Source organism: Macrobrachium rosenbergii, chromosome 19 (assembly GCF_040412425.1).
Source record: "Macrobrachium rosenbergii isolate ZJJX-2024 chromosome 19, ASM4041242v1, whole genome shotgun sequence".
Lineage (NCBI taxonomy): Eukaryota > Metazoa > Arthropoda > Malacostraca > Decapoda > Palaemonidae > Macrobrachium > Macrobrachium rosenbergii.
Genome location: NC_089759.1, coordinates 17429143 through 17717500, shown reverse-complemented (window position 1 = coordinate 17717500; position 288358 = coordinate 17429143). Strand labels below are relative to the sequence as shown.

The 288358-nt window shown below is 38.8% G+C and overlaps 8 protein-coding genes, 1 long non-coding RNA gene and 2 pseudogenes across 14 annotated transcripts in view; 5 read left to right on the top strand and 6 right to left on the bottom strand.

Moving 5' to 3' along the window:
- LOC136848662 (sodium-coupled monocarboxylate transporter 1-like) overlaps positions 1 to 8163 on the bottom strand; it is a 16135-nt gene extending 7972 nt beyond the window's left edge. Inside the window, exons 1-4 of the mRNA XM_067121097.1 lie at positions 6237 to 8163; positions 5453 to 5586; positions 4275 to 4463; positions 2497 to 2651 (exon numbers count right to left, since the gene is read on the bottom strand). Of these exons, the coding sequence (XP_066977198.1) occupies positions 2497 to 2651; positions 4275 to 4463; positions 5453 to 5586; positions 6237 to 6456 (698 nt within the window). The 5' untranslated portion in view covers positions 6457 to 8163. The remainder of the gene's footprint in view (positions 1 to 2496; positions 2652 to 4274; positions 4464 to 5452; positions 5587 to 6236) is intronic.
- A 2269-nt stretch (positions 8164 to 10432) lies between these two features.
- On the bottom strand, positions 10433 to 26720 carry LOC136848661 (enolase-phosphatase E1-like). The gene is made up of 4 exons (XM_067121096.1): positions 25003 to 26720; positions 18108 to 18320; positions 17074 to 17208; positions 10433 to 14582 (listed from the first exon to the last, which is right to left on the bottom strand). The coding sequence occupies exons 1-4, from the start codon at positions 25981 to 25983 to the stop codon at positions 11943 to 11945; spliced, it is 3969 nt and encodes a 1322-aa protein (XP_066977197.1). The 5' UTR covers positions 25984 to 26720; the 3' UTR covers positions 10433 to 11942.
- A 13938-nt stretch (positions 26721 to 40658) lies between these two features.
- Positions 40659 to 132186, top strand: LOC136848660 (hemolymph clottable protein-like). 3 transcript variants are annotated; one of them, XM_067121095.1, is made up of 37 exons: positions 40659 to 40725; positions 58951 to 59108; positions 60301 to 60438; positions 61385 to 61480; positions 62287 to 62372; positions 63080 to 63187; positions 63642 to 63795; positions 65245 to 65418; positions 66698 to 66811; positions 66966 to 67046; positions 67695 to 67891; positions 69222 to 69390; positions 70911 to 71105; positions 73892 to 74077; positions 74996 to 75201; positions 77673 to 77778; positions 92294 to 92407; positions 92904 to 93032; positions 94713 to 94815; positions 95435 to 95568; positions 96763 to 96869; positions 100961 to 101132; positions 101707 to 101823; positions 107273 to 107364; positions 108671 to 108777; positions 109961 to 110064; positions 110212 to 110278; positions 111118 to 111293; positions 115678 to 115827; positions 116607 to 116753; positions 117555 to 117682; positions 118816 to 118987; positions 119484 to 119663; positions 120100 to 120222; positions 128147 to 128396; positions 130622 to 130746; positions 131687 to 132186. In XM_067121095.1, the coding sequence occupies exons 2-37, from the start codon at positions 59061 to 59063 to the stop codon at positions 131789 to 131791; spliced, it is 4860 nt and encodes a 1619-aa protein (XP_066977196.1). In that variant the 5' UTR covers positions 40659 to 40725; positions 58951 to 59060; the 3' UTR covers positions 131792 to 132186. The 3 variants fall into 3 exon arrangements, 2 of the variants coding, with proteins under 2 accessions (XP_066977196.1, XP_066977195.1); XM_067121094.1 differs by lacking the exon at positions 40659 to 40725 and adding an exon at positions 49266 to 49476; XR_010856088.1 differs by lacking the exons at positions 40659 to 40725; positions 120100 to 120222; positions 128147 to 128396; positions 130622 to 130746; positions 131687 to 132186 and adding an exon at positions 49266 to 49476 and having other exon boundaries at positions 118902 to 118987; positions 119484 to 119619.
- Positions 132187 to 132639: 453 nt separating this feature from the next.
- LOC136848508 (uncharacterized) lies at positions 132640 to 146215 on the bottom strand (annotated as a pseudogene).
- A 9610-nt stretch (positions 146216 to 155825) lies between these two features.
- Positions 155826 to 169605, top strand: LOC136848433 (rhodopsin-like). The gene is made up of 10 exons (XM_067120721.1): positions 155826 to 156034; positions 157314 to 157489; positions 157932 to 158122; positions 159459 to 159558; positions 160424 to 160547; positions 161255 to 161429; positions 161792 to 161891; positions 162283 to 162419; positions 165408 to 165550; positions 166916 to 169605. Exons 1-10 carry the CDS (start codon positions 155994 to 155996, stop codon positions 167022 to 167024), a joined length of 1296 nt encoding a protein of 431 aa, XP_066976822.1. The 5' UTR covers positions 155826 to 155993; the 3' UTR covers positions 167025 to 169605.
- A 721-nt stretch (positions 169606 to 170326) lies between these two features.
- On the top strand, positions 170327 to 200270 carry LOC136848659 (uncharacterized). 2 transcript variants are annotated; one of them, XR_010856086.1, is made up of 3 exons: positions 170327 to 170465; positions 173898 to 174019; positions 198733 to 200270. It is a non-coding gene; the product is annotated as an uncharacterized lncRNA (long non-coding RNA). The 2 variants fall into 2 exon arrangements; XR_010856087.1 differs by having other exon boundaries at positions 170377 to 170511.
- Positions 196980 to 271561, bottom strand: Mcad (Medium-chain acyl-CoA dehydrogenase). Of its 3 annotated transcripts, XR_010856085.1 has the most exons (11): positions 271296 to 271446; positions 269548 to 269656; positions 258198 to 258319; positions 236879 to 237025; positions 232607 to 232687; positions 232249 to 232403; positions 224219 to 224388; positions 212992 to 213149; positions 205183 to 205353; positions 198365 to 198510; positions 196980 to 198050 (listed from the first exon to the last, which is right to left on the bottom strand). XR_010856085.1 is itself a non-coding variant. In XM_067121093.1 (10 exons), the coding sequence occupies exons 1-10, from the start codon at positions 271323 to 271325 to the stop codon at positions 197898 to 197900; spliced, it is 1296 nt and encodes a 431-aa protein (XP_066977194.1). In that variant the 5' UTR covers positions 271326 to 271561; the 3' UTR covers positions 196980 to 197897. The 3 variants fall into 3 exon arrangements, 2 of the variants coding, with proteins under 2 accessions (XP_066977194.1, XP_066977192.1); XM_067121093.1 differs by lacking the exon at positions 198365 to 198510 and having other exon boundaries at positions 271296 to 271561; XM_067121091.1 differs by lacking the exons at positions 198365 to 198510; positions 271296 to 271446 and adding an exon at positions 269849 to 269929.
- Positions 207927 to 208043, top strand: LOC136848873 (5S ribosomal RNA; annotated as a pseudogene).
- Positions 271562 to 273918: 2357 nt separating the features above from the next.
- LOC136848507 (uncharacterized) lies at positions 273919 to 274758 on the bottom strand. Its single transcript, XM_067120777.1, has one exon. It carries the CDS (start codon positions 274756 to 274758, stop codon positions 273919 to 273921), a length of 840 nt encoding a protein of 279 aa, XP_066976878.1.
- Positions 274759 to 276401: 1643 nt separating this feature from the next.
- Positions 276402 to 276911, bottom strand: LOC136848412 (uncharacterized). Its single transcript, XM_067120710.1, has one exon. The coding sequence runs from the start codon at positions 276909 to 276911 to the stop codon at positions 276402 to 276404; it is 510 nt and encodes a 169-aa protein (XP_066976811.1).
- Positions 276912 to 287974: 11063 nt separating this feature from the next.
- LOC136848411 (venom protease-like) overlaps positions 287975 to 288358 on the top strand; it is a 43066-nt gene continuing 42682 nt past the window's right edge. The window contains exon 1 of the mRNA XM_067120709.1: positions 287975 to 288020. Within this exon, the coding sequence (XP_066976810.1) occupies positions 287975 to 288020 (46 nt within the window). The remainder of the gene's footprint in view (positions 288021 to 288358) is intronic.

Below are 288358 nucleotides of genomic sequence, written 5' to 3'. Positions count from 1 at the left end.
GAAAATAGAATGATTGACTGACTTAGGATTAATCAGTGCGAGCTGCAGAGATGTAAGAAAGTGATGAGAGTTCGTGGATATTAATTATGGTTTCGTATTTTAAGAGAATTGATTCACAAAGGCCTGAAAGCTCTGGAACTCTAAATGAGAACGATTTTTAAAAATTTATTCCAAAAAAATTAAAGAAAAAAATTAGGCTTGTTGGGAAGGGCTATTACATCAAAGCTGGCTATAAAGAAAATAATTTTGAGATACTAAATTAAAAAAAAACTTTCACTGAACAGTGCTAAATTTCAGTAATGATTTAAATTCGAAACATCTTCGTGTTCAATGGTTTTTTTAGCAAACAGCCCCATGCTTCATAAGTTTCTCCCTTTGAGATGTTCAGGAGAAAATCGATATATATTTATACATATATTATATTCTTATTCACAGACCTATAAACATCATTATAGTCAGATATTTGTGCTATCTGAAGCAGGTTATCAGGGATATCCTTAAAACTGTTTTTGCTCTTTTCATCCAAATGATGACCAGTCATATTTTTTTTTTACTGATTACTGACGATCACTTGACAATAATAATGATAATAATAAGAAAAAACAGGTAAAAAAATGCGCCGAAGGTTTTTCGGCGCAATCGAGCTTTCTGTACAGCCACCACAGCTTATAATCAAGGCCACCGAAAATAATTGTATCTTTCGGTGGTCTCTGTATAATACTGTCTGAGCCGCGGCCCATGAAACACTAACCACGACCCGGTAGTGACCTAGCCTATATCGTTGCCAGAAGCACGATGATGGCTAAATTTAACCTTAAGTGAAATAAAAACTACTAAGGCTAGAGGGCTGCAATTTGGTATGTTTGATGACTGGAGGGTGGATGATCAACATACCAATTTGCAGCCCTCTAGCCTCAGTAGTTTTTAAGATCTGAGGGCGAACAGAAAAAAATGCGGACAGAAAAAAGTGCGGACGGACAGACAAAGCCGGCACAATAGTTTTCCTTTACAGAACACTAAAAACAGTTACAAAACAGACAGGTATCGCAGAATCGCATAATCATCTTCGCTGTTTACCTGATTCACAGGCGTCCCTGATATAATCGGCGACCAATTTTTTCTTTTAATCTAAGTCTTTGCCTTATCTTCGTGATATCGGGGTTAGAATCTCCACAGTACACTTAGATAAGTTGATAATTAAAAAAAAGTTTTTTTTATAGAATGTTCTGTATAATCACAAGGGCCTTCAGTGGAATCGGTTTCCAGCTTATGTCTATTTTGCGTAAACATGCTCCCTATGAGGGGATAAACATACCTGCATGCAAATAAACATAAACATGCAAACGGACACATTCATGAAAACATTCATGCACAGAAAAAACATGAGCACACATGCAAATTCACATACACGCAAAATACACATTTACGTGCTAACCCACATAAAGAAATTCAAACATGAGAACCCATACAACCATATGCAAGCACTTATTTGCATGCAAAAAACAAATACATGCAGTGAACATTCTCGCACAAGCAGGTCCACATCCTTAAACATTATATTTCCGCAAAGAAAATGTGCACAGTTACAAGTTTCAGAGGTCAGAAAAAAAATCGCAAATAAATATCATTCATTCCGTCCAGAATAAACTAAAATAAAACGATAATTAAAAAAAATATAGACTGAATCTGAATAAATCATTTCGTTACTTGATAGAAAGTGGGACACGCTTCCTTGTCCTTAAATTCAATGTCCTTCCTTAGGACTAAGATAGATCTCGGCGCTTGAATTTCACTTCTTTGAATTCCTTGGGATTAGATACCCTCCCTTTGTGCAAGAATGTACCTCTTGAATGTGAGAATATAACTCAAATGGACTGACAAAACTCTCATTTAATCCTTATGGCTTAAAATGTAATTTTCAAGGACCTCAATATGAATTCTTTTGACATGTGTGCAAGACCTAGGTATAAACATCAATAAATTTGACTTTAGCACAGTTTTAGGAACTTGACATCACTCTCGGGATTCAAACGCTATTTCCTTGAATTTGCCTCTTCTGCAGAATCTCTAGTTTGTACATTGTGTAAATCACCTTAATATTACGAATATAGTACATTATATCATGAATATAGTACAGTGCATAATGTAGCTTCCAAACTGACAAACAATTTCCCTTGTACTTTAATCATTTACTTACATTTCCATCTACTTATTTATTAATTTGTTAATTTATTTTTTTCATTTTTAATAACTGATATCTCTTCTAGCTGTAATTTCTATTACCCTCTGTTACTTCTTTCACATGAACACCGTATTCTTAGGAAGTTTGAATTTTAAGTCAATGACCCTGTGGGCTTGTTTCATATGAATAGGGTTCATCTTCTGAATAATAATAATAATAATAATAATAATAATAATAATACCGGCGTCCACGACCTTTGCTGTCACGATGCCAGATAACAATCAATCAATCAATCGATCACTCCTTGAACTTACTTCCACCACTCTACTCTCCCGTGTTCCTCAGCAGTCGCCCAAATCGCCCCAAGACCGCCCGCGTCCACCCAGGAGTGGATCATAATAAACAGGACTCCAGCGAACAGCACAATCGTCTGTAGTATGTCTGTGTACACCACGGACCTGACACCACCCTGTAAATGGAAAAAATAAAATATCTATAATATTAAAATCCCAGTGGATCATTCTTGTTTGTCCGCCCGAGTGGGGGCGGGGTAGGTAGGGGATCGGGAGAGTATGGGAGACATGACACATCCACCCTCCTCCTGCAAACCTGTTTGTCCACCCTGGGTGGGGGTGGGGTAGGTAGGGGATTGGAGAGGGTAGGGAAGACACGACGGGCAGCGCCAGGTTCCAGCGCAGCGCAGCGCGCAATATCAAGCTCGTGTGTAAATACAATTCATTGGCTGTTATAGAAATAAACGAGACGAAAGATAAAATGTACAACTCTCAATTAGAAAATCAGCAACTAATTCTAAATGTATACTGATAAGGGAAATAGTTTTTATGTGATGAATTTCAGCCTGGAGTTATTCCTCACTCAGATATACTGTATTTAAGTTCTGGAGAAATTTGAAAGAAGATTCGTTTTTAGATAATAGATTTATGTCCAATTATATCAACCTTTGAAAAACTTATATCCCATTACAGAAAATCACTGCTGCAAATTTACGTGATATACGAAGGAATGATCGACTGATGTCGTGTGTTTTATCTCCAGTTAAAAATATAAAGAAATTACAGATTCACTGAATGCACACAATGAGACTATCTAACGCCAGTCAGTCGAGGGTTACACACACACACACACACACACACACAGTCAGAGAAATGTCCAGCAAACTGTCACGGCTTACGGACCCCATTACGACCCAGTGCATCTAGCACTAGACCCATAACTTCGTTGCAAGTTCCGATGAAGATTTTTCATAAGGGGCGTTGTTCCTGAGCTCGAGCATCCTCTTTCATCTGGGTAATGGGACAGACATGAGCGTGCAGGATCTCATGGTAGAATTTCCTGGCACCCAAAACTTTCTTGAATTTACAGATTAACAGGTCAAGGGCGCAAGAGGTCAAGCGCAGAGAATGTGGGGGGCTAGGTGACGGGGTCTGATGAAATGCCAAGGAATCAGAGGGACTGAAAGAGTGAAATACAGCTGCCTAGGGAAGATGGGGCACAGTCGTTTCTATATTCTAATTACCTTGAGACCTTACGTACAGTTATATACTGTGTGTGTGTATATTTATATATATATATATATATATATATATATATATATATATATATATGTGTGTGTGTGTGTGTGTGTGTGTGTGTGTGTGTATGTATATATATTATAAAGAATAAAAATGATCAGCCTAAGTTTCCTCGATAACTTTGTGTCATTTTTAAGGAAAATATGAGGCTGCCAAACACCTGCCAAGCCACGGCATCCAGTATAGACATAATGCATGTCAGGATTTCCTTGGTTACTCGGTAGGCTAATTGTTTCCTTCCCTCCACCACTGAGCTGCGTGTTTCTGTCTCTACCTCTGTTTTCCCCCGAAGGAAAAGCTTCTTCGGTGCCCTCTTGCGCCCACTCTCTTTCACCTTCTTCAGACCAGGGCTGCAACTGGATGCTTGGTTGCCCAGCAAACAGCCACTGCACTCATCAATCTTTTCCCCTTTTCTCTATTGGACCTATGCTACTTAAACCCATTAGACTGACACTCCCGACGGCCTCTACACTTAAAACCAAAAAGAAGAAGCGACTCACCAGCGATGAATAGATGGTGCAGATGACGCCGAGGATAAGGCAAGAGGCCCAAGTGGGGAACCCAGTGACCGTCTCCATGGCCAAGGAAGGACAATAGGCGCATAGTCCCATGAAGAAAAAGGTTCCGATCAGCGTTGTGAACACTGTGAAGGACCGCAGCGCCGCCGACTTGAACCGCTTCTCAATGTACTGTGAAGTAGATCAAATTGTCAAGACTCGTCTATATATCCCCTGAAGGACATTGAAGGTTAAAAATCTCTTCTGAATAGTTATGGGGAATGGAGAACTAAGTTCTTCACGTAGTAAACACTGTATGGTCCAAAACCCCTCTATACAATGTGTACGCATCAAGATCTAATTGTCACTAACAATGTTTCAACCTTTGATGAAAACATTCGGTCTTTTCAAAAGTAACATAGGAAATATGTTATCGCAAACGGCAAGAAATGATAATAAATATTTTGGATTTTAATGAAAGTAAAAGAAATGTAGAGAATGATTCTCAATGACATCAGATTCTGATTCAGAATCTTGACAGATGGGTATCTGTCACCCCGTTGTTTATCGAACTATTTTTTTGTGGCCCAGTGCCAAATGAATCAATGGCTCCCATCAATTAATGGGAATTCACGGGAATTACTCCACTGACTCTCTGACTTTAATGATTCTCACCTGTTCAGATCTGGATTCTATTCTGGGTGTCATTTAAAATCATGCTTCATCTTCTTGCTGTGTAAAGAACAATGCTTTTTTTTTTTTTTAGTAATCGGTACCAGAATCTAATTCAGAATGATTTCAAATAGGATCATTCCTTTTTTATGTATGGTTAGAGAGAGAGAGAGAGAGAGAGAGAGAGAGAGAGAGAGAGAGAGAGAGAGGGAGAGAGAGAGAGGGAATGGAGGTAAGATGCATAAAGTATAACTTACTACAGTATTATATATATAAATATATATGTGTGTGAGTATGTGTGTGCGTGTGAGACAGATAAAAGTACTTGAAAAAACATGAACAACAAAATCTTGTAAAGAAAAAAAAATACAAGCAAATAAAAACTACCTCTAAAATAAAGCAATTCAAACAAACATATGAATAGTAAAATAGTAATCGTTACAACGCCTCTCCATTATTACCCGGGGACTGTCTTTGTTCTATCCCTGTGAATCCTCGCCACAACTCACCGTATAGACGCTGGTTATCTTCAGAGGATACAGGACTTTGAGGATGACAAAGTGAACGTAGACCATTCCTAGCGTCATTCCTATGAGGTTCAGCCAATATTGCGTCCCGTAGGCGTAGGTTTCGCTCGGGTTGCCTGTTCGACGAAATTACTATGACAGTCATTACTGAAGGATGGTTAATGATAATTAGTTCATTGTGATGCGTAGGTTTTGTCTTGGTGGGCTGCTGTGCGTCAGGGAAATGATGATTTTAATAATGACAGTTAGGATGATATCACCATTTCTTTTTCATATATATATATATATATATATATATATATATATATATATATATATATATATATATATATATATATATATATATATATATATATATATATATATTTTATATATATAAACATATATATATATATATTTGTATATAAATTATAAATATAAATATACATATATATACATAGATGTATGCATGTATACACATGTGTACATATATGCATAATATGTATAAATATATATAAATATGGGTGTGGGTGAATGTGTGCATTTAATTAGTTATGCCTTCGGCAAACAAATCACACCTCACAGGCAAATCCTTTCACTTTTATAAACAGACAAATCTATTTCAGACAGATAAATAACCATTCATACTGATGATTCTGAGTAACCTTTAACAAAAAAACTGCATATGCATACTAATTTGAGCATTTAAACGAGAAAAAGGGCGAAGCGGAAGGTAGGAAAAAAAAAAAGAACACAACATCATCAACAGTGTCATGACTATACTCGCCTAATACGGTGTTGGAGGAAACTGCTCCGATCATGGTAGACAGAGCTACAGCTATGGGATTCAGGTTCCTCCCTCCCATGAGGAACTCGCTGGCGGTGCCCTTCGCGTCTCCCTGCTTTTGGTTCCTCTTGCTGACGAAGGCCGCCCAAATTCCGGTTCCTAGAGATGCACAGAGGGACAGGACGAAAACCGCCCAGTCCCAGCCACTGAAGCCGTTCATCTTTTGGATTTATTTACTCGGTTATTTGTTCGCTTGTTTGTTTGTTTACTAAGGGATTGACACTGTTGCACTTCCGTTCGCTATGTCGTGTATCCTCTGTTTTTCTTAGAATAATTCTCGTAACAAGATTGTAGTTTTCATAATCTACAGAATCATTCCTTCACGATTTCCTTATTGACTAGGTCTAAGGATTGCCGATATGAAGCTCGGTCTAACACTCCTCTCTTTTCTATAGGCTTTTGAATGTGGTAGAACTAGGCTCCTAATAAAACCAGGGTGATCAGTAGGCAATGGAAATATAGCCCACGAGAAATATTTTGATGGCGTCTCGCTTTTGGACGATTCTCATTTAATAGAACACCAGTTATGAGAGCCTGGGTTCATTTGAAAGACGTAACCCCAAAGAAGAAGAAGAACGAGGACTGGCGACAGTCGAAGACAGCTTCTTCTTCCTTCTAGGGTAACTGAGATTGTGACTGGGAGTCAAATCTTCAAAAGTCTTTATCAACTTAATGTGGTAATTATAACTTATGTCACGTCACTTCTGATTCGTTATCTCCTAAAACAAATTACATATGAGCTGCTGTACTTTCGACTTAGGAGGAAGTGTTATTTAATATAGGGAAATACGTTGATCGCCAAAGATTACTATTGAATTATACGGCTAATACACAATAAAATTCAAAGGCCTACGAAAAATTTGCTTTAGTCCTTGGTGTCGTAAAGGCTCCTTTATCAATAAAAAAAGCCACTTAGTCATTTTTCACCCAACAATCAGTTTCCAAACAGGGTCAAGAAGTCCGTGCTTATATAAACATCAAAAGAATTACGATATCTAAGCGTACGTCCTCGCTACAGTAAAACATACCATAAATACGCTTTGGCAACTTGTCGCAAGCAGGTAGAAAACATGCCAACGACCTCAAGTGAAGAACAAAACTTAGGCATTGATGTTCGTATGAAGCACTAGTTAGAACCACCAATAAGGCACTGACTTATTCAACTTGTTTGGGATGCGTGTGCGAAAAGATCCCGAAGTTTTTTGACATAATTTAAGGTAGTGTGGACACATCCAGAGAAGAACAGATCTAAAGCAGCTAGCAATTACTCTCGAGAGAGCTTCAGTGCTACCGGAAAAAAAGGTATTAACAAAGAATACATAACAATTAACGTGCTTAGTACTGCTGAGTGCGAAGGAAGCGTGAAACTTGGAAACATTGAATTCCCTTCTTGTAAGCATAAACAAGCCTCACATACGAATGCATATTTGCGGCTTCGCAAATGCATTCAATATAACTTGCATCTTTCCAAGTAGGCCTAAGTGTGATTATAGTACGGAAACCTAAACGACGAAACTCATTACCCTACATTGCACGGGCTTGTTAATAAGTTAATTACATAGGTTTAGAAAATAACTGAGGAATCTAATACCAAATTACGTACCTCATAGCCTGTTATGTAATAAGGAAAGACATTAGGCATAAGGGCGAATTGGTGATAAGCCTTATCATTAATCACAAACCCAATTCTGTCGTCACTCGACCTCCGAGGTCGTTTCTGATGTTTATTTCACTGTAGACAACACTTCCTTCTGATTTCTTTACAAAAGGACTCATGAGGGATATCTGATGAACATTGTCAGTTTATTCGGCAATACTATTACCCCCATGGCGGGGTGTGCCGTCAGTGCACCTCACGCAGTGAACTGTACGTATTACTTAAGGTTCTTTGCTGCGGCATCCCTTCGGCCCCTAGCTGCAACCCCTTTCATTCCTTTTACTGTACTTCCGTTCATATTCTCTCTTTTCCATCTCACTTTCCACCCTTGTCCTAAAAATTGTTTCGGAGTGCAACTGCGAGGTTTTCCTCCTGTTATACCTTTTGAAACTTTTTACTCTCAGTTTCCCTTCCAGCGCTGAATGCCTTCATAGGTCCCAGCGCTTGACCTTTGGCCTGGGAAATACTGTATTCTAGTTCTGACTCGATACTACAGATTTGACATGTCATATTCTTTAATATTCGGATCTTTCATTTTTCATTTTGTATATTTGTCTACATAAGGTAGGCCTATGTATTGTGCGCTTTTAGTTTTCTGTAAAAACTACTGTGCCGGCTGTGTCTGTCCGTCCGCACTTTATTCTGTCCGCGCTTTCCTCAGATCTTAAAAACTACCGAGGCTGGAGGGCTGCAAATTTGTACGTTGATCATCCACCCTCCAATCATCAAAATATACCAAATTGCAGCCCTCTGGCCAAAGTAGTTTTTGTTTTATTTAAGCTTAAAGTTAGCCATAATCGTGCTTCTGGCAACGATATAGGCTAGGCCACCACTGGGCCGTGGTTAAAGTTCCATGGTCCGCGGCTCACACAGCATTATACCGTGACCACCGAAAGATAGATCTATTTTCGGTGGCCTTGATTATACGATGTACTGAAACTTCGGCGCATTTTTTACTTGTTCTATACGTTTTTGGTCTCCTGTATGCCTTTGTATTATTCTGCGAAATTCTCTCAATAAGGGTTTAATGCTAAATATCTTTTCTTCCCTGAATTTTCCAACTTCCTACCCAAGGACGCCCCCCTAAAAATGCCGACATTGGTGTAGATTCAATCAACTTCACGTATTGAGTCGGCGAAGTTCTTATCAGCGGATGGATGTCTCGTTATGTGTTGATAGATTAAGTTTTGTTTGTATATACTGTATATGTATATATATATACATATATATATGTGTGTGTGTATATATTATATATATATATATATATATATATATATATATATATATATATATCATTCATATATATGTATAATACATATACATATAATTTATATACACATATGTGTATGTATATAGGCTATACATACATATATATACATGTATATGTATGTATAGCCTATATACATACACATATGTGCATATATATGATATGTATATTCATTATACATATATATGAATTATATATATATAATATATATATGTATATATATATATACATGACTTTTTATCACATCACCGTGATTCATATACAATCAGTAAGTGGGTTAATGCGTCCACTGTAGTCCTGAGTTCTTGTCCTTCGCTGGTTCGAGCCCACGGGACGACGAACTTATTATCAACTAAAAAATTCCCCTTCGGTAACATATATGAAAATATATTATTTCCGAGGTAGAGCGAATTGGATATTAAAGGACGTTTGTAGCTTACTGATTATATATACGAGTATATATACATATACAGTATATAGAAACAAAACTTAATCTATCAACACATAACGAGACATCCATCCGCTGATAAGAACTTCGCCGACTCAAGACGTGAAGTTGCTTGAATCTACATCAATGTCGGCATTTTTAGGGGGAGTCCTTGGGTAGGAAGTTGGTAAATTCAGGGAAGAAAAGATATATAGCATTAAACCTTTGTTGAGAGAATTTCGCAGAATAATACAAAGGTATACAGGAGACCAAAAACGTATAGAACAAGTAAAAAATGCGCCGAAGTTTCAGTACATCCTATAATCAAGGCGTGTTTGCGTGCGAGCGTGTTGGTTTACGGGCACATTTAAAACTTCTGGTCATTAAGAAAGCCCCGGATATATGTTCCTAGTTTGTCAGAATGAATTTAGACGTCAATATGTTCTCAAAACGATCCACTAGAGATCCTGAAGTTTTGTCACTGCCTCACACCCCGGCTCGATCTCAAGTGAGACAGAACAGAACCAGTGGCACTGGTGAGTGAGCCAGAGAGTAAACATCATTGTAAAACTTAAAAAAAAAAAATTTGAAAGTTAACTTCAATAAAGAGCAAGGAGCTGGGAAGAGCTACTCACTATTTTTTTTAAGTTCATGAATTCCTCGCAGAAAAAGTAAGACAATAAAAAAACATGAAACTTTTCCTGAGAGTTCTTTCATGTAGGCAATGTATTTTCCTGCCTGTGCTGAAGGATATCATGCAAATGAAATGAAAAGACACAGCCCCATTCATTTTCTTTCTTTATTGACTTTTGACACGTCCACATGCAGTAATCCATGTAGTAAGTGTAACGTATTAATGTTGGAAATGTATAACGAATCACTGAATATGTATATATGTGTGCATATATAAATACATACATACATACATACATATATATTTATATATATGTATATATATGAAACTCATGAATTACACTTCCATGAGATTTTTTTATCACCTAAGAGATTCACATCAGACAATAAACCTACCTAATTTATTGCCATGAGCTACTGACGTCACAATTTCAACAAACTTAAAGCAAATTTATATGGTGACTGCAAAGGCACTCAACAGACATTCCAAAATGATATGGCAGACATAGCGTAGTCTGGAAGCATCTCTTACAGTACAGTATTTACAAAATCAACAGAAGAAGTAGTCACACATCTCTCTTGTAGGAACTTGAACCTTTCGCGTTCTTTGCTTAGAATGTCTTGAGTTTAGCACCAAAGCTTCACATTATTTCTCTGACAGCCCTTTGCTTGCTTCTTGCTATCCATGACCTCACTAGCCTCTACAGAGCAGTAACTAGGCTTCCATTTTAACACAATTACCGCACCCAACAACTAAATTCGTTTAGCGTCACCTGTGCCTGCTACAGCAATTCTGGAAAACTGACTCAGCAAGAAAACTTCCAACCTCTTTTCTGAGACAGAATTGGCAAGAAGTCTTCTGATATCTTTTGAGAGACGAAAATTTGCAAGGAATATTCTGACAACTTTTCTAAACGGCTTAGAATTCAAAAAAAAAAAAAATGTAATCACCTTTGCAGAAAAAAAGCAATGTTTACATAAATGCTTCTGACTTTGCCTCAGTTCACAATAAAACTTCTGATATCATTTCTGAATATTTCACTATATATAAAACAGTCTTTTGATATCGTTTCTGAAGAACTGATATTTCAGATATCTGCTTTTACAAAGAAGTCTTTTGTCGTCTTTTACGAACAACTGAGAATACCTGATAGCACATCCAAAGAGCTGAAAAATTACGAAAACTTCTGAGATTCACCAGAAATCACCTGACATCTTTTGTGAACCTAAGGGAATTCAAAACAAACCTGGATATCAGATTAAGCATCTCTGACACAGATTGAAAGCTGTAAGGATGCACTTACTTGTCTCTGACTGATATGCGTGTGAAAATAATATTAGGTGGAAATAGGTCAAAATTAATTACAGAGACAGAAACACATATCGTGAAGCAATAGAATTCCGGTGTTAAATGAATGCTCGATGTCGGGTAGGGATGGTTGCACCAGAGCTTCTGCCTGTTATTCTTGATTTCTTGTTTTTGATTCAGTGGAAGTCTTTCATTTTTACTGAAAATACTTAAGTTTAAGCACTGAAGGCCACCTGTGGGTTTTACTTCAGATTTCTGTGACTATTAATCATTAGAGATCTCTGATTGTCAATTTGAAATCTGGGATCCAAAACCACAGCACTCCAACTTCTGTCGAGGAATCCCAGTCAGTATTAGTCTTTATCGGTTTCCTCACTCGAGACTCTTTTTAGCTTCTCTACGGCAGCACTGTGACCTAAGCGACTGATTCCTGACCTAGAGGAGGAATTGTCTGGCTGATTCTCTTCCAAAAAGGCCTTAAGACCGTTAATTCCCGAAGTACGCAAGCCAGCGTCAGAGAACTGGGAACCTCTAGAAGGAGACGGATGCCTGAGGTTAACGCCCCCTCCTATGACTGGAAAATAATCGTTTTGTTCATCCTCTTCCCTAACAGGTGTATCTTCAGCCCTGTCTCCTAATGAGCATTTTACTTGGTCAGACGTTCCTGGTCCATCTTCTTCCTTGACAGTGAATTCAGGGATGGTCAAGCTGACTCTTGGGCCACTATGCATGGATTCCGTTAAGCGAGTTATATAGCCCAGAGTTGAAGATATATCTTGATCAACAGACTCCTGATTAGTTCTTGAAGTATCAGTTTGTGCATCACTAGAAATATCAGAGTCGTCATATTTATCTCGGTTTTTTGAGCTTCCGGAACTGCTACGATTACTAGTGCTGCTTAGGAAATTAAATTTGGGTAGAGGTTCGTCACTTTCCGTGCTTGTGATAGAAACTACTGATGCCATTCTATCATACGACCCTTCTGCTTTTTCATTAAAATTTTGAGAACACTCAACTGGAGCAGAAAATCCACTCGAGTCAAAGCAGCCTGATTTTCGTTTCTTTTCTTTGTTGCCTTTGGCAGACAGTATTGCATCTATTTGGTCCAGTGATATTACTCCATCGACTTTGATCTCTTCCATGTTTTCTGCCATTTCTGCTTCCTCATACCCCTGTACTGTTACAGGCCGATTGTTTTGTGGGACATCATGACCAGGAGACATTGATCGCATACCCTTTTTCTCAGGCACCAGTGGTGGTGGGTCTAGTTCAGGAGAAGTGATTGATGAGCGGCTGTAAGTACTACTGCGGGCTTCATCTCTGACAGAGTGATGCTGAGGCCGAAGTTCTACTTTTTTTGCACTCTCTGTGTCTGAATCTTCTAGATGTAAGGATATTTGAGGGATGTTTAGTGCTGGAACCCCTTGTGCTTTATAATCAACCAATTTCTTGGTCTTTTCAGAGGAAGCATTATCATTCGGTACTGGCTGTGGTTCTTTGTCAGATTCAACACTTTCTTTCTCAGATGAAGTACTTACAGCAGAAGGATTTTCTAAGCCTTCATCTTCATTTTTGCTTTTTTTTACTTTGTTTTTTATACCTGGAAGAAACTTTGAAAATGAACTCTTCTTTCTTCGTCTGATGTCTTTCTTTTCATCCTTTTGTTTCTCGTCATCACTACTACCAGATTGCTTGATCTGGAATAACTTGAACTTGCTTATCTTTTTATCAGAATTTTCAGAATCACTCTTACAAGAAGAGTTTGAACTCTCATTTGTACCAGTTCGCCTTCGAAAAGGACTCTGTGGAGTTATTCTTCCTGAGGGACTTGTAAGGATTTCACTGGGTAATTGTTTCCCACCTGTTTCTGATGGTATATGAGCAGCCGATACATTCCTTAAAAACTCCTCATCTACCTTTTCCTCGTTAGTTTCTTGCTCATCCTTTGTTAAACAAGAGGGCGGAATGGGCTTGCTGCTGCCTACAGCGATCTTTGATGGAGATTGCCTTGTTGTTTTGCTAGGGCTGACAACCTGTTCTTCTTCACTGCTTTCGGAAATGTCATTCCCGGCATCGGCATTAGAACTTTCGGTTCCTGGAGGATTTCCTTCATTAAATCTATCACTTAAACGCTGAGATAACTCAGCTGTTTTGTTTTCCTTCATAGTCCTCAAAAATTCTTCATCAAACTCCTCATATTCAGCTTCATCAGGATTTTCTTTTACTGTAACTGATACTTGAGGAATTTCTCCAAGTTCCTTATCTTCTCCATTCCCTGGTAAGTCTTCACTTCCTCTTCGAGGAGCTTCCAAGTTTTCTGATGACTCCCTTAGTTTGTCATCAGTTTGCAAATATTCAGCAGGAACTTCATCCTCAATACTCAGCGCAGCTTCACTGTACCGAATCTCTCTGCATACGGCAGTACGAACAGTCAAATCATTGCTGCTTTCTTTCTCTTTTTCTTCATTAGACTTAACAAGGACAGCATGTACACCTTTTGACAGTGGAATGCAGGGTGAAGGAGATCTTTTGCGCTCTGTTGTTGTGGTTGTTTTACTGCTCAGGGGCTTTCGGTCTGTTTCAACATCAGTGTGGGACAAAAGAGGACTCTTATTCAAGGGAATGATAGCTTGCTTGTTTGGCCTCTTATTAGGCACAGGCTTCTCTGTTCCAGGCTCTTTTTCTTCTTTATCACTATCTGATGCCACAGCCCCTTCTGCTACTAATTTCTTGAGCTTTACACCAAAAAGTTCATTATCTGCAGCTGCTTTTTCAGATTCTGTTGGTTTCTCGGCTGTCTTAGGCTTTTCATTCACTTTCTTAAGTTTCACTGCCCCAAGGTCTACTGGTAAGCCAATTCCAACCCGTCCAATTTTCTTTGGCTGAATTAACCCAAGTTTTTCTTCCTCGTCCTTCTTATCCTCTGGCTCACTGTCACTGGAAGAGACTTCAGCGTTTGGCGGCACATTGCCAACAGGCATAGTTGCATACTTCTGAAAAGAGGAAAATAAATTAATAACAGGCTCGTATTGGTTTCAATTTTCACCTCAGTTTGGAGATTCAACAGTTATCAAGAAATATTTTGTTTCGTGTACATGATACCCCTAACAGAAGGTGATTTCAGGGCAGCAACAAAGAACAGCTGCAGCCAGATTCTTACTTTAACAAATGAATCATGAGAGAATGCCCTGTGTACAAGTATCCACAACATCAACCACTTCACAAACACACACACAAGGCAGATCTTCAGTGCATAATAGAACCCATTTGCACACACAGCACCATTCACCTCTACCTTGCAAAAAGATGTATCTCAGAATAAAAGATGCAAATTAAGAGACAATGCCTAAAGTGAATGCTGTCCTGAGTTTAAGGAGTAAGTATTTTAAAGATCTGGTGAATGTGGAAGACAGAAGAGAGACAGGGCTGAGTGGAGAAAGAGTACAATGAATTAGTGTAAGTTTGAGAATACATATAGAGATGATCGTTACGGAAGTAAGGAAGGCGATGAATAAACTGAAGAAGTGAAACACACCAACAGTTGAAGGGAATACATGTGAGATGGTGCAATGACAGTATGACTGAGTGGCTGACCAGGGTTTACAAATTATGTCTAGGTGGGGGAAATGTTCTGGATGGATTAGTGAGAGGAATAATTGCTCCACGGTGTATAAATGAAGGTGATAGAGGATGCTGTAAGAATTATAGGGACATAAAAATACTCAGTATACCAAGGAAGGTGTATAAGAGAATTTTTATTGAGAAAGTAAGACACATGTCAAAAGGACTGACAGGGTAAGGACAGTATTGGCTTAAGTGAAGAAAAGGATTTATGGATCAGGTGTTTACCATGGGAAGTGTCAAAGCAAAGGGGAAAGCTTGTGACAGAGGGTGTTGAGGTTGAATGGTGTAGAATATAAGTTACTGAGAATGATCTGATGGTGCAAAGCGTGTTTTAGAATAGGGGAGTGATTGGTTTGGTGCAAAACTGGGTCTGAGACAAGGATGTTTTATGTTTTCATAGTTGTTTTAGATCTTTATAAAGTAGTATTATGAAAGGAGAAAAAACAGTGGATGCAAGTACAAAGTTGTGAATTAGGAAAGTAAGCTGTGAATGAATTGTGAAATGATTGGTTTTTTGCAAGTGATTCAGTGGAGAAATGGAGCAGTAACTAGTAAAAGAGTCTGAAAGTATTTGCAATCGGAGAAAGCTGAGAGTAAATAGGAGCAAGAGTAAAGTTAGGAGGGTAAATTTAAACTAGGAAGATGGGGAAAAAAATGTTATTGTGGATAGTGGAAGACTGGAAGCAGTTTATTCATACTCGTCAGGTATTTGGGAGTAAATGTAATGGGCGATGGTAAGGTGAGAAAAGAATAGTTAGAATAAGAGAGGCAGTGAGGTATTTGCATAAGATTCGACAGAGACTTGGGGTCCCCATGGAAGCCAAGGTGGTAATGTATGAGGCATTTAGGTAATAATGGCACAAGTAAAAATGGCACAGGCAAAAATGGCACTGTAAAAATGGCACAGGTAAAAATAACAGGTAAAAATAGCACAAGTGAAAAAATAGGAAAAAATGGCACAAGGAGAAAAATATACTGATTCATCTACAATGTTTCGCCATGTTTAGTACTAGCCCCTTTGGGATCAAATGTCCCTAAGTGCATCTGATCCCCGAGGGGCTAGTGCTAAACACAGAGAAACAATGATTCATCTACATTGCTCTGCCGTGTTTAGTACTAGCCCCTCGGTGATCAAATGTGTTTTGCCGCGTTTAGTACTAGCCCATCGGGGATCAGATGCACTTAGGGACATTCGATCACCGAGGGTCTAGTACTAAACACGGCGAAACATTGTAGATTATTCAATATATTTTTTCCCTTGAGCCATTTTTTCCTATTTCTTCAATTGTGCCATTTTTACCTGTGTTATTTTCAGCTGTGTCATCTTTATCGTGCCATTTTTGCATGTGGCATTTTTACCTGTGCCATCATTACTATTCGCCAGTGTAGGTGCTACTGAGTCAACTCTCTCTTACTGAAATGAAGTCTGGAAGCTGAATGCAAATGAAAGCAAAAAGTCTGAAGCTGCTGAAATAAACTGTTTGTGTAGTGTAAGTGACACAAGAGGAATTGAAAGGTACGTAAAAAAACGTGGTAAAAATGTGAAAGGATGAATTATAGCATTTTGAGATGGCTTATTCATGTGGAATGACTTGAGGACAGTGAGTTAGTGAAAAGAGGTTGTGATTTGGAAATTTTAGCAGGGAGGAGAAGGAAAACATAAAAAAGGGCTGTATCCATGGCAGAAGATCATGGGGTTGTGCATTTAGAGGGGATTCAACAGACTGTTAATGAGCCTTCTGTGTAGTTGCATGAAGCAGCTAATGCTGTGGAGGTTTTCTGTACAGGGGGTTCATTCTCAATTCAGCAATTTCAGAAAGAATGTACCAGTGATGTTATGCTGTTTATTATTCATTTTACCTTGTTTTTCGCCTCTTCGACAGGAGAATCGGAAGTACTCAGTACATTGTCACTTCCTGACAGGCGTGTGTCGTGCCTCTTGGTCCCCAGAAGAATTGCCATCCATTTTTCACGTTCTTCGTTTGTGTCTGTTGCCTGGAAAAGGAAAGCAGATGTAAGGATCCTTATTTGAATATTATTCTTTCCTAACAAGCTAGATGTAAGTAGGCAGTCCCTTGCGTCGCACTGTAACCCAAAGCATCATAATTATAATGGGAATACATAGCATTTACAGCCCCGTTAACGGTGCTACAGCACCATAGGTGCCAAAAGTCCAGGTAAAAGTGCTGTAAATCCACTTACAGCGCCATAAAATCGGGGTTAACGGTGCTGTGAGGCAAGAGCCGTAAGTCCGGAATAACGTAACCAGAACCTGACGTAACGTGGGGACTGACTATTTAAAACAGGAATGAGTGTCTATAAGCCCTGTACGCAGAGGGATTAGATGTTACCAAGTTACAAGATCTGTCTCGTGTCCAAGAAAAGTCATGTAGGAAAAGATGATTAAACGTGCTAAGCTCAGGGAAAAGCTACAAAACTCAAAAAAAAAATAATGCAGTGTTCTCTCTTGAGAAGCTCTAGATTAGATAGTTGGTGCTGTCAGCTTGCTGAGGATGATTGACAGCTTTATATTTTGTAGCAAAGATGATGATAAAGAAATAATATGAAGAGCAAACTTATGACTAGTCCAAATATAAAGATAAAATTGAACTGAATTATGTTTATCAATATTCAGTAATCCAAGACAGCCTCGACAAGAAGAATGCAGAACAATTAGAATGACCATAAATTCATTCACAGTATTAATGAGAAAAAGTCTCAAAATCATTCTAGAGTTACCGAGAGGCTCAAGTTATAGTCCTGAAGAGTAGGGCTCAAGTTCTAGGCACCTTGAATGAAACTATTTAAAATAAAGTGATGATAGGACAGCATTGTCCCTCACATAATTACATCCCAAATGAACCTTCACTGAACAACCTTCCCAGCAAACTTACCAATTGAATAGTCTTCTGATTTTTCCTGTACAGGCCAAATTGGAAGGGCGCCTTCATCCTCCCGGGTTTCTTGATCTTCACGTCTTCCAGGGCCGCCAAGTCGAGAGATCCTTTCGCTCCAGCGAGGTTCTTGTATTCATTGTCGGACCGATAGTACATCAGGCGTTTACCATCCAGCACGAAGTAGTACTTCTTCCACAGTGAAAACGGTGACTGGAGGGGGGGATTAGAAATCATTCCTGAATTAGCTGAAAGTTTTATCCTAGTTTCCCACGAGAGTATTTAGCTAGAATTTGTCGCTAAAAATAATTCCTGGATTAACTGGAAGTTTTATCTCAGTTCCCAAAAGGATATTTAGCTAGAATTTGTTGCTAAAAATGGTTCCTGGATTAGCTGAAAGTTTTATCCCAGTTCCCTACAAGGATATTTAGCTAGAATTTGTTGCTAAAAAGAATTCCTGGATTAACTGAAAGTTTTATCCCAGTTCCCAAAAGGATATCTAACTAGAATTTGCTGCTAAAAATAGTTCCTGGATTAGCTGAAAGATTTATCCAAGTTCCCCACAAGGATGTTTAGCTAGAATTTGTTGCTAAAAAGAATTCCTGGATTAACTGAAAGTTTTATCCCAGTTCCCCACAAGGATATTTAGCTAGAATTTGTTGCTAAAAATAATTCCTGGATTAGCTGAAAGTTTTATCCAAGTTTCCCATAAGAGTATTTAGCTAGAATTTGTTGCCAAGTTTGCCTGGTTCCATTTAACAAAGGCTTACAGATTGCCCCTGGGGTGTTTCATGACCTTGTTAAACAATCATGGCTTTCTGGCTTAGTGTTGGTTAGGTCAGTTAACACCAAAACATAAATTCATTCATTAGTTACGAAAAGTCACAAGTTTTCGTGGACAATTTCCGATAATGATTAGAATGATATCCTAAAAACGTAATCTTACCCTCAGCTACACTCATATTCAGTACACTCATGTCAAGGTTTGACTTAGACTAACACCAGTTCTCTCCAGGATTTTGATAAGATATTTTGCATAACAGAAATTATTGTACATACAGCGATAATTTTTCCATTTGCGAACAATACTTTGACAAAACTGGATTTTTCCAATAACACTGAGTTCGTACATGCTAAGCTAGTTAGCAGCATAGGAAATAAACAATAAAGATATTTTAATACAATTAGATTTAGAACTGTTTTCTTACTATCACAAATCTTTCTGATAATTTTGTAAGAGTTTCTTGGCAGTCTGGACTTCATGTGTTTTGGAAATGTTTAGCAGTAATAATATTCTAAGTAAGGGTAGGTTCTTCTAGCAAGATTCAATTATATTTGAATTACTGAAAATCACGCCAGAAGTGCAGCGCGTCGTAAGAAATCACAGTTTTCGGTTATGTAAGATAATGCTAGTTTGATGATGGGTCTGAGACTGAAACTCGGACTATTGTGTAATTCCTGACTTTGCTTGTTTTTGAAAGGACAAACCCCATAATACTCCATGAACAATTACCAAGTTAAACAGGTAACAAGTAAAAAAAAATACAGTGTATAATGCTGTAGGAGCCGCGGCCCATGAAGCTTTCAGCCACGGCACGGTGGTGGCCTATCCTATAGTGTTGCCAGAGGCACGGTTATGGCTAACTTTAACCTTAAATAAAATAAAAACTACTGAGGCTAGAAGGTTGCAGTTTGGGATGTTTGATGATAGGAGGGTGGATGATCAACGTATACCAATTTGCAGCCCTCTAGCCTTAGTGGTTTTTAAGATCTGAGGGAGGACAGAAAAAAGCGCGGGTGGACAGACAACGCCGGCACAATAATTTTCTTTTACAGAAAACTAAAAAGGAGAGTCATGACCAGCCTGGTGTTCTGTGAATATCCTAACGACAGTGATTCCCAACATTTATACTCTCAAGGAAATTCTGAAACAACTTCTTACATCCAGGAACTTTTCTACTGTACACTTTATATATATATATATATATATATATATATATATATATATATATATATATATATATATATATATATATATGTATATATATGCTTGTGTGTGTGTATACATATGTATATATATACACATATATATGTATATATATATATATATATATATATATATATATATATATATATATATATATATATATATATATATATATATATATATATATATATATATATATATATAATGCTACGGTGCACACTGCATGAGGTGCGCTAGCGGCACTACCCACTTACAGAGATTTGACAAGTAGATCTATAAAAAAGCAAGTTCTTCTTCTTGGACAAATTTCTGACAAGTTTTCTTTACTTACTGTAAAGATGAAACTTGCTCATTTAAGACGGCGTATCAGAGTCAAATAAGGACAAACAGTTACTCAACAGAAACCTGTTGATTAAATGTGTTATGCTCTTTGGGCGTAGTTGTTGACAGCGGCTCCGCTAAGCTAAAACAGTCAAAACTTACATCGTCAAAGCAAAGAGAGAATGAAAAAAATTCTTCAGACTTAGAGACTTACCCTTAATATAAATAAATCAATATATATATATATATATATATATATATATATATATATATATATATATATATTTTATTTATATCTGTCTATCTATGTATATATATATATATATATATATATATGTGTGTGTGTGTGTGTGTGTGTGTGTGTGTGTGTGTGTGTGTGTGTGTATATATATTAAGTAAAACACGCTTTTTCCAGCTAGACTTTTTCATGATATGGAACGTTTGACATTTTTATAGTAATGCTGTCCTCCACCCACTTGGTTATGTGTTACCTGACTCAAACAGGTCTCTACCTTCTTAGTTGTTGAATATGCAGGCGCTTTTGCACACACACAGGAGGTCAGGGAAGTAAATTACATCGTCGTCAGTACTTATTCTTTACACTAAATTCATTAGACCAAAAAAAAAAAAAAATAGTAGGTCCAAGCATGTCGGAGAAGTCACACGGAACCATTACATTTTCATCAGTAATCTCTACACTAAATTCATAAAGCAAAAAGAATTAATAGACAAAAATAAACAAATAAATAGGAGGACAGAAAATCAAAGGAAACGCACTGACAGAAGTTCAGCAGCTGTGGAAGGCTTTTCCGGGCCGACGTATTTCCCTCCGGTGGCGGAGGAAAAGATTCCATCCGAATCAGAAGCGTTTAATAGGCTTTCGTCTCTCTGCCGGTATAGTCACTTCCCTCGCTTTCTAACATGACGTAAAATAAGCAGAACGACAGATACCCGAGATAGTCGCCGTGTAAGATAGTTGCTAAAATTAGTTACTACTTTTAGTTTTCTGTAATAGAAAACTATTGTGTCGGCTTTGTCTGTCCGTCCGCACTTTTCCTGTCCGCCCCCAGATCTTAAAAACTGCTGAGGCTAGAGGGCTACAAATTGGTATGTTGATCATCCGCTCTTCAATCATCAAACATACCAAATTGCAGCCCTCTAGCCTCAGTAGTTTTTATTTTATTTAAGGTTAAAGTTAGCCATAATCGTGCTTCTTGCAACGATATAGGATAGGCCACCACCGGGGCGTGGTTAAAGTTTCATGGGCCGCGGCACATACAGAATTATACCGTGACCACCTAAAGATAGATCTGTTTTCGGTGGCCTTGATTATGCGGTGTAGCGGCTATACAGAAGACTCGATGCATTTTTTTACTTGTTTCAGTTGGTTTCAGATTAAAACTCAATCAAAATGACAAACTGGCAGCCATTTCTTTCTCTCGAGAGCAAATCTATTGAATCTGGCCTCTTATTCCATTTTCCCTCATTCCTAAAACTGTCTTTTCTGTCACAGCTTTTATCGTCAAATCCTTGTCTTGTCTACATCGACCGTCATTTGGGGGTGGGGTGTGGGGAGAGGCGGTCATACAGCCTCTGCATTTCCTATAGGCCTATTGGAGTGATTTCAGCTCTTCGTTGGGCGAGTCGGTAGAGCTGTGGACAAGCACTCGGTAGGCCCGAGTTCGAGTCTCCGGCAGGCTGATGAAGAGTTAGAGGAATTTATTTCTAGTGATAGAAATTCATTTCTCGCTATAATGTGGTTCGGATTCCACAATAAGCTGTAGGTCCCGTTGCTAAGTAACCAATTGTTCTTAGCCGCGTAAAATATGCCTAATCCTTCGGGCCAGCCCCAGGAGAGCTGTTAATCAGTTCAGTGGTCTGGTAAAACTAAGGTATACTTAACTTTGGAGTGATTTCCTCGTGTCTGTATAATGAAAATCCACAATTGCATCAAAGCATAAATTCCTTCATTAGTATGAAAAGTCACATCGAAGGCCTTGATTGTTTTGTGGCCGTCAGGACAACTTTTAGCTTTTATTCTTACGAGTGCATAACAGACAATGAGAAACGCCACGATTATATGAATAAGTTGTATTATTTATAAAAGGTAAAGACTTTCAAACACCTGAACGGTGTTTGAACGCCTCAGTGTTCCCGTTGATCAATGAGGAGTAAAACCATTCACGCATCTGAAAGTCTTTGTTTATCTTTCATAAATAATACAGCTTATTTTTATAATCGTGGTGTTTCTTGCGTCTGTTATGCACTCGTAGGAAGAAAAGCCACCGAAAATAGACCTATCTCTCGGTGGTCTCGGTATAAGTCTGTATGTGCTGCGGCCCATGAGACTTCAATCGCGGCCCGGTGGTGGCCTGTCCTATATAGTTGCCAGAAATACGATTATGGCTAACTTTAACCTTAAATAAAATAAAAACTACTGAGGATAGAGGGCTGCAACTTGGAATGTTTGATGATTGGAGGGTGGATGATCAGCGTACCAGTTTGCAGCTCTCTAGCCTCGGCAGTTTTTAAGATATGAGGGCGGAGAGAAAAAATGCGGACAGAAAAATGTGCGGACGGACAAACAAAGCCGGCACGATAGTTTTCTTTTCAGAAAACTAATAGGAAGTTACCATTGCATTGTTTTCTCTGAACCTAACCTTAATGTAAAAAATGCATACGCATACACACACGCATACACACACACACACACACACACATATATATATATATATATATATATATAAGAAAAAGAAGAAGAAAGATATATATATATATATATATATATATATATATATATATATATATATATATATATATATATATATATATATATATATACGAGCATTGAAAAAATCTGAAACCTTTTTTCAGTTATTATAGGAAATCAGCGACTTCCTCATTTATGCTTTGCATTTCTTAGCGCGCCGAGGGTGCGTGAATTCCGTCCAGTTGTGTGGAATAGTTGATGATTATTTCCATCGAACGACGTCCCTAGTAGTCAGCATGGCTCGGACTATTGTGACTCTATGTTAACTTTAGCTTCATATCAATATTTCCGCCTTAATCGCAAAAGAAACCATTACTGTGTGGTTTTTGTTTAGTCTACTCTGCCTTGTTACGCTTTGGGGAAGGTGTTTCTGGGCACCTGAGAACTTCACTTCACAGGGACCACCTCTCTCTCTCTCTTTCTCTCTCTCTCTCTCTCTCTCTCTCTCTCTCTCTCTCTCTCTCTCTCTCTCTCTCTGTCACGTCTAGTTACCAGGGCTAGATGGAAATTAAGGAAGGTAATATGGCAGATTAGCAAAAGAAATAAGTGGGGCAAACCCACTTGCAATGCTCAGCTCAAGGGAGAGCTTCTCCTCATATCAGGCGACCTCGTAACTCCGACAGGAAATCTCTTCCCACATTTCCTCTATGGTATTTAAGCAGTCATGGTCCGGTGACTGTTTTTCCTTCGACGGACAGGCTTTGGAACCCCTTACCTACTTCCGTTTCCCCTGGCTAGTTTCTTCCCCTGTCTATTTCTGGAGTTTTTGGCCCAGGGCTGGTTGCGGATATTAAATTGCCTGTCCACGTGACTTCACCATTAAAAAAATGACTATAAATGTGGTTAGGACACTTGCCTCACCAGCAAGAGGTTCCAGGCACGATTCCCTTGACAGTTCCATTAACTTTTCTTGTGAATAGTATGGGAAAAGTCATGGGGCTAGCACCCTCATACCAAAGGCTTGCTGACGCAAGAAGGACCAATACCTTCTGAAGCCAAAAGGACAGTACGTGTATATATATATATATATATATATATATATATATATATATATATATATATATATATATATATATACACAGTATATATATATACATATACATATATATATATATATATATATATATATATATATATATATATATATATATATCTTGAGAATAATAAACACATGAGGAAGTGTTTCACAGAAATAAATTTCTGACTCACACTGGGGAACGAACCTCGGCCTCCCGAGTGACAGGGCAAGGGAGACCGAAGTTCGTTTCGATGTAAGTCTGAAAAAATTTTCAGGCTCACATCGGAAACGAACCTCGGCCTCCTTGCCCTGTCACTCGGGAGGCCGAGGTTCGTTCCCAGTGTGAGTCAGAAATTTATTTCTGTGAAACACTTCCTCATGTGGTTATTATTTTCAAGATGTATATATGTATATATATATATATATATATATATATATATATATATATATATATATATATATATATATATATATGTATGTATATATACATAAATATATATATCTATATATATATGTGTGTGAGTGTGTGTGTTGGAGGAAGTGGCTACTATTTAGAAGTCTGTGTTTTTATCATACCCGTGTGTAAACGTTTCTCATCTGTTCGTATACAAATATATTCAATAAGATTAGTTTCAATTAAATTCACGGTCAGTGTTTCCAATCCTTTCAGGTAACTTGTAAAGTGATTTATATTTCATATAATTTTAGAATAACAGAACATTTTTTTTTCTTTTTTTTGAGATTTCCTCAGTCACTTGACATTACAGTTCCTTAATGACTCAGAGACATTCACACTCACCGATCCTTTCTTCATCAGCGTTCCCTGGTGTTTCTGCCCCTTGCTTTGCTTGACGGAGGGGCACTCCTTCGACTCCTTTTCTCGAGGGGCGTCGGCGGAGGGCGTGCCGGAGTTTGGCGACTTCGGTGAGGTTTCCGGTTGAGAAGTAGGTTTGGCATCGTTCTGCTGTCTCCCGCCATCTTTCGGTTTTCCTGTTTTGGTGTTCTCGATGAACATTCCCGTCCCTTTTTCGTCGTGCGTGTCTTCCTTCTTCTCCTTGGGATTCTCCTCTTTGCTGATTTTCTCTTTCTTCCCCGGAGGTGCCTTCTTTGTCTCTGTTTCGGGGCTCGTTTTCTTCTTCTTTCCTTTTCCATCTTCATCTTCTTTTTTGGAGAGAGTAGGACTAGAGGTTTCTTTATCTCGTTCTTTTTCAGGGGTTACTTTCTCTTGGATTTTTTCTCCTTTGGGTCCACTTTCTTGGTCTTTCTTCATCTCGGGTGGCTTTTCTTTTCCCTTCTCGCCTTTCACAGCTGCAGGACTCTTTGAACCTTTATCCGTATCCTTCTGTTCTTTATTATCTTTGCCTTTATCTTTATTTAGGTTGTTTTTCACGTTCTCTTCCGTTCCCTCCTTTGCCTCCTTTTTAGCTTTACTGTCCACGGGTTCTTCAAACACTTCGTCGTCGCCTTCTGCATTATCCATTTCGTATTTACCAGATGTGTCCTTTCTCTTTCTGTTGTCAGTCTCCTTGCGTCCCTTCCCTTCTTCACTTTCTTTGAGTCTCTCCAGTTCTTCTTCTTCCCGCTTTTTCTTGAACTCGAGGTTTTTGACCAGTTCATTTTCCTGCCTCCTGAGAAGCACTTGGAGGTTACTCTTGAAGAATTGCTTTCCCTTGCCCTCTGATTCGGGGGAGTCTCCTGTAGGAGAAGCCAGCGAAGGAGTGGGGGATGTTGGTGACGTCGGAGGACTGACAGTTGAGCTTGATGTGTCAGTTGCCGCCATTTTGGATGTTTATTTTCCCGGGCTGAGAGCTCGAATCTCTCTGTAATCCGAGTATTAGGTCTAAAGTGTTCAAAAGTCTGTTGCTTTTCCAAAGTCCGTTGCCTTAACTGTCAAATGAACAGCCATTCAGATGCTTCCTTGTCCAAAAATTAACTTTCTATCCAGCTACTATTATTGACAATAAGCTACATGCAACACTGAAATGTCAAAATAGTTATTACGAATTATTCATCAGTATTGCAAAAGAACATCTCAAAGACGTACAGAAAAAAAAAAAATTCCGTTCACGAAATTTTGCTCTTGGTTAGAAGGCAAACGCAAAATCACCCAGCACGAAACAATTTTAAAAAATCCAGATGATTTATCAAACTTTTAACTCAATTCACGTTACAACGACTTGATCAAGGCTTTGGATGACTCAGGTACGGTCGCTGATGAATAACGATGACGCAGTTTTCTTCTTATGCACGTATTAACACCATTACACTATTATCGTTGCTGAACTATTTTCACTGACTGTGACAGCTGACAATAAAAAGTCAACACTGAGATCAGGTTTCCTCCTGGCACGCTAGTGCCATCTGGTGGCAGTCAGACGAAATACCATTTCACACGGATCAGATATACACGACCATTATTGTTTACACATCTCTCAACAAATAACGCACATTATTTCTCCTTCTGTCCCGCTCACGTCTAATGTGACGAATGCCAGTTCCTAAGTCACAACGAGTTACAGATTTCGAAGCGAAGAAGTGGATTAATCGACAAACTGCCAACTCGTTATCAGTAATGTTATGCTCTTATTTCCGCTGGTTTTTTAACAGTTCGTATGTTCGCTTCAGTAAAAACGATGGATATGTTCAACGGCTGACATCACCGTTCGCTATAAACTTGACTGTGAAAATAAGAAAAATCTTCAGTGCGTATTTTTTGTACGGATAACAGCACAGACCATCTATCTGTCTGTCTATCTATCTGTCTATATACACATATATATGTGTATGTATGTGGTGTGTGTGTGTGTGTATGTATATATGTTTTTCTGTACTGAACTATATTCCTCTTGTATGAGTAAATCGATATATATATATATATATATATATATATATATATATATATATATATATATATATATATATATATATATATATATATAAAATAGCAATTAAAATAATTATGATTGTTACTAAAAGATAAAGACTACTGATGCATACTTAACGTATAAATGCAGGAATTCGGATATATATATACTGTATATATATATATATATATATATATATATATATATATATATATATATTCAGGAAGATTCAAACAAAACGAAAGGCCACAGGTTATATATATATATATATATATATATATATATATATATATATATATATATATATATATATATATATATATATATATATATATATATATATATATACATATATTCTGAGAAGATTTAAACATAGCGAAAGGCCACAGGTTCTACCCCCGAACGAGCCGGAATGATTTATGCACGTTCTTTTAAAACCCATCGTGTTTTGTATGACTTAACAGCGCACCACGTACCTGAGAGTTATTTGTAGCAGGGTATGAGTAAATCAGTATGCATATTCATTTAGCCATAGACAGAACATATGAATATTTATATACGTATATATACATGTATATAATTAATATATATATATATATATATATATATATATATATATATATATATATATATATATATATATATATATATATATCCAAGAAACAGGAGATCAGCGCCTGCCCTATGAGCGTACAGAGGCCCAGGAGGACTTTAACTTTTTAAATAATATATATATATATATATATATATATATATATATATATATATATATATATATATATATATATATATATATATATATATATATATATATCCGAATTCCTGCATTTATACGTTAAGTAAGCATCAATATAGTCTTTTCCTTTGGTAACAAATATTATTATTTAACTACTATTATTTACATGATTACTATTATTATCAACTCAACAAAACTAGGAACTAAATCACAGCAACTATAAGGAAACAGCAAGACACTCAGTGAGCGCCCTTCGGTACTCCGAGTGTGACCAATGTAAAATATGCCTTTCCGGTAGAAACGGAAGTCCGGTTTACGACAAAATAATTACTGTCTAATTTTTTTACCCAAGACTCACAGATTACCGTTAGGTATTGCGTCATTGTTCACTCCTTCATTACACTGTTTGGCTATTTTTATTGATTTTCATTTCCCTACCGTTATGCTTGTCTAATTTTTAACAAAAAAGAAAAAAAATAATAACACATAGCAATGAAATTTATGCAGTTTTTAGATACGCCTTGAAATGCGTGTTTGTACCTAAAAATGTTGTAAACATTCAATTACTGTACTTTATTTTCATATAAGTTTACTCGGCTATTTTAACAGGAAAAAACACAAAGAACGGAAATTCACGCAGCCGTTAAATTCTGTTTGAGAGTAACAAATTAAGATAAAGAATACCGGGATTAAATTATATTTGCCAATCGCACGACACCAACATAAACGCACTTAGGTCGCCTAGACCCCTTTCTGCGTGCTTTCTCAAGAGGTTACTTGGATCAGGAATGGAATGGAATACAAAATTTAGGCCAAAGGCCAGGCGCTGGGACCTATGATTTCACTTAGCGATGAAAAGGAACCTGAGAGTAAAAAGGTTTTAAAGGTTTAACAGGGGGAGAGCCTCGCAGTTTCACTATGAACAATTGTTAGGAGAGGAAGACAGATGGAAGACAGAAAATGAACAGGGGTACAGTTGAAGGAATAAAAGGGGTCGCAGCTACGGGCCGAAGGGACGCCGCAAAGAACCTTAAGTAATGCCTACCGCGCACTGCGTGAGGTGCACTGACGGCACTGTCCCTCTACGGGGTACCCAGATCAGGAGATTGCGCGAGCGACCGTGAATTACCTTTTCACGGGAAATTGCTTACAAAGCTTTGCGATACGGTGACTGGCCATGCAGGTGCTGTCGACAAGAAACTTGCTTGTTGCGTGGCCTTGAGTTCTGTGACAATTTGGTAAGCAGGCTGGTACTGCTGTTGTTATTTTTAAGCCTTATTTTCTTACGTTTCGTGTTTTTTTTTTTTATCTTTATTGACTAATCACTTCTTTTCTTAATTTTTATCCTGTCTAGTTCACTAACTTTATTTTTTATGTTCACATAGTTGAAGGATGTTTATCTCTCCCAAAATATTTTCATATCTTTTTTTTTTTTTGTCTTTTTGCATTCCTTTGTATTCATTCTGCCTCGGCGGCTTCCTCATTGATTAAATTCCTCTTTCATTTCTCTATTCTTATGAGCATTTATATGAACGTTACTCTGAAAAAAAAAGGCAATATGATATTTTATCCATTTAATGGAATGTCTGCACGATATTTTCTTAATGCGAGAAAGTGGACAACGTTTCTACTTTGGAACTGAATTTTTTTTACCATTTAATGGCGCTGTCATAAGATTGCCTCTATTTAAGGATATGACGAACCGAAATTTCATTCAGCTCAGGAAGCGACAGATCATCACCTAAGGGTACTGTATGAAACTTTCCTCTTTCAAGAGGACTTCAAAACAATTTTTCTTCAAATATGCGATAGCAAGACTTAGCTGAGCCGACATACTTATTGTTTTGATTCAATCGCTACTTGTAGTGAGTGACGCATATTGCATTACGTACACTAGGAGCTTCTTCTACCGATGATTTTAGATTAAGAAACTGATAAGATAAACTATTGCTCCTTGCATAACCTGATTTCGGAAGGCGATTTTTCAATCCATGGAAGTGATAAGAAAATCCCACACAGGCGTCACTCGGAAATAGCAGTTACTATTCCTCGATGAAAAGAACAAAATAAAATGAAACGTGAGAGAGTGATGAAGTGAGAAAGGGAAACTTGATAAGTAGAGTAACGAGACTTTGGCACCACTTGGCACTTAGGAGAATATAGAACCATGATATTCATGGCAGGAAGGACACTGGTTGACTGATTTGCATCTCCTTGGTGTCACATCATTACTGACACTGAGCTGGCTAGTGGACTGAGTTGGTTAATGAACTGATAAGCCCATAATCCCTCGGCATGACGATGCAGACTTCTGAAAGAGTGAGGGTGGATATCGCCCTCAGCTCTTAAAGAGATAAAAACGTATTCTATGAAAGTAATGAAGCAATTTCCCACGGAAGTCATAATAAATTTTTTTCTGCAAATAATGAGAACGTTTCCACTGAAAGTTCCAATAAAAATGAAGTGTATGGTTGTCATTGGCCCCAGAGAAGAGCATCGTCTACGACTTGCGAGCAATTCTCCCACAAGGGGGTCACTAGTTCCCTGGTACTTCCAGAGCACCTTTGTCTATTGTTTGCCACTTACTACCACTGCAGTACTAGTCCTTAATTAACAGAGTGACTTAATTTATGTGGCTGCTATTGGCCTCAAAGCAAAGAGGCTCATCCGACATTTGGGGGGCATATCCTTCTACAAGGGGTTCACAATCCCCCAGGAGGTGTTCTTCTGGTGCCGCTTGCTATGATCAATTTTGATTGACTGACCTTATTATTATTATTATTATTATTATTATTATTATTATTATTATTAGTAGTAGTAGTAGTAGTAGTAGTAGTAGTAGTAGTAGTAGTAGTAGTAGTAGTAGTTACTACTTATTTTTTATTTTTACTTATTTTTATTTATTTAATTTTTTATTACTTTTTATTTAAATATATTTTTATTTATAGTAGTAATATTCATTGATTTGTCTATTCATAGATGTTCCGCTGGAGCATTTGAATTAATGGAGAAACAAATCCACGTTATGCGTGGGTACATATATTTCAAAATCAATCTGCACGGAGCGCTTTCGGGAATCTGTTCGATTCCCCCTGATTTTTTAAGTATAGCCTATGCACCCGTGCATAACTGTGGATTTGTTCTCCCTTTCAAGACTCATGCTGTACTGTGAGTATTTCTTAATCTGAATTAACGTTGGTGAAGGAAGCTGTATCAGATTTTCAGCATATATTATTCTTAACCATTAACAAAATCATGGGTCTTTAAGCTAAGGTGAGTAAAGGGAATGTAAGGACATGCATACATTCATACATACGTACATGCATACAAGGAATTTGCGTGTGTCTTGATCTGTATATAGATAGGTTTACATAAACTTAGATCATAAATTGAAAATTTAAGCTTAAAATGGTGTCCAAGCAGTATACGTTTTCATTAACTGAAAAATTCCGTGCACGAGACGATTAATTTTCGATGACGTGTCGCATTTAATGTGAAGAACACTAGACTTAAGGAGCGATAATGTCAAGGGGAGGATTCCAGGATGCTCGAAAGGATGAAGGTCATGGTGAAACAACGTTTTCCGTACATGACTGAAGGGATACGACTCCGTATGAAACCGCCAGAAGGGACCTGACGTAGCTGTTATTCTCGACTTCTCGTCAGTGGTGGATGCGTCATGGTTCGTTTGTGACGGATGTCCTGCTGATCTGACGAAATCGTGGGACCGCTGTAGATAATGCAGAAGAAAAAAAAAAACAAAAGAACGGTCCATGAAGTGGCGTAGAGGCTTGCAGCTTCCATTGATGATATGTTGGTAGTTAAGTGTACCTAAGTTTAACCAGACCACGGAGCTGATTAACAGCTCTCCTGGTGCTGGCCCGAAGGATTAGATTTATTTTACGTGGCTAAGAACCAACTGGTTACCTAGCAACGGGACCTACAGCTTATTGTGGAGTCCGAACCACATTATAACGAAAAATGAACTTCTATGACCAGAAATAGATTCCTTTTATTCTTCATTGGCCGGTCGGAGATTCGAACTCGCGGCCAGCAGAGTGCTAGCTGAGAACGGAACCCACTCGTCCAACGAAGAACTTATGTTGGTAGTTATTAAATGCAATTTTGTATTACTAAGTAAAATAGTAAAAAACTGGAACTATGAATTCGCGTGGATGTGTTCAAGACGTTTATTGTCAAGCAAATAGAACCGTAGGCGTAGAGAGACGTATGACAAACAATTGTAGTTGATGTATAGCCCTGGTGGCAGTCCTAACATGACCTAATATATCCTAGGGGGCATTTCAACTTCACCCAACCTCACCTAACCTAACCTAACCTAACCTATGCTAGGGTAGTTTACGATCATCACCATTACCCAATAATACTTTATCCCCAACTGTGAGTACAACTCTAAGTACTTAAGAAACAAAGTCTTTTACGATACAAGTATAAACAAGTAAAAAATGCGCCGAAGTTTCTTCGGCGCAATCGATTTTTCTGTACAACCGCTACAGCATAGAATCAAGGCCACTGAAAATAGATGTGTCTTTCGGTGGTCTCGGTACAGTGCTGTATGAACCGAGGCCCATGAAGCTTTAACCACGGCCCGGTGGTGGCCTATCCTATATCGTTGCCAGAAGCACGATTATGGCTAACTTTAACCTTAAATGAAATAAAAACTACTGAGGCTAGAGGGCTGCAATTTGGTATATCTGACGATTGGAGGGTGGATGATCAACTTACTAATTTGCAACCCTCTAGCCTCAGTATGTTTTTAAGATCTGAGGGCGGACAGAAAAAAGTGCTGGCAGAATAAAGTACGGACGGACAGACAAAGCCGGCACAATAGTTTTCTTTTACAGAAAGCTAAAAACGAGAGCCGGTCTCGCCGAGATCCGTCTTCATCCAACAACAAAAGAGTAAATAATGGGCAACAGATGGCTCCCTTATGGCATTATTACCAGGAAACGATCAGGCAACCACAATAAGGACATTTGAATTACTTGGACTTCACGTACAGTCACATAGATCAATTTCCCGTCATTGAAATAGCCAGTACTTGAATCATAGGCCCCATCTTTTCCTCTTTTTCTTTTCCTTCTTCGTTAAATGATAACCATCTTCTCACTCATCGGGCTGACTGGTTCTCGTTTAGTCACTTTAGTACCAAGTCCCTGAATACTCTGACTGTAATGATAACAATTAATTATTTGTAGTGTGAATGTCCAAAGTATAATGAGCAGCGAATATCAAGTTTTGGGAATAAATCCATTAGTGAAATTTTGTCAGAAATTCAACATTTGCAATTAATCCAATAAAAACTTTTTGGAAAATTGTAATCTAACTGACAAAATGTAAAGAGACGACATAAGTAAAACAAACCCTTCGGGCCAGACCTGTGAGAGAGCTGATAATCAGCTCAGTGGTCTGGTAAAACTGTTTTATTAATGGGTATCCGTGAAATGTACCTGCGAATATAGTAATTAATCAATCAACCTTGGAAGAGGAGTGCATGATTGTTAAATAGGGAATCTTTAAACGCAATGAAAAATGACTTGAGTGATTTCTCTCTGTCACTTTAGTACCTGATGATGATAGAAGTATCAAAAGCCTCTCAGGAGTTACCATTAATAACAGCTTTAAAAATAAATAGTATGAAACTAGACTACTTTGTACTCTTCCACTCCAAAAACGCCAACAAGGCAAAACCTTTAAAGAAGTTATAACTATAACGGTAACTACACAAAATTATTACATACACAGTCATTAATTTGTTGTCGTGTTGTAGCATATTTCATCTTTATAGATCTATCAGCTAATATCTTTATCCTTTGCTCATATACTGAGAAGATCCATACGCAGTATTTAACTGACCAGCCAGGTCTTCCACTGATCCAGTATATATATATATATATATATATATATATATATATATATATATATATATATATATATATATATATATATATATATATATATATATATATATATATATATATATATATATATATATATATATATATGTATATATATATATATATATATATATATATATATATATATATATATATATATATATATTAGTTATGTGAAGGATCTGGCTGATCAGTTAAATGTTGCAATGTATCTTCTCAACATATAACATATATATATATATATATATATATATATATATATATATATATATATATATATATATATATGATGAGCTTTATCTACGATAAGGCAGTAACTTAAGAATAGGGTAATGATCGTTATCTTGAAACGGCTAACATACAATACATACACACACACACACACACACACACACACACACATATATATATATATATATATATATATATATATATATATATATATATATATATATATATATAGTAAAAGAGAGAGAGAGAGAGAGAGAGAGAGAGAGAGAGAGAGAGAGAGAGAGAGAGAGAGAGAGAGAGGAAGTCCCACCTCATGACAACACGTCCTCGAATCCACACGTCACCGTAGTGAAGCATGAGATATTATCTAAATGGTTAAATAGACAGTACGTTAAACTGAATGAATTAATGAGTAGTAAAAGGCCTAAACTCCACAAATATCTACTTCAAGTTAGGAAAATGACGTATTATTGAAGATGGCATTTGCAAACAGCTAGCTCCTTAACGGCGAAAAACGATTTAGATAAAGAGCTTCATGATGAAGGCAACAGTTGTCGTGACTTCCTCTCTCTCTGCTACACAAAATAAAAATTCAAGATACATTCTGCTACAAGTCTCTGGAAACATGCAGTTAACAACTGAATTCAAGGATACAATCTGCTGCCAGTGGCTCTGCAAAGATGCAGTTTACAATTGAATTCCAAATACATTCTGCTACCAGTGTCTCTGCAAGCATGCGGTTCAGAATTAAAATTCCTGATACGTTCTTCTACCAGTGTCTCTGCAAACGAGCAGATCAGAATTAAAATTCCTGATACATTCTGCTACCACTGTCTCTGCAAACATGCAGTTTAGAATTCAATTCCAGATACATTCTGCTACCAGTGGCTCTGCAAGCATGGAGTTTAAAATTCAATTCCAGATACATTCTGCTGCCAGTGGCTCTGCAAACACGCAGTTCATAATTAAAATTCCTAATACATACTGCTACCAGTGTCTCTGCAAGCACGCAGTTCAGAATTAAAATTCCTGATACATTCTGCTACGAGTGGCTCTGCAAGCACGCGGTTCAGAATTAAAATTCCTGATACATTCTGCTACCAGTGGCTCTGCAATATGCAGTTCAGAATTAAAATTCCTGATAAATTCTGGTACTAGTGCCTCTGCAACAAGCAGTTCAGAATTAAAGTTTCTGATACATTCTGCTACCAATGGCTCTACAAACATGCAGTTTAGAATTCAAATCCAGATAAATTCTGCTACTAGCGGCTCTGCAAACATGGAGTTTAAAATTCAAGTCCAGATACATTCTGCTACCCGTGGCTCTGCAAACATGCAGCTCAGATTAAAATTCCTGATACATTCTGCTGCCAGTGTCTCTGCAACAATCAGTTCAGAATTAAAATTCCTGATACAGTCTGCTACCAGTGTCTCTGCAACAATCAGTTCAGAATTAAAATTCCTGATACAGTCTGCTACCAGTGTCTCTGCAACAATCAGTTCAGAATTAAAATTCCTGATACAGTCTGCTGCCAGTGTCTCTGCAGCAATCAGTTCAGAATTAAAATTCTGATACAGTCTGCTACCAGTGTCTCTGCAACAATCAGTTCAGAATTAAAATTCCTGATACAGTCTGCTACCAGTGTCTCTGCAACAATCAGTTCAGAATTAAAATTCCTGATACAGTCTGCTACCAGTGTCTCTGCAACAATCAGTTCAGAATTAAAATTCCTGATGCATTCTGCTACCAGTGTCTCTGCAAACATTCAGTTTAGAATTCAATTCAAGGATACAGTCTGTTACCAGTGCCTCTGCAAACACTCATTTCAGAATGAAAATGACAGACATGAACAGCGCATCAGAAGAACATGACGATATTAAGTCAGAGCGTCACGGTATCCTGCCACAAAACAGCCTTATTTTCGTGTGACGCTGCAAATGCTTCCTCCGCCATGCCTTAAGCTCACTCAGCAAACTGCAGGATGGGATTAATTGCTATATCCGTTCAACTTCGTATTTAGATTTCACGGTATCAACATGAAAGGATGAGACTAGAAAGAAAATGTGCTGGTAGAGGCGTTGGTTGGAAGGAAATGGACACGTCAACCGGCTCCAAATATGACTGCTCAGCATTTTTGGTGTTTTTTAGTTATTCACATGAATGAAACATACATACAAGCTCCAAACCATGACTTTACTCGGCATTCATTATTTACAAACATGCAAACTCAAGTAAAGACTTGAAGATCAAGTTTAGCAAATTTGTTTTCTCTAATCCGACACATCCTGAGCTGACGAATCCCGTCGGAGTTTGTTTTCTAACTTTCCAAATAATGTCATAAAAATGCGGACACTCATTAAAAGTCTCTCTAAAACGGGTCCTGACAAACGAGTTTTCAGTGGAGTGATTTATACCGCCATAATTTTAAATTCGGATGCTTTAATAAAATCTCATTTTTCCAAGTCAGTCTTATCAGCCATAAACCTCGCCATTTTATTCGATAACAATGCTAAATGTTTGATAGCTGATTTTTCCTAAATGCACTCAGACACATGCTAATATGTAAATATATATATATATATATATATATATATATATATATATATATATATATATATATATATATATATATATATATATATATATATATATATATATGTATATATATATACATACATACACACATACATAATTATATGTATTATAACAAGGAACCAGTACTTCCACAATCAAAATTTAAGACGGAATTGTTTCCAGCATTTTATTTTCTCGGCGTTCATTTTGAAATTGCCTTCCAGTTCCCTAGCTTATATTTAATAATGTATAGAAAGTAAAAGAAACACACGTCTCTCTCTCTCTCTCTCTCTCTCTCTCTCTCTCTCTCTCTCTCTGTGCGTCGTCCGCTATCCAAAACAGTCGACGGGCCAGCCCTTCTTGCTTGCGGTCTTTGATATCTGTTTGACTTGACTGGAAACACCCTGCTTGGCTGCGCTCCTCGTTCAAACCCTTTAAATTTCTCCCGTAAAACCTCTCTAGTACCTCCCAGTACCCTGGCACGAGGGTCACCTTTGAGGAGCATCGATAGAAGTCAGTTGCCCCCTATATTTTGACAACTCCGTTGACTATGGAACTAGAGACAACCCTGATGACTGCCCTTGGCTATCTCCCGGTGTAAGCATGATAGCCATCCTGAATACTGAAAGCCCGACTTGTAGGCTGACCAAGAGTGACCCCAGGTCAAACAAACCAATGGTGCATCGACTAGCCCAAAGCACCAGCCCTAGCAGGGGTTAATCATCTTGAATACTGAAAGCCCGACTTGTGGGCTGACCAAGAGTGACCCTAGGTCAAAGAAACCAATGGTGCATCGACTAGCCCAAAGCACCAGCCCTAGCAGGGGTTACTCATCCTGCAGGACGACAGCTGCCAGTGAATTCTCTACACACTGTAAGGCTTTTCCTGCTGTCTGGCTGCCCGGTAACCTACCTTTACCGTCCCTATTTATCTTCTTACAATGTATGTTTGTGTGTGTATGTGTGCGTTTGTGTGTGTGTGTGTGTGTATGAAACAGCCTCGACTGAATGTCTCTAGATCACTACAATGAGTTTAATACCAGTTGCCCTAGCCCGGAGTTTAACCAGTCGGCAGTGGCGTTGAGGATCCGTTACGAGGGCCTATCAGATCTTAGAATTGAGAGTTATTTCTATATCCTCTGGAATAAGTGCCAGCCAACACAGCCGCCACGGAGCCTCAAAATAAAGTTCAGGTGCTTCTGGTACAATATGAATGCGGGAGAAAGGCTGCCATTACAGGCCACAAAGAACACTAAAGGTGTCAATACTTGCATCTCAAAAAAAGTAACAAAAAGAATGTATGCTCTCACTGAAAGGGAACAATTTTGCTAAATCATTGTATAAGCCTTGGGCTTGAAAAGTACTGCACGCTGATTTGCATTTATATTCTGTATATTTAATAGTGCCAATACATGGTACTTAATAGTTGATGGTAACTTAAATATTTGCAAAGTCTTGCATTGCAAAAGGCTAGCCTGACACATCGACCATGACCCTCTGAAATCTTACCCACTTTATGTACGAATTATTCACTTAAGAGCATCCTCTAGGATATAAACCAACTAACTGAATCTCATCTGGCTGCACAGTACGAAATAACGCCATTGGCGGTAAACTCAACAGTAATATAATTAATAACTAGTTTAGCAGAAAAATTTCAAGAGTGATTGCACTCTTGCTAAGTTATTTAAAATAAAGTAAAACGAATTAGGAATAACAACTTGGGAAATGAAAACTACTGATATTCTCTGATCAAAATTATTTGGTAAAAATTATGATTTTGTCTGCCTCAGTTTTATAATGAATCATTCCTTACATTGTGATTGGATGTGCGAGTCTGCATGTGATGGGGGTAATTCAGCTAATGTTCAGGGAATATTTCATGTGGGCTTTTTGCTGAATGGGAGGTTGCTACATGAATCACTTCTTACTGCGTACATGCTGAATGCCAATATAGGCATTTTTACTGGATCAGGTTGACCAAGCAGTCGTCCAAACAAAGATATACCTTGTTCTTGTGTCTATACAGTGTCAAGTGTGACTGATGAGTAATAATGATCCGTATTACAGGAGGATCAGTCTCGCGCTTCAGACAGAGGATGAAATTGTGTTCTATGGCCATTCTATTCAGAAATCGCTTAAGTCCTTGACTCCACACGTGAAACTATAATCAGGTAAAATGTTGACATTTTTCCTTTGCAATTCATGTCGTAAATTTCGACTTTGTCATGTTGATGATTTATTTTTTTAATTGCTAATTAATTCATTGAATAACAAAGATGAAGTTAGAGAGATTCATTTTTTGGCTTAAAAGTTCATATGGCATTTGGTATCTTGTTGGGTAAAGACACTTATGAGTACCAAGTGTTATAGTGAAGATTGTTGCTTGGTTAAGAAATGTAAGTTGAAGATATTATGGTCATTTAGAGTGTTAAGAGATACATACCAGGAAGTATGTGCTGAAGAAGTAAAGGTCAGCAAAATATTGAATCCTTAAAGCTGGTTAAGACTAAGATGGAGTCACAACGGCTACAAGATAAGAAATTATAGGAGTTAGTATGAATCACGTGATAAAGGTTTAATGAAGGTATCTTACATCTTGCTTTGAGGAAAGACACTTCTGAAAAAATAATCTGCAAAAACGTCAAACTGGTTATTCATCGAGTATAGTTTAACTCCTGGAACTTGACATGATTTTGGGAAATTGGAACTTTAAGACTTCAGATGCCAGGGAAGTGTAGACCAAAAGCGATATGCGAGTCTGAGCAATGCAGTATTGAAAATTCCTTCCCTGCTAGACGTACCTTTCAGCTTCTCCTCACTCAGGTTTCAACTGACTGGACCAAACCACCAAATACCAGGGCCTAAACCTGCAATTTTTGTCACAAAATGTGTATGTGTGCATATATATATATATATATATATATATATATATATATATATATATATATATATATATATATATATATATATATATATGCGCGTGTGTGTGCATGCATGGGTGGGTGGTTGCAGGTGTGTGTGTGTGCGTGTGTGTAGGGTTATAGTTAATGATTGATAAACTTTAAAAAAAAGTCAGGTTCGGCTTCCGCTAAGTAATAATTTGTAATTGCTATTAGATCAAACTACATTCGTGCAAACACAGGCTCTTGCTCGTACGAGCTGCTTATAATAATTACATTTCGCCTGCAAATGCGAAAAAAAAAATGGTCTTTGCTATGAAATACAAGTGAGTAGGGCTCCAAACCACTTACAGTCTTTCAGTTGAAGGGATTATATAAGAACAGTGTCAGGTTAAGTCGTAAAGATACCAGGAAGGAAAATGAGGTTTATAAATAAAAGAGCAAGTTTCAAGTGTTATGATTTATTTAGTCTTTACAGAGTCAGCTTAGCATATTATGGTCACCCTGTTATCATACGGGGAAGAGAGCCCGAAAACTAACTCTACTAACTAAAAGCACTTTACTTCTGTACAGCACCGTGGTTTGAGTTCTGCTTCCCTCTCCCCCTTTAGAGGGGTAGGGAGGGAGGGAGGACGATTCCACTATTGGGACCGGTTCCTATGACTTTCGCCTTATGCCGTACCTTTCCTATACCTTAATAACTTTCAAACACATTCCAAATACACGAATGCACTAAATTGTAGACTAAACGACAAACGGGACTTTTCCATTCTTTTTTCCTTCCCCTTATACTTTCCTTTCCCCGCCCCTTTTACTTCCTTCCCAACCTTATCTTCCTTCCGAGGGACCCTAACTCTACCATATCCCCCCCCCCCACCTTACTGTTACAGTTTATCATACTCTTCTTCTTCCCAGCTTGCTCCCATTTTTATATGGGGTCGCCGTTACAGTTTATCATACGCATGCAACCATATACAGTATGTGTAAATTACAGACTGCTTACATTCTTTCCCATGCATAGCCTACGCATAAAAATATCATGTAACTTGATTTTTAGCAGTACGAAAGGTAATAATAATGAGGTTGTTTGCAAATCCAATCAGGTACAATGGGTGGGCATTTACATGCATAAACCTGAAACACCCAAACGGAAAAGTTCTTCAGCGAGCCGCTAGAGGCGCTTGGGTATGTTATCGTTCTGAGGCGGCTTTCAGATTAGTTTTGTTTACATTGTAGTGGAATGACGCTGCTTAACCGGTGGTGCTCTTTTTGCAGAAACTCCCTTCTTTTCACATTGTACGTGCATCCATATTAATTTTGTTTTCTTGGTCAGTTGTCGATATAGTATTAATATTCTGAAAAATATGTTAAAGCAGTTCATGAAATGACAACTTAGGCTAGCTAGATTGCTATGTAGTTGCCATGCAGTTGCAGTTAGCAAAAACCGGTTTTAGGAGACATTTTTAAATATTTTGAGTGAGAGTGAGAAACTTGGTTTTCAATTGTAGTTTAAAGGAAAACCATGAGTTTTTTTACATGTTAAGGGACAGTGTTTTACGAAAATCTTTGGCCAGAATAGGCTTAGTACCAGAGTACTACGCCAACGGTTTTTTTTTTATTGTTAATGGTACTAGGATCGGAAACTGCTTTGGTGTCTTTTATAGCTTGTGAATGGAAGGTAGGGCCAAATATGTTTTTCATATAGTAAAAATAGGTATGAACTAGAATATCTGCATAAGGCTATTCGTATATCCATTAGGATTTTGATTCTGCAGGCCGTTTATAAAAAGTTTTGCACGTGTTACACAGAGCATATCCAAGTCTCTCTCTCTCTCTCTCTCTCTCTCTCTCTCTCTCTCTCTCTCTCTCTCATTATTATATATATATATATATATATATATATATATATATATGTGTGTGTGTGTGTGTGCTTGCGTGTAAATATATATTTATACACAGAAGAGAGATTAATTATTGGTAGTGACATGAATAGACGTGTAGGAAGGACATGGATATGCCCTGCATAACACGTGCAAAACCTTTTATAAACGGCCTGCAGATCCAAAATTCTAATGGCTACGAATAACCTTATGCAGACTTTTGAGTTCATACCTATTTTTGCTATATATATATATATATATATATATATATATATATATATATATATATATGATTTTTATATACAGTATATATGTATATGTATAATATATATATATATATATATATATATATATATATATATATATATATATATATATATATAATATACTTGGTTACATCTTCTCTACTGTCTTGCAATGCCACTTCATAGAGTCTTGCATACATCACATCAAGTTGAAATCCAGTTAGTATTGCAGACCATAGTATATCCCACGTGGCCACATAGACTGTAGCTCGTGCTGGTCGCTGTCAAGCCTGTTTACAGATAACTAAATGCCCCTTTTAAGGAAGATAAAAAAATCAGGTTAGCCTTCCGGACGAACGGAATGAAATAAAGAATGTTCTCTTGTAAGAAGTGTGGAAGGAAATCTCTCGTAGGCATTTTGTTTTTGTGGCTTAATAATTTCCGTTTATTGCTGTATTTGAGTTGCCCTAATTGTACAGTATTTTAGGGTATTACAGAATAGCGTCAAAGCCCAAGGCCAAAAATGTTAAATTTGCCAGTGTTATTACAGTGCAGTAAGTTTTGTCTGACTAACTTCTTGTTTATAAGCCAAGATCAACAAGAGTGATTTCAGTGAAAAATTGGTATTAACAAATATGAAATTGATGGAAAGTGCTTTCACTACCATTGGCCTTATAATGTTTGGATAAATGCTGTTACGGCGGTTTTACTGATAAATTCAGAGAGATTCAACACTAAATAAATACTTTGTGGCAAACGTGGTTTCGAAGAAGGACGCAGGCGTGAGAAAAAATTTACGTAGACTAAGTAAAAGTGAATTCTGACATCTCGATAATTTACACTTGGTAATTAGTATCTCCAGTCTTTATCGGCAAAAGCCGTCTGAAATTGTAGATAATGTATATTTAAATAGTTCCGTAACAATTAAAAAACGATGTGCAACTGTATCATAATAGTTAACAATATTTACGAAAATATGACCATTTTAGTATAGAGTACCAGAATACACGTTTTCTTAAGCAGAATCAGAGAAAACGCTAATATTTTATGGTAGACTATAGTGAAGTGTATTATGGTATTGCTCTTTGATCAATAGAAGTGTAATGAATTTCATATTGATTAGCATATAACTATTTGATTTTTAGTGGTTTGTGCGTACATTGAGAGGTTTGAGTGCAAGTTAATGATAAATTCTGTTTGCTAGTCAGTATTCTTCACATTAGGCTAAGCCAGTATATACATGAGAGTAGACCCATCTAGTTAAACAAATCAAACGTAATTTATTCTTCGCGCTTTATTTTCCACTTCATTGATCGTGCTTAGAAAAGTGTGACAGTGTTTCTCTCTCTCTCTCTCTCTCTCTCTCTCTCTCTCTCTCTCTCTCTCTCTCTCTCTCTCTCTCTCTCTCTCTCTCCAGCATTAATTGAACTTATAATTGGAAGAGATGAAACTTTATTTTTTCAAAGAATCATATGTGCAGTCGGAATACTTGTAACAATTTATTACTCCTCAGGCCATAATCCTTGGAATATGTGTGTGTATGTATGTGTATATATATATATATCAGCCATTGTACTTAATTCATATGATTATATAGTAAAAAGGGGTCCGGAGTAACGCCGACATTGGGGCTTCACTATCACCTCTTGCATCCGTTGAGAGAAGAAGCGTTCCCGAGGTCCGAGACGTGTTGTTTGCATATACCGGTAGCTGCCTTGTGAGTAATTGCTCCCTCTGCTGGATTGGAGGATGTGATCCAGCTCTTTTTGAATGTTTAAAGTAAGTTTCTTGGTGGCATTGCTCACATCCTCGGCTTCTAGAAGTCGCCAGTAGTTACTTTCTCTGTGAGTGACCCTGGCACCCTTACTCAGCTCCTGCAAAGATCACTGCCTGTCGTGGGCACCAGTGAAATGATGGTGGATGGCCCCATGTTTTCAGTAGGTCGGCTTCCTCCTCTGAAGTGTCTTAGGGGTGTGCTCGGAGTAGTCCTTGCAGTGAAGTTTACTAATTTTTTGGGTATATGAATTTATACATGACGTTCATGCATGTTTCCTTCTGTCCTCCAGTGCTATCTCTCGAGGTATATGAAGAGATTTTGCCACTGGGAGTTGCGTCTAAGGGGCTTTCCCTTTTGATTCAGAAATTAGGAAATGATTTCGACACTAATTTCCGTAGCGTAGTTTTTTTTATTTTTTTATTATAGGCATCTGTTCTTTAGTTAGACAGATAATTTAGTAAACATAATACGCCATATGTATTTACGTCTTCAGTTGACATTTACATAATTTTCCCAGAGCGAGGTATCGATGGTTGATTCCTAAATGGTAAATTTATGAACACTGAAATATACAGATCTTCTTCAACGAGTATTTCAGAGAGAAAAATGTTGGTAGCGTTTTATTGCTCATTAAATTGTCATAGGCCAAAATCAACAACAGTGGCTTCAAAAGAAAAACTAAACCAAGGAAAAGCCTGCTGCAGAATATATGCAGGCACATGCTGGTTTATATAACCTGTAGGAAAAGCTGATAAGATTCAGGGTTAAAGAGATAAAGAGCAGGGGAGTCAAGAAATCGGGGCCGAACAGTAAAACGGGGATAAAACAGCATAACATTTCCGTTTTCTACTGAGTTTTCGGTTCTCTGGTAAAACTAAGCAAGAACTGAAGACGTTTCTGCAATAAAACTGAAATTTTGGGGTGGGGGGGTGGGGGCGGGGGACGAAAACTGTTAGACTTCCTGTAGTTTTATTAATGAATTAAACAGTGAACGAGTAACGCTAGGAATAAGATTGTGTTTTCAGTGAAGGTGTTATTATTGGCAAGTATGTGTTGTAAGACTCGGGGAGTTGTGAAAGAAAATGCCCGTAGATTAAGGTACAGTAAAATCTAACGCTTTCTCAATGATAGGTTTTCTATAAATTACTGTTTCTAGTCCATCTTTCGGGCTGATTACAGAAATCATTATTGAAGCTGTAATGCAAAGAAAATTCAAGAACGAATGTCACTATTAAATGGCTTATATATATATATATATATATATATATATATATATATATATATATATATATATATATATATACAATATATATATAATATATATATATATATATATATATATATATATATATATATATATATATACTATATGCTATATATGTATATATATGTGTGTGTGTGTGTGAAGAATCTACTGGTCACTTTTTACCAAATACATGTGTAATTGTAATAGTCACAATGCCCTCTTAACCCCTCAAATTCTTCTGCTTTTCTGGATACGCTTGTCACTACAAAGCCTTAAGATCCAAGTGCCAGAAATTTGAAGCAGTTATGATGTCTGCTATATATATACTGTATATATACACATATATATATTATATATATATATATTTATACATATATTATATATACATATATATAAATATATATATATATACATACATACATATATATATATATATATATATATATATATATATATATATATATATATATATATATATATATATATATATATATATATATATATATATATATATATAAGCCATTTAAAAGTGACATTTGCTCTTGAATTTTCTTTTGCATCACAGGTTCAACAATGACACTGTAATCAGCTCGATAGATTGACTAGAAACAGTAATTTATAGAAAAAATATCATTGAGAAAGTTTAGATTTTACTATACTGTAATTTAATCTACAGCATTTCTTTCATATTTATATATATATATATATATAGAAATCATCAACACACAATCACGTGTGGAACAGAAATAAATTTCTGACTCACGTGGGATCGAACTCAGGTCTCTCAGGTGGAGAGCAAGGGCGTTATCCACTGGGCCATACAAGTCTAAAGAAGTTGGAACCTGAGAGCAACTGCCCAAGGAATTACCTGGGCAAGCTAACTGCTTGCATACCAGCGAGTTTTCCCAACTTCCCGACTCAGCAATGACCCAATAGACAACATTTCATTCGAATTATCCCTTGTGAGTGAATAAGATAGAAATCATCAACACACAATCACGTGGGAACAGAAATAAATTTCTGACTCACGTCGGGGATCGAACCCAGGTCTCCTCAGGTGGAAAGCAAGGGCGTTATCCACTGGGCCATACAAGTCTAAAAGAAGTTGGAACCTGAGAGCAACTGCACCTAAAGGAATTACCTGGGCAAGCTAACTGCTTGCATACCAGCGAAGTTTTCCCAACTTCCCGACTCAGCAATGACCCAATAGACAACATTTCATTGAATTATCCCCTTTGAGTGAATAAGATAGAAATCATCAACACACAATCACGTGTGGAACAGAAATAAATTTCTGACTCACGCCGAGGATCGGGCCCAGGTCTCTCAGGTGGAAAGCAAGGGCGTTATCACTGGAGCCATACAAGTCTAAAGAAGTTGGGAACCTGAGAGCAGCTGCACCTAAGGAATTACCTGGGCAAGCTAACTGTTGCATACCAGCGAGTTTTCAACTTTCCGACTCAGCAATGACCAATAGACAACATTTCATTCGAATTATCCCTTGTGAGTGAATAAGATAGAAATCATCAACACACAATCACGTGTGGAACAGAAATAAATTTCTGACTCACGTGATCGAACCCAGGTCTCTCAGGTGGGAAAGCAAGGGCGTTATCCACTGGGCCATACAAGTCTAAAAGAAGTTGGAACCTGAGAGCAACTGCTTTCCACCTGAGAGACCTGGGTTCGATCCCGACGTGAGTCAGAAATTTATTTCTGTTCCACACGTGATTGTGTGTTGATGATTTCTATCTTATTCACTCAGAAGGGATAATTCGAATGAAATGTTGTCTATTGGGTCATTAAGAGTCGGGAAGTTGGGGAAAAATGCTGGTATGCAAGCAGTTAGCTTGCCCAGGTAATTCCTTTTTGGGTGCAGTTGCTCTCAGGTTCCAACTTCTTTAGACTTGTATGGCTCCAGTGGATAACGCCCTTGCTTTCCACCTGAGAGACCTGGGTTCGATCCCGACGTGAGTCAGAAATTTATTTCTGTTCCACACGTGATTGTGTGTTGATGATTTCTATCTTATTCACTTGCAAGGATAATTCGAATGAAATGTTGTCTATTGGGTCATTGCTGAGTCGGGAAGTTGGGGAAAACTCGCTGGTATGCAGGGCAGTTAGCTTGCCCAGGTAATTCCTTTTTTGCAGTTGCTCTCAGGTTCCAACTTCTTTTAGACTTGTATGGCCCAGTGGATAACGCCCTTGCTTTCCACCTGAGAGACCTGTTCGATCCTGACGTGAGTCAGAAATTTATTTCTGTTCCACACGTGATTGTGTGTTGATGATTTCTATCTTATTCACTCAGAAGGATAATTGAATGAAATGTTGTCTATTGGGTCATTGCTGAGTCGGGAAGTTGGGGAAAACTGCTGGTATGCAAGCAGTTAGCTTGCCCAGGTAATTCCTTTGGTGCAGTTGCTCAGGTTCCAACTTTTAGACTTGTATGGCCCAGTGGATAACGCCCCTTGCTTTCCACCTGAGAGACCTGGGTCTGATCCTGACGTGAGTCAGAAATTTATATATATATATATATATATATATATATATATATATATATATATATATACACATATATACACATACAGTACATACATATATAACGTGTATTCACATCATTATATATGCACACACACATAAGTATTTGTATAATATGACAAGGGCAAAGGTCATCTGGAATAAGTGATAAAGTACACCAAGTTAGTACCAGAGTAGTTCAAGAAAAGTTTATATTTGCTTTCCCGGGTTACTGTCTCAAGGGATAATATAGAAAACGCGAAAGTTTTATGGCAGACTATAGTAACTTGTATTACCGTATGAAATGTCAGACGGAAAGATGTGAGATCCATCTTTCAATATCAGATGGAAAGATGTGCGATTAATGTTTCAAAATTTGATTAGTACTCAGAAATTTGTTTTTTTAAAATGAGACATGTCTGCCTTAAGAGGACTAGATTAAAGCTAAGGAAAAATTCGTAATAAGGCTCATCGGTAGGGACTTGACATGAAAGTAAACCAGTTCTGCGAAGACAGCCCAAATTTAATTTGATATTTCGCGCATTGCAGGTTCCATGTTTTAATTTTTTTTTATTGTGTTCTTGTATAGATAAAGATTGCTGTCTCAAGAACACCAATTGAACTTGAAATTAGAAGTGGCAAACCTTTATTTGTTAAAAGAGTCTTCTGCGTCATTGAGAAAGCTAACGTTATATATATATATATATATATATATATATATATATATATATATATATATATATATATATATATATATATATATATATATGTATGAATGTATGTATATATATATATATATATGTATTATATATACACACTTATTTTTTACAGCTTCATCCCTGCTTGGGGTCACTGATTTTAATGAGCTTCGTTCAATTTTTCGTATCTTGAACGGCCATTTTATAATATGATTAGTTTTGGCATATGTTTAACAGGCAGGTGGTCTTCCTAACCGCAACTCTTCTAAAATCTCTGGGCTTGGGACTGAAACTGAAAGTTGGGCCGGTTCGTCCCCACTAACTAGTATGTGTGTGTGTATATAGATATATATATATATGTATATGTATGTATATATATATATATATATATATATATATATATATATATATATATATATATATATATATATATATATACATATACATATATATATACACTGTATATTGTGTATCTATCAGTATACTCATATGTGTTATAGACTTATCATTGATTAAGCCAAGAATATCACATAATATCGAATCCCCTGTAACTTGGGAATAACTCGCACCCAAGGGGAATTATAATTGACAAGTGGCAGCCAAATGGTCAAGTCGACCTTCAGTGTATTTAAACCAAAGGCACAGGTTCGTACCCAGACAGGAAAGGATGTACATTTTAATTATAATTCTCTTTATTGTTATAGCTATTCCCAAGGTATAGTGAATTCGATATAAAGCGAAATATGTGGCTATAAAAGACCCGTTGGTTCATTTTTTTATTGAGGTGAAAAAGTAGCACTTCCGTACTTCCATATTTATATCATGTCATCTTGACACTGTAGGAGGGTGAGGGAGAGGGGAGGGGGAGGGAAAAGTAAAGGAGGGGAGGGGAAATGGATGGAAGAGGAAAGGGGTGAGGAGGAGGAAGGGAGGAGGAGAGGAAGGGGGGGATGGAAGCCCCAGAAGCCTCTGGAATTCCCAGAAACCTTCGAAATTTCCAGAAGCCTCCGGAATTCCCAGTGTGCATTCAGATGCACAAACAAGACAATTGTAGTTATATATATATATATATATATATATATATATATATATATATATATATATATATATGTGTGTGTGTGTGTGTGTGTGTGTGTGTGTGTGTGTGTGTATGTCTGTATATGTATATGTATATACTGTATATATATACATAATATATATGTGTGTATATACATATAAATATCTTCGTGTAAACAGGTATATTATTAGCGTTGCTTTCTTATGCATTTCGCTGAGGCATCATTTAATGCCTTGCCTAGATTAATTTTCATATATTTTTATTTCTGATCATACACTTTTCACTCATTGAGCGTAGTTCCGTTTCAATATTTTGACAGGAAAGGCGGCAGTTCCTACGTCATGGCATCCTTAAACACAGCGTTCCCTAGTGCAAACATTGACCTTGAATCACTGTCGCTGGGTTCCAATCTTCATTTCCTTTCTCGACTCCAGCCGGGACGAGTATAGCTTCTCGGACTCCTGTCTCTGCTGCGACTTCAGGAAGAGACTCGTTATCTTGCAGGAAATCGGAAATCAGTTCGTTTCGCACCAGCTGAGACGATGACATGCTTTGGTCGCTTCCTGTGGGGAATTGATCTGGCCTCGAAAATGTCGAATTCGTTGATTTCTCTAACTCTACTTGTTGGTAAGTGTGTATACAATTTTTGTGTAGGGGGAGGGACGCTAATTTTTTAACGTCGTATATGACTTTGGCAGGTCATATGTTTGTCTTTTTGTTCTGTAAGTAGTTCCTTCGTCGTGTTTGCTTTGTAAGTGAATTCACTCAATCAATTGGGAAGGCAGTGAAAAGATTCCGTATTTGGTTTTGCGTGGTGAGCGAAATTGCAAGATTTTTTTCGGTAGCTTATTTATTTCTTGTTTTATGACGTGAGTTGATAGACTTTCAGGATCCTTAATCCCCCGTTATTCTCTTGTTTTCGTATCGTGATTAAGTGTACGAAATCTTTTTGTAGGGTAATTGGTGGAGGTTTTGTTTTGTGAGTTTAGCAGTAATTTTGCTTTTCGATTTTGCTTGGTGAGTGAGTTTAGGATTTGTTGGGATAAATCATTATCATAATTCGTCGATTTTGTTTGTTAATGGGTTATGAAATTGTAATACTGGCTTTTCGTGTCTTTTCGTGTAGTGGATCTAACGAAATTTTTGGATGAACTTATAGTTAATTTGTTGTGCTTTATCAATGAATTTGCAAAATATCGAAAACAAGCTTTGAAGATGACTAATTGTTTATGTACTATAAGAGGCATAAGGAGAATTGAAAGGATGAGAGATGTGGATACATATCATTTGTGACAAGATTAACTTAGGTGAGAGAACAGATGATTGTCCTGAGATGGTTGGGTCATGTGGAAAGAACAGAGGTTGGCGGGATGTTGAAAAGTGTTTACAGTTCAGAATTAGTGGAGAAAGGACGAGAAGGTCTAAGAAGGGCTGGACAAATAGCATGAAAGAAAAATTCCAAAGGAATGGCATCAAGCTCTAGGAATGAGAGAGTGCAGACAAGATAGAGGTGAAGGGTAATTGTAGTGAGCGAGGTTTTTGCGGTACTGATGGACTGCTTATGTTGTGGAAGCTCTCTTTTCAGGTGGGTAATTCATGAGTCAAAGATAAAGTGTGAATGTAGTGGGGATCGATGTCTTGCTTTTTTTCGGGAACCATTCTCTTTCAATGGAAAATGCTTAATGTTGGGCATACTATATGTATACTATGTATACATTTATCTGTGTCTATGTCTATATACATATGTGTGTGTGTGTGTATGTGTGGGCTTATGGCTGCCATTCAGTCTATGTTACCTATTCAGATACTTACCAGGGCCGAGCATAGCTCAACTTATTCCATTCTTTAAGATGAGAATATGTATATATGCATATATAAAATTATATATATATATATATATATATATATATATATATATACTGTATATATATATTCAGTGTTCTAAGAGGAATGTGCATATATATATATATATATATATATATATATATATATATATATATATATACTGTATATATTCAGTGTTCTAAGAGGAATCTGTATGTGTATATATATATTTATATATATATATATATATATATATATATATATATATATATATATATATATATATATATATATATATATATATATATATATATATATATATCAGTGTCCCAAGAGGAACATATATATATCTCTCATCTTAAAACATTGAATAAGTTAACCACTGTTGGGTCTTGGTCAGTGCTTGGACAGGTAGCCAAAAAAGAATGCCTAGGCATAAGCTTCCGTGATAATATGTCGTGCATATGCATAGGACTAGCCATCCCATTCCCAAAATCGCTGTCTAGAAACTTTCAGCATACCATGGGAACCTGGTGTGAGAAGCAGTAGTTTTTTATTCATGTGATGGAATGAATGAGTAAACTATTGCTTCTGTGATATCAGATTTGTTCGTCTGCAACCATATGTAAGAATACCTTGTTAACATTTTTGTAGCTGTATTCAACTCTTATTAGTTTTTCCTTGTAGCCAGTTCTACAGTTTTTCATCTGTTGCCAACCGCAGGGATAGTTTATTTGTAGACAGATAAACCCTGTGTTTGTACTCTCAGATCATTGAGTGCGCCTGACCTTGTTGCTGGACGAACAGACATTTAATTATGCCGGTAATCATATCTTTGGTGTTTTATAATGATGACTACAGTCTTGTATTTGCTGGTATTTTGCATCTCTCTCTCTCTCTCTCTCTCTCTGACGCCAGTTTTAGCAGCCATAATCAATCATATCTCTCTCTCTCTCTCTCTCTCTCTCTCTCTCTCTCTCTCTCTCTCTCTCTCTCTCTCTCTCTCGTGACGCCAGTTTTAGCAGCCATAATCAATCATTTCTCTCTCTCTCTCTCTCTCTCTCTCTTCTCTCTCTCTCTGTTATGACGCAAGTTTTAGCAACCATAATCAATCATTTGTCTCTCTCTCTCTCTATACTCTCTCTCTCTCTCTATCTATCTATATATATAAAAATTGAAAGAAACTCAAATTATTTAAGATGCAAAGGTTAATTAAGGTAGCTAAAAGAGAAGCAAAATGAAGGGATTACTGTTCTGCCTTCGTGCGTTGAAACACATACTGCTTTACAGGTAAGGATGGGTCCCCGTACGGGGGTAGTGCCATCAGTGCACCTCATACAGTGCAATGTAGGCATTACGTAAGGGTCTTTGCAGTGTCCCTTCGTCCCCTAGCTGCAACTGCTTTCATTCCTTTTATTGTACCTCCGTTCATATTCTCTTTCTTCCATCTTACTGTCCACCCTCTCCTAACAATTGATTCATAGTACAACTTCGAGGTTTTCCTCCTGTTACACCTTTCAAACTTCACTGTCAATTTCCGTTTCAGCGCTGAATGGCCTTAGTTGCCCCAGTGCTTAGCATGTATGCCTAAAATCTATAAATCGGTCGATACAGGTATGGAATGATACAATCTGTAAGTAGACACTTAAGGAGCAAGGTTTCAGGACAATTGCGGAACGAGATTCATAGGATATCGCATTACGTAAAGGCTGCTCAATCTACTTGGGTGACTGCGGATGAAATGGGCCTAATAAGAACTACGTGAATTGTATTATTTCATGAAGTAGACAAATTCAGTGCTTCCAGACGGTTTGCTTACTCGTTAGCTCTACTGACTGACTCTTGAAACCACTTCCTCTACGTATTCCGTGACTCTAGAGTTTTCACTCTCCTATGATGTTAAGTTCTACGTATTCCGTGACTCTAGAGTTTTCACTTTCCTATGATAAGTAGCACTTCTTTTCGTTCTCGCATCTTGTTTCCGTCGATACGTTATTTGAGAAACTGCTTAAATTTTTTTTAGACCTGAAGTGAATGTTGTAATCAGACATGTAAGCGAAGCCCATAGGCTATTTGAACCTAGAACAAATTGTAAGTCGGGCGAGAGAGCATTTGTGCACTGTGCACCAAGATTGTCCAACAAAATACCGCCAGAAGTGAAGATCGTACAGAGTAGAGCAGATTTAAAAAAGAACTAAAAACTCTCCTATTCCGCAAGAGCTGTAAGGTGTCAAAGAAACGAGCAGGTAAAAGTTACTGCTACTTTATTACAGATCCAGGCAGCTTATATTGCGGCCGACTGACGCCGGGCCGTGAGAGACAATGGAATTGACTGTGACCTGAGGTCGAAACAATAAACAATAATATGCAGTGAACGAGTACAAATTACAATACAAAACATACAGAGCTACAATACAGATACAGTCTTGATGCCTGTGAATGAAGAAACATGTGATACACAATGTGTGACATTCGTATAAATACCATAAAGTAAAAATGATTAAAATGCGTGACCTGGCACGTTTTAGGCGTGACTAATTGAGCTTGAAGAAAACGGGAAGTCATCAAAGAAAACAAGCTCAGCGGAGACTTAATTAATGGCGCCACCGAAACACTATCCTGGCGCCGATTTGGTGACTTTACAAATACTCCCAAGACGAGGGACGCGTCTGATTAATCCCTGTATCTGCTGGGACGCTGAAGGGTGCCGCGGCCTTTGAAGATAACTGAGGGGCCTCCCGCCTGTGAGGCTGCTGTTTGGGGGCGTTTCCTTCCTGGGGCGGCGCGCGGGGGTGAGGGCGTGCTGGAGTGCGTTTGGGCGGAAGGGTGCTCGCGTCGCTGCCGGGACTCTCCGACAGGAAGGCAGGCTTTAGCCGGTCTATGGAAACCCAGTCGTTCTTGCCTGGGAGTGCCAGCTGGAACGCTTGCTGTTCCGCTCCAGCACGCGAAGGGTCCCCTGTAGGGCTTAGTTAGTGGTGGACGGACGGCGTCGACTCTGACGAAGACGGGGTGGCGGATGACAGCTGTGGCGGCATGAAGGTGGTTGCTTTGTCGATGTATGAGCGCCTGCAGGTGAACTTGCCGCCACGTCGCGAGCCTCTGCAGAGATGGGGAATGGCGATCATCCGTCACGAGCTCCCCGCACCACGAGGTTCCCCCAGGGTTTGTTCAGCTGCGGATGGGGTGCCGTCAGCTCTGGGGCGGTCCTCAACCTGAGGAGGACCCACGGCAGCTGATGTTTCCAGTCCTCGGCGGTGCAGCGGGCCATGAGGGATGACTTTAAGGACCTGTGGAACCGTTCAACCAGGCCGTTGGCCGCTGGGTTGTACGCTGTGGTGGTGTGGTGCGTGGTTCCCAGCAGTTGAGCCAGGGCAGACCACAACTCGGAGAGGAAAGCGGGGCCCTGTCGGTTGTGATGTGGTCCGGGCGCCGGCCGCTAACCCAACTGGAGAGCAGGGCCTCAGCGCACGCGCTGGCGGTGGCTTCTTGCATGGGTGTGGCTTCGGGCCACCTCGTCGAACGGTCTACCACCGTGAGGAGGTATCTGGATCCGCCTGATGGGGAAGGCCCGACGACGTCGATGTGGATGTGGCGGCCGGCGCCTGGCTGGGGAACTCGCCTACCCCGACTGCGTGTGATGACCCACTTTACTGGTCTGGCACTGCAGGCACTGTTTTGCCCAGGCTGTGGCGTCCTTTTGCACCCGTGCCAGACGAACTTTTTGAAAGCAGTTTGGCCGTGGTCCCTGCCGGAGGGGTGTGAGAGGCCGTGAATGATGTCGAATACCTGGCGGCGGCGTGAGGCTGGAACCAAAGGGGCGGGGCTGGCCTGTGCTGATGTCACAGAGCAGGCTGGGGCCTCCGGGGCGAGGGTCACGCCCGCCACTTGAGGGATGTGATGGCGGTGCGGTATGCTGGGGTTTCTGGGTCAGCGGCCTGTTCTCTGGCAAGGTCCTGGTAATCTACACCAAGCTGCACTGCGTTCAACCGACTCTGAGAGGGGCGTCTGGCTACGGGATTTTTCTTGCCGGGGAGGTACCTGACGGAACAGGTAAATTCGGCTATGGCTGAGAGGTGGCGCTGCTGTCTGAAGACCATCGTCCCCCTGCTTTCGTGAAGGCGTGAACCAGTGGCTGGTGGTCTGTGAAGATTGTGAAGGGCGTCCCTCCAGGAGGAACTTGAAGTGCCGAACATGCGCGGTACATCGCGCAGAGTTCCTGTCGAAGGTGCTGTAGCGGGACTCTGGCGGGACTGAACTTCTTGCTGAAGAAGGCGGCGGGGCTGGGGCGCCGTTGATGATTTGCTCCAGAACAGCACCGCAGGCAACGCACTGGCGTCTGTCGTCAGCTGGAGGGGAGCCTTGGGATCCTGGTGTGCCAAGGCGGTTGCCTTGGTGAGGGCGGCCTTCGTCAGGGAAAAGGCCTGCTGCTGGCTGGGTCCCAAGACAGGGACTTCGTTGACCTTTTAGGACTTCCGTCAGGGGGCCGTGGTGTGCGCGATCCCGGGATGAACCGCCTGTAGAAGTTTACCATCCCAAGGAACTCCTGGACGGCCTTGATGGAGGTGGTGTCGAACTTGGTCGGCTGCCACTTTCGATGTAAGAGGGCGGACGCCTGTCGGAGACACCTCGTGACCCAGGAATTCTGCTTTCTGACGCCGAAGGTACACTTGTCAAAACGGACGACGAGGCCGTTTTCTTGGAGGCGCTGGAGGACTGCTTTGATGTGCCTCTGGTGTTCGCTGTGAGACCTGGAAAATATGAGAATGTCGTCGATGAGCAGACGCAAATTTTAGGTCCCCAGGATGCTGTCCATGAGCCGCTGGAAGGTGGCCCCGGCGTTCCTCAGCCCGAAGGTGGAGAAGGCGAACACATAGGACCCGGCGGGGCGTGATGATGGCTGTCTTTGGTATGTCCTCTGGCGCAACAGGTACCTGGAAATAAGATTTAAGAAGGTCCAATTTAGTGAATATTTTGGCCCCGTGAAAGGAGGCCGTGAGGTCTTGCATATTGGGTAGAGGGTAGTGGTCGGGCTCCGTTGCAATGTTGAGCCGCCTGTAGTCGCCGCAGGGTCTCCAGGAGCCGTCCGGTTTCTGCACCATGTGGAGGGGGAGGCCCATGGACTGGAGGCTTTCCTGCAGATGCCCATCTGTTCCATCTCCGCGAATGCTTTTTCGCCTCCTGAAGGCGCTGAGGGGGAAGCCTCATGGAACTTCTCATGTGTCGGGGCCCTTTAGTCACTATATGGTGGTATATGCCGTGCTTGGCTGGGGCCCTGGGACTTGGCTCGGGCTTAAATACCTCAGGGAACTCCGACAGAAGGTGTGCATACTGGTGGGGCGACGGCGCTGATGGTGGGTCTGGGTCCCGCCGTTAACGGGAGAGACCGGCAGGAGTCGGTATCGAGGGAGGCGCTTGCCCCCACGCCGACTAGCAGGCCGAAGTGCGCCCAGAAAATCGGCCCCAGGAGTGGGGTTCCTACGTCCGCGACGATGAAGTCCCAGGAGTAACTCTGGCCAAGGATGGAGATCGACAGGAGCCTGGTGCCGTAGGAGAGGATGGGGTTCCATTGGCGGCCGCCAGAAAGCGGCCGGGTCTGGTGTCTGGTTGCGGTCCTCTCTGGATGCTGGGAAGACCGACTTAAAGGCTCCTGTGTCGACCAGCATCATCCTGCCGGAGACGGTGTCGCGGACGTAAAAACCTACTTTTTTGAGGCCCTGGGTTCTTTCGGCTGCCATGGCGGCCTGTCCTGCTGGCCGCCGCCACCCCCGTTTTTTGAATGGTTGAACGAGCAGGGCGGCAGGCAGTTTCGGGCGTCCTTTCCGAACCACTTGTGGTAGCGACAGAAGCCCGGGGACCTCCGGCTGCTGTGGTTCGGTGGACGTCTGTTGGCGATGGCGTTGACGGGCTGCTCTACGTCCTCTTCAGGCTGGACGGAGCTGACTGGCTGTGTGGCCGGTTTTAGCCGCTGTGAAGCCTTGACGGAGTCTGTGAGGTGTTGTGCCGCCTCTATGAGGTCCTCGACAGGCATGGTGTAGGGGTGAGCGATCTGGTTGCGTACTTCCGGGAGGAGTTGGCGAAGGTAGATTTCCGTATGAAGCTTATCTCCTGCCGCTTGTTTGTGCCACCCAAGACTGGTATTGACAGGAGATCTACGACCATGCCCCAAGCGTCTCTTGGATTGAGGTCGTGGCGTGGATTATTGGCAAGGTCGATAGCACGGGCGGCCCGCTCGGCAATGGGCAGGAGCAAGCTTCGAGGAGGAACTTTTTGTGGTGCTGTATGTGAGGGTGTGTGTTTCGGGTACTGAGATGAGTTTTCTGTACACGTCCTCCGGAAGGGCGTTGAGCACTGTGTCGGCCTGTAGGATTTCGTCCGTGAGGTCCGCGATTCTGAAGTGGCTCTCCACCCTGCGCAGCCACATCGATGGGTTCCCCGCGTAAACGGGCGGCAGCTTTACGGTGAGGGCGCCCGCGATTGTGTTGCCCGCCGTCGTGTGTTCGGGCGCTGGTGGGAGTTGCGGGGAGGGCCTCGATGCGGGGCGGGCGCGGCTGTGATGGGAGGTAGGTAAACCTCGGAGTCCGCGGGTCCGCGTTTAACTGCATGAAGGAGGGGATATCCGGCGTCCATGCTCGCTCCTTTGACCCCTTACTGGAGTGGGGTACTGCGTCAGTACGCACTTTCGTGCGGCGTGGTGGTTCCGCTAAAGACGCTGGTGGGGTACGCCGACGAGTCAGCACGCTCAAACGCTGGTTACAGCGCGTGTTTAGGCCGCTAAGAGCGTTTTGGAGAAATCCTGGAGCCAAGACTGAGTCGCCGTGGTGAGTCCGCTAATGGCTCCGGGATACTCCGGGGTCACCACTGTAAGGTGTCAAAGAAACGAGCAGGTAAAAGTTACTGCTACTTTATTACAGATCCAGGCAGTTTATATTGCGGCCGACTGACGCCGGGCCGTGAGAGACAATGGAATTGACTGTGACCTGAGGTCGAAACAATAAACAATAATATGCAGTGAACGAAGTACAAATTACAATACAAAACATACAGAGCTACAATACAGATACAGTCTTGATGCCTGTGAATGAAGAAACATGTGATACACAATGTGTGACATTCGTATAAATACCATAAAGTAAAAATGATTAAAATGCATGACCTGGCACGTTTTAGGCGTGACTAATTGAGCTTGAAGAAAACGGGAAGTCATCAAAGAAAACAAGCTCAGCGGAGACTTAATTAATGGCGCCGCCGAAACACTATCCTGGCGCCGATTTGGTGACTTTACAGAGCTACGATGCTGAAGAGAAAACACTAAAAAACAATTATAAAATATAAGAAGCACCTTATTTTGAATACGTGCAAGGGCCTGCCAGAGAGGGAATCATCCCTGTGGAGGGGTGTACATAAAACCAAACAAACCAAACAGAGTGAAGTAATTGGTCTCCGTTTATTTAATTCGATTCAAAATTATCCGATTACTACCCTTTGGGAACCGACCCCTCTTCACATTTCCAAACTTTTTCGAAATTATTCTGTTTTTGCCCCTGATGAACAGACTCCTGTCCTCAGAAGTCATTTCTGAAACCGACCTTGTACTCAAAATAGGTGAATGTAGATTTAGTAAAAAGTTCCAAAAATGTAGTTCCAGTTGAAGAGATATGAAATTCTCCCGAGGAAAATTCGTTGCAGCGTATGAGTTTTCCCTTGGAAATAAACGGAAAAACGGCTAAAAACGGGAATATTCCCTGTAACGAACTGCGTAAGTGAGAATGTGTCTCAGTTGATGAAGGAGGATTTAAAGGCCTGTCATTTAATGCATGAAAAAGAGGAATCTTTTTTATACGTTAACGGTTAACCTCTCTCTCTCTCTCTCTCTCTCTCTCTCTCTCTCTCTCTCTCTCTCTCTCTCTCTCTCTCTCTCTCTCTCTCTCTCTCTCTCTCTCTCTCTAGGGCGTAAGTGATTAGTTATAGAACTGAGCATCACCAAGGTGTCAAGTGAAGGGAACACCTTATTTGTTTCAACATTCGTAAATGGCTTCAGAATGTAATAAACACAGACATATATATATATATATATATATGTATATGTATGTATATATATATATATATATATATATATATATATATATATATATATATATATATATATATACATATACATATATTACATCACTGTATCGTTGCTCTGCGTGCTATAATGTAAATCAAAAGTAGACACTCAACATTATCAGCAAGTAATGTTCTTGACTAGTAACAGTATCAGGTTATTTTCATCCACAGGTCTTTCCCTGGCACTGCAACCAGGTCTCGAATACCGATACCGCTACAGTGGAAGACTGGCAACGGGAATTATCGAAAAGAGACATCAGCTCGCTGCCGTTGGGATAGAAATGGATGTGACTGTTCAGATGGCTATGGACCTCAAACTCTCAGTGAAGGTATTTTTTATATTTTTTTCGTAGGTGTTTCACAAGGGGGCAGCTGCGTTGGTTTTAGCCCTCCCCTCTCTCTCTCTCTCTCTCTCTCTCTCTCTCTCAAACTCACATTCTATAATTGTATATATTTAGTGTGTTTGTATATATATATATATATATATATATATATATATATATATATATATATATATATATATATATATATATATATATAATCGGAGGATGTTAAGCAAGTGTCATCTGGACCCCTGTGTGCACCAGAAGATTTGAAAGATTATACATGTATGTATATTTACATTATATATATATATATATATATATATATATATATATATATATATATATATATATATATATATATATATATATATATATATATATATATATATATATATATATATATATATATATACAGTACATACATACATACATACATACATATATACATATATATATACATGTGGTTTAATATTATTAATGTCTTTTAACTTCTCGAATTCTTCGCGCGAAGAATTCGAGAAATTAAGAGGACATTGTGGCTATTACAATTACATATGTGTCTGGTAAAAGTGACCAGTAGATTCTACATATATATATACATATGTACATATGTATATATACATACATGCCATATATATATAGTCCCAACTGGAGGATTTAATCCTTGAAAGGGGTGGTTTTTGGTATTATCTTTCCGATGTTCAGTAAGTATTAGTTGATATGGAATTTCCAGACCTGTGCTGTGGCCCACAAATTTCCTAGGGGCTCGTGAACAGTCTGCAACTTACATTTTTTAGACCCCTCAACCTGTCACGTGTATGTAAAAAAAAATGTGCTCCCTTCTTTGATGCACTTTGGCAAGTCTGCCATGATGAAAGCGGTTCTAAAGAATGATTATTTTTAAGTTGTGATCCTTATGACCATCAATAATTTATTCATCCAAATAATAAAATGTTTTCTCTTTGATTGAGGAATGTTTAAAGAGGGATTGAGATTATTTGCAACTTTGCAAGGGCTCTAATATGTTAACCAGGAATTAAAGACAACTCTTTTCAACACGATGGGAGTTATCAGCTCTTTTCAACACGATGAGAGTTATCCCTCCATAAAATTAACCATCATTTAAAGAGCATTCGTAGATTTTACGGATAAAATAAAAAATCCACCCTTTCAACTGTCTTATGTGTTTTTTCAGTTCGATAACATCATAGTGGGAAACTTTCATGGCGATCACAGCTGTGACCTTCGAAGACCAATGCCCATTGCATACGAGAGCCTGGGAGAAGGAAAAGATTTGTTGCAGTATCCATTTTTAGTTTTGCTAAATGGCAAGGTGAGGTTCCTTCACAGAAGACTTGTTTTGAGCACAATTGGAGTTATGTGAAGTAGCAAGGTAAGGTTTCATAATGAAAGATGTGATCATTGCCTCATTTTTAGTGTCTCTGAATGGCAAGGTTAGGTTCTCTAGTAAACTTGTTCAAGGTACCATTTGGAGTGCATGTCTAATACACCGTAATATTCCCTTAAAAAAAAAATCGTTCTCGGTGCCATTTGAGGTGTCTGTCCAAGCAAGGTAAGGTTTTTCAAGAAAATTTGTTGCTACAGGCTTCATTTCTAATATTCAGATCAATCAATATAATATTTCTCAAGAAAATTCTTCTCCAGGTGCCATTCAAGGTGTTGTTCAGCATAAGGATCTTTAAGAAAAGATGTTTTGTAGGCACCATTATGAGTTTGTATCAGCACAAGTTTGGTTTTTAGGAATATTATTCTTGGCACTAAATATTTCCCCTAGATGAAGATCAGAGTGTCAGTTAGCATTAATGTAAGGTTACTCCTGGTGTTATTTTGAGCACATATTCAACTAGTGTTGAATATGTGTTCAGAATAACAAAATAGCGTTTTTCAATTCTTGAGTGAGTTTCTTATTGGAAAAGTAAGCGTTCGTGCATATTTCTTCATTGCATTAGATCCAGTTGTACGAGAAGGTGAATTGTAATACTGTAATAAGTGTAGCCTAAACTTTTTTGACAAGTAAAATTACTTAAATTTCTAATTGCAGTTAGGAAGGTAATGGGAGATATTTTTAAAGTGAATTAGAGCAAATTATTAATATTCTTCATTTTGTGAACATGTAAATGCCTGTCGAGGCATCCTCATGTGAAAAATATGAGTGGCTCATTATTGAGAAATTCATTAAAACTTATGTAAATTCTTCGTTGAAGAATGCTTGTTTTTACATCAGTGTTTATTGTGTTAATTCTTTTCTTTAATTCAAGAATGAGAGCTACATGGATGTTCCAGTGGATGAACCTGCCTGGGTGACGAATATACGTAAAGCTGTCGTAGGCATGTTCCCCTTCAGAGCTCTCTGGGTAAGTGCTTAGCTTCTACAATTCCGTATAGGGAAGTAATGCTGGCAGTGTACCTCCGTTCATATTTTCTTTCTCCCGTCTTACTTTTCACACTTTTCTAACAGTTGTTTCTTAGTTCAACTGCAAGGTTTTCCTCCTGTTGCACCTTTAAAATTTGTTTATTCTCCAATTTCCCTTTCAGCACTGAATGACCTCGTAAGTCCCAGCACTTTGCCTTTGGCCCAGATTTTATGTTCCATCCCATTTATGTTCCATGGCTTATAACTAAAAGGGAAAACTGTGTTTGTCTTCCTTAGCACAGATATAAAGTTATCAAACAAAAATTTTGTTTTTCATCAGGGCCTAAAAGTACAACCAGTTGTATTAGGAATAGTTGAAAGCCTTTTACATAATTTTGTTTAAGTAGCTTAAAAGGAACCCTCATTATGGCAGTAACTTTGTACTCAATGTTTTAAAGGTAGAATACTGTATTGTGGATTTTTTGTAGTTGAAAGCTTCATCAGTCAAATTTGGAACTGGAGTACAGTAATTGTTCCAGTAGACATGATAGTGCAATACATTCAAGCAGGCAAAACCAAGCATACACATATACATACATACTTGTAAGAGATGTGTGTATAACAGTGTACAGTACTGTACATGTATAGTAACACCTGTATCTATGTATATGTTTTTATATGCACAGAATGTTCTATGTACTGTATGTGTTTTTACAATATCTAGATTATAGCATGTATATACCCGTGGACAAAATTTTACAACGCAGTAAACAAACCCATCCTCATGAAATTTGCTTTCTGTTGCAGGAGGAGATGAAAAAAAATAAGCGCGGGTTTCCAGAAGCAAATTTTGGAAAAGAGGAGGACCTCACAGGAGGACATTGTATGAGTTGGTAAGTCATTTCATTGTGATGATAATATTGATAGTAATAATAACTTAGTATCTATCCAGTTGTCAATGACTGGTTAGTAAATTTCATCACTGAAGACTTTCATAAGGGAGAATGATATTAATTTTTTGATTCATGCATGCAAATGACATGTAGATATTAAATGAAATGGCTTTACAGTATGTCAAATGAGTGAAAGGTATTAAATGAAAGGGCTTTACAGTATGTCAATTGAGTAAAAATATGTACAGTATAATGTACACATGGATACTGTACTTTAAATCATTATTTCTTGTGATACACGAGACCTTTTAAGCAAATGTTAATTGAATGAGTATTTATAATTCCTAAAATTTTAAAGGCATTCATTTTACGTGGAGAATTTCTCATTAAAATACTTATGTATTTCCAGTACAGAAAATATTACATGTTACTGTGTGATGTTTTGGAAAGTGGATTAAAAATCCCAAATTCAGTGCATGTTTGTTGATGAAATAATGTGATAGAGTTTTTACAGTTTTACATTATGTGAAATAAATTCAATCAGAATATTCCATTTTTTGTTGTCAGATTAATCTGGTCTTATTGTTAACGCAGACTTTTGCTCTGTAAACAGCTTATATTTGTTTCTACTATGACATATGTAGGTTTCGAAATGAGTTTAAATTTCCTGAATGACTTCCCTTTTAATAGATTATGCTATGTAAAAGGTACACAGTTGTGCAGATTCCAGAACTGGATATTGCATTCATCAGAGATGAGAAAGAATTGAAACTGGAGGAGGATATCCAGAGGGAAAGCTTAACTTCATCTGCCAGGTAATTTCCTTACAGTATTTAAATTGCCAGATATAAATTGACATGAAATGATGCAGGGTTAGGGATGAAACTCAGTTTTACCTGGCGTGTCTTTAAGGGAAAGATCAGGTTTTAACTGTAATGTGTAACTTTGGGGATAGCATTTGATTTTGAACTGTAATGTTAAACTTAATGTATTAGGGTCAGAAAATATCTGCTAAACATTAATGTAATTTTGCACGTATAGCAAGTTCAGTAGGTCTTGAGTTATTTGGTTAGTCAGAAGTGAAAATCCGTGTACTCTTTACACATGGTAAGTGCAGCTTTATTTCTTCAAAACAGATGTGTGAGGCTGTTGGAACAGTACTACCATTTCAAAGCTAGGAGCTTGGATGCTGTGTTATATCATGATTGAACATATTTATATATCTTTTATGTTTGAATGAGCTTTATTATGATGCCCCAAACTTTCCAGTTACAAGACATCAGAGGACCAAAAAGAAGCAGCAACGTCTCATCAGCAGGAGAGAGTGATGAAAGAAACGGATGTACCACCTCTCCAGGACAACTTGTGGATTGTCACAAGAACCATTGACCATGATATGTGTAACAAACCAGTGGGAGTGACTGTAAGTATCCAAGTACCCATTCAGGACCAAGCTTTAATCCCAAGATAATTTGCAGTGCTGTGGTACAATGTGAGATATCCATGATCTGTTGATAATAACTGACTAAGAGAGACTTACTCTGTATCAGGAGAGGAATAACCTAAGTGGCTAGTTACATTACTGAATGAAATTTCAAGAGGTTCAAGTTTCTGACATCTCTGAGTTTAATAAATTGGAATAATGTAAGATGATATTGTAGATGGAAAAAGGGCCATAAGAAATATGAGGTGCCTTCTAACTCTTATATATTGTGCTTCTCTATTCTGTGAAGTTTCTACCTTCCAAAACTCCTTAGTTATACAAATTTTTCACCAATCTGTCACTGTATCTTACTTTCTCTTCACAGGATTAAACGTACCAAAATCACTCTGATCCATGATTTAATTTATGCTAACTTAGTGCCTCTTCGTACCTCTGCATTTCTTGTTCTTTCAAACTTTCTTGCATTTCTTGTTCTTTCAAACTTTCTTATTCTGTATATACTACACAAAAATTTATGGCATCAGCTTCTACTTTTCTCTAAAGTTAATACACCACCAACACTACCATCTCGAAGGAGAATTGGCAAAAAAGTCCCATCATACACTCCAGCATTTTTCCCATCCTTTTTGCCTACTTCCATTTTTCCCCCATCCATACCAAAATCCTTCTCTTCATCTTTGGTTTTACTCGTGTTAACTTTCAATTTTGTCAGCTTACAAACACTTGAACTTATTAACCAGTCCCTCAGATTCTCTTAACCATTACTAACTAACACTTTTGTCATCACACCCTTTGTCATCACTGAACATTATATTGTCACACTCTATTAACAACTCCCTTCCTATCTTCCTAAATTCTGTCATTACAGTATCCATAAGAATTAACCATTCACTCTCTTGGGTACATATACTTGTATTTTCTCTCAAATTATATTCTAAACAATGCATCATGTCATAAGTTTGTACTTTTAAGAAGTCCATGAACTCCCAAAAATATTTTCCTTATACAGTATCATTAAATTTCTCTCACAAGTATTTCACAGCAAACACTGTACAGTATTCACATAACATCTTCCATTTCTAGCAAAACCATACTATGGCATAAACCTTCCTAGGTTTATTGAGTAATATTGTGGCTATGCATTTTTCAACCTTTTAATCATATTTCTTACGTCCTCAGCAGTCACTTCCATAACTGATTTGCTGTAACACTTCCATTTTTAATAACTGATTTTATTGAGAAAGCAGAAAATGAATGTTTCTTATGTTAGCTAGTATGTGTCATTCCTTGGCTTCTGTTTGTGAGCTTTCCTAGTGTCATGTAGTTTGGGGCTAATTAATTAGATTTACAGTACTTAGATTTACCCTTCTTTTGATGCATTTTAATTTTTTTCCAGCTTATTTACTATTACCGTACTTTACTCCTCAGCTGAATGGAAATAAGGAGAGTGAGGCTCTAATCAGCAGGACATCGGTGTCTCGCTACATTATAAGAGGAGATTCACAAGGAATTAGGATGGAGATAGCAGTAGCTGAAGGTGCCGTATCAGTCTTCAGCGGCAGCAGTGTTTCTCAGTTTCATATCGACACTCTGACGAATCAGGTCTGATGCTCATTTTTAGTATGGATGCATATCATGATTAAATAAAAGCATTGAACTCATTTTTGCTTGCATGTGTATTGTATAGATGAAAGATCTAATGCAAACAACTTTTCTCGTCTACTATACTGTTTGGATTAGAGAAAGTTTGGTTCATCCTGTTTTACATGCATTTTGTGGTTGAAAAAGGAAAGGGTATAAATGTCATTTTGAGGAAAGGACTTGACAGGAAACTACTTTACTGTACATTATTTTGAACAGTCACAGATTTCATGATTGGATTATTGTTATAAATTACCTCTGTGATAACTTTTTGTCTTTTATTATTACTCATAAAATGCAAACGTTTATGACTGTGATCATTAAAGAGAAAACAGATTAGTAGCTGAGTAGAATAGAAATCTATATGATCAGGTTCTGAAAATTAATAAAGACGAGTGAATGTATACATTGTGGAAGTCCTAATTGGAATAGTTGAAATACAAACATTAACAAACAGCATTGGATCCTTGTTATCTTGCTTAATAAATAATTATTATTTTGTTTTTTATCAGAGTTTAGTATTGGAACAGTGAGTTGCCAAATCAGTTTTTGTTAATAGACGTGATGGCATTAAATGGAAACCCTTTTTACCTAATGCAACTTAAATTTTTATAATTGCCACATCTGAAGAAACATAGAAATGCATACCTATTATAACACATTTTGTTATGTTGGTTTTTATTTATGTGTTTTTTTGCATACAATCCTGTGCTGTCTTTTGATAAAACTCATACTAGAGTCATCACTCAAAAATTGGTATTATTTGTAATTTAAGGTAGCTAAGACTTTGAGAATTTATTTAAGGTTACCAACCCAAAATTCTTTTATCCTTAAGGAAATGGATTATTCGTATAACATCTTATACAATCAACAGCATCACAAAGATCTTTTTAACTTTATGGTGCCTGTAATAGTAGGTACTACCACTCTGACCTTGGTTAACCTACTGTAGTTGTATCAGTTTTTTATGAAAGTTTTGCTATCTGTTGAAGGAATTCTCATTTTAGTAAATGAATTTGTTTCTTGTAATCACAAGTTGTATGCTGTAAACATTATTTGTATTCACAGACCTGTAAGTCAGATGTTTTCTTCATATTCTTCCTTTAGTTTACAGCCTTATTGCATGTTCTTTAAGAAGGTGTGATCACTATGTATCATAATATTAGTAATTCTGTAGTAATATGTATAATAATGGCAATAAGATCATTATGTAACTTGTTGGTTCTTTCTGTTACTGCAGACAATGCAGCTAAGATCAGTGAGTGTCATCCAGAACAAGATCTCTGCTGACCATGCAACAAGGCGGGTACGTTCATTGCACTATGAAGGGGATTCGATGCACCGCCAAGATGATGTAAGTGCCAAATTTTAAGCTATGATCTTAAATGTTTATGCTTTACATGTGTCATTTGAATGGCTGAAGGACATGTTAATCGTTAATCATATACTTAATACGTACATTTGAATTCTTGTGATTGTGAGTTAATTTTCTTCTGTATGCATGGCAGAAAGTTCCAAACCGTTACTTTCATTTTGAAGAGAAGCTGTTAGGAGCTCGAGCAAGAGGAGACGATATTGAGGAGTTAAAGGTTTGTGAGATTTAGCTTTTGCCTTTTCTTTTGAATCTTACTTTTCAGTCATAATTTTGTTGGTCTAACAGTTCAGTTAATTCACTCAGTACTGTACTATCAAATTGAATATAGGAATTTATTTGTATACTTCATGTATATATAAGTAGTTGTATGCAGTTTTATCTGTAAACTCATAAACAGAATACATTTTTATAATTGTTCACACATTTTCAGTGTGTTAATTACTGTTATTGCACTAAATGTGCAATCACTGTCTTTGACTTTGTTTTGGATTGGAACCATCAGTTGGGATATCAATGTCCCATTGAATATCCTTTTAATCGTCAACATTTTAAAATAGTGTTGTGCTCTACTCTTCCTTCTTGTGCACTTTCGGATTGAATATCCATCTGATCCAAATCTTCAGCTGTGTCCTTTCTCCAAGATAATTTGTTCCTTACCATTGGTCTTCTTTTTGCTACTTCCATTACGACTTCTCTGTATGACTGTTCTTCTCTTCTGTCCATCACATGTTCAAATGATCTCAGTCTGACATCTCAATCTGTTTTCCATCTTTCATTTACAAAATGACCTTCCCAAGCTGTCATTAGTAAAACTCAAGTGCCAGGAATTTTTTTCAGCATTGTCTAACAACTTTCTTTACAGGAAAAACTTATCTCTGCTTTGGATGAATTGTCTTCACCCATGAACAACTTGGTAACTGCAATGGACATTGCAGTCCAGGTTATTTCTTACCTATCTTATGAGGAGATAGACCTTGTGTACAAATTGCTCCAAGAGAGAGTTTTATCTATGGGTAAAGGGGAAGCTTCCCAAGATTCTCTGTCATCTCAGCAAAGTGTGTAAGTTATAGTTCTTATTTTTTATTCTGAATGTCTGTTTTATTCACCATAATTCTGTGTAATTCCCTTTTCCATGTTTGTACAGGGCACTGGGATAGATAGATAAGAATGTAGTACAAAGGCTAAAAGAAGAAGAGCACTGTTTGGTCAGATATTCATCACGTTTCTTTTTTATTGTCCTGTATTTGTATAATTTTTGTATTTATTTCTATCATTTCATAAAATGGTTTGTATTCTAAATGAGGTAGAAAATTTATGCATTGTATACAGGCCTTACAAATCATCAGTTTAGGCCTAATGTTCATATAAAGATTGCAAGCATTCTCTGGATTTCTATTTGTACACTTGTCTGATCAGTGTGCTACTTCTTTCCATTAATCTCAGTTTCTTAGTTTTCTTCTTGTCATCTTCAAATGTCTTTTCTGTTGTCCAATCTGTTTTCTTCTTAATACCCATTCTCAGCCACTTTTTGCTCTTCCCCTCAAATCATCCATCTTCAAATCATTCTTTGTACATCTTTTATAATTTTGCTCCAGTGCTTTCCATAATGATCTCTTATTCAGTATTTTGATCAGCTGCTGTTGCTTCATCCTATTAACATTATTGCTATCTGAAAAGACACCCTATCTTATAAAATTGCCATTAATGCTGATGGCTGCATCATTGGAATTCAGTTTTCTATTATGCGTTCCCTTTCTGTGAGAAAAATGGCCTTGAAGTAGTAGGTATATTGAAAAAAATAAACCATGCTTAAAGATCACACAGGGTACCATATTATCTATAAATATCCTCAAACCTTTGTGCACATGATATCATCTGGCAATGAAACTTCTGATATGAATCATGTCTACCAACAAGATACCCTGAGGGACCAGGATATAGCAACTTATAAAAAATTATCACTGTCAGTTACCTGGCTCACTAAGGTCAGCCATCCAGCCAGTTTGCGAAGAGCAGCTGACGTATGATAAATGCAACTATCAGCACCCACTGACTATCCTCCAGCCTTTCACCTCTGCATAAATATGGCCATTAACCTCATCATAATCTAGTTCCTTGTGACTCCTGTTGTGACCATGTCCTATCAGAATCTGGCAAAATTGTAATTGTTGTTTTAGCATATTTCTTGTTGGTGAGATTTGCTGTAATGTTTTTTCACACAAAATGAAAACCTTACCTAATGTATCTAAACTTTTCCATAGATAATGTGAATATTGGCAAACTGTTTGACTGTTGTCCTACAAAGAAGTGAATCATGATAAGTATTGAGAAAAATTAACAAATAAATTGTACTTACACAACCACACAATTATTATTTTTTGTTTGACAGCAAACACTTCAAAATGGCACTGATGTTAGGAGGAACAGAACCAGCAATAATGTTTTTGTTAGATATACTAGAAGATGATGTCACCAGGAGAAGCGATGACTTTGTGTTTTTCTTCTTCAAGCAAATTGGTACAACTTTGAAAGCACCGAATCTCATCCCAAGGATATTGGTAAGAATCATGGTTGCAGAAGGAAGCTACCGGGATAGTTTTTAGTTGTTAAAAGTAAAATATCACGATACAGCTATTTTAATTTGAGATATTTTCATCTGTTTGAGTTTCTTGTCTCTCTTGTTGTTGAAATAATAACATTGTAAATTACAACTTTACCTGTAATTTTAGTGTTTTTCTATCTTGTCCTAAGGACAAGTCTGGAATATATTTCCTTTGTCCTATTCGATTTTTCATATTTTCAATCTTCTTTTTTTATTATTTGTTCATCAAAATATAATGAGGCACAAAAACTACTGAGAGATTTTCCTTACTTCATAGCTTGACATCTAAAAGGCTCAAGTGTCTGTCTTTTGGATGCATGATATTGTATTATTTCCATGTGTAATTTTTTGAAGGATCATTGTAAGGGTCTGTAACTATGCTTGCCCATAGTTTATGGAATAAGAGAGTGTAATTGAGTGACCAGTTAGTATATGGGTTTGGCTTTTCAGAGACAGTCACTACATACTGCAAACTTTTGAAGTAGTCTGAATGTGTTTCCAGACTACTTACTTATCTTGCTGTCTAAAAAAATTAGATATACGGTGCAATAAAGTTTGGTATTTTGTTACTCCCCTTATGGGCTTCTGCCTGCCTTTTTGCTGCATTTCCCACATGCCCAGGCAGTTTAATAACTCTGAGGTGTTATATCTTTTCAAATATTTCGTATTGATAATCTCACGACAAGCATTTAATATGACTTTTTTCCTTCAGTGCAGACTTGATTGTCAGTGTCTGTGATTCCCATAAAGTTTTAATTGCCATTCAAATGGCATGCCTTGTGATAAGTTTGGTTCTGTAGCAGATGAAACATATCTCATTGTTAGACTGCAGTGGATATTTGTATAATGACCTTGTTCACTTTTTACTATTATCACCTCACTGCAAAAAGGCTTCTGCCTTTTTGCTGCATTTTCCACATGCCCAGGCCATTTACTGACTCTTAGGCATTATATCTTTTCAAAAATTTTGTGTTGATATACTGCAGTGGATATTTGTATAATACATTGACCTTGCTCAGTTTACCATTAACATCTCACTACATTAAAGTACTAATGTTAGCTCAAGTAATTATATCTCCTTTTCATGTATTCTCCTCATTCCTTCCTGTCTTGTAAGTAATTATGCATATATGCATGCAAGTTTTGTAAGTATTTACAGCAACAACCCAAGCCCAGACGGAGGGTTGAAGTCAGGAAGGGTATTTGTCTGTAAAACATCTGCCAAAACAAATGTTGAACTCAGCCATTCATTTAGTATTAGAAACACCTGGAAAAGCCTCATCAAAAACAATCACTCTAGGTAGGATTGAGCTGAGAATAAGAAGACAAGTGATAACAAGAACTACATTACCACCTTCCTACCCACACCACTGTACTGTAGCTGGTAATTTTGTACCCGTATCATTACATCTACTATCAGCACCACTTAAATTGTGTAAAACTCCAAGATCTAATTGAAATCCACCACCTTCACAGAAATTAGCCACCTTAATGTCTTGGGAATCAGGCGAGGATCTTGCAAAGACGTTGGCGCTCACATCAGCTGCATCTCTCTTTGGTGTAGAGAGGAGAATGACCAAATTCAAAAACTCGGCCATGCGAGATGAGACCTGGAGGACTATGGAAAGAATGGATACCTTCTTCATTCCTTACCTGAAGGATGGAATTCAGGTTGGTGGTAGCTTGCCATTTTATGCAGAAATTATATTCCAGCCTGGTACACAGTATGTTAATTTAACTGACACTGTTTTACAGGAAAAATTGACCCATCTTAAAGTGGTACAATTGAAAAAAATGGAATTGATAAATGCTTTACCTAGCAGAAAGTTAAAAATCATAAAACAAAGTCAGGAAAAATTACTTCACATATACCAGGACTAAAGATTAAGGATACAAAGGTGGAATGAATATATGAGGAGTGTATAAAATTGCAAGGTGGGGTCAGAAATTGTGTTTTGGGTATAGGAGGGCAGGTAGAGAGTAAGTAGATGGAGTAGTTAAGCAGAAATTGAGAGAGAGAGAGAGAGAGATGAGGACGTAATTAGAAGGATGATTATAAGCAAGACATTTAGGAAGTGGAGAGAGAGAGAGAGAGGGGTCAGTAACCAAATGGATCTCAGGGTAAGAGATTGAATAGAGAGATGCCAAATCCAGTCCTGGATTGATGGATGGAGTAATTTGAAGGTTTTTGATTGTGGAGGATAGAAGAGAGGTAGAGCTGAAAAACTTGAGAGTGAAATAGATAAGCATAAGGTTGAGAAATTCTGTAGCAGTGATTGTGAGGCCATATGAAGGGCAATTAAGATACTGAAGAACAAAAGATACAATAAATTAATGGAATATGTGTAAGGTACTGCAGTAAAGTGGTGAAAGTGTTTGTGGCTGACTAGGTTGCATTAATTTTATCAGGATGAGGGCAAGATTACAAAGGAAAAGGTAAGAGAAAGAATTTTTTCTTTGTATACAGAGGAATAATGTTGCTTAGTATATTACAGAAGTTGTATGGCAGAAATTTGGCTGAATAATTGTGGCAGATGCAGGACTGATAAAGGAAAAACATTGTGGGTTTAGCCATGAAAGTGTTTGTGAATCAAGTTCAGTAATTGTTATGAAACACTTGTGAGAAGTTTGAAAGCAAAGGAAAAAAAAGCTGTATGTGGCATACATGGACCAAAATTAAGCTTATTATAAAATTCAAAGAAGGGTACAGTGGAATGTGATAAGGGTGCATGGTCTAGAAGGCAAAATTGCAGGGAGGGGCTATGATTTGAGGAAAGCATGTGTTCCAATATGTACTAGACGAGTAATTTTTGTGTAACTTTGTTCTAGAAACAATGATATGCTATTTCTTCTTGGCTCTACAATATTGACATTGATAGAGTGATGCAAGAAGTCAGAGATAGTGCATTAGACGTATAGTAATTACAAAGTTTTGGGCTAGGTATCATCAAAGATGTGATGGCTGATGTTGGCAGAAAATACAGTGCTGATTAGGAATAGAAAACGGAAACTGCAGAAGTAGTGAAATAGTTTGAAATTGTTTGCAAGAGGGGAAAGTTGGAAGTAATTGAAAGTAACATTAAGCTGAGCAGGGTAAATAAAACCAGGATGGAGCAATGAATGTCAGTATGGGAGGTAGAGGATGGACCTGACTATTTGATATCTTTCTAGATTGAATGATACATAAGTCAGAGAAAAAACTCATATATAATTGCAGAGTTGTGAAGCAAGAAGTTAGGTTTTAATTGGAATGACTAATGCTTGCAGATGATAAAGTACTGATAGGAATAATTAAGAAAACTGCAGAAACTAATAAAAGAGCCTGAAAGTGTTTTGAAGAGGAGAGAGATAAGAGTAAATGTGAGCTAAAGGGAATTGATTAGAGTGGCTGAACATTAGGAAGATGGAGTAATTAATGTTCATTGGATGGTGGAAGAATGAAAGTACAGTGAACCCCCGTATTCGTGGGGGATGCGTACCGCAACCCCCCCCCCTGCGAATACTTAAAACCCTTAGAACGGCCCATTTTGATAGTTTAAACACAAGAAAAACCCTCTAAAAATGCTTATACCTGAGTATTTTAATAGTTTTATCACAAAAAGTGCATTTATTCATGAAAATTATATGAAAACACAGTAATTAGCGAATATTTCTCAGTGAAAAATACAGCGAATGGGTGAGTTTTCCGCGAGTAATGGGTAGATATGTTCCACATAGAAACCCACGAATGTGTGAGTCCGCGAATTATGAGAACGCAAATACTGGGGGTTTACTGTAGTTGATTTGTTTTATTTATTTAACAAATATATTTATATATTATATAAATATACATATATACACCTATAAATATATGTATATATATACATATAAATAGATATATATATATATATATTTATATATTTATGTATATATATATATATTTATATATGTATATATGTACTGTATATATATGCATATATAAATATATTTGTTCAATAATAAATAAAACAAATCAACTACTTTCGTTCTTCCACCATCCAATTAACATTAATTACTCCATCTTCCTAATGTTCAGTCACTCTAATCAATTCCCTTAGCTCACATTTACTCTTATCTCTCTCCTCTTCAAAACACTTTCAGGCTCTTTTATTAGTTTCTGCAGTTTTTTTTATTATTTCGATCAATACTTTATCATCTGCAAGCATTAGTCATTCCAATTAAAACCTTTCTTCTTGCTTCACAACTCTGCAATTATATATGAAGTCTTTTCTCTGACTTATGTAACACTCCATCTAGAAAGATATCAAATAGTCAGATCCATCCTCCACCTCCCATACTGATTTTCATTGCTCCATCCTCTGCTTAATGTTACTTAATGTATATATGCATATAATTTAATTTTTTTTATTTATGTGATTTATTTATTACTAAACAGAATGCTCACTATTTTAACCCCACATTTCTGATTACCTTTTCAGAATGCTTCCCTTACTCCATGGCAGCGTGTGATATATATACAATCACTTCTCAACACAGGCACACCATACACCTTAGAGATTCTGCATCCAATAATCCTTGGCACTGAGGACGAACCGGCCTTCTACAGAACTACAGCAATGGCAGCCCTTTCATCACATCTGCTACCTGAAACAGCCCAGGAAATGGTAATGTATAGTCCCTAGGAGTGTTAATTAAGGTTCCTTAGGAATATTAACTTACAGTCTTGGTTATGGTAAATAATCTATTTTGGTTCCATAAATTGGCAATTTAGTATCCCATGGAAATGGTAGCCTCATCTTTTTGGGTCGGAAATTTAACATTCTTCCAATTCATAGGAATAGTAATTTAGTTGTCTTAGATGTAATTTAAGGTCCCGGGGCATGATAAGGTGAATTTCTTAAGCTTGATAATTTCGTCATTAGGGATGGTAATATATTGCGCCTGTCAGTTGTAAATTGCGTAAGCCCAATGATTTAATCCCTGGGAATCTATGATAGCTAATAAATGAAATCCGTTTTATGGTCCATGTTCATTTTGTAAATTTTGCTCTGGAATTTTATTTCTGAAGAAATGCAGTAATGCATGATATTATTCTTAGCACCAGGAGTTAATTACATACTGTACTCATATATATTCAAATCATGTTTTACTCTACTTTACATATTAACACCTTAGACTGAGAGTAGTTGACGAAATAATGTTGTATGAAATTTTCAATCCAAAATTATAACAAAATAGAGTCTGATAGACTTTCAGCTTCAAAATGTTGAACAAGATATTTTTTAATAGAACTTCTGGTCATTTATTATACATTTTTTTAAGAGAAATGCAGGTGCCACATAATGAAAAGGTAATAGAACATCAGGTTGTTGGTAAAAGGATAAATTTTCACAAGAACATCAGTCCAAAATAAAATTCAGTTTGTAAAATCATCTTTCTCAAACTTACAAAAGTAAATTTTTGATAAGTTGTGTGACCCCAGGCATCAAAAAAGAGACCAGAGTTCAGTAAACAACACATAACAGAACAGATGGTCAGTCATAGTCTTGTAAACATACCCATACCCATCTGGTCTCCTGTAGGTGTTCAACTTACTGACTCCACTCATGGAGAACACAGGAGAAACACCTGATGTGCGAGGGATGGCTTTCCTCGTCATGGGATCATGGCACCCGGGTCCTAGCTGGTGGAAAAGAATGGCACTCTCCACATGGCATGAACCGTCACTTCGTTTCGCCAATCTTGTTTCTTCAACAATAGAGAGCATCGCCCAAAGTGATGGAAAAATGTATAGTCTTTTTTTCTTGTTTCCCTTTAGCATTTCCCAATATATTCTTGTTTCCCTGTGGCCATTGCTTAGATATTTACTTTCCCTCTGTGTCCTCTGCTGAGTATTATATTTCTTCTTCCAGGATTATGCTTAGAAATATGCTTGTTCATTCTGACCATTCACTGGACATTTTCTTTTTGTCTCTAAACCCTTGCATGGAACTTTCGTTTCTCCCTTTAGGTTTTTAATTGAAGTTAACTCACTCCTCCTGGGCCTTAGCAAGGTATTTTGGCTCCCTTTAGTTTTATTAGATATTTTTGCTGCCACTGGGCCATTATTAGATATTTTTGCTCCCTCTGGGCCTACCGTAAAGTCTCTTGAGATATAGAATTATCTCTGTGGACTGTGTCTTATGTAAACGTGCAAAATATCTTGCAAAATTATCATCACTGTTTTAAGAACTATATCAGGCACCCATTCAGTAGACCTAACAGGAAAATGAAACAACCTCATGATTAATCCTGACTCACAGATATTTACAAAGTACTAGCTGAATCTGTATTAGTCTCTCAGAAATGAATGAAAAGGATCAGATATATCACTAACAATCAAGCAAGTTATGGAATAAATTAAATTGTGTATTTGTGATTGTAAGTTCATTTTTAATGACGAATTCTGTAAATGAACATTTGGTATGGGAATGGGTGACCCTTTATCGCAAGTTTGATTTCAATATGTAGACAATATATTAGCTGTTTTACTTAAAGAAGTAGATGTAAATAAGATCCTGCAAAAAATGGAATAAACAAGTTCGTGTCTATTAAATTCATGCTAGAAAAAGAAGGTGGTTGCCTTCCCCTTTTAAGACATTATCAGACATGAACATTTTTATCATACATTTAGTATATGTAGCAAAGCAACAAATTATTTCACTTATGGTCGCTATTTTTTAGGACATCATATTAATATAAAAATCTCTGTATTCTCTTCAATGTTCCTGCGACCATTCCATGTTGTCAAAATATTAGTAAAATAAGTAGGGACATCTGTAATGCAGCTCATATTTTGGATAGATGCTGCAGTAAAGTTGTGCAGATATTTTGTGATAAAAGTGAGATGGAAAAATTGTTTGGCCTGTTTCATTGTGTTTTAGTCAGTCAGATCACTGCTGAAAATACTGAATATAAATGTAATCTTTTCACATTACATTGTAAAAAACATGCTTGTAAGAAATTGTCCTCTCCAGAGTAGCAACATTGGCCTGTGCATGATTTTACATTGGGCCAGACAAGTTATTAATGAAATGTCAGAGGGAATCAGCATAAATTCATAAATGGCCAAAAGAATAATGGTCCTCTTGTGCGCTTCAGTAAAATATCACACAAAATTGCTTTGTCCCATGGGAGTATTATGACAAGATGTAAAATTATTGTGTCCAGAAATCTCCTTGTATCTGCATTAATACAACTAACAGAGGAAGTTAATAATAATTAAAACCCAGAAGTACATTCTTGATCACTTTTTGCACAAGTTGTTTGAAGGAAGTTTAAAAGAGAAGCTGAAGAACTACAATAATCCTGATTAATTATATTTGCCTCACCTTGTTTTCTCCAAGTAACAGAGTTAATTCTAGACATCTGTTCCTCATCTGGAAGAGCTAATTGTAAGGTATTGATCTTTGTATGCATTAAAATGGATATACAACCCTTTCTTAGTGGTTTGTAAATCTGACTCTTCCTTGTAATCTTTTCGTTCATTTGCCTTAGATATATATATATATATATATATATATATATATATATATATATATATATATATATATATATATATACATATACAGCGTGTCACCGACTTACAGCAAAAGCGACTTACGGCAAAAGCGACTTATGGTGCCTTTTCAGCGCTGTTAATGGCATTTTACAGCGCCATAACTTGACGTTTCATCATGTTTACGGCACTGTTGACGGTGCTAACAGCAAGAATAGGCATCAAGTTAACAGCACTAACTTAATGCAGCATCAAGTTATGGCAGCAGACATCAAGTTACAGCGCTGTTAAAGCACCGATAATGGCGAAAAACCAACTTACGGTGTGGTGCTGGAACGAATCCCCTGCCGTAAGTCGATATATGTATACTGTATACAGTATACTGTATAATATATATATATATATACATATATACATATATACTGTATATAAAATCCTCCTTGTGAAGAGTGCATGGCTCATATTTCCTAGGTCCGTGGAGTGCTCCTAGCCTACCATACACCAGCCCACTCAGCTGTAAATGATTACCAGCTTCTGCTGGTTCAGGAAATGGGTGTGGGACTAGCAAACTTACTTGTGTCCTTTGGGTGCCACTCTTTATTTTGTTCACTGATCATTCTACATAAGTCATTGACTTATCAATACATGTCATTTTACTCTATGAATTCATCTTTCATACCATCTACTTCTTCATTTGTCCATAATCAGTTTCTTTTTTCCAGGAAAGAAATGATGTCACGTGTAGCTTACTTGGCCAGACCTGCTAAAGGTCTTTCCCTCAGTCTGTCTACAAGCTTTTATCTAGAAAACTACCTATGGTCAGATTGGGTAAGTTACCCATTATTGCTCTTGTCTAATATTACAAAATTTCTTACACCTTGAATTATGTATACAATAGCTTTCACATAATTCATTTTTATGAAAGAGGCTGTGGCATATTTGTGCATGTTGTTTACATTTCATCCTGGATCTTCTATTGCTTTCCTTTGTATGATAATGTCTGACTAAGGATGAATGCTACAGTACCATTGGTTCCCGATTTACTGGCATTGGAAATAAAAATCTGTTGGCAGGTTCATTATTACAAGTAACAAATTGAGTAATGTATCATCACCTACATGATAAACTTGGTCATAGTTTTCTAAAGTTCTTAGTCGGTGGTATTTAAATTTCTGTTGTGTCTGTTAATTAGAATACAGTTTGCTGTAAAGTAGAACATAAAAGCTGGATATTTTAACCAGGATTGATTCCTTCTTGTGATATTAATTCTGACATTCAATCTTTACAAATATGCAATTAATACCCATGTACATATAAATATTATATATATATATATATATATATATATATATATATATATATATATATATATATATATATATATATATATATATATTAATGTGATCTACTTTAATGGGTATTACTCTGCCAACAGTGACGCCACAGGTGTTGAGCATTTGTCATGATGTTTTGTATTTTGAATACAGGCGTATAAGACAACCCCCAATTTATTAAATTAGGTATGGCACATAAGTAAAATCAATAATTATTGGAATTATCGTACCAGAAATGTGTAAAATCAGTATCTTCAAGATTTTAAAATGTTTGGCAAAGCTCACCATTATGAAAAAATACTTTTGTATTCAAAATATAAACATCATGACAAATGCTCAACACCTGTGACGTCACTGTTGACAGAGTAATACCCAGTGGAAGCAGATCTGCATATTCCTTTAAAATTGGAAAGAACCTTGGTATTAACGATAACTGGGGAACTATCATGTTTGATTATAAAATACTACCAAGGAAATATTGGCCTTTAGCAAACAACAAGGCTCGTAAGTCAAGCATGAATGGGAACCAAAGTCAATCTGTGGAAACTATGAACACAGCTATGTTTCGTAAACAAGGAAGTTGACTACACTGATTTTCCATATCAGTAGCTTCAAATTATCTATCAATCTTAAAAGAGTATTGTATAATAAGCATCAGTAGCAAAATTGTCTAGTAATATTGCCTTATAATAATGGTACTCGGGATATAGCTGGTAACAAAGTGAGAGCTCGCTCATCATAACATCTAATTATGGTAATTACCTATGGTAGTTACTGTAATTACAGTTGTTTTGTCTACACTATCGATAATTGTGTTGCTAGTGATTCACTTGAATTACCTACGGTTTTTAACCATTATTGCGGTTTTTTGTTTACGGTGACAGTAGTTAACTATGACACAACTATCGACACTTCAGGGTGAGCGGCGTTAACCTATCATCAAAGATCTTGGCAGGATTTAAGGTTGTTTTTTTATACTCGGTGTTTAAGTCGACCCCCAAAAAATTTGCAGGGAGATTTTTTAAGGTTAAAAGGTTACCTTATACACCAGCATGTACAGTGTATATATATATATATATATATATATATATATATATATATATATATATATATATATATATATATATATATATATATATATATATATATATATACACACAGTAATACTGATCTTACACGATTCGAGTTGCGCGAATTCACACACACACGAACTTTTCACTGGAACCTAACTAATGGGCATATGTGATTTTTTCACAGACACGAAATTCTCGAGAAACCCTGCAGAAGTGGGTGTTTAGTTTTTTAAGTAATTTACAAGTTTTCATGCTTTTATGTGTAAAATCTGTATGAAAAATGCAATTCATTCTTTTATGCGTAAAATCTGTATGAAAATGCATTTCATGCTTTTATGTGTAAAATCTGTATGAAAAATGCATTTCATGTTTTAATGTGCAAAATCTCTATGAAAAATTCATTTCATGCTTTCATGTGTAAAATCTCTATGAAAAATGCATTTCATGCTTTCATGTGTAAAATCTGTATCGAAAATGTATTATTTTTATTTTTGTACATGCATAAATATGATGCAAAGGTAATTTCAGCACATTCAGTTAGTGTACTTTTACAAGATGTGATACCCATTTGCAAAGTTACTGCACTTTTCAAAGATGATACCCTGCAGAAAATGCTTGTTTAATGTTTGAAGTACATTTATAAGTTTTCATGCTTTTAACTGTAAAATCGATATGGAAAATTTATATTTATATCTCTGTACATAAATATCATACAAGTATTATGTCCATTCGCAAAGTCTTTGTCACCAGGACTTTACATGACCTTGAGATGGGTTGTTCAGTCGTGCTCATTTGATAAAATGAATTCGTTAATGTAATATCAGAGATGTAACTAAGAGTTGTATAAGTGTCATTCTTTGAAAATTACTCTGTTCACCTCGGAGAAAAGTGCTGGTGCAATCTGTATGTGCATGTAATTACAGCACGTTCAGTTGGTGTACTTTTACAAGATGTGATACCCTTAGTTACTGCATTTTTCAAAGATGATACCCATGTAGAAAGTGTGTTTAATTTTTAAGTTTTCGTGTTTTTAGGTGTAAAATCAGAATGGAAAATTTGTATTTATATATTTGCGCATAAATACAATACAAAAGCAGTACAGTTACTTTATTACAGTATCTCTCTCTCTCTCTCTCTCTCATTCGTAGTTAGCGCTCAAACATACTTTTACAACTTATTATTTCTCTGTATGTCATTACCTGTACAGTATATAATTTTAAATTGATTGAATTTTACCTGTACTGTACTACCTTCTACAAACATTATGTACATGTTTTCGATATTTTATGGAATTGTACTTTTGTTGACTGACACATGACGTTTTACCTAGTGACACAAAGAAAACGGCTTTTACTCTAAGTGACAAAGAAAACGGCATCCCATGAATTAGGGGTAACATTAGTATACGTACGCACCTACTGTAAATGCACTATTATGAAACTGTGCAGTACTCAGTTTTTATGTCAACCATTTACTGTATTCCTTTTTTATGGGTAATAAGCTAAATTTTAAATAAAATTACACTAACTTTAGTTCATTTAAAAGTTAGCTTAATACTTTGGTAGCATGATTAAGGTCATATTTAGTACTTAAACTCTGGAAATAAACATTTATTAGCATTTTTAAAGACCATGCCAAACTTACGCGAAATTCACCTTGCACGAGGGGCTCCGAACCTAACCTCATGAGTAATTTCGAGGTATGACTGTATATGTATATATATATATATATATATATATATATATATATATATATATATATATATATATATATATATATATATATATATATATATATATATATATATGTATATGCATATATATATATATATGTATATGCATATATATATATGTATATGTATATATATATATATATATATATATATATATATATATATATATATATATATATTTTGTATGTATGTATGTATATATACAGTGGAACCCCGGTCTCCGACCGTACCGAAACTCGACAAAATCGGATTCCGACACGAAATGCCAAGTAAACTTTGTGCCGGTTCCCGAACAACAAACCGGAATCCGACCCGACGCGATCCGACCAGGTTTGATCAAACATATGATGTTTGTAAACAAAAGTAGTTTCGTAACGCCGCCGCTAGTTGGCGTTGTTGGTGGCGTTCTTCCCACGCACATTTAAAAGCACTTACAGAAGACTCTGAATGGAATTTACCATAAATTAATACAATCCTGAACGTACACAATGTTTATGTAATTACAGTAGTACCGTGATACGCCACCAGGACGGCGCTTATGGTTTGTTTACATTCGCTTTAAACCACAAGCTGCAGATGCCGACGTAACTTAAGACGTTTTTCTTAATTTTTATAACAGACTCTACAGTACATTCGGCTTATTTTTAATATTGTTTTATTAATTTAATGTAATGACCAGGCTTGTTTTTCATTGTATTTATCATTATCAACAATTTTGTGCGTGCACTGTTACAGTACATTCTGGAGTGCATATGGGCTGCCTAGCCTAGCCTGCAGCTTCGGTCTACCACTGGTAGGCAAATTTTTGATACAGTATGCATTTAAAACTGTAAGAAGACTTCTAATAAGGTAAGTTATTTAACTCTGAACTTATTTAATTGTAATGTGTGTAGTGTTTTGTAAAAAGACAAGGTTGGAGTAGTGACTGGTGGTCAGGAACGGATTAATCCATTTTCAGTTATTTCTTATGGTCGAAATTGATTCGGAATTCGACAAAATCGAATCTCGACATTCCTTCTAGAACGGATTAGCGTCGGAAACCGAGGTACCACTGTATATATGTATATATGTGTGTGTGTTTACAGGCAGTCCCTGGTTAATGGCGGGGGTTCTGTTCCTAGCCTAGCGCCACTAACTGAAAATTGGCGATAATAGCACTAACAACTCGCTTAACAGTGCTGTTAACCCGATATGGGTGCTGCTAACCGGAGATCGGCGCCTTTAAGCCGGGATCAGCACCGCTAACCGGAAACCGGCACTGCTAACCGGGAATCAGCGCTAAAAATTCAGTTAACAGCGTTGCTAGACAAGCGCCATAAAACTGGATTGCCATCAACCAATGCCACCAGTAAGCGGAGACTGCCTATATAAGTATATATGTATATACTGTATATATATATATATATATATATATATATATATATATATATATATATATATATATATATATATATATATATATATATATATATGTATATATATATATATATATATATATATATATATATATATATATATATATATATATATATATATATATAAGGGATTTTGACAAAGGAAAATCTATTTCTGGAGAGGGGACCGTGTCACCCAGTGAAAAGTCCATTCAGCACTTATTTCTAGGTAATTCCGTTGCTAGATACCAGAGAAAGCTAAATGAAATGCTGGAGTTACTACCCCCAGAGCGAGCTCCATTAGATGGAGTCGTGTATGGAAAAAGGGTGAACTAAAAAAACACGGAACCTTATCCTATAGAGATCCCAAAGTCAAAAGTCCCACAGAGAGGTGCCAGAATAAACCCATGCACCACTCATGGACAGTACACAAATCACCGCTAGCCGCATTCCATGAAAGCAACACCCCACCAGAATGATGTTTACTATGGGGGGGACACGACACATGACAGAGGTGGGTCACTGGTGACAGGGTCCCCTCCAGAAATAGATCTTTCCTTTGTCAAAATCCCTTTTCTGGATCGGGTCCCGTGTCAGCCGGTGAAAAATTAACAGAGAAATAAATATCATTCTTAAACTGCAAGAGATAATAAAATGTAAGGGGGAACAGAAGACCAAAGGTCCAAAAAAATTTAATTGCTAGCAATAATAACAAATAATGTACAAATGTAACTCATGGGAGCTTAAAATTAACATGACAATATAAAAAATATACTTAAACAAAATAACTATACAAAATTGAAAACATTATAAAACAAAATAACTATACAAAATTGAAAACATTATAACATAAATGTGTCAATTAGACAAATATACAGATAACACGGTCAGGTGAGAAAGTCAAGGCACGCCTGACTGAAATGACGGTAAGGGGATAACTGAGGCAGTGGAGGAAGAATTGACTAGGAATCAGAAAGGGTACCAGAGGGAGGGACAACGTTCCCTGCCGCGACTGCTGAGAATTTAAGAGCTTCTAAGGATTTCAAATAGTGACGTTTGAAAACCAAGGGTGACTTCCAACCAGTGTATTTGGTAAGATCCGTGAAATTCATGTAATGGAAGTAGTTAATGGAGGTGGCCACAGCTCCAATATCATGAACTCTTGGGACTGAGTCAGGATTATCCTGCTTGATAAAGTAAAGGATTTGTTGTCTAATAGCAGACATAGAGATATTACCCCCCCTTCCCTGATAAAGAGAGGCCCAGATGAGATGTGAGAGGACCTGTCTAAATAAGCCCTCAATGTATGAACTGGACACAGGGACAGGTCTTGAGGAAGGGGGAGAATTTTCCAAGGCGACCACCTATTCTATGGATCTTCATTTTTGGCTAGGAATTTAGGGTGAGGAATCAGCAAAACCTCCCCTGATGGAAGGAAGTCGACATGGTTGGGTTCCTAGAGAGTGCAGACAGCTCTGAAATTCTAGCACCCGAAGCTAGGCTAACTAAGAACAACATTTTCCTCAATAAGGAAAGGTAGGGACAAGACTGATTATCGATATCTGAGGCTAACTTCAACACGTCATTCAAAAACCAGGAAACCGTATGTGGACGGATTACTGGTCTCAGCCGTGCACAGGCCTTAGGGATGGAAGAAAAGTAAGGATCTGTGAGGTCAATTTTGAAACCGTACAAAAATACTTTTCGTAAAGCCGACTTGACTGTAGTAACAGTACTAGAGGCTAAACCCTTCTCAAACAGTGATCTAAAAAAGGAGATTGCCAAATTTATGGTCATTACTGTAGCCTCAGATTCTTTCAAAAAGAGTGCTAGCTTCTTAACTGCTGAGTTGTACTGCTGAAGAGTGGAGACCCGCTTATCTGATTCCAAGAACATGGTATTGACAGGATCAACGTTAGCATCCCTTTGAGCCGCAAATTTCATAAAGTCCACAAAGCCAGGGCATTTTGAATTTTTGAGGAAGCTGACACAGTCTGAGTTTGTACTACTTGTGTTAGTTTCGGACTGGGGATTTGGATGTGGCAAAGTTTCAGTTCCAGCAGAAGTGGAAACCAGCTGCTCTTTGGCCAGTAGGGAGCCACTAGAGCTACTTGACCCTTGAATGTCCTGAGTTTGTGAAGGACCTTTAACAACAAGTTTACTGGAGGGAACAGATAAACCTTCTTCCACCTGTTCCAATCCAATGACATTGCGTCCGTGAAAAGAGCTTGAGGGTCCAGGTTGGGAGCTACGTAATGAGGAAGCTTGTTGTTGAGCTTGGTTGCGAACAAATCTACCTCCAGGCCCGGAACTTGGTTGCAGATCCAATTGAACGAGGCCCTGTCTAGGGACCACTCCGACTCGAGGGGAGTTGTCCTTGATAGAGAATCCGCCACGACGTTCCGGACCCCTGCAAGATGAGTGGCAGACAGGTGCCACTTGTTCTTGCACGCCAAGGAGAAAAGTGCAATCATTACCTGGTTGATCCGGCTGGATTTTGAACCTCCCCTGTTTATGCAGTGGACTATCGTGGCACTGTCCAGAACCAGCCTTATATGAATCTTCTTGGGGGAAGAAGCTTTTTAAAGTAAGGAAGACCGCCATGGCCTCCAGAACGTTTATATGAAACTGGCGGAACATGGGGGACCAAGTCCCCTGCACTTCTTGGTGTTGAGAATATCCTCCCCACCCGCTTAGGGAGGCGTCTGTGTTGATAACCAACACCGGAGGAGGAAATTGCATGGGGACTGACTTGGACAGGCTCTTGACAGTCGACCAAGGCCGGAGTCTCTTTTTCAAGATGGGAGGAATCAGAGACACCTTGTCTCTGAGGCTGATATTTGCTCGACTCCGCCACACTCTGTTGATATCTTTCAGTTTTACCTTCAGCAACAGATCTGTCACTGAAGCGAACTGAAGGGAGCCCAAAACTCTTTCTTGGGCCCGTCGAGAGGCTCGTTTGGACTTGAGAAACTGTTTGGTTGCTCTGGCTATCTCTTTCCTCTTGGGAGGAGGAAGAGAGAGCTTGAGAATTCAGATCCCACTGGATTCCTTTGCCATTGAAAACAACTGCTCGGAACCAGGCGGGACTTCTCCTGTTTACACGAAAGCCCAAAGATTCTAGAAAGTTGACCACCACGGATGTAACCCTCCGGCATTCCTCGACGCTGGATGCCCAGATGATCCAGTCGTCTAGATACGCGGCCAGCGTAATCCCTTGAGACCGGAGTTGTTGTACGACCGTGTCTGTCAACTTGGTGAAAATCCTTGGGGCTATGTTGAGGCTGAAAGGCATCACCTTGAAGGAATATGCCTGCCTTCTGAGCCTGAACCCCAGAAAGGGGGAGAACCTTCTTGCAACCGGGACGTGATAATAGGCGTCGGAAAGATCTAAAGAGGTGGTTACAGCTCCACGGGGCAGTAGGGTCCGAACTTGGGAGACTGTAAGCATCCGAAACTTGTCGCAACGAATGTAGGAATTCAGACGGGACAAGTCCAGAATTACTCTCCGCTTGTCGGAACCCTTCTTGGGAACACTGAAGAGCCTGCCTTGGCACTTCAGTGTCCTCACTTTCCTTATAGCCTGTTTCTGCAAAAGATCTTCCACAAAGTCCTGGAGATCTTTGGTCGGAGCCTGATAAAACTTGACTGGTGGAGGGGGACCATCGATCCAACTCCAACCTAGGCCCTTGGAAACTATACTCTGAGCCCAGGGACAGAAGGTCCACCGGGCCCGAAAGTGGTACAGCCTCCCGCCCACAGGATGTATGTCATCGGTCCTGTGTTTGCTTCCTCCCTCTGGAGCCTCTACCTCCTCTGTTCCTGGGAGAGAAGCGGGGGGCTCCTCTTCCCCTAACATATCCATGGGGCCTGTTGCCTCTGGTTGACTGCCTAGAGCGAAATTTCCCCTGGCTTTCATATGTAGCATTGAAAGCCGGGGAGGAGACGTAGGAGGGGGCAGCAAGAGACTGATGTGACGGGTTCACCAGGACATACTGAGGCGGAGGCTGGGAGGAAGAGGTTGAAGGCTGATCTTGTAAGGGAACCTGGACGAAGGACTGAGCCGGGAGGCGTTTGAAATGTTTAAATTTCTTGCTGGACTTTGGGGAAGGCCCGGCAAGATCAGACTGCTTCCGTTTATAGGGCAGACCCCAACGAGAACGGAGACTCTGATTGACCCTAGCCGCCTCAGATAAGACTGCGTCAACTTCTTCTTGTGGGAAAAGATTAGCTCCCCAGATAGAACTCTTCAGAAGCTTATTTGGTTCATGCTGAACTGTGGCTGCCGAAAAGATATGCTTCCGGCAGGCCAGTCGGGCAGTCATAAAGTCAAACAGGTCTTGTTGAAAACTCGCCAAGAGAGATTTCGTCAAGACCTGGAACAAAGAATCTTCCCTATAGACCAAAGAAGTTGCTTCTGCTAAAGTCAAAGAGTTCAAAGACCTGGCGAGCCTATCCTTAGTATCAACCTCTGCTTTCAGGAGCGACTCTGGGATCTTAGGGAGCTGCTCACTGAACAGATCAGAAGCGCAGTCTGGGTCAAGCCGAGTCACCGTAAACGTATTAGGGGCTCCCTTCCAGAACTCGGTGCCCCCGGGAAAGACGAGAGATGTCGGGTCCGTCTCCCGGAGATGAGGGAGGGGTTTACCTTCCAAGCAAGCCTGACTAGTCAGAGAGGCCACTTTCGAAGTACAAGGAGGAAGGAGAACATCACTTAGAGTGAACATAGTGAACACTCCCTTGGCTGGTGTAAGCTTAGTGTTCTCCGCTTGCCACTCCGTAAGTGTCCTCATCAAAGACGACTGGGCTTGGTCCCTAGGATAGATAACGGTCTCCTTAGGGACTTTATCAGACCTGTTCCAAACCTCCCCTTTTAGCCTGGCAAAACCTGTGTAGGGGGATGTCAGGTCCGAAGGATAGAATTCCAACTCTTCCACTCTCCTTGTGCCCAAACCCTCTATGGTGAGAGTACCTTCGTACTCGGGAGCATAAAGGGCCAGACGCCAAGGATTTCCCAGATCGAAGGGAGGGAGAGTGGAAGGGTCAGGAACAGAATGAGACCTAGAACGAGATCCGCCGTCGGCCAGTCCTTGGATGAATTCCTGTTGTGACTCCACCTTCTCCGAAAGAGACTGAAAAGAATTGGCAAGACCAGAAAGCTTGCTGTCTACCCTCGCGTCGATTCTCTCAAAGCTCGCGTCGATTCTCTCAAGGAAATGCTCGAAGAAAGAGTCCGTATCCAAAGCAGGAGGAGGGGGAACCACTTGACGCGACTGAGACTCTGCTTGTGACCCGGAGGGGGAGGCTGTACTCGTCGACGGAACGGGGATCGCCGCCCGTGACGCCGCCAGAGGGACCTCAGATTGACCTGCTGGAGTAGGTAAGGTTTTCTTCCTGACAGACTTCACCTTCGGGACAATAGATCCAGACATGCCCGTAAGGTATGAGGATTTAGAGAAACCTTTAAAAGAGGAAACGGTGGAAGAAGGAGAGCTAAACAGTGAAGAACCTGCCTCACTTACCCCCTTACCTGCTTGATGCTCCGGGACAATGTTCGGAGATTCAAGGCCAAGGTCAAGATCCGCCGTGTCTTCAGAAACGCCACCGCTCAGGGCCGAACCGCCTGGAGAGGGCTGGGTCAACTCCCGAATCCCGGCAATCAACGGAGCAGCAACATCGTCGGTGACTGAAGCTGTGATCCAAGCGCCGGGAAAAAGGACATTGCAAATGTCCTTCGAGAGTATATAGGGATTGCCAGCTCCTACGTTGCGTCCGAAGCCGCTAACCCAGACTTTAAGGGCCTGGAGCGAAGCATCACGAGACTTGCGGTCAGCCTGCCGGAAGAAAAACATTATTGCGGTTTACCGAAGGTGGGGGAAATCGGAAATTCGTATAAAATACAGTTTGGCTAAAAAGGAAAGATGCATGACAACCTACCGAATCATCGATAGTTTGCTCGTAAAGAGCGTAGCAAACATCACATCCGTCAGGGTGCCAAACAATGAGATCCCCTACGTGGACCGCACACCCGGAGTGGGACCGACAAACTTCATGGCCGCTGGCCTGGTGGAGGGCTGCGGAGCACCCCTGTTCTTGGCAGTGCACCACCTGTAAAAGTATGAGATTATGAGTACACCGTGTAAGGTGCCGGAGTAGTGTGCCGGAGCAACACATTAGTATATAAAATAAAACCGTGAAACCTGCCGGAATGATCCGGAAGGTAACCGGATTAAAATAAAATCTCATACAAAATAAACATAATAAACATAATTTCTGGATCGGGGTCCCGTGTCACCCGGTGAAATAGTCCATTCAGCACTTATTTCTAGGTAATTCCGTAATCCTTTAAATATACCGGAACTAGCCGGAGTAACATGCCTTAAAAGTAAGTGACGGATACAAAATAAAATGGGAAGGTTAAAACTGTCCGGAGTAAGCGCATTCCCGGCAACTAAGAATGAAATTCTGAAACTAGCGATAACGGAAGACCGTTAAACACTAGAACCGCCGGAGCGGGAAGCAAGGAATGCGCCTCGAATAACAGAAAAGCAGACAGTGGTTAGCTAAAGGAAGGGAACGTCAAAGGTCCGGAAACGAAGACAGTCAGGTGGAAAACACTAACTGGCCACGAGAATAGGACTAAACCGGAGTGTCGTCAAATTAAACGACACGCCGGAGATGACGTACGGAGGGGAGGGATGGATAGACCAGGAGGAAGAACCGTAAAGAAGCGACCAGAGAGTGGGAATGCACAATCCGGGCGCTCCGGGTCCTCATGTCCACTCGCTGACTGAGACAGCTACCCAGCAAGCACGAGAGAAGCAGGAGAGGGAGAGGAACAACCTCCATGGTCAAAAAGGGGGGCGGGGGGAGAGGAGGCAAAGAAGGCCAAAGATGGTGGACGGGAGAGGGGGAAGCTCCCCCGGCCACCAGCAGTCCCAGGAGGGGGTATAGGCTGGTAAAGTCAGAGACCGTACCAAGGGCAGGCCAAACAATGCAGAGGAAGGGGACACAGGCTATAGGCTAAAAGGAAAGGAATGCTCCCAAACCTTGATAAGTTAACAGGACTGAAAACGAATCAAGGGGAGAGAGAGCACTCGGGAGGGGGAAGGGGTAAGGGTGTGTCGACATAACCAATAACTGGAAACTAACCTTAAGAAATGACAAAACTAGGGTAGGCTACGTGATGTCCCTCGCTATCCCAGCTTAACCAAGAGGCTTATTAGCCTAAGCGAAAAGCCGAAACAGGGAGAGGGAAGCTACACGAGATCCCTCGCTATTTCAGCTTAAACAAGAGGCTTATTAGCCTACGCGGTGCCGAAACAGGGGAAGGGAAAACAAAAGATGAAAAGACCCTAGGTAAAACTTAAGGAGAGCGCCGCATTGGAAAAACGTACACAAAACACAATGATGGACATGTGAACGAAACGAATGATCAACCCCCTTTTTTCATGGAAAAAAGGGGGGCAATAGCCTAATGCCCCAGAAAAGGTAATACTAAAGCTAACAACCAACCCATGATAAATGGATAAAAAACTAACAAAACGAATATAAGAGGAGGACCATACCCAACCCGATGTGGACGTGAAGGGAAATGGCCGCCCTCTAACAAAAGAAATATCCATAATAATCAACAAATATCAAATGCATCCGAACACAAGGGCAAAGATTAAACAAATAATCTTAACCGTAACAATGAAAATAAAATTCCCAGAAGCTAAGAGAAGTGAAGGGCAAAAATAAGGCATGTTAAGGAAATGATAAGAGGCGAATAGGCCCGAGGGGGTAGCCCGAAGCCTAAACGCCAGCCTTCACTCTCGAAGCAAAGGGATACAAAGGTCAATCAATCAAAATCACTAATTAGACTTCACGAATAGGAAAAATATCCTAAACATGAAGAGGAACAGTGAGAAAGATCGAAAAACAAGGCGACCCAAGTTCACGAACCACGCATGGAGGTCACATGAGGCCGCGAGAGGAGATCGAGACGGGCGTTATAAATCCCCTTAATTACTAGACTAAAGGGAAATAAGGAGCCTCAATCGCCTCAAAGAAAAAACGTAACACTGGTACTCAACTTTGATGAAGAAAGACCTTGCGAGGATGCCATAATGATGCAAATAAGCACAAGATAAAAAGCACAACGAAAACACATGTGACCACAGGTGCTTGCTGAAATGGAATGCGGCTAGCGGTGATTTGTGTACTGTCCGCGAGTGGTGCATGGGTTTGTAACGGCACCTCTCTGTGGGACTTTTGACTTTGGGATCTCTATAGGATAAGGTTCCGTGTTTTTTTAGTTCACCCTTTTCCATACACGACTCCATCTAATGGAGCTCGCTCTGGGGGTAGTAACTCCAGCATTTCATTTAGCTTTCTCTGGTATCTAGCAACGGAATTACCTAGAAATAAGTGCTGAATGGACTTTTTCACCGGCTGACACGGGACCCGATCCAGAAATATATATACAGTATACAAGTATATATATATATATATATATATATATATATATATATATATATATTAACTTTATCACATACACAATTGTTCTGTGCATTAGTAGAATTACTAAAAGGACCTCATTCAAACTGGATGGTATTTAATGGAGTTTTTATTCAAAAAGTTACAAGCTTTCTTGGACAAACAGTCCACATTATCAAGTATCCGTACAATGAGCAAACGCATAGTCCGGCTGTATTTATATCTGTGTGCTGGGTACTTTTGATCCTATAATCGCCTAGCTCTTCCTGTGTGACCTCCACCCTCTCTTGACCTTGGTCTTTCTCTGATCCCTGGTTCCAGATGTCCGTTTTCCGTGCGTTCTCTTGCGTTTTTTCTTCGTTTCCTTGCTACTGTGGAGTATATGATTTTTCTAGATATGCTGTCTTCAAAGCCGTTTCCGGACAACAACTCTATTGCACCCATCAACAGGAAGCTAAATAATTTCAAATTGACAGGCAGCTACAAAAACACCATTAGGAATAAAATAGTTAGAAACAAAAAGTCGGTAGAGGGGGAAGAGATTAGAGGGGGTTTATATGGCAGCGTGTCTAGACTGTGAAGAAGGGTACTATGGCGAAACTGGCAAATCATGTAAAGAGCGAAGCAAACAACATCTGCAGAACATAAGGCATTATAATCAGACGTCGGCAGTTGCCAAACACTGTTGGGAAAATGATCACAGAATAGACTGGGAAAATATGAGTTTTCTGTACAGGAACACCAACAAAACATCTAGACTGGTTGTAGAGAACGCCTTCATAACTTGCGCCAACAACACGATGGCAGGGAACACCGAAACGGCTTTGAAGACAGCATATCTAGAAAAATCATATACTCCACAGTAGCAAGGAAACGAAGAAAAAACGCAAGAGAACGCACGGAAAACGGACATCTGGAACCAGGGATCAGAGAAAGACCAAGGTCAAGAGAGGGTGGAGGTCACACAGGAAGAGCTAGGCAATTATAGGATTAAAAGTACCCAGCACACAGATATAAATACAGCCGGACTATGCGTTTGCTCATTGTACGGATACTTGATAATGTGGACTGTTTGTCCAAGAAAGCTTGTAACTTTTTGAATAAAAACTCCATTAAATACCATCCAGTTTGAATGAGGTCCTTTTAGTAAATATAGTAAATATATATATATATATATATATATATATATATATATATATATATATATATATATATATATATATATATATACTGTATATACACACACACACACACACAGTACTGTATGTATATATATATTTTTTGTTATAGGTGTTTATTTTCTTAAGTTTTACTGTATTTTCTTGACAGGCCAAAAGAGACATAAGCATAGTTTGGTTTGCCAGTACAGAAGGGATCATACCAACGCATATTTTTATAAATTACGAACTACAAAGGCTACAAGGATTCCCTTCTGTAACGAAGGTAAATACTAACTGTTAGTTATTCATAGAGTTACTGTGGGGTACATCAAATATAAGGGATATTTGATTTTTGATTAAGGGAGTAATCACTTATGTTTATGTACAGTATAATATCCAGGGAGATTTTATACTTTGTTTTTTTTTATTATACAATATAGCTTGTCCCCTTATAGATTTAGTGGCTCTAGAAGGTGCTACCTTTCTGGTTCTCTGCAAGTCTTTTGAAATGGGATTGTTAGCCCCATGCTTTTCCCTCCACACAGTTGGGATTTAAAGGAAAACATCCAAATGTTCTGACTCATTCAGAATCCAACCCAGAACCATTTGCCCCTTTTCATTAGGAATACTGGATTTAAACATGATTATTCCTTATTAACTATTAATTGAAAAAATTCATACATGCATAGTGGCAGTTTTCTCAAATCTAAATCTTTCATCAGCATGGATAAGGTTTGTTGACTGCCAAAACCTGAAACTGCAAATGACCATCTTTGCAGATTGCTATGTCACATCAAAACATGGACTTCTTCCTCGAGATGCTGAAACAGTATAGAGATCAGTTCAAGTATGGGGATAAACGGCCCGAAGGGAGAAGTGATCTGTTTGAGTTGACATACGATATCATTGTAAGTATGATGATCACAAATTTTTTGCTTTCGCATGGTTTATGATATTTTCATCTTTTCTTTCTTTGTATTTTTTTTGTGGAATATTTTCTTATCATTTCTGATTATTACTGCTGATTACTAATATTTTTATCTGCTAAATCTGAATTGTTTCATTCTTCTTATGTTGTTCCTCTTCTGATATCTTATCTGCTCTGTGTCCTGAGAGGAGTGCATAGCATAGGGCTGCTAACCTGTTAAAGGACAAAATTTCCCTCATGTGACACAGAGGCTCCTCATCTCAAGCCAAGGGCAATTCCTTATCATTAAAATCCTTGCCACTGTCTTACCTGTATTGTTTTACAAAAATAGGAAACAAGATGATAATTTTTCTTGAGGTCTGGATGCAAGTTTGTATTGCAGGATATTGATAAGAATAAATGAGGAAGATGCATCTTGCAGCTACTACTAATCACATATTCAAAGGATGGTTCTTACAGGCCCAGAGTAGATGAAGAGTGATTGGGGTGTCTGGTGTAGCAGAAATGTAGGCTAAGCGGTGTTGGAAGTAGGCATAAGCTAAACTGTTTACGTCCTAGGACCTCACAATTTTTAGGGGGCCCACACATAATTTTAGATAACTTTTTAGGTGTCAGAACACAGCTTTATGGCATTCCATAGGTAAGTTTATGGTGTGTAGGTTTGCAGTTGTTTATTTATGTAACTATTTTGCGTAATGCTTTCAGAAAGAGCCTCCAAGCCTTATGTAGATTACGCTTCTCAGAGTATAAAACCAGAGCAAACACAAAGAATGTAAATGTATTAGGTTCAGGAATATGTGAATGAAACTTCGAGTTGCAGAAGGAGAACTGTAGTGTCATGGTCCAGGGATTGAGAATCTGAATGCATAAATGAGAAGGCATTTTTATTATGGTTCGAGATACATGGAGTTAAGGGAAATCAAGATAATCTTATGAAGAAGTATTTTGAGGGAGTAGAAGTACAGTGCATTATTTAAAAAGAAGAGGAAGAGAATGCTTTAAATTATGTGTCGTGAAGAGAGCATGAGTTAATTTATGTCGTGAGAAGATGGTAGTTACTCAGTCTGTGTTTAGAAGTTATTTTATTACAAAGGGAACAGTGTATAGTTACAGAATAATTTACAAAATGTAAATGAGGTACTTTAGTGGAATTAAATAGGAATTTTGGAAGGTTCTGTGGGTTGGGGGCTTGGAGCAGCTGGAAGAGTTTGTATACATCATCACATAAGTAATAAAGGAGATATATAGTAGGATAGTGAAATGAGAAGTTTGAGGGGAATCTTGGATTGAAATGCCTTATGAGGTCTCATTTCATCACATTTTTGTATTCAACAAGAAGATGGTTGATCCTTATAAACAGAGAAGAAATCAGTTTAAATATTCAGAGAAGAAATCACTACTCAGCGGAAGAGCATGGAAGCTGTGAATCCAAAGCTGAACTTTTCAGAAAACTCAGAAGTACCAAGAAACTCTTTAATGCCAAGGGAACTCATGGCAAGGATATTAATACTGTACATCTAGTAGCAAAGGGAAATATGGCTTAGGAAGACACCAGGTATAGATTTTATTGACCTCGGGGGTCGTGTGCAATCAGAGATTGGTTACAGCAAGGTTTGAGAGTCACTGAAATAAACATGTGAGTGAATTCTATCTTTTGCAGATGGAACTAGGGATGAACATTAAGGGATTTCCAAGCAATGCTGAGTGGCTCTTGAAAAACAACGATAATTTCCTTCATGCGAAGACTGTAGATTTCTTTAGAGGTAGGCATTGAAATGTCCTTTTCTTTGTAATCTTGCTTAGCTGTACCACAATGGATTATTATTATTATTATTATTATTATTATTATTATTATTATTATTATTATTATTATTATTATTATTCCTTACTATATTGTTAATGCCCCCCCCCATTTTTTTACTTGCTCTTCAACAGAGTTTGACTGAATAATTCCAGCAGTTTCGTAAAAATGTCCTCAAAATACGAATAAATAGGGATGTAACATTTAATACAAATCAAGAAATTATATTAAAAGGGTATAATTACTAAGGTCATAATCACAAATGGATGATTAAAACTAGTATTGTTATCTTTAAAGTCACAGTTTAAGCTCACAATGTCATTTCTTATCATTTTTAAAGAAATAAATCAGTAAATGACCAAATTCCCTTGCATGCTTAGAATATTAAAATCAATAATGTTTGCCTTTCAGATGTTAATGATAATGTTCAACAATTTATAGTTAGGTAACTGGATTTGAGTGTTATTAATCAGTTGATTCATATTGAGATGTACTAAGCAAGTCATGTCTTTTCAAAATATACTTTGAGGTATAAATTAAGTAATACCCTTTGATTAAAACATGCAATCACCCCTTTTCAGGAGGCATGATTTTTGGCTTTATTAGTGAGTTCCAGAGATACCTACCCCAAGTATTTGATAACCTTTATTACGAAAAATCAATTGATACTACCTACGCCTACCCAACTGACTTGGGAATCCCATTCATCGTACAGGTAAGACATCCTGACAAGTGTAGACCCTTTTCCTTATGCAGGCAAAAGAATAAAATACCTATTCCCCGTAGGGGGTTAGTGCCATCAGTGCATGTCACGCAGTGCACAGTAGGCATTTCTTAAGGTTCTTTGCAGCGTCCCTTCAGCCCCTAGCTGCAACCCCTTTCATTCCTTTTACTGGACTTCCATTCATTTTCCCTTTCTTCTATCTTACCTTCCATGGTGCAACTGCTGGGTTTTCCTTCTGTTACACCTTTCAAACCCTTTTACTCAATTTCCATTTCATCACTGAATGAATTCATAGGTCTCAGTGCTTGGCCTTTGGACTAAATTCTATATTCTATTCTGTTCTATTATGTTCTAAAATGCCTAATGAAGGTGAGACAGCATCCAAGAAGTCTGTTTGTGATACAGGTAGGACAATATCTTACAGCCCAGTACAATATGTTCATTATACAGGTAAAATGGTATGCAACCAGTTTGGATTCCCTTCATTATGCAGGCACTGTACAGCATTGCTAAAATTAAAAATGAAAGAAAAGACGAATATTGAAAAGATAACTGTTATGACTCATGATAGTGTTAATGAATTGTAATATTTTATTTCTAAAATAAGTAATGCAAATGGAACTGATTTACATACAAGTGATGGAAATGAATTTTGTGATTATATTCCACAAAAGCATTATTGTGTTATTCTGTGTGGCATTTATGCCCATGCTTGAAATGTCATACAGTATAAATGACTAAGGTTGATGTAGCAATCGCAGTTAAGCATAAAGTGACCTTTATTGTCATTGTTTACTGTTTCTCATAGCTAAGGTCAAAACAGATCCGCTGATCAATATATGAATGGTCTTGGTCATAATCAGCACTATGGAAAGTAATGGATGTTTGATTTCAGATTAAGCATACATTAGTTGGAGCTAGTTTAGTATATCCATAAATGGGAAAAAGCATTTCCTCATTCTACTTGGTGTATTTTTTTTAATACATTGATATCAGTGAGAGCATTTTGCTGGGTGTAATTTCTTTAGTACATTGATATCAGTGAGAGCATTTTAAATTTTACCTTTGTTTTTCAAAGAATAATTGTTTTGAACTTCTCAGTATATGACCCAGAATAGCGTAACTGGGAATAGCCTAGAATCACTTAGGATGACTGAGAGTGACCTAAATGCTTTTTCATGACAGTTCTCATCGCAGAAAGCCTTCAGAGTCGCAACTAGTAGCGAGCCATGGTCAGATTCCGACTCATTTAGTGAAATGGGGAGTAAAAGAAGTTACCGTTTTACTGTTCAGTAAGTTTCTTTTCATGTTCTTTTCATTGTTTTGTACTTGCTTACCTTATTCCACCCCATGCGCTTCCTTCGATAGTATAAAAAATGCCACGAGTTCAGATGAATAGCATGTAGGCCTGCCCAATTCTTTCAGTCTTTCTCCTTCTGTGCTTAATTGTAATATTTTACAACTCCAGTATACCTTTTATCCTTATCTCTCTTATATGGTCAGCGTCTAGCTCTGTTTTGTTACTTAAATACATAAACAAAAGGATGTATCTTTCCACCTGTAATGCTAGCTTTTAATATCTTTCATGATAACCGAATTTTAATATTTTTTTTTCACATCATGTATTCATGCAAAAAATTAATAATTAAAATGAAAAAATATTCCTACAACATTTTTTTTATTTCGTTCAGAAGCTCGAAAAAATATTTGTTTAAATATTTAATATTTCGGTGATAAAATTTTTAAATATAAAAATAAAAAAAAAACTGTATTAAATATAGAAAGATTATGAAGTTGTAGTTCGAGTGTATGCGTATATTTACACCTGCATCCTGCCTCTCTAGCTCTTTCAGTATTATAAAAATTTTATCAAAAATAAAAAATGGGTTGGGGGGGAAGAAGTTGATGCACAAAACCAATTTGGGGAAGAACACTGAAACAGGGAGGGAAGTTCCCATAGAGTTTCTCTGCACGTTGCAGCATTATTTTCCCACATTAAATAACAGAGATGATGATGATAATCTCTGTGACGTCATTTTTGTAAACAAACGAGATGAGAGCTTTTTCCTTGGAAAGTTTCTCTCTCTCTCTCTCTCTCTCTCTCTCTCTCTCTCTCTCTCTCTCTCTCTCATAATGTTAATGTGCTAATAGTAATATTATTAATGTCTATAATGTTAATGCATTGATGGTGGGCCCAGTAACCTACAGTATTTAGGTTCAGGGATGCAAAAAAATTTCCGTTTCTGCACTTTGTGTCATTGTGAGAGAGAGAGAGAGAGAGAGAGAGAGAGAGAGAGAGAGAGAGAGATTCTTTGGGGAAGAAGCACTTCAGGAAGTAAGATAAAAGGAAGTTTGAAAATCTCAGTTGAGAATAATAATAATAATAATAATAATGATAGTAATATTAATAATAATTATTGTTATTATTATTATTAATATTATTATTATTATTAAAATGGCTGCCAGATCAAATCATGGAAACCATTTCATCCGGAAATGGATTCACGCGTCAACGCTAGTCGGAAATTCGTGGAAAGAAAAATCCAGAATACATTTTGGTGTCTCGTCGTTGGCAGCAGCAATTAGCATATGGGAAGGACTGCCAGTGTGGTTACAAAAAGAGTACAAAAAGCTTACAGGCTTAAGGAATACAGCGGGCGGTTAAAATGGCTGTATTTATGTATGCAACTCTGGGCAGCATAATTTACACGGATCTCTGGACAGGAATTCAGGGCGCCCAACAAATGGACGCCCACTTGGCTGGGTGCGGAATTTGGAATGGAAATGTATGTCTATATATTTTTGTCTTATCTATCTATCTGTCAATCTGTATGTACACACACACACACACACATATATATATATATATATATTATATATATACATTATATATATATATATATACACATATATAATATTATATATATATATATATATATATATATTATATATATATATATATATATATATATATATATATATATATATATATATATATATATATATATATATATATATATATATATATATATATATATATATATATATATATATACAGGCAGTCCCCGGTTTACGACGTTCCGAGGTTACGACGCTTTTCAAATATATTCATCAGAAATTATTTCCCGGCTTACGACGCATGTTCCGGGGTTACGACGCGTCGTATGCCGATCCGACGGAAGAAATTTGGCCCCAAAACGGCAGAATAATCATAATTTGAAGGTTTTTTTGATGTAAAACTCAATAATAATGCAGTTTACGTCGTTTTCAATGCACCCAGAGCATTAAAAGTAAGGTTTTCTTATGATTTTTGACGATTTTCGACGATTTTCCGGTTTACGACGATTTTCGGTTATGACGCCGAAGAACGGAACCCCCGTCAAAACCGGGACCGCCTGTATATATATATATATATATATATATATATATATATATATATATGTGTGTGTGTGTGTGTGTGTGTGTGTGTGTGTGTGTGTTTATGCTGCCATAATAATAATAATAATAATAATAATAATAACAAATCTTTGGAAGCTTGAATTTCAAGTTGATGGCCCCTTTGGGGGGCTTGTTCCTTGTTCCCATGAGGTAAACGAAACCTGGCATGTAACGAACTTGGAGTTTCTTTTTCATTATTATTGTTATTATTATTATTATTATTATTATTATTATTATTATTATTATTATTTAATTCCTCCTCCTCTTCTCCTTCTTCTCCTTCTCCTTCTCCTTCTCCCACTCCTCCTCCCTCATCTTCTGAGTTCCTTCTCTTTCTCCCCCTTCCCTTCTGAGTTCCCTTCTCTCTTGGAACTCGATCGCCTTCCTTCTTGAGCTTTTTAGAATATCTAGAAGCTTTGTAGAGCTTTGTACAGCATCTTGCTGTTTTTTTAGAGCTGAAAAGAGCCTTTGAGCTTTGTAGAGCTTTTTAAAGCTTAAAGGAGCATCTTTGAGCTTCGTAGAGCTTTTTGAAGCTTAAAGGAGCATCTTTGAGTTTTGAAGAGCTTTTTTAAAGCTTAAATGAGCATTTTGATTTTCTTAGAGCTTTTTAAAGCTTAAATGAGCGTTTTCGAGCTTCGTAGAGCTTTTTGAAGCTTCAAGGAGCTTCTCTGAGCTTTACAGATCTCCGCAGAGCTTCTTGGAATATGCAGAACCTTCGTAGAGCTTTGTAAAGCTTCTTACAATACATGAAAGCTTCTTAGAGCTTTCCAGAGTCTTATCAGTCTTGTTCCCCGTTCCCCCATCTTTATTATCGGCACTGATAACCGGGGATCGGCGCTATTATCGCCAATTTTCGGTCATCAGCGATTTTCGGTCATCGTCACGCCATCGGGAACGGAACCCCCACCCAATAACCTGGGAATGCCTGTACCTGCCCTCACATAGGGTGGCTCGTGAGTGTGGTAGTTTTAAAGGTTTAGAGGCCTGTTGTGGACCTCTGGATTCTTCCAGACCAATGGAAACATTGTATTATTTTTTGGGGAAAAAGAAATGGACTTATCCATCCTTTTGGAGATCAAGTTGTTGCTGATACATCAAGGCTGTGTGTATGCATGTGTTTGTTTTTATATGTTTGATTTTATATACTTACTTGCCATGAATCTATGAAGATCTTTTTACATAGAGGTTCCAGCTTTAATTAAGACTGTTATTGCTAACCAGTTTTCTACTGAAACTACCTTCTCTTAGGAGAAATGGCCTTTTGTTGAAAAAATAGAAAAAGTAATCTTTTATAAAAGCATGTATAAACTGTTGATGGAAACCATCAGCATTATTTTCCATTTCAAACATTTTATTAAACTTCTTTAGTATTTCATTTTAAATTGTTTCAACTCAGAAACTTAGAGAGAACTGATTGATTGTTAATGATAACCTAATTTCATTTTTTGTGTTGTGAAGTAACTTTTTTTGTTGAACTTTGTACATGACAAACAAAAATGTCATGTTTGATGTTTCTTAGTTCATTATTGATAACAGAATTGAAATGTTGGATGAATGCAACAACTGTTTTAAAAAGTGAACAGAACATTTCATGTAGTTTCCTGTTTACAGCCATCTGATTTATGCTCACAGTAGCAAAGGCTGAAAATCTCCATCATTTTCAGGCAGAAATAGCAGAAATACAGGGTATTTGCCATGACTTTATTTACTGCTGTGATACCAATGCTGACAAAATGGAAACCTTTTTACAACTTTAATTCCAGTTCTAAACAACAAAATAAAATAAAACCGTGTTTTCAAATATAACTTTACATTAATTATTTTATTCTTTGTAAAGTATACATTCTTCCTTGGCTCTGATGCCCTGCTGCCCAAATTGGAAATGACTAGTCGATACAAAGGAAATCTATTTTACATAACACATTAAATCTTAACTTCTTTTCAGAGTCAGCCATGAGACAGCCATCAACACCAAAACATTAGTCCCATGGTTAAAGTCATCCGTGGAGTCAGGAATTCGCAACAAAGCTAATGTTAATTTACCTGTAACAGCACACTTTGAGGGCTTACTCCAAACTTACCAAGGATTTTTAAAGTTCACACTCCCACATTACAATGTAAATCAGCTCCCTTCAAAATTAGGACACATTCATGTGTAGTATTTAAAGAAATTCAACTACCTCATAAGGAGAGTGTTTTTTAAACTTCTAAACATTATGTAGGATTTATTTCATAAATATGAATGCTTCATTATTTCCAATAAAATATATTAGTTAAGTATTAAAAACATTGTTAGTTCAGATAACTCAGCTAAGGTAGACAACATTTTAAATGTAGTATGCATTGTATAAGATATGTAATTAATTTTCTCTTATTACCAATAACTAATGAGGGCAGAATGTCCAGCAGTAAGGAAATATTTACATTAACCTTGTTTTTGTTTAACAAGTTACTTCATTGTTAGAGACCTAGTTTGATGGGCATTGCATAACTTTGTTTTGACTCATAAAAATAATGATTAATTCACCTAGAGAAACTATTTATTATATACTGTACAGTATATATATATATATATATATATATATATATATATATATATATATATATATATATATATATATATATATATATATATATATATATATATATATATAATGTATGTACATAATATGCAATCTTTTACTTTTACAGGTTAATTTGTTAAAAGCATCCAATCACCCCTATAGTGGTCTGTACAAGGGTCTGTTGCCACTAAAATCTCATGTAGATGAGAAACACATCAATAAAACTGACAGTGAAGGAATCCAGGTATGTTTTGAACTGTGCTGAAAGAGAGAGAGAGAGAGAGAGAGTAGATGTGACTGAGAAGTTTAGTCATAACATTACTCAGTACAGTATATCAGGGAAGGTGGTGGCAGAAGCAGGAGCAGTATGGTTTTACACAAGAAATAAGGGGTCTAGAACAAATTTTACAGTGAACCCTCGTTTATCGCGGTAGATAGGTTCCAGAACTGGCCGCGATAGCTGAAAATCCGCGAAGTAGGGACACCATATTTACAGTATTTACTTAACATGTATTCAGACTTTTAAAACCCTCCCTTTACATAGTACTGTTAACAAACCACCCTTTACAGTAATGTACAGATATCTACAATACGTACATACAGTACACAGGCACAAATGATAAGCAATAAAACAGTAAGTGAACATAAAAAAATAGAAAGATTGTTATGGTGCGTACTGTACAATTGTACAGTATTTTACTCACCACGATAGAGTTGGAAGTTACAATAAAGCCCTCCTCGTATGTACTGTTAACAAACCACCCTTTAATGTACAGAACACTTAATGCATGTACAGTACCTAATCTAAAACAGGCACTAATATTAAAATGTTAGAATATTAAAGTATATAAAGAAATAAAGATTGTTACTGTACCCACCATGAAAGAAGTTGAAGAAAAACTTGAATGATGATGGCGATGAATTTGCTGCACAGTAGAAATGATGATGATGAAGCTGATGATGTCTTCTACTGTGCAGCCAATGATTGTATTTTACGTCTCTTCAGACTGAGGTGTCTTTTCCTGGGACACCTCTTCAACTTCTTCCTGGGACACTTCTACAATTTCTTCCAAAGGCATAGTAGCAGGAGGAACTGGCTCTTTTTTTGCGAGGCTGGAAGAACATTGTGATTGGAAGTTGCTGCCGCTGCTTCTTTTTCGATCGAAGAGCATCCTGTAGGAGTCATGTCTTCATCGATTTTGTTGCAGAACTGCAGAGAACGAACCATATCCCCGTCCCATTCTTGTGACAATTCTTTCAGCTCCTTCGCTAGGTTGCAGAGCTTGGCAAGCCGTTCTAATGTTAAGCCTGTTTCTTCGACAACTTCTTGGGTCTCTTCCTGTGGTTCATTTTCTTCCTCACTGGCTGATTTTGTCAGGTCTTCGAGGTCTGCGTCAGTTAGCGGCTGGGAATGGCAGTCCAACAACTCGTCAACGTCTTCCGTCGTCATGTCGCCAAACCCGTCACCTCCAATTATCGCAGCCAACTGCACAGATTTCCGTACTGCAGAGTGTTGAATCTTGGCAGGCGTAAATCCCTCGTCGTCGTAAACAATCTCGGACCACAACTTCCTCCAGCTCGCGTTAACGGTAGCAGGTTTCATTTCTTACTGTGCCTTCTGGATGTTCTGAAGGCACGTGGCAATTGTGTACTGCCGCCAGTACGCCTTCAAATTGAATGTTTCAACCTCATCTTCTTGGGCGGGATCCACACACGCAACGAGGTCCGCCAAGGTATTCTTCGTGTAGAGGGCCTTGAATGCCCTGATAACCCCCTGGTCCATCGGTTGAATTAAGGACGTTGTGTTGGGTGGCAGGAACTCAACCTGAATGCCCTCATGCGAAAGATCAGTCGCGTGTCCACCAGCGTTATCCAACAGGAGAAGGATCTTAAATGGCAAGCCCTTCTCTAAGAGATATTTACTGACTTGTGGGATAAAACACTGGTGGAACCAGTTGAGGTCAGCATCTTCGTAATCCATGCTTTTGGATTATGCATCCAATACACGGGAAGGAGATTCTTATTTTTATTTTTCAAAGCACGAGGGTTTTTCGACTTATAAATAAGCCCTGGCTTTAGCAAAAATCCCGCAGCATTGCCACACATCACGAGGGTAACACGATCTTTGAATGCTTTAAAGCCAGAGGCTTTGGCTTCTTCTTTGAACAGGAAAGTTCGTGATGGCATTCTCTTCCAAAACAAACCTGTCTCGTCCATATTAAAGACTTGTTCGGGCTTGTATCCACCTTCAGCGATAATGTTCTTGAACGTCTCATTCGCTTAAGTTTCAGCAGCGACCGTGTCAGCGGAAGCAGCCTCGCCATGCAGGGAAACGCTTTTCAGGCCGAAGCGTTTCTGAAACTTGGCGAACCATCCTTTGCTGGCGGTAAAACGTCGTGTCTGAGGCTGGGAATCAGTGGATGTCCCTGCTTGAGGTTCATCTACATCATCTTCGTCGTCTTCCTCTTCTTCTTCAGCGTGGTTGCCATCATCTTGAGGTTCCTTTGCCGCGAAATTCTCATACAACCTCAAAGCCTTGGTTCGGATGGTGTTCGTATCCAAGGCTATTTTCTTCTTCCGGCAGTCGGCAATCCAGATTGACAAAGGACCTTCCATACGGACGATCGTTTTATCACGAGCTGTAACAACTCGCTTTGCTGACTTGCTAAAGGTGATGGCAGCCGTCTTCCTAATCTTCGCCTCATCCTTCTTAATGTAGCGAACGGTGGATTCGTTCACTCCAAAATGGCGGCCACGGCCGCAGAACTTCTCCCCTTCCATCAACATATCGAGAAGTGTCACCTTCTCAGCAATCGTCATCATTATCCGTTGGCGTTTAGGCTCAGTACCAGCCTTAGCAGAAGCAGAACGCTTGGGAGCCATTGTAGGGTTAAACAAAGTTAAAAAAGTTCAACTTCAAACACACACTGTCACGCACAGCACTGGTAATGTAAACAGCATCTATCTACTGAGAGAGCGGGAAACGAAGTGGCCGTGAGAAGATGCTGTGGGTCAGAGACAAGGGAAGCTGCTGCGGGTCGGAGAAATGGTCAAAACACCAATCACAGGCGAGATTACAAAACTTGGGAGCTGATTCGTCATCTATCACCAATGGAACCAATCACAGACCATCTTACATGCTAGTTTCAAATTCAAATATACTTTACGCTATTTTATGCTTTTTTTGTTGTAGTAGTATAGGTTTATTCGAGATGTGATTTTTGCAACAAACAATATTATTGGATGCAGTACAAAAGATTCATGGAAAAGATGCACATTCATTACATTTGTATTTTATAACTAGTATATATGTAGCCATCAGCAGCCTTACACCATTCAAATATGACAATGTCAGACTGCATCTGATTAGCGTTTCATGTTCAGTTTAATTTTACTAGTACTATAATGAATTATCGTATGATCACATTCTCTTTTGTTTAATTTCATTTTTGTACTGAATTATATGTCATAATGCAATGAACCAACAGTACTAGCAGATATTAATAATTATTAATGGAATTAATGAAATATTTGGGTCTTCATATATCGCGACTATTTTTGAAATTTCAGGAAAATCCGCTATATATTTTCTCATATAATATACATACGTAATGGAAAAAATCCGCGAAGTCGTGAATCCGCAATAGTCGAACCGCGAAGTAGCGAGGGTTCACTGTATTACAAAACAGTTACGCAAAAATTTTAAAATCAAATAATCAAACCTGTGTGTGTGTGTGGCAAATAGGAATGTAGAAAACGCTGTTGAGAATGATGAAAAGTTCTTATAACAACAGTAAAACGAATGTTAGATTAGGTAGATGGGAAAGTCTCCAATGCTTTAATATCTTTTTGGCCCTAGTGATGCAAGAAGTCTAAGAACTAACGCACATAGATGCAAAGTTGAGGGATAAGACAAGGGCTTGTCAGTTGGAGTGTAAGATTAGCTACTTCTTGCAGATGAAACAGTGGTGATAGGACAGTGAATTAAAAGTGTTCTTACAATGAGAAAGTTAAATAGGAAACAAATTACAATGATATGGATGGGAGAATGAAATGGTTGCTTTAAACAGATATTTGGGAGTAGTAAACATAATCAGTGATGGCTGGATGACAGAGGAGGTAAATCACAAAATATGGGAACAAAGAGAGCTTATGTTTGCAAAATATTTGAAAAAGAAGAGAAGTATATACAGAAGCCAGACTTGGAGTGTGTGAAGGGATTTTTAAGCCATTTGCCCTTTCTGGAAAAAGAGTGATGTATAATGCAAATAAAAGAATGAAGGCTGAAGATGTAATGATGACTTGTTTGCTTAGTGAAGGCATAAGAAATAATCACTGAAAGGGTTAGGTATACAGTGAACCCCCCGTATTCGCGGGGTATGTGTCCCACACCCCCCCGCGAATAGGTCAAATCCACTAATGCTTAAAACCCCTCAAAAACACTTAGAACTGCCCAGAAAAACCCTGTAAAAATGCTTATACCTGAGTATTTTAATAGTTTTATCACAAAAAGTGCATTTATTCATGAAAATTATATGAAAATACAGTAATTAGTGAATATTTCTCATTGAAAAATACCGCGAATGGGCGAATTTTCCGCAAAAAATGGCTAGATATGTTCCACAGAGAAACCCGCGAATGCGTGAGCCCGCGAACCATGAGAACGCGAATACGGGGGGGTTTACTGTATGGAGATATACAGAATTAACTAAAAGGTTAACAGTAGTGCAATGATTGTTCAGGATGTCTTCAGGTTTTTTTTTTTTTTTTTTGAAAAATACAGGATAATAGGTTGGTGATAAATGTACCATTTTGGAAGTGTTGGCAAGAAGGGACATGAAAGACTCAGAAAGGTGCAGTGAATGTTAATATGCATGGTGAAGTATGAAAGCTGTTGTTTTGTACATGTATTGCAGAGTAAATGTTATGGATGATGGTAAGAGGTGAGTCATAAAATAGGTGAAGCAAGGGAGGGAGTAAATGTCTGCTAAAGCTTTGGAAGAGGGTATGTATGTGAACAAAAGTTATGGGTAAATGTATGAATGTTTTATTGAGCCAACTCCCTTGCATGGTACTGAAGTTAGGATGTTGAGAGCAAATGAAAGAAAAAAAATTGAAGCTGTTAAGAGGAATTGTATCTATAGTGTAAGCTCTGTATGAGAGACTGAGAAATGAAATTATGGCAAATAGAATTACCATGTAGTGGTAAAAAGTTTACTGTAGGAGAAAAGAAGTCTTGAAGTGCTTTGAAATGGTTTGGTCATGTGGGGAGAATGGATGGCAATAACCTGATGAAAAGTTTATGATTCAGAAGTGTTATGAGGAATACCTAAACTGTTTTGGGTGGATGGTATAGGAGAGGAATGGAAAAGGATGGGTCCTAATGCTCTTAACATTGAGAAATCACAATTGTGTGCAAGATAAAGGTAAATACTAAATTGCAGTGTATGTAGGGAATTTGACACCCTGCTTGATGACCCCTCATTATAAGTGTAAGAAGCAGTTAATGTTTGGGAATTTCTTTGCGAAAAGAGTTCACTAACTATTCAATAGTTAAAGTAAGAAGTGACAGTAACTATTGTCTTTTTTTCCTCTGAAACCACCTATTTGATGGAAGGGGCCTCATGCTTAAAGTACCCATATGTACCATTCTTTATCAGTCTTATTATAATGTACTATGTTATGTGAAACAGACGTATAACAGAGTGCTGCCATGGACTGGGATCTGGATCGAATCTTGTTTTGATGGAGAGGTTGGATCACCTGATGTGTCTGCTATCTTGAGGTAAACATATCATAAAAAAATGATGCTTGAACTGATTTATTTCTGCATGATAATTATTGAAAACCTCTTAAAAGTATTTTGCATACGCATTTATTTCTAAAAGAAAAGTACTGTATAGGCAACTTTCGCTTTGCCTGATAATTTTATGAAATATATAATTACTTTTGAAATGATTTTGACATACAAGGGCATGATTTCATTGAGAGTGGAAATGTATAAATGTGTTTAAATTTTAATGACAACCTTTTCACACGTTTCACTAAACTTTAAATAAAGCTGGTTCAGTCTATGCCTCCTTTCCCAGTGGCAATGCATGGTTCAATGTAGTTTGATTGCAAGTTAATTTTGAAAGTATATCTATATCTTGAGATGAATGTTCAAATTGTCTAATGATTAATATATTTCTTACATAATCAAAGCTCTATGTATATTTGAATATGAAATGTAAGTTGGGAACATCATCATTTTTGATAGTACAGGGAAGTTGATAATGTTTGTGAACTAATGCTTTTGGAAGTGAATTGTCAGTTTTATTAGTGAACATTATATCTGAAGGATTTAGAAATTCATATTTCATTGTAATCCAATTGGGTGAAATTGAAAAGGAATTACAAATTTGTAAATTGTTATTCATTTTGAACACCAGTGAATTCAGTAAAAATAATCATTTTAATGATTTATCTTTCATTTCCAATTCTAATGATATAACTTTGGGTGTGAATGATGATTCTAAAGATATGAAATTCTTTTAAAGATTTGGCCTAGTCACAATGACCAATTAATATTCAAAAGTTTCCAGTGATTTTGGAGAACATTAGTTTTTAAATAGAAAAAAATGACATATAAATATTAAACACATGGATTAGGAAACTGAGTCTGCATATGATTTGATTGATGATTTTTTTAAAAATGAAGCTGGTTAGAGAATATGTTTATGAAAATTTGTGAAGTAAATAACTAATTGGGGAAAAATCATTGACTGTGGATGTGGATATAAGTAATGTCAACTATTCATGATACATTCTAAATTAAAGTTGCATTTTTAACAATGCCCAGGCTGAAGAAGGAAAACATGAATGCTGTTTATTTAATATCATCAGTCCATAGCTGTAACTCATGTCCTGTCTCTCAAATATGTACAACAGCAATAGTAAAGTGCCCCTCTTTCTTACTGATAACCTTTAAAACAATTAAATTTGCTTGAAATTTGTGCATTTAAGTGTTTTGGAAATTATTGTATATGCAGTATATAAGTATATACTATATATGATTATTCATTATACAGTACCTTATTCGCTCCTTTCAGCGGCAACCTCAGCTTCTTGACTCCATCCCTTTCAAACTGGAATTATAGACTTACTTTTGAAGCAGAGGCAGCAGATACCAAAGACGTAACATTCAGCTTCACGTATGGTGAGTTTGCCTTCTTTTATCCACTTCAGATAGAAGCTGTCTTGCACACAGGCCTCCTCCTTTCCAGAAGGCTCGTCTCTTAATACAGGGCAGAGACTTCATCTACAGTACTGTATTTCCTCCCATCTGTGTCATGCACCAGAATCCATTCCTTGCTAGTGTCCCTAATTCCCATAGTATTTGTCTTTCTAATCTGCTCTTTGGTCTGTTCGGCTGGACTACCAGTCCCATCAGCCTCTGCTTTTAGTGGGCTTCGAATGAATAACTCAGGTTCAGTGTTACCCAATATGCAGGCTGTTGAAGCTATATGGTATAAGGCTTGTCTAAGCAGTTTTAAGTAGCTGTCATTTAGTATTATAAGAGAGGCAGCAAGTGGCAAAATATTCAACCTGTTTATGTTTTAGTCTTCAGCTGTGTATGTACTGTCAGATATTTTAGCACAAAAGTTAATAGCAGAAGTTGTCACTGGAATTTTCCTGTACATCATGTTGTCACAATTCTTAATACAGAAGCCAGTAAAACAGTAAATAATATTACTAAATTTATTTGATTTGCCTGAAGCTGGGGATTTTTGCTGAATGTTATTATAAAAATATACATTAAAGTCATTCAAGAACTCTCATACAGCACAGGAAAACAAATTTACTGACTATGGGTGTATTTATTGAGTAGCAAAGGAAACAACAGAATATTGAGATTTAAACACTAAATAATTAAATTATTGCTAGGATATTTCACTCATTAGACATATGTAAATTTGTTCTTCACTGATCTCTATGCTGTCTGCTGTGGGTACTGGGGAATACCCCTATTCTGTGGGGTAAACTATTCCATTGATCCCAGCTGAACTGTTGGCATCAGCTCACTAGATTTGGTGGATTGGGGGATAGTTTTCTTTTATAATACTTATCATACATTTTTAACTGATGTTGTCCAGGGTATTCAGATTTAGGATGTCTCCAGAGCTAATGTTCTTGTGTTAGGCTGTGTCTTCAGTATTTTCAGTAAAATTAATTTTAATATGCTCCATCATAGTACAGTATACTCCCTCGCAAGACCCTTTGAGTTTATGCTTTAGACCTTGCAATCCTGACTTGCATTAATGTACGTGTATATGTACACACATATGATAGTAAGAGTGTAAGCATATATTTATTTATGTATATTCAATATTATCTTTCAGCTTCAGCAGCGAAGAAACTGCAAGGAAGTGCTGTTGATATGGACACAATTGGCCATGAGTCTGAAGAACGTTCGGAATATTCATCCGCTTCTCATGATTTACCTGTATTTTACTGCATTTTTGTGTACACATTTTGCTTTGAATATTTAAGCATGCTTTTCAGTAAGTTTGCAATGCATTTAACTTTTTATGAATATTTTCATCAATCTAGTGGATATCACAATTTTATTTAGTACAATATTGCCTTCAAGGGAGATGTGATGAAAGAAGCTCAGGATATCTTGCAGCACATCAAGCAATTGCAAGCAGAAGAATCAGGTAATCAGCCATATTATATGAACTGTCATACATGTGAAACTAATGTGCTCATAATACACACCTTAGATATATGTATATAAATATATATATATATATATATATATATATATATATATATATATATATATATATATATATATATATATATATATATATATATATATATATATATATATATATATATATATATATATATATACACGCACCTCCCTGTGGGACTTTTGACTTTGGGATCTCTATAGGATAAGGTTCCGTGTTTTTTGTAGTTCACCCTTTTCCATACACGACTCCATCTGATGGAGCTCGCTCTGGGGTAGTAACTCCAGCATTTCATTTAGCTTTCTCTGGTATCTAGCAACGGAATTACCTAGAAATAAGTGCTGAATGGACTTTTTCACCGGGTGACACGGTCCCTCTCCAGAAATAGATATATATATATATATATATATATATATATATATATATATATATATATATATATATATATATATATATATATATGTATGTATACAGGTACTGTATATAATATATATATATAATATATATATACTGTATACAGTACTGTATATATATTTGTGTTGTGTGCTATGTGTGTTTATATATATGTTGGAACAACTTTCCCTAATTGCAGCGCAAATTATCTTCATTTTAAGATTTAACATTTTATTTCTCTCATTAGATGAATTTACAGCTCTTCTTTTTGAAAACTAAGCAAAATAGCTTTCTCTCTCTCTCTCTCTCTCTCTCTCTCTCTCCTTTTAGTTACATCCAACTCAAAATTCGAGTCATAGTTATCGTCCTCCCCACCCCCCAACTCATTCTGATTACCTCTTTTCTAGGCGTGGGTGACGTCAAGACAATTGGCCTAAGCATGGGGATATCAGGATCAGTTTATTTTAAGTACAAGGTGTATGCAATGATCATTGAAAATGGCTCCCCAGAGATGCGAGACACCAGACTAAAACTGCTATCTTATCTCGATATTCCCATGGGACTTGCCAGTCAAACATATATGGTTAGTACAGATGTTTTTAAATTTCCAGTGAAAGACTATGAACAATTTCCATTCGAGTTACAAAGTCTTAAAGCCATTTATTTGCAAGATATTTTGGGCATTTTTGGCCAGTAAAATCTATTTAATTTTGGGACCAATTGTTCTAACAGTGGGTGAATTTTGGAGTCCACTCCATAACAATTTAAATGCTTTGATATTTTTGGTTACATGCTGTAAGAAAAGCTCATAAGTTAGGTGTACAGTATAGACCAAATTATCGTTGGAATTTATCAGAAAAAGTTTTTAGCAGCAAACAGAAAGCAGAAGCAGTAGCATTGCCACAATTTCAAACATAGGTGGTGGCACTACTAATTCCTTGAGATAGACTTCAAAACACAAGACTTTCATAAGGTATGCATCGCTTAGGTATATTAGTGCAGTATTAGAATTTGTTAGATCAATTGCAGGAAGATTTAATTTCATATTCGCTTAATTTAGATCATTATTTCACCATTTAGGTATCGTTACATCATGGATACAAGACAGAGAATTTAGAGATGACTAATATGAAAATGAACCCTGTAGCAAAAATTTTTTTTTTTTTTTTCATTATTTCTTTACCTATTAGATATGCACAGATCAGCTACACCTGTCTCAAAGTTTAGCAGGTCAGTAACAGGAAGATCAAAAACGCTGTATCAGAATTCTGGACATCATTTTATCCTTGTTAGATATGGATACATCAAGGAAAGCAGCATCAGAACTGGATAAATTAGCAACAGTAGGACCATCACCATACTCACAGGATTGAGGGCAGAATTTTTCACCTAACTGACATTCATACATCAAGGATATCTGTCTCTGAGGTTAAAAGAATAGTAGCAGGAAAGCCAACTTTGAAGTCACGGAATTTGATTGTACTGTTTTATTTCCTGTTATGTACAGTATGTATACTGTACATAGATCAAGGATACTAGCCTCAGAGTTAGGAAGATCAGCAACTGGAACACTAGCCCCATAGTTGCTGAATTTTGTCCAATATTTCTCACTAGTTACTTATGCATAGTTCAGGTATATCAGTCTTGAACTTTAGAATGTAAGTTGACAATCAGTCCCACTGTCTCTGTAGTATGATTATTATTTCCCAAGTACAGGTACTACATAATCTTAGATCAGAAGTACCATTCTTAGATTTTCAAAAGTGTACAAAAGGCATTCCAACTTTGCAGACACAGTGTTCATGGCATTATTTTTTACATAATACACATGCATAAATCAGGGATACTAGTCTCTGAGTTTATAGGATTAGTAACAGAGACCAAACACAGTCCCAGGGCTCCAGTAACTATTTTCCTCTTTGCACATGCTTAGAACAGATATGCCAGTTTCAGATGAGGGATATCATGTCAGAGAGAGGAAGCTCAACCCTAATTTTATAGAATACCAAACCATTATTTCTCACATACAAATGCTGTTGTCAAGGATACCATTTGGGAACAGGAATTTTGGTCATTATTGTAATTTCCTCTCACATTTTACATGCACAGAACCCCAGAGTCACTGAATTCAGAACATTCACTGAATTCAGGACATTATTATTTAAAGTACATGTTAGACATACTAAGCAGGGCCGGATTAAGGTGGGGGGCCCCAGGGGCCTAGGCCCCGGGCCACCCACCAAGAATGGGCCTCCCACCAATAAAAACAATACATTTTAATTTAATAAGGTTAGTATTGTAATCAGGCACTTATATCAAGAAAAGTGTCGAGAAAGTAATCCTGGCTATACATATAACTCCATAAGAAAGAATGAGCTATTATAATTATATGTGTTAGTTACATCGTTATTTTTATATAAAAATAATTTTAACTGTAAATGTGTAAAAAAATATGGTAAGAACAACTTATGCTTATTTTATTTTGTGTTTATGCATATTAACCCTTAAACGCCTATTGGACGTATCATACGTCGACTAAAATTGTCTGTTGGGTGCCGAGTGGACGCACTGCACGCCGACTACAAAAATTTCAACCTTCGGTCAACTTTGACTCGACCGAAATGGTCGAAAAACGCAATTGTAAGCTAAAACTCTTACATTCTAGTAATATTCAACCATGTACCTTCATTTTGCAACAGATTGGAAGTCTCTAGCACAATATTTCGATTTATGGTGAATTTTTGAAAAAAACTTTTTCTTACGCATGGGCGGTAACTCAGCCGAAAATTTCATAAATTCTTTCGTCATTTTGTCATAATTTTTGCACTGTTCTATATTAGCCGTTACATAAAGTTTTATATGTGAAAATGTGCACAATTTCATGTACAATACAGCAAAATAGAACCCATGGTTGTAGCTTTTATCAGTTTGGAAATATTTTCATATAAATCACGATAACTGCCAAAATTTCAACCTTCGGTCAACTTTGACTCGACCGAAATGGTCAAAAAACGCAATTTTAAGCTAAAACTCTTACGATCTAGTAATATTCAATCATTTACCTTAATTTTTCAACCAATTGGAAGTCTCTAGCACAATATTTCGATTTATGGTGAATTTTTGAAAAAACTTTTTCCTTACGTCCGCGCCAGAAATTCTTTCGTCACGTTGTCATAATGTTTGCACTGTTTTATATTAGTCGTTACATAAAGTTTTATATATGGAAATGTGTGCAATTTCATGTAGAATACAACAGAAAATAACTCATGGTTGTAGCTTTTATCAGTTTTGAAATATTTTCATATAAATCACGATAACTGCCAAAATTTCAAGCTTCGGTCAACTTTAACTCGACCGTAATGGTAAAAAAACGCAATTATAAGCTAAAACTCTTATAAATTCTAGTAATATTCAATCATGTACCTTTATTTTGCAACAAACTGGAAGTCTCTAGCACAATATTTCGATTTATGGTGAATTTCTGAAAAAAAAAATTTTTTCCTTACGCCTCTGCTGCTGTAACTCGCCGAACATCTCAGAAATTCTTTCGTCATGTTGTCGTAATGTTTGCATCGTTTTACATTAGTCGTTACATAAACTTTTATATATGAAAATGTGCGCAATTTCATGTAGAATACAACCGAAAATAGCTCATGGTTGTAGCTTTTATCAGTTTTGAAATATTCTCACATAAATCACGATAACTGCCAAAATTTCAACCTTCAGTCAACTTTAACTCGACCGAAATGGTAAAAAAACGCAATTGTAAGGTAAAACTCTTACATTCTAGTAATATTCAATCGTTTAACTTCATTTTGCAATAAATTGGAAGTCTCTAGCACAATATTTCGATTTATGGTGAATTTTTTAAAAAAACATTTTCCTTACGTCTGCGCGGTAACTCGGCCGAACATCTCAGAAATTCTTTCGTCTCGTTGTCGTAATATTTGCACCGCTTTAAATTAGTCGTTACATACAGTTTTATATATGAAAATGTGCGCAATTTCATGTACAATACAACAAAAAATAACTCAGGGCTGTAGCTTTTATCAGTTTTGAAATATTTCCATATAAATCACGATAAATAGAAAAAATTTGACTTTCGGTCAACTTTAACTCGACCGAAGTGGTCGAAAACTGCAATTGTAAGCTAAAACATTTACAGTCTAGTAATATTCAATCAATTAGCTTCATTTTTCAACAAACGGGAAGTCTCTAGCACAATATTTCGATTTATGGTGAATTTTTGAAAAAAACATTTTTTTACGTCCGAGCGTTACGAATTCATGCATCATTTTGTGATAATATTTTCTGTGTTGCTTTGATCGTTTTAAAATTTGTTATATACCAAAATCATCGCAATTTAGTGTACAATACAACTAAAAAAAATTAACTCATTAGCTTTAACCGTTTTGCTTACAGCGCGATTTGTATACAATTATATACAAGTTTTTTTTTTCGCTGTCATATATTCCAATATTTATATATGATAATGATATTTTTTTATTTCTGATGGTTGCATACTAAACTTCAGGCAATGACAAAAAGAATGAGCCAAAAATGAACTCTTAATCTTAAAAACTAAGTGTGCTGTGATTTTTTGAAAAAAACTTTTTTTCCGCTTCGGCGCTAACTCACCGAACGCCGCCGGCATACGGGAGACGTTTTTGTAAATAGGGCTTAGGCGTTAAAGGGTTAATAACATCAGAAGAATAGTCCTATTGTAGTATTTCCTAAATAAAACTGTCCTACTAATATATTAGTATTACTTTATTTTGTCTACTAGATTAATTAGACTATAGTTTGTAGTGTATGCAATAGGAGTTGGAAAGGGGGCCTCCCACCAGAGTGGGCTCCAGGCCTCCCATCAGCTTAATCCGGCCCTGATACTAAGATCAAAGATACCAGTCTGAGTTTGGAAAACAGTAACAGAAATGCTAACATTAAAATCACTTAATTGCTTACAGACTTGCTTTGATGTTGGCTTTCAAAGGCCAGATATCCTTCCATTGACCTCGATAGAAGAAATTCTGAACGAGGACTTCAATTCACAACTTTTGGGAAAGGTTTGGGAAGGTAGATCATGTGAAGAGGAAAACTTAATTTTGGATATAAAGGTAAGAGAAGTATAAGTTTACTTTAGTAATGCTGCACAATATATATATATATATATATATATATATATATATATATATATATATATATATATATATATATATATATATATATATATATATATATATATATATATAGTATCCCTGGTTTACGACGGGGGTTCCGTTCTTTGCGCCGCGTCAGAACCCGAAAATCGTCGTAAGCCGGAAAATCGTCGAAAATTGTCAAAATCATAAGAAAACCTTACTTTTAATGCTCTGGGTGCATTGAAAACGACGTAAACTGCATTATTATTGCGTTTTACGTAAAAAAACCTTCAAATTATGATTATTCTGCCGTTTTGGGGCCATATTTCTTCCGTCGGATCAGCGCACGACGCGTCAGAACCCCGAACATGCGTCATTAGCCGGGAAATAATTTCTGATGAATATATTTGAAAAGCGCCAGAACCTCGAACGCCAGAAGTCGGAACCGTCAGAAACCGGAACCGTCAGAAACTGGGACTGCCTGTATATATATATATATATATATATATATATATATATATATATATATATATATATATATATATATATATATATATAAACATTGTATATGAATGTATATGCTTGTATGTATGACTGAATGTGTATGCAGTATATGTAAAAACATATTTGTGTATATAGCATAGTATAAATATTTATATTCATTTTTCATTTCTTATCCACCTTGTTTTCATGTGTTGCATTTGTTTAATAATTTTTATAGCTGATTGTACAGTCTTCATATTTATTTAACACAGGGAAATATGAGAATATCAAGAGATCAGATGAACTTCGTGAGAGACAAATTGGAGAAAGGATGCGCATACAACCCAGAATTCCCTCTAAAGGATATAATAACCTCACAGTTGTATGACACATTCACACTAGAAGGCACCTGGCCAAAGGTAAGGAATTGTCAAGAATTATTTTAAAATGTGCATGGACAAAAGGAAAAATCACAACAAAAATAAATAGGAGTGTTAAATAAAAACCTCACTATGATGATATAACTGAAGAAAATTGTGTATTAACAGTATTTTGTAAGCTATAGACATATATATATACATATATATATATAAACCATCAATGAAGGGCAGAGTATACACAGATATACAAGCTGACTTTATTCCAACGTTTCGTAATTATCAAATTAATTACGTCATCAGGGCTGTTAAAATGAAAAATAAAATTCTTTGTAAAATCGTAAAAACTAAAACTGAAAGTTAAGAATTGAAAAGCTGAAAATTATTCATCCAAAAAGTTCAGTAATGTACACAAACATTAGAATTAAAGAACAAAATTTTTTTTTAAATCATTACATTAAAATGAAAGGTAACAGAATATATGGTAAACTAAAATTGAGAATAACCGTGAAAGGGTTACTAAACAAAAGATTAAGGACGACCTATATATATATATATATATATATATATATATATATATATATATATATATATATATATATATATATATATATATATATATATATATATATATATATATATATGTATATATACTGTATTTATATATATATATAAATAATCTATATTATATATATAATATATTGTACATATATGTATATATATATATATATATATATATATATATATATATATATATATATATATATATATATATATATATATATATGTATATATATATATCACACATACATAAATAAAGTAATTGCAATTCTGTCTTTTCAGAATTTTCCAGAATCATGGAAAGCATTTATACATCTCCTCTATGACTGGACAACAGCAAGAATCCCACCACAACATCGCTACTACCCTGAAGATCGTATATCAGAGACTGTTCAAATCAGGGCAAAAAAGTGCGTTATCATTTATAATGAATATACTTGTCTGAAACATAAAAGCTGAAACATGACTTAAAATGGATTTGATATACAGTACTCATCTTTTAGTATTGTTGGGAGAATTCTTCATAAATTCTTGTTTCAATGTATTATTATTATGCTTAAATGTATTACAGTAAACCCCCCGTATTCGTGGTCTCACTATTCGCGGACTCACCTATTCGTCGATTTCTCTGTGGAACGTATATACACATTATTCGCGGAAAATTCGCCTATTTGCTGTATTTTTCACTGAGAAATATTCACTAATTACTGTATTTTCATATCATTTTCATGACTAAATGCACTTTTTGTGATAAAACTATTAAAGTACTCAGGAATAAGCATTTTTAGAGTTTTTTTTTTAAACTATAAAAATAGGCAGTTTTAAGTGTTTTTAGAGGGGTTTTAAGTATTGCGGATTTTAGCTATTTGCGGGGTTGTTGTGGTACGCATCCCCTGCGAATACGGGGGGTTTATTATGTTTAAATTTTCTTAAGGGAATGGGGAATATCTTTGAAATTATTACTATATGGTAGTACAAGCAGGGATTTTGTGATGTAAATTTCTCTGTTGTTTTAGTACAGAATCAGGATATTTCAATTTCTTGTCTATATTCCTAATGATATGTTTCGTCATAAGTATATTCAAGATGCATACACATAATGTTCGTATGAACATTAATGTGAAAACTAATTTCTTAACTTTATTGCTTTGGCCAGAATAAAAATGCTCAAAGGTAGAAATATGGCTACATGCTATTTAAGCTCATTACTACTGTACTTCTGTGCACAGTATTAGGTAGTCCAAGTAGGTTAGACACATTCTGCCCACACGATGTCTAGTTTTATTCATACTTGCAATTTTGTGAAATTATATATATACAGTACTGTATACCCATTTACATTGAAAAATGCAAATAACTTCGTAGCAAGGGTAAGGGAAAAGAAATTATAAAATGTTATACTTCTACTAATTAGAATAGCAAATGGAGAAATGCTTTGAGTGTTAGGTGTTTGAGAGAGAGTTGGGGGAAGGGAGGAAAACACACTCTATGAGGTTGATAAATGAAATATTCAGTAACCAAAATTTCTTTTTTCTGTCATCAGAAACATTGATTCAGACATCTGGACAATTTATGCATACCTGCCACGGGAGTTGGCAATCTATAGTGTATCAGTTCCACCTTTCTTAGGATTCCCAGCATCACCCCGTGAGATGCTGACTCATCATGTCCTCAATGGTAGGAATCCAGGAGCATGTGCTGTCTCTACTGGCAAGGCAAGGATACGATTTCATTTTGTATGTTTGTATGTGTGTTTGTTTGCTTATGTGAATAGTGTGCATATGTTTAAAAGCATCCTATTTCTTAAGAAATAGCAGCTTTGGTTCCCTGGTATGAGAAAGCTATCGTGAAATTATGAGCGATTTTTTCTGTTATTGAGACAGGTAAAGGCAGGGACTCCTTGTCCAGAGATATACCTAATAATTTTTCAGTTACATGGGTCAACCCTTTTAAAAGGTAATCAGTTTGAATAAAAGAATCTTTTTATGAAGAGAGATACTTTAGTATGTATAATGTATAACAGTAGGTGACCATGCACATATGTATAATGCATAACAGTAGGTGACTATGCACGTATCTGTTTTTTGTTTGTATGTTATGAATCCATAAAAATAAGAAAAAAAGTTTCAAGCACTAAGTTAATATCTTTTAAATTACTGAAAGGATATATCACATTATTGGCCTATTATTATTTTCATGTGTTGTGTAAAGGTCCATACGTTTGACGGAGAGAAGTTCCCTTTTGAGCCGAACAGCTGCTGGAAAGTGGCAGCTGTGGATTTTTCCACCAACTCCATCCAAATCCATGTTCGCCACAATGACCGATGGGAAGCCAAGGTGTTGTGGGTTGACAGAGGACTAAAGTTTGACCTGTCTAGCTCCTCAATCCAAGTGAGTTTCTTGTGGATTTCCAGTCACCTCTCAACAGTTTCGTTTACACAAATTATTTTTCAAGAACTTGTTTCACATATGCATTGATTGACAATTTTACTGCTTCTCTTAGTTGCTGGACTAGTGGAGTCCTGTTGAAATTTTTATCTTACTGCAATTATCTGCCCTAGTAGTGATTCTGTGATTAAAACTTTCTAGTTGAGCAATTATTATTATTATTATTATTATTATTATTATTATTATTATTATTATTATTATTAAAGTGACTCTTGTAGACCCAGTAGGTTTTGCAGGGGAACAATATTTCATTCATGATGTAGGTCAGTCATGTGACCCCATGTTATTTTCACCATGTCCTTTTGTCTTGGCATTTTTTAAGTGAGTACTTAGCTCTCTTATTGGTTTCCTTCTAACCCTGGTACTCATTTTACTCCAGGTTAATGATGAAGCTCCGAGTGAAATGAGTGAAACATACCAATTTGTCTCTTTAGGCAATGCTGTTTTGCTCATACTGAACATAGGGATCGCTGTCAAGGTTTCCAATAAAGTGGAGATAGAGGTGAGTTTGGGATAAAATGTAATTTTGGGATTATTTTTCTTACTCCAACAGTGCATACATTCAAATGCAAAAAGTAAAAAATCTATAAACCTCCTATAAACACAGTGGTAATTGTGATGCCATAAAATTTATATTAGACAGTTAATCCTGTACAAGTATATACAGAAAAGAATACCCATACTTGAAAGTAAAAAATGCTTCTGGAGTGAAGTACCGTGCAGGCAAAATACCAGATAGATTAAATCAACAATGATGTGTATACAATTCCCAAATTCTCACATCTATTAACATCATTTAATTTCATGTCCAACCAAGAATGTTGGAAAAACCTATTTTTGGTAGCTGCTGTGAGTCCTCAAAGGAGTTACTCTCATGGGTCCATAGAGGGGCCCCATACGGTGGATCAACTGATTTCAAAGAATGCTCTTTTAGTTGGTCTCAGCCAGTATACAGTGCACGTTAACACTGATAGAGTACAGTATAGGACCCAAGGGAAGAGGGCTCTTTCTCTTGCCTACAGTGACTAACTAGGTTCAGTTCCTACTCTCAACCTGCAGATGTGGCAACAGCCCATTATACATTGTTCACTATTGTGTATCGTGTCAACCATGCAGTCTGCGCGAGACTAAATACTCATTACTCTCTTTCAGGTCTATGCAGGATAACTATTCACCAAATCCCATGCCTTTTCGTCAGGGAAAGTGGGTGGGTTTAAGGACTCAGCAGCTACCAAAAATAGGTTTTTCCTATGTCAAAACCTGTTTTTTGATATCGTAGCCACTGTTCATCCTCAAAGGAGCTTACCAAAGTTGACAGGTGACGAAATGGCTTAAGCTCTTCAATTTCAATCCCAACAACCCAGGTAAACATGAAACAAAACACAAACTTACAATTATTTAGATGTACTGTAGTTCTAAAGTAACTTACCTAATATGCTGGGTTTGGTTGCGGTACTGTTGCACATTTTCCAGCGATATCTTTAGTATACAAGAAGACCCCTGGTTTTCCGCTGTAGTGCCTATGGGGTCAGGACTAACCATACCACCTACTGATACACAGTGTGGTTGAATTTGTTGAAGCTCATGGCAATAACGTTTTAAGTGTACTGTTTCTGATGACAGCCTGGTACACTCTGAGACTTCTTCGAAAGAAACATTTCTGAAGAAAGCCAACGATGCGACTTAGGAAAGGGGTGGCGGTCTGCCTTTTTAATAAGGGACACTAAAATTATTCTCACCCCATGTAGAGAGAGTGGTTTGTTTGTGCTAGGGTGTAAGAAAATCGGACCCTCTGGGATGTTTACCATGACCTCTAGGTAAACCTCAAGTGCTTGAACCAGGCATAATGTTTTATCTGGTAAATTGAACTTCCTTATCAGAATAGGAGACTTCCTCTTTAAAGGGTTCTTATTCTTCGCCCAGAATGATGGGCCAGGGGCCAATAGTAAATGATGGTTAGCTGTTTGAGTGATGTAATGTCCTCATCTAAGAAAGCCCAGTTCATTAATATGAGCTACTGATGCCATAGCAGTCAAGAAGATCGCCTTTTGCAGCATTTAGTTGTGGTTGTATTGGGCCCAATGAATTGAGGGGTTGACAGAAGCCTAAACACCTTATTCAGGGACCAGGTAATTGGAAGCTTTGCAGGAGCAGGTCTTTGTGATGCAAAAGATCAGAGAATGGAAGTAACAATTTCTATATTAGAATCAATGCCAGATCCATAAAGCAAGGGTTCCATTATTGCTGCTTTGTATGCCATGATTATTGTAACAGCAAGAACTTGTCTTCAAAAAGATATACAGTACTGTATAAGAAAATGTAGAAGTGTTTCAATAGAGATCTCAGCTGGGCTCTCTGCATGGGTATAATCTAACCATGGTTATAATCTAGCCATACATTCCATACGGGCTGGTACTGTTGAATAGAAGATGTCCGTAATTTTTGCACTAGTTACCTAGCAATGTTGGGTGAGTAATTTTCAAGGTAGACAAGATTTTAAAAAATCCATACATGAAAGTCTCGGCTCAGAAAGGAGAATGCATAGATGGCTTTCCCTCCTACTGTCTGGGATAGAACAGCGTACGGTAATGGAATTGAGTTCCTTGCCAGTTGTTGAAGTAATAGGAATCAATGCCTGTTTGGCCAATTTGGGCCTATTAAGTAAGTGGTTCCTTTGAAGGTTAGAAGCTTGTTCAAAGCCTTCAAAATCTGGGACAATGGAGGAAAAAGGTATATCGTCCTCCATTTGTTCCAGTCTTGTAGGAATGCATCTCTTGCTATTGCTTGATTGTCCAAGTTTAGAGAGACATACACACTAAGTTGGTGGTTCTTGCATGTGGCAAACAGGTCCATTTCCAGATGTGGAAGCATATTGGCAATTAATTGAAAAGAGTGATTGTCTAACATCTGCCATGTTGAGGCTGTTGTTTCCCTTGATAGAGAGTCTGCTATTACATTGAGAGACCCTGTGAGACGAATTACAGGCAAGTGCCACTTCTTCATTTGTTTCATCCGAAGGATGGATAGCATCACTGTATTGAGAGGAGGTTAATGTGAACCTGACTGTTGATGCAGGACATTGCAGTCCTGTTGTCTAGGACCAACAAAATGTGTGTCCCTTTTGGAGGTTTCGGTTTTCTGAGAGACAGAAAGACAGCCATCAGCTCCAGAAAGTTGATATGACACTTCCTCAGAGGAGGTGACCACCTCCCTGCTACCTGACGATCCTCCCAATGACCTCCCCAACTTGTCAAGGAGGCATCTGTGTGTATTATTACTCATACAGACGGGGGAGTCAGGGTGACCTGTTTTGCCAGAGACCCCTTCCAAGTCCATGGCTGTAGTATCTCCCTAACTTTTTGATTCCTTTGATGAAGCTGATTGCAAATCTGTTTTCTTGCATGCGGTAGCTAAAATTTTTTTACATTTTTTAGTTGCAATATTTGTGGGAAGAGACAAATGTATGTGAAGAGTATCCTAACAAAGTTCCAGACACTGAAAACGTCTGCTGGGGTGTAAGGCGGGATTTATTCCAATTTATTAGAAAACCTTTTGACTGGAGTCTGTTGACTACCACCCTTAGATTTCGTAAGCACTTTTCTGGTGGACCCCCAGATTAGCCAATCGTCTAGGTAGGCTACCAGTTGAATTCCTTCTTTCCTGAGTTCTTGGGTAACTACTGTACTGCTGCTAATTTTATAAGAACTCTTGGGCAGTGTTTAGCCCAAAGGGCATGACTTTATGACTTTAAAGCTGTACATTTCCTTCCCCATCCAGAACCCTAGGAAGGGGCGGAAGGGAATGGCGATAGGGACGTGCCAGTATGCATCTTTCAGGTTTACAGAAACGTTCCAGGTCCCTTGTGGAATGACTGAATGTACTTGGGCAACAATAGTCATCCGAAACTTGTGGCAAACAATGTGTTTGCTCAATTTTGGTAGGTCGAGGATCACCCTCCATTTGGAGGAATCCTTCTTGGGGACACTGAAGAGACGTGCTTGGTGGTGAATATACGCTTGTTTCTGTATGGCCCCCTTAAAAGGGCCTTCTGCACGTAATCTTCCAAAAAGGGGTCTGGTTTTTGGAAAACCTCTTTAAAGGGGGTTGGAAGATGAGACAGTCACCACCCTAGCCTGTTGAAGATATTACCGTGTCCCCAAGGGGAGGTCTTCCATTGCATGTGATGCTGTAGAAGCCGACCCCTGACCATACAATTCCTATTGGGCTCCACCTCTTCCTTTGCCTTTGATAGGTATTCCAGGAGTTGCTTTTCCTTTTCCCCGGTAAGAGCATCTTTGGATGCTTCGAAAGGGTCGCTTTTGCTGCTGTTTCCCCGTCTGTTTTTGAGAGAACCCTTGAGGGGGTGACTGGAGACTTATGTGACTCTGAGTCATAACGTTCCCGTTTTCCAAGGAGTGTGTATACAGTACAGTTCTGTTGTCAGGCTTGTTCCTTGAGTTGAGGCTTTGTGTGACACTAGAAAATCATAGAGTGCTCCCCATAGCATCCGCATAAGTGATTTGGCCACAACAGCAAAAATTGTTTTGGAAGATTCTGAAAGCCTTTTCATGGCAGCTTCCAGCAAGGTACTAGAGGTTATAATACTAAGGGGGTGGAGCCTGGCATGAAATTCATCCAAGGCTGTTCCCTCTGAGATTTTTCTCATAGGGGTCCCAAATTGTTGAGTAGCCACGTCCAGAAGGAGCTTTCTCCTTTCAAAAGAAAGGACAAGCATTGCCCATTCCTTAGTGGAATTGTCAGACACGGGGATGATAGAGGCAAATGGCTTTAGCTCTGCCATTGGCTCTTGTTTCCCAGTTACCACAAAATTCTGAAAATCTGCCTTCACATGATTAATTATTTTAAAGTTGAGGGGACAGAAGCCTGGGGCTACCCGGTGAGCAATTTGGGTCTTATCCAAAATAGCTGTAGAGCTCCATTTTCCTTTAACCTGGTAAAGAGTTTCTTCTATATCTTTCAATGCTACATTCGTAGGTAGGATAACCATCTCTTTCAGCAGTTTCTCAGTGCCTATTAGGAAATGCTACTCTGTCTCAAAATTCTACGTGTTCCTTTCATTAATTGGGTGTTTACCATCAGGAGAAAAGATACACATTGAGGCATCGCGCCAAGGATTATCAGTATCATCAGGGGCGGTTATTGGAATCCCTATTATCTTTTGATTTGAAGTTTTGTAGTCTGAACTGGCCATATTATTGCTACCAGTCAGAGTTCTAACACCAAACTCTGCTTGGGCAGACTGTGCAGCCACTATATTCTTTTGGTTAAAGGCTGAGATATTCTTAAACCTTGCATCTAGTTTGGTGTCCAGGACTGACCTGATTTCCTGTTTGGAATCATGGATAATGTCCCTGACATAATGACATTCAGTAGCAAGGACATCTTTGATACTGCTCATAATTTCCTTACAGAAGTCAGCAAATGCAGCAAATGGTATTTCCCTGTTAGGGGAGCTTGCGCAATCTGATTGCACCCCGGCAGCTGTACTGCAACAGACCAGCAACCAAAGAACAGAAGTCCTGGGTGAATTACTATGCCCTTCAGAAGATATAGGCACTTCAGCTGGGGTTAGGTGGATCCTACTATGATCCCCTTCAGTATCTGATAGCTGCATGGGACATAGATTTCTTTTTGAGGCATCTCTCCCATATACAGCTGAAAGCTGTGTCCCTGGTCTTTCCGGGTTCAGCAGGGCAGTTTCAGTGGTAACATCCACTTCATGTTTGATAAAAGGGACATCTCCCCCAAGTAAAGACTCCTCTTCTCCAACAGCGGAGTTGACTCGGGAGGTACTAGGAACCGATGCTTTCGGGTTTTGGCCCAAACATAGGTTCTGCTCGGAAAAGGATGGAAATATACTCTGCTGGAGTTTTGCTGGAAATGATTTACAGTAATCTCCTTCCTTACCCCTACTGAAACGTAGGACCCAATGAGAGTTTAAAGCGAGCTATTTCAATCTTAAAACTTGTTGCCAGGAGCATGTTACAAATCTCACACATGTCTGGCAACCAACCATATTCCCCTTTATTTCTACAAGGGCTATGTTCATGGCAGGTGGTATGGGCTGTACCCACTGGTGAAAAACAAACCTATCAATTCACTGTGGCACACTTAATACTGTATGTGGGTCTTGCATAATAGTGGCCCTGTAGTGATATAAAAGTTTTATTAGAAACTACTTGGTACTAACCATCTACAATCACTGTATAGATAGTACACTCAGTATTACAGACTAACTTGGTCACAAGTGTGTAGCTGTAATATAATGTTATGATTTATTCTCATAAAATGTTAGATGTGCTAGATATGTGTATTAACTTAAACACAGGTAACAAATTAGGTTAATTTTGGCACAAGTATGTAGCCATATTGTTGTACATATACTGTTAGCCCTGATACTCAGGTCCCAAAACTGTTGAGTAGCTGGGTTTTTTCTTCTAGGGTAGTGGTTATGTACCAAATTATATAATCACTACTGTATATAATTTTTTACTTGAAAAGTAAATCTTGAATGTTATGCCATTCAGGCTAACTGTATACAGTACTGTAAATCTAATGTGTTTACCAGGCCTGGGCTACTGCAAGTCACAGGTACAGCTATAGGCTACATAAGAAAGTACTTCAGTGAAAAGATTTTGCCAAAGGAAACTTTTTAATAAGCTAGGTACATGAATGTAGTATAATTTCAATGCCCATTATATGCAATGTAAAAGTTTAATAATCAAGTAGGCAAACAGGCATCATATGTTTCCCTAACGACGCCTCTATCAGCAGAGCAGTACCTGCTAAAAGTAGGTCAGTGCAGAAAATATTGTATAATCTGATACAGTACAAGTTCCCTGGTATTAATAATAATTGGGGAACATTATCACAAAATACTATTTAGTTCAGTAATAAAGTACTAAAACTAACCAATTGGCTTATTCAGTACCAAGGTTTGGAAGTTGAGCGCTATCAAAAGCCGCTTATGGCTCTATGTGATGCCGTATCGGCGGTCGTAAATGAACACTTAGGCTATTATTATTCAAATTGAAGTGGCCTAGCATATCTACTAAGTAGCCCATGATAACTATTAACAGAAAAGATTGTATACCAATGATCTTCAAGAACAACAGTTTAAAAATTATTACTTCAATATAATTAAACAATGTTTGTCGGCTAACTTAAGAATGCACCGTAGCACTCAAACCTAATTCTCATCTTGTGGAAGAAATGATGTTGTTATCGGCGCCGGCTTTCATGAATTAAGCTACCAGCTAGGAAATTTTTTAAAACTAAACTGTCACTGGGACTTAAACTATGCACTTAACTTTCTTCTGAGTTTGGTATTTCCACGATTGCCAAAACTAGGAGCTTGTAGTCTGTAACAAATGTAACGATACGTCTACTAGTCGCAAGACCATGAGAGTAATGAGTATTTGGTCTCGCAACTGTTGCCATATTTCCACACCAATGACTTCCACGCTCGCCTAAATTTTAAAGTCATTCAACCATCGGTAAAATCTAACGTATATAAAACGATATATGCTTTCCTTCACAGTCTAAAGATCATATCGCACAAACTTACCTTATTAAGTTGATCACAATCACTTTTTACATTTATTAAAACAATTTTAAATAGATTTAAGGTACCTTAATTAGATGGAAACCCAAAGCTGCTGTCACTCTGTTGTCTGCATTCGACGTGTCAAACAAGACATTGCTCAATCAACTTCTGCTGCTTCATGATTCGGTGCAAACAACCATTCTTTGATGGCTCTTTATTCAGTCATTATTATATAAATATGCAATGTCTGAGAATATAGGTCAGTGAGTCATATAATGTAAGAAACTAATATATCTGACCACAATACAGTAAACCCCTAAAAAGTGTGTGGACATTTTTTCCACACTCAGTGTGGCAGACCATAAAATGAAGATGCCGCTTCTGCACCTGATCATCTTGTGCATCAAAACTTCCACACCGCAGGCCACATTTCTACGTTTTGGCAATACTGGGTCTCTCACAGACTGCGTGGTTGACATGATAGTGAACGACATACAGTGCATTGTTGCCACATCTGCAGGTTGAGAGTGGGAATTGAACCTAGGTAGTTGCTATAGACAAGAGAAAGAGCCCTCTTGCCTTGAGTCCTATACTGTATCAGTGTCAAAGTGTGCTATATACTAGCCGAGACCAACTAAAAGAGAATTCTTTGAAATTGGTTGGTCTATCTTATCGAGCCCTCTATGGCCCATGAGAGTAACTCCTTTGAGGACAAACAGCAACTATACTATCAAAAAGAATATATTTGAGTGTGTAACTGCTTTAAGAGATAGTCATTACCTACAGATGGTGATGAATGTATATATAGACACTCAAAAGTATGTTGTTATATACAACTTGTCTTGATGTACCACAACAGATGCCTTTCTCATACCGGTCCTATATCATTGGTCTCTGTGGAAAATATGACGGCGAGAGGCAACTAGAATTTCTGGGACCAAAAGGTTGTGATTACAGTGACCATACTCTCTTTGCTGCTGCCTGGGAGCTGGATGGTGATGTGTGCGATGCTGTGACCCATGGTGAGAATAAGAAGAAAGTGGGGGAGTACCAGAGCACATGTCAAAACTCTTCCTATGTCCCTACAGGAGTGTTATATAATTATGATGGTAAGTGGGAGCAACTTGTGTTGTTTGTCAGTTTGTTTTGATTGATAAGGTATAGTGACATGAGGTGATAGCAGTAGGCCATATGAGTTTATGTGCTTATTTAAGAACAGTATATGCACACACTTATACACAGTATGTATATAGGCTATGTATGTATGTATGTACATAGTGTGCAAAAAATTTAATGTGTGGATGTGCATGCACAGATGTATGCTTGTTTTTCCATAAGTATAGGCACCTACATAGTCTGCATTTAGTCTCTTCTTACCTAGCTGTCCAATTTCTTTAACGTCTGTATTCCCATTAATCTACTTCATAATACTAACATTACAGGTGGGGCAACAATATGTACATACAAATATTCTACAAGTATACAGGAAAACATTTATGTAAATGCAGTTATTAAATATTTTGATAGGATGAATGTATGGTAGCAGGGGCAGAACAGAGGTCAGCAAACCCAATAAATTGTTAAAGGAAAAGGACTTGTGAGTCATTGTAAACATCCTTTTGCGTATACGTGTATGTGCATGTTCACTTTTGTGCGTATGTAAAATAAAGAGAAACAGAACTCATTGACAGTAATAATATTGATGATGGAATTTAGATATGAAGCTCAACCAAGAAATAAACTGACAAAAGAAAGCTTATTGTCATGTAAGACCCTCAAAGAAGGGAGTATTTCTCCTTACTTTGGCATGAAGTATGGCACTCGATGGACAGGTAACTTGGGGTTAGAGTCACTTAATGTGTGGAAATGGAAAGAGACTTTGAGTAGAATGGGTGTTGACTGAAGGCATGAAAATAATGGCTAAAACTTAGGGAGCCTGTGACCATCCAGTTGCTAAAAGTCAGCTAAATATATTTGGATATTGCATAATAATGTCAATGTTTCCTAGAAAAGGGTAAAAATTAACATGACCATGCCACAGTTTATCAATAGATTTTACTCAATGGGGATTCTTGTTACTGAAATTGCTTTAGGCTATTGCCATATAGTCGCAGTGATCTGTGAAGTACTCATTAATACCAAAATGCAATATAGAATATACAGTATGTTTAAAATCTTTTATCAGCAACACCATAAAAAAGGGATTTTGACAAAGGAAAAATCTATTTGTGGAGAGGGGACCGTGTCACCCGGTGAAAAAGTCCATTCAGCACTTATTTCTAGGTAATCCGTTGCTAGATACCAGAGAAAGCTAAATGAAATGCTGGAGTTACTACTCCCAGAGCGAGCTCCATTAGATGGAGTCGTGTATGGAAAAGGGTGAACTAAAAAACACGGAACCTTATCCTATAGAGATCCCCAAGTCAAAAATCCCACAGAGAGGTGCCGTTACAAACCCATGCACCACTCGCGGACAGTATACAAATCACCGCTAGCCGCATTCCATGAAAGCAACACCCCACCAGAATGATGTTTACTATGGGGGGGAGACAACATATGATAGAGGTGGGTCACTGGGTGACACGGTCCCCTCTCCAGAAATAGATTTTTCCTTTGTCAAAATCCCTTTTCTGGATCGGGTCCCATGTCAGCCGGTGAAAAATTAACAGAGAAATAAATATCATTCTTAAACTGTATGAAATAACAAAATGTAAGGGGAACAGAAGACCAAAGGTCCACCAGAAATTTTAATTGCTAGTAATAATAACAAGTAATGTACAAATGTAACTGATGGGAGCTTAAAGTTAACATGACAATATAAAAAAATATACTTAAACAAAATAACTATACAAATTGAAAACATTATAACATAAATGTGTCATTTAGACAAATATACAGATAACACGGTCAGGTAATAAAGTCAAGGCACGCCTGACTGAAAAGACTGTAAGGGGATAACTGAGGCAGTGGAGGAAGAATTGACTAGGAATCCGAAAGGTTACTAGAGGGAGGGACAACGTTCCCTGCCGCGACTGCTGAGAATTTAAGAGCTTCTAAGGATTTCAAATAGTGACGTTTGAAAACCAAGGGTGACTTCCAACCAGTGTATTTGGTAAGATCCGCAAAATTCATGTAATGGAAGTAGTTAATAGAGGTGGCCACAGCTCTAATATCGTGAACTCTAGGGACTGAGTCAGGATTAGCCTGCTTGATGAAGTAAAGGATTTGCTGTCTAATAGCAGACATAGAGATCACTTGCTTAAAACTTACATAGAATAATGATTTCATTTCATTATTTTATTTTAAGAGAAAATTTTTCTTAATTTCCATAAAGATCAAATTGAGTGCACTTCATGGGAATACCAAGTGAGAAAGGAAGGACCTTGCAGTTGCACAGCATTGGAATTGACTCCAAAATGCAATTCAGGTTGCACAAGCAACACAAAGTCACAGAAGCAGGTAAAGTATTTCTCATGTTTCTTAAGCCGTAAAATTTCTGTTTTTTTTAGTAGGTTATCAGAACATTTTCTGTTTTAATTTTCATCTTTCCTGTGGTAATGTATTTTATCATGACCATTTATAAATAACTCTAACAAGGAAGTGAAACAAATATCACAGTACATGTATTAATTTATTTATTCCTGTACATCTGTTTCAGTTCGTAATTTTGAAGATTAAAATTTTTCTTTCATTGTTAACCATAAATGCAGTCAACCACATTACAGAAACTGGGGACTACATTTTATTAATTTTAATTTATTTTGGGGGTCAGAATTTGCAGTTGCAATTTCATAATTTTAATTTTTTTTTTAAATTTGCAATTATTCTTCCTACATATCTAGTTCTACTCTAAAGTATTGTTTATATCTGCACAAGGTATTGTTTTGTCCAGCTTTCCTTCAAGGCTAAGTGTTATTAAATATCATCAGCTTTAATGAGGAGAGAAAAGAATAATAGGGACTCTCTTTTGGTACAATATCTTCAATTTAGTCTTGAGATTATTCAGTTTGATAAAGATTGTTCATTGCTTCTTAACCTGATATGCATTTTATTTATTTATAAACTGTGTACAGTGATCTCAGATAGTTAAGATTTGGAATAGAAGTAGCAATAGTAGGTAGTTAGTAGTAGCAGTAGTACCTGTAGTAGTAATAGTGCAAAAACATAGAGGAGTCCTGTGGGGCCTTGCAATCAACATGGCATTGGAACATATCAACAGATTATATTCATATACTACTGTATATAATCTCCCAAACAGCCATGCAAAAAAGAAGTGAAAACTAACTTTGCACCTGAGTTCTCTCTCTCTCTCTCTCTCTCTCTCTCTCTCTCTCTCTCTCTCTCTCTCTCTCTCTCTCTCTGGTATGTAAAGACATAAGACCACATAATTCTTCAACAGATCAAGTTCAACTGTATCGTAGCGATGGAGCACAGTGATAAAGACATCGATTGCTTCCCCCAGACGTATTTTGCCAGTTACCCAACTGGTTGTAGGGTCGAGTGAGACAACATAGCAAGAAGAGGCCATGTCATTCAAGATTGATGAAACTGATTACTTTCATTTATGACCCCAAATGCCTCATTTGTCAGTGGTCTGAGTGTTATGGCATAATAATAGTAGTACATCTTGTTCCTCATTTGATTGTCTGTTGGAGGAAAGAAATAGATTGACTGAATTATAATAGTTATATTGTTTACTTTCAAGTGATGTGACCTTTCTGGTTCAGAATAATGCCATGCTTCTAAAGTAATGGATTTGTGTTATTGGCAAAATGTACCTAAAACTTTAGTTTTACATATTCTAAATTTTTGGCAGTTATTAAGGGAAAATTATGTTAGAAATAAGCTATTCATTCCATATTGTCTAGAATTGCAAGACGAAATATATAAAAAAAATATGTGGTTTCTGTTTTAATTACTGATCATTTGGTATCTAATAACTGACAAATAATTCACTGATCCTTACTCAACTATTTACAAATGCAAACATCTTCCAAGAAATTTGGAACCATACTTGAAAATGGAATTCCAAAACCAGTTTTGAGACAGAAATGCATTCCTTACAGTGCAATCCTTGGGAGCTGGAAGTCTTCTTTTTCAAAAGTCAAAACTTGATCACTATAAGTCTCAAAAGCCAGTTGATGCTTGAATATGAGATGGAACTGCAAAGTCCTAAGGATTCACTCTTCATTTTACATTTTTGTGGCACTTAACGTGAACTTAAGGAACAGCACACTAATGCCATTCAAAAGTGGGAAATTAAGGATAATCCGTAATTATCTTGACAAATTCTAATTTCCAAGACTTTGGTAAAAGGTTTCGACTAATGGAGAACTAAGAAAGCAGATAGAATCAGAAATGATAAATCCTCACAGTTGTCTGGAGAACTTTTCTTACAACAGGATACTGGAAAAGAGAAATTCATAATTCCAAACAGTAAGAGAATTGAAAGACCTTGGAAGGTCCGTGTCTGAGAACACTTGTAACACATTATGGTACCATTTACCCTTGGCTAGTAATGACAATGCGAACAATGTTCTCTTTTTTGCAAGTTAGGTAACTTGTGCAAATTAGAGGAAATCATTATACCTTATTAAGACAAGTGATTCTGGGATTCTCCGTGTTTTCAATATCTGAACCCAACATATGACATTGTATCTGAAACTGGGGCTACTTCCTCAAGGCGAGGTTCCTTAATTCTTTGGTTATAGTAGATCCCAGTTCCTTGTGTAGTCAGACTTTTATATATAAGTACAATACAACTGGAACTAAAGGGACACTGAAAAATACCTATAGTACAAGCTATAGTATGCCAAGCAAGGCACAGTGCAAGCAGTACTGTGCCATAGGGGGTGGTACCCTGTCCAGAGCCTTGCATATTTTAAAATAGCCTACCCTATTGACCACATTCCCATGGTTATCTCCAAGTATTAATATGTAATAGTAAAATTATTATAAAAACAGATTTGCATTCAGAAGGAATGAAAAAAATTTAGCCTATAAAACAGAATGAGATTGAAAGCTAAGTCCCCTGTCTGATATTGTTCTTTGTAGCTACATACTATGTTTTCCATCATCTGTTTTTACCCTATTTTAAGTATACTTTAGTCATACAGGTACATAAGATATTAACAGAAAACCCTAGTTTCATTATGCTTAATCTTAATAAATAAAATTTGGATAGAAAATATGTTACCAAATTAATAGGTTGGCCCTGCAAATTCATTTTTCCAGTGAAGAAAATGTACTAAAACACAAAATATGTACAATGAACAAAATTTACCCCATGCACCTTACAGATTAAACATCTAATGTTTGTAAATAAGAAAAAAGGAGAAATGGCGTCCAGATCTTCACGCAGTTTTGATGGTTGAAGCTCGAATCTTTGAGGTTATAAAATACACCTACATATGGAGCGTAAAAGGACAGCTTGTTTTGCTAGAGAATGCTTTCTGTGTTTTGTATACAGGGAACTTGAGGGCCCTTCTAGATCTTCAGGTTGCAAATTACATCTCTGATAAAAGGCAGGCAAGATATTTCTTATTTAGTTAATACAGTTATATATGTATTTTTTGGCCAAACATAAATTCAGTCAGGTCCTTCTGGTATTGAAAAGCTATCTAAATAAACAATAACATTTAGAAAATAATCTTTTATTTGTAGATGTTTAGTTAACTATTTTTTCAATTCATCTGCAAAGAGTTTGTTGAAAGATAACAAATTTCCAATTTTTTTTAACATGGTAAGAAGCATATGGTTTATTTCACTATACAGTATTTAAATTTGATTGTAATATCTTTGAAATCGTGTTATAGTGACAAAAAACGTAAATTTCTAAAAAGAAAAAAAACTTTAGGTGTCATTTATGACCTTAGCAGAAGGCTATAAATTTGATTAATTCTTCACAAGCAATGGTTGAGAGAAAGAATTTCTTAGATCAGACACCATACCTGCTGTCAGAATGCTCAATTTTTCTAATACATAATGTTCGTTGAACACCCCGCCCCTCCCTTGTCTTTGCAGCTTTCTGTTTTTACCTAGTTAATTATTAGCCATTTGTTGGTTATTTCTTCATTGTCAGGCTGCTGTTTTCTCTTTATATCCATCGTAGAATTTATTAGGTTTTCTCCTCCATAGGGTCTAAATCTTTTAAATTAACCGTTCTTTTTTTTATCGAGCTCATTCTACCATATTTATTGTCTTATTTTGTCTTTATTGAAGTGCACTCATTACATAGATAATAGTAACATCATAAATAATTCTTAGGCTAGGATAAGCTTAGTTATAGTGAACATTAATTTCTCTAGCCTAGACAAAGGCCACACCCCTTGTAATGCATATTATTCAAAGGTCTCTGAACATATTCCTGCTAGCAACGTTTGCAAAAAATTTGGGAATATGTGGTAATTAATCGGATCTTTGTGGGCATGGCCTTTGTCTCCGCTAAGAATAAAAGTGCTTTACTTTCCTAATTTCAGAGAAGTTCATTTCTTTTCCTCTCAGACACTACTTCGGTACTCCAGCGACTAGTATTTCACACACAAGTGCCACACAGGACAGCACAATTCCTCCAGCGAATGTTACGAAGATGCCCTGTGATACAGCAGAAGGTAAGAAAAAGGATTAAAATTCATTCAGAAACTTCCTTAAAATTTTTGTTTGAGTTATTCTACTAAAAAAGTAGTAGAACTGATTACAAATTATAATGTGAACATTCTTCGTTTAGGATGTATTAAAAATTATAACATAAATTATGTGCATTCAAGAAAGGCCATTAAACAGCTGCAGAATGCATTAGATACTGCAACAGCCAGCAGGAAACAAATCGGTACTTCGCGCTTTCATTTGTACTTAATCCTGAATCTGTGTACAGTCAGGTGATCCCTACGGTGGTAGTGGATTTATTAGATACATATTACACTGTATATTTTATTTGAAATAAATGGATCCGTATGGCGGCACAGCATTTATTAGATTTATATTACACTGTAGATTTTATTTGGAAGAAATGTATCCCTATGGTGATAGAGTATTTATTAGATATATATTACACTAGATTTTATTTGGAAGAAATGGATCCCTATGGTGGCACAGCATTTATTAGATTTATATTACACTGTAGACTCTTTGGAAGAAATGGATGCCTATGGTGGTAGAGTATTTATTAGATATATATTACACTAGGTTTTATTTGGAAGAAATGGATCCCTATGGTGGCACAGCATTTATTAGATTTATATTGCACTGTAGATTTTATTTTGAAGAAATGGATCCCTATGGTAGTAGAGTATTTATTAGATATATATTACACTAGATTTTATTTGGAAGAAATGGATCCCTATGGTGGCAGAGCATTTATTAGATTTATATTACATTGTAGACTTTATTTGGAAGAAATGGATCCCTAAGGTGGTAGAGCATTTATTAGATACATATTGCACTGCAGATTTTATTTGGAAGAAAGGAAAAACTTACCCAGAGACCTTTGAGACCGTAGGCTTCGTCGACCGTGACTCTGGTCGTTGCTCTCAGGCAAGCTGTTGCATTGGGCAGTTCGTATCCTAACCATTTGAAGTAAAGGTCATGAGCTGTCATCCTTCCAATCCTATGGGGGAATCATGGCAGAAATTCAAGATATAAAAAATACTTATGCGTTTTGATAGTTAATAACTAGCCCTAGCATTCTCAGATAGTATTATGTTAAATACAGGTACTGGCGTTTATTTATCCCATTGAAGGCATTACTTAAGGTTCTTTGCAACGTCTCTTTGGCTCCCTAGCTGCAACCCTTTTCATTCCTTTTACTGTGCCTCTGTTAATATTCTCTTTCTTCCCTCTGACATTCCACCTTCTCCTAGTAATGTATTCATATTGTAACTGGTAGGTTTTCCTCCTGTTGCACCTTCAAACCTTTTTACTGTCAATTTCCGTTTCAGCACTGAATGACCTCGTAGGTCCAGTGCTTGACCTTTGGCCTAAATTCTATACTGAATTCTATTCTATTCTATTCTTTATCACATTGATGACGTACGTATTGCTTACACTCCTTGGAATTATAAAATTTTATGATTTCAAGGAAAAGCAATTTGATGATATAATAACGATACTGCACGTGCATAAGAGTCAGCTAATGATGTTGCTTGAATTATGAAGAAATTATTAAATTATTACGTTAAGTAGCCATTCACGGGAATGATAATAATCTGATGATAGGAACGATGGAGGAAATAAGATGGCTTTTAAATATTCATTAAGAAGACTGATAGAATGAAAAGGGTACAGAAGAATTATCGAGTAGGTGGCAAAGGAATGACAGTGCGAGTTTTGTACATTTGCTGAGAAATATGGGAAGAATTTCAAAAGATGCAGAACTTGAAAGTAAGAAGGAATTATTGAGTCACTTCTGTTTTATGGAAGTTTGCCGACCGAATTTGCAGGAAACAAGCAAGTGCTGAAATGCTGAAAGGCATTACTCTTGTATTTTGAAAAGAGTAAATACAGTAGATGCATGATGGTTGTAAGAAGGATGAAAGGATAAGCTGTGGAGTGCTGAGGTAGGTTTGTCCTGTAGAGAAAATTTGAAGTTAAAGGAGGGTTTTAGACCTGCCTCCATATGGGTTTATGAAGCAGTGGAGGAAAACCCAGAAAGTGGTATATTGATAAAGTTGCAGAACACCATAAAAATTTGGGTTTTCTATGGTGTCTTCCAGTTTTAAGGAAAACATGTGCCTGAATTTAATCTGCACAGTATCCTATGAAAATGAATGTACTCATAAACCTATATTTCTATCGTAATGTACATCAAACTACCTACCAACGCAAATACCTTGTAATTCTCTTCACTGACTTATTTAAGTTTTTACTCGCTTTTTCTATGAGACGGACTTAAGCATGCCCACTATCATTCAGCCTCGCACCACGTACCTCCATCTCCCCTTTTAGAACAGAATAATGTGTAACTCACTTCTTATTGATGGCTTTCATTAGAGGATATCCTTTCTTGCCAATCATGCAGAATATTAAGGGCCAGTATTTCTCCTTTCCGATGTAGAAGTCACATCTGCCTGGGAAATCAGAAATATACTGAAAAAATCGTATGAATACTGATTTGCCTTTATAGTGTTCACGAAATTTTTCCCTCTTGCAGGCTTAAGCAGTTGTGCCTCTCTCTCTCTCTCTCTCTCTCTCTCTCTCTCTCTCTCTCTCTCTCTCTCTCTCTCTCTCTCTCTCTGCGTGTGAGTACATGAACAAATAAAAAACAGATGCATGTTTTTCTGAAGCCGTAAATGAAATTAGGCAAGGAATCTGTAAACAAGACATCTGTAAATGTAAATATGAGTAATTGCAGTTCCAATTCCATAGAAAATAAAGATATAATAAAGACGATGTGATCCCAACAGTTATTTTAACCATCCAAATAATGTTGCCAGAAAACGTGAATTGAAACAAGACAACCGAACGCGGGGAAGAGAGAGAGAGAGAGAGAGAGAGAGAGAGAGAGAGAGAGAGAGAGAGAGAGAGAGAGAGAGAGATTCCTCATCCTTACCACATCTTGTAAAATCGTCAGAGTAGACCTTCCTGCAGGTGACGTCCTCGACCATGAGGGCATACTGTTTGTGACGCACGTCCGTGTAGGCGGCGTCATACAGTTTCGACGACGGGAGGAAGTGCGAGCGTCCGACTTTCCCGACGTCGGCCAACTCTTTGTATATCCCGCTCTCCACTTTCTGTCGAGATTTGTAAAGAAGAAGAAAATTTTTACAAACAAACTGCGAAGAAGTGGAGCGAGGAAGGTCGTTCTCATAGAAATAATGAATGCACAAATTGAGGAGTTTTTCATTTACAGGCAAATGATGAAGAAATGAAGGAAGTGTTATTCATAGTCAATTAAGATTGTAAATAAAGGAATTCAGGAGTTGTTTACACACAAACAAATGAACAATGCGTAAACGAAATGTTAAATATTGTTCCCTGGTAAAAAAAAAGTGAATAAATGGGAGGAGTAGTGTTTTTCGTGTACAAACAATAGATCTCTGAATTGGAGATCTTTATTCACACACAAACAAATATGGGGAGAGAAATGAGTGGCACAATAGGGGGTTTGGGTCCGTCAGTGCACCTCACGAGCTGCACTGTAGGCTTTTTTAAAGGGTGATCGAGCGTCCCCTCGGCCCCTAACTGCATCCAGATTTTAGCTTCTTACGTAACGTCCATTTCAACTTTCGACGTCGTTTCTTCCATCTTGGTACCCAACCTCTGTAATTATTGCTTATTGATGCAGCTGGGCGGTGGGGGTTTCTCCTATTTTCGCCTTTAGATCCTTGTACTTCATCTTTTTTTTATCTGAATTACTTTATCTTGCTGTCCAACAACTCCATTAACTCCATCTTTTTTCATTATTTTAAGCACTGAAAAGGCTAAAAGTGTATCAGTGCTTGGCTTTATGACCTAATTTTCACGATCCATTCATGAAGACGTGAGAGGTTTATTGTTGTAAAAAAGAAATGTTTTATGGCTCAGTTGCTTGAGATTGTGCACCTGACCATGATGTGTAATGCGTGGCAGGAGGGGGGAAATAACTGATGAAAAGAAGAATTGTTACGTTGTTTAAGTGGAAAGGTAACTGAGGATAGTGTAAAATTGTAGAAGAACTAGGAAGTTGTACGTTTGGATTTTATTGAGTCAGATAAAAGAATGGTTGATAGGGAGACTGTGGCGTGGCTTCAGACAATGAAGTGAGTGTATGTTACGAGTGTTTGTTATTGAATTGACATGATGATGTAATGAGGAAAGCTGCATTTAGTGTACATGGAAGTATAAAGAAAACTTATCATTCTGTTGACATATGCATGGTGGGAATTCTTTAGCATACTGCTAAGAGCAATTAAAGTTTTTAAAAAAGTTAGAACTGAAGACGCGAGAATGGCTGGTTCGAGTAATAGAGGTTCTAAGACAAGGCTGTGTAGTCTCTCGATAGCTGTCTAATATTTTTATGGTTTGAGTAATGTAAAAATTTCAGAGATAACAAGTAGATGTAGTCCAAAGTTGTTGGGTAAGGAAAGCAATTATGAGCTGAACATAAGAGCGGCTGATAGCCCGGGTTTGTTAGAAGAAAATCTGAGAATAAATGTTTACTAGAGCATGATTCATATAATAAATGGAAGTCAGTATGCAGCAATGAATGTTAGCATGGATGGTGGATGAATGGAAATAGTTTATTTTTAATTATTTAGAGTAATATGTGATGAATGATGGCAGGATGACAAGATGTATCACGGACTGGGTGAAGTTAAGAAGGTAGTAGCATAGTCTCTGACAAAGATTTGATGTAGAAAACGTTTATCTCTGGAAACAAGATTTAGCTGATATGAAAGGATCGTTTAGCCAGTTCTGCTTTACAGAAGTGAAGTGTGAATGTGGAATCCGAATGAAGATGAAGTATATGAATACTTCTTCCATGGCATATGGGTGAATTAGAAGGATTTAAAGAATGATAAACGGCAAAATGACGAGGTGGTGGTCCGAAAGTTACCATAGGTAAAAATTTAGGTAAGAATGTTTCTAGGCACATAGAGAAGAGGGACGAGGAAATGGTTAAAACGTTTAATAATTTAGGAATTTTCATAGAAAGAGACGGAGACCGAGAAATGTCTGGCCAGGTACAGTGTAATATGTGTAGCATAAAGGTCTTAATATTCAGGAGATGCCGAGTTTTATGTCAGATGGAGGTGAGAGGGGCAGTGTATGCATTGGGGTTAACGCTGCTAAAGAGCCATATTTGGAAGTATATGAAGCAGCTGGTGTTACTGGAAGTTTTTTGCACAGGTCTTCATCTTTAATTTAGCCGTTTAATGTTGAACATGATAAGGGCTTGCTTTGCTTTTTTCCGTGACCACTTCTGTATGAAAATATCTTACTGAATGTATATATATATATATATATATATATATATATATATATATATATATATATATATATATATATATATAAAAGAGAGAGATAATCTTCTATGACTTACAGACATATGCTCCACCAAAGCCGTGGCCTTCTCGAAGATGAGATTCAACTTGGGGTCGTCAATGACTTGCCTCAGGTAATCGTATTTAATGGGAACGTTCCTTACAGCCAGAAGTGAGGTCAGGAGGAGCCAAAAACTCGGCTGACGATCAAAACCACGAATAGCCATAAACACACTGCAACGCGAGCGCTGTCTCTTGGCGATATATACGTAATGGCTGTGAATATAGGGTATAGGATTATCTTCATATATATATATATATATATATATATATATATATATATATATATATATATATATATATATATATATATATATATATATATATATATATATATATATATATATATATATATATATATATATATATATAGAGAGAGAGAGAGAGAGAGAGAGAGAGAGAGAGAGAGAGAGAGAGAGAGAGAGAGAGATAGTTTGTTTGATGGTTGCCATTCAGAGTTTTCACGGGCAGTGCCTATATAAATAAATATATATATATATATATATGTATGTATATATATATATATATATATATATATATATATATATATATGTATAAAGTTTATATGTTATTTAGTAGCATATGACAGTACAGTATATTCATCTAAGACCACAGAAAATGTTATTTTCTGTGGCCTTAGTTGAATATATATATATATATATATATATATATATATATATATATATATATATATATATATATATATATATATATATATATATATATATATATAATCACGCAGGAAAGATGTGTAAAGACCTTTAATTGCTATGAGCCGTCTTATCCCTCCTGTAGCTGAAACTGCTACTCATAGATAATTTTGTACAAGTAGTATGAGGTGCCTTTGTGAATTTTGCAGTCATTTTCATAAAACGATTTTAGTGTGAATTTCATGGCATATAATACTTTGTTAAACATTTAATTCGTCTCTTGAAAATGTTTGAAATTTTTTTGAAAATGTGACAAAAGGCTCTTACGTTGGGATAGAAGAGATGCGTTCAGTTCATATAGTTGCCCTAAAAACAGTTTGATATTTCCTGCTATTCCTGCTTCTTTCGCCTTGGTCGTCCAACTGTACATAGTTAAGTAGACCAGCAAGCTTGATACAAACAGGCCCAGCACTATGCCTATCCAGACGTCCACGCTGAAATAGGAATATTTAAGCAATTGAAAAGTCATGCTATTGTTGCTTCAATCTCACGTTCGCTAGAATTTCGGATTTTGGAGTTGATAGATCAAAGAGGCTGTATTTGATTTGATAAGAATGGTTATGACAACACAGCCAATAAGCGTAGGCTCGAAACTATAACATTTTATTAGATGCAACTGAAAACTATGTCATTTTGCGGTTTCTTCATTCAAAAAAGAATATCAGAGCATACCCAGTGGTATTTTTACCCAAGATTTTTTTTCAAGCGCTACTTTTAGGAGATTTTAGAGATAATTTCTCACTGACGTTGAATCTTTAGGGAATTTTCATCATTCTCTCTCTCTCTCTCTCTATTTTACACACATACACACACGCACACACACACACACACACACACACACACGCGCGCGCGCGCCCAACTACAACAATCTGAACTGTCTGCCTCTTAGAATAACGTCTATAACTACTACATCTCTCTCTCTCTCTCTCTCTCTCTCTCTCTCTCTCTCTCTCTCTCTCTCACACACACACACACACACACACACACACACTACAAAAATCTGAACTATAAGCCTTATAGAATAACGTCAGTAGATACTCCCCCCCCTCTCTCTCTCTCTCTCTCTCTCTCTCTCTCTCTCTCTCTCTCTCTCTCTCTCTCTCTCTCTCTCTCTCTCTCTCTCTCTCTACTTACCTAAAAGGACGTAAGAATCCCCAAGGATCAGGCTCCGATGTGGGACGTTTAACCAAAATCCTGTAGTAGTCAATGAGAATAGGAGACGAGAAGTCCACCACCCTTGACCTTGAGTACGTGAGGCCGAACGGCCCAAGGGCAAGGTCAGCTTCCTAGAGAGAGAGAGAGAGAGAGAGATTCGTATATCTACCTTTTGCGATGTTATCACATTATTACATATCATCATTTCCAATGACCATTGTCCATTTAGTAGTTTCTCAGATCATTTGGTTCGTTAATCCTCTTTCAATTTCAAACTTCATTCTCAAGTTTTATTAAATTTTAAATGTGTGACAGAAACTGAATGCAAGAGTTCTATATTCATTTTATCAACGTTTGCAACTGAAGTATATATTAAATTTTAATTGTTGCCTCGGTCTCATTTCATATAAAGAATTTGGAATGCTTCCAACTCTATGTGAATATTGGTTTTATGTTAAACGTACATTGTTATAAATGTAATATTTTTACTGAGGGCCGTTTCCATTTGAGAAGTTTCTCCAGCACCTGGAAGCAGTATATTTAGAAACACCGTATTGTAAAGAAACGAGATTGGGGACCTTATTATAGTATCCCCATTTCTATTCTGGCACAAAGACAAGAATCGTTCAGTGCAATGGTAATTTTCCTTTGAAACTTATTTGTAGAACCTCCTCACTATCGTCTGTCTTTGTGCTTCAACAAAATCCAACGTGTTGATATCAGAAAAGCTCAGCAATTCATGGTCAGTGAACTAAAATGATTGAACTGAAATTTACTTGAACTAAATTCGCTGCCATATTTTTTCCAAGCATGTTGATTTTAGGAACGAACCAAAGGATGCACAACTTACGTTCCTCTTGACCATTCCTATCATCCCATTCCAGTCTCCTGAAGGCGCAGGGATGCCCCATGCCCCGTCAGGTGGCCGAACCAGGACATACCTGAAGAAAATTTAAATAGTTTTTTACAACATTCTCACAATATGTAATGTGAATTTTAATGTGATCAGACACTAAATTGAGAGAGTCTCTTACCATGTGAGTTAGGAAGTGAGTGAATGGGATACTGGAGACGTTTAGTATATTTTGTTGAATATTAAATACCATACTTAAAAAATGCAGATGTCTCCAGAATAAATTTGTTAAAATTCAGGCTTTTGTGCAATTAGCTGAGCATTTTTATAATGAATTCGGAAAGGAAGATTTTGCCGTAATGTTCTTTATTTTTTGTAAGAAGGTAAATGAATATGTTCATTAGAAGCAACTACCTAAGTATATTCAAATAAATTCTTTTTTCAAATCCTCTTTTGAGCATTTTGTTAAATAATATTTACGATATCTGTTTCATTCTTCAGTCTACCAAAAATGCTTTTGTTTATTTTTTATTTTGTCTTTGTTGAAAGTTATTAAAGGAAATGACTATTAATGCAAAAGTAATTTTCACATTCTTACAAATTCTTTGTAAATTTTACATTAAAATCGCGTGTGCCCTAGCGGACGCAGAAAAATTTCATGGGGGGAACCAATTTTCAAATTATGCGTACTTATATATATACTGTATATGTATATATATATATATATATATATATATATATATATATATATATATATATATATATGTGTGTGTGTGTGTGTGTGTGTGTGTGTGTATATATATATATAATCATTAAGATTACTGTTATTAATATTGTTATTTTTTCAAAAATTTTATTTCTATAAGAGATTTTTATTTTTTGCATTTTTATACTTCTCATATTATTATCATCTAAATCTTCAATATTATTATATTGTCGTTATTTTTCATTGGGGGACACGTGCCCAGGTGCCCCCCCCCCTCTGGGATCCGCTAGTAGTGTCGGGGGTGGAAGGCGGGGGATGGTGTATTGTGGAGTCCATGAGGAATCGTACTGCTGGTTACCACCTTCTTTCACTTACGAAACGGTTTTAGTTGTTTATTGAGGCCTTTTATAGTGATTAGTTTTCTTTTGATCATTCATTTAGGTATTTGGTAGCATTGCCATCATTTATGCTGTCATTCGTCTAAATTGGGACAAAATCCAAATTGGAATCACGTTGGTTAGTCAGTGTAACTGCTGATTCTGACAAAGTTTGCAAATCGTAAATTTTCAAATAGTGTCCGTTATTTGGAGTGTTATTGGCCGTAGCAATGCGAGTCTATCTGTAGTTAGTGATGAAATTGTCTTCAACATATTAAAAATAGGTGTTAGTGACGACAGCTATCTTGCGAGTTACGCGAATTTTACCATTGGAATAAATCGTTCATCTTTCAGTATGGTTAGTTTATTCAAACTTTGGAAGCTTTTAATGTCATTGATTACTTGGCCTGAAAAGTGGTCCCAACAGGAAGACTGGGCCTAACCGTTTCTTTGACTAAATATTTTATTATGTCACTCATTCTCCCATCCTCTAAAATATAATCGTCCCTTCCTCACTCAGCCGGATAACTGGCTTCATTCTATCCTCACTAAAGCTCTTAATTTACTTACTTGAAGTTGAGTGATTTAGCCAGGGCGTTCAGGAGATTGGCCATGGGTCCGCTGATCGTGATTTTCCCGTTGGCATCTTCAGTAACGGCTATGTGAGGGACCCATTCTTCGGCTGCTACCCGGATGGTCATCTGAGTCCTGTTTGTGGTTCAGGAGTAGAAGAAGTAGAATTAGCTTTGAAACGTTGCAGCTATGATTTTCATATGGTTACTGATGATGATAATACTGATGATATTCTTACTTTATGGCAGTAATTGTGTGATGACTTCAGTAGTATGTCAGAAATATTTTTTTTTTCTTTTTAGATTTTTGGATGATTATCATTTGAGTAGGAAGGACCAGTATACGTTTTTGGGCTAGTTGTAATGATCTCGTGGCTCACTGAAACCGAATAAATATTTTTTTATTTCTATTGCTCATCGACAGGAATGTTTTTGTTAAAAATACTCTGGATAACACCACCCTTGAAATGAAAAATAATGACGATGTGTTGACAAGAACAATAAAAAAAACTCTGGTTTTTTACTTGTGAAAGAATGGGAAAAATATGCAAAGAAATTTTTCAGGTATTATTGACAGTCCGTTTCAGGGTAAGTGTGCCTCCTTTAATTGCAAAGCTGGCTATTACAGGATTATATTTGGCCAGAGGAACGGCTATTGTGATTAGCCATCAGCTCAGTGGTCTGGTAAAACTAAGGTATACTTAACTTTGTGATTAGCCATTACGGAAGGGGGCACTCGGTTGAATCGGTTTTTCTGATGACTTTTTTATTTATTTTTTTTTTTTTTTTGTCAAGTTTAACGAATAATTTCTCGACGCGGATTGTGGTATGGAATTAATTAACGCCACCCCGACTTCTAATCTGTCAGTATTATTACGTTTATAAACCGACCCACTGTCACTGAAGTCCGTGCTGTGGTCATTATCCCAACGGTATATTGCAATGGCGTTGTTTCCGATCAGAAAGTACGCAATCTTTCTACGTTCGGAAATATGCTTTTTTGAAGAAAGTATCTCTGAACACAGAAAGGTAGTACTTTTTCTTAACAGATACAACGCCGCTGCATTAATTGATTAATTGTTGTTATGAGGGCTAAAGCATGAACAGCAGGTTAATTTATAAAGGCAGCAATATTGAAAAACATAGGGGAGTCGAAGGGATAATTCCATGCAACCTTCGTTAAATGATTTATATGAGTTTGTAAGTAATGCCAACGAAAAAAAAAAAAACTACTGTAATGACCCATTCTCTACTCACCTCTTCCCCAAGCTCAAAAAACCGCTGAAATTGCCGAAGAAAATCTTTTCATCAAGAAGGCAAACTTACCTTCAGGTGGTCAACGCTGAATATAATTAGTATCTGAACATTTTTTTTGTATCCAGCCCATAATGTCTAAAAAAAGAAAACAAGGGTTTCCCATAAACTTGAGAGTTTGTTACAGTTCTTACCAAAAAATATTCAGTGCTCTATTTTTTAAAGCTCTCATTTTAGTTTTCTGTAAAAGAAAACTGTTGTCTGTCTATCCGCACTTCTGTCCGCCCTCAGATCTTAAAATCATCTGAGGCTAGAGGGCTGCAAATTGGTATGCTGATCATTCACCCCCCAATCATCAAACATACCAAATTGCAGCCCTCTAGCGTCAGTAGTTTTTATTTCATTTAAGGAGCCACCACCGTGTCGTGGTTAAAGTTTCGTGGGCCGCCGCTCCTACAGCATTATATCGAGACCACCGAAAGATAGATTTATTTTCGGTGGCCTTGATTATACATTGTAGTGGCTGTGCAGAAAACTCGATTGCGCCGAAAAAACTTCGGCGCATTGTTTACTTGTTTATTATTATTGATGTCATTTTAAATTTTGGTTAAGCCTGCTTTTGAAATCTACGCGCTTAGATATCAAAAAGGTTAATGCTTAAACTGCTTCAAAACCTGCCTCATATAACTTACTTTTTCCCTTCCGTTCAAATATCCCGAAAGGAATCATTGAAAACTATTCTCTTCCATCTTAACCGAAAAACAGCGACTCTATTCAGTCAGCAAATTAAAAGAAAATCGCCAATATTTCCAACTGAAAACATATGATTATGAACACAGAAACTTAGCCCTTACTCCGACTCGCAGATTTAGTAATAACTGTAAGAATCAAAAAACCTGTCCCATTTATATATAAAAACATATGTATATATCACTCGTAATATTTTTAATTTCAAGCCTTCTCCCCCAACTTGGGTGTTCTGGATGTGTTTATACATTTGTGAGTGAGTGTGACATCCGTAAGCAATTATTTTAAGGTGCATTTTCAGATTTTGCGTATAAACAATGTCAGGCACAAACTGACGCTTTTAGTTGCAATATTCCGTAGTTTCCATATCAGTAATTAGAGTCACATTGCGGACATACCCGGTCTCTCGCTGATCTGTCATCTGCAGGACAGGAGGGGCTGGGTCCTCCGGTTTGCTGACAAGGGGAAGGAGCCGCCTGGCAACCTTAGGCCGAGAATTATTCCTCCATGCTCTTCCCTCTCCCATTAGCCCTCCTGCCTTTCCTCCCTGTCCTATCCCTTGGAGAGAAAAGGAAAAGATGAGTCTGACTCCTTTCCTGAGTAGCGTCGTTTTTCAAATGAGTTTCCATTGTTAGGTCATGTCTGTGTTTTTACATCAAGTTGTCATTTCCTGCATATCTCTGAATAATATTTCCATTGTACTGTTTGGATTTAGATTAAGATCAGGACTTAAAAATACGGTCGTAAGACTATTCCCACGGTCTTAGGTTGTTATAGTAAGGATCACAATATTAAGAAGTATTTGTATTAAGAATTTTGTTTCCACTTCAAATGTTTCATCTTGTCGTTTCTCCTCTGAGTAGACAAAATACAAAAAATGGATAGTTTTCGTTGGTGAGCTAGGATTTTATGAGTAGATAGAAATAATTGTTGTCGCTTTTAGACCTCGAGATTTGATTAGCGACCCTGAAAAACAATATACATTCTAGACTATCATCACATAGCTTGCTTTTATGTATACAGTCGCTTTTTATGTTTGCCAGTTACAAGTATGTTTGTATGGTATATTATTATTATTATTATTATTATTATTATTATTATTATTGATAGTAGTAGTAGTAGTAGTAGTAGTAGTAGTAGTAATAACAGTCGTTCAGTCGTAGTTTTCTGTAAAAGAAAATTATTGAGATGGCTTTTTGCCTGTCCGTCCGCCTTCAGATCTTAAAAACTACTGAGGCTAGAGGGCTGCAAATTGGTATGTTGATCATCCACCCTCCCATCATCAAACATACCAAATTGCAGCCCTCTAGCGTGAGTAGTTTTTATTTTATTTAAGGTTAAAGTTAGCCATGATTGTGCGTCTGCCACCGCAATTGGTGCCAGCAACACAGGCCACCAACACCGGGCTGTGGCTGAGAGTTTCATACAGCATTATACGCTGTACAGAAAACTCGATTGCGCCGAAGAAATTTCTTCGGCGCACTTTTTACTTGTTTCTTATTGTCATTGCAGAAGACGTGCATAAAAGTGCTGGTAAACACTACAGCAAGATCATTTTATTGCTTTTTCTGAAGTTGGTGTTGTCTACAAAAATGGTCGTGGAAGTCTTATCAGTGATAATGATAACAGTAAAACAGCCACAACAAAATGAGCATCAACAGTAACAGTAACAATGCCAAAACACAGAAATAGAAAAGAACGTAACCTCGTGCAAACTTACATCCTGTTAAGTCTCTGGAGGGTATTTCAGAAAGCTCCCCGCAGACAGCTGGCAAGTAGACAAAGGCGATCCGCAATACACACTTCAGCATCACGCCAAGCGACATTTCATTGCACCTCTGTGTGAAATTGGAAAAAGTCATGTCTGGTGTTGTTAAAATGTATACATACACAACAACTCACACTCAGCGGTAAAGTCTCAGCTGCAAATACCAGCCGTTTCGCATACCTGTCACAACCCGATGTCTTACTATAGTTTTGTACATACAACTATTTTTAGTTTTTTGTAACTGAATGCGCCGGCTTTGTCTGTCCGTCCGCACTTTTCACTGTCCGCCCTCAGATCTTAAAAACTACTGAGGTTAAAGGGCTGCAAATTGGTATGTTGATCATCCACCCCACAATCATCAAACACACCAAATTGCAGCCCTCTAGCCTCAGTATTTTGTAAAAATTTTATTTAAGATTAAAGTTAGACATAATCGTGCTTCTGGCAACGATATACGATAAGCCACAACCTAGCCTTGGTTAAAGTTTCATGGACCGCGGTTCATACGACATTATAACGAGACAACCGAAAGATAGATCTATTTTCGGTGGCCTTGATTAAACGGCGTACAGAAAACTCGATTGCGCCGAAGTAACTTCGGCGCATTTATTACTTGTTTTATTTTCTGACATCTCACATCACTCCCTATATTGAATAACCGCTGAAACATAAGGATGATATTGAAAATGGTTTCCCCCAAGGCGGTCACTCACATTATTCAAAATTCAAACACTTTTATCTTGAAAACATTTTATCGGTCTTATAATTCCCTCCACGTTGCCTCTCTGTCGATGATATCATGATCTTGTTATGTTTACTTACAGACGCAGCTATATATAAACAGTATACATTATATATATATATATATATATATATATATATATATATATATATATATATATATGTATATATATATGTATGTATATATCTGTATATGTGTATATATATACATTTAGTCATTTGTTTACAATTATATATATATATATATATATATATATATATATATATATATATATATGTGTGTGTGTGTGTATGTATACATATAAAACACATATATACATTATGTATGTATACATATATATAGTATATATGTATATGTGTATATACATATACATATACACACACACACATATATATATATATATATATATATATATATATATATATATATATATATATATATATATATATAATTGTAAACAAATGACTAAGTTTCTCGGCTGTTTTCCTGTTTACCATTCCTTCTGTAAATTGACAATACCACAGGCAAGAACACTTTATATAGAAAGCCATTGACAGCAACGAAAAATTCCTGAACGAGTTGTAGTTTAACAGGATTATTTCAGATTCCTCAACAGAAGTTTTACCTTCCTTCCTCGTTACAAGCAATGTTGCCAATTAATTTCCTTTCTCACCTTCAGTTTTCTAGAAATGAAAATGGCAGTCACTTAAGTAGGACGTCTTGTTGTCGATCCGTTTCAGAGATAAATGAGGACAGTACTGTTTTATACCAGAGGCAAAACCTCTATGACGTCCCCTCCTTTGAATAATGCCCGTCCCAGTGAATGCTGAATTCCTGAGACCAGTCTAAAAGAAGAATTTTTTCATCTCTTTAAAGCGCAGCTGCCGATCGGCCGGAACTTCTCAGCGCCTGTGAAGGAAAATAGTCATTATTCACGTACTTCAGGTCATACAGCCTTGTAAAGAGAGTCAGATTTGAATAGTGAATAAGAGGTGACCATTTTGATATTGGCGACTGGGAACCATGGGGGTAATTTTAAGCAGTGCTCTTAATCCAATATTTACTTTTAACTGGTCAAAGTGAGCCTTGAAATAAATGTTTTCAATGCGCGTGATATACTGCGTCGTCTCTCTGATGCATGGAATTCTCTCTCTCTCTCTCTCTCTCTCTCTCATAAAGACACCAAAAAATTTGAAGCACATTTATCGAAGGAAAAATATTTGCGTAATCGACTTATTCGTATTATTAGGCTGCGTTTCTACTTGAAAATCAAACATACTTATGGTTTATTGTAAAGTGCTTTTTTATATTTACTTTAAAGAATTCTTTCGATTTACTTGCATCTGTGAATACTTCTGATTATGCCACATTTTTATATATGTGTATATGTATATATATATATATATATATATATATATATATATATATATATATATATATATATATATATATATATATATATATATATATAAAAGCATTAAGATACAAACGTCCTTTAATATATAATTCGCTCTACCTCGGAAATAATATATTTTCATGTATGTTACCCGAAGGGGAATTTTTTAGTTGATAATAAGTTCGTCATCTCGTGGGCTCGAACCACGGAAGACAAGAACTCAGGACTACAGTGACGCGCATTAAACCACACGGCCATCATATATATATATATATATATATATATATATATATATATATATATATATATATATATATATATATATATATATACATACATTTCTATATATGCACACTTCACGTTACCTTAAAAATTTTGATTACATCCTTATACGTTTCTTTCTTCACCTGCTATCTGTGCAACCTATACTCTCATCCCACCATCATTTGCATTCCTTTGCGATTCTAGTGCTCCTGTTCTTCAACCGTCTGTATTTGTATTTATTCCTCAGTTTTTCTGGTTCTCATTTACCCTCAAAACCTTACTCCTGCTCACGTTTACCCTCAATTTTCTTCTTTTGTAAACACTTTCAAAAACTTTTACTAGCCTCAGCTGCTTCTCTTCACAATCCCTAATCAGTCCTGTATCATCTGCAAAAATCAGCCATTCTAAACTCCATGAGCGACTAGTCCCTTATCTCACAACTTTGCTACCGCATCTATAATTTTTCTCTGACTTCTCATATCACTGCGTCCATAAAGATATTTAGCAACATGGAAATCATATACCCTTGTCTGTCTATTTTTACATCAAACCAGACACTCTCTTCTACGAACTAAGATATACCATCATAAAAGTCTTTTATTTCTTCCAGCAACTCATATAACTGTTTCATGATAAACACCTGATCCACACATTCTTCCTTTTCCAGATCATATCATTCTTGCCCAATCAATGCCTCTTGTTATATGCCTTACCATATCAGTAAAAATATAACCATTCACCTTCTCTGGTATGCTAAGTAATGTTATACTCCTGCAATTGCTAATCATTTGCATACTATGTATACAAATGATCATTTATTCCTTTTACCCATTCCTAAAGAAAGGATCAGTTATTCCTTTCGCCCATTCCTTCAGAACCTTTCCTACAGCCATACATACCTTACACTTTCTGGTCAGCCACTCATTCACACTTTATCCATCATAATACCACATCTCGCTTGTAATCCTTTCAACTCCTGGTGTCCTTAAATTTGTATCCTCTTAAAATCCTTCCTTACATCCTCAACAGTAACTTATGTAGTGGCCCCTTTCACTTCCATCATTCAACTTTGCCACCCTTCCATCCTCCTAACGCAACAAATCTTCAGAATACTTATTCACTCAACACAGGACTGTATTCTCTTCAGAAAGCACCTTTTCACTTGCAGGTTTTATACTGAAAATCATTTTATAGTAAACCTTATTTGCATGCACTTCTTTGTGTAACAGCGTCTTACTCTCTCTGAACCCGTTCCACAAATTCCCACTTTTTTATTACATGTTATCTTTTTCCCTCTTGCCTTCTCGACCAACTTACCTGTCTTGTATTCCTGCACATAAACTTCACTTTTGGCCTGCACAACCTAGCACAACGACCTTTTCATCTTCTCCAATCTTGCAAGGCACAGATTCAAATTATCTTAAAACTATTCTTTCCCAGTGCTGGCCCATACGCATTCAGTGTCACAACTTTTTTTCTCTTTCCCAGCTGGACACCTTTCAACAACCAAAAGCACTTTTACCATCCCTTCCCAATCCTGAAAACATTGCCCTTTCAGCTTTGTCTCACTCAGTTTTAAGACACATAGCTTCCTCATCTTCAACAAATCAACAGTCATCCATTTCTTTCCTGCTGCGTTACATCCACACACATTGAAAGGGTTAAGATGCAGTATATGTCTTTTTTTACATGTTTGGCGTTTTGCTCACCTTAACCTGTATAGTGACTCTCATTCAAATGTCTCTCACACCCTGGTCAGTTACTCAGTCAACCCCTGGCATTTGTTTAGTTTGTGACCTATCATAATCACCTTTCTTACATCCTTAACAGTTACTTCCATTGAATTGTTCAAATTCACGTGAACTTCTTCCATTCTTGCTTCATTCAGATTTGTCTGTCTTCTATCTTCTGCATTCAGCAACTCTTCAAATAGTACCTCTTCATTTGCACCTTTCTTTTAGGATTGCTTTGTTCATTAACCTTTCTCTGTGCATTTCATTCATTCCTTACAGTTTTCTCCAATTTTACTGAATCGTCATTAATGTCCACCCCTTTCTCTCACTCTTCCATGAATACCTTATGCATCTTTTCTGTTAACCTCTATACAAAAATTGTCTCTCTCTTTTTCTTGCCTCATTAAACTCTCATTGCATTATCCCATTAGGTACCATTTTTTTCTCCCTTTCTCTATTCATCTTTTCTTGCAAGCATTCCCTGGTAACACAATAACTCCATTATTCTGTTTTGTGTTCTTGCCATAAAATCATTTCATTTCAGCTTATTTTCCATATATATTCATCCTGTTTCTTTAACTTTCATTTTCATTTCTCCCAAGTTCATCGATTTACTTTTCTTTCGTCTTTGTACTAATGCATAAAAAAAATTTTTCTCGACAGTTTCTCTTTATCTGATGTTTGTATGGGAATTCATCCTTTCAAACTGTGAAAATGCCCCTTTCATAACATTTATTCACTCTATGCCCTCCAAACTTATAATGTCATTTTTCTTCTCTACCACCTACTTATGTGTTCAAATCACCTAGCAATAACACCCTCTCTCTTTTTCTAAACACAATCATTCATGATTCATACGATACCAGAAACTGTCCTTCAATCTCACTTCCCATGATTTTATTAGTCATAGACGTTGAGTGAAAAGTTAAGTATACCTTGGTTTTACCAGACCACTGAGCCGATTAACAGCTCTCCTAGGGCTGGCCCGAAGGATTAGACTTATTTTACGTGGCTAAGAACCAATTGGTTACTTAGCAACGGGACCTACAGCTTGTTGTGGAATCCGAACCACATTATAGCGAGAAATGAATTTCCATCCCCAGAAATAAATTCCTCTAACTCTTCATCAGCCGGCCGGGGAATTGAACTCCGGCCCATCGAGTGACAGCCCGCAGCTCTACCGACTCACCCAACAAAGAGCTATAGTGATAATCATATATACATACAATCTTGAGCTGTCCTGTCCAACCAAAATAACAACATTTCAAACTAAGAAACCAAGTCTACATTCTATTAAGAAAAAGCTTCATATCCATGTCGTCCCTTAATCACCCAACCCTCGTGAAAGATCGCGGTAAAACCGCATCGACCGAAATAGACCATCTGCAATTACCCTCCTCCCCTTCTGAAAATCTATTTGGAGGTGGGCAGTTCGTCGTCTTCACGACCATCACGCCCTGCCATGTGACTGAACTCACCCTACCGAGGAAAATTCGTGCGTCTGGTGCTGACAGCAAATGCGAAAGGGTCCGGGAACTTGAGGGAGAATGAATCGGCGACAATGCGTCCATTGCCTGGCCTTCGATTAGCTTAGTAAGATGCACCCTCGGTAGTCCACGTGTCTGGGTTTTCTTTCCTTCGCTCATGTTGGGTGCCAAAACGAGGTCAGGAGATTAGGAGGTACTCTACAACCAAAGGGTAATGTCATTGTTATTCCCATAATGATGGAAGCTTTCGATGGCCATAGGAATTTCACTTTTCATGTCTCTTTTTAGTAATGATGTATCACTTAAGAGACACAAAGGAGAAGCCATAGTACATCAGAAGGCTGTACCTCTTCCTCCTAGTGAATCCGAATGTTTAGGATATTTACAAAAATTAGATGAATGACGACTTTGCCAGAGGATAGTATGTGAAAATATAGTAACTCGTTTTTGAATTGAGTAACCTTGCCAGCAAAGGAAACAGATATACCAGACCAGAAGCAGATGAGTAAGGGATTTAAGAACGAAAGACAGTTTTTTTTTTTTTTTTTTTAGATAATTGGAGGTCGATAACAGGAGGTAATATACCAGCTAAATTACGAAACAGTGTAGTAAATACGTATATGATAAAAATGGAATCATGAAGACATCGAGAAGGTTAATGCAAGTAGCAATACAAAATGTTAGTCACCTGATATTTTTTAAAGAATTGTCATATTGCTGTTTTTCTCTTTTCAGTTGTTTGTTCCGGGAACGCCATCCAAGTCTCTCTCTCTCTCTCTCTCTCTCTCTCTCTCTCTCTCGTGATTATCCGCTTATTATCCTGCTTGAAGCAGGATAGAACACCTCATTGCCCTCACAGCTGGGAGCCCTTACGGGACCCGATATAAAGAGAAGGATGTCACGTGACCCGATCAGTGTTCATTGTTAGACACAGCAATCACGTCTCTCATTGCTTTGTATTCGCAGTCATATTTTTGTCTGGTTAATCCCAATAACGCTATAATTTTAATTTCATGTGATGCTGTTTCCAAAATATTTTTTTATCTTCATTGATTTGTTTGATTTGATTTTTAATCATGTTTGGTCAGCTTCAACAGTGTTTTATTGAAATGTCTGGTAATTTTAGCTCCACCTGGTACGACCTTATCATGATATCTAAACGATTGCGTTTAATAGTACCACCGTTTGTACCTCCAATTTTTTAAACATTAGTTTTCTTTCTCTTAACTTTGAAAGAAATTTCAATATTGTTATTACTTTTTTTTGTATTCTCCATATATCATATAACTCCTGACAAGTGTTCTCTATTTGTATAAAAATATATTTTCATAATTGTGTATGTGCAAAGATTAAATATATTTGATTCTTCTGCTTAGCTCGAACCTGTCAAGTTTCCTGTCGAAACAACGGGTTTCATTTCTGGAGATTTGTGTGCTTTGTGGAGCTTTCAAGTGTTCATTTTCAATTATTTTTGCCACTTTTCTAATTGTATCTCAATCTCTTCGATTCCGTTTTAATCACATTAAGAAGTGGTATGCGGAGAGAACAATATTTTTTCGAGGTCGTTTAAAACTTCAGTGATATTACTTTTTCGTATTCAGCAGAGAACTGTTTGACCTCAGTGATCGCTTGGAACGGGAATGTTCGTATTTGTGACATGTTTTTCCCACCAAGTTAATAGGAAGATCTGAGACTCCTAAAATATATTATCATTAACAGTTATGTACAATAGTTTTAAATCTTTCAGAAAATATTTCTCCCCCCCCCCTCAACTATATAGACGAAGATATCAAGCAATTCCAAATCAGCGTTTTTCAAAAATAAAATTTCGAAATAGCAGATTAACTCCCGTCTGCAAGACAAGGCATATACGTTTCTTGTTTGGGTGAACAAGTTCTGGAATCAATTCTTGTTGGATATCCCATGTCTCGAGAGACTATGGACTCCATGGAGGCGACTGAAAGGTAAGCTTTCTATTTTTCCTGATCATACCTCAGACACATAGACACACACAGACACACAAGCACATACGCACATACGCACACGTATATATATATATATATATATATATATATATATATATATATATATATATATATATATATATATATATATGTATATGTATATGTATATGTATATGTATATGTATAATGCAAAATAAGTACTCGAAAGTGCGTACGGATTGTCGTTGGATAATTTATAGTAATCGAGATTGATGAACTATTTCTGAATGAATACGAAGTGACTGATATAGGGAGCGCTCATCTTTTTTTTTCAGTAGATATGAATGACAGTTGTGATATTTTTTTTCCGAATCACCTTCTATGTATGTAAGTATGTTGGTATGTATGCAGCATTTCGCCAAGAGGCGTGTCTTGCTTCGTTTTGTTCAGAGACTTACTTTTTTTGCAGTCTATCCTGAGCTGGCAACGGCCGCTGATTTAATGTATTTTACAGCATATCAACACGAAAGTACAACAAGGCAAAAAGAAAATTGTTGCTCATAACATTCATTCGAGATTCAACAGTCAGTGGTTGATATTTTTGTTTATTTCGTTTTACTCGTAAGTGCATTTTTGTTTTGTGTTGAGTTTTCTAATTCGATACAAGATAATAAAATAAATATGCATTTTTTCGAAAATTCAAATGAGTATAAGTGGACCAGGCAAAAGAAAGTATTGATCAAGTTCCAGGGGCTCAGTTCAATTTAAGACCAAATGGTTAATTTTTTAGCATCGGAGTATGGAGTCAGCTGCTCGTTTAATTGCTGTTCATGAACTCATTTCTAATTATGGATTGAACTTTATTGCTTTTCTGTCTTTCGCTCTAGTATTCATTGACAGTTTAAAGCTTAATAGCGTAGATTTTCAGTTGTTTATTCTTCGTATTTATTAGTGCATACTATTACATTTATTTTCATTCATGCTTAAATTGTAGATTTATATGAGCATTTCTCTGTGGTGGTTTTATTTTTCGTTATGCCCTTCCCTCATTGAATCTAAGTATCAATTTGCCTGCAATAACTCACTTATATGCAAAAGACAAGTATCTCTCTCTCTCTCTCTCTCTCTCTTCTCTCTCTCTCTCTCTCTCTCTCTCTCTCTCTCTCTCTCTCTCTCTCTTCTTTTACATTGGCTGATTTTACCATGTAATCAGCAAACAAACAACAGATAAAACTAACGATAACTGAACTCACAGCCCCCCTATCTCGTCTTTCATTGTGTGTTGAACTACATCACCAAGACGATGGCAAGCGTGGACCTACGGTCATTTTGGCAGCGTTCCGGACATGACGAACGTCACCATCTTGAGTTTCGTCCATCCTGATGTACACCACAAAGTGCACGAACACTGGCATCAGTTCCCCCCACCCAACCCCTTCTGGCACCCTGTGCTTGGCACCCTGTACTTTATTATAGGTAAGGATGGTGGAGTTTGATTTTCTTAACATTAGGATGGGAGGTTTTGTGTTTACTCGTCTTTCGCTTATTGCTGAGAACCTCAAGATATTTTCGTCATACCTTATTTAGATTTAAGGGTTCAGAGCTTTAGTTTTTCACTGATTTTTAGATTTACATAATTATAAAGTTTTGTATCGATTGTAAACACCCTGACCTTTTCTCATAAGAGGAAATGTCCGTAGAGAGAAAGTATGTCCCTTGAATGTAGTTCTCGGTATCACTATTGCTGGTATAACTTTTATCCACAGGTGATTTTCCCAAGAAACTAACCAGTCAGTTTGCATTTCAGTGTAAGTGTTCTTCTGATTCTGAATTCTTTCTCTTAGACTGCTTTTACCAGGATAAAACACCATTTTCACCAAGAGTCGTTTAGTTTAAAAGCAGTTATTCTCTTCTTCAGGAATCGTGGCCTTCGCAGGGAACGGACTGGTCATGTGGATCTTCGCCATGACTCGCACACTCCGATCCGGCACCAATTTCCTCATGATCAACCTCGCTTTGACTGACCTCCTCATGATGCTGTCTCAGTTTCCGGTCCTCATCGCCAATTGCTTCAACCAGACCTGGACTCTCGGCCCCCTGGCTTGCGAGGTAAGCGAAGATGAGTCCTTTCGAATTAATGCGTTTTTGGATAGAAGTTTTTTTGAGAACCTTTCTTGTGGAACTTCCTATGAGGGGAATTTCAAAAAGATTTTTGAGAACCATGCTTGTGGAACTTCCTATGAGGGGAATGTCAAAAAGTTTTTTTGAGAACCATGCTTGTGGAACTTCCTACGAGGGGAATTCCAAATGAGTGAAAGCTCGTGCAAGTGAAAGTTCCTGCAAATTATTTTTTGCATAGAAGTTACATTTAATTATAGATATAATCACAGTTCTAAAAATAACGTTAATTTGTGAATGATTGTTCTTATACAATACAAAAAGAGGGCCCATATATCAAAATTCCCAAGAAAATTTATTAATTAAAAATCTTTGAAAACAGAGTTCCAATGAATGAGTATTTCTCTAAACAAAAAGCTCATGTAGAATTACATTTCTTTTTAATGAGCTTTCATGAACCAAGTAACTGTTAATGGAAGTACAGTTATTGTGAAACTAAAAGGTCCTGCATATGAAAACTTTTACAAAATTTCTTAACTTTTGCACTCTATTCTAATTCTGTCACTTCTGAGTGACCTTATAATCATGCTCCTCTCGTACAACCTCATATTTCCCAACAAATCCTCTTTACTCCGTAAAACGGCAGCAACAACAAATAACTCATAATAATACAAGATTTTTCATGTTTGGAGCCTGTATCTAACCCTTCTTTTTTTCCAAGGATTATATACTTGCCACTATCTGCAGCATGTAAGTCATTCCCTCAGTTGAAGTCAAGACTGTTAATTCTTCTTTAATTACATATACCCTTTGTCTTACACGAATCACTACTCGTTATCAATGTAATGTGAATGTCTTTATCTGATTCCATGAAAAATACACGATGACACTTTCGTATGGCAATGACGATTATGTACACTTTCTGTCAGGTTACATGTATTTATCTCCCTGTCTGTGACAGCCTCCGTTAGGAGAAGGTACATAATTTAGTTGGAAACAATCCCATGGACATTAGAAAGGAAGCATCAGTATGTCGGCTTATCTGAGAAAGACGAGACTGGAAACGTATGAGTAATTGTGTATTTAGTTTTACTGGATCAAGGGAAGATTTATGTAAAGGTCAGTTCTCCCAGAAGAAAGCGAAGCAGGATAACTTTCGACAACGGATTGACAGAACAGTCATCCTGTAAATCACCGAACCATTTGCAGCATGAATGCAAAGAATATTTATTATAATAATATTTTCATTGTATGAAGTTCCAAACCCACCCAAAAGCTCTGGAAAGCAAGCTATGAAAACAGGCTATGTTTTCCTTTTCCATTACAGATTTATGGCTTCTGCGGTGCACTTTTCGGCACTGTGTCCATCATTAATATGGCACTCATCGCCTACGATCGTTACAGGGCCATCGTAACCCCATTTGCTGGTGAGTGCAAAATAAAAGAATCGGCAAACTGTGATCTCAAAACTTACAGGTCATCTCTTTATTTTTTGCGCTTTGGTTTTAGTTTTCTGAAAAGAAAACTATTGTGCCGGCTTTGTCTGTCCGTCCGCACTTTTTTCTGCCCTCCGTCAGATTTTAAAAAAACTATTGAGGCTAGAGGGCTGCAAATTGGTATGTTGATCATCCACCCTTCAATCATCAAACATAGCAAATTGCAGCCCTCTAGCCTCAGTAGTTTTTATTTTATGTAAGGTTAGACTTAGCCATAATCGTGCGTTTGGCAACGATATAGACCAGGCCACCACCTGCCCGTGTTTAAGTTTCATGAGCCGCGGCTCATACAGCATTATACCGAGACCACCGAAAGATAGATCTGTTTTCGGTGGCCTTGATTATACGCTGTACAGAAAACTCGATTGCGGGGTAGAAACTTCGGCACATTTTTTACCTGTTAAATGTTGTGGCTGGAGATTATGTAGTAGATTCTTCTTTAATCATGAAATTTTAGCATCAGTCGTATTTTTATCATAACTTCTGCAGGGGCATAAAGCGATTGAGAGTTCTGTGTAACAAATGAAATGAAACGTGAGGCTACTGTAGACTGTTTATTTGCTTATCTCATTCAACACATGTTTGTAACTTGTAGTTAGTACACTTAATTCCTTTTGCATGTCAGGCAATATTCTGTGCTAATTCTGTTTCTTACCACCTTTTATTCAGATAGCCTAATTCTTGATGCAATATTCATTATTCCTCTCACATAAAACCATACTCTAACCAAGAGCAAAATAATCATTATTCTTTATAATGTTTTTCATTATTTCACGACGATAATAACTGAATCCAGGAAGGCGTTTGAGCAAAAGTCGAGCTCTTCTGTGGATCTTCGGGGCTTGGGTCTACAGTGCCACCTGGTGCAGCTTCCCTTTTATGGGATGGAATCGATACGTCCTTGAAGGATTCATGATAAGGTGACATTTTACCTCTCCTCTTTCGTAGTAATATATATATATATATATATATATATATATATATATATATATATATATATATATATATATATATATATATATATATATATATATATATATATATATATATATATATATATATATATATATATATATATATATATATATTCTCTGACGTACTTACGAGGGGATTTTCATAATACTGTAAACTCATTCCAAATTCAGTAAGTGATTTTCATTATCAGTTCCGTTAAAATTCCCTCTCCTAGATGTTTAGTTCTCTCATTCTGAAACTAGATAACCTTCGAGTATGTTCTTTAATACATCTGTACTTTCACTGATAACAAATAACAGTAAAGAACCCTTAATCCTGTGAGTTATTGAATGGAAATAACAGAACTGTTCTCATTTTTTTCGTTAAATAGTGATAAATTTATTCTTCTTAATAGGAATCTTTCCTTGGTTGCATTATTGCTTTTTCATTGTCTTTCAATCACTTTTACAGTATAACCATGGAATCAAGCGACGCCAGTTTTAGTAACCATAATTCAATTAAACAAATCAATCAAGGTATCGTTAACTGGCATTGCAACCATGGTGGAGTAAGTTAAATGTGGTGGGTTACCCCCGTAGAGTTTTTGATGTTTTCATTCTTATTTCTCGTTTTCTATGAAATTGTGGAAACGTCTGACCGTGAGCATTTTCAGTTGCTCCTTCGATTACTTAAGCGGCGACATCTGGAGTCGCCTTTACGTCTTTGCTCTGTTCCTGGCGGCTTACGCTCTTCCTCTTGGTGTCATCGGGTGGTGTTATGTGTTGATCGTCCTGTCTGTTAATAAACACGACGAAGATATCGTCAATCATGAAAGGGCCCAAGGAGAGGTAATTACGTTGCTCGTGCCCATTTTTGTATATTATCTTTCTTAAAGTTTTCTAGCTTTCATAGTTTTCGAATCTGCCATGTTTTATGGGTGCTACTGTATAAGATATTACATAAATATATCTTCAAAATATCGTATAAATTTATCACTCAAATATCCCATTTTATTCATCCTAGCTTGAGTTTTATTAATCCCGTGGCTGAAGGTAAAAATCTCAAATAATTAATTTTTGGAAAAATTCATTTTTTGCATCCACATTACCTGTGCAAATGTTCAAATGACATAAATTTGAATAACTGAAGTGCCCAAACCTCAAGCTGTGAAAACAGATTTATAAAGAAGATATTTCATGTTATCTTTCAGGGCATCAAGTACGCAAATCTACAGAAGAGAGAAACTCAACTCGCCAGGGTTGTCTTCACGTCTGTCTTCTTTTGGGCTCTCGCTTGGACGCCCTACGCAGGTAAACTGACATGGAGGATGAGGTCTCGATAATAATAATAATAATAATAATAACTTAAAAATGTACTACTTGTCTTTAGTACTTAATACAGCTATCGATAATTATATTACGTATACACATTTTGGAAGGCTAAGCCTAAGTTTTAATGCTTTTTAAACCAATTGCTTCATGTGTTTAATACAAAATCGATTCTGGGTCAGTTCATGAAGCAAGCTAAAAGAAGCAACAATAAAAAGGACCCGAGATTCAAGATAACTTGATTTTTAGTATTGAGTATAACAAAATAACTGTAGGATACATGTTACATCATAATAATATGAAAGAGACGTAACATTATAATTTTCTGACAGTGCTCTCTTATTGTATTGTCTTTCCTTCTTCCCTTATACAGTTGTGTCTCTCCTTGGCCTGTTTTCGTGGCACAGTCTCCTGACTCCGCTGGCTACAATGTTACCTGCGCTTTTTGCCAAGATGTCAACAGTTTATAACCCGTTCATATACGCTGTTTCGCACCCTCGCTACCGCCAGGTTAGTCAGTGAATTGTAAAACTTTTGCTGCTATTTCTTCAGTCTTGCACACTCCATGAACAAATAATATACAGTATATATATACATATATGTATATACTGCATACACTGTGAAATCTTTTTACCTCTCTTGATGGTTCAGTGGTCAAAAGTCACTGTATATCGGTTTCTAAATCAGACAACGGTTCGAATACCACAGGCGATGAAGTACTTATCGATTATAATTCACTTTGGGTGTAAGTTACTCCCTAGGTATAGTGAACTGGCTATATATATATATATATATATATATATATATATATATATATATATATATATATATATATATATATATATATATATATATATATATATATATATATATATAGAAATGATCAACACACAGTCACGTGTGGTACAGAAACAAATTTTTGACTCACATCAGGATCAGAACCCAGGTCTTTCAGTTGATAGACAAGGCCACTGCCAACTAAGGCACACAAGTCATAAAAGAAGTTGGAACCTAAGTACTACTGTACCTAAGCCTTAGGTACAATGGTACTTAGGTTCCAATGTCTTGTATGACTTGTGTGACTTAGCTGGCAGCAGCCTTGCCCTTCAATTGAAAGACCTGGGTTCGATCCTGATGTGAGTCAGGATTTATTTCAGTCCCACACATGACTGTGTTGATTATTTCTATCATATTCACTCGGAAGGGATAATTCGAATGAAATGCTGTCAGTTGGGTCACTGCTGAGTCGGGAAGTTGGGGAAAACACTCTGGTATGCAAGGCAGTTAGCCTGCCCAGGTAAAGCCTTAGGTACAATGGTACTTAGGTTCCAGGTTCTCTTATGACTTTGGCTTAGTTGACAGATACTGTGCCTTTCAATTGAAAGACCTGGGTTCGATCCTGGTGTGAGTCAGAAATTTATACATTATATATATATATATATATATATATATATATATATATATATATATATATATATATATATATATATATATATATACATACTGTATACACACACACACACACACACACACACACACACATATATATATATATGTATATGAAAAGTAGTCCGTTTTCACAATGGAACATTGGTTACAAAATGTTGAATTCCAACTTCCCTGCATTACATATATTTGTTGTAAGAGATGCACGTTTCTGCTTGCCGTATTTTCTTTTGAAGCTCAAAAGAACGAGCAATGGTTTCTTTCAATTTACAAAATAAAGAGAGATATCTTTCAACATGAAAAATAGATATGATAATATGATTCTAGCGTCTGAGAATGTGTGTACAATATTGCAAAATTGAACTGTGACGAATTGTGAAATAACACTTCTTGTAGAATTTACTAGAGTTTCGTGACAGGAAGAAATTCAACTCAAATAGATTAATTCTTTTGAGTGGCAATAAAGAATATTGATATAATATAAAATGTCAATTTCCTCCCCTTCGTAATAAAATGGATTCAAAAAAGATTTTTGTATAACTGTTAATCTTTGATGTCTAATATTTTTGGTACATATTTATGAAGTAATTCAGTCAATCTTTTATGGAGTAATTCAGTAATCTTTAATCAGATTCTTAGGTTAATATGCCACATTATGATTTTTACTACCAGTACAGTATTATAGATATCAAATGTCATTATGGCATGAACTGCGAAATATAGTGTTTATGCAAACGCGCATGATTTTGCTATATTTACATATCTAAGTGATTCTGAGTTATGATGAAATTAAACAGAGTATGTCGTCTTGTACAAAGGCCAGAATGTTATAAATATAATATAAATTACAAGAAAAGGTATGTTTTTGTAGAGCAAAAGCATTATGTATTTGAGCAGATCAGTGCTTCATATTTATTAGTTAAAAATTAACTATTTTATGTTTTGCTTTGTTCATAAGAATTATACATTTTATAAATGATATATACTTATGCATGCATGTATATATATATGTATATGTATATATATATATATATATATATATATATATATATATATATATATATATATATATTATATATATATATATATATTTATATATAAAAGAAGCAGAAATTTTGCATAATATGGGGTTTGAATCCCACCTTTGCTTGTTTTTAGCAAACCTTAATTACATAAGGTTCACTTGGTTGGCGTTTTTTCAATAGAAATGGTGGCTCTAGAGAAAAGCAAAGCAAAAGACACGTTTCTGTTTATTGTTTAAATGGTCGGTCAGAAATAAATCTGCCTTCCCCTCCTCCTAAACACTGCGCCACTCATCTCCATCCTCTCTGTGCAATCTTACACTTCCTGGATATTCAGGCTTTTCCTTCCAAGCACATTTTCTGGGTTTATTCTCTCACTCCAGGTCTTCAAAATATGTCCTTTTAATCATTCTTATTCATCACTAGATCCTTTTATCCATACCTTTTAAATGCTATATATTATATTCTTTTAACCACGTCTTCTATATCTATCGTTTTAATCAGCTACGTCGTATTTTTCACGTTCCCAGATAGTCCAAAACATTCCAAGCCATTTTTTGTCAAATCATTGTATTATTACATTAGTCGGCCTTTCAGCCTTTGTACTCCACATACTCTGTGAAGACTTATTAATGTCACCTCATCTTTCGCCTTCAATTATTATTATATTTACTATCAAGTACCAGTACAATTCAACAACTTCCATTGTCCACTGTCCATTAACATATATTTCTCCATTTTCCTTCCTGCTAGTTACCCTCTCAGCTTTACTTGTGTTTACTCTCATTTTCAGCTCTTTCAGTATCTTTCACCAATCTCTGCTGCTGTTCTTTACCATCACCATCCAACGCTTTAGCACCTGCGAGCATCAACATTGACGAATTTACCAATCTCACTTTGCTGATGTATTTCACCATGCTGAAATTAATTATTTTGTAGAAAATATGCAATTATACTTTAGCATTGAAGAATTACATATAATATCAGGAAGCTTGTACTAAAATCTCAATTAATTCAGTATTAATTACAGGAGGTTGGGCGTCGACTACCATGGCTGTGCTGTGTTATACCGTCACCTGCTGCTCAGGCAACTTCTTCCATGCGTTCGTCAACGAAGTCAGACATCTCGACTTTGCCATTCCTGTCACGGTCGGCGTCTCTTGTTTCTTCCAGGTAAATGAAGGGGAAACCTTCCATTTTATTAGGCATATTGTTTCTGACGCGAGGACGAACTAGATAACAAAGGTTACAGTACTAGCAGAATCATTTACATTATGTTTTGTCGACGACATGGATGATGACTGTCGTTTTGTCGTGAGAAACTATACCTATTGTCCACTTGAATCAAGTAGTTACCCCTCTCTCTCTCTCTCTCTCTCTCTCTCTCTCTCTCTCTCTCTCTCTCTCTCTCTCTCTCTCTCTCTCTCTCTCTATGTGTACATCAAAGTATACCTCTTTGGATGCCTTGCAGAAACCTATATTTCAGAAAAGAAACAAATAACAGATTTCCCACAAATCCATATTTGACATTATATATGTAATATATATTACTGTATATGCATATGTATATACCGTATATACATATATATGTGTGTATGTGTATGTATGTATGTATGCACATATTTATGCAGTATATATATATAAACTTTACCACAGAGAAAATAAAGCACTGTGTGTAAATTCTGAACAGTTTCGACTTTATATCAAAGCCATTTTCACAAGAATGATACATAATGGTTGACGTTTACAACATACTGTGTATACAACATTAAAACACATATGCCAGTTAATATCGATTTCACTGTACTTAAGGATTAACTAACACCCAAGGGAAATTATAGTTAAGTGCATCTACCCTGGCAAGGATGCAGACCTGTGGCTTGCGGTACCAACACTGCTGCACATATTTTTCTGTCGAATTCAGGTTCTGTGCTGAGAACTGAAATCATCCCATCTCCTATGATGGTGGAGATGAGATGATGTTGATTCTGAGTACAGAATCCGAATTTGACAGGAATACGTACTGCAAACTTAAAATTAACTTATATCTTTCTTGATACAGAATGGGTAAGTCAGCTGTCTATCACAGTGTCAAAATGAGCAGCACAGGTTCTAATCCTGGCTGGGACAAATTATCTTGTTATAGTTTCCCATAGGTGTAAGTCATCCCTAAGGTAAAGTGAATTTGATATTCAATAATTGTAATTTAAAGCTTGAGTATAAAAAGGTTATTTATATTAAAGTGGCGAAGCGTAATATACATTAGGAACTAACTGTAATGAATATGAAAAACAACGTACTTGAGGCAGACCGTATATTTCAAAGACACGTTCGAGACATCAGGTCTCCTCTTCACTAAACATTAGACGTAATGTTTCGAAACTGCCTTTGGAATATACGCTCTTAATCGTATTTGTGGTCTTTTCATATGCAGTATATATACTTTTTCGTGTATGTATATATAAGATATGCATGCATTCTTATTTGGAAACCTGTGCATACCTGCATTTTATCATCTTACCGAGACCTATATTTCAGAAACGAGAAAGCCCAGGCCGACCTCCCCAGTCCCACGACTCTGATGCACGACATGGCTGAGAAGATCCCGTCGCTGTCAGCAGCTTTTGACAGACCGATGGCTCCCTGAATATCTCCTGAAAGTCTCGAAATTATACGTAGACATTAAGGACAGCAGGATCCTGTTCATTATATCTATTTGTGAAGTAGGTACAAAATGAGAGCAAGTCACAAATATCGTTTAGTACTGAATTTGCTATACCTTGGGAAAAAACTTATACCCAAGGGGAATTAAAATCGATAAGTGCACGTACCCCGTCCAGAATCTGAACCTGGACCCTCGGTGTAATTACAGAGATAACGTCAACTTTGACCACTCAGCTATCAAGAGAGATATGAGTAGATATCGACTCTGCTCTGCATATTCCTGTCGAATCCAGGTTCTGCACTTAGAATCGCTATCAGCCCATATCCGTCTTGCTAGCTGATTGGTAGTTTGTAACACCTGGCTGATTATGAATTGTTGTTACTCACATACACTTGCCTCTTTTTGTGCAGAAATATTGTTTAACATCGAATTCACTAAGCTTTAATAACTTAAACCCAAGGGAATTATAACCGATGAGTACATCTGCTCCGGCCAGGATTTAAACCTGGACCTTTTAGGTTTAGATACAACGAATTACTGGCATTTTCTATTATATGACATTAAAATCTGACAATTTTCTACTAGCTAGTACAAAAAAATTAAGCATTTTGTACTTACAAGCTTCTAAGGTTAGTCGTCTACAATGAAGCCTTTTCCATTCTGTAACATTTAACCAAGTGTGTTTTTGACAGTAGCCTCTAAAAAAGTCATTTTTACTTGATAGTCTCTACAATGAGTTATTTGTTTGGTCAGTGTCTTCTAATGCCAAATTTTATTTTACTTTGTACTTTTTAAATTCAGGGACTTCCTTACTCATTTGCTCGTAAAGCCGGTCCTTATCTTTTTAGTAGTTTCTAAAATAAAACTGGTACATCTCAGTTAAGTATCTTCTAAATTAGATTATTTTTAGTAGGTAATAAAACTGCTCAAATGCCTCAGAGATTAAAAAAAAAAGTTCTAAATTCATGCAATTTCATACTCAATAGATCGAAAATTGGTAGCGTTTCTACTTAGCAATTTATGGAGTAAGTTTTTACTTTTCAGAATCCGCCATTTTCCAAGTAGGTTGCTTCTAAAGTATGTAGTTTGATCCTCATTTTCTTTTTTTTATTACATTCGTAATGAGTAGTTTCTGATGCCGGGCATTTTTCTAATCAAGAGCACTAATTTGAGGTATTGTTTTTCAGTAGCACAAGAAGTCTGACTTTTGTCTTCCCATGGGCATTTTTGGAATGAGTACCCTTTAAGTTCAGCATTTTTATTACCCAGTAGCGTCTGAAGTTAGCTGTTTTTCTATTCAGTAACTTTTAATTTGAGGAATTTTTCAAATTGCATGCTTTTCAGTTCTAGCTCTTTTTTTTTTCCTACTAGCTTCTGAAATCAGATATTTTCAATCCATTGGCTACTAAAGCAGAATAATTTTGGTATCCAGTAGTTTGCATAATGGTTTCCAAAGTCAAGTATTTTCTGCGTAGCAAATTCTAAATTCAAATTCATTTTAACCCAGCAGTTTCCAAAGTCTATCATTTTTCTACTCATTTCTAAAATTAATAAGGGGTGTTTAGAGTGCATTATAAAGTACCTGAAGCTTCCAATTTATTCATTTTTCTACTAAATACATTTTGACGTCTAGAATTTGTTTACTTGACAGGTTCTCAAGTCGGGAAATTTTCTGCTCAGTAGCTTGTGATGTTAGAACATTTTCTTTCTGTGATGTTTTTACGGTGGAATTACTAAAGCCATGCATATATCCGAACATGATAATTTCACCGGATAACTAAAAGTTTTCACGTGAATTCATCATTAGTTTCATTCAGGAATCTCTAAATGGAATTATTTTGGTTACTCTACTAGGTAGCAAATGTCTCCTCTTCAGAGCTGTTATGATAATAGGTTTTCTTACTCTGAGAATGAAAGTAATAACTGTAGTTATTAACAATGTTTAAAAAAGAACTTCCAAGATATGAATATATGACTTTGGTTAGTCAACTTTTGTGGTAAGGAAAATATTACTTGTTAAGTCTTTAGTCTTTACTTCAGCCATTCATGAAACTTGATGCAAGTTATTCATACTCTTGGCAAGAACTCATCTCATGTCTCACCCCACTTAGGGGAAAGCTGAAGTAAAATGTGATTATGACAATGACGATGATGTCCTTGATACCCTTTTTGAACTTGATGAGTAAGACTTATGAGGTACACTAACCTCCATTCACAATGAGTTTCTTTTTTTTTTAAGCTTCAATATGGTGGTTTTATTATCAAGAGAAAGTATTACAAATCTAAGAGTTGTAACAGAAGGAAGTTCTCTCTTACTACAAATATGTGTAATAAGTGCAAATACAATGTTTCATAATTATATATGTGATTACATAACTGTATTAGTGATCCTGGTTGTTGTCATGCCAGATAGTTTATAATGCATAAACAGTGCAACTATGACTACAAATATATTTGTTTACATATGAATTATGCACAGTTTGCTATAGCATTAGGAACAGTTGCATTTATCTAACATTCATCTTACAGTCACTCAGTATATGTTGCTTAATAGAAATGTTCATAATCTACACATATATATATATATGTATGTATATATATATATATATATATATATATATATATATATATATATATATATATATATATATATATATATATGTTTATATACATACATACATACATACATACACATTTGTCCTGTACTTACAAACAAGGTCCGTTCCGAGAGCTCATTTGTAAGTTCAGTTTATTTGTAAGTCGAACAAAGTCAGCTTAGGCATCCAGCATTGTTGTTATAACAATGTGGAAGCTTTCTATCAAGACAATGTGGTCTTTGTACACAAGTTTATAGTGTACAAAAATGTAACAAGTCCATTCATATTGTATTGCAGAACGAAAGTTTAATAAATATTTTCTGGATCTCCTTCGGGTGTTTATGACATCTCTCTGTATCTCGAATCTATATTCTTAAAATGAATGAAGAATTACATTAGTTGCTCAGTCTTAAAAATCACCCTCTTTACATTACATTTCATTCTGTTATTTGTACTCCAGACAGATCATGTAAAATACCATGCAGCTAAACATGAAAAATTTTCCCTTCCTCTTAATTCATTCAGTCTCACATAACATTCCTTTTAACCCATTTCTCAAGTTCATTCTTCTGCAGATTTCACTTTCTATTTGTACTGCAGCTTTCATAAGTAAAACTGGGTAACTGTATCATTAACAATCATATCTCTAAATGTATTATGAGAAACTGTAAAACATTCCCAAAGCTTCGAAGGTTGTCAGCACTGCCATCTGTTGGTAGCAGTACCTAACCAAACCTCGGTTAAGGAGGCAGTCATTGGAATTGGTGTTTGTGACGAGAGTTACATAGTACACCGCAAGTACTGTTCGGTAGATTGTAGTTCAAAGGTAATTATTATTAATTGTGGGTTATCTGGCGTCACAACGTTCAAAGGTAAAATATTATAGACATTTATTTCGAATATATATATATTTGGGTAAAGTTTTCCAACCAGAATTTTCCTTTAAAACATAGGCTAAATGCATATTGGACCTGAAGATATTACTGCATTCTATTTTACAATACTTCAGTGTGTGCTTTGCACGCCTCTGAAGCGAGTAGGTGTAGTACTTATGTAGTGGACCTCACCTTTAGGCTATATCTTACAATTCGGGGGACTATAATGGAAAAACGGGGGTGATTTAGATTGGGGAAAACACCAAGCGAGCAAATACAAGGGACGATTCAAGCTGACTTCACCTGGGGGATTTAGTCCTTACTTAGCCTGGGGAAGCCCTTCGCCGCCTCTGAACGCTCCACCAAACCAAACCTAGGATGCTGGGTCCTTACCCAACCCAAGACCCCCTGCCTAACTAAACGTAGGGGGCTTCATCCTTCCTTAACTAGACCCAGACCCCTTGCCTAACCTAACATAGGGGCTTCATCCTTCCTTACCTAGCCACAGACCCCCTTCCTAGCCTAACATAGGGGCTGCATCCTTCCTTACCTAGTCACAGACCCCCTGCTTAACCTAATGTAGGGGGCAACACCCTTCCCTACCTAGCCACAGACCACCCCCCTAACCTAACCTAACCTAGGGCACTGCAAATGAATATTCATAAAGTTGCAACCTAACCAACCATGCTTAACCTAAAATGACTTTGAGCACCAGGTCCTTACCTTGGTGAATGATATTAATTTGAAAACAGTCCACAAACTTATCTTAATCAGAAAGAGAACATTTAGCGTGATTAACATTCTCTTTCGCTCATTTTGTGTTTTCCCCACTCAGAAACCCTACATTCCCAATATGGGCCCCTAAATTGTAGGATATAAAGTTGGGGTCCACTACCAAAGTATTCATATGCTGATGAAATAAATGCCAGAAATATTCAAAATGCTTATGAAAACATAGAAAAATCATGTTTTAAAGTTAAAATTAAAATAATGGCTTAAAGTAAAACAATACTCGTATTTTTCTTTTTTCGTCTCAGAGCAATGTAAAAAAAAAAATAAAGGACTTGAGTCATAACATTCTAGGATCATTATTGTTACTACAGTTTTCGTCATCATAGGCCTTTCAGTTTTTGGAGTACCTGTTGTACAAAGTAGCTTGTTAATGCACCGGTAATTCTAAGCCGGCTGTCCGCGGTGAGCTAGACTATGACAATTGACGTTTTCCTATGTTATTTTACTTGCTTTACAAGAATTTAAAGTAATATTTTGTCGGCCGGCTGTAACTAAGCTGTCATTGACCCTTGAAGACTACACGACTTGAATTGCCTAAAACGGAGGGTAGGTCTAAGCCAGCATTCCGCGGCAAGCCCCCCCACCTCCATAGCTAATACGGCAAAATTGTAACCAGTAAACACCCCTAAAAATACCAACATAACGTACCCAAGAGGTGTTTACTGGTTACAATTTTGCCGTATTAGCTTTGGAGGTGGGGGGGCGGGCTTGCCGCAGAATGCCGGCTTAGACCTACCCTTCGTTAGGTAATTCAAGTCGTGTAGTCTTCAAAGGTCAATCACAGTTTAGTTACAACCGGGCGACAAAATATTACTTTAAATTCTTGTAAAGCAAGTAAAATAACAAAGAAAAACGCCAATTGCCACAGTCTAGCTCACCGCGGACAGCCGGCTTAGAATTACCAATGCACCTTTATCCTTGATTTGGTTGTTAGGTAACCTTTTGTGCTTCTGCATTTTAGCTTTAGGCTAAATAATATGCCTTTTCCAGCAAAACTGGTGGTAATTCAATTTTTTTTGCCCTTTTTCATATTTAGAGTTATAAGGGGCGATTATGTAAAGGTTTGAAAATATAACTAGGGTCTTATAAAGGAGCTGGGACATTTGCAAATTATGGGTCCAAAAATTTCAGTTGACTTGACTGTGAGGAATCTTGAAGTTTACCAAATTATTACTGTAGACATGAAAAACATAGATTAATTAAATGCTATAATTCCCTAAGAATTTAGTAAAAATGTTGCAGCTGTTCAGGAGGATACTGAAAGCAGTTGAAGTCTTGGAAAGATGTTAGAGGGATGTAGAAATTTTGTAAACCCTTTCTGCACTGTTGTAAGTATCTAACTTAGTACAGTACAATAATATGTTAACCCCAGCTTTTCAAAAAGAAGAATGCCACAGTCATTGTCACTCAACCATTGACTATTTGATGCTGTGTTGGTTAGAAATTTGACTTTTCACCTAACCAGTTCTCAACCATTGAAAATTATACAGTATAAGGGAACATTCTTTAAGGAAAGCTACGGTAGAACTAAGTTATAGGTACACGGCGGGTATTTAGCTAGAAATGGCAGTTTCTTATAGTATTTTGGATGCTTATTAACAATTTAACGTTAATTTTTGGCGGTCGGCTGTAATTAACTTACAATTTACCTTTGAACTCTACCCTACGGTAAGGGGGACCCCGATGGGAATCCGTGGTCTCCATACGCGATCTTCACGAGACGGAGCACCGGTACGTCTATTTCGAACGGTTCATATCCCGTCTGGCAGGTGCAATAACTTGTTAACGTATGGGTAACTCACCCCCGGGCCAGTACTAAACACGGCGAAGGGACATTCCATTTGGCCGACAACAAACAAATGCACCACCAGTGTCAGAAGCCCTAAAAGTGTTGAAAAACCAGTTTCCAAGGTACTGCACTTGCCGGACGGGATATGAACCGTTCGAAACAGACGTAGCCGTGCTCTGTCTTGTGAAGATGGCGTTAGGAAACCCCTTGTTGGATGTACTTCAGGGGACAATTACAGGTTAATTACAGCCGACCGCCAAAAAATAACGTTGAATTGTAAATAAGCAACCAAAATGCTATAAGAAACTGCCATTTCTCGCTAAATACCCGCGGTGTCTCTATTACTTAGAAATACCAAAGCTACTTTTATACCCTTACATATTTTAAAGGACAGCTTTGTAGTCCAACACTAATAATATAATGTAATTTGGCCACAATAATTTAGTGCAGAGCACCATAGCATAGCCTATCAGAACCCCATAAAATACTGTGGCATGTATTTTCTGGTCTGTTAATAGATAATAGTAAATTTGTCACACAGTTTTCATTTAAATTGTCATTATTTCATGTAACTCCACAGCAAACACTTTCCATCATTATACACATATCTGCATTAACCATTAAAAATACTGAAATTTTAAAAGTTGAAACTAATTCAGAACTGTATCTATAATAGAGGTTATTATTATTATTATTATTATTATTATTATTATTATTATTATTATTATTATTATTATTATTGTTGTTATTATTTTATTACATTATTATTATTATTGTACAGTACATATTTTTTTTATTTCAGATACCAAAAATAAACTGAATATATTTGCCAAAAGTAATGCTTATCAAGACTGTTTTGTCACGTGAATTTGTTCAAGAATCACACAGTTGTAAAATGCTCATGAGAGTGGAGATTCTGTAAAGGTAAGATTTTCCAAGGACCTGGTCTTTTGAGGTGCCCATACATGGGAAATAATACGCATATAAAATGCACAAGTTAATAATGACAGTATTTAACACTTTGTAACTTGGGATTTGTATATTGTATTAAATTATGTCAAGATATTTAGTGTTGTTTGAAGATAAAATGAAGTCTCAATTATAAAGCCATCATAGGAGACTTGAGACTTGTGGTGGCCTGGTACTATTGTTCTGGACAGCACCAGGTGATGCAGTTGCCCAGTTCTTTGTAGTTGTGCTAGACAGGACAGATTGTAGATAACACAGTTAATAGTTGGCTTCCGTGATGGCAAGGTCTACTACTATGTTGTGTGCCTCAGAGACATCCTGGTAAATTGGTGAGTTTCAGCACATCAAGGATGTCTGTACAGAATTGTCATGTACCCTAGCCAAGTACATAGACCAGAACTGAGTGTGTTCCTGTACCTTCCTCATGAACATTGGAAGAGTGATCTTTGAGAACCTCATGGATGATGCTCCATTTTGATGGAGTGGGGCTGGCACTGTTGTTGCATGCAGTCAGGGTTAGATATCTGAGTAGGATTTTGTCAATAGTGCAGTAATGTGCAGCACCTTGTGTAAAGCTGCTCTGATGCCGTTTGTACAATCATCAACTCGTCAAAGAGTCAGCTGATAGAATTTGACCGTGGCTGATGACCTCATCAGGGTTTTGGAGGTGGTGTTGTGCAACACCTTCAGCCGTTGCACATCAAGGATTAGTTTCCATGTAAATGGTTGGAGCTCTTGAATTGAGTGGTGAAGAAGCTGCCTAAAAGAAGGGGTGGCCATCTTGATGTTTTTAGGTTGAGGTTGGCTTTGGTATGTTAAGCTTTGGGACTTGCATATGGCAAGAATAATCTTAGAATGTTTTTAGCATACATCCTTATGGTAATAGTATCACCATTCAAAGTAATGTGCAATAATCAGAGTGTGTAAATAATTACTGTAATGTGAATAGGAATCAATTCGTGGACTATATGAGTACTGTAATAGAAATTGTAAAAAGTATGGGCACTTAACAATGAGAGCTTCATTGTACTAAATGGGATAAGAATCCAGATGAGAGAGAGCAAGAAGTGAAATACTGTATATAGTAATATGAAGTGCCATAATAAGAGAGGGAGTGTATAGAGACTATCCTAAGAGCAATCAGGCAACCGTCGACTGATTTTGTATGGGATGAGAGAGAGGAGTAAGTTCAAGATCCCAGGAATACTGGTCAAAGAGACAGAAAATTATATACGCACAATGATCTGCTGAAAGTCATTGAAATTGAAGGCCACTGAAGACACGACTTTCCTGAAAGGGATATGATGGCCAAAAGATGATAAAATGACATATCAGATAGGGAATACTACTGTACTGTTACATCAGCTAAAGTGGCTGCAAATAATATCCACAGGGAATGAATGAATGTTCATCTTTCCAAGTCTGGCAGGCATTGCCGGCTGGTGTTAATGTTCAAGTGAACACAAGGGTTATATTAAAGCCCTAACTCCCGCAAACTGTTACTGTAGAACTTCCTGGTGGATGGGAAAATCATATGACTAATCTTTGGAAAACAGTGACAATAACAAAGGTAGTACTGGTGTGAAATGATTATGGGAGCTCATCCTCAAGACAGAAACTTCATTCCTAGGGGTAATTAATTGACAACTTACCATCCATACATTTTAACATTCTTAAGTTTACAGGAAGCACGCACAACCCTTTACAGTTTATACTAAAGGAAACTCTCGTATGAGATTACATGAAAAATGTTAAAAGTCCTCTTGTACATATGGGGGTCACATGCTGCAATAGAGAAAGTGAAAGACAGTAAGCAACAGTGATGCATAGGTTTTGACAGTTACATCTTGAGATGGAAAAGAGAGCAAAAATTGGTGATAAGAATGTATGGGATACAATTCTAGAGTTTGAGTCCCAAGAATAAGGGGCTACTATCGCAGAGGGAAGGCCTGATCTTGAACAGTGCAAGGATAAGTATATAACTTTGAACTTGAATCAGGCAATAATGAAAAGTTCTATAAATTACTGAGATGGTTTGAACCAACCAACGAATGGCACATATGCAATAACATAAGGAAAATATGACATTGTGACTTTCAGTATGAATAAAAAATAGTGATGCATGGTAGAAAACCCAGTAGCTCATATGCAGAGCCTATGGCCTGTCTTCTTGTCAAATGACAGTCCCATGATGCAGCAAACTTGAAATACTTGTAGAACGCCTTCAAAGCACAAAAATAAAATCTTACATAGATTCCATCGTATATTGACACAAATGCCTTGCCTGTCAAAGCCAATTAGCTGTTAAAAGTTACTCACATAATCCCTACAAGACATAAAAGAATATGTCGTCTTAAAGAGTGCCACCAACTCCACTATATCTACCCTATGTGGGGAAGTAGCATACAGTACAGTATTCTTGAGATTTAAAAATTTGATTGAGAAATTCCTTGACACAAACTTGATATGCACAGCATACTGACTACTTCACCATTGTTAACACTTTTCTTACCTTTGATCTATTCTGAACTTACCAACATGAAAAAATACACTCACACTGGGCATATACTTTAATCATCCACGCACTTGGTACGCACCTTACTCTAGTACAGTACTGTACACTAATCACCTAGTGTAATCTCTCACACAAGGTGAATACTTTAATGGACCCATCTTTCCTATCTAAGCTAACTAGCCTAGCATAGACTTGATTTATATAAGAACTGATTGCTTGAAATACTTGAATAAAACAGCTTTTGCTACACTTGTTAGTTCTATATGAGAATAAGGTTTGTATTAACACAGTTTTAGTGAATTTCAAGTTTTAAATTTTCTCTAGCTTAACCTTCCCCAACTAAATAACTTCTTATCAGTAAAGAGCAAAGTTGGGTACATTACTTCCATGACCCCCTTTACATTGCTTGTATTTGCTTAACTCTTTGCTGAATATGTCCAAATTTTTTTTTTCAAGTACCTCAGATTTCAGCTGTTAATGATCTCTTTAGTTAGTGTTTTGTGAATGTTAATGGCAAAGTATCGATGTCAGATTGCTCTTGGTGAAATTGTAAAATTCTCAGACACACACAGCTTCAGGTTTTCTACAGCAGAGGTGGTAGTAGTCTGTTTCTCTTGTGTATTCACCTAGACCTTTGTTTAGATTTCAGTGACCAAATTATTTATGGTGTGTGTGAAACTAGGTTGTTCAGGTTAATATTTGCAGGCTCTACAAAGCTTCTCAGCTTGGCTGATTTTGAAGCTGATTATAAAAAGCGTCTGGCTTCATTGAAAGTTCACTCCTATACCACCTGTCTTGCAAATCACTTGGAGTTATAATGGTTATGCAATGTATTAATTGTACCTAAGCTGACAAGTGGATTTGAGTCATTACAGCTGCCTCCCTTCATGCCTGAATATGGAGAGCCAAAGGACTATTCAGTCTCTTGATGAAAGTATGTGGATACTATGTTAAGCAACTCTCTAGCTGCATTTTCAGACTTGGCTCACACAGAGTAGGATGAGCTTTTAGATGTTCCCAAACTCCTTAACTGTCAATCAGTTAGTTAGTTATTATTATTATTATTATTTTTTTTTTTTTCAACAAAAATAAGCCCCAAATGCCACAGCCACTTTTCTTTGCTCAGTATGAAAGAATTGCTGAATAATGATACCGGATAGTGATATAAAGGCTTCAAACAGTCTGCAGTTTCTTTTTGACATCTGCTTGTACAGACACTACCCTACATACGAACAAGTTATGTTCTGAATGGCCGTTCACATCTTGAATTGTTCGTAAGTTGGTCTTCATGGCTGTTTAAATACAGTATGGTATAAAATCAGTACAGTACTGTACGTTTTTTCATCCTAAAACACACTACAATACTGTATGTACAGTATTGTATTTTATTTAGTACAGCACTTTATTAATAGAATGAATGATCATAAAACGTAAGTAAATTATGTGCAGAAAAAAATTTGAACTGTAGGGTGGCAAAGGGGAGCACTCCAAAGACAATTTTAATTTATGATCACATTTGTTCATATCTCTGAATGTGTGTAACTTGAATGTTTGTAAGTAGGGTAGTTTCTGTGTTATAAAATTCATATATTAAAGCAGGAAAGAAAGAGCTGTCCAAGTAGAGTAATGGGAGTTTCCTTAAGGATATCCACTGCATAAGGGCTGTGCTGGTTTATCTGTTGCAGGAGCTATGTTTAGAGCTATTTAACTTGATGTTGAAAGCAGTGGGTCTTTGTGGAGTGTAATGTAAATTTTTACTCTAATAATGCTAAGAGAAATTGCAACCCATAATGAAAATGAATACAGCGCTGAATTTTTAACAAATCCCCAAGTTTGCTAAATTCTCGAGAGTATTTTGATAAAAAACCACCATTGATGGCTCATATCTCTTGAGTAGTTGCATTTAAGTTTTTGTGGTAAAGAAATACATTATTGCCAGTTACAAGCACACAAGTGTGAACCACAAATAAAAGCAAATAGTGTGGCAAGGAGTGTAGCATTAAATAAACTGAGCATTTCTTTGTCATTTAGGGATACTTTACCACGTATTAATCCCTAATGGATGGGCATGATCATATGAGGATCTATAACAGGTTTTGAGCTATAGACGGGCTAACACATAGTATTAATATTATGCGCTATACAATTTGGATGAATTTAGTAGGAAAGATGTTTATATCACTTCAGTAGTCCCTAAATGACTTAAGGCAATTGTAGTAGCTCAGCACAGGACAGAGGGGGATCATTGTGCCTTGAGACTCGATGGGGGAATGTATTGCCCCTCTCTATCCCATGATGTCTTTATTTATTTGCTCATAAATATACCTAGGGATTGCTGTTGGTTTTAGTTCTTATCTTTTATAATAGTATGTCAGCTATAATTGTCATTTTACAAAGAAATATCAGGAAAAACATGTATACCTCACAAAAAGGTACTGCATCTCCCCATCTCACTAAATCTTGTAAATATTTTACAATAAAATACTCAGAATGTATTACTGATTTTAGGTCTTATCTGTTACGAAAATGTGTGAGCTATAATTACTGTATAATTTTACAAAATAAAATAAATTATTAGAAAAAACATGTATAACTTTGTAAAATTAGCATATTTTTACAAGTGTCTTGGAAAAAAGGCCCAGCACAGGGTTGTAAATATTCATTTTCAATTTCCCATGGAAGGTACAGAAATTCTTATAGGATTTTTTTTTTTTTTTACACCATTTGCATTTGCATATCTTCCTCTTTCCATTGAAGTGTTTTTTTTCTTAAATTGGCCAACCTTAAAGTTTGCCTGGTCTGGGGGGGGGTATGCATAATATATATTTAGCCCATCCCTTAAGGGTTAAAAGAAAACTTACTGGACATGTATTATGGAAATAACTCCACTGAATTAATCTTGTCTATTCAATTGAAGATAATGTAATGTACTTCCATTACCGACTGTCTCTTTGGTTCAGTCTCGGTGTACATGTAATAAACAAACATAAAAAAAGGCTTCACATAAATTAGTTGCAGTCTCTCTCTTGTTATAGGTTATTTGGGAGGCCAGATTGTAGTTTCTGTAGGAGCACCTAATTTTACACCTGTGGAAACTGTTTTATCTTTAGCTTTGATTTGATCCTTGAACTTGGATGTATCATTTATCGTTGAACTTAATGTTGTAAGTACGACTGTTATTACATTCACTAATATTTTTATTTTACTTTTGTCAGGCCCATGTGCATTGAACAAAAACTTTTTTTTTTATAAAAATTTTTGTATTGTTAATTTTTGTAAGTTTAAAACAGTCCAAAAACCTGTTATTGACAGAGATTATTATGTATTATTATGTCTAGAGCACTGAAATGTTTAGGAGAGGTTAGGTGACCTGTTGAAAAGAAAAGTAGGCTGTAATATCATGTGAATACAGTAGAAGAAATGTGGAAAGGCTTAATTACAAAAGTCAAGATTTTAAAGATGAAGGCAAAATTTTAATTTTGTTCATGAGACTTACCTGTCAGATATATATATAGCTGTAATCTCCGAAGTCCGACAGAATTTCAAAATTCGCGGCACACGCAGTGGCCAATTAGGTGGTTAGTACACATTCCCGCCGCTGGGAGGCGGGCATCAGGAACCATTCCCATTTTCTATTCAGATTTTCTCTGTCGCCGGACTGTCAACACTCGTTGTCAGTTCCCCCGCCATTTGGATTTCGAAATTTGTTGTCACTTAAGTATTTTGGTTGTTTTTTGGTTTTGACTTGGATCTGTGACTTGGCATACGCTTTTCTGGACCGTTTTTGATTTTGCTTTTGACTTTTCTTTAAATAAGATGTCTTCCTCTAGCTATCGTGTCTGTAGCTTGGGTGATTGTAAGGTGAGGCTATCGAAGGCTTCTGTAGATCCTCACACTTTATGTATGAAATGCAGGGGTATGGAATGTTCTATGGAGAATCATTGTAATGAATGTGAGGGATTATCTGAAGGGGAGTGGAAGAAGTATGAATCCTATATGCGCAAATTGGAGCGTGATAGGTTGAGGAGGTCTTCCTCCAGGAGTGCTTCTGTAGACGGACAGTCAGGGATTTCTCATGTTAGTAACCCTGTAGTTTTTAGTCCTAACCCCGTAGTGTTGCCTTCGGGTCCTGAGGTTGTTGCTGCAGAGAATAATACCTTGGCTCTCGTTTTAGAGTCAATTCGCGCTCTTGAAAGAAAACAAAGTGAATGCCCTGCAAGCGCAAAGTGTTGTTCGTGTTAATGCCCCTAGTGTTGTGGAGGGGGCGTCAGTTCGGCCCTATAATGCTTCTAGGCCTGGACCTCTGCCGAACTCCCAGGATACAGGGAGGGGGCATGTCGAAAGCCGCATGAAGGTTACGGGGACTTCCCACCGATCTGACGTCCCCTTCGCAGGTCCTGATGACCCTACCCAGGCTGCCAAGGATCGTGCACTGGCACGTATCCATAAGGATTGCTTCTCGTCCTCCGACACGCCCTCCCCAAGTAGGGGTTGGAGCTCGGTTGGACTCTCGCCCTCTTAAGAGAAGCTTGAGAGGAGAGGACGCTTCACGTCCTCTTCCTCTAGACGTGTTGTGCTCTTCCCCTGAAAGTTTCGGGGATGTTCCTCATCGGAAGAAGTTTCGTTGTGCAACGGATGATGACGCTGCTCGACCCCCCAGTCACGCTAAGGCAAGGGCTGTTGCTTATTCACCGGTGAGAAAGAAGACGACGTCCCTTCTCCCCTCTCCTTCTCGCAGGTTCAGCCCTTCTCCCGAGAGAGCTGTTTCTCCAACACGTCAGATTTTGTTGGGCTTGCAACAGCAGCTGGATAATCTCATGGACCGTAGAAAGGACAGGCCTCGTCGTAAGGATCTGCATCTGCCTGTTAAGAAGTCCAGGCCTTCTCCTTCATCTCCTGCTTCATCGTCTTCGTCTGCTAGATCGCATGAAGCTTCTCGTCTTTCACCTAAAGAAGGTATAAAGAAGCTTCCTTCTCGTCTTCCCCGTTTTGAAGAGTTGGACGTTTCTCTCGATACGCGCCAGGAGCGCGTGTCTCGCGCTTCGCGCGCTCCTCACGCTTCTCACGCTTCTCGCGCGCCTCGCCTTGAGTCTCGGCGCGCTCCCAACCAGGACGCTTCGCGCGCGCCACAACGTGAAGCTCTTTCCGTATCCAGCCTTGGAGCTGCGCGCGCTCCCCGCCAGGACGCTCCTCGCTCGCCTCGCGTTATATCTTCACGCCTTTCTTTAAAATTGACACCACGCCTGCAGTGCTTCTTGATGCTCAACTTCCCGCTTCGACTTCTGTCGTTCTTCAGGATTTAGCCACGACTTCTTCTAAATACGACAGGTCCTGCTTGGACGATCGGCGAGGTCGGGTCTCCTTCCTCCTCGCTCTCTTGACACTCCAGCGGAGGAAGAAGAACCCCTTCCGTCAGAGCCTTTACGAAGAGAAACAAGCTTCTTCTTCTACTGATTATCAAACTCTGACTGTTTTGTTTAAGGATCTTTTTCCTGATACTTTTCAAGCTTCAGCTCCTCGCTCTCCCCCTTCTCAGTTGGCTTCGTCTCAAGCGAGAAGATCTCCTGGTTTTCTTAAGATGAAGAAGTCCTTCTCTACCAAGAGGGCATTCAAGAAAGTTCAGGACTGGATGACTACGAGAAAAAACCAAGGAAAGTCTTCTTTCGCTTTGCCTCCTTCACGTTTGTCTGGCAAAGCAGGCATGTGGTATGAGACAGGTGAAGATATTGGCTTGACAGTTCCCTCGACTTCTCAAGGAGACTTTGCGAGTCTTGTTGACGCCTCCAGAAGATCTCATTTGTCCTCTTCTAAGGTTTCTTGGACACTTACGGAAATAGACCACCATCTTAAAGGACTCTTCAGGACTGTGGAAGTCTTTAACTTCTTGGACTGGTGTCTGGGAGTTTTACACACGAAGGCTACTAGCCTGAGTTCCATTAGTCTGGGGGAGCTGTCCAGTGTACTGTGGTGCATGGACAGGGCCGTCAGGGATGGCTCTGAAGAACTTGCTTCACAGTTTTCGTCACTCCCTTTTAAAGAAGAGGGCATTGTTTTGCTCTTTCTCAGCTTCGGTTTCCCATACTCAGAAGGGAGAGCTACAGTTCAAACTCCTTTCTCAAGCGATCTCTTTCCCCAGACCTTGGTTAAAGATATTGCTGCCAGCCTTCAAGAGAAGGCGACTCAAGACCTCCTTTCCAGGTCTTCTAAGCGCCCTTCAGCTCCATCATCGTCCTCTTCTGTTCCACAACAGGCTAAGAAGAAGCAGCCCTTTCGTGGAGGAGCTTCCATGGGGAGCTTCTCGAGACCCGCGCCTCGAGGGAGAGGTTTCCCTAGAGGCAAAGTCGCCTCCAAGAGAGGTGGCAAGTGACTCCTTTCACCTCCAGACACCAGTAGGAGCCAGGCTTCTTCATTTTGCCCAAGCCTGGAAAGAGAGAGGGGCAGACGCTTGGTCCCTTCAAGTAGTAGAGAGAGGCTACCTAATTCCTTTTCTGACCCTTCCTCCTTTGTCTCCAACCCCCAGAGATCTGTCTCCACATTACCATCCTGCCAAGCAGAAAATTCTGTTCGAACTTCTCGAACAGACGATTGAGAAGAGAGCAGTGGAGCAGGTCTTAGACACAAAATCCCCGGGATTTTACAACAGACTGTTTCTAGTCCCGAAGCTTTCAGGAGGTTGGAGACCCGTCTTGGACGTCAGCAGGCTGAACGACTTTGTCCTGAAGGACAAGTTCAAGATGGAGACGTCTCAGTCAATATTAGGAGCCCTTCGTCCCGGGGATTGGATGGTATCGTTGGATCTCCAAGATGCCTACTTCCACGTTCCTATTCATCCGCGTTCGATGAAGTATCTCCGGTTTGTCTTGGGGGGCAAGACTTACCAGTTCAGGGCTCTCTGCTTTGGACTCGGCACAGCCCGAGGGTGTTTACGCTTCTTATGAAGAACGATGATGCGATGGTTGGTTGCACCTCTCGGGCGTCAGGATCTCTCTTTACCTGGACGACTGGTTGATTCGAGCGTCGTCAAAACAAAGGTGTCTGGAGGACCTTCAGTTAACTCTGGAACTCGTGAAGTCCCTGGGACTTCTAGTCAATGCGGAAAAGTCGCAGCTGATCCCCACAGTCCATTGTTTATCTGGGGATTCAGATGAATTCAGCGGCTTTTCTAGCGTCTCCATCGCAAGAACGGCAGTTTCAATGTTACGAAAAAGTCTCGATCTTCTTGGAGAAGGAAACATGCTCGGTAAGGGAATGGATGAGTCTGCTGGGGACCATTTCCTCGCTGGAGAAGTTTGTTTCTCTGGGAAGACTGCATCTCAGGCCTCTTCAGTTCTTTCTATTGGAGAACTGGCAAAACAAGGAAGACTTGGAAGAGGAATTGAGGATCCTTCCTTCCATCAAGAAATGCCTGAAGTGGTGGCTCGATCCTGCGAAGTTGGGAAAAGGGATCTCCCTCAAGCTTCTGAGCCCCGACCTAGTGTTGTTTTCCGACGCATCATCAGCGGGTTGGGGGGCAACACTGGGGGGAAAAGAAGTGTCAGGAACCTGGAAAGGGGAACAGGTGTCCTGGCACATCAACATCAAAGAGTTGGCGGCGATCTTCTTAGCCCTCCAATTCTTCGAGGTCCAAGTTTCCGATCGTGTTGTTCAAGTGAACTCGGACAACACTACGGCGTTAGCTTACCTCAAGAAACAAGGCGGAACACACTCTCGTTCCCTGTTCGGCCTTGCAAGAGAGATTCTCCTTTGGGCTCATGCTCGCAACATTTCAATCCTCACAAGATTTGTTGCAGGGGTCGAAAATGTTCGAGCAGACCTGCTCAGTCGGCGCCTTCAACTTCTGCCGACGGAATGGACCCTTCATCAGGAAGTTTGCCAAGATCTCTGGAAACTTTGGGGTCGCCCTCTCGTGGATCTCTTCGCGACCTCAAGAACGGTGAGGCTCCCCTCTACTGCTCCCCTGTACTCGACCCGGGGGCAGTGGCGATAGACGCTCTTCTCTGGGATTGGACGGGGATGGACGTATATGCCTTTCCCCCGTTCAAGATTCTGGGAGAAGTGATTCGCAAGTTCTCGGCCTCACAAGGAACAAGGATGACTCTCATCGCCCCGTTTTGGCCTTCGAACCACTGGTTCTCGGAGATTCTCGTCTGGTTGGTAGACGTTCCGAGGACCCTACCTATGAGAGCAGATCTGCTCAGACAACCCCACTTCACGAGATATCATCAAAACCTCCCCGCTCTGAACCTGACTGCATTCAGACTATCGAAAAATTGGTCAGAGCGAGGGGTTTTTCTGGCCAGTGGCACGGGCCATCGCTAGAGCCAGAAGAGCTTCCTCTATCAGAGTTTATCAAGCGAAGTGGGCAACCTTCAGAAGTTGGTGCAGCAAGAAGGGAATTTCCTCTTCCTCGACCACTGTGAGCCAGATCGCTGATTTCCTCCTTTAGCCTATTTGAGAGAAAAACTCAAGTTAGCAGTTCCGACAATCAAAGGTTATCGGAGCATGCTTTCTTCTGTTTTCAGACACAGAGGTCTGGATTTGTCTGACAATAAGGACCTCCACGATCTCTTGAGGTCTTTCGAGACGTCTAAGGTTCCTCGGCCAATTCCTCCTACTTGGAATTTGGACGTTGTGCTCAAGTTTTTAATGTCCAGTCCTTTTGAGCCTCTCCAATCTGCATCTTTTAGGGATGTTACTAGGAAGACGGTCTTCCTCACTGCTCTGGCGACGGCAAAGAGAGTGAGCGAAGTTCAAGCTATCAACCGTCATGTGGGCTTCAAGGGACACAATGCTGTCTGCTCTTTAACCCCTACGTTCTTGGCTAAGAACGAAAGGCCTTCTAACCCTTGGCCTAGATTTTTGAAATTAAAGGTTTGACAGACCTTATTGGACAGGAACCTGAGAGAGTTCTATGTCCTGTTAGAGCTCTCAAGTATTACCTTAAAAGAACTCAGGACATTCGTGGTCCCTCGGATAACTTATGGTGTTCTGTGAGACAGCCAGTTAATCCCATGTCGAAGAATGCACTGGCATTCTTCATTAGGAATGTCATCAAGGAGGCACATTCTTGTTGTGACGACCCCAACTTCAAGTTGTTGAGAGTCAACGCCCACGAGGTGAGGGCAGTCGCTACCTCCATGGCGTTCCAGAAAAATATGGCACTCAGTGACATTCTCAGTGCCACATTTTGGCGAAGCGATTCGGTGTTTGCCTCACACTACTTGAGAGATGTTAAGGTAGCATACGAAAATTGCTTTTCGCTGGGACCATACATTGCTGCTTCAACAACCTTGGGGTCAGGGTGTAGCTCTGCTCCTATCCTTTAATCCTGCTTAGGAAGGGATTTTTAATTGTGTTTTTATGGTTGTTGGGTCGATTGAAGGAGTCAGTCTTCCCAATCCATTGCAGACTAATGTCTTAGTGTTGGTTAGGTGGTTGGTATGCTCTTTTGTCCTTGTTGTATGGTCTATGATCTAGTCACATTGTGGTCACACCCCCGTTGACAGATCATCTAGCAGTCGCTAGCTTTATAGGTCACTACCTTGCTGGGGTCTCTAGAAAAGCAGAAGCAGACTAGGGTGGCAGTAACCACGCAGTCAGCTTTGCTATCAGGTAAGGAACCAAAATAATTTTACCTTTAAATTTGTTTTCCCTAATTCTTGGCTGTCTCTACCCCCCTCCAAAGGTGGTATTCAGCTATATATATATCTGACAGGTAAGTCTCATGAACAAAATGATATTTTAATGATAAAATAAAGTTTGTTCATACTTACCTGGCAGATATATATATTCTTATTGCCCTCCCTCCTCCCCTCAGGAGACAGTGGCGTTAGAAAATCTGAATAGAAAATGGGAATGGTTCCTGATGCCCACCTCCCAGCGGCAGGAATGTGTACGAACCACCTAATCGGCCACTGCGTGTGCCGCGAATTTTGAAATTCTGTCGGACTTCGGAGATTACAGCTATATATATATCTGCCAGGTAAGTATGAACAAACTTTATTTTATCATTAAAATATCATATTTTTGTGATAAATAATTCAGATTTTGATCCCTTCTCCATGGTAAAGGAATTATATTCTCTGATGATGTAATATGAAAAGAAAAAGCATGTAGCATGGTGTATGCTGGAAAGTCACCAGATTAACCTGTGTAGTTCGTAAGAGGCCATGTTACTTGATGTTTAATTTTTCTTTTCTTTACAGTTCATCATCACAGGACAAAATTCCTTTATCGGAGAAAGATTCAAATCTAAATTGCTTGTGACAGAAAAGTAAAGGCAATTTTGGCTAAAATATTTGAAGTGAGTACTTACACAAGACCTGAAGACAAACTTGCCCCCTTGGAGTTAATAATCAAGGGACAGACTTTTAACAGAAGTATTTTAGGTGATGCTTGTAACACTCTAATTTATGAACAAAATTTTACGATCATTTATTTTTAGTTTTTCAAATCTTAAATATTAAAGCAAAAAGATTCCCTGTTAGCTACCCCACCTTGTTTTCTCGTTGTTGCAAAGAACTCCCCGAGAGAAAAAAAAATCTGACCTGATGGCCAGAACCAAAAATTTACTATATTGCAATACACTCCCTGAACACCTGAATTAGCCCTGGTCACCTACCGCCCGAACTACATCCCCTTAGCTTTTACCCACTAAGTGGGTAATAAACTGTCAGCGTTACCAACGCTTACAGGAAAATCTAGTCAAATGAGTTACCTGAAGTACCGTTGGCAACACTGCTGCAAGTTCAGGCCGAGTGAGGCCGAGATACCCCAGTTGCTTTTTGTTCGCCATGCTGTGTGGGTGTGTCCCACATCAGGCGAACTTTTGGTCATTTAGCCCGACCCCCATTCAAGAATTTGGACATCAGATCACGATTTGGACGTTTTCAACGCATTTTCTCCTGGATGGATACTTTATTGATAGGATTTGGAACTTCTCTCCCGATTTTGACTTTGGACTCGTTTGGATAAGTGAAACAAGAAGACGTCGCCGTCTGCTAGCGCTGATGCTTCCACTTTGTTTACATCTTCGACGACAGAGCCTTCTTCCGCAGGAGATGCTGACGCTCATCGGCCCTACACGTTCTGCAAGCGTAGGATGAGTACCCTCAAACACGATCGACATTTGTGCTTTTATGTAGGAAGGCAGTGTAGTATCAGTCAGATAGGCGGCAAGTCTTGGTCGGTAGATCAGATGGAAGAATTATTCAAAAAGTTAGGGGACAAGTTACTAGCTGAGTATGTCTAGTCTATTTTTCTAGCTTTATGACTAAATTAATGGAAAATAGGGATAAGGATAGTAGTAATAGTGTTGTAGATACTAATCGTTCTTTTTCAGCCCCCCTGCCTGTTCCAGAACCAGCCCTAACGGGTGGCGGGGGTCATGGAGAACCGCAAACCTCGAAGGTAGGATCTGCCGGCCCCCCCCGGCGCGGAGCAGGCAGTGTTGGCAGCAGATTTCCCCCTTCCTCTAAAAGCGTAAGTTCTAAGGTGGATTTAGAATTAGGAATCACTCAGAAGGGTAGGAATTCTAATTAGGAAGTATTCAGGAAAAGTAGTTGAGTGTGGTCTTCTTTGGGTTTAGGTCTCTCGTTTAGATCAATCGTCGGTTTTATTTCCTGCTTCGTGCTTTGTGCAACAAAGGTTTCCAGATCCGTGGAGGGTTGTTCAGATTTGGTTTCTGATGTATCTGGTTCTGAATTTTTTGTTTTTCCTTGAATACTCCTCCTTCGAAGGTTCCTTTTCCTTTGGGGGTTTAAAATTTCGTTCGTCTTGCGATGGTGGTGATTCTGGCGATCCAGTTTTTCCAATATTCATGATCATGTCTTAAAGAATTTTCTGATTTGATAATGTCTATCAAGATTATCAGGGGCGGGGGGAACAGAACCAGTCTATTTTCTTTGAAATCTATGGCCTTTTCGGCTGCTACGGAAATTTCCCATTTTTTCCCCTTTTTCTTCTAAGCCTTCTTCCATTGCCCTTCTCAATCTTCTTTTCGGTCCGCCCTTGGAGGGCTCTCGGGGCCTTTGTTGCGCATCCTGTTTTTCTTGGCTTTTAACTCAGCAGAGCAGGGCTTTCTTGCTTCAACCCTGTATTTTAGAGCTCAGCGGCCCCCCTCTCTCTTCGGGGTTAAGGGAAGGGGTACTTTTTACGGATCCGTCGTCTTATCACCTTTTTGCAAATCCGGTAGTTTCTCAGGCATCCGGTCTAGTTGCTTCTCAGGTGTTTGCGGAGGCATCAGCAACTCCTTATTTCATTTTTTATGGGTTCCTAACTGTAATGTATCCTCCGCGATTCTTGCGGATGCTACGGCAGTCGGCAATTCGCGTGCGCCAGCGTTCAGTGTATCAGCACCGATAGTTTCCTAACTGTAATGTATCCTCCGCGATTCTTGCGGATGCTACGGCAGTCGGCGATTCGCCTGCGCCAGCGTTCAGTGTATCAGCACCGATAGTTTCCGCAGCCTTTCCATTCTCCAGGATAGTTGGTAACTACCCTCTTCTGTTACCTTCGGTTCGGTACCTCGTAACTTCCCCTTCAATACTCCTTTGAGTTTCGGTCCAGTTGGGACCTTCTCCATCTGTCCAACGTCGGCATTGGGCGCTCCGGTGGTTACTCCGAGTGTGGCTTCTTCCTTCTTCCCTCCTTCGGCTTCTTTCTCAACTTTCCGGCAGGTTTTTCTCTGTCCCTCCATCTAGGCATGCATGTTGGTTCAGGGTTGATTCTGGGTCTTCAGTTCCGGATTCCCATTCTCATGCGGTTTTGATACATCCGGATTTGAGTGGTTCGGGTGTTGCGGCCTCTTCGCTCTCAGGAGTGGGCATGGTCTGCCCAGGTGTTGCGTCATCCCTGTTGGGTGGTGCGGGGTTTGTGCAACCTATACTTTGGTGCCTCCAGTATGTTCGCGATTGATACGTCAAGTGTCCTTCTCACGCACCCAGGTGTAGCAAGTTCCGGGTTTTCGAGTTCGGCGTTTGCTAGGGATCGGCCTGCCTCTTTCCTGTTCCGGCTCGGTCGGACTAGTCCGACAATCTTCCGGCTTGGTCGGACCAGTCCGACAATCCTCCGGCTCGGTCAAACCAGTCCGACAAGGATTGTTCATTTGAAGAAGAGGATCCGGTACCGGATATCAGTTCTCCTTCAGCCAATGAGAATGAGTATAAGCGGATGGTAGACTTCCTCACTTATCCTCAATCCAAGGTTCCGGAGGAGCCTACACTACCGAAGCAACGATGTTCGAGTTGCTATATGCAACAGAACCGGTAGTTGCTCAAACAAGATGATTCTCCCTCCGGTCTGGTACTGCCTGCAATAATGCTGGCATACCAGGTTAACATGTCGCTTGACTGTACAACGTTCTTTGGCAGAAGAGGAGGGTTTTTTTTTTTTTGAAGCTTCCACCTTACTATCCAGACATTCGGAGAGGGTTCTGTTGAGGGCGCCTTTTGCGCTCTGCAAGTCTTTTAGGGAGGAGGATATCTCCTCCATGGTCTATTTCGTGTAGCCGTTGTTAGCAGTAGCGTCATAGCAAGCTATGATTAGTGTGGCTGCTCTGGGTTCAAGGGATGTGGCCAGTATAACGAACTTGTTGCTTCTAACTCATGTCTCCAGTGTCGGCAATTATGCATCGTTGAAGGTACAAATGTGGAAGTAGAGGGTTCCTGTTTAACAGGGAACAGCCGGTACCCACTTGAAGAAGCCTCTTAGGGAGAATGTTCTCTCTCTCTCTCTCTCTCTCTCTCTCTCTCTCTCTCTCTCTCTCTCTCTCTCTCTCTCTCTCTCTCATTAAAGGGTCTTGTGTCTCCGCATGCTTTCTCTTCAAGTATGTCTCAGGAATCGCTGGGACTTCCACATCGAGAATGCAGGTATAATCTGGAACGATTCTCGCTTGTCAGATTGTCTGTGATTGTCAGAAGAAGCGCATCTGACATCCGGAAGGTCTATAGTCTCCCCTCTTCCTGACGTTCATCTGTACTCAGATGCCTCATATCAAGGTTGGGGAGCAACTTTGTAGGAACCCAGGCTTCGGGCCTCTGGAGGGATCGGGAACGAGAGGAGTCATAACCTTCGGGAACCTCAGGGCTGTAAAGGAAGCCCTCAGGTGTTTCTCAGTCCTAGTGTGCAACACAGTAGTGGGTCTGCTTTGCGACATCGTAACTGCCGTGTCATATCTGAGAACTCGAGGGGGGAACAAGATCATTGGAACTTAGAGGTGTATACTTTCAGCCATTCGGTCTCATTCATCACGTAATCAGGAATTGCGGTAGTGTCAAGACGTCTATGACTCTTGCTCCTTGCTGGCTCTTACGCCTGCGCTTCCGGAATTCCTAATGCTCCTTACGGAAGTTCCGATGTTCCTCCTCATGCGGAAGATCTTTTAGACAACCGCATTTTCACCATTATCATCCAAACTCTTGCATGATGAACCTAGTTGTGGGTGACTGCCGAGCAAACAGCTAGACAGTCCAGACACTAAAGTTATGTCTAGACATTGTTTTCTTTCACCTTGAGAAGTCAACCCGTAAGCCTTACCAGGTCAACTTGACATGGGGAAGTTTGTGTCGTAAGGAAGGTCATTCCATCTTTAGGCCTGCCATAACCGAATAGCTGGTTTTCTTTTCTTCCTTTGGAAAGTCAAGATTCTTCCATTTTTGGCTATCGCTGGCTACCGCTCAGCACTTTGCAGTACATTTTTCTATCTTCCCAAAAATTTCTAGTAGTAAGGTCTCCTTTGACTTGTTACATTCCCTTGGGCTCTCTCATGAGATTTGTCGGAAGTTCTAATGTTAAGATAATTGGTTAGGTGTTTTATTTCTTTCTTTCAGCTTTAGCTGCAGATAAAAAAAAAAATGGGCGAGCTTCGGGAAGTTTCCTAGGCAGGAAATGATAAGTATTTCTCTTCTTCCGGAAGTCGTGGCCGAGGCTAAAACTCTGCTTCGTTCATTTAAGGTTCTTTATCTGCAAGTGTTCGGTTCCGGCATCAGCGGGGATGTCTTTATGTCCGATGCGAATATTTATCAAAGGCTGATAAACCTCGTCCCCTTCTGTGTACACTTCATGTATCACCACAGAATCCTTCCCGTCCGCTGTCAAGGATGCGATTAGTTACTTTCGGAGAAGGGTTCCCGATTCCTGGTTCATAAGCGCTCACTACACGAACACAGCTGCAGGCACACTTCACGATTCTCATGTGGTGCGAAGTTATGCCCTTGAATGCAATTTAATTTGACGTGACATTATATTTAGTATTTAACAGTTTTTTTTTTTTCATTACCGCACAGTATTCGGAGTATGTCCACTTCATCTTCCTTTCTAAGGAATGGTTCAGAGCTTTCTATTCTGGAGGTAGTTTACTTGCGAGTCCATCTTTGTTTTCTTCCTTTACTTACGAGACGTTCAATTCTCCCCACCGCGTATAGTGGCGAATTCTCCCATCTAGGGTGCGTTCAATTAGCTGAGGTGGTATTCTCTTAGTGCGAAGACTCGGAAGGTTATTCACTTAGTCCACGTTTAATGGCAAAGTCTGCTATCTAGGGTGCGCTCATTTAGCTAAGGTAGTACTCACGTAGTGCGGTGATTATTAGGTTAACTAGATAGAGAAATTCCTTCTAGGCTTTAGAATCTTAAGCAATAGTGATAGTATAATCACATGAACTTAAGTTTAGTACATCTTAAGTATCCTAGTCTTTGATAGTTTCCCTACGAGAGTCCAAAGAGGTGCTCTCGTAGGCTAGCCTAGGTTGTTTCGTTGGCGCTGGGATACTTCTGCGCTTGTCGGCCTTTGCCGCAACCTGCAGGGCGGAGGGTCATCGGCTCAGCACACTGCCTCATTCCCTCCTTAATGGGTAGGCTCTGAATAGTCACTTGGGAGATGCATCGTTCTCCTTTTTACATGAAAGTTATTCTCTTAGTCCGTGTGTAGCCGCTAACCCTTCTATCGTGGGTGCGTTCATTTAGCTAAGGGCTTACTCTCTTAGTGCGGAGGTTCTTAGAGGCGGCCACTTGGAAGTCGGTGTCAGTTTTCACGACTTTCTACCCAAAAGACGTTCAGTTTTCTTCGAAGAAGAATTTCTCGCTTGGTCCCTTTGCAATGTCCAACTCGATCTTATAATTACGTAGTAATGTTAAGGGTGGGGGGAACTCTAGGTAATGAACGTAGTCTGAGAAAATTTGGAATTTTGGATTCTCTGTTAGTCGGGGTTCATAGTGAGAATATTAAGTTTGACGTTAGTACTGTGAAGATAGGCAGATCCAGTGGACAGGTTTGGTTTCTTCAACCTCTTCTGCGCAGACATCAGCGGCAACGGACGGCGAAGAACTCGAAGACCTGCACACTCAACATCTCCTCCATACATGAGAGGCTACAATAGCCACATGGGAGGTTCTTGGTACCCCTCCATACATGAGAGTGCTTTGATTAGCCACATGGGAGGTTCATCGTACCCCTCCATACATGAGAGTGCTTTGATTAGCCACATGGGAGGTTCGTTGTTCTCCACTAATCATGGGAGGCTGTGATTAGCCACATGGTAGGTTGGTTTTTATATTTTGCTACTCTATCCATGAGGAGGTTTGAATACCACATGAGAGGTAGCTTGACTCAGACCCTCCATAAATGAGAGTGCTTTGATTAGCCACATGGGAGGTTCATCGTTCTCCACTAATCATGGGAGGCTGTGATTAGCCACATGGTAGGTTGGTTTATATTTTGCAACTCTCTATCCATGAGGAGGTTTGAATACCACATGAGAGGTAGCTCGACTCAGACAGTACCTAGACAAGAGACTGAAGTCGGGGATACTCTCTCTACAGACATTCTCACCTGCCGAGTGGGATAACCGGGTGAGGATACATTCATTTAAACAGAGTAGGCGAATAATGAGTTACCTGCTTTTCCTATTGGCAGGTAGGGCTGAATTAGATTGATCCCACCTCCACTAAATTTTGTTAATCGGGCTAATTCAGGTGTTCAGGGAGTGTATTGCAATATGAAGTTTTCATAATAAAACTAATATTGTAATACTTACCTGAACACCTGAATGATTCCCACCCTCCTCCCCACTTCAATTTGAATTGGGGTATCTCGGCCTCACTCGGCCGGAACTTGCAGCAGTGTTGCCAACGGTACTTCAGGTAACTCATTTGACTAGATTTTCCTGTAAGCATTAGTAACGCTGACAGTTTATTACCCACTTAGTGGGTAAAAGCTATGGGGATGTAGTTCAGGCGGTAGGTGACCAGGGCTAATTCAGGTGTTCAGGTAAGTATTACAATATTAGTTTTATTATGAAAACTTCATATTTTGTATAGTTAAGAAAATTGATATGTACAGCAGATAAATACTTGGTAGGTCAACAAGTACAGAAGTATACCATCTGTATCAGCATGTATGAAATGAAGACTTGATACTGTATGATGAGGTTTCATATACAGTAGTAAAATAACTTAAGATTCAAGATAGGAAATGAATTATGAAGTAACAGAAAATCAGAGAAGTAGAATTTTCCATGAAATACATGGGGAAGATGACTAAGCAGAAAAGGCAGAGATGCAATTCCTCGTAAGAAAACAAAGTTGAAAAAGCAAAGGCTAAAAAAACATGGCCAACATCCATCAAAGACTTAGCACCACTACTCTTACCAAAGACAAGACTTTAATAGGTGCAAATCCCATTATTATTGCAACTGTCAGCATGCAGAATGGGGACCAAACTTGGGGAAACCAATACACCGGGGAGGGGGCAGTATGAAAAGACCGACAATCCTTGGCTACAACTACTGTCAAAGGTCAACCACCAGCGAGAAAGAGACTGGCGCCCGTGAGCCCCCTACTCCAGTCACTACATACAGAGCATAATTCTCAATACAGAATGTAACACAGCCAACCCCACAGCAGACTAGTGATCAAACGATGGGCCAGGGAAATGGGAGGAGCCAAACTGAATCTTGTTGGTGGAATGAGCAAGCCTAGATAACTGTTCATTATCCAGAAAACCTGAAACGAAGAGCAGGAAAAGGGAGGTAATGCCTGGTATTCAAGGGGTCAATGAATATACTGCTGAAGCCATGATCTCTATAAGTATGAGGGAAAAAGTGCCAAAACCGAAACTTGCTGGAGAAAAACCAACATCACCATAATAAAGAATTTCCATGAAGGAAGAGTCATCCTGAAGAAGCTAAGAATTTACAACGAGGACCAAGGCAAACATGAAAAAGGCTGTGTATAGGATGCACTTGAAGTTCAGTCTATGTTGAACTGGCGCCAATGTAACTCTTGAACACGAGGGATTGTGAGAGAATTTGAGAGAAGACTCCAAAGGACGACAAGAGTACATAGAGTACTTAAGGAAACAGTCCCCTTGAAGGAAGCAGGAGACATGACAGAGCAGGGGAATCAGGTGTCTCAAGTTATGGGATCCCAGAATAACCAAACCCACAAGGATAAAAAAATGAAAATGCTCCAGACAACAACTGGAACTCTTAGGCAAGGAGGGGTTATCACAGGGCTTGGTAGTGAACCCTCAGTAGCTTAACTAAAAGCCAAGGAACTGCAAACTGGGTCAGAACAGCACCCGAAAAATTAAAATTGAGGGTATCTCTAGGTAAACTTAAAAATAGTGGCCCAGCATAGAGCACCAAAGGATTTCTGAGCAGTGGAGAATGTAGAAGTGAATCAGAGTTACCATAGCATTGACCAAATGAAGGGCAAGAGGATACCCAGGATCTGTTGAGATTTTGAAGCAGAGAACATGAGGGCAGTTGAGGACACAGGAAAGACCTAGAACATGGGCAGGTAAGGACAATCGAGTCGAGGGTGGGATGATCATCAGAGAGAAGCAGCAAACATCAACAGGTATGGTAGTGGAGCCTCGAAATATATCAACAAAGACACCACTGCAATCTGCAGCGCATGAGCAGATACAACAGGAAGGGGTTTCTAAAATGACCTTGCAACTAACTCACGCACAGCCAGTGTCCTGCGAGAGAAGGATCAGCATTACTGTAGTGAGGTGTGAGTTTTGGCATAGAAAGTGGGAAGCCTAAAAGAAAAAACCTCATAGAAAAGAGAAACATCTCTATACTTTTTTATTTCATCTAGCTCACTGATCAAATGCTTCTCTTAACTAGATGAGATGTGAATGTTTTGCCATTCATGATATTAAGTTAAGTATACCTTAGTTTAACCAGACCACTGAGCTGATTAACAGCTCTCCTAGGGCTGACCCTGAATATTTTACCGTTCATGCTATTAAGTATACCTTAGTTTAACCAGACCACTGAGCTGATTAACAGCTCTCCTAGGGCTGGCCCGAAGGATTAATTTTACGTGGCTAAGAACCAATTGGTTACCTAGCAATGGGACCTACAGCTTATTGTGGAATCCGAACCACATTAAACCGAGAAATGAATTTCTATCACCAGAAATAAATTCCTCTAATTCTTCATTGGCTGGCCGGAGTTTCGAACACGGGCCCTGCAGAGTGCTAGCCGAGAACGGTACCGACCAGTCCAACGAAGAACTATGAGTAGTTGTTGTTATTAGTATTCAGGAAATGAACTCTATTCGTATGGAACAACCCCACAAGAACCAATGACTTGAAATTCAAGCTTCCAAAGAACTGGTATTCATTCTGGCAACAGTAACTTCATGAGGAGAGGGAGACACCTGGGTACTAGTCAAAACTCTGGAAGGATGGAGCCCTCACACACTACATTGAAGAGGGTAAAAATATTCACATGTTAACCACTTCAGATTAAAAAAGCACATAGAAATGAGAAGATTGAAACAGCATGATAACTGGTAAAATCTCAGTGTAAATCCTGGGAAGTACAACATACACCCAATGAAACAGCATGGTAACTGGTAAAATCTCAGTGTAAATCCTGGGAAGTACAACATACTCCCAACTAAATAGAGGTCACATAGAAGAATGAGGTGTGCACAATAGGATAAGGCTAAATTTGGTTCTTAGGTTGCCCATCTCATTGAAAGTAACAGAAAAAAGTTTATTACCCTTGGCCAAAGTAAAAAAAAATTTCAATTTTCTTAATCCAGTGATTTGCCAAGAATATTTTTCTAAATCCATATCTTTTGATTTCAAGAAATTGTAAAACAAGCTTCACATTGACCAAGGATTCACAGAAGAATCAGCTAAATAAATTTACACTCGAACCAACTACTTATGATCTTTCTTCTGATTATCCTTAGTTTCTTAATATTTCACTAAAGTTAGTGTTTTATGACTGGAATATACTGTACTTGCTCTGTTAGCCTTCTGGTATTGTTCATGTGTGTGTTTCCTTGCATATCATTTATGAATAATTCATTTTACAACAAAGTTACCTTACTCATTTTAACACAAGTGATTTTTGTGCCTGGTGTGAATGAAATTCTGTATAAATTTGAAAATATTTTACTGAACTATGTTTTGTACAGGTTTCTGAAAAATTGCATTGATTGTTGCATTTTGTTTTTCCTCGGAAAATATAAGCAAAGTTAATTACAAATTAGGTCTCATAATACAAAGAAGGCAAAGAGATTGAGTCAAATTTTCAATAAAAACCAATAATTATTTCTAACCTCGATGTGAAACCTTTTGGAATTATACATAAAAATGCCAATTTCAAGTTTGTATATGATACCAAGGTAACAACTCTACTTATATTCTCAGAAATTTTTATATATTGTAAAACCAAGGTATTTTTTAAAAGTAATGCCACCCCTGCCATCATTATAATATCATGACTTACATTTCTTAAACAATGATGCAAATGGACATGTGATGGGCTTGGTGTTTTGGTAAGTACTAACTTATTCATGAGTAGGTACACATTGGTTCATTGGAACAAAGTAAACACATCCCATCTATGCAGATAGATATCTTCAGTTATATTTTTTTTTATAATTTTAAGATATATGTGAAAATTTATATAATTCCTTTATATTTTGTATTTATTCCTATCCATGAAAGGATACATGCAAAACCACAGATTGCTTAACAAAGTAAATAATTTGTCACGCTGGCCACAGTATATCCATCAAAAATTCCAACCATGTAATTTAGGAAAGGTCCTGAATTTAAATTTCTGGTGCAGTTGAAATTATCAAGGGTGTCTTTACAGCTGTTTCCTTAGTGTACTTACAATTATTCTGAACAAAAGCCAGGTTTTCTTCATGCATTATAATACAGACTTGTGAGTGCATTAGGAACTAAACTTATTTCATATATATTCTATCTTATTTACATCAGTTGACATAATAAATCTGGAACCCATTAACCGTGACAATTTTTCATGGCTGGAAAATTGATTTACATTATAAAAGGCCCATCTTGGCTCGGGCAAGATGTTCACGAGCAATGATGAGCCGCTGAACTTGAGCTGTTCCTTCATAGATTTGGTAAATCTTGGCATCACGCATCAGCTTCTCCACTGGATATTCGGTATTGAATCCATTACCACCAAATACCTGTTAACAAAAAATTTTTCAATTTTGAAATCAAAATCCCAAAATGGCTTCTGAATCTCATCATTCTATACATAATATTTGTATCATATAAACCAACTAAATTTGCATCTTTGGCTGAAGAAGAACACAACTGGTATTCAACATTCTGCTTGTACACTTGTGGGGTACAATCAGTCATTCAAAGTTCCTACTACATATTGGTGAGGTATAATAAGTGGTTATGTAAGGTGAGCTTAAGATAGGAATGTGCTACCAGCTTAAAAGTTAGTTACTATATATCACTGAAAAATTTAATTTGCAAAACAGAGGCTTACCACTATGTAAAATAAATGTTTGTGTACTGAATGTTTGTGTACTGAGCTCTATGTTGTGAAAGTATCCTTAAAAAATCCTGTTAAAAAATATGTTGAATGTTGTATTGTAAACGAGATCTGTGCACAACCAGCAGGACAGACACACACTGAAAAGAGATTGATGGCAGAGTACATGTTAGTCAGAGTACATGTTAGTCAGAGTACATGTTAGTCAGAGTACATGTTAGTCAGAGTACATGTTAGTTGGAGCAAGATGTTACATCAAATGGTTGATATACAAATGTTGAAATGACAACACCTGCAATATGCATAATTAAGATCTTGACAAAGCAAAATTATTTGCTCATTAATGCTTCTCTACTTTCCAGGAGGCAGTCAGTGAACACCAGGATGAACAGTCTCATACATACCAATCTTACTAACTCTGTATGATGTGACCTATGATGTAGGATGGAGATTATGATGATGTACCTGTTTAACATTCATCTTAGTCCTGTCCAGGAAGTATCATGATACCCACAAATGACATTCAAGAAAAAAACTGATGACTGAAATAATACAAAGCAATATAGATTGGCACCATCAACCATGACTCAAAAACATGATATCCACAAGTGATATTCAAGCGAAGATATCAACAGATGACTGAAGTAATACAAAGCAATATGGATTGGCACCATCAACCTCATGTCATGGTATGCTTGTCTTTAAATCATGGTATGCACAAGTGACAATCAAAAAGAGATATCAATTGGTAACAGAAGTAATACAAAGCAATATGGATTTGGCACCATTAACCTCATGATTCAAAAACTGTTTTTTATATTTGGATTGTATGTAAAAATCAATATATATATAGTGTTATTTTTTGTGGAACAAGTTGTCACCTTCACTACTGGATACTCATTTTTCACAGAAAAATATTCTCATTGTGAAATACATCTTGAACAAAACCAGTCTTATGTACACCCAAAAACTTAGTATAAACAGGCACATTGACACCATCACTCTACACTGATGAAAGTACTGTATGTAATGAAATAAAGTAGCTCATCTTGACAAGAACTCTTCCTCAGAAAAGAGAGAGCAATAACTGGGGTGGGATCAATACCATAACCCTGAATTTTGTGTAAATGACAGCAAATTACAACAACCTGTATGGGAAATACTACTTAACACAATGTGCCCCAAAGTTGGTACTGCATGAAAAAAATTTCATGTACAAGCCCTGTATGTGTGTGGAATACCTGAGTGAAGCCAAACTTTGCAAGAAGAATTTGATGTAAAGGACCTTCCTCCCCGAACTGAGAAGTATGATGCTACAGTAAAGTTAAGCCCAACATGTAGGAGCATCTTAGGGATCTGTGCTCCTAATATTTGAAAATATCTACTAAGGAACAAGGAGTCCAGCACCCTAAAAAATTATGCTTGCAAGTGGAAAAACTTCTTTCATAATTGACAACTGATAACTTATTCCTTGGGTGCTGGGAGGCAGGCAATTCTTGCTAAAGCAGCTAAAAAAGGGCTTCTATGAAGCAACTACAGTGGTAAGGAACTGCTATGTAGATATTTCTATTAGTAACTGTAAAACATCTGACACCCATTATAATAATATCAAAATAAATGGCAGAATATATGGAATAATGAACCTGATACTAGCAAATTAATATAGTTGAGGCCCAACATTAGATATGGATTTCATATTATTTATAAGGAACAACACAGGCAAGTCATTTAGCCAGGTCTTACAATTTGTCATACGCATTTGACACAACGATGATTAGCACACGACTCAGTCCATACAGGTACAGAATGGAAATTAACAAATAATCTTTTGTGTGAATGTGTAAAATATAATCAACAATGAATGTCACGTTTTTAATACAAAACAAATTTTGCAGGAACATCCTTATTTTCAATTAACCTCTTTATAAAATTTTTAACCTGTAGTTCAATGAATAAAACCAAATTTTAATAAAAAAAATAATTCAGGCCAGCCCTGTAAGGGCTAAACAAGGAAATCCAGAATCCTAATGAACAAACATTAATCGCTTTAGATCATAGTGTACCTTTTTCATGTCACTACTCTGCTATCGCACAGCTAAAAATGCCATCCTTTTCTTGAAAGACTGGGTAAACAGTTGACAGTCCAAAGTACAGTAAACAAATACTCTGTGGTCTGATAGATTAAATAAAATGGTGAACCTTGTGCATCCTGAAGGGGTGTACTGCAAGTGCTAAATAAGGAAACTCAACTAACTGGTTTCTATGTGCTAGTAGCTTTGTGGACAACCAGAGATAGCTATACAAATATGAAAAAGGGTCAACTCCCAACTTGCCCATGTCCAATGTTTCAACCTTGATGGACAAAGGCATGATGCAGCCTTGGTTGCTGGGCAAGGGAAGAATAACTGTTATGGAATATTCTCAGTAAACAATGGCAATGGTACTTGCAATTTCCTCGCTGGGTATTTAAACTGCTACCCTGTGAAGCATCAGCCCAACACGGTGAAGAACGTATTTTCTTGTGTTCATTATCCTGCCATTCCTAAATCTGCCTAGCTCTTCCTATTACTATACTGAAGATAAAACATACAAAAACCCTGCTCCTGGTATTTCAGTCCTGTCTAATGTGGCCTTTTCCCTTGGAGAGGGGTCCTGTCTAAAGTGGTTCCCTCCTTTGAAGTAGAAAGAATGAATCATAAAAACAAGCAAGGCACTAGGATACTTTTAGTCATTCAGTGCTAAGACTGAAAAAAGGGAGTTGGAATGGTTGGACAGTAAGTAAAAACACCCAGAAATTAGATGAATTTCAAATATATAAAGGTGAAACTGGGAGAAAACCCCAGCTGACAGCAAGATGGAGGAAGAGCAGCTGGAATGTGTAAAATAAAAGGCTGAATAGTGGATGCAGCATGGGTCAAATGGATGCTGGAAGTACCATCAATAGCAAACCCTGAAGCTCATTCAATTAACCCTTTACTGCCGAAGCCCTATTTACAAAAACGTCTCCCGTATGCCGGCAGCGTTCGGCGAGTTAGCGCCGAAGCAGAAAAAAAGTTTTTTTTTTTTAAATCACAGCACGCTTAGTTTGTAAGATTAAGAGTTCATTTTTGGCTCATTTTTTGGCATTGCCTGAAGTTTAGTATGCAACCATCAGAAATGAAAAAAAATATCATTATCATATATAAATATTGGAATATATGACAGCAAAAAAAAAAAACATACAATTGTATACAAATCGCGCTGTAAGCAAAATGGTTAAAGCTAATGACTTAATTTTTTTATAGTTGTATTGTACACTAAATTGCGATGATTTTGGTATATACCAAATTTTAAAACGATCAAAGCAACACAGAGAAAATATTATCACAAAATGATGCATGAATTAACGCCAGCGGACGTAAAAATTTTTTTTTAAATTCACCATAAATCGAAATATTGTGCTAGAGACTTCCCGTTTGTTGAAAAATGAAGCTAATTGATTGAATATTACTAGACTGTAAGTGTTTTAGCTTACAATTGCAGTTTTCAACCATTTCGGTCGAGTTAAAGTTGACCGAAAGTCGAATTTTTTCTATTTATCGTGATTTATATGAAAATATTTCAAAACTGATAAAAGCTACAACCATGAGTTATTTTTTGTTGTATTGTAAATGAAATTGCGCACATTTTCATATATAAAACTTTATGTAACGACTAATATAAAACGGTGCAAATATTACGACAACGAGACGAAAGAATTTCTGAGATGTTCGGCCGAGTTACCGCGCAGATGTAAGGAAAATGTTTTTTTAAAAAATTCACCATAAATCGAAATATTGTGCTAGAGACTTCCAATTTATTGCAAAATGAAGGTAAACGATTGAATATTACTAGAATGTAAGAGTTTTAGCTTACAATTGCGTTTTTTTACCATTTCGGTCGAGTTAAAGTTGACTGAAGGTTGAAATTTTGGCAGTTATCGTGATTTATGTGAAAATATTTCAAAACTGATGAAAGCTACAACCATGAGCTAATTTCTGTTGTATTCTACATGAAATTGTACACATTTTCATATATAAAAGTTTATGTAACGACTAATGTAAAACGATGCAAACATTACGACAACATGACGAAAGAATTTCTGAGATGTTGGCGAGTTACCAGCGTGCAGACGTAAGGAAAAATTTTTTCAGAAATTCACCATAAATCGAAATATTGCGCTAAAGACTTCCAGTTTGTTGCAAAATGAAGGTACATGATTGAATATTACTAGAATGTAAGAGTTTTAGCTTATAATTGCGTTTTTTTACCATTTCAGTCGAGTTAAATTTGACCGAAGCTTGAAATTTTGGCAGTTATCGTGATTTATATGAAAATATTTCAAAACTGATAAAAGCTACAACCATGAGTTATTTTCTGTTGTATTCTACATGAAATTGCACACATTTCCATATATAAAACTTTATGTAACGACTAATATAAAACAGTGCAAACATTACGACAACGTGACGAAAGAATTTCTGGCCCGGACGTAAGGAAAAAGTTTTTTTCAAAAATTCACCATAAATCGAAATATTGTGCTAGAGACTTCCAATTGGTTGCAAAATGAAGGTAAATGATTGAATATTACTAGAATGTAAGAGTTTTAGCTTACAATTGCATTTTTTTACCATTTCGGTCAAGTCAAAGTTGACCGAAGGTTGAAATTTTGGCAGTTATCGTGATTATATGAAAATATTTCAAAACTGATAAAAGCTACAACCATGAGTTATTTTCTGTTGTATTGTACATGAAATTGCGCACATTTTCATATATAAAACTTTATGTAACGGCTAATATAGAACAGTGCAAAAATTACGACAAAATGACGAAAGAATTTCTGAAATTTTCGGCGAGTTACATGGCGTAAGAAAAAGTTTTTCAAAAATTCACCATAAATCGAAATATTGTGCTAGAGACTTCCAATTTGTTGCAAAATGAAGGTACATGATTGAATATTACTAGAATGTAAGAGTTTTAGCTTACAATTGCGTTTTTCGACCATTTCGGTCGAGTCAAAGTTGACCAAAGGTTGAAATTTTTTGTAGTCGACGTTTGCTACGTCCCACTCGGCATTCAACAGACAATTTTAGTCGACGTTTGCTACGTCCAACAGGCGTTTAAGGGTTAAAGGAACCAAGCATCCTGAGTCACCAAAGTTCACTGAGCTACTGTGCTCACGAATGAGCTCAAAGACTTCATGAAAGTGCCTCTTCCATTCTATCTGCATGGCTCCAACAGAGCAGAGCCTCTGGGACTTGAAAGTTTCACACCCGCAGAGACATTCATTTTACTAGGGTGGAAAGGGTAGGCATACCAGACCAACCTGGGGGAGGCTCACAGAAACAGGAGGACATTAACCCAATCCCTGAACAGGAATGACAAGTCCCCTAATTCAAAGAAAAGGAAGACGAACAAGTACTGGGTGTCAGAGAGCTAACCCTACATAACTTGTACCTTATCTATGGGAAACCATACCCACCTGGCCATTATAGGACGTGGACACCAATCCCAGAACCAAGCACAAGGTGATGGAGTGTTGGTCACAACATTGGACGGTACCCAGTACCAATGAGTTTGCCATATCACCAGATACACTTGGAATGACAAGGGATAAGTCAAACCTCCTTCAAGAAGCCAAGCCAGGCAACTAGTCACAAACACCTCAAAAAATCCTTCCTGCCTTCCAGTGGATTGGTCTTCCAAATAAGAGCAATTTTTGCAAAGTGTTGCCTGTGTGATGTCCTACAGGAATTCTCATGGGTGAAAACTTCCACGCCCTCTACCTACCTCATGCGATACAAAATTCGAGGAGGAAGACAATGAGCAAAGTGAAAAAGAGGAGTAAAAGGAAGCACATACCAATTCCCAACCCCCCTCCAACTGTACTTCTCGCTAAGTCTTTCCTCTACAACTAAGGTGAGCTCCTGGGAGGACCCACAGTTGCAGCAACAGCAAAATTACATCTTATCCCTTCCCAAAACAGGCTACCTGTAATGGGGATAGCAGCAACATTAACAGCAGTACCATCACCACCACCAGTGGGGCAGTGCCAGAAGTGGTAGTAAACGCTAATCACAACAGGAATGAGGAGGTAAACAGTTCTTTCACCCTTAAGGATGGTAAGAGAGCCCTCAGATACTCCTGGAGGTTTTAAAGACAAAACTGCCACTAGCACACCTTCTTATAGTGTTTGACCTAGTTTTGGTCAAAATCACAAAAATACCGAAAAACATCTATACTCAAGCACACAAATCCCTAATAAATATCTATCAAGGTGAATGTTCTCTCAGTAATCTGATGTAAGTACTGCAGAACAGTGATGTGTTCACAGAGACAGAAGAAAAAGTATGGGATTAGTCAGGTAAACGGTGGGGACTCATCTGCCTACACTCACTCTTATCTGTAAGTACCCCTGTAACAGTGTAAACAATCAAACCAGCTTGCACTCAGATCCTCCTACATAAGACAAAGGTTTGTATACTTCATAGAAACTGCATGCGAATCCAAATTATAAACCAAACCCACCATATTACAGTACATATAATAATACACTAGAATTATTTGTACACAATTTTTCTCAGTAAGAAAGCAAATATATCACCACTGACAGTATGCCTTTCATTCAGTTATCCATTTTGTATTGTTCCCAAAGAGGAGCAATTCAAGAAGCAGAGCATCAAAGAGAACAAATGAAGCTTACATCCCCTGCAGCTCACCTATATCTCCAAAATATAATTGTCACAATTCAAATTCTCTTAAAAAAAAAAAAAAAAAAAAAAAAACAGTTTTACCTGCACAGCATTAGTGGCAGCCCTATTTGCAGCGTCTCCTGCAAATCCCTTGGCAATGGAAGCATAATATGTATTACGTCGACCCTGGTCTACTTCCCAAGCAGCCTTCATCCATCCTAATCGGCCCAACTCAGTCTCCATTGCCATTTCAGCTAAGATGAATGCAACAGCCTGCATGAAAGAAAAGTCATTCATTATTAAGTACAGTTATGATGAGGTGCACTGTACACAAAATCTGAACGACACATAGCAATTACAGAAGGCCAACCAAAAAAAAATTTTGTTCATGCAACTTACCTGTCAGATATATATATAGCTGTATTCTCCGAAGTCCGACAGAATTCCAAAAACTCATGGGCACACGCAGTGGGGCCAGGTGGTTAATACCCATTCCCGCGCTGGGAGGCGGGTATCAGGAACCATTCCCATTTTCTATTCAGATTTTCTCTGTCGCCGGTACTGTCAACAACTGTTTTCAGTACCTCCGTCTTTGGATTTCGTAAACTCGTTATTTTCCACTTAAGTATTCTATTTGACTTTTGGTTTTTGTCTTTGGATTGTGGATTGGCATACGCTTTTTGTGGAATTTGCTTTTGTTTGCTCTTTGGATGATGTCTGGATCTAGTTATGCTAGCTTCAGAGTATGTTGTGTGAATGAGTTTAAGGTGAGGCTACCGAAAGTTTCGGTAGATCCTCACTTTATATGCATGAGGTGTAGGGGGCAGGTTTGCTTGATAAATGATCGCTTACTTTGCCTCCCACCCTGCTAATTTATTAGTTCAGGATTTCATTCTCGCACTAATAGTGCTCCTTTTTGCATCTGGAAGATGGCTATCAAATATTATCTATTGCGAAGGTGCATAGATTGAGCGAGTCAAGCGATAATAAAGAAGAAACAATAGTAACGCTGGGTCAGTCAAAGTGCACGTCGTGAAAACGGACTCGTAGGCGCTGAAGAGGATATGTCCAATAAAGTTTTCGTAACTATGTTGTTACAACAAAATCAAACACTTATGGAGTTATTAAAGGAAATGTAAGGTTTGTTTTTGGAGATAGTCTACCGAGAGCAGCGGGACTAGAGTGACGTCACGTAGGCAAATGGCTGCCTCCTAGTAAAAAGTAAACAAACGCTTTCGCGAGTTCAAAGTAGCACGGTAAACGTTAAAGATGCCATAATTTACTCAGGTCGGTATCAAACATAAGTTTTAGTCAGGGTGAGGAGATAACCTACCTTAATTTTAGTTAAAACGACGAGAATAGGTTTTATCTCGCCGAGACTGATTTAAATCTACCTGCCTAACGTAGGCGAGCCAAATTCTAGTACTCATAGGCTAAGCGGGAGTTGAGACTTCCCAAGTAGGTAGCCTATTTCACAATATATTGACTGGGGGGCCTTTCTGTCAAGCATGCTTCGTCTCCCAGTCGTGTTCACCGCCGCTGGATCGCCATCGTGACGCTCTGCTGCAGCGTGACGCTCCGCAAGCAGCTATCCTGGGCGCTTCTGTAGCTGCTCGTCAGGGCGCTCCTCTCGCTGCCGTGCAGGACGCCGGCTGGACCGCCATCGTGGACGTTCCGCTAGCAGCTATCCTGGGCGCTTCTGTAGCTTCGTCAGGATGCTCCTCTCGCTGCCATGCAGGGCGCCGGCCGGACCGCCATCGTGACGCTCCGCAAGCAGCTATCCTGGGCGCTTCTGTAGCTGCTCTTCAGGGCGCTCCTCTCGCTGCCGTGCAGGGCGCCGCTGGACCACCAGCGTGACGCTCTGCAAGCAGCTATCCTGGACGCTTCTGTAGCTGCTCGTCAGGGCGCTTCTCTCGCTGCCGTGCAGGACGCCAGCTGGACCGCCATCGTGACGCTCCGCAAGCAGCTATCCTGGGCGCTTCTGTAGCTGCTCGTCAGGGCGCTCCTCTCGCTGCCGTGCAGGACGCCGGATGGACTCTCGGGAGGACGCCTCTTTGGTTGCTCGAAGTGAAGCTTCAGAGCAATCAAAGTCTGCGGGGAAGCGTAGATCCCATCTGCGTGTTGGACTGCAAGGCCTTCGTTTCTCCCATTGAAGAGGAGAAGTCTCTTGTGAGTCGGAGCCTGCAGTCCTTGAGCAGCCTCCCCCTTCCTCGCCTCACGGACTACCAGGTGTTAGCCGGCCTTTCTTAAGGACTTGTTTGGCGACAAGTTTCAAACCCTCGGCCACTCTCTCTCCTCCTTCGCAGTTTGCTTCGTCCTGAGACGAGGAGAGCGCCGGGGTTTGTCAAGATGACTTCGTCTCTGGCGACGAAGAAGGCCTTCAAGAAGGTTAACACTTGGATGGAGGAAGGAAGACCCAAGGCTAGACTTCTTTGCCCTGCCTCCGTCCAAGCTGAGCGGCAAGGCAGGTATGTGGTAAGAGACCGGGAGGACGCCGGCTCAAGAGTTCCTTCGTTGTCCCAGGAGACTTCGCTAGCTTGGTCGACGCGCCTAGAAGGTCCCTCCTGTCGGCTGCCAAAGTGTCCTGGACTATGTCGGAGACGGATCACCATTTGAAAGGACTGTTTCGAACCATGGAGGTCTTCAATTTCCTGGACTGGTGTTTGGGGCTCTAGACGTCAGGATTAGGAGTCCCGACTCGATCTGCCTGGGGAGCTGTCCAGCGTGTTGAACTGCATGGACAAGGCAGTCAGGGATGGCTCAGAGGAACTGGCTTCCCTCTTTGTATGCGGGCCTCTTGAAGAAGAGGGCCTTGTACTGTAACTTTACAGCCTATGGCCCTACCAGCCAACGGCCATACCACGTTGAAAGCACCGCTTCTCGTGCGATCAGCGGTTAAGCAACGTTGGGTCTGGTCAGTACTTGGATGGGTGACCGCCTGGGAACACCAGATGCCTTTGGCGTCATACTTTGCAAAGTCAGTTTCTCCGTCGCAGAGGGGCTTGCTGTTCTCCCCCCTTTTCGAGCCATCTCTTCCCCCCAGTCCTTGTTCAAGGATCTCTCCTCCAGCTTGAAGGAGGCCACTCAAGACCTCTTGGCCCACTCGTCAAGACGCCCGGCAGTCCCTTTGATGTCGTTGTCGGGTCAGACCTCCAGGAAGTAGAAGCCCTTTCGTGGAGGAGCTTCTTCCTCTAGATCTTCTCCCCGAGGTAGAGGTCTTTTCAGAGGCGGAGCCCCGCCTAAACCTTGGGGCAGGAAGTGATTTGCAGCGCCTCCAGACACCTGTAGGAGCCAGGCTTCTTTCGTTTGCGAGAGCCTGGAGAGTAAGAGGGGCAGACATGTCCCTTGAAGTTATCGAGAGAGGATACAAGATCCCCTTTCTCGACTCACCACTTCTGTGCACGTCGCCCAGGGATCTGTCGTCCTCATTCCTTCAAGAGAAGCAACAGATCCTTTTCGAGCTATTAGAGCAAATGCTCGAGCCAGAGCTGTGGAGCAAGTCCTGGAGCTGGACTCCCAGGATTCTACAACCGACTGTTCCTAGTTCGAAGCAGTCGGGAGGATTGAGTCCAGTCCTTGATGTCAGTAGACTGAACCGCTTCATGGTGAAGGAGAAGTTCACGATGGAGACGTCCCAGTCTGTTTTAGGAGCATTAAGACCAGGAGATTCGATGGTCGCTCTGGACTTACAGGACGCTTACTTTCACGTTCCCATACATCCCCAGTCGAGGAAGTATTTGAGGTTTGTACTAGGGGGACGAGTGTTTCAATGCAGAGCTCTTTGCTTCGGGCTAAGCACAGCTCCCATGATCTTCACGTTTATCATGAGAAATGTGGCGAGATGGCTTCACTTGGCGGGTATTCGTATCTCGCTTTACCTGGCCGATTGGCTCATCCGAGCCTCTTCACAGTCAAGGTGTCTGGAGGACCTGAATGCGAATTTAGAGTTGACAAAGTCCCTAGGACTTCTAGTGAACGAAGAAAAGTCCCATCTGATCCCGGACGCAGTCCATCGTCTATCTGGGGATTCAGATGGATTCAGTGGCTTTTCAAGCTTTTCCATCCCAGGAACGTCAGTAGCAATGCTTAGAAAAAGTCTCATCCTTCCTAAGGAAGGAAATATGCTCAGTGAGGGAATGGACGAGTTTGCTGGGGACCATTTCCTCTCTGGAGAAGTTTGTTTCCCTGGGAAGACTTCATCTCAGGCCGCTCCAGTTTTTCCTGGCGGAAAACTGAATAGACAAGGAGAATCTAGAGGAGACCCTGAAGATCTCTCCCGTTTTCAAGATTCACCTGAGGTAGTGGCTCGACCCTCGAGGTTGGCGGAAGGGGTTTCTCTATGCCTTCAGAGCCTCGACCTGGTGTTGTTTTCCTACGCTCCCAGGGAGGGATGGGGAGCAATACTAGGAGGGAGAAAGTGTCAGGCACCTGGAGAGGGTAACAGGTGTCCTGGCACATCAATCTCAAGGAATTAGGGCGATCCTGCTGGCCCTTCAATCCTTCGAGAGCCAAGTGTCAGGCCGAGTCGTACAAGTAAATTCAGACAACTCCACAGCCCTGGCATTCCTCAAGAAACAGGGAGGAACTTCGTTCCCGGTCCCTGTTTGCCCTGGCGAAGGAGATCCTGCTTTGGGCCCATGCGGGGGATCACGATCCTTGCGAGGTTCGTTGCAGGAGTGGAGAATATCCACAAGGACCTTCTCGGTCGACAGCGGCAGCTTCTACCGACCGAGTGGACCCTTCACGAGGAAGTATGTCAGGAGCTGTGGAGGTTATGGGGACGCCCCTTGGTAGATCTGCTCAGGCAGCCCCATTTCGAAAGGTACCTCAAAACTTCCCGCTCTGAGTCTAACTGCATTCAGACTATCAGCCGACAACAAGGATCTTCACGATCTCTTGAGATCCTTTGAGACTGTCAAGGTACCTCATTCCAGGACGCCTCCCTGGAACCTGGATGTCGTCCTAAATTTTTTATGTCAAATACCTTCGAGCCTCTTTCTTCGGCGTCTCAAGAATGTGACAAGGAAGGTTTTTTTCCTAACTGCTCTGCCTACGGCGAAGAGAGTTAGTGAACTTCAGGCTATCAATAATCATGTAGGTTTTAGAGGCCATAATGCAGTATGTTCTCTAAGCCGTATGTTCTTGCTAAAACGAGAACCCGTCTACCCCTTGGCCCAGGACCTTCGAGATTAAGGGTATGACGGAAATTCTCGGACATGAACCAGAAAGAGTCATGTGTCCTGTCAGGGTTCTCAAATTTTATTTGCAGAAGACTTGGGAAAGTCGAGGTCCTTCGGACAGTCTGTGGTGCTCTGTCAAGAGGCCAGATTTGCCTCTTTCTAAGAATGCACTGGCGTGCTTTTTTAGAAGCACCATTTTAGACGCACTTTCCGACGTTCAAGACAGTGACTTGAGTCTTTTGAAGTTAAGGCTCACGAAGTTAGAGCCATTGCAACCTCGGTGGCTTTCCAGAAGAACATGTCCCTTTGCGATCTTCTGGGTACCACCTTCTGGCGTAAGCAATTCGGTGTTCGCTTCACATTACTTGCGGGACGTGAAGACGACATACGAAGACTGCTATTCGCTAGGACCATACGTTTCCGCACTCCAGATCGGCCCCATAACACTTCTAGGCCTGGACCTCTGTCGGACTCCCAGGACCAGGGAGAGGGCAAGTCGAAAGCCACAGGAGGGTTACGGGGCTTCCCACCGATCTGGCGTCCCTTCGGCAGGACCTGTTGTCGCTTCTGCAGACACAGTGTTGCGGGCAGGGAGCGATACTCATCCTATCCTTTAGAGGTTAGGAAGTATATTTTAATCTTGATTTTGTTTTTTTTTACGTCAGATCCGTCCCATAACGCTTCTAGGCCTGGACCTCTGTCGGACTCCCAGGACCAGGGAGAGGGCATGTCGAAAGCCGCAAGAGGGTTACGGAGGCTTCCCCCGGTCTGGTGTCCCTTCGGCAGGACCTGTTGACGCTCTAGGTCAGGTGGTTGGTCGTTGCTCCTTTTGCCCTCACAGTATGGCCTTATGATCTAGTCCCATTGTGGTCACGGCCCCGTGGACAGATCATCTAGAACTCACCAGCTATATAGGTCACTACCTTGCTGGAGACTCTAGTAAAGCAGAAGCAGGCTTGGGTGACAGTAATCACGAAGTCAGCTATGCTAACATAGGCCTGGACCTCTGTCGGACTCCCAGGACCAGGGAGAGGGCATGTCGAAAGCTGTAAGTTGGTCTTATGATCTAGTCCCATTGTGGTCATGCCCCCGTGGACAGATCATCTAGAACTCACCAGCTATATAGGTCACTACCTTGCTGGAGACTGTAGTAAAGCAGAAGCAGGCTTCGGTGACTGTAATCACGAAGTCAGCTATGCTAACAAGTAAGGAACCAAGGCGTCAATCGCCTACATATATTTGTTTCCTAAATCCTATTCTGTCTCTTCCCACCTCCAATGGTGGGATTCAGCTATATATATATCTGACAGGTAAGTTGCATGAACAAAATGATATTTTAATGATAAAATAAAGTTTGTTCATACTTACCTGGCAGATATATAAATCATAGTGCCCACCCTCCTCCCCTCAGGAGACAGTGGCACTAGAAAATCTGAATAGAAAATGGGAATGGTTCCTGATACCGCCTCCCAGCGGCGGAATGGGTATTAACCACCTGGCCCCACTCGTGTGCCGCCAGTTTTGGAATTCTGTCGGACTTGGAGAATACAGCTATATATATATCTGCCAGGTAAGTATGAACAAACTTTATTTTATCATTAAAATATCATTTTTAAAAGCCCTTTCATAGCAACATAGAATTATAATTCATAGGGAAGATACTTAAAAATAAAAAAAAATCTTTGCTTCACTGCAAAGCTTTGTCATGGAGGTAAACCACTATAAAAGCAGCTATGTGGCTTTTGAAGGACAGGAATGGGGGGAGGGGGAAGCAATGCAATACTAAGTATTGAATTCAACAGTTGGTGCAATATCAGATACTGTATTTAGGACTGCAAAAGACAAATGAAGTAAAGGATTTTCATTGGTCAAAATATATGGGAGGAGCAAATGAGAAGAAAGCTATTACCTTAGGGCCAGAAGAGGGCAAAATAAAAATGAGTAGCAACAGCACGGACGAAGAGGAAAGTGACTGCTCGACTACTTGTAGATAACAGCAGACAACAGTAACAAAAAATTTGTGTGTAGCAGGGCTGTACTACTCTACACAGAAATTTGTGTAGGAGAGCTGTACTACTCTACACAGAAGATATATGGGCATTTAGAGAAAAATATTGACTTTGAAAAGGTGTCACTAAAGAATGTTCAGATCTATTGCCAGTGTAAAGGAAGATCATACTACAAATAAGGGAGCTGAAGAAATGGGATGTTCAGAGGCTGGAAAACACACTATGATCTAAGAGACTGAGAAGCTTTAAACACACAGCCAGAAGAGGTGAGAAATAGAGTCAAATATTTTAGTAGCAATAGAAAGACCCACAATGTCATGGAGCTAGGTACAAATGAAGAGCTAGACCAGATGGGAATAGAGATAGAAGTCAATGGGGAGCAATTAGTGTCTAAACCCAAAAAAAGGAAAAATTTACAAAATTAATTTACCATGCAAGTAAATGTATTATCATGTTGACAGCACATTAACACACCAAATAAAGGCCTCATCTTGAAAAACTTGTAAATACATACAAGACAACAGTACCTCTACCAGTGAGTTTCATAACTAAAAAGCAGACACAAAGAGAAAGTAGTAACAATGTTACATACAAAAGATGACTGACCGACATGAATGCCAAACATCTTTCCTATACACTTCCAAATATTCTATTTAAACAGACCACTACAACAAAACTGGCATCATCATTTCCCTACAAATATAGTATAGCTGCTACTGCACCTGATGGTTGACAATTTGAGTGCCAAAAGTTTTCCTCTCTAGAGCATATTTAGTAGCTTCATCTAAAGCCCTCTGAGATAGACCAACAGCACCAGCAGCAACAGGTGGACGGGTACGATCGAAAGCTCCCATGGCAATTTTGAAACCAGCTCCTTCACCTGAAAATGTATATGGTATAAATTATCTTTTAATCTTTCTTAAAGACATATCAATTTGAAATACTGCTTCAAGCAACACAGTTACAAATCACTGTTAAGGAAAAATAAAACATTGCAAATCCTTTTGAGATTTTACATAAATTAATCAAAATCTTACTGTAAATATCATGGACCAGCCTTCTAGTTGAAAATTCTGACTGGTCTGATTAACAAGTTAATAAGAATAATAAACAGTGCATGATAAACAATCATGTTCAAAAATATCCAGGATGGAGGGACCCATACGAAATAGAGCACTGATGATACAGTGGTAAACATTGTAAATTTTACAAAACCATTTATAATGTACTGCTTTTGAATAGTAACTTTTATTCTCCAGTAATAATAATAATAAGAATAAAAGGATAAAATATTCCACAGAACACACCCCAGAGTTTTATATAAATCACACAACTGGGAAGGTTTAAAAATAAAGGCATGCAAAATGCACCGTATGGCAGTTTCTCCACTCACCATAAAGTGGAGCTAACACATTATATTATATTTATAATTTCAAGATTCACAGCAATATCAAGGAGAATGACAAGGTTCACATAAATGTAAATGCTAGTGTTGAAAGTTACTTCATAAATCATGTGTATGTCCAGATAAATACAAACTGTCTAGTAAGCTGGTAAGCACATCAATGAGGCCAGAATGAGCTTCAGGTATTTGCAACATCAAGTAAGATCCAAGTCTCACCAATACCTGAAGGTAAGACTTGAATCTTACTTAAGGTTGCAAATACCTGAAGCTCATGTCTTTTCATAAATAAACTCAACTTTTCCAGAGAGAGAGGCCTCTCAGACAGCAAAACTGATGGTGCCTAAACAGCCAAGAAAAATGTGCTCATGTTCTATTCTCCTCACATAACCTTAAAATTGCAAGAAAAGGTGTAGTAAGTTTATCCTTGTCTTACTCTAAAAGCTGCTGCAGCTCATAGAGGTGGTGAACTCCACCCACTACTGAAACAATATAACCATCACAAACTACATTAATGATGAAGAAATCTACAACCATCACAAACTACATTACTGGTGAAGAAATCTTTTTAAAAAGTGCTAATAACTCGGGGGTAATTCAACAGTAGAAAAACTAACACCAGGTTATTCCAGATAACAAAACAGTTTTTATACAACGGTTAGAGACTGGATCAGATGAATATCATTTTTTGTATTAGATGATTATGATGATGAAAGCCACTGTCCTCAAGACAACTTCTGCTTCTCTTATGATTTGAGAATTTGCCTTTCTCAACTCAAGAACCAAAAATATCCTAGAAGCATCAACATTTCTCTCTAAAAATCTCTAGAACTCATACATGGAGCTTTAATCTACAGATGTAATAAGTAATTAACCCTTTATGGGTGGGCATCATCATATGATGATCTATAACAGGTTCTGAGTGATGGATGGGCTAACTCATGAGTACTGTACTGTATTCATATTACACGCCATACAATTTGGATGAATTTAGCAGGAAAGATGTTCATAGCACTTCAATGGTCCATAAATGACTTATGGCAACTGTAGTAGCTCAGCATAAGACAAAGGGGAATCAGTGTGCCTTGAGACCTGATGGGGGAATGTATTGCCCCTCTCCATCCCATGACGTCTTTTTATTTATTTGCTCATAAATATACCCAGGGATTGCTGTTGGTTTTAGTTCTTATCTTTCATTATAGTATGTCAGCTATAATTGTAATTTTGCAAAGAAAAGTGCACAGAAATATTACAAAAAAACATGTAACCTCACAAAAAGTTACTGCATCTCCCCATCTCAGTAAATCTCGAAAATATTTTACAACAAATATACAAAGAATTTGTTACTGATTTTAGTTCTTTTCTGTTATGATACTGTGTCAGCTGTAATTATAATTTTACAAAATAAAATCAAATAATTAGAAAAAGCATATATAACTTGCTAAAATTAGCATATTTTTAAGAGTGTCTTGTAAAAGAGGCCCCACAAAAGGTTGTAAATAGTCACTTTCAACTTCCCGTGGAAGACAGGGAAAAATTTTTAGAAAATTTTTTTTTTTTTACACCATGTGCATTTGCATATCTTCCTCTTTCCATTGATGTGTTTTTTTTATTAAATTGGCCAATCTTAAAGTTTGCCTGGTCTGGGGGTGTGTTTAATATACAGTATTTAGCCCGTCCCTAAAGGGTTAATCAAATTATCACCTACAATGAAGTTACAAATCAAAAATAACTTTTCTTCTAAGGCTAATCCACATAGCTCTTGAAGCTTGGAAACCTTGAAAAGCTTTCAAACCTTTCAATATCATTATTATTCAGAAGATGAACCCATTGACAAGAAATTCAAGCTTCCCAAGTGTATGGTGTTCATTTGAAAGAAATTACAGATGATAATGGGAAACACAAAGAGAACAGTCATTAGAAAACAAAATTAAATTAAGAATTTAATAAATAAGCAGATAAAAATGTTAATAAATTATTAAAAGAACAAAGAGAACTGTTTTAGAGTAGTAATGTACTACATCTTTGCTTGAGCCTTTGAGGTATTAATTGCACACCCTTAGGGAGACCATTCCATAGTCCACTAGTGTGAGGGATTAAAGACCTCAAACTGATCAGTTAGACAGCGAGGCACATTTACTGCATATTGGTGCTGCTGTTCAGCAAATGTGGTTGTTCTCAGCAGGAAAAGAGGATCAGGGATGAAATGTGATAGTGAAAGTTCTGTTGAAATATAACTTAAGAAAAACTGGCTGACAATATCATCTGTCAATAATCCAAGTCGTAAGTGCTAATGTTAGGAAGCAGAACCCTACAATCAATCTTCAATGAATAATCCTAACACAAGGCATTTAGGCTCTGGACATCATCCTCTATAATGATGCATCTTTATCTCAGAAATAAACACGCAGCTTAATAACCCTCCCCTCAAAAACTAGTTCTCATGTTTTGCATGGCCAATACAAAGCAACTACGTTAAAAACATCAAAACAACACAAGAAGCCATTAGTTTCACAATACTCAGCAAGCCTACATTACATTCAATTCAACAAATGATATGATTAAACAATAATTAATGAGATACTGGAAAACAATGTAAAGCAGTAATTCATGGTCGGTTTACTTTCATGATCTCCAGACCAACCAATCACAGTCATTAAGTGCAAACAATGGTAGTTTGAAAAAGTGCTAGAAGTCTGAATGCCATGATTAAATAATTTTATCCCCACTCACATACATCTGAAGATTTTGCTAATGACAACATTATGTCTAGCATAACTAATGTCATCATGGCAACAACAGATGTTATTTGTCATTTCTTCACTCTGTGTTTTAAATCTGACTGTTTAGTAGATGACCTCTATAAGATGCCCCATCCTCGTACAGCATCTCTCAAGATTATTTCACTATTTTCAAACTGCCACTCCTTTGGAGCAACTCCTTACAATCCCCTGAAGAAGGAATATTTCTTGAATTCTCTTTGGCAAATGATAGAAATTGTCCTATAACAGAAAGGGTTTTAAGTGGGAGAAAACTCAAGTCAGTATACAAATCAGTCCTTTGAAATTTGACAGAGTTCTAAAAATCACCTAAGGTAAAACACTCAGTTTGAGTTTACCACTTTCGAGCTTAGTTAATTTTCTTTTATCACACTCTATAAATCTATTATAATGCTAAATTTTATTTTATTTTAAAGCCGAGTAATTGGACTTTTGGTGGACTTAAAAAAGATAAATAACAACATTTATAACTTCATGAAGCAATGAGGTTGTAAAAAAAATAGAAACCTCTTAAACTATTCATTAACAAATATATCTATAGTTATACATAATTTTTTTTTTTGCCCAGTGGAAAAGTATGATGAATTTCATTCCCATTCAAAAATAAATTTGACTGCTATTTATGTCTGTTACTGCACATAAAACTATAAGGAAAATAAGGAAACATACGAAAAAATTTGTATGATTCTCTATCTAAAACTGGTTAGAAATAATTTTCTTTGAAATTCCACCACTTTTGGGAAGGGGAACACAGTTTAGCTAACCTCACCACACTAAAGACAATATCCATAAGGCCATGTTACAATATTCACAAACAGTTTTTATTAATTTTAAATAAATTACATAACTTGATGCCATTGGGATCTCAGAAGGGTAAGAGAGGGACCTCTCGATAATTTAAGTTATTAACCCTTCTGTAGTGGCATGCACGTTTTGATGCACAATAACGGCATAAAAGGACTACCAGTGCATACCTTATGATAATCCTTATTTAAACGAATTTTGCGGAAAAACTTTCAAACCAACTGAATGGGCCATAAATGACAATAAGGCAACACTTATGGCAACTCACACACACCTCACCTCAGTGACACAAGGGAGGATAGCTTCCCGTGAGATTTCATGGAAGGTACTACATCTCCCTGTCCCAGTACATCTCATATATACTTACTTGTATTTGTCCATAAATATACTCAAGACTGTTGCTGGCTTTGGTTCTTATTTTTTACAATATTATGTGAGGTGTAACTGTAATTTTTCAAAATAAAGTAAAAAAAAATATTAGAAAGAAAATGTATCACTCACTAAAATGTACTACATCTCCCCATCCCAGTACATCTCATATATGTGTGTCCATATATATACTTGGGGATTGTTGTTGGTTTCAGTTCTTATCTTTTATATCATGTGAGTTGTAATTGTAATTTTGCAAATTAAAGTACACAAAATATTATAAAAAACATGTATAACTTGCTAAAATTAACATATTTTTAAAAGTGTCTCAGAAAAGAGGCACTGTTTTAGCAAGTTTTTTAGAATTTTTTTTACCATGAGCATTTCCGTATCTTCCTCTTCCCATTGAATGTTTTTATTTTTTTTTATTTTTAAACCTTATAGTTTGACCAGTCATGGGTTTTTGTTAACCCTCTAACGCCGAGCCTCTATTTACAAAAGTGTCTGTCGTGTGCCGGCGGCGTTTGGGAGTTAGCGCCGAAGCGGAAGAAAAGTTTTTTTTCAAAAAATCACAGCATGCTTAGTTTTCAAGATTAAGAGTTCATTTTTGGCTCATTTTTTTTTGTCATTGCCTGAAGTTTAGTATGCAACCGTCAGAAATGAAAAAATATCATTATCATACATAAATATTGAAATATATGACAGTGCGAAAAAAAAAATTTCATATATAATTGTATACAAATCGCGCTGTGAGCAAAACGGTTAAAGCTAACGAGTTATTTTTTTTTCTTTGTATTGTACACTAAATTGCGATGATTTTGGTATATAACAAATTGTAAAACAATCAAAGCAACACAGAGAAAATATTATCACAAAATGATGCAGGAATTCGTACCACGTGGATGTAAAAAAAGTTCTTTTCAAAAATTCACCATAAATCGAAATATTGTGCTAAAGACTTCCCGTTTGTTGCAAAATGAAGGTAATTGATTGAATATTGCTAGACTGTAAGTGTTTTAGCTTACAATTACAGTTTTCGACCATTTCGGTCAAGTTAAAGTTGACCGAAAGTAGAATTTTTTCTATTTATTGTGATTTATATTAAAATATTTCAAAACTGATAAAAGTTACAACCATGCATTATTTTTTGTTGTATTCTACATGAAATTGAGCACATTTCCATATATAAAACTTTATATAACGACTAAAATAAAACTGTGCAAACATTACGACAAAGTGACGAAAGAATTTCTGAGATGTTCGGCAGAGTTACCGCGCGGACATAAGGAAAAAGTTTTTTTCAAAAATTCACCATAAATCGAAATATTGTGCTAGAGACTTCCAGTTTGTTGCAAAATGAAGGTACATGATTGAATATTACTAGAATTAAGAGTTTTAGCTTACAATGGCATTTTTCAATCATTTCGGTCGAGTTAAAGTTGACCGAAGGTTGAAATTTTGGCACTTATCATGATTTATATGAAGATATTTCAAAACTGATAAAAGATACAACCATGAGTTATTTTCTGTTGTATTCTACACGAAATTGCGCACATTTCCATATATAAAACTTTATGTAACGACTAATATAAACCGGTGCAAACATTACGACAAAGTGACGAAAGAATTTCAGAGATGTTCGGCAGAGTTACCGCGCGCGGACGTAAGGAAAAAGTTTTTTTTTTCAGAAATTCACCATAAATCGAAATATTGTGCTACAGACTTCCAGTTTGTTGCAAAATGAAGGTACATGATTGAATATTACTAGAATGTAAGAGTTTTAGCTTATAATTGCGTTTTTCAACCATTTCGGTCGAGTTAAAGTTGACTGAAGGTTGAAATTTGGCACTTATCGTGATTTATATGGAAATACTTCAAAACTGATAAAAGCTACAACCATGAGTTATTTTCTTTTGTATTCTACATGAAATTGCGCACATTTCCATATATAAAACTTTATGTAACAACTAATATAAACCGGTGCAAACATTACGACAAAGTGACGAAAGAATTTCTGAGATGTTCGGCAGAGTTACAGTGCGTGGACGTAAGGGAAAAGTTTTTTCAAAAATTCACCATAAATCAAAATACTGTGCTAGAGACTTCCAATTTGTTGCAAAATGAAGGTACATGACTGTATATTACTAGAATGTAAGAATTTTAGCTTACAATTGTGTTTTTCGACCATTTCGGTCGAGTTAAAGTTGACCGAAGGTTGAAATTTTGGCACTTATCATGATTTATATGGAAATATTTCAAAACTGATGAAAGCTACAACCATGAGTTATTTTCTGTTGTATTCTACATGAAATTGCGCACATTTCCATATATAAAACTTTATGTAACAACTAATATAAACTGGTGCAAACATTACGACAAAATGAAAGAATTTCTGAAATTTCCGGCCGAGTTACCGCGCGGACGTAAGGAAAAAGCTTTTTTCAAAAATTCACCATAAATCGAAATATTGTGCTAGAGACTTCCAATTTGTTGCAAAATGAAGGTAAATGATTGAATATTACTAGAATGTAAGAGTTTTAGCTTACAATTGCGTTTTTTTACCATTTCGGTCGAGTCAAAGTTAACCCAAGGTTGAAATTTTTTGTAGTCGACGTACAGTATGTCCACTCAGCACCCAACAGACAATTTTAGTCGACGTACGATAAGTCCAGTCGGCGTTTAAGGGTTAAGGTAGTATATATAGGTTGGCCTGTAATGGTTAATAGTTTTAACACCAGAGCTGGTCACTTACAGGGTGTCACTCTATGAGGGCCTCTGTTGGTATAAGGATGGCTTAATCTATGCCTAAAAACCAAGATTATAACTTTATCAAAGGTTAGTCATTGTTGGTACCCTCATCAACAACAGTAAGCTGCTTGCAAGTGATCCAGTGCACACAACCATTACTGTCAGGTGATGATCTTAATGATATAACCTTCTGACTATGCCAGTCCACTTCAACTTTGAATTGCTACCAACTGCCAAGCCTTATCAGGACTGAAGATTTAATCCTTGAAGCTAGTCATAACCTTCAGACTGGTCTCACATCAATCCTTCCCATTCACATTCAACATATTCAACAGCCAGTTCAACAATCCTTCAAGTTCTTCTGTTTTAGGTATAAAAACTTAACTGAAAATGTTGGAGATATACTTAATCTTAAACCCTTCTACTATTTGAATTTTTCTTTCCAATACTCAGGAACAACTCAATATACTCCTACCAAGGATATACTGTAATTACAACCACACAGCATGCAGGAAAAGTCTAAAGGTAGTAAGGAAAAGTAAGCACACTCTTTAAAAAATTACCTCCTATTAACCCTTAAACGCCGAGCCTCTATTTACAAAAACGTCTCCCGTATGCCGGCGGCGTTCGGTGAGTTAGCGCCGAAGCGGAAAAAAAGTTTTTTTAAAAAAATCACATCACGCTTAGTTTTTAAGATTAAAGAGTTCATTTTTGGCTCCTTTTTTTGTCATTGCCTGAAGTTTAGTATGCAACCATCAGAAATGAAAAAAAATATCATTATCATATATAAATATTGGAATATATGACAGCAAAAAAAAAAAAAACTCATATAATTGTATACAAATCGCGCTGTAAGCACAGCGGTTAAAGCTAATGAGTTAATTTTTTTTAGTTGTATTGTACACTAAATTGCGATGATTTTGGTATATAACAGACTGTAAAATGATCAAAGCAACACAGAGAAAATATTATCACAAAATGATGCAGGAATTAAATGCCGGACGTAAAAAATGTTTTTCAAAAATTCACCATAAATCGAAATATTGTGCTAGAGACTTCCCGTTTGTTGAAAAATGAAGCTAATTGATTGAATATTACTAGACTGTAAGTGTTTTAGCTTACAATTGCAGTTTTCGACCATTTCGGTCGAGTTAAAGTTGACCGAAAGTCGAATTTTTTCTATTTATCGTGATTTATATGAAAATATTTCAAAACTGATAAAAGCTACAACCATGAGTTATTTTCTGTTGTATTGTACATGAAATTGCACACATTTTCATATATAAAACTTTATGTAACGACTAATATAAAATGGTGCAAATATTACGACAACGAGACGAAAGAATTTCTGAGATGTTCGGCTGAGTTACCGCGCAGACGTAAGGAAAATGTTTTTTTCAAAAATTCACCATAAATCGAAATATTGTGCTAGAGACTTCCAACTTATTGCAAAATGAAGGTAAACAATTGAATATTACTAGAATGTAAGAGTTTTAGCTTACAATTGCGTTTTTTTACCATTTCGGTCGAGTTAAAGTTGACCGAAGGTTGAAATTTTGGCAGTTATCGTGATTTATGTGAAAATATTTCAAAACTGATAAAAGCTACAACCATGAGCTATCTTCTGTTGTATTCAACATGAAATTGCGCACATTTTCATACATAAAAGTTTATGTAACGACTAATGTAAAACAATGCAAACATTACGACAACATGACAAAAGAATTTCTGAGATGTTCGGCCGAGTTACCGCGCGCAGACGTAAGGAAAAAGTTTTTTTTTTTTTTTAGAAATTCACCATAAATTGAAATATTGTGCTAGAGACTTCCAGTTTGCTGCAAAATGAAGGTACATGATTAAATATTACTAGAATGTAAGAGTTTTAGCTTATAATTACGTTTTTTGACCATTTCGGTCGAGTTAAAGTTGACCGAAGCTTGAAATTTTGGCAGTTATCGTGATTTATATGAAAATATTCCAAAACTGATAAAAGTTACAACCATGAGTTATTTTCTGTTGTATTCTATATGAAATTGCGCACATTTCCATATATAAAACTTTATGTAACGACTAATATAAAACAGTGCAAACATTACGACAACGTGATTTAAAGAATTTCTGGCGCGGACATAAGGAAAAAGTTTTTCAAAAATTCACCATAAATCGAAATATTGTGCTAGAGACTTCCAATTGGTTGCAAAATGAAGGTAAATGATTGAATATTACTAGAATGTAAGAGCTTTAGCTTACAATTGCGTTTTACCATTTCGGTCGAGTCAAAGTTGACCCGAAGGTTGAAATTTTGGCAGTTATCGTGGTTTATATGAAAATATTTCAAAACTGATAAAAGCTACAACCATGAGTTATTTTCTGTTGTATTGTACATGAAATTGCGCACATTTTCATATATAAAACTTTATGTAATGGCTAATATAGAACAGTGCAAAAATTACGACAAAATGACAAAAGAATTTCTGAAATTTTCGGACGAGTTACCGCGCGGGCGTAAGAAAAAAGTTTTTTTCAAAAATTCACCATAAATCGAAATATTGTGCTAGAGACTTCCAATTTGTTGCAAAATGAAGGTACATGATTGAATATTACTAGAATGTAAGAGATTTACCTTACAATTGCGTTTTTCGACCATTTCGGTTGAGTCAAAGTTGACCGAAGGTTGAAATTTTTTGTAGGCGACGTACGTTGCGTCCACTTGGCACCCAACAGACAATTTTAGTCGACGTATGATACGTCCAGTAGGCGTTTAAGGGTTAACACCATGCCAAGACAAGAAATATGAGACAAAAATACAAATTGATACCCGTTAAAATGTATATTCATGAAAAATAAACTGAAGTTTTATTCTATATACTCTTATTAAATGCAAGCAGACAGGGAGGATATGAAATATCTGATAGATGACTTGTACAGTACCTACACCTAAGAAACAGGCTATAGTGTTAGATATATCTAAATAAGGTACATTTATGTTTGCTATCAATAAACATATAATTTGCAGTTACAGGTTTCTCTTAAGAAACACAAAAATGTATCTAATGCATAGCATTACCTTGACTGCTGTGTTGTTTCTCAATGTTTAATAAAGGCTTAATAAGGGTTGCTAATGAGCTAACCCTTCTCCACTCACCTAAGACCTAGGTAACTAAAGGCAACTGGCTACTGACAACTCTGCAGGAAGACCTTTGCACTCGAGTAAAACCCTATCCCTAACTCACATGAAAAGTAAGTTCATGTCCCAGTGAAAATCTACTAGGGTTCTGAGCAAGATTTGAACTTCGGAAACATCACAATGTGAAGTCACCAGCAATACCACTGAGCTACCATGATCTGTATCAGCAGTTACAATACGACGCTCTAATTACTGTAATACAGTACTGGCAGTCCCTGCTTACCAGCGGCATAAGTTAACAGCATTTCAGTGTTACGGTGCTTGAGCAGCGACATCATTAACTGGATTTTCAGTGCAGGTAAGCAATTTTCGGTACCGGTAAGCACATTAACTGGATTTTCAGTGCAGGTAAGCGATTTTTGGTATCGGTAAGCAGTTTATCAGTGTCAGTAAGCTGTTTATCTGCATTGGTAAGTGGTTTATTGGCACCGATAACCGGTTAACAGCGCCGTTAAACGGTTTATCAGCGCTATTATCTGCGATTTTCAGTTAGCAGTGCTCGGCCAAAAACAGAACCCCCACCATTAATCAGGGACTGCCTGTTCAACAATCTCAACCAACTTTCCAAAAGAAATATTTCAAAATTACTTCATACATTACATTCCTAATATTTTAATATAAAAAAGTAATAAAAAACTAAATGAATCAGAAATTCATACCAATCAGCACATTTTCTTTTGGTACAACAACATCCTCCAGAGTAAAGCCACAGGTGTTTGAGCATCGTTGTCCCATGTTGATTTCTTTTCGACCTTTTGTCAAGCCAGGAGAATCTCCATCAACAATAAATCCAGTAAAGGCTTTAGAAGCAGAACACTTGGGATCTGAGCTAAAATAAAAAAAGGATTGAATTTATATCATGATTATTCCATCCAGTCCCCTGAGCTTTAACAGACCATAACATACAATACTTGTAAAATGATAACATTAATAAATTAATTCCTTTGATAAAAACCACACTTTTAAACTAATGCATTTTTCATAGGTATACAAACCAAAGCCTTTCATGTAGGAGTATGCCTCAGCACAAGTTGGAAACAGATGTTGAAACTTTGTGGCAAGTTAGTTAACTGGAGGTACGTGGTTAAGTGACTGGAATTACCCACTTACCTGCTGCAAGCCAGCAATTTTTCCTCTCGCATCAGGAACTACGTGGTTGGATGAGGTGGGACTGTGATAAAAGGCTGTTTTGTATACCTGGTGAAATACAAATTACTTAAAAAACATGAGGTTTTGACGTAGGAAAAACTTATTTTTGGTAGTTGCGGTTGAGTCTTCAAGGAGTTGCCTTCCATGGGTCTGTCAGAGCTCCATGGTAGACCAAACTAATATCAAAGAATTCTATTTTAGTCAGTCTCATGGCTGGGTATTGTAGCATACAGTGTACCTCCCCCAATATTTGCATTCTCACAATTCGCGGACTCAGCGATTCGCAGAATTTTCGGTGGATTCAATCTATAAATTATTCGAGGGAAAACTCACCCATTCGCGGATTTTTTCGTAGAGCAATATTCCGTATTTTCATATTATTTTTGTGACTAAATACTGTAATATACATACATATACATTTTATGATAAAATAATGATTTACAGTACTAATTTTCAAATATTAATATTAAGTTTAATAAGATTAAATAAAAATGTTAAATAATAAAAATAATAATTTTTTTTTCTCTCTCTCTCTTACTGAAATCAAGATCATTTTTATGCATATGTAATTTGTATGTTTATTTGTTTCGTATGATAAATAAATGATTTACTAATTTTCAAATATTAATATTAATGTAAACATAGCAAAATATAAATTCATTACAGAAAACATAGTGAATTAGTGGATCCGATTTAGGGGGAGAGTTGAAGGCATAACTGTCATCATAAAAAAAAAGGGTTGGCACCCACCTGGCTGAAGAGTCTCTCTCTCTCTCTCATCTACTAATCTAGATTATGTTTCTCTCTCTCTCTCTCTCTCTCTCTCTCTCTCTCTCTCTCACTGAAATAGATTCTTTATGCATATGTAACATATATGTTTATTTATTTTGTATACTATATGTTTTTTAGATAAACATAATGTTACTTTGTTATTAATTTTTTCATATTTTCCATGCTATAATTACAACATTTATGCATTTCTATGGTAAATTATGTAAAATTTTAAAAGAAAACATATCGATTCCCAGTCTTTTCCAAAACTTGGGGTGAAGGGTGATTGTAATCTAAATGTCAACTATCTTGACATATTGACCATGAAGGGGAGGAAGTGTTGCCCACTCACGGCCAAATATGTTGCCCATTTGGTGGTCAAAATACCGCTACGAAGGATACTGAAAAATCTCTCTCTCTCTCTCTCTCTCTCTCTCATGTCAAAGGATACTCAGAATGTGAGAGATGGATGGATAGATAGACACACAGACAGACACACAGATAGATAGATAGATAGATATATAGATAGACAGAAAGGGAGAGTGGTTCATAGAAAGATATACTCTCTCTCTGTTATTGGCTGGAAGGGTTAGAATTAAGTACATACATATTTTTAAGGTAAAATGTTTAAGATGACTTTGAAATGATATTAATAATATCATTTCAAAGTTTAAGGTACATTTGATATGGGATGCTAGTTTAAGGTATACATCTGGTATTTGAACTTTCAAGATCGGCACTTATAAGCATTTTTAGAGGGGGGGGGGGTGTTAACTATTTGTGGATTTTAACTAATGGCGGGGGGCTGTTGTACACATCCACTGCGAACACGGGGGGTTTACTGTAATGATAAACACCAAGACACATGATGGCACATGTAATGGACTCAAAGATATGAGGGCTCTTTCCCTTATCTTACAGCGAAGCTGTACCTAGGTTCTTTCCTTCATCAAACCTGCTAGAAGAGGAAGTGATTATTGCACATGTGCAGTCTGCTATACTGTCGACAACAGACTGGCGAGAGGACAGGAAGCCATTACTTTCTGTTATTCAATGCAGGATTATCCCTCGCCCAAATCCCATGCCTTTTCATCAGGGAAGTGGGTGGGTTTTGAGGACTCAACAGTGACTACCAAAAATAGGTTTTTTCCTATGTCAAAACCTGCTTTTTGATAGAGTAGTCACTTGCTTCATCCTCAAAGCGCTTTAAAAAGAAATTGACAGGTGAAAAAATGGCTTACGCTCTCAAATTTTAATCCCTACAACCCAGAGAAAACACATTTCTGGTCCCAGGTAAAGCCACAAGTTTCAAGCCCCATTCTTTATTTCAAATACCCTTTAGGTTTTGGTAACAAAGAACAAGAAACTAAACACGAACTTGTGTTTTAGGGTATAGTTCAACAGTGACTTACCTAAGCATGCTGGGTTTGGTTGCAGAATTGTCGCACCTTCCCCCAGCGATGTTAGCATATCCACCTGTCAAGAGGACCCCTGGTTTTCCGCTGTTGCGCCAACAGGGTTAGGACTAACCATACCACCTACTGATACACAGTGTAGTCGAATTTGTTCAAGCTCGTGGCAATAATGTTTTAAGAATACTGTCTCTGATGACCACCCTGTACATTTGGAGACTTCTTCAAAGACATTTCTGAAGAAGGACAACAACGTACTGTGCTTACTTTCCTAATATCATGTGACCTAGGAAGAGTGTGGATTTGCCTTTTTAATGAAGGATACTAAAATTATTCTCAGCCCTTGTAGAGAAAGTGGTTTGTTTGTTTCTAGGGTGTAGGAAAATCGGACCCTCTGGGATGTTTGCGGTAACCTCTAGGTAAACCTTAAGTGCTTGAACCGGGCATAACGTCATGTCTGCTAAATTGAGTTTTCTTAACAAAATAGATTTCTTTCTTAAAGGATTCTCATTCTTGGCCAGGAATGATGGGCCAAGGGACAACAACAATTGATGGTCAGCTGTTTGTGTGATGTATCATCCACGTCTAAGAGAGCCCAGTTAACTAACATGAGCTCCTGATGCTAGCACAATCAAGATCGCCTTTTGCAGCATGAGAGTTGTGGTTGTATTGGGTCCACTGAATTTAGGGGTTGACAGAAGTCTAAGCGCCTTATTCAAGGACCAATTAATTGGAAACTTTTCAGCAGCGGGTCTTTATAGTGCAATAGACCAGAGAAGGGAAGTGACAATTTCTATACTAGAGTCAATACCAGATCCATAAAGCAAAGGGTTCCGTTAATGCTGCTTTGTATACCATGACTGTTGTAACAGCCAGGCATTTGTCTTTAAAAAGGTATACACTATGAGAAAATTTAAGTGTTTCCATAGAGATCTCAACTGGGCTCTCAGCATGGATATAATCTAACCATATCTTCCATATAGACTGGTATTGTCAGATGCATGATGTCCATAGTTTTTGCACTAGGTACCTAGCAATGATGGATGAATAATTTTCATGGTAGAAAATAATTTTAAAATCCACATATAAAGGTCTTGGTTCAGAAAGGAGGATGCATAGATGACTTTCTCCAACTGTCTTGGATAGTACCAGGGACGGTAGTGGAATTGTTGGAGTAATAGGAACCAATGCCTGTTTGACCAATTTGGGGCTATTAGGTAAGCTATTCCTTTGAAGGTTAGAAGCTAGCTCAAAACCTTCAAATCTGGGACAATGGAGGAAAAAGGTATACAGTCCAACCTCTTAAATCCGGGAACCTTGGGACCAGGCCACTGCTGGACCACAGAAATCCCAGAATACAGAATACATCCCTAAAAAATGAAGCCCCATATGTAAATATAGTCTTGCAAGCTAATTCCCTACATAAATAGCACTACTATACCGACCAGTTCTTCATGAACGCGAGGGAGGGTGCAATGCCCCTAACTTCGTGAGCTCTGGGCCGGAATGTACTCAAGTCCTCCTCGTTTGACGTTGAGCATGCCCGTTTGATAGTCTCACGAGCCAGAAAGATACCGTGTTCCTGGACACCTCTTTCTTGGTCTTGCCAGTGCTAACAAAAAGTCATTGATACTCAGGCCTGAGTTGCCGAGTCCTTATAGCACCCTAACTGGACAAAGTATTATCTCTTCTGGTTCGTTACCTACAAAGTCCTGAAGGGAGGGGATCGAGAAGGACTCGAATCTGGTGTCAGGAACCAATGGATTCTGAGTCTTTGCTATGAATTCTGGAATAAATTCAAACAAAACAGATCCCCATCCCTTCGAGTGCTTAACATTATACAGAAAAGACCATAAAGTTTGTCTACTCTCTTTGCCGATGCTAGGGTAAGCAGAGATACAGTCGTGAGGGTCAGATCCCTGTCTGACGATTCTCATAGAGGCTCGTAAGGTGCATGAATCGGGCTCGAAGGACATGAGTCCCATCATATTCAGGGGGCCTGAGCTCCCTGGAAGAGCAAGACTTTTTGAAGCTCCTCATTAGCATGGACATCTCCCATGAGGAAGAGAGATCTACAGTAAACCCCCCGCATTCGCGTTCTCATGGTTCGCGGACTCACGCATTCGCGGGTTTCTCTGTGGAACATATCTAGCCATCATTCGCAGAAAATTCGCCCATTAATGGTATTTTCACTGAGAAATATTCACTAATTACTGTATTTTCATATAATTTTCATGCATAAATGCACTTTTTGTGATAAAACTATTAAAATACTCAGGTATAAGCATTTTTACAGGGTTTTTCTTGGTTTAAGCTATCAAAATGGGCAGTTCTAAGTGTTTTTAGAGGGGTTTTAAGCATTTGCGGATTTGACCTATTCGCGGGGGTGTGGGACGCATCTCCCGCGAATACGGGGGGGTTCACTGTATGTCTTATAGGCATAGGACTTGGCCCAAGGTGGCTCTGTAGCCTTAAATAGCCGAGACAGAGAGATGCTTCTCTCGGCAAAGGAAGACGAGAAAGTCCGCTACCTGCTGAATTGTAGCTCCGAATGGATAGCAGAGCCAGCAGGTCCAGAAACCACTTGGCATGTGGCCGTTGGGAGGCCCCTAGGGTCATTCTGAGATTCGTGGTGATCATTACCCTATTGATCACTTGGTGAATAAGACAGAACGGAGGAAAGTGTATGCGCTGAGATTGTTCCATTGGTGCTGAAAGGTATCATCTGCTGCAGCCCAAGGATCTGGGATGACTGAGGAAATACCAGCAACTTCCTGTTGTGCCGTGTTGCAAAGAGATCCATAACCAGTCGTCCCCAAAGATCGAACAATCTTTCCATGACGTCCGGGTATAGGGACCATCCTGTCCCTACCACTTGACCCTGGCAGCCGAGTTTGTCTGCCACTACATTCTTTTGCCCGGGATGTATCTGGCTGACAACTCCACTGAGCGTGCTGTTGCCCACCCATGCACTTGCACCGTCAACTGATGAAGCTGAAGAGACACTAGTCCTTCTTGCTTATTGACGTATGCCACTACCGTGGTATTGTCGCTCATGAGTACCTTGGAGTGCCCCATTACTCGATCCTGGAACCCCTGGAGAGCTAGAAAGGCTGCCTTGAGCTCCAGGATGTTGATGTGCAAGTGTCTGTTGTTCTGATTCCATGCACCCTAGACTAGTAACTTCTCCAAGTGTGCGCCCTGTCCCTCCCTCAAGACGTCCGAAAACAGAAGCATCTCGGGAGGGGGAGTGTGATGCTGGATTCCTATTAGAAGGTTCCTGTCATCTAGCCACCAGGCTAGGTCCTGTCTCACCTCTCGAGAGAGAGGGATGGTAAGGGACGGTGGATCCCTTGCTTGAGATCAGAACTTCATTCTCCACTGGAAGAGGCGAAGGTGAGGTCACCCATGAGAGACCGGTTACCCCAAACATGACATGTGACCGAGAACAACTTGCCACATTTGAGTTGCTTGTTCCTGTCGGGACAGGAATAATTGCACTGTCTCCTTGAACTTAATGATGCACGAGTCTGCAGGAAAGACTCTCAGTGCTGCCATATCTATCAGCATGCCCAGGTACCTTATCCTCTGCTTGGGTATGAGGTCTGACTTCTCGAAATTTATCGCAATGTCTAAGGTGCGATAAAATTTGAGGAGGTGATTTCTGTCCTGCAGCAACTTCAAAACAGATTGTCATAGCTAGCCAATTGTCGAGATATCTCAGAAGACGTATCCCATGCGAATAACCCAAGTTGAAACAAGGGTGAACACTCTCATGAACACCTGCAGAGTGGTTGATAGTCCGAAGCAAAGTGCCCTGAACTGATACACTGTCCCACTGAGGATAAAGCGGAGGTGCTTGTGGGAGGACTGATGGAACGGTATCTGGAAATACGCATCCTGCAGATCCATTTTAAGCATGAAGTCGGGCTCCCTGATGGCCGCCAGCAATGACCGAGTTGTTTCCATTTTGAATCGAGTCTGGCAAACGAACCAGTTCAGGGCTGATAGGCCTATGACAAGTCACCATCCCCCTGATGCTCTCTCTACAAGAAAGGTCATGCTGTAAAAGCCTGGAGATTGGTTTGTCACAACTTCTACAGCACCCTTAATCATCAATGCCTTCACCTCTTTCCATAGAGCAAGGTCCTTCGGCAAGCCGGGAACTCACGTCTGTAGACGGACCAGAAGAAAAGTGAGGGGTGTGGGAGACTCAAAGGGAAGTAAACAGCCCACCCTAAGGACATTCACTACCTCGGACTCTGCTCCGTGTTGTTGCCATGTTGCCCAATGGCTTGACAGGCAATCTCCCCCGCCAACTAGTGATAGCATGTGGAGGGGAACGCTGCTCCTAGTGTCCTCCTCCCTTCTTCTTCCCCCCTACCTCTTCTCCCTGGGCGGGCCAAAGACCAAAAGGGCTGCTGCTTTGCACTCTTCCGGACAGGGGCCGAAGAACGCTGGGTATTCTTGGAAGGGGTTTTACGATTTTGTACATTCCTAGGACCTGGGCGTAAGCTGTGTCATGACTGCTCCCAGGGCAGCTGCTTTCACATCTTGGATGCCCAAGGGCCACCGAGATGCAGGTCCCCCATCCTGGAACAGGGGAAAAGGAGCATTCCACACCTCAGGTGCCCAGAGAGACCCAAGACACGGGTCCCCTGTCCTGGGACAGGGGCAAGGCACCTTCCACGCCTCGGGTGTCCCGAGAGACCCAAGAAGCGGGTCCCACATCCTGGGATGGGGAAGAGTAGTATTCTGTGCCTCGGAGGTCCCCCATCCTGGGACAGGGGAGAGACACAGAGAGGTCTTTGTGCTTCTTCTGTAGATGAAGACACACCGCGAGACAAATGCGTGACAAAAACATGTCACAAAACTGACAAAAAGTGTCCCTTCAAGGATGCTCACTTTTATTGCCCTGTCCAGATTATCCCTTTCAGATAAGGCTTTCATGAGAGTTCTAAGTCAAAACTATATCCTGCCTCTTTTGACCCCAGACCTCAACAGATCAGCACAAACTTTTACTCAAGTGGCTAGGATTTGAAGGATTATCTTCCTTAAACAAAATGTAGCTTTGGTGTTTAGTGCTTAGGATGACTGGTACCATAAAAAAAATTAATGTCAACTGAAAGTTTTTCATTTCAAAAGCTCTACAGTATAAGAGCAGACTTACTTCACCCTCCAGGTAGGTTGGGTACTGTACTGTACTGGATAATAAGAAAGGACTGGATAATAATAGTATGTGCACTAGATTCAAAAAGTAATTTCAACTTAATTTACCAAAGATGATTTAAGTTTTCAGATTACAGAAATACTCTTACAAGCCTTCAAATCAGCAACAAAAAATCAATGAAACTTACTTAGTTCTTGCAAGAAGGAAATACCAGTTAGCCACTCCACCATTAGTAATCCACATTTTTGAACCATTGATGACATATTCATCTCCTTTCTTTTCAGCCCGGGTACGAATGCCAGCAACATCAGACCCAGCACCAGGCTCTGTTACACCATAAGCCTGAAAATCCATATACCTGTATTACAATCAAAATTACAGTAATTTAATGAGCAAGTAGCAATAAAAGCTTTGAGATGATGCACACCAGGTTTGCAAACATTTACAAAACTGATTTTTGTCAAAATTCAAATATTTTTACAATGGATCTACAACAATGTGATATTCCAATGCAGACTGATGTAAGAACAAGAATAAAAACTTACACACATTAAAGGCTCTTCAGTCATCCTTCCCAAATACTTCATTTGCTGTTCCTTGTTGCCTGCAATGATGACTGGCATTTGCTGAAATATTATTAATTATAAATTTTTTGTTCTCATAAATACAATAGTATGTATAAAGCATACATCATCATTATAATAAAATATAATGAGTAACAATGAAAAAAATGTTTCTGGAACATAAGATTTTACATTAGGTATACATACTGGTTGCATGAGATTACTGATAAATTTGAAAACTGAACACAAGGATGTACTTTGAGTAGTCACTATCTATGTACAAATTAGACACTTGCATTTAGCTGGAATGAGCAGATTGACAAAGGTTGAGCCAAACATTGGATTACAGAAATCTCCATGTAAAAAACATTTCATATCAAAGTAGGATAATCTTTGCTCGTTTGTGAATTGGTTATTATAGCCTGACCTATGAATCGTGGATGAACACCCAACATGACCAAATTCTCAAATGTAGATACGTTATTCAATCCTGAAAGTAAAACAACCTTTTTGTCCTGCTATTGTCATTATTTTAACAGACTGCAGATGATATATCTTGGAAACAAACAAGAAAATTTGTCAACATCTTAAATGTTCTCATTTTTCCATTTATTAAGTTTTTCAGGGGCTGCAACTAGCCAATGAGGTATGTAACCTGATGCACTTTTCTAGTCCAGGCTTGAAGTAAACAATGAAAATAAGAAAAAAAGTAAGGATAGTCTCAATCACAGACAAAGCAACAGACCTGCCTATTACAACAACAAATGTTATAAGTGGAAAAAAATAAGAAGCATACAAAGAATTTCATAGCCTAGCAGTAGTAGAAGAAAAGTACAGTAAGTCACTGAACCTTGCAATCTGAGAATTACTAATTTCCAGCCCTAATGTGGGAAGAGGCACCTTGGTGGGTGTTACAAAGCAACCCAAGAAAAGGAAGAAATGTCTCGAGTGAAAGTGAACAGTGACCAAAATAGTAACTGTAGGAAAGAGAAAATGTGAGAGAGGAGCCACCTTGCAGCTGAATGATAGGTGATCAAGAGATGAGTGAAACTGAAAGCACTGGTCAAACTAATTTAATCCTATTGAGGAGGGAGACAAAAGAAGCACCTCATTAATAAGAGCAAAAGGTAGATTTAGCCACTTGAACCCTCCACGAAAACTTGAAGCAACTTGGGCAGCCACATGAAGTGAGTAGTTTCATTAAATTTTTATAAAAATATTATCTGAAGAAACAGATGTAATAGAGAATAGGAAAAAGAGCAGAATTGGTCTTACTGGCACTGGGTTTGATCAAGTTATGGGATCCCCATTCAGGGAGCTCACATGATCTGAGTTAATAAATCATAATGTAATAATTCAAGTTGTGTGTGTGTGATTAGCAGAGGGTTAGGAAGTGCATGAAACAAATGGGAGGCAGAATAATTTCATCAGGATGAACACCACATACAAGAGGCAGACTTAAGACAATCCATGATAAAAAAGAAGGAAAACAGTAGGTGAGAAAACAGAACCTTGAGAACACCACTTGAGACAGGGATGGGGAGAATAGCTGATCCATCAATAAGAACAGATACAAGGCAATCTGATAAAAAGCAGAAAATGATATTTTTATGATAAAATAAGGTTTTACTTATACTTATCTGGTAGTTACATATAGCTGACGTCAGAGACGACAGCTATATGTAACAACCAGGTAAGTTCTATAAGTAAAAATAACCTTTAAGAGAGATTCACTGTGGCCATAAGCAGGGAGTTAGACTAACAAAGCAATATATACAATTCTACCAAATACCTGGAAGACATCCAGGGAAAACAAATGACTCTCCAAAGTGCTGCAAGGAAAATGACCATTCAAGGGAAAAAAAAAAGAAAAAAAAAAAGGTCTATTACAGGGGTACATGCATGAAAGTAAATTTTTCACCATAAATAGTTAAGTATTACTTACATATGTACAGTATATGCATATGACTGAGACTGGAGTAGATAAACCTGTTCTTGTGGAACAACAATATAAATTTACACTCATATGAACCTGTATTACACAGCACAAGCAATGAACATTACTTTTAATGCTGGCATACAAATCAAGGACATGTCCATGTCTTTATAATTTGCCACAGCTGATTAAAATTCTCTCACTGTGATGCAAAGTATAAGATCCTTCCTAGGTGGCAGGAAATCTGACTTGTTCCTTTCTCTGCCAATAGTCTGCCTGTGATGTTTTTTTTTTTTTCTGGAAACCTCAGCAAAGTGACTGGCAAAAATATCTGCAGAAACTTGAGGATCAACAGCCTTGAAGCTAAAAGTTTTTAGTATTGGGGTTTATGCAATATATCCAGCCCATAGTTTCCTAACTTTTCCATACCAAGGTAAGTGTTCTTGAGTTTATTGTTGTTGGGAATACTAATACCCTTTACATGATTTCCTAATTTCATATCTATGTTGAGCTCTTGTTTTATAATAATAAACTTTGTACTGAACAATCTCGTCCCTTCTATAATGTGTTTTTACTGCTTTCATTGCTAATTGTGCTATTTGACACTCATGATGCTACAGTGGGACAGGTCAGTACACTAATTTTTCTTATCCTTGGAACTTACAAAAGACCTGCTACAAAAACTGTGATGTCAGGCAGCTCTACTGCATCATCTATCACTGAAAACTCCTTACCAACCCCATCTATAGATTTTTTTGTAAATATTTCCCATCAGGCTTTTCCAATATTCTACTTGTGTAGTCTGGGTACAGGAGGACTTTCAGCCTCATTGAAAAAACTGGGAAAGGATCACAGTTACATCAATCATCCATCAACTCCCAACTAAAATCAATCTTTGATGCCTCACACCATCTGGTAAGTTATCAATGTTTGACGAAAAGTTACTTCCTCTCTGATTACTGACTACTCTGCCCCAGAGAGAATGGCAAGAATTCATGGCTCTCAATATTAAAAACAGTGTTGGCAGAAGACTTACTAGCCAGGTGAAACCATAACTGGGTATATAAAAAAATTGTGTACTGTTTGTCAAGAAATACTGTAACAGTGCTGATATTACTTGTAAATAACACTGTACAGGGAATTGACCTATTATTCGTGAATTTTCTGATCTCAAATTCTGAGTCTGCTCAATTGGAGAGAATTGCAGCCATCACTTTGAGAATTCTTCTTCATTTCTAATAATTTTACAAGACTTGTTTGCAATTTCTTCCCACTTAACAATACATAGGTACGGATTTTCAAAGTTACCCTTCATTTTCTTTATTGCTTCAATAAAACAATATGTTCTTCAGTTCTGACTTCCATGAATTTTTCAAAAATACACCTGACACACCTGTCTGAAGTGGCGTGCTATTTAGTTTTCAAAATTAGGACAATTGCTGCACAATTTACATATATCTTGGGCCCACTCTTTTATTTTCTTCATCAAGACATACTCAAGGGCCCATATGCTTGACAAAGAAAACATGGCTGAGGGACAAGAAGTGGTATTTTCAACGTGGTATGGCCATTGGTGAAGCATGGCTGAGGGGATGGATTGTTGGTACAACTTTTATCTGGTGCATTTGGGAGCTTCAGGAGACCAAGTTAAAATAAAAAATGCCTGAAGGTATATTATCACATCTCCCTTATCCATACTTCTTGCCTCTACATTTTGATTTTTAAATATGATTAATTTTTCTTCTAATTTATTCTGGATTAAATGATACTTCTACTGAAACAATGTTTTGAGGTGTAAACCTAGCCAAGTTGCCACTGACTGACTCCATGCTTTTCAATCTACTGCTCCATATGGTGACTGTACCTCAAGTAATTAATGTCCTTTACCCAACTACAATATTTCTGATTTTCTGCCTAAACAATGAACTACCTCCATGTACTTCAAAGATGTCACAATTTTCATCGTCCACTTTGAAATCAGATTTTCTCACAAGATGCAAGCTTAAACTCTCCAAGCATGACTTCTATTTTTTTTTTCCAATCCTCCTTTTCAACATTTCTCCCCTTTGATCCAAACCTTGATTTGGATTTAGATTTGGACTTGCAGGGGTATAAAGGGCCACTGGCAATCAATGAGCCAGTTTTTTCTCTAGTGCCATCCTGTCCAAAGCTGTGCCAATGTAACATCACGTTGTCCTGAGATACTATTGGCAGTTCCAAATTTTCCATTTGCAAAAATGAGAAAAAACATAAAAATAAAAAAGGACTACCTCATAATGAAAATGTATCACTGTGATTTGGTATCAAAACACACTTACCCCAAGGTTATTGGCTTCCATAGCAGTCTGTATTCCAGTACAACCATAGGCTATTTCTTCTGTAACCAAGCAGCCTTCAAAAGTGCCTAATCCTAAACCACCACAGTCAGCAGGAATATGTGGATTCATCAAGCCTAACTCCCAGCCCTGTAAAGAAAGAAGAAAGATGTTTATCAGCACACAAAGCTCTGATCTTCATGAAACAAAAAAAAAAAATTTATACATTATATTTTGTGATTTTTAATATCAACAATCTAAAAACCTATAAAGGAACACCAGTATACTAAGATAGCAGTATGCTACCAAAATACAAAAATTTAATTAAACCTGCAGAAAAACCCAATTAATGAAATATTCTCTGTGCATATGAAATATGAAAGGGGTACCAGAAGCAAAAAAAAAAAAAAAAAAAAAAAAATTACATACAGTTTACTAAGAGACATTTTTCATTATTACCCAAAGGAAAGCTATATTGTAAAACTTAAATTTAAATGATAAAATCCTGAAGACTTCACTGAAATTCCTAATTGTATTGTATTACCATAAATTTTCTAACGAAAAATTTTTAAAACACTCTTACTGCTTCTGACCACAATATCTCTCAATTTTGGGAAATCTTATTCAGCTAGCAGTGACAGCTTGTAGACAATTCACCCTGAAGCAACAGCCATTGTAAAGTAAATGCAGTGACTATGGACACAATCATAAGAATTAGCAACCCACCTGGATGGGAATCCCTTAGGAACAGGGGATCAAGAATTGGACTGGAACCCAATTGGAAAAATGGTAAAGGTAAGAATGGATTTGAAGCTATAAACAAAGGTGTGGTAACTACTTGAATGGGGGTAAATTTGTAACAACTAAGAAAATTGAAGGAGGTGAAATTCCAAGAAGTGATAGAGTATTAGGTCAAAGCGAGAAATAAACGATAAACTTACAAGCTCTCAAGGAAGAAAGAAAGTATTCTACTACTCAGGATACTGATTCAGTCAAATTAACCTCGAGATTTCAAGAAGTAAGGGAAATGATTCACTCAATGCAATGCCACATAAAGCAAAAATTACTTACATGAGCCAAAAAATGGTATTTTCATTATAAAATAAGTTTTTAAATATACTTACCTGGTAGTTACATATATATAGCTTTATCCATTGATTAAATCGTGCAAGGCAGAAATTCAAAATTCAGCGGCAATCGCGATAGATGTTCAGGTGGCCATACCTGAGCGCCCTCTACCAGGTACTTAGAACCATTCCCAATTGTCCTCAGAAATTCCATGCCCCTGTTCTCAGAGGGGAGGAGGGAGGGACCTTTTATATATGTAACTACCAGGTAAGTATATTTAAAAACTTATTTTATAATGAAAATACCATTTTTAAATATCTAACTTCCCTGGTAGTTACATATATATAGCTGATTGACACCATTGGTGGTGGGTTAGAGAACCAAAACACCGTTGGGAATTCGTATAATTACTAAACACTAAATATGATATTTTAATGATAAAATAAGGTTTGTTCATACTTACCTGGCAGATATATATATAGCTGTATTCTCCGAAGGTCCGACAGAATTTCAAATTTCATGGCACACGCAGTGGCCGGTCAGGTGGTTAGTACCCATTCCCGCCGCTGGGAGGCGGTATCAGGAACCATTCCCATTTTCCATTCAGATTTTCATAGTGCCGTTGTCTCCTGAGGGGAGGAGGGTGGGCACTACGAATATATATCTGCCAGGTAAGTATGAACAAACCTTATTTTATCATTAAAATATCATTTTGTTCATGAAACTTACCTGTCAGATATATATATAGCTGAATCGCACCATTGGAGGTGGGCAGAGACAGCATAGGATTGAGAAACAAAACAATGTAGATGATTACACATCTTGGTTCCTTACCTTTTAGCATAGCTGACTTCGTGATTACTGTCACCCAAGTCTGCGTCTGCTTTACTGGAGTTTCAATGAGGTAGAGACCTATAAGGTTGGAGAGTTCCAGACGATCTGTCAACGGGGGCGTGACCACTATGTGCCCAGATCGTAGCCCTCAAGAAGGAAGCAAAGAGACAAAAATAACCACCTGACCTACCAAACATCGTGACTAGTAAAAAACTAAGGAAAGGGAAGACTGCCCCACAGTCTACCCACAACCATAAAAACACAACCAAAAAATTTTAAAAACTATTCCTAACCATACATTAAAGGATAGGATGGGTACTGCCTCCTTCTCCCAAGATCGTACCAGCCGAAACGTAAGGTCCCAATGAACAGCAAGACTCATACACTGTTCTTACGTCCTTTAGGTAATGAGAGGCGAACACAGAATGACTTCTCCAAAAGGTGGCATTCATAATCTCGTTCAGAGCCATGTTCTTTTGAAAGGCTACTGACGTTGCCACAGCCCGAACCTCATGCGCTTTAACTTTCAAAAGTTCGAAGTCACTCTCCTGACAACTCTTATGCGCTTCCTGAATGGTGGACCTCAAGAAGAAAGCCAGCGCATTCTTTGACATGGGGACGTCAGGTCTTCTCACCGAGCACCATAACCTATCCATAAGACCTCTCGACTCTTTTGTCTTGTTCAAGTAGAACTTTAGAGCCCGAACAGGGCATAGCAGTCTTTCTGGTTCCTGACCCAGAATACCCGCCAAACCTTTCAATTCAAAGGACTTGGGCCAGGGGTGAGACGGGTTCTCATTCTTGGCAAGAAACGACGGTTGGAGAGAACACACCGCATCGTCTCCTTTAAAACCAACTGACTTAGATATTGCATGAATCTCACTGATTCTCTTTGCAGTAGCGAGAGCAACTAAAAATAAAGTCTTCTTTGTTAAGTCCCTCAAAGAAGCAGCATGAAGGGGTTCAAAAGGGCTTTGCATCAGGAACTTAAGAACCACGTCCAAGTTCCAAGATGGAACCAAAAACTGAGGCACCTTAGTCGTCTCGAAAAGACCTAATGAGGTCATGGAGGTCCGTATTGTTGGCGATATCTAATCCTCTGTGCCGAAAGACCGCCGACAACATACTCTTATACCCCTTAATAGTAGAGACTGCCAGCTTCGGAACTTCCTAAGGAAAGAAGGAAGTCTGCAATCTGGCTCACAGTGGTCGAGGAAGAGGAAATCCCTCTGCGAGTACACCACTGCCGAAATACGGCCCACTTCGACTGGTAAACTGCGATCGAGGATGTTCTCCTGGCTCTCGCGATCGCTCTTGCCACCTGCTTCGAAAAACCTCTCGCTCTCGCCAGCATTTCGATAGTCTGAACGCAGTCAGACCGAGAGCGGAGAGGTTTTGATGGTATCGTTCGAAGTGGGGCTGTCTGAGTAGATCTGGACGAAGAGGTAACACCCTTGGAAAGTCTACCAGAAGCGACATTACCTCCGGAAACCACTCCTTGTAAGGCCAATACGGAGCGATCAGAGTCATCCTCGTATCTTGCGTTCGGCGCTAACTTCCTGACCACTTCTCCCAGGATCTTGAAGGGAGGGAAAGCGTAAAGGTCCAGACGAGACCAGTCCCAAAGAAGGGCGTCTATTGACACTGCTCCTGGATCCAGGACAGGAGAGCAGTAGAGCGGAAGCCTGTTGTTCTTTGACGTTGCAAACAGGTCTACTAAGGGACGACCCCATAAACCCCACAGTTCTTGGCACACCTCCTGGTTCAGAGTCCACTCTGTCGGGGAGCAGTTGATGACGACGACTTAGCAGGTCCGCTCTCACGTTCTGAACGCCTGCTACGAACCTCGTCAAGATCGTAACGTTCCTGGAACTCGCCCACAACAGGATCTCTTTCGCAAGAAACGAACAGGAATGAGAATGAGTGCCTCCCTGTTTTTTTCAGGTAAGATAGAGCAGTGGTATTGTCCACGTTTACCTGGACTGTGCGACCGGACACTTGATCTTGGAAGAATCGAAGGGCTAGAAAAATCGCCCCTAATTCCTTCATATTGATATGCCAGGTCACCTGTTCCCCTCTCCAGATGCCTGACACTTCTCTCTTGCCCAGTGTTGCTCCCCACCCGACATTGACGCGTCGGAGAACAACACTAGGTCGGGTTCGGAAGGCTGAGAGACACGCCCTCTGAAAGCCTCGAGGATCCAACCACCACCTGAGATGCTCCTTCACTTCGAGGGAAAGTTTGAGAGACAACTCGAGATTTTCCTTGTCTTCCCAGTTGTCTTGCAGGAAGAACTGAAGAGGCCTGAGATGTAGTCTCCCTAGGAAAACAAACTTTTCCAGTGAGGAAATGGTCCCCAGCAGACTCATCCACTCCCTCACGAACACGTTTCTTTCCCTAGGAAGGCCAGGACTTTTTCGTAGCACAGCTGTTGGCGTTCGGGGGCGGAAAAGCCCGAAAAGCCACTGAGTCCATCTGAATCCCCAGATACACGATGGACTGCGTTGAGGTCAGGTGTGACTTTTCGAAGTTGACCAGCAGGCCGAGTTCCTTCGTCAGGTTTAAAGTTGCTTGAAGATCCTCCAGACACCTCTCCCTCGATGGCGCTTTCGAATCAGCCAGTCGTCCAAATAGAGCGACACACGTCGCCTGCCAGATGCAGCCACCTTGCTACATTCCGCATGATGACGGTGAAAATCATGGGAGCTGTGGACAGGCCAAAGCAAAGAGCTCTGAATTGATACACCTTTCCCCTCAAGACGAACCTCAGGAACTTCCTTGACTGAGGATGTATCGATGCGTGGAAGCACGCGTCCTGAAGGTCGAGGGATACCATCCAATCCCCAGGTCTTAAGGCTCCTAGAACAGACTGCGCCGTCTCCATCTTGAAAGTTTCTTTCGCGAAAAGCGGTTCAGGCTGCTGACATCCAGCACAGGTCTCCAACTTCCCGACTGTTTCGGGACCAGGAACAGCCTGTTGTAGAAGCCCGGGGAATTCAGGTCTAAGACCTGTTCTATTGCTCTCTTGACGAGCATTTGCCGCAGCAGGTCGTACAGGATCTCTTGTTTTTCTGGACCGTACGACGGAGAGAGGTCCAAGGGCGAAAGGCTTAAGGGAGGGGGAGAAAGGAAAGGGATCTTGTATCCTTTCTCTAAAACCGAAAGGGACCAACTGTCTGCCCCTCTCACTTTCCAGACTTCGGAAAACGCAAGAAGCCTGGCACCCACCGGTATCTGGAGGAGAATCACATCACTTCTTGCCCCTACCTCTAGCAAGGGCTTTACCTCTCGAGAGGTTCTTTCCTCGAGAAGAAGGCTTTGAGGATGATCCGCACGAAAGGGCTTCTTCATCTTGGGAGAATGTTGACGGTTTGGCGTCGTCGAGTCACACAGGAACCGCAGGGCGCTTTGCGATGACTGAGCCAACAGGTCCTGTGTGGTCTTCTCTTGTAGGCTTGCAGCGATGTCCTTTACCATCGAAGCCGGGAAAAGATGATTGGAAAGGGGAGCAAACAACAGTTCTCCTTTCTGTGCCAAGGAGACGGACTTTCGTGGCGAAACCGCAGAATAGAGACCTCTTCTTGAGCACTCCAGTCGCAAAAACACGAGGCCAATTCGTCCGAACCATCTCAGACCGCCTTGTCCATACAAGACAAGACGCTCAAAAGGTCCGACAAGGAGATCGAGTCCTGACTCGAGACTTAAGGTCCAAAGCTCCAAGACACCAGTCAAGGAAGTTGAAAACTTCTAAAGTCTTGAAAAGGCCCTTCAAAAGATGGTCCATCTCCGAAAGAGTCCAGGGAATCTTGGCCGTCGACAGATGAGACCTCCTACTCGAATCAACGAGAGAGGCGAAGTCTCCTTAGATGAGGAAGGAAGACGTAAAGCCTAAGTCTTCTCCGGTCTCATACCACATCGCCGCTTTTCCCGAGAGTCTTGAAGGGGAAGGGCGAAAGAAGACTTTCCCTTGAGCCTTGCGAGTCCATCCACAAATGGACTTTCTTGAAGGCCCGCTTAGTGGAGAGCGATTTAGTCATCTTCAGAAATCCCGAGCTTTCCTAGACTTAGTAGAAGTCAGTTGAGAAGGAGGGGAGAGAGGTACTGCCGGCAGAAACTTGTCCGAAACAATTCCTTCAACAGCTTGACGAGGATCTGGTAGTCCGGCGACGAGGACTGATCCTTCATCTCATCTTCAGACTCCGAGACCCTGAGTCTATCTCCAACATCGGAAGCGGGGAAGAGCAGAGAGAAGTTGGAGAGGAAACACGCCGCAGGGACCTCTGCTTGGAAGAGGAACTGGCGTGCAAAGCAGCTGGAGAACCAGGAACCACACGAGAGCCGACAGCAACGGCAGGTGGAGCGTCTTGAAGGGAGTCAAAAACGTCCATCGGGGCGTCACGTCTGGCAGCATGACGAGCTTCTTGAGCGTCCAGCCGGGCGTCACGTCTGGCAGCATGACGAACGTCTGGATCGTCCCTTAGAGCGTCACGTCTGGCAGCATGACAAACGTCAGAAGCCTGACGAGCGTCATCAACAAAAAGGTGAACATGACGTCTAGAACGAGAAGGGAGGGGAGGACGTCCTGGGGTGACGTCAAGACGATCCTCCCCAACACCCTCTGGGGACGAGAGTCTAGGGTTCCTTCCACGACGAGCAGGCGAAGCAGACGAAGGTGACGAACGAGGAGCAGGAGAAGGAGACCGCCTAGATCTCTTCACTGGAAGTCTAACATCCTTCCGACGAGGACGGGACCTGGACTCTCTCTGCAATGAACGAGGAGAGTTGCTGCTGCATGGAGGCAATAAGGGTCCTCGTTGGTGACGCCTCTCTCTGGAGAATCACGGAACCTAGAGGCAGAAGGACGAGGGGGCGTCCTAATCCTCTTCTCTTGAGGAGGGAGAGCTCTTGGGGCGCTCAAAAACGTCTTCTTGGGATGACGTCCGGTACTTCTTTTTGGGGGAACGCTCCACAAACTCTGGCGAGGAGCACAGAGTAGGAGAGAGAGGACGTGAAGCGTCCTCCTCCTAAAGCTTCTCTTAAGAGGGCGAGAGTCTATCTGACGGTTCCAACCCCTGCGTGGGGAGGGCGTGTCAGAAGACAGAAGCAGTCCTTCAGGACCCGAACACGAGTTCGAGCCTGGGCAGCCTGGGAAACGTCTTCAGGACCTGCCGAAGGGGCGCCAGACCGGTGGGGTTCCCCGTCACCCTCCTTCGGCTTTCGACATGCTCTCTCCCTGAGTCCTGGGAGTCCAGCAGAGGTCCAGGCCTAGAGGCATGATGGGGCCGGTCTGACGCCCCTCCACTGCACTGGGGGCACTAGTCACTTCACAACACTTATCTTGGAGAGCTGACACCTTAGATTCTAATGCACAAATCGATTCCATCATAGCGGAAAGCATATTAGTCTCCACTGGCACGATCTCAGGGGCAGGAGACAAAACCACAGGGTTAGGATCTAAAGGTACAGGGGAGTTAGGGCCGACATCAACACTTCCATGAAAGAGAAGCACTCCTGGAGGAAGACCTCCTCAGTCGATCACGCTCCAACTTCCTCACATATTTATCATACGCTCTCCATTCATTTTCAGACAAAGAAGCACATTCATCACACCTATCATTCAACATGCATATATGCTTCCTACAGTTAGAACAAATAGTGTGAGGGTCAACCGCAGCTTTCGGCAACCTCACCTTACATTCAGACATCACACACGCACGGTAACTAGCAGAGCTAGACCCAGACATAATGATAATCTAAAGCAAAACCCAAAGAAAAGTCAAAAAAAGCGTATGCCAAAATCTACCGATCCAAAGTCAAAATACCAAAAGACAATGAGATACTCAGTAATTTAGAAAAAGCAAATCCTATGACGGAGGTGCAGACAACAGTTGTTGACAACACCGGCGACAGAGAAAATCTGAATGGAAAATGGGAATGGTTCCTGATACCCGCCTCCCAGCGGCGGGAATGGGTACTAACCACCTGACCGGCCACTGCGTGTGCCGTGAACATAAATAATTTGAAATTCTGTCGGACCTTCGGAGAATACAGCTATATATATATCTGACAGGTAAGTTTCATGAACAAAATTAGCTGTAAACATACTCTGGTTCTTACCTGATAAGGAAGCTGGCTTCATAATTATCCTGCCTCATTCGCCTGCATTCCTTGAGAGACCCAGCGACCCATCCAGGGGGCTGTAGAAAGTCTCTATGGGGCTGTCACACGGTCCTCAACCTTAACATGACTAGACCACCACCCTTGCTATCCTGGCATAGCCATGGACAAAGAGCTGACCACCTGACCCACTAAAATCACTAAATAACACACTCCATAAAACCTAACTTAGACTTGCAACCCCAGACTGTGGAAGGTTGCAACAACCTTCTGAAGACAACCTGTGAGTTCAAATCAAGAAAAAGGCAAGGGTATAATACAAAAAAAAAAAAAGGTTATAGGGTAGAGGCAGTAGTACCCTCTCCAACTACGGCGCCGGAGGCAACGTACAGACCCAGGAACAGCAATCCTCATATTGGGTCTGTACTTCTTTCAGGTAACAATCTGCGAAGATAGATTTGCTTCGCCAAAAGTCGCTTCAAAAATCGATTTCATAGACCTGTTGTGTCTATAAGCCATCGGTCGCCACAGCTCTTACTTCGTGCGCTTTGACTTTGAGGATTGGAAAGCTTTTCTCGTCACATTCTTGGTGAGCTTCCCTTATTAAGTCCTTGATAAAGAACGCCAGTGCATTCTTTGATAAGGGTAACGAAGGTTTCTTCACTGAGCACCAGAGGTGATCTGTCTGACCTCTCATGTTTCTGGTCCTCTGTAGATAAAATTTTAGGGCCCTAACTGGACAAAGGCCTCTCTCTTTTTCCTGTCCTACTAAATGAGACAGCCCTGGTATGGAAAAGATCTGGGCCATGGTTGAGAAGGGTTCTCGTTTTTAGCGAAAACCAAGTTGAAGTGAGCAGACTGCATTTTCCCCATTGAAGCCTACTTTCTTGCTAAAGGCTTGTAGTTCTCCTACCTCTTGGCTGTAGCCAAAGCGACCAGGAAAAGGGTCTTCTTAGTGAGATCCTTCCATGAAGCCTTGTCGAGAGGTTCAAACCTGTTCGAGGTTAAAAATTTTAGGACTACGTCCAAATTCCAAGAGGGGGTCGGGTTGTCCTTCCTCTTAACTGTCTCAAAAGACCTTAAGAGATCCGTGAGGTCCTTGTCTCCCGACATGTCAATATTTCTGTGACGGAAGAGGGGAAGCAAGCATGCTGCGGTATCCCTTGATGGTAGATACTGCTAGGTTTCCTTGGGTTTTCAAATGCAGAAGAAAATCTGCCAGTTGAGTTAGAGAGGTACTGGAAGAGGAAATGTTATTTTTCCTGCACCATTCCCTGAATACGTCCCACTTTGATTGGTACACCTTGAGTGTGGGCGTTCTCCTCGCTCTCGCGATGGCTCTTGCAGCTTCCTTGAAAAGCCCTTCGCTCTTGCCAGTTTTTCGATAGTCGAAAGGCAGTTAGGTTGAGAGCGAGGAGATTTTGATGGTATCTCTCTATATGTGGCTGTCTGAGTAGATCGTTCCGACAAGGTAACGATCTGGGGGTGTCTACTAGCCACTCCATCACCTCCGTGATCCATGGTCTCATGGGCCAAAATGGAGCTATCAGGGTCATGCGGGCGTCGTTCGACTCTCTGAACTTCTTCATGACTCTGTCTAGGATCTTGAATGGAGGAAAAGCGTACATGTCTAGTCCCTCCCAATTCATGAGGAAGGCGTCCACTGCCACTGCTTCCTGGTCTGGGACTGGAGAGCAGTAGACTGGTAACCTCTTCGTTCTCTGTGTCGCAAAGAGGTCTATTGACCAGTTCTCCCCACAGATTCCAAAGCCTGTTGCACACATTGTGATGTAAGGTCCATTCTGTCGTGAGAACCTGTCTTCCTCTGCTGAGAAGATCCGCTCTGACGTTCTTCTCTCCCTCTATGAAGCGGGTGATCAGAGTTAAGTTGTTCGTTTCTGCCCACAGCAGGAGATCTTTGGCTGCCTCGCAAAGGGAAACCGAACGAGTGCCACCCTGTTTCCTGATGTAGGCCAACGCTGTGGTGTTGTCTGCGTTGACCTGTACAATCTTGTTCTGGACCTTCTCCTGAAAGTGGACTAGTGCAAGATGAATGGCCACCAGTTCCTTGACATTTATATGCCATTTCTTCTGATGGTTTTCCCATAGACCTGAGATCTCGCCCTTCCCCAGCGTTGCACCCCATCCCATGTCCGATGCGTCTGAATACAACACTAGGTCGGGGTTCTTTTTGTTGAAGTTCGAGGCCTAATTGAAGTTTTTTGGGGTCGTTCCACCAACTCAAATGATTTTTGATTCCCAGAGGATCGGAATCCACGTCTCCAGATCTTGGCCTCTTTTCCAATAGCTTGACAGATGGAACTGAAGTGGGCGTAGATGTAGTCTTCCCAGGGAGACGAATTGTTCGATCGAGGAGAGGGTCCCCAGCAGACTCATCCACTCCCTCGCCGAACAGGTCCATCTCCCTAGAAAGAGCTTCACCTTTTCTAAGCAATCTAGAATGCGTTTCAGGGCTGGAAAAGCCCGAAAAACCACTGACTGAATCCTCATCCCCAGGAAGATGATGTCCTGTGAAGGCGTTAGCTGCGATTTGGCTAGATTTACTACCAGACCTAATTGTTGCGTCAAATTCATTGTAACTTGTAGATCCTCTAGACACTTTGCTTGCGATCTGGCTCTGATTAGCTGATCGTCCAGGTACATCGAAATCCGTATCCCTTTTAGATGTAACCAGTGAGCTACGTTCGATGCCACTCGAGAGAAAACGTGAGGAGCCGTGCTTAGACCAAAACAAAGTGCTCTGAACTGATAGGTTGTCCCGAGATGCACAAACCTCAGATATTTTCTGTAGTTCGGGTGAATTGGTGCGTGAAAATACGCGTCCTGTAGGTCTCCGAAACCATCCAGTCTTCCTGTCTGGTGCCTGCTAGGACTGGCGCAGATGTCTCCATGGCAAACTTGACTTTGCTTACGTACTTGTTCAGTGGACTTACGTCCAGAACTGGTCTCCAACCCCACGAGTTCTTGGGTACCAGAAAAAGTCTGTTGTAAAAACCCTCTGACGAGAGGTCCTTTACCTCTTCTATTGCTGCTTTTGATAGCATCTGGGTCACCTGTTCTTGAAGAGCTGCTGCTTTGCTCCCCGAGTAAGTAGCTGTCAACTCTAACGGTTCTTGTGAAAGAGGGGGGCTTCCTTAGGAAGGGAATCTTGTATCCTTCCTTCAAAACTTCGACTGTCCATACGTCTGCTCCCCTTTGGCTCCACTCCTGCCAAAAGTGGGATAACCTGGCTCCCACTTGTGTCTGGAGGTTGTTGTGATCATTTCTTGGATTTGGGTTGCTGCTTGGGGTTCTTACGAAGTTGTCCTCCAGCAGCCATTCTCTGACTTCCTCTCGAAAGGGCTGACGCGTAGGAGGAGCTTCCTTGTCCTTCCTGGCTAAAAAGTTTGCCGGAAGAACTTTCCTAGCAGTCCTTGTGATCAGATCTTGCGTTGATTGTTGCGCAAGGGCTGCTGATAAATCCTTAACCAGCTCTGAAGGGAAGAGCTGTTTAGATAAGGGAGCATACAACAGTTCAGATTTCTGAGCTATAGTCACTCCGGAAGACACGAACGAACACAGCATAGCTCGTTTCTTGATAACACCTGCTGTGAAAAGGGCAGAAAGTTCGACCGACCCGTCCCTCACAGCTTTATCGAGACAGGCAATAAGGTGCATTTGCGTGTCATTCTTCTGATCTGAAACCTCTGCAAGAGCTGCAAGAGTCCAGTCCATCAAGCTGAAGACTTCAATAGTTCTGAAGACGCATTTCAGCAAATGATCCAACTCCGAAGTGGACCACAGAACCTTGGCTTTTGTCATGGCTGTTCTCCGTGAAGAGTCAACGAGTCTGGAGAAGTCCCCTTGGGAGGAGGCAGGAACTCCCAAACCGAGAGCTTCCCCAGTCTCGTACCACACGCTGGATCTAGAAGCCAATCTTGTCGGGGAAAGGAAAAAGTTGTCTTTCCTTGTTCCTTCTTCTTCAAAATCCAATCATTCAGTGTCGAAAAGGCTCTCTTCACTGATTTGGCCAACACTGTCTTCTTGAATGAGGAAGACTTCTGGGGTCTACCCATCAAATATTGCGAGGAGGACTCCGAGTGCGGCCTGTTGAAAATCGTTAGGAAATAAGTCCGCCAAAAAGTAAGAAGTCTTTTCAGATCAGCGGCATGAAGAGTTTCTTGAGTTTCCTCTTCGAGATCTCTTCCAAAGGATCCGCTATTTCCGATGTCGAGCGAGAGGGGAAGCGTGTGAATCGTGCTGCTTGCGTGCGTCACGCATCGTCCAACTTGCTGCGAGGGAGCTTCACGATCCTTGTTCCCTCCCGTCACTCGTGCAGCTTGTTGCGGGGAAGCGTCTATGAGCGCTGCAACTTGCTGCGAGTTTGCGTCTTGCTGGCTGTTAGCGTCTTGTTGTTCTGATTCTTGCCTTACCCTCTTCTTGGGTCTGTTGACGTCCTTAGATTCCTTCTTGTGTGTTTCTTCTCTTAGTCCTTGCGACTTGTAAGAGTCAAAAAGAGGCGCAAGGACTGCTGGACTTCCGACAAGAACTTTACTTGAGGTGCCACTTGCTGCTGGGAAACAACTGGAGATGGCACTGCACGAGCTTCCACAACTTCGGAGACTCTAGCTGGGATCTTTTGATGAAGAGGTGGTGGCGCAGCTTGCGACCACGTCCCATTCTGGGGCGGGGAGAAGCGTGAACTGAAGTCATGTATACATCTTCTTCCTCCGACGAGCTATCGTCTTACGCCTTTGTTTAGGCGCAGAAACGCGCCGTCTTCTTCCGACAGGAATCTCTCTGGAGAGCTCCATTTGCTGCAAGAGGGTTGTTGGGCGGGAAGGGGACCTGCGTCTCTTGATAGGTCTAGATTCTTGTGATTGGCGCCAACCACGTCTGGGTCTTGCGTCATCCGAGGAAGACGAACACGTCCTCATCTCGCCTTTCCTGCGGCGAGGGGGAGCGTCCTGGGATGCGTCAACAGGATCGCTCGAGGGCGTCCGCTCGTTGTTCAACGTCTCTCACCTCCCTTAGCCTGTCGACGTTCCTTCTCCCAGGGGTTGGGGAGCATGGAAGAGGTCTAGGGCTAGGAGCGTGACAGACACGAACAGGGCACCCTCCACTGCACTAACACTGTCACGAACTTTTGTTGCAAACTATGCACTGCCCCCCACATCACTTCCCTATCTGAAGAAAGGGATTGCACAGAAACTCCTATGGCTGAAATAGCAGCCATTATATCCTTTAATGACGGATTACTTACTCCCGACTCCGCAGGAGGATCGGGTACTATAACCTTAGGGTTAGGATCAGGAATATTAGTATCAGACAAGTTAGAAAGGACTTGACTATCAGAAGACCTAGCTGAAAGGACACTGGAAGATCTAGCTCTCCTAATTCTGTCCTTTTCCAATCGCCTCACATAGCGATCATACTCTCTCCACTCTTTCTCGGACAAACTTTCACACTCCTTGCATCTATCATCAAATGCACACATGATCTCTGCATTTCTTACAAACTGTGTGGGGATCAAAGAGCAGCCTTGGGAAGCCGGTTCTTGCATCCCCTAACACACATTCTAACAACAGGGTCAGCCATCTTGAAAAGCAAGTACAAAGAACAATTGTAACAGTCAGAAACCGACCAAATAGGCTAACAATGAGAAAAGAAAAATCCAGGGAAAATCCAAAATCAGCGAAAGCCATCAACGAAAACCAAACAAGTAATGGGTACTTCACCAATTGTAGTAAAGCAAACCAAAGTAGAGCGAATTTCCAACGTGTTGATAGAACGATGGCAGGGAATTTCTGAGGACAATTGGGAATGGTTCTAAGTACCTGGTAGAGGGCGCTCAGGTATGGCCACCTGACCATCGACGATTGCCGCGAATTTTGAATTTCTGCCGTGCGCGCGACGAATCGGCGGGATAAAGCTATATATATGTAACTACCAGGGAAGTTAGATATTTAAAAATGGATTTTTTGTAAATCCAATGGAGATTAAATAAGCGGAACAAACTGAAAAGCAAGGAAAAAGACCAATCAGCTATTCTTGATCCAGTGTCTGACACTTGCTGTGAAAAGACAAAGGGCACCATTTTCAAGAGGTCTCCAAATGCTTGACGTAAAGAAAAAAGTTCCAAAAAAGTCAATGGTATCTCGATTCTAAACTAATTCTGGCTGATAAAGATGCACATTTCTATATCTGCTTGAGTTAAAGCAAAGTTACTCAAATTGAAGCGTAAGGTTGGCAGAAAATCAATAAATAAAAATGCGGTATTCTAGCTGGTAAATTATAGATCCAAAATTCATGAGACCCTCAAATGAATGACGCCCACAATTCTCTGAAAGAAAACCAGAATTGAGAGCAGATCCAGTATCTTCTGCAAATTGGATCTAAAAAGAGGATTGAAACTGAAAGGAGCTGGGAGTCATTATCAAGATGGAGCAGGTGATTCTCTGACCTCCTTTAGCCTGCTCTACTTGAATGTTAAAACACCTTGGACCCAGAGGAATGCTGACTTAAGCAGAAGGGATTGATTCCAGATAATGATCAAAACATTCCCTAAAAATATGAACATAGAAGGAATAGAAGGAAGAGCTAGGCTAGAATCAGTCTTAGGTTTAGGTGAAGAATCTCTACTCACAGAGGCCCTACTTTCGGCTCAACCGGCTGCCTTTCTAATCCTATTTTTCTCAAGTCTATTCAGATAAGATTCGAGCACCTTCCATTTACATTCATCCCAGTCCTTGCATTCTGAACATGTATTCTCTCTCTAACACTCCTGTCTCCTACACTTAGTGCACATGGAATGTGCATCATAACAAATCTTAGTATGTCTAGTCTTACAGCCATTGCTACAATAACAACAACTGGAAGCACTAGAATCCGACATAGTTACAGAAGAAAGAATCTAATGTAAAAGACAAAATAAAAAAAGGCAACAGTTTGACATACATAACTGAATACTTCCCAAATTCGGCAAGCAAGCATGAACTGGTAAACTAGGCAGGAATGCAGAGAGCGACAAGCTGTTGGCAGCATAGCATAAAATAGAATGATGCCCCTGGCGGTAAGTCGCTCCTATGCTCCCATTGCAGTGGCAGGGCCTGTTACCACCCGCTTTGCAACTGATGCGTTACCGCAAATTTTGAATTTAGGATGCCATGCAAGCATAATCGTGAGCTAAGAAATTACTTGGTAAGTTACTTATATAAAATGAAAAATTAGTGAGAAGCAGGAAAGGCAGTTATGGCAATCATGCGTGACGAGCATTTACCGCAGTCAACGATATCAACCATCCTTAAAGGCAAGGAGCGAATAATGGACACTATAAAGGCATCTGCTTCAGTTCGTTCGATGATTATATCAAAGAGGATGGGGCCTTTGGATGAAATGGAGCAGCTACTTGTCACGTTGATACAGGACCAGATACGAAAAGCATATGCCACTCAGCCCCTTGACCATTCAAACAAAGGCTTGCATGCTTGTCAACATACTAAAGAAAAAATATGATCATAACCACACTATAAGTTTTATAGATAGTGCTGGATGGTTTCGCCATTTCAAAAACTGCCATAATTTTCATAGTGTGAAAATTAGTGGTGAAGCAGCAAGTACTGATGCTGGAGGAGCCGCTAAATTTAAGGATACTTTGCATAAGATCATCATTGATGAAGGGTACTTAACAGGGCAACTCTTTAATGTCGACAAAACAGGACTGTATTGGGAGCGCATGCCTCAAAAGCCCTACATCCATAAAGAAGCAACAACAATACCCAGGTCTAAGGCATACAACGATCGACTGACTCTTCAGCTTGGGGGAAATATGGCTGGGCATAAACTTAAGCCATTCATGATTTATCACTCTGAAAATCCGAGGGCATTAAAAAGAATCGACAAGCATACGTTTCCTGTGCATTACTGTCATAATAAGAAAGCACGGATGACTGCATTGCTGTTCAAGGACTGGTTTGTGCATTGCTTTATTCCAGAAGTGAAAGAATATTGTAGGGAAAACAACATCCCCTTCAAAATTCTGCTGATTCTAGGCAATGCTCCCGGCCACCCTCAGCACACAGAAGTTGTGTTTCTGCCACCAACCACAATTTCTCTCATACAAACCATAGATCAGAGAACTGTGGCTACATTCAAGGCATATTATCTTCAGAACACGTTTGCTCAGGCTGTTCAGGTTACAGATAATGAGGAGAAAGATCTCAGAACTTTCTGGAAGGAATTCAATGTTCTGAGCTCCATTATGAACACTTGAAGGGCATGGAGGGAGGTAGACAAAGAGTGTACAATGGGATTTGGAAAAATCTGCTAGAGGTGTACGTGAACTCATTTAAAGGTTTCGATAAGGATGAAGAAGTTACGGAAATTAATAAAAAGATCTTGACACTTGGGAAAAGTTTGGATTTAGACACTAATGAGGAAGATATCCATGAACTTACAGATGTGCAAAATGTAGAGCTAATGGCAAAAGATTTCATTGCACTTGCAGAAGAGAGAAAAAGAGCAGAAGAGGAAGAAGAAACTGAGAAGAGCCGGAGCAAAAGTTTACTACAAAAAACCTGGCAGAGGCATTTGCCTCATTTGAACATGGACTGAAGCTTTTAAGTGAAATGAATGGAAACATGGAACGGTTTGCTAAAACTGAGAGAGCACATCAAGACTGTTACATGTTACCGAGTCATTTATGAAGAACGAAAAAAATGCACTGTGCAACCTACAATGGAGTACATCTTTAAGAGAACAAATCCAATGCCATCGCCTTCCACCAACCCTTCCTCCTCATTTGGGCCTCAATCCTCTACACCTCGTGACAGCTGTTTCCTCGAAACACCTGAACTAACAGAAGAAGAAATACTATCTGAAGACATGTGAGTTGATGATCCTGCTGCTTTATCGTCCTCCTCCTCTTCTGATTTTTAGTTATAAGTAGCCATCAACAGCCCAACGCCGTTCACGTATGCCGATGACGGACCAAATCTTGGTGAGTACCCCTTACATTACACATCTGATTTTTGTTGGTGTTACTAAATTTCTTTTTGTACTGAATTATCATAAGTCAATCTGCACTGAACCTCCAGAATTAGCTGATATTAATAATTACTATACGGTATATGTATAGAGTATACCGTACTGTATAGTGTACCCCCACAACACGTGTGTATGCTATATACCATCGTGTAGGCTAGGCTACTTCTTGTTTGTGTTATTCAATTTCTCTTTGTACTGAATTATCATACGTCTATCTGTATTAACCTCCAGAATTGGCTTACATTTTTACAGTAAACCCCTGTATTCGCAGTCTCACAATTTACGGACTCCATATTCACGGATTTCCCTTTGGAACATATCTACCCATTATTCGCAAAAAATTCGCCCAATCGCGGTATTTTTCACTGAGATATATTCACTGAATACTGTATTTTCATCTCATGACTAAATGCACTTTTTGTGATAAAACTATTAAAATACTCAGGCAATGCTCGAGTTAAGATAATTCACCTTACGATAATTCGATTTTGCAATGGGGTACGCAATTAATAAGATACAACAATATTATTTATAAAATATCTTTAAATTTCGCGGGGGCGCAGGCAGCAGCGTAATCAGGCAGTGAGAGAGACCAAATTACAACAGACAACTTTTCCTCCATCTCTTTATCCCATCTTCTAGTTGAAAAAGTAAAAGAGAATGATAAAAGTATTGTTAGTAACATTATACTCTTGTGTAAATGCGTACAGCCATAAACAACCGAACGAGAAACTGTTGTTTTGCTTATAACCGAATTGGACAACATCAGCTGTTTACCTGGTATTTCAACCATCATACGGTAATAAACAATTGCCGCAGGTTATGGCACAAATGACGTTAAGTAGAATAGGACATATATTTTTAAATTATACCCTTATTCAGTATGAATAAAAGATCGTCAAGGAAATATACTGCTAAATTTAAGCTGCAAGCTGTAGCTGAAGCTGAGAAAACAATGTTCAAGCGGCTAATGACTATTCTGTAAATTATCGTGCATCGGCAACATGGATGAAACTCGATCGTAATTAAAATGGGAGAGAAAATATTTTAATCAAAACTACTTGGCATGAAAGAACACATTACTGCTATTTTTACGCCGATAAACAATAAATATGTAAAGCCCGTATTATGATGAAATCAAGTGAAAATAGTGAACGGAATCTTGAATTTTTTTTACACAAAACAAATGCCCCCAAACGGCCATCGTCGTCTATTAATGAAAATAATAGATAAATTAATTTCACGAGATGTATTTTAGTTATATTCAACAACTTAAAAACACTTTGCATGACGAAAAATAACCTTGCTCCTTATAAATAAAGTATCTAGACTCGAGAGATTCATTTACACTAACTAGAAGCAAGAAAAGCGCTCGGAACTGAGTTAAATGCGGCGAAATAAACATCATGTAAACTTTCCAAACCAAAACATTGATCGCTATGATTGCAATTTATAATACAAAAGCAATATAAGAATATATACAATATTACTTGATACAGAGAATTAAGGCATAACATTTTAAAGATCCATGGAAAAGATGCATATTCGTTATGTTGACGTTTGTGTAATACGTGAATATAGAGTAGAGTATAATGTAGGCTATGCTACCGTGTATGTACACAATATACCATGCTGTAGGCTAAGCTAAATCTTGTTTGTTATTCAATTTCTCTTTGTATTGAACTAACACAAGCCACTTTGCATGAACCTCCAGAATTAGCTGATACAGTACTAATAATTACTATACCGTGTATGTAAAGAGTATATTTTATAGTGTAGGCTAGACTACCATATACGTATACAGTACATGATACCGAGTACCCCAGTGTAGGCTAGGCTATGTTTGAGATACGTTTTGGTATTTCTTACGCTTTTTCCAACAAACGATGGTTTTTTTTTTTTAACCTAACCCCATCGTAAGTAGGATAATACCTGAATAGCATTTGTAGTTTGTTTTGTGTGTGTTTGAACTATCAAAATAGGCAGTTCTAAGTATTCGCTGGTTTTAGCTATTTGTGGGGGGGAGTGGTATGCATCCCCCGCGAATACAGGGGGTTTACTGTAATTACTATACATTATATGTATTAAGTATGCAGTAAACACCCCGTATTCCAGGGGATGCGTACTTCACCCCCCCGCAAATAGCTAAAATCTGCAAATACTTAAAACCCCTCTAAAAACACTTAGAATTGCCTATTCTGATAGTTTAAACACAAAATAAAACCCCCAAAAATACTTATACCTGAGTATTTTAATAGTTTTATCACAAAAAGTGCACTTAGTCATGAAAATGATATGAAAATACAGTGATTAGTGAGTATTTCTCGGTGAAAAAATACCGTGAATGGGCGAATTTTCCGCGAATAATGGGTAGATACGTTCCACAGAGAAATCCACGAATACGTGAGTCCGTGAATAGTGAGACTGTGAATATGGGGGGTTTACTGTACTGTAGGCTAGGCTACCATATATGTATACAGGCAGTCCCAGGTTAAAGGCGGGGTTCAGTTCCCGGCCAAGCGCCACTAACTGAAAATCGCAGATGACCGAAAATTTCTGATAATTATGGTAATATATAGCATTTACGACACCATAAGCACTGATAAACCGCTTAACGGCGCCATTAACCAGTTACCGGTGCCGATACACCGCTTACCAACACCAATAAACTGCTTGCTGGCACCAAAAATCTGGTTAACGACATCGCTAGCCAAGCGCCGTAACACTGAAAAGCCGTTAAATGATGTAGCCCGTAAGCGGGGACTAACTGTAGATGGTTACCGAGTACCTTAGTGTAGGTTAGGCCTAAAATTGGGATACGATTTTTCCAACATACGATGGGGTTTTTGGAACCTAACCCCAACTGTAAGTAGGACAATACCTGTACCGGCAGTCCCCAGTTAATGGCGGGCTCAGTTAACAGTGATCCGGTTTTATGGGGCTTGTCTAGCGACGAAAATCGGCAATTTTTGGCACTGAAAATTGCCAATTTCTGCTTAACGGCGCTGATAATTGGGTACTGGCGCCAATACATACTTAACAGAGGTGCTGATAACCAAAAACCTGCACTTTTCGGCGCCGATAAGCCCCGAAAATCCCTGAAAAAGCCCCGAAATCGCTGATATTCAGTTAGCGGTGATTTTTGGTTATCATCACACTCTCAGAACAGAACCCCCACCAATAACCAGGGACTGCCTGTACATGGTATATAGGAAAAAAATTCGAACAAATTTTCTTTACCTTCCACGGGAAGGTGAAAGTGAATATTTCCAACCCTGTGTGGGAACTTTTTCAAGACACATGTAAAATTATGCTACCTTTAGCTAGTTATACATATTCTCTCTAATAGTTTTCTTTTATTTTATTTTGCAATATTACAATTACTGCTCACATAATATAAAAAAATAGATAAGAACTAAAACCAGCAACAACCCTTGAGTACATTTATGAGACCTACTATGTTGGGGAGATGTAGTACCTTTTAGTGAGTTATACATATTCTAATATTTTTTAATGAGTTATGCATGTTCTAATATTTTTAAGTATTTTACTTTGCAAAATTACAATTACAGCTGACACACTATCATACATTCCCCATGAAATCTCAAGTCAGACTACTCTCCCTCGTATCCTTAGCTAGGTGTGAGTATTGCCTTATAGTCATTTAGAGCCCATTCATGTGATTCAAACATTTTCCCACAAAATTCATTCAAGCAGCATGGCATGAAATATATAAGTATTCATTTTACTATTTATTTTTTAAATACTCACCTCTCCATATATATATATACATACAATATAGCTTTAACCCCTGCTGACACGGAGTTAAAAGACCTACAATGGATACTGTAGGTAAGGTTCATTCCAAAAAATTATTATCCTGTGACACAGTCTGCTACTCCTCTTATCCCATTACTGCGCATAATAGGAGGAGTGCCACTGCAAAAGGGTTAACACAGTAAAATTGAAACAATTACCAAAATGCCAATATCATTACACATACAAAAAAGACAATGCTTATGTGAGCTTCTACTTAAGCCATAATGTAAAGATTCCTCAACATCTGCAAGGCAAAGAAAAAGTGGACACTATTCACCGAGAGAGTTGGTATTCCCCCAACCCCTCACTCACTCGCCAATGGTTAAGTACCTTGTCACTAGGCTTCAAGAAATGAATCAGCTTTTCCTAAAGTTATATCCATCAAGACAACAAAGGTCTGAATTCTCATGTGAACAAACTGCATGAAGGATAGCTCACCTGCTTGATAATCTCCCATGGGTACTCCATAGTTCTGTCATGTTCAGGAGCTTTTGGAACAATCTCTTCCCTGCAAAATTTACGAGCCAAGAGCTGAATTTCTTTCTGCTCTGGAGTTAAATCTGAAATAAGAAAAATAGATCTAATTTATTTCCAGTATATATGAAAGTACAAAATGTAACAGCAAGAATAACAATAAAGAACAGAGTGATTAACCCAGAAGTCATGGAATTAAGATTTAAAGCAAGTTAAAGAAAAATTGTAAAACAAAAAAATTATTAATCGCATATTACTGTACTGTACAAGAGATTTTGAAAGGGTATGGCTAAAGAATGCTAATCTTATAATGAAAGAGGAAGTGGCAAAGAGATGTGGTGTCTAGTAGCTCAAAACAGACTGAAATTTCCAAGACTGAGACAGTTTGGACATGTGATGAAAAGGGATGAAGCACAATTAATAAGAAAAGGGTCACTGATGAAGACCAAAACCAGATGAAAATTCATTAAGACTACAATCACCGGGGTTAATGGTTTCTCTCTCTCTCTCTCTCTCTCTCTCTCTCTCTCTCTCTCTCTCTCTCTCTCTCTCTCTCACATGTGCAGGATTAAAAAAAAAAGAAAAAATATTTTAGGTCTTTGCTGAAAACGAAAGCCAGAAAAGTTTGAAGTGCTGGAAATCATTGTGAGGGGTCAGATCAGAATTCAACAGTGCACTTACAAAATGATTTTAAAATTCATCATTATCCTTAATACAACTGCATTACTTGACTTTTGTAAATGGATATCTGTCAGTATAACAACCTCACCGGGGCCAATATCGGTGTGACAACCTAACCATGGCCAATATCAGTTAACAACCTAACCGGGGCCAACAGTCTCTCTCTCTCCCTTTCTCTCTTTCACATGTGCAGGCTTAAAGAAAAAAAAAGCAAAAAATTTTAAGGTTTTTGCTGAAAACAAAAGCTAGAAAAGTTTAAAGTGCCAGAAATCATTTAGAGATGTCAGGAGATCAGAATTCAACAGTGTGCCTATAAAATGGTTTAAGCTCTGGCATAGCAAAGGTGTAAGCATTTTTGGGGAGATGCTAAAGGAGCAGGCCAGAATTTTCATAAGAAATTAACCCTAATGAATGACCATGATTATTCATAAGCTTTGTTCTACTTTTGATAACAGTAATATGAGGGGCGTTCAATAAGTAATGCAACATAATTTTTTTAATGCCAATCTTCGGTCAAAAAATTTGAAATTTTGTGTGTGACTTCCTTAACCATTCCTGCAACATGTCATGTAGTTTCATTAATTTCCTACAGACAGTTTCAGTATAATCAGCTATCAAAAGAGGGTATGTGACTGAGGTACATTCCAAACATTCCTTTTGGTGGAAAAAAAAAACCCTCACAAGTATTCAGACACTTGCAGAATACCCATAAAGGCTTGGTAATGGATAAAAGCACCATGAATCACTGGGCAAAGTGTGTATCATCATCAGAAGAAGAACAAGGAATTCTGTTTGATCTCCCGTGCCCTGGTTGGCCGCACACAGCTGTGACACCTGCAACGGTTGAATGTGCGGATCAACCCAGCGGCCACAAAATCACAAATTTTTAAAATAATTTGTATTTTTCATAACTAAAAAACCTGCAGCCTTAACATTAGGATAAATCTTCTAGCGCCAGCTGGAACCAGTGAAAAATTCAATAGAATTGTATATGCAAGGAACTGGTGGCATCGGTCCTCTGTCATGAATTAGGTGGAACAACCACTGACCCAAGTTGGGACTCAAGACGTATCAGTTTTCTTCTAACCCAGGTTAAACTGTCAGAGGGGTGGTTAGAGGTGGACCTTAAATGTTAAGACCACAGGTTTGTTAGTTATGAAAAATACAAATTATTTTAAAAATTTGTGATTTGTCCATACACGGAACAAACCTCGGGTCTTAACATTGGGATAGACTTACTCTTGGTGGGAGGTAAGTATCATTAACTGACTGGAGGTTTGCCACAATTGGTCATTCTTCCTGTACTGTGTAAGAGATATCTAAGAAAGAAGACCTACACCTCTGAACCTTAGAGATGCACATAACTTAGGTTCAGACTTCTGGTTTTCAAAACAATGCCAAAGTTCACTGCACAAGCCTTGATGGAAAATCCTGCCGTGCAGTTGTCTGAGAAGACTTGGAATAGCAGGGAGGAGCCTTGGAAAGTCTACCAGGAGATCCAGAAGGTCTGGGAACCATTTATTCTGTGGCCAAAAGGGGGCCACAAGTCATCCTTGCATTGCTCTGAGAGCGGAATTTCTTGAGAACTTCCCTTATCATTCCGAAGGGTGGAAAAGCGTAGAGGTCCAGATTCGGCCAATCTTGAATCATTGCATCTGTTGCCCATGCGAGAGAGTCCAGAACAGGGGAGCAGAACAGAGGAAGATGGTGATTTCGAGATGTTGCAAATAAGTCCAGGGTCGGTTGTCATAATCTCCAAAGGTTGGAGCACACCCGATTGTCTAACGTCTGTTCCATCAGAAGGACTTGATTCAGGCAGCTTACTATGAGATTCATAGCTGGTGTCCCAGTGTTATTCCAGAATAACATTTTATCAACGTATCTGACAAAGATGACACTTTGTCACAGGGTATCTTACATCCTTACCTAATTTTTTTACTGTATTCTATATTACAAAAATTGCATAATTCTGATAATTATAAGAGTAACACCAACTTCTTGTAGACATCGCCAGCAAACTCAGAGGCATGTCTTTCGAAGATATAATGACGTAAATTATGACGTCATTAACTTGCCTCCTTCCCGATGGATAATTGGCTATTCGTGAAAAAGTCTCAACCTCTGGCAACAATGAAATACAACCAATATTCCTTGTTTACACTTTGTAGTAGTTGTAGTAGTAGTAGTAATAGTTAAGTTAAATATAGCTTAGTTTTACCAGACCACTGAGCTGATTAACAGCTCTCCTAGGGCTGGCCCGAAGGATTAGACTTATTTTACGTGGCTAAGAACCAATTGGTTACTTAGCAACGGGACCTACAGCTTATTGTGGAATCCGAACCACATTATAGCGAGAAATGAATTTCCATCACCAGAAATAAATTCCTCTAACTCTTCCTCAGCCGGCCGGGGAATCGAACTCCGGCCCAGCGAGTGCCAGTCTGCAGCTCTACCGACTCACCCAACGAAAAGCTTAGTAGTAATAGTATATAGGATTTATGCCATGAGATCGAGTGCTAGAATCCTTGAAGACAAGGGTTTCCACAAGTAATCCGAGAAATTACTTCCTATCACTATTTCTCCCTTGAAAAATTATATAATTAAAAATCAATTAACGATTGACTTTTGCTGCATAATGTCCGAGCAGCTAATTACTGTTAATATTTTCATTAGCTTATTATTATCAGGTTTTATGAATCCACAATGACTTTGTCTAATCTTAGAGACAAACAGTTATTTATTGTAGGTTGTAATTGGATGATCTGCCAATTCATCACTTTCAATTAAGAATCATTCAAGTGAGCAAATTGAAGGACTGAGTATACTTATACTTTTTAGTGTGCAAGCAATCTTGGTATTTAAAAGCCTGCTAACAATCGAACTACCATGCCGGTAATATTCTGTGGAATATGAAAACAACTCTCATTATAATGTTACAATTCAGCCATTGTTGTACTCTGTCACCAAGAGGACAAGAGCGATCATATGAAATGACATGCCCTTACGTGGATCCTTTATTTAACATAATTACATGAGGAAACTTGGCATTATAATCAGCAGGTGGATTATGGCATTTTGGGCTAAGCCCAAAGACTGGGACCTATAGAGGTCATTCAGTAATGTATTATAACCCATGACATTTTTTTTTTGGCAAAGCAAATTTTAATGTTGTTCCGCAAGTTATATTTTACTAAGAAATCAACAACTATTGCTTTATAGAGTGTCACGTTAAGTGATGGTTTTGCGGGAACTGCTGGTTCCCCGCTCGTTCCCTTTTGTGGATTGCTGCCTCCTTACCTTCAAGTTTTTTTGTTTTGATGTTCTCGTCGGTGAGCTGCCGTTTTCTTTTCGCCAGTCGGGTCTGGTAGGGCAGCGAGTAGCGGCAGTGGCAGCAGCAGCAGGCAGTTTTTGGGTCGGCGTTGGTCGAGTTTTTGAGCAGCAAATTGGAGCACGCCTACGGTGGAGCACGTCGTGAGGTGGAGTGTGACCATGAGTAGTCGTGTGACCACGAGCTGCTCATCTTTGATGACAGCGTGAGGCTGTCCTGACGTCTCCATCGGGGTTTTCTGGTTTGTGGGTTTTGTCCCTGTTGTACAGCTGAGGGCTGTCTTGGTGCCCCGATGGAGGACGTATGTTTGGTTTTTTTTCTGCCTGCTGTTGTTTATTTTTGCCTTTTTTTGTTTAATGCTACTTTTTGTTTATTTAACTTGCTTTTGTTTAGTGCTGCCTTTTGGCTTATTTTTTTGTATTTATGGTTTATCTTTTTACCAGACCTGACTCGCTTGTAAATATTGTAAATAAATTAATTTTGAGCTCATTATATTGTTTTTGTTGTTTTCCCCTCCTTTGTTTGTTGCATCTGCCGTCAGTCATGACAGCCCCGTCCTGAGTATATTAAAGAACCTGCATAATGGCCCACTCGGTCGTTACAATGGCGACCGTGACAGGACGGCTCTGTTTTGGCTGGCGGGGTTGTTCTGACATTGGAGGATCATGAGTGTAAAAAAAAAAAAATAATCTTTATTTTTTCTTTTAGGTGGGGAGGTGTCACGTTAAGTGATGGTTTTGCGGAACTGCTGGTTCCCCGCTCGTTCCCTTTTGTGGATTGCTGCCTCCTTACCTTCAAGTTTTTGTTTTGATGTTCTCGTCGGTGAGCTGCCGTTTTTCTTTCGCCAGTCGGGTCTGGTAGGGCAGCGAGTAGCGGCAGTGGCAGCAGCAGCAGGCAGTTTTTGGAGTCGGCGTTGGTCGAGTTTTTGAGCAGCAAATTGGAGCACGCCTACGAAGTGGAGCACGTCGTAGAGGTGGAGTGTGACCATGAGTAGTCGTGTGACCACGAGCTGCTCATCTTTGATGACAGCGTGAGGCTGTCCTGACGTCTCCATCGGGGTTTTCTGGTTTGTGGGTTTTTGTCCCTGTTGTACAGCTGAGGGCTGTCTTGGTGCCCCGATGGAGGACGTATGTTTGGTTTTTTTTTTTCTGCCTGCTGTTGTTTATTTTTGCCTTTTTTTGTTTAATGCTACTTTTTGTTTATTTAACTTGCTTTTGTTTAGTGCTGCCTTTTGGCTTATTTTTTGTATTTATGGTTTATCTTTTTACCAGACCTGACTCGCTTGTAAATATTGTAAATAAATTAATTTTGAGCTCATTATATTGTTTTTGTTGTTTTCCCCTCCTTTGTTTGTTGCATCTGCCGTCAGTCATGACAGCCCCGTCCTGAGTATATTAAAGAACCTGCATAACGGCCCACTCGGGTCGTTACAAGAGCATATATAATTATCTTTCTGCACCTTATGGAAGTCAACAAATGACAAAAACTTGGTAGCCTTGGGTGTCCGGGTGTACTCCTTACCCAAAAAAGGGCCCTATTACAGTATTTATTTACATGTTCAAGCTTACCTAGGGTTTGCCACAGACCTCCTCACTTCTAAACAACTGTGCAAGTCGAATCACAAAAGCTGTTCTGCAACCATGGGGATAATGACTTATCATAGCTGCCTTTCTTGAAGCCCTGACAAGGTACGAATATCCATTCAGAATTTCAGAGACAGCTGTTTGTCGTCATCACCTTGTGGGAGGAGTCAGGACATCATATGTTCACGCCATGCATAACTTTGAACCCGTACATTAGAGTGTTCCGCCAATGGCTTCGGCTGCTTTATTTTACTCTTATGAATATACTTTTTTCTAATATAAGTAATAAAGAATGATGCCGAAAATTTGGTAGGGATGTAAATTATACTATGGCTAAGTACTGTGATATCTTTGTCAAATGCACAGAAAAAAATTATTCCGGAAAAACACCGGGACAAAGGCTCTGAATCTCACAGTAGTTCGTCCGCCAGGACATTACATTTGCCTTGGATAAACCTTGCGACTAGATGGGTTTGGTTCTGGTCTGCCCAATACAACAGATCTCTTGCTATCTTGCACAGGGAGAATGAATGCGTTCCCCCTTGATGTCTTATGCAGGCCAAGGCTGTGATGTTGTCTGCATGCACTACGACCGTCTTGTTGCAGACTTCTGTTGCAAAATAACTGAGACCCAGGTGAATCGCTTTTAATTCTCATGAGTTGATATGAAGCCGTTTCTCCTTCAGGGACCAAATTACCGAGATTTCTTGGTTCCCAAGGAGCGGTTCCCAACCCAGATCTGACGCGTTGGAGAAGAAGTCTAGGTCAGGTTCACTGGGAGAAGAGATTTCCCCTCTGTTAATCTTTCTTCTGACTTCCACCAATGCAAGTCCTCCTTTATTTCTGCTGTGATAGGAAAGGAGTAAAGATCTTGATATACCTTTTGATCCCAGCAGGCTCTCAGGTAAAACTGTAGTGGCCTCATGTGCAGTCTCCCCAGTCTGACAAATTGCTCCAATGAGGATAGTGTGCCTTAGAGATTCATCCACTGAGTTGCTGTCCACGAATGAAGGGCGAGAAAAGAGTCCACCTTCCTTAAACATTCCCCCACTCTCTTGGGGACAGCGAAGCCTGAAAACTCCGAGAGTCCATCAGAATCCCCAAATAGAGAATTCTCTGAGTAGGAATTAGTTGAGATTTCTGGAGGTTCAATAAAAGTCCTAAATCTTGCGTCATGCGAATTGTCTTCTATAAGTCCTCCATGCATTGATCCTTCGTGGGAAAGCGAAGTAGTCAGTCATCTAAATAAAGTAGGATCTTTAGCCCTGCTAGATGTAGCCAACTTGCTAGAGCAACGAGTACTCTCGTAAAAACTTGTGGGGCAGTCGAGAGGCTGAAACAAAGAGCTCTGAATTGATAAACTTGGTTCCTGAAGATAAACCTGAGGTATTTCCTTGAATCTTTGTGAATAGGGATATGAAAATATGAGTCTTGCATGTCTTGGGAGATCACCCAATTCCCCTGACAGATGGAAGCAAGAACTGATTGTGTTGTTTCCATTTTGAATTTTGTCTTCTCTACAAAGGCATTCAAAGCACTCACGTCTAGCACCAGTTTCCATCCCCCTGAAGGTTTTGGCACTACGAAGAGTTGATTGTAAAACCTCATCGACTTGGAGTTCCTGACTAATTCTGTGGCAAACCTCCTCTGAGAGGGCCGACTACCTCTCCGAGCCTTCGGAATAGTTGGTCAATGCAACAGGAGTGTTGGTCAAGGGAGGCCTCTCCCTGAAGGGGATAGAATAACCTTCCTTGAGTACCTTGACTACCCATTGGTCCGCCCCTCTTGAACTCCATCTCTCCCAGAAGAGAAGGAGCCTTGCACCCACTGGGGCATGGAGGACTGAGGTCTCACTTGTGGGATGAAGATTTAGTTGATGACTTCTTGATGGCTCGAGGTGTGAACCTAACTGATCCTCTGGGCCTAGATTTAGATCTCTGTCTGCCCCCCCAAAAGGGCCTAGACAGCAGAGGAGAGGAAGTCCTGGTGAGTACTGCGGACCAATCTCTTTGTCGCTTCATCCACTGTGTCAGGAGATCCTGTGTGGACTTCTTATGAAGACTAGAAACAATCTCCTGTGTGGACTTCTTATGAAGGCTAGAAACAGTCTTGTTAACGGTTGTCTGCGGGAAAAGGTGATGTTTGTCTAGCGGGGAAAATAAAAGCACTGAATTTTGGGACGAAGCAACACCTTTAGACGTAAAGGAAACCCAAAGTTCCCTTTTCTTGAGCACGCCAACTGCGTAAAGTGAAGCAATCTCCTGTGAAATGTCTCTGACTGCTTTGTCCATGCAGGAGAGAAAACCCAAAAGTTCCGACGAGTAATCAGGCGAGAGCACCCAAACACCAGTCCATGAAACTTAATACTTCAAAAGTCTTAAAAAGACTTTTCAGGAGGTGGTCCATCTCTAGTGTCGCTAAGAGGATCTTCCCTGATTGTAGTGCAGATCTACGACCTGCGTCAGTGAGACTAGAGAAGTCCCCCTGGGAGGAGGCAGCCACTCCCAGGGAAGGAGCTTCGCCAGTAGCATACGACAAGTAGCGAGATCTAGAAAGACGAGAAGGAGGGACACTACAGCAAGCCTTTCCCTGTTCCCTCTTTCAGAAAGCCAGTTCTCCACTTCACTAAGGGCCTTCTTGGATGAGGACGAGAGAACCAACTTGGGTAGCCCAGCAGCGTCTGAAGGCTGACTACTCATCATGAAAGATGAAGCTGGGGACGAAGGAGTTCCAGGCGAGAAGAATTCGGAGAAATTCTGGAGTAAAAACTTCACAAGTGATGCGTAAGGAGCCGCTGGAGAATCTTGATCTAAATCCTCTTCTTCAGACGAAACCAGAGACAAGGGGGCATCCGATGGGGGTGCCTTAGCAGTGGATGGTGTGAAGAAATTGCAGAATGTTATCCAACTTGCACTGAAGCGGAGCTAAAGTTGGATCAAAATTTGAAAAGGACTACCGTTCGTCGCCAAACTAGATGAAGCTGGCGCTTGAAGCTCAGAAGCCGATATCAAAATACTGGTTGGTTCCCCTGAAGTACTGGCAGCAGGTGGAGGAGACGATGCACTACGATGAGTCGGAGCTCTAAAGAGAACAGCAGCATCAGGGAAATCGGGCCCTACAGGGCACTCGGGCACTTCAGGCAGTTTGGGAGCTACAGGTAATTCGGGCACTACAGGCAGTTCGGGCGCTTCAGGAGGCTTAAGCACTACAAGAAGCTTAGCCAAATCAGGGCGATTAATTGAAGGCAGACGTTCCGGTAATCTATGGCGCTTGGCTGCTACTGGGCGCTCGCTCAAATCCGGGCACTTAAACAAAGAACTTCGTTGTACACTGGAAGTGGGGTGCTTGGAATCAGAAAGAAGACACTCCTTAGATGAAGAGGAGTGACTCAAAACTTGTTCCTGGTGTCCAGGAGAGGAGAAACATTCAGCACTGTCCCACTTACTGCAAGAGGGCTGAGGACTAAGAGGAAGCTCCCTCAATCTTTGGCTGGGAAGTCGAGGAGCTAGATCCTTGGAAGAAGAACGCCTCTTCAAGGGGTGAGACTCGTCAGGAAAGCGCCATTGACGCCTGCGGTACGGTGAAGAATCTTCTGAACTAGACGAGAGCTGATGCACGTCCGAGACGCCTTTAAAGCGGCTGTCTCTTGACACAACCTGGGATGAAACAGGTTGGCCCGAGGGGGTGACTGCTTGTGGGCAGACCCCACTAACCTCCCTTGGGCTAACGGTATGCCTCCTCCCTGGTTCAGGGGAGTATGGCAGTGACTGATGCCTAGGACAATCAGCAGGACGAACAGCCACCTCCTCCAGTAACACTTCACTTTCACTTTTCTTGTCAAAGTTATACATAAGGACGCGCATCACTGCCCCTACTTGGGCCACTGTACCTACCACCATATTAATTCTCTGCTCGTATTTATTTTCCATGCTGGCAAAGCGATCAGGCTCAGAAGTGTGAAAATCAGAAGCAGGAGTATAGTAGGTGGTCTACGAATATTTACTGATACAGGGGAAACAGGAACAACAGGAGATACAGCAGGAATAACTACATCGTTAGGTTTAGGAGTCGTCTGACCAGCTAATTTCTCGCCAGCTTTAGCAGCTGTCTTCCTCTTGCGATCTCTAATTTATTCAAATGAGAAGTCAAAGTCTTCCATTTACGTTCGTCCCAATCCCTGCATTCGTCACATGTCAAATCAATGGCACAAACTTGCCCTCTGCAATTTGTGCACAGGGTATGAGAGTCATAGGTGATTTTCGTCAACCAGGTATTGCAGCCTTTGCTGCAACACCAGAAACTAGAAGAGCTAGTGTCTGACATACTAGCTAAAACGTCATAATCAGTAACAAAAAACTAATCAAGAAAAAACAATGCCGAAAGGCTACCACACAAAGAATACTTCACCGGATGGGACAAAAAACAACTGTCAAAACCAAGGTGCTTAGTCACACAATGTGTAAATGGTACCAGCGGCAGAAACAAACTGGTCTACTGGCTTAGTTGTTCCTCTCTCTTACCTAGAAAGTGGGTGGGGTCTTGTCACCTACATAGAAACAAAAGAATTGCTACCGCGAATTTCAAAATTTAAGCTTCCGTTCGAGTAGAAACTCTTAGCTAAGTAATTACTGGGTAAGTTACTCATATAAAATTTCAAATTTTTTGAATGTAGATTGGCCAAGAAAAAATTATGTTGCATTACTGAATGAATGGCCCTCGTATATATGTGGAATGAGCTAGCAAGACTTTGTTTGCATAAGGGGTTTTTAGGGGTGATTTCTGTCATCTGGGATTTTCTGTGGTCTGGCAGTGGCCTGGTCCCACGAGTGCCAGTTTAAAGAGGTCAGACTGTACCTTAAGACCAAACAAGAAATAGCTATGAAGACCTAACAATTCAAACATTAAAAAAATGAAATCATCACAAATCAGTAATCAAAGTAATCAGAAATCAAAGAAACTGAAAAGCCCAAAGCTACTGAACAATGTTTTAAGAAAAAGACACAAATCTCGGGAACTTCCTCCAGCCTGGTGAAGAAAATTGTTGTGTTGTTCACAAACTTAAGCTAAGCTCAGGTTTCACTGAAAATCTCATCAGTGTGAATAATGTTACCATTCAGACCAAAAAATTTAATAAAAGAAAAAAAAAGCAGTGAACAAGGGAAGTCAGTAGTATATGCTACACCTGAATGGTTAAAAAAGATGTTAACCAGCCAGCAGACATAAATAAATTAACCACGTGACACCCGTTTTCTTCCCATTAAATGACTTGGCACGGATTCTCACACAATGCATTAATGAGCTATGTTAAATTAATGGGTTGTTGATGCAACAAACAATAAAGAATGAAATTAAAGCATTGTGAAGGCTTGCATCATAGCTTTTACTATATAAAAATTTACTGGATAAAGCATTCCTGTATAACCTACCAAGCTTTTGCACACTGTATGTATAAATATTAATAAACTAGTACACTTAATGTCAAACATTAACTGCTACCAAGCTTTTGCACACTGTATGTATAAATATTAATAAACTAGTACACTTAATGTCAAACATTAACTGCTAAGTCTAAATATGTCGGATCTCAAGATTTTGAATACTTTACAATTAGTCATGTCAGGGATTACACAAATTTGCCAAAACACTTCACATATACAAACATTACACGAGTTCGTAACAAAGAATAAATATGACAATATATGGTTCCTCTAATCCCACTTACCAAAACAAACACCTCCACTACTAGATGAATCAGAAGTAACAGCAGGCTCAGTAGCGGTGCTTCGCCATCGTGCACCAGCTGCACGGATCAAGGTTCCACTTTTGGGCAACTAATATTGGGAAATAAAAATGGAAAATTAATCAAAATCCTGTTAAAGCTGCCATAATAAAGCACTTACATACCTATGCAATATATAGAAGCAATGAGCTTCAAAAAAATGTCAAGCCTCAATGAGAGACAAAATTACCATCACAATCTACTTTGCTCTTGTCATAAACATAACAAAAAATAAGTCAATTACCAGGAATAAGAAAAGATGAAATAGTGAGTATCTGCTAGTCATACTTCCAACCTTAAACAGGAAATACGGCTATGCTGTGTGCAGTGCTAAAGGGGGGACAGTTAGGATGAGTTGTTGCAATTCAAGTTAAGGATTTTGAGGCAGTTCAAAAATTACGCAGGGGGGTATGGTGAAGTGTTATGAGTGTGACAGTGGGGGGTTGGTGCAGCCATAAGTTACATAACACTCAGCCTTTTTTCCTTTGCTTCTTTTGAATTTTAGTAATATTGAGAATATAGTATTTAATTTTTTTTGCATAATTATATGTTTGAAAAATATCACAAACTCAACCCTTGTTTGTACTTCAACATTATCTACTATATATATTACATGACATAAAATAATATCACAAACTCGTCCCTTTTCTGAGCTCCGACATTCTCTACTTTATGCATAAATACGACTAAGAAAAATATCACAAATTAAATCAATCCTCTCCTAAACATGCCACAAGAGAACATTTTCATTTCAAATTTATCTGTGATTCTTTAATACCATAACACAAAAGTATTAAGAAAAACCTAAAGGTAATAATTTCCAGGTATTAGGCTAGACTCTTAATATATCATTGCATTACAAAAAGGGAAATTTGGGAGGGGGTACTAACTGATGGGACATAATTTTCTAGGGGGGGAGGGTCTGGACATGTGTTATGAGGTGTGACAAGGTGGGGAGGGGGTAAAAATTACCAAAAAAACAAGTGTTACATAATTTTTGAACAGCCCCCTATGGTACTCAAGGTCAGGTTGGGTTTGCCCATGGCAAGCAGGACCCAGGACCCCAAGTTGGGTTAGATTAGGAACAGTAAGGTTATGATGCATTCCCAGATTAGGTCAGACCCGGGAAAGTAAGGTTAGGATGCATCCAAATAGGCCTAAACCTAATCAGTCTTCCTTCATCGCAACAGTGTTTATACTGCATACAATAGGCCTAAGGACGTTAATCAAAACTGTCTGTGCCTTCTTATTTTATGTTACGAGTTATCCAAATTACGTCCAAATCATGCCCTACTTGGCCCACGCCTATTTTTGCACACCTTACATAAGGCATTACGGTCGCCATAGGCGTATCCTAAATTGTTAACCGTAGATTAATGACCCCTTGTCCGGTGCCGTAACTAGGCCATGATAATGTTAAATATATATTGATCAAAATTTTGAACCATACCCTTGAAATTATTGCTATAATTTACCGCATGATTATATACGAAACTGTTACACACTGCCGTCTACTCTAGACCCTAGTACACTGTACGAAAGACCAAAATATGGGCCTAGGTCTAGGCCTACTACCCAAGTTATCCGTATTTTAATCTACGTCTCTACTTCTACTGGGTAGTTAACCACAATTAAAAGGTAAACGTGATTATATTTAGAGCAGAAGCTTATTGCTAAGTTAAGAATTTCACCTTAAATCTCAACTGCTGTAAGAGTGCCATCCCGGACCAAGTGTTGGTATTGCGTAGACGAGTTACGGTGGGAAGTTTCCGACAGCAAAACAGGGTTTCGTAACCCAGAAAGTTTATAGCGAATGCTAGGCTAGAATAGCTCGGAAACTAGGCAACAGCATAGAAAAAAAACAGCCAAACTGCATTTGCTGTTAGTGAATTCTTAAAAGTGCTGAAAACAGGAGCATTACGAATTGCGAAGTACACTGAAGCCAAGTTGATTATCTAGGAGTTTAATATTTCATATTCATTTGCTGAATGGATGAGTGATAGCCTCGGAGTAAAAAGACGAAATTGCGAACTGTTTTAATAATCTTTTAATCGTCTCATTGGTCTGGTAAAACTAAGGTAGCCTATACTTTTTTTTATAATCATTATTGTTCATCTCCAACTTAGATGAGGTAATCTCATTTCATAATATTTAGACGATTGTTTCATTTCACTTACGTTTCAGTCAGACAATATAAAATATGAATAAACTAGAAATTAAAATATTAACTGTACTGAAATAATTTCAGGACCACTGGAAGCCTGTGCATGAAAGAGGAAAGATGCAACTATATCTCAAGGTTTTTTTTTTGTCATCAGTTGTTTCTCATAAACCACATCTTCGCACCTAACCTGTATTTTGAAAACTTGTAAATACTGTGTTTTCATTTACTTTTATAACCTTAACGTACTTAATACTCAGTAAGACAGCCAATGTCATAAAAATTTTGGATCTTTGTGGATGAATCCTCGGGTCTTTCTATATGCACATTTCAATAATGCTAGCTGGTCCTAGTGTCACAGTTATCTTTATGATACATATGTCACGATATATCCTATTATTTCTAATGTTATTACTACTGGTTATGTTTGAGTGTATTTTTGTTTTCAAAATGCGTTTTTGCACTGACTTCGTTGTGTCTGCTTTCTGTATTTGCATATGGTCATAAACAGAAAAATATTATTATTATTATTATTATTATTATTATTATTATTATTATTATTATTATTATTATTATTATTATTATTATCGGCGCTGATGTTATATCACGCGAGATAATTAGCTACTTTTGACTAGCGAAGTTGGCTATATTTTCTTGTTGTCGGGTTCTTCTTGTTACCTAAGAATCAGCTGATACTCATAGGGACAGCGATTGAGGCTTCAGAAGAGCATAAGAAGAAAAGTAACGTTATTTTATGTCTCCCTTAGCTTTACGTTACCTTTAAATATAAGAATTACAATTATTAGATAAGTCTAAATCAGTTAGCGTGAACAAAATAGATTGTCGTCCTAAAAGTATGAAGAAAAACAAACGATAAACAGACCGAGAAGCGGTGGAAACCAGCCAAAAACAAAATGCTGATCATCATGAGTTATTGTCAAGAAGCCTGCCTTCCACGTATTCTGGCTCATGATAAACACCGAATCATCGTTGATCGTGGCAGTATACATTTCTTATGAATGTGTATGAATGGTCATTCAGCTCGACAGTTATGAACAATTGCCTTATGAGCAATATTTATTTCTTTGTTGTTAAAATATCCAAATCATATGCCTACAATCTTCTCTGTGACTTCATGTGTAACTGATTTAGAGTACTCTCGTTAATGAATGTTTTTATTTTGATTTGATTTTATGCATAGTTAGAAATCATTATATTTTAGAAAGTAATATCCGATGACTCACTTCTCTCGGTGTGATAACATTCTTATCTAACCTGATACGGAGAGGAAGACATCGTGTTAAATGAGAATGAAATATCTTTGGATGAAATTCCGTTCATTGCTAAAGTAACAGTAAAAGATTTCCAGATGCTCGTAAGGTTACTTATTTTTTGAGTAAGATGTAAAAAAAAAAAAAAAAAAACTGACAGGTTATACTGATTCATGCCGTTGCCGCCGAAACGGTCATAGACAATGGTCATGGTTATTGGGGCGACGGTGTCTGGTACTATATACTTCTATATTACCGATGCAAGTACTGACTCGTCTTAACGTGGGTTGACTTGGCAGATCAAACCAGTAGGTTTTGGCGTGGAATAGTTAACCTCGTTCCTGGAACTCATGATATATATATATATATATATATATATATATATATATATATATATATATATATATATATATATATATATATATATATATACTTGTATATATTGTGAGGTCAAAGAGACAGAACTGGGTACTGACTGATTTATTTACCTGGGCAAAGGTATACATAGCAGCGTGCGGACGGAAACGAAGTGCCCGACCTTCGATTACCGTGACCCACACGCTGAGTGAGAGCAATTTGTGTTTGTTAACAGTCAATCAAATAGCAATAATAAGAGACATAATGTACATACAGCGATATAAAATATATATTGGCGAAAAGGCCAGGAAATTCTACATACAAATATATACATGAGATTCTCGCTGTGTTGATAGATGCGATACATGATCGTGATTACTGGGAAAAGAAGACGTCTGACGTCTTTAGAAGAAGTTACTCCCCCCAAGACAATTATTATGAAATAATGATTGGAAGACCTGTTGAATGTCAATCACGGTATCTTTCTGGGGGCAGGAGCCGACCTCAAGTTCTTGATACCTGCAGTTATGGAGCGGCTTCAACTGCTGAATCGTCCGGCGGTTTTGCCAAGCGAATGACATCCTTAGTGCAGCCCTTGGGACATCCTCGACTATGTTTTGGGATGCCGATCACTTCACCCGAGGCCTTGTTTTGTGGAGGAATTCCGGGACGCCTGCCGGTTTCCTCCCGAGTTCCGATGTCCATTAGGTAGGCTGGCTTTAACCTGTCGACAGATATCCAGTCTTCCCGCCCATGGATGTTGAAGAGGTAGGCCTTGGATGTTCTACTGATGACTCGGTACAGTCCTCCGTATGGTCTGGTCAAGGGTGGGTGGTGGGCGTCGTTCCTCATGAAGACATGTGTACAGGTATTCAGGCCCTCTGATCTGAAGTTACGGGTCCTGTCCGTGAAAGTCTTTTGGCAGGGCGCAAACCTCTTTGCTATTTCTCTTAGCCTTGGAAGGGGTGTATCTGGGTCGTCCACCTCCGTGGGGAAGAATTCTCCAGGTACGGCCAGTGTTTCGCCGTAGACTTTCTCTGTGGGAGATTCGTTGCCGTTTGCCCTTGGTGCAGTGCGGAGACCCAGCAGGACCCAGGGCAGCTGCACCTTCCAATTTTCGTCAGTGCAACGTGCCATCAGAGCTGCTTTCAATGAACGGTGGGTTCTTTCCACCATACCGTTGGCCGCAGGGTTGTATGCCGTCGTACTGTGGAGTGTTGTCCCCACCAGGCATGCCAGGGAGACCCAGAGCTCCAATAAGAATGCCGGACCCCTGTCTGTAGTTATGTCGCCTGGCACACGGAAACAGCTTATCCAACTTGACAGTAGGGTTTCCTCGCAGGCGCTTGTTGATGCTTCTACCATTGGGGTTGCTTCTGGCCATCTTGTGGAATGGTCTATGATTGTCAGGAGGCATCTGGCTCAGCCTGATTGCAGCAGACGTCCTGCGACATCTACGTGGATATGCCTGAAATGCCATTGTGGTTGGGGGAAGTCTCTGATGCCTGATTCCGTGTGCCGGGTGATCTTACTTGTCTGGCACGGTATGCAGTTCTTCGCCCATTCACGTACGTCCTTCCTGATCCCGTGCCACACGAATTTCTCTGACATCAGGCGCGTTGTTGTTCGTCCTGATGGATGGGACAGCCCATGGATGATGTTGAACTCCTGCTTTCTCCGTGACGCAGGTATCAGGGGGCGTGGGCTGCCTGTGCTGGCGTTGCAGAGAAGTGATGATCCAGATCCACCCACTGGCACATCTCCCCACTTTGCCAGGTCTTTGTAGTCTATGCCCAGATGGACTGAATTTATTTCAATTCTTGATAGGACGTCGGCTACTGGGTTCTTCTTGCCAGGGACGTAACTGATGGTGCAGCTGAATTCTGAGATAGCAGCAGGTGCCGTTGCTGTTTTGCTGACCGTGTGTCTCCCACACTCATGAACTCATGTACCAACGGCTTGTGGTCTGTCAGGATGGTGAAAGGGCTGCCGTCCAAGAGGTGTTTGAAGTGTCGCATGGCTTGGTAGATTGCCAGCAGTTCCCTGTCAAATGCACTGTAGCAGGTCTCCAGTGGCTTCAACTTGCAGCTAAAAAAGGCAAGCGGGCGGGGGGAACCGTCTACTATCTGCTCCAGCACAGCTCCGCAGGCGACATTGCTGGTGTTGGTGGTAAGTCTCAGAGGGGCGGCAGGGTCTTGATATGTTAAGGTGGTGGCTTTGGCAAGGGCTGCCTTCGCCTGTTCGAACACCCTTTGCTATGGGGCTTCCCAAGGCAGTGCTTTCAGCTTCCCCTTCAGTACTCCAGTTAGGGGATACATGATGTGGGTGATGTCCAGCACGAAACACCGGTAGTAGCTGACCATGCCAAGGAACTCCTGCAGGGACTTGATGGTTTTTGGTGCTGGAAACTCCTTCCCTGCATTCACCTTCGAGGCCATGGGGCGGACACCTGCCAGAGAGACCTCGTGTCCCAGGAAGTCTACCTCCTCCACTCCGAAGGTACATCTGTTGAATCTGACGACCAAACCGTTCTCCTGAAGGCGTTTTAGCACAGCCCGGATGTGACCCAGGTGCTCCTCTAGGGACCTGGAAAAGATCAGGATGTCGTCCACGTAGCAGACGCAGAAAGGTAGGTCCCCCAAGATGCTGTCCATAAGGCACTGGAATGTGTCCCCGGCGTTCCTGAGGCTGAAGGTGGAGTAGGAGAAGGTATACATTCCAAACGGCATGATGATGGCTGTCTTCGGAACGTCATTGGGATGCACCGGTACCTGAAAATAGGACTTGAGCAAATCCATTTTTGTGAATATCTTGGCCCCGTGCAGGGCGCCTGTTAGGTCCTGCATGTTTGGCAGGGGATAGTGGTCTGGTGTTGTCATTAGGTTCAGCCGAAGATAGTCCCCACAGGGCCTCCAGGACCCGTCTGGTTTCTTCACCATGTGGAGGGGGGACGCCCATGGACTCGATGCCTTTCTGCAGATACCCATCCTTTCCATCTTGGCAAACGCTCATTTAGCATCTTGGGGTTTCTTGGGTGGCAGGCAGCAGAACTTGGTATGTGTTAGCGGGCCTATAGTGGTGATGTGGTGATGGATGCCCTGCTTGGCCTGGGTGCCTGGCACCTTACGCAGTTCTGGCTTGAAGACATCTGGGAATTCGTGGAGGAGGGCGTTGTATTTGTTCAGTGAGATGGAGCATACAGCGGGCATTCCCGGTCTGGTGGAGAGCAGTCGGGAGTGGCAGATTCCGTTATCCAGCAGGAGTTTTCGGCCGATGTCTACTAGCAGTCCATGATGTGCGAGGAAATCGGCGCCCAGTAAAGGAAACTTGACATCTGCAATGACGAAGGGCCATTCATATTTATGGCCCAGAATGGATATTCTGCGGGTCCGAGTTCCGTAGCAGTGGATGGGGCTTCGATTTGCTGCCACTAGTGAGGCTGCGGCACCAGACATGCGGTCACTGTCCTCCCTTGATGGTGGAAATACCGACTGCATAGCCCCAGTGTCTACCAGCATCCGTCATCTTGATATGGTGTTGTGGATGAAGAATCCTACTGGCTGGGATTCCTTAAGGTTTGCAGCCACTGCTGTTATGGGTGGCCGCCTCTCTAGTTTTTTGTGAAAAACAAGGGGCTCTGCAATTTCTGGTGTCACTCCCGAACCTCCAATGAAAGTAACACCAGGCTGGATTTGTCCTTATTTTCTACTGCTGCGGCGGTGCTTTCTTCCTGTATACCACGTTCGTGTCCCCTACTTCGGATTCTTCTGCTACCAGGCTGCAGGCTGCAGATATTGCGGAGTGTTTGGAAGTATTGGTGGCCTCGTGGAGTTTGTGTGCGACATTCACCAATTCGTCCATTGTGAGGGCATCTGCTTCCATGATTTGTGCCCTCACCTCCTGCGGAAGGCATCGCAGGAATACTTCCTGCGACAAGCTGATCTCTCTCCTCCGTCCATCTGAGTCGATGCCTGGCAACATCAGGAGACCTCGTAGTTTGTCCCAAGCATCCCTGGGTGATGCGTCCCCCAGGGCTGGGTCATCAGGTTGAGGGCGCGTTGGGCTCTCTTAGGGATGGGCATGGAGTGTGTGTCGATGAGTTTCTCTCGTAGGTCTCTGTACTTGACTTTGCCTGGCTGCAAGTCCAACCATGGGGTGATTTTGTTGAAGACCTCCTCCAGCAGTGTTGTCATGGTGACATCCACTTTTGTTTCCTCGCCAGGAAATGGACATCTGCCCGCAGGAACCAGGATGCGGTATTTTGCAGCAAGAATGGTGGGAATTTTATCTCATGGCTTATTGCTGTGAGAGGGGGATGCAGAGGATCTGTGTGTCCTCGGAACGACTTTCTACCTCAGCGTCTGACATTTTGCCTCACACCAAAAGTCAAAACTATACACCGTGTGGTTCCGTTAATGACTTCTGAATACGGTCAACGTGAATCGTAAATGGCAGGACCAAACTGTTCGAGAATGCCAGAACATAAATGAAGGAGGTACGCCGTAATTAGTCCGTTAGTGGCGTGGGTGCTCTACGAGGAAGGAGCTTTCAGAGGCCTAGACTTTGTCGCCGTATGGTTCCATTAAAGTCTCTCTGAAGGTAAAGTGGCTGTAGTGAGTCCGTTAATGGCAAAGCCAAAACCGCTGTGTTTACCGTCGCTCCTCGGGTCACCAGTTGTGAGGTCAAAGAGACAGAACTGGGTACTGACTGATTTATTTACCTGGGCAAAGGTACGAGTATACATAGCAGCGTGCAGATGGAAACGAAATGCCCGACCTTCGATTGCTATGACCCGCACGCTGAGTGAGAGCAATTTGTGTTTGTTAACAGTCAATCAAATAGCAATATAAAATATATATTGGCGAAAAGGCCAGGAAATTCTACATACAAATATATACATGAGATTCTCGCTGTGTTGATAGATGCGATACATGATCGTGATTAATGGGAAAAGAAGACATCTAATGCCTTTACAATATATATATATATATATATATATATATATATATATATATATATATATATATATATATATATATATATATATATATATATATTTATATATATATATACAGAGACCAAGGGCAGATGGAGGGCACACGGACAATCAACAGCTTTTATTGTGGCGACAGCTTTCGCAATAATCCATTGCATTTTCAAAGCAGCAATGACATATGATTTTGTTTAATAAAAAAGGGATGTTGCTACATAGAATGATAAAGATTAAAAATTAAAAAAAATTACATGTCTTAAAAATCTTAAAACAAACCTACCCAGAACATGGCTAAAAAGTGACTTCACAGAAAAAGGCCTTTCGACTATTTTGCCTTTTTCTGTTTAGTCACTGTTTAGCCATGTACTGGGTAGATTTGTTTTAAGATATTTTAAGAAATGTAATTTTTTTATCTTTATAATTTTAGGTAGTGACGTCCCTTTTGTATTAAACAAAATTATGTGTCATTGCAGCCTTGAAAATGCAATGGATTATTGCGAAACGCCGTCGGCCACAATAAAAGCTGTTGATTGTCCGTGTGACTCTCCATCTGCCCTTGGTCTCCGTATATTAGGCTTCTGCCTTCATCATCGTCGTATATATATATATATATATATATATATATATATATATATATATATATATATATATCTATCTATATATATATATATATATCTATCTATATATATATATATATGTATATATATATAGTATATATGTATTTATATACATATATATATATAAATATATATACTGTATATATATATATATATATATATATATATATATATATATATATATATATATATATATATATATATATATAAAATGGATAAAGAAAAAGAACGTCTTTCCATTACTCCAATTTGCCTATATATATATATATATATATATATATATATATATATATATATATATATATATATATATATATATATATATATATATATACTGTATATATATATATATATATATATATATATATATATATATATATATATATATATATATATATATATATATATACATATATATATATATATATATATATATATATATATATATATATATATATATATACATATATATATATATGTGTGTGCGTTTGTGTGTGTGCGTGTAAATAAATTATTCCTTCGTAATGGGGGTAGTTATAATCTAATATTTAAGATTTTCAAGTATGTTATATACCTTCTTTCCACAATTCAGAGCTTGAAAAGGATGTACTTCTGAATGTAATTTCCAGTTTAATCTTGCTCGCTTCAGCTATCAACACCGGTAGAATCCTCAAACTTTTTCCTCATCGAACATGATTGGTGGCGGACTCAAAATCTTCCCGAAATATAGATTTGGCTATCTGTAGTATGGTCTGAATTCATGGTTCATTAAGAGTAATGCTAACCAAAAGCAAATTCATAACATGAGAATAAGTGATGATAACGCTTGCTGTACGTTATAAACAATACTACTACCAATAATATTAACAACAGCAGTAGTAGTAATGATAGTGATTTTAGTAGTAATGGTAGTGCAAAAATTACAAGAAGACAAAACTAAAATATCATGATCATGTCAAATTTCTATCAATATCATTATTGACGACATTAACCTCAGCGTCAGAAATATTTCTTACATGATGTAATCGCTATCAGTGCCAAAGTACCATGATTTACCTCATGTTCATCATCACACGTTTGGGCTATGACTGGCTTTCATGTCAAGCTTATTGCAATTAACACATCCTCAATTAAAACCATTAACAGTCGATAAGGTTCTTAATGTAAGTACTTTGTTTATGACGGTACTGTAAACGTTCGCCTTATGGCAGAGGTAGTACCGGTATTACAAGTACTTAAGTACAATGTAGGCTAACGTGATCATTTTACTACCTTTGGAATATCGAAAAAAATTAATTGGTTAAAATAATTATTTGGAGACAAATCAGGGTCAAGGAAAGCATAACAGAAAAATTCTGACTTCATTCTGATAAAATGGAAATTGCAATCTTTACCGTTGTCATCATATATCAAGATAATACTGTAAAAACTGAAGATATCTATTACCCAGAACTTAGTGAACATAAGCGCAACGTATTCTTAGAAATTGGAGGCCAAATGAAGTACAGTACGTATAGTGCTGTCATGATAAGCAAGGCGATTCGAGGAGCTATGTTAACTGCTACTCAGAAGTTGTCAAATATACTGTTCCATAATTATCTGGATGGTTTTGAGAAAAAGGATTGTCTCTAGCGAATTAAGCAATGAATTAGGCAAGTCGACTGTGGTGGGTTTCAGCTAACGTGGAGATGTGAGATTAGTAACTTCATCCTGAAAAATAGTACAGGTGACATCCTCTTGAATCGTCAACCCCCAGGGGTTAAAAGATTTATCCAGTTTATTTAGTTATCTAAACATCTAGATCAGTGGTTCTTAACATGGGGGGTGCGCCCCCTTGGGGGCGTCAGCAATTTCCAGGGTGGGGGTGGGGGGGCGGGCCGCAAGCACTAGGGAAAAATTAAAATTCTCTCATTATATTCGCTGTTTTCTAAACAAGAGTCGCTAAGAAGCAATGTCAAGTATCTCACTAATTCTCAAAAGAACAAAAACACCCATTCTCTTTCTCTTTTTTTTTTTTTAATTTTCCTTTAAATCTGGGAGGGAATTTTACCCATAGATGCAAGGGGGCGTGGAGGGAAGGCCAACTCTCAGAGGGGGCGTGGTAATTAAAAGGTTAAGAACCACTGATCTAGATGGATAAATATATACATACGTGCACAAGAGCGCACATACACACACAAAAATTATATATACATACTTATGTATGAGTATAATTTCATGCACAAGTATTTCTGTACGCACATACATAAACATAAAAGGCAAAATTAATAGAAAGTAATAAAAAATAAATGAACTTCGGTGCTTATACAGTATAATGAATAGCTCATTTCTTGGAGCCGCCCCAGACTTTGACAAATGACCTTCCACAACCCTTTCAAGGGGTTGTGGGAAAGTCTCCCCTCTGACCAAAGGCCGACCTTAAAGCAGGAGGAGCGAAGACTTCTGGCATCCCTTTATCTCTGCGGGAGAAGAAGAATCATGCGAATAACGTTCTTCTTGCTTCAAGGTTTACTAGAGTCGTTTTTTTTTCACTTAAATGATTGCGTGCTTGAGTACAGCTTTATTTTTTATGAATACTGTTTTTTTACTGATTGTTTTTTTTTTTTTTGTAGGAACACATATTTATGGTTTTTTGCTGAAAATGTCGTAATTTTCTTAACGTGAAAATTACGATTTTGCAGTCTCCCCCTTCTGCATACCTACGAATATGATAAATAACTGAGAACCTATTGCATGTGAATGATATGATTTATTTTATGTACGTTGACCCTGCAGGATACAGAAGTACACCATTGTTCTTTATATGCTTTAACAGAAAGTCTTACTGAAAGATAATTATTATAAATTCTATAGTTTTACTGCCTACAGAATATATGGGCTTACTGTATAAGGTGTCGATAAGCTCAGTGCTAAGTACAACAGACTGTTTCAATCACACGTAACTGGAGATTACTTGATTGTGTGCATGTGTGTGTGTGTGTGAGAGAGAGAGAGAGAGAGAGAGATAGAGAGAGAGAGAGAGAGAGAGAGAGAGAGAGAGAGAGAGAGAGAGAAATGCGGATATACCGAAAGGATATGAGTAATAATGGAAGTGACACTACAAACGCCGGAGTCCCCTCCCACCTGTCTTACTCATGGGACGTTCGAACTGTTGGTCTTTGTGCCAGCGGCGATGTAGACTGGATAAAAGCATTGCTACCATAACAATACGTACTTTTACCCTTTCTTGTAGAACTAATTGCTGTCCACACCTCGTCCACTCAGGAAGTGACATTTGCAGTTTTGGCATAAAGAACGTGTTGTCTCCTCGTCAAAGATGACGCTTGAGTTATCTTTATGAACTGTAGGCCTATCTCTTGTTTTGGTTTTAAGACACTTCATAACTTAAGATATTTCAGGCCAGAACTTGTGTTTGAACGTATGTTGTGCAATGAGCGTATGTCGTGTGTAAGCATATATATGGACTCACCTACACCGGTAACCGTATACGTGTATGTGACTTGAAAAATGTTCAATTCATCGACCTTTTGTAAATATTCAGTACCCCAATCCACGAACACTTGCAAACCTACAAAAGTGACTTTCCATTTTCCTTTGAGATGTCGGACAACAAACGTGGAAAAATATTCGGCAATAACTTCGTTTTTCTCTCTCTCTCTCTCTCTCTTGAATCCTATTCTGTAATATAATTTTTACTCGAAGATATTTCCTCTGTTTTCACGATCATTCTGAGTTTATAATTATTACCACTGTCAAAGTATTAATGATATAAATGGGAGGCAGTAGTAGTATCAATATTTGTAGTGATATTATTCGTAACAGCGGCAAAAGCAACAGGAGTAGTGAGAGGTATCCCCTGGTACTAGTCACCCACCGCACCCAAATCACGCATGAATATGTTAGAGGCGCCCCAGGGCAGTACAAGGGTCTCATCACGATCCCCCAAAATATCTGCAGGTCAGTGACTGAGGAGGCTTCGTCCTGCTCTGAAGGTGGACAGGACTTCGATAGTCCAGAGGAACTGCCCCGGGTATCCCTACGGCTTCTGCCTCCTCTCCCTCCCCCTCCCCCTCTTCTTCCTCCTTCTTTGAGGTCAAACAGTACTTCGATACAGCCCCCTCATCCAATGGGAGGCGTAGCATCAGCATATAATACACAAACTTTACGGGAGTGCCCAAATGCTGAGTAGTCATGCCAAATGTGCGTCCTTAATGTGAAAACGAGTAGAATAGGATTCATTATCAAGTTGATTAGCTTAAGATAGAGTTTAAAAATGCTAAAGAATACATAGCCACTTATATTACAATACTAAAAGCGCTACCTATTTGCATGGACACATGCCTATCTCTCTCTCTCTCACACACACACACATATGTGTGTATATATATATATATATATATATATATATATATATATATATATATATATATATATATATATATATATATATATATATATATATATATATATATATATATAACCAACATGCATATAAGTACTTTACGGTCGTACGTATCCCATCTTCAGCCTCTTTCCTCTTCTTCTTGAGATTCCAGAACCGCAACATGACCTACCCGATGTCTGGTAGTATGTTAATGCTTGTTGATCGAGTGTTCCAGCACATTTGGTGAAGTGGGAAGGAAATACCAGGGTTACGGTACTCTCTCGGTCACGCCTTACTTTCTAAATAAGGAAGGAAGTCAATTCGTTCTATTTTTGAATTTGCAATGGCTTTGTGAGAGTCGTTTGTTTTTGACATTTGGTAACATCATTTCCTCACCATTTGATCTATTTTTTATAAAATTTATTTTACTTATAACTTGTAAGCGTTCTTTTTTAAGATGTTTTATTGATAGACCAAAGTGTAGTACACATATAAATAGAAATCTGTTATATCTTTCACCACAATGAGGGCACTTGATATCAAATATGCTCTTAAAAAAGATACCTTCATAGTGGTACTAGACACAAACACAAACACACACACACACACACACACACACACACATATATATATATATATATATATATATATATATATATATATATATATATATATATATATGTGTGTGTGTGTGTGTGTATATATATATATATGTGTGTGTGTGTGTGTGTATATATTATATATGTGTATGTATACAGTATATACCGTTGATTTTACATGGATGGCTCCAGAAAAATGAATAACGCAACAGTCCCCACCACATCCGTACTTGAGCTGTTGAATCGGGGATGTACCCTCTTTGCAGAGGGTTACACAACATTGGTTACAACATTGGTTGCTTCATGTGTACACAGAGAGATCAGCAACAGCACTTCAAACTTCCCTGCACAGACTTTTGTACACTCTTATCTTGCAAACACTCCTGAATATTAGAACCCTTTCTTACCAGGGTATATTAGTTCCTCATTGGGCAGGTGGGTTCCGTTCTCAGCTAGCACTCTGCTGGCCCTGCGTTCGAATCTCCGACCGGCCAATGAAGAATAAGAGGAATTTATTTCTGGTGATAGAAATTCATTTCTCGCTATAATGTGGTTCGGATTCCACAATAAGCTGTAGGTCCCGTTACTAGGTAACCTATTGGTTCTTAGCCACGTAAAATAAATCTAATCCTTCGGGCCAGCCCTAGGAGAGCTGTTAATCAGCTCAGTGGTCTGGTTAAACTAAGGTATACTTAACTTTTACAAGGGTATTAACCCAGTATATCCATCAGGGTCTTCATTTAGGGGGGCCAACTGCCCCCCCAGACTCAAGATCCCCCCCCCCTGCCTCAACTTGCTTCCCCTCACCCCACCAAGCCCCAAGAAGCAACAGCAGCTGGTTTTCCATTATTCCTACCGAAATTCAAATGTGTCATCACATTAAGTTATATCTTTCTATCTATCTATTTTATGTGCTTCAAAAAACACATAAAATGGTTCAAAATAAAAAAAACCCAGGTGATTAGGTTCGTTTCGTTCGCCAAATCGCCCTCCCCCCCCCAATAAAAAATCTGAAATGACACCCTTGTTTTCCACCTTTGTCAAAGTCCACGGTAAACCCATACCTACTTTGGCTTGTTATCTACTCGTCACCTACTACGAGGTGCTAGTACTAAACATGGCGGAAGCTCCTTGGGACGGCGTGTTTAGTACTACCCCCTCGGGGATCAAAGTATTATATACACCCATTTCTATATTGCGTGGTCGATAAATTGTTATATTAATAAACGGTATCTTTGTGCGGCCGTCTACTTTGCTTAGCATGAGTTTACCTTGGACTCTGACAAAGGTGGACGCATACCGGGTTAATACCTCTTTCCAGTACCTCTTCCCTATTATTAATCCAGCATTTTCCCGGATCTTTCTGGCCTTCTCTCCGAACACTTCCAGATCATACACTTTTCATCAACATATCCCTCATTCTTTCTACATACCATACCATCTCCAGACACTGATGCATTTGTTCACCTATGCTAAAGCGTTTTTTAATTCTTCAATATGCAGTATCTCCACATGTCTCGACCTTAAAGTTCTTCTTATGTCACATATACTACACTGGCGGTTCATCTTAACAATTTTAGTCTTTTTTTCTCTCCCTCACTATATTCAGCGTCCACTCGTACTTCAATAAAAGAGAGACGGCTCAGTGATCCTCTCATACTTGTTTTCCTTGGCTTCACAGGCACTCCAGGTGTCTCCCCAGTCTTCTGCATACAGTCTGCTATCATTGCTGCATCCCTTGTCTGTAACTAACTCCTTTTTCTCTTTGTACTGTACCATCACCCAATCAACTTACTCCTACAGTACCGGTATATACTTATACAAATCATCAGCTTTCATTCTTCCACTGACTTTGTTAAAATTTCCTGCAGTCTCATCTTGGATTCTATTGACTCTCATAATGTTGCTGGAACACACAGTTACTATCAACTCTCCACTCTTGCAGATACTTTTAGCCTCTCACTGGTTACTTCAGTTTCTCTTCACCGCGCACAGTCAGTACTGTATCATTTGCAAACTTCGACTATTCCACACTCCATTCGCAAATCATTTCCTTATTCCTAAGAAACGGGTCTGCAAATACTGGAATGTTCTCATCTTCAGCTCTGAGCTCCTTGAGTTTAGGCTCTTTTTGTAATGCTTAAACCTTGAATATTTCCTTTTTTGTGAGGGCCCAGTTCAAAAAGTTAGATATTTCTGGCCAGGGTTGCCTCTGTGCATGCAAAAAATAACCAAGGTACTCAATGAATAAGCAAGTAAGTTCTTGTTACTACGAAATCTAACAAAGGTAACGAATTCTAAAGGCGCACGCTTTCGTCATGACCATTCTACTCTAATGACAGCCATAAACACCTAAACAGGATGAAGATTTGTACAAACCCCGCAGATCATGAGCCGCACCTTTGTCCTGCCGTTATTTGTCTTCTACCCAGAGGCTCCTCCATCGCCTACGCAAGGAGTTATGACTGCTACTTGGACCTTCCGCTACAGATGGGAGTCTTGAGGCGGTTCTCGTTCATTAAATGGTCAGTTGAAGTTCAAAGCTTCTGCAGTACACCCTCTGGACTGGGAGGAGTTAACCTCGCTTTTATAGCCTAGAGTCACTTGGCAATTTCTGTTGTTAAATACCTCGCAGTGAGTGATTCAGTGTGTTTCGTGGTAAGGTGAGTGACACTGTTGGCTATTTCGTGTGAATTTTGAGACATTGCAAAAGTTATATAAATGAAGTTATTATTATTATCACTTTTTTTTTTGCATTTTTGTCACCTGTGGAAATTAAACGGTGCTGTTACGTAACAGTAACGCAACAGAATAGTGAAAGATAGAAAGATTATTCGATATACCTTAAAGGAAGGAAAATGTCTGTATGTAAAGCCACGAAAAAAGAAAAAGGCACATAGGGTGAAATAATAAATTTCTCTAATAACACAAAATGAAAGGATTCTGCCAAGATGAGATTCATTTTTGCTACATTTACGAAAAAGTCATTTACATCTTGTAACGATTTTAAAACTTTTCTTTGACTATACTTGGAAAAGACATTGTGAATGGTAAAAAAGGGTATCACCGATCTATTGCGAGCTGCTCTGGTAAGCGAAGGGACCATGATGGCATTAAGGCCAAACATAATCCAGTAACAACATAAACAAAGAAATCACATGTCCCAGTTTTATGCAACTCTCCATTCGAAACACGTAGATCACGTGTGCTTGCTCTGCAGTTAAAATGCCGTAATATCGACTGTTTATAGTAATACTTCTACTTCTTGGTTACATTATTGTTGTTATTATTATTCAGAAGTTGAAGCCTATTCATATGGAACAAGCCCACAGGGTCATTGACTTGAAATTCAAGCTTCCTAAGAATCTGGTGTTCAATCGGAAGAAATAAGAAGAGGTGAAGGGAACGCAGAAAGAAGAGATCCCACTTCTTAGAAAAAAATTAATTAATAAATTAGCAAATAGATAAAAATGTATTAAAATGCAAAGGGATAGTTAATACTTATAAATTCAAAAGCATAAAAAAAGATAGATGAAAATCACTAATTCTAAAATGAATTTGCCATTTCTTTTTTCTAGGTCTAGTCTCTGCAAAAAGGAGAGAAAGTCGACACAACATGACTGACATCAGAAAATCATTACTCTGGATTTACCGGGTGGCTATAGTCGCCTTCGCGAGACTCGCATTCCACAAGGCACTGTCACAAGGTACTTTCGTTTCATCTGTTTTTGCTGTTGTTGCTGTAACTGGTTTATAAAATCTTGAATGTATTCACGACTGGTGCAGAGCATCGATGGCTTATAGAATTCGAATCGTACATATATATATATATATATATATATATATATATATATATATATATATATATATATATATATATATATATATATATATATATATGAAATTTTATCACATCTTGATTTATATACAAACATGAAGCTACAAATGTCGTTTAATGTCAATTCACGCTACTTCAGGAATATCCCCGATGGGGGAATTATCACCGAAGGGAATTATAAGTGATAAATGGATCGGTACTGTTGGGTCTCGATCAGCACCGATCCATTTATCACTTAAAAAATTCCCCTTCGGTGATAATTCCCCATCGGGGATATTCCCGAAGTAGCGTGAATTGATATTAAACGACATTTGTAGCTTCATGATTGTATATATATATATATATATATATATATATATATATATATATATATATATATATATATATATATATATATATATATGTATATATATAATATATATGTGTGTGTGTGTGTGTGTGTGTGTGTATCAGGAGCCAGCAGGAAATAACGAAAGGCAGCAGTACCTAGCTCTTTCGTGTATTTTTGATACACATCATCAGGACACAATACAA

Excerpts from the sequence above, each read along its gene's own strand:
- LOC136848433 (XM_067120721.1), top strand. The coding sequence starts at position 155,994 with ATGTCTCGAGAGACTATGGACTCCATGGAGGCGACTGAAAG. Across the intron at positions 157,490-157,931 it reads CACCCTGTACTTTATTATAG|GAATCGTGGCCTTCGCAGGG; the intron begins GTAAGGATGGTG and ends TCTCTTCTTCAG. Across the intron at positions 159,559-160,423 it reads CATCGTAACCCCATTTGCTG|GAAGGCGTTTGAGCAAAAGT; the intron begins GTGAGTGCAAAA and ends AACTGAATCCAG.
- LOC136848660 (XM_067121094.1), top strand. The coding sequence starts at position 49,392 with ATGACATGCTTTGGTCGCTTCCTGTGGGGAATTGATCTGGCCTCGAAA. Across the intron at positions 96,870-100,960 it reads AGTTACCGTTTTACTGTTCA|AGTCAGCCATGAGACAGCCA; the intron begins GTAAGTTTCTTT and ends ACTTCTTTTCAG. Across the intron at positions 110,065-110,211 it reads CCGCTTCTCATGATTTACCT|GGAGATGTGATGAAAGAAGC; the intron begins GTATTTTACTGC and ends ATTGCCTTCAAG.
- LOC136848507 (XM_067120777.1), bottom strand. The coding sequence starts at position 274,758 with ATGGTAGAAGCATCAACAAGCGCCTGCGAGGAAACCCTACTGTCAAGT.
- Mcad (XM_067121091.1), bottom strand. The coding sequence starts at position 269,890 with ATGACTAGCAGATACTCACTATTTCATCTTTTCTTATTCCTG. Across the intron at positions 224,389-232,248 it reads TTCCTTCTTGCAAGAACTAA|CTCAGATCCCAAGTGTTCTG; the intron begins GTAAGTTTCATT and ends TTTTTATTTTAG. Across the intron at positions 205,354-212,991 it reads CTCAAATTGTCAACCATCAG|GCTGTTGCATTCATCTTAGC; the intron begins GTGCAGTAGCAG and ends TCTTTCATGCAG.
- LOC136848412 (XM_067120710.1), bottom strand. The coding sequence starts at position 276,911 with ATGCTGGTAGACACTGGGGCTATGCAGTCGGTATTTCCACCATCAAGG.
- LOC136848661 (XM_067121096.1), bottom strand. The coding sequence starts at position 25,983 with ATGGCGGCAACTGACACATCAAGCTCAACTGTCAGTCCTCCGACGTCA. Across the intron at positions 18,321-25,002 it reads CGCTGATGAAGAAAGGATCG|TCACCGTTTTCACTGTGGAA; the intron begins GTGAGTGTGAAT and ends CCCCCCCTCCAG. Across the intron at positions 17,209-18,107 it reads ATCAGAAGACTATTCAATTG|GCAACAGACACAAACGAAGA; the intron begins GTAAGTTTGCTG and ends TTCCTTTTCCAG.